Source organism: Aptenodytes patagonicus, chromosome 1, assembly GCF_965638725.1.
Source record: "Aptenodytes patagonicus chromosome 1, bAptPat1.pri.cur, whole genome shotgun sequence".
Lineage (NCBI taxonomy): Eukaryota > Metazoa > Chordata > Aves > Sphenisciformes > Spheniscidae > Aptenodytes > Aptenodytes patagonicus.
Window position 1 is genome coordinate 209,632,076 of NC_134949.1, and position 288,358 is coordinate 209,920,433.

Genomic DNA, 288,358 nt, shown 5'->3' on the forward strand with positions numbered 1-288,358 from the left:
CTTTATAGACAACCAGGAATAGTTAATACTTCTCTGTGGCTGCCACAGCTTTGTCATGAGGATTTGGGCAGGATATTATCTGTCTGAGGAGAAATAGCGCTGCTTTCTTGAAATGCAGCACCTGCTCCATGGTATCTGTGTTTGCTGTTCTGTGGTAAATATGAAGCATCCAGGATGGCTGGACCCTTTGCTAGAGACTTTTCGACACATTGATAGCTACAAGGGCATCAATCAGTCTTGATGCAAGAGCACTGAACATCAGGGCCTGAGTGCAGAAAGCTGCACTTCTCTGCCTATGTCTCTGACCCTGCTGCATCAAAGTCTTTCCTCCACCACCTGTGGAAATTTCCTCCACCACTCAGAAATGAGTTAAAAAAAGAAGATTGATTGTGTTTCTAATTTGAATGTGTTCTTCTTCCACTACAGCTTCTACCATCAATTCCTCTCATGTATTTCTCTACTAGTTTGCAGACTGTTTTTACTTTGAAAAAAGGCTGACTAGATTTTTTTCTCTGTTACCTTAGCCCCTTGTATGTGTGGGCAGAAGTCTGCTGGTTCAAGCATTCAACCCAGAAATGGCATCCATCGCAATAAGGAACTTTTATTGATGTTGCAAAGGTCATGACTGCTCTGCCCCTGAAGATGTTGCCAATGCAGAGGCCCATAGTCACAAGGATTTATCATGCACTTACCTGCCCAAACTGCAGCTCCGGCCAGCAGTGCATTTTAAGCTCTAACAGTGTGAAAGAGTGTGGCTACAGTAATCTGCATCTCTGTGACCTTGACCTTGATTGCTGAAATTAGATTTACAGACAGTTAAGCTCAAAAGCCTCTCCATAGCTTCTGCCAATACTGGCTGGACAAGGGAGCGTGGTGAGAGCATATCCCAGCACATAGTCCTGAATCCCCTACTAGCTTTTAGTAATCTTCCAGGAGAAACTCATTAACTGCAAGGTCTGATGTTTAGCATCACTGGGAGAAGTTGCCTTTTAATGCATTTCTTTAAAGTCCAGTGAAAGATGAAGGCTGTTTCCCAGCATTCAACTCCATTCAGAACAAGCGGGAGCACATACAAGCTGAGATGTAAAATACATCCATTTTGGCTAACTTTCTCCAGCTTTTCTGCATTTTCACCTCTGATATTTAATCTCCTAAATGCTATTCACTGTCTTGATTGTCCCTGGGGTGACTGGGTCACTGCTGTTGCAGGTGAATTGATGTTTTCTTCACTCTTGACCTGACATTTAAAGTAGTTTGGAGGCAGCCAGCTATAAAAGACTAAAATTGAGGTCTCCCTCTCTTTATCCTTTTTGTCTTACCTCTCATTTGTGGTGCCTTAGAAGTAATTTTAAGTTGTCTTTTTTCCCCATTGTGTTCAGGGCTGCACATGATCTTTTCTGGGTCAGAAATGCTTAATTGGTCTAACCGCATTACCACGTGGGTTTGTAGTTTGGCTCATAGTACTGCAGCTTTTGTCCAGTTGAAAATGTTGCATAGAAATGAGAGGAGTATTTTCTGACTCTAGGCTTATTGTGAAAAGAAGTCTAAAATTAATAAAACTAAAAATGAAAACAATAAAATAAGCCTAATAAAATTATGGTAACAAGTCTAACAATAAATGAACTCTGACAGAGAATAAGAGTCTATGATCTGGCAACAATTATAAATGTTCATGTGACTTGTGGCCCATACTTTGGCTGTTGTATTCTTCTCTGAAATATTTTTCCTTGTCGTCCCGGACTTTTCTGGTCATATTCATCTCGCATAACTGTGGAGATAAAAAAGCTAAATACCTTTCAGAGGACTGTAAATGTCTATTTTATGCCAAATAAATTTCCAGTTGGAGGACTCTTTCTCCCCACTGACTGTAGTGTGATGCTTGAAGTTGGAAGAGATTAATCCCACTCATCAGACACTGAAAAATAGTGATGATTCCCTGCCTGCCACCCATTCCTTATTGTGTTCCCTTTGAGGACTGGTCTTGCTAACAAGTCAGTGTGAAGCAAAGCTAAACTTGAATGAAAGATTGTAAGAGAGAGTGCTATGATCATTAAAATTTGGAATTTTCATTCAACAATATTTTCAGTGATTTCTAGAAGGACAAGATTGGTAAGCAGCAAACATCAACAATATGGGGCAAGATGTTCTACTTTTGCTCTCCACACTCAGAATATAAATCTTCAAGATTCTCACTGTGCTGACATCCATCCTGGAGACACTATCCATAGGTGCTTACATTTTTCATCACTGAAGCTCCCTAAGAGCTGAAAGACCTGCAGTGGCAGCCGGATAGTTCTTTACCTCGTGTCTCTGTTGCTGTGCAGTCCTTTGCCCGTCTGCCCTGAGGGAGAACAGATCTGAATCCATCTCCCATGTGTGTCTATCCCAGTGGTCCTGGTGGGGAAATGGAGGTATAGTTTGCTGTGGTTTGAAGAAACTATGCCTGTGGCATCTGAGGATTTGTTCAAAGCATCTAGTTTGCTGGTGAGGGTTAGATGCATGCAAACGCAGTTGGTAACTACTTTTGTGACTGGGTGCTTTGAATGTCTAATGATTTCTCCTTTGCTTCTGCTGATCTGCTGATCTGATGTCCCTGCCCATTTTGGGACCTGTTTTACACTTCAGTAAGCCCAAAAGGACACACTGATGGACATATGGACTGTTGGATAGGCAGCTTTACATAGAAATAATACATGGCATCTCTGGGCAGGGACACTGTGCACTGTTGTCTTTGGAGGATGAAAAGTCCTATTCCTTGCATTGAGGAAGGAACTTGACAGTGCCAACCCATTTAGCTTTCAAAATAAAAAGCTTAACTCAGAGAGGAGGCTAAAGCCACCTGTGTCTAAATAGACTGAGGTGTCTGCAGCCCCAGGAAAGGTACCTGCCTCTCAGACGATGACAGCTTTTAAGACTTGCTTTGACCTGCAGTATCGTCTATCAGCTAACTCCAGCAACTGCCTACTCACCCCATGGCTGGTATGGATCCTGTTCTTGGGAATTCAGGTAGGTTCATCTGCTAAAAATATAGACCTCTGCCATCTGACCAAGTTCAGCCTCCCTAGCCCCCCAAAACTCTCTTTGGAGGTAGTCAGTACGATATGTGGAGTTTAGGAAGGCTGACCCTACAGCAGACATCTGCAATTAAGTCCCCGTTTTTCCTTCACTAACTCTTTAAGGGAGCCTGTGCTGACTGGTTCTGCGGGAGGCTCTGTGCTGTAGTCACACGGCCATCACGCTGAGAGCAGTGGGTCTCACACCTTCCTGGCAGGTAGGATCCTGCTGCGGCTGTTGAGAATTCTGCTGGGAGCCTAAAATTGAGATGCAGCAATGTTCAGGCTCCTTTGTACATCTTCTGCCCAGTAGCTTTTTGTGAAGTGGTGGTGTCTGTTTAGAAGTCCTGTAAATCACCAGATTTAAGACCTGCTGAGTAATTTTAAGTGATGGTTGTCTTCATTTCCCATAGTGAGACATGATAGTTATATGTGAAATACATACTGTGATTACAAGTACAGTACGTTGCTGCAAACTTGGGTCCATACAGATAAGACATCAATGCTTCAAGTGGGTCTTCTAAGAAGATACTCATGATTACACTAGACAGTAGGTGCCAATTTAAAAATGAACCAATTATTAGCAGATTTAAAAATATATATACTGCATTTAGTGAGAAAGGTAATGATGAGAGCAAAAATGAACACAATGTGCTCTAATTATGTAAGAATGCCTTTGAAAGATTATGTGCTACTTGATTACTAGGCTGGGAAGAACTTGAGATAGTCACAGCAACTTTAAATATAGACTAGAGCCTTAAGTTTGAGTATGCGAGGCATGAAGAGGGAGGTTTGGCATGGGCCATGTGAAAGCTGAGAACATCCAGATCTGTCAGAAAAAAGAAGAAAAAATAAAAGTGCCAACAAGAAAAATATTCGGCATGGTATCTAAACCTCTGGGTTAGCATTTAAAGTGAAACCATTTAGTTCATTCTCCTCTTTCTCTTCTTTCTACTTTCCTAATCAGTATTAAATCACTTGGTTAAATAAACCATCCTTTTAAAGACACGGCCTTTAAGGTCTTTGGGCTCTTCGTTCATAAACAGCAGGAGTATGGTTTGTTGGGGTGGGTCAGAAGTTTCAGCCTCTGGCAAGTGCAGACTCTAATCTACGGCATATTGAAGTCAGATGTTCAGACGCTGGTTGGATTTATAGTTAACGTCCAGGCACATTCCACAGGTCAGGCATGTTTATTGGTACCCCCTGTTCAGTACTAAGTCCTTTTTTTTTTTTTCCACAAGTCTTCGTGTGTGTGTACATGTATATATTGAGTCAGACGACATCAAAAGTAAATGTAACATAGTTTGCCTCTTCTAAAGTTACTAGGGACTAGCTCTGTGAATCAAAAAGTGTTTCTTAGCTAGTTGGTCTCAGTTCTAGCAAATGGGCTGCCTTCAAATTGCTGATAGGTTGAGGAAAGTTACTCTCTCAGCTGTATGGAATATTTGAATTTGCTGTTTCATTTTTGTAATGCTGAAAGTATGCAGGATGTTGTGTAGAGAAGCTGAACTATGAACAAGTTGCCTGGTCTAGAATTATTCACGGAATGAATTATCACAGCTGCAGGAACAGACCCTTGTGCTGAAGGGACATCCCGACAGTACGAGCAAGAGGGAGCCATAAACCCAACTCTGTTTGTGGTCCCAATCTAGCAATCCCAACAGGCTGAATCCCAGAAATGTGAGGATAGCCAGGCAAAGATCGTGTTACATTTGTTCTGTTTCTATATCCTTTCCCTGGATTCCCCTACCAGCCAGTATGTTGGGTTAGGTGAACCTTTGTTCTGGTCTACTAATGAATTCTTGTGATCCTATATGCTCTTTCATAGTCTCCTCTAAGATCCTCAGCACAAAAATGGGGGAAACGTCTGTGCCTGTAGAGAGAAAGGAAGGGTATGCAGGAGTTGGGGCATTTATTGTGTGTTCTGATTAATGACATTTATAGCACTGTTTCCCTACTTTGAAGAATGAAAGTTTTCTAGCTGTCATGGATGAAGTCCAAGATGAAGGAGGTGAGCTGGGACAGAGCAGGAAGGGCCTCCCTGTCAGTGTGGAAGTGCAGATACAGGCCTGGGGACCAGAGCCGAGGGGTTCCAGTTAAAGAAAGATGTTTTGAGTTTTCTGTTGGCAGAGAGTAAAATAAACCCCAAGATCTCCAAGATGCACAGCCCAAGGGGAACATTTGGGCACTGATGTGCAACATTTAATAATTAGGATCAATGGCACTCAAATGTTTCACCCTTTTCCTGGTGGATATTTATGTGATTCAAGGCGAAGTGGATTAGCCATTGCATGAGAAATCCAGAGATTTCTGCTTCAGAACATGCCGGGGATGGGAATAGCCTAGGGCAGTTTCATGGCAGACATATACCCTGCTTCCCTCAGGCAGAAGGGGAGCATTTTGAATCTGGATTTCCCAATTCCCCTGTAAGTATGGGACAGGTTTGCCCAAGTTTTCCTTGAGAGGGTGGGCTTTGGTGGTTCAGGCCAGAAAAGCGTGCATTGCAACAGGACCCTGCAAACCTACTTAGGCATCTAACTCCTGAATGAGTCATGGGTTAAGCCTTTGCTCTTTCATCTGTGTATTTTAGCAGAGGGCTCCCACGCAGCATGTTGGCTTTTGTGAGCATGCTGCCTGGGTGTCTAGGAGAGCAGTGGCAAGACAGTCAAGTGAATGAAAGGGAAGATTTCTATGGTTCTGGTCCCCCTCCTACCTCCAGTGATTGCGTAGGGAGGCTATTTAGAGAGATCATCCAGCAAAACCCCAGCAACCCTCCCCTCCACACCCCTGGTTACCCACAGCTATTTATTTTGTTGTGTTTTTCATGGGGTTGGTTTCCAGCCAGCCAGCCTCCCTCACCGGGGGTATTGCACCATGACGTGAGTCCCGGCACTGGTGCAAAGGGTGAAACCTGGGAGCTGATGGAGGGGGACCATCAAAGCAAGCCTGGACACTCTGAGCTACACTACATCCCATCATGCCTGAATATAAATATACAAAAGGCATCAGAATCTGTACATAATCCGCATACTATATATCATGCGGTATTTGGCAGTGAGAATAAGGCCAGCATTGTGGACAGCTTTACACACTTAAACCTGATCAGGATCCTCATGCTCATCTGGCAGCACCATGTTGCAAAAGTGACCCCTCTGACTTCAGTGGAAATACTTGTGTCATTCATCTGAAGCAAAGGCTCTGAGCGGGGAGAACCCATGGCAGTGCAAGGCTGGCAGAGTCTGCTCCCGGCTCAGTCCAGCCTGCCCTGCTGAGACTCTTTTTCAGCTGTATCGACTTAAAGGAAACAAATAGCCATTTCTTTTTGTTCACGTATATAGCAAGTTCTAGCAGTGCCTTGGGCAAAGGTAAGGTGATGTGGGGATTACAGCTGTCTAGGCCACAGAGCAGTGTGCTTTCTGCGAAGAAAGGCTGCAGGGTGGCAGAAATGCTTCTCTCTGTGCTCAGGCAGATGAAGCGTTAACATCAGCATTGAAAATCGTTGAGGGAAGAGCATGCAGGTGAGTCAGTGGCTGTTTAAAGCAATGGATTGTGCTTTCCAGACCTCCTAGTCCCAAACTTTTCTATCCAGCAAATGATCCTGGATTTCAGTAGTCTGTATTTAAATGCAAAGAATATTTTGTTCCTGTTCACTTTCTTTTAAATGCATATGAACTTGAGAAGCTGTGGGGACCATAGGTATATAGGTAACTGTGTAGACAGGACTCCATACACTGGAATGATCTTGAGAGACCCTGAAATCTGCACACGGACTACTGCAAGTGGCTCGCTCTTTCCTTTTCATTTCCCCACATCTGGTGTGAAGACACCAACGGGCCAAAAGAAATTCTCTGTAAAATCCCATTGAGTCCCAAGGGCTGCACACAACTCTGCTCTTAGCATAGCGCCATGTTAGAAGAACTAAACCAAGCAAATAGGCCCACAGAGCCCACTGCATAAACAGCCTTAACCAAATCCTGCAGCCCAGCTTAGCCCTTTTAAAATATTTTGGGGGTGATGTCAGCACCTGGGTTGCCAATGCACTTGTTGCTCTCCTCCCTCAGCCTACTTTAGTTCCCACAGAGGGACGAGGCATCCAGACTGAGTGGGAGATAGGCAGAAGCTGAGAGGGAAATAATATCTGCAGTGACCCAAAGTTCAGAGGCAGAACCACTGGGCTTCATTTACCTCAAGGTAAAAAACTTGGCTTACTTATTAGGTCAGATTTTCTCTTGTCCAAGGACATAGGAGGCTGGCAAAACAACTTGGGAATGTAGGAATTTGTTAACTGCATGCACTGGACTTTTAATATTTAATCTGCAAACTAAAGCAGTTTCTATTTAAACTGTCTTCATTCAGGTATGGTCCCAGGGCTTCTCTTGTTTGCACCGTAGATGTTACAGCCTAATCTGGCTGCTTTGCTAAGATTTTGGTTGTGTGGCTGAAATTCTTTATCTAGAGCTTATGTCTCATTTATTTAAAGGTTTTTAATTTTATTTATATGCCATACAGATGGGATTAGTGCATGATATTAATGATAAATTATTCTCATTTCTCTGTATGAATTCCAAGAACATATAAAATTCAAAACTTTCTGTGATAAAGTAAATAAAACCAATAACAACAGAAAAGCTTTCGAATACAACTTGAATGGGATTTCTGAAGTAAGAGATCTATAGCAGCTTGAAAGTACAGGAAAGTCAGAAGGTGCTTGAGAAAATGCTATTTCATCCGTAGGATTAACTCACAAAATTTATGAAGTTCTTCAGAAATGAAAATGTCTAACCTAAGGTTCTCCTTGTACTTTTAGTGGTAACATAAATAATTCAGTTTTATTAGTCTGTCTTTATGAAAGAATAATTTGGTCCTAGTTTCTTTAAAAAATGAAACTATGCAAACAAATATAAGAATTTAAAGAAGTCTAACCAGTAGTATATTTACAATGTATATCTGTTGAAAGTAATAAAGGGGGCTTGGGCATTATTTATTTGAAAATGCTTGTACAAAGCAGCACTGATTTCCAAGGCTGCTCAGTGTATTTTGGGGTGACACTGAGAATGCTCCTTGTCAAATGCTGGAAATCAAAGAAGGTGATAAGCTGCCAGAGAGAGCTTTTACTTTTTAGCGTCCCCAGTGCTTGCTAACTTCTAGCCACTGAAACAACATTTATTTACACCAATATAAATAGCTCTGCTGAACCTGCCACCTTCATGCATCTATTCTTCACGTATTTTTCTTTTTCCTTAAAAGAGCCCGTGACCTGAAGGTTGAGCTCAAGGACGCTCCCAGGCAAGTCACTGAAGTTTTCCCCTTGCTCCACCTGTTGACCTCTGCTCTCCCCTGATTACTCCCGAAAAATGGAGCGATCCACACAGGAACTTTTCCTCAACTTCATGATTGTCCTGATTACTGTATTGCTCATGTGGCTCCTTGTGAAGTCTTATCAGGAGTAAAAGACAGTCAGAAACTCTGGGAGGTGATTTAAGTGTGTGTCTCCGCAGACATAAGTAACACCCACAGCACGCTGCTGTGATTAGCTTTCAGTCAATTGAGGATGTCGTCAATTTTTTTTTTTTACTCTCTCATACCTGTTGCCCATGCTAATGTTTGTGATGGGTCTATGACGATGTAATTATTTTATTCTGCAGTGATCCAGCTGTAAAATGTAAAATGCAAGATCCTTAGGAACTGTTTGACGTGGCTGCCTCCTCCGGTAGTTACTGTGAATGCTGTAACCCCCTGCCTGCCATGCCAGCTTGTTTGGCATCGGTGTTAGGTTCTCGAGGGTATAAAACTGCAGTATGTAATGTAACCATCTGTATTGACCAGCGTGAGGCACAAACTCACTTAGCAGAAAGGAATGTGAAATTTCACTTGCTCGTTTCACTTAAATAAAGAACATGTAAAACCATTTTTTGTAGCATTCCTTATCCCTCTCCTGGCCTGACTGCTGTTCACTGAGAGACCTGCCGATAACTGCAGTACAGTGCACCGTGCAAGTCTGGTGGTTTGCTTGTTCCTCCCACCTGCATTTTTAAAAAAATTGCTGTAGAGTTGAAATCCTGTAACTTAACAGACGTGTAGCCACATGAGTGAGCTGTTCAGGTCACTTTTCTGTCCAGAGTGACTTACACTGTTGGTGCCTGTGGACGTGGACTTCAAAGAGAACCCCTGTCCCACCAGGACATTGTCAATAATTGCATTTTCTGCAGCTGGATTTTGGGCAGGGATTCCCAGGATCCTATTTTTGGCCAAACTATGCTTGGAGCAGTGCCTGGAGGGACGAGCCCGGGTCAGTCGCAGGCGTGGGTGCCTGCTGGCGCCGCAGCCCTGCTGCAAGCCCTGCCCGGGGCGGCAGTCCCTTGGGGTCCACTGCAGCACACCAGGTGCTGTGGCATGGCCGCACTCAGCCTTGGTAGGATGAGGTGTGAGTGTGTCTGGGTTGCTGTGATGGTGTCATCGCCTGCTAAAAAATCTTGAGCCAGTTTGAAGAGCCCGCAGTCCCTGGGTTTGTGAAATCAGTAATCAAACTCCTCCTAGGCATTGCCCATCTGTTATTTTGATGGCTTCAGAGAATCAGTATCTTCTACAAAATACAGCTTTCTGTAGGAAGGCAGTTAGATATGTGCCACGCTGCTGATACAGGTCTCCTTCCCCTCCAGGAGCCTGCAAGGAGCGGGCAACATCACGAGGCTGTGCTGTGAGTTACCCAAGGCACGTCTCTGGTATGGTTACATAGGACATGACAGCTGGGACTCGGGCCTGGGCTTTAAGGAAAGACAGCAAACGTTGTGGTAGCAGCACTTGTTAAGTGTGTGTGTTGCTTAAAGATTGCTAGTAAATGACCCGTTGCCCTGTGTCACTTGTGCTGTCGGTCCAGGTTTGCAGCCACCCCCGCTGCAGCTGGTGCCACTCGTTCTCCCAGTCAAGAAATCCCCACTCCAGTGCAATGATAAAAATTGCCTCTTCTTTACTCTCGGCTGCAACTGAGCAAACCTCCTTCCAGCATTTCCAGGGATGGCAAATTTTCTGTGAGAAAACTGAGACATTGAATTGAACTTCTGCCAGCTGTGGACACAGCCTTTCTCTTCAGCCCACCTTGCACCAGATGCTGCTATATTTTCACTAATTTACATGGTCAGTTTGTGTTCATAAGCTTGGCTGAGACATGCAGCAGTGGCTGGAGAAGGACATGGAAAAATCTATTTTTAAATACAGTGAATACTTGATAATTCAGTATGAAAGATTCTCATCTTTCACCGGCTGTGACTCCCTACCCCAGCTGAACACGGTGTCTTCATCCAGCATTATCAGACCTTCCCTGTGACTTAAAAATAGATTTTCAGAGTCTCTTGTGCATCACAGCTTTCACAGGGTACCTCACCACTGTGCGCCAGTCCCACCTGGCAGGGCTGAGGCTTTTCTGCCAGTCCCACAGCACATGGCCACTGCCCAGGGAGAGCAATGCCATGAGCAAATTGATGTGTTTGGGCTCATCTCAGGCTAGCAATGGAAAAAATAGAGGTGTGGGCTTTGCTGTCTGAACCAGAAGTGGTTCAGCAACAGCTCAAGGTGATCCTAGCAATTTTCAGATAGGAAGAGAAAATGTTCTGGAGAGTTTGGGCCATCCAACAACTTCTAGCCATCAGTCTTTGAGAGTAGACATGCGTCTAACTTTGACAATATGATTAAGGTAAAGCACCCCAAATGAGTTGCTAGAAGTGAGAATACCAGTCTAAGCGGTTCTCTTTTCAGGCTTTTATAATTTTAAGCAGATTTTGAATGAGGTAAGTTCTTTGCCTAAGAAGTCATTTGCCTAAAACTGAAGAAAAAGGCAATTCAACTGTTAGTGCCAGATGCCATGAAAAGCTAGCACTGTGCAGGTGCACAGGCACATTAGTGTCAAAGAATATCAGCCAAATACGTATATACAGACAAAATTTCCCAGTTTGAGGGACCTTAATGTAGATGTTTGGTGTGACCCTTGAGTCTCAAACTCTCTCCATTATCTTCCTTCTTGCCAAAGAGGTCCTGGAGGAGAGGTGGCTCTCCAGTGATGTATGTTACCAGCATTTTCCAGCCCTTTGCAGTGTAAGGGAGATCGAGAACACCAAAGGACTTCTGGGTTAACAGTGATTTGTCTTTAGTTTATCAGTAAAATTATTTTAGGCAAAAACTTTATTAAAACTATACTTTGAGTAAATAGCTGCTCTAACTCCTCCAGCCTCCCTGGGCAAACTGTTCCAGTGCTTGATGACCCTCACAGTAAAAAAGCTTTTTCTTATGTTTGAATGTAATTCCTACATTTCAGTTTGTGCCCATTACCTCTTGTCACTGGGCACCACTGAGAAGAGTCTGGCTTTGTCTTCTTCATTCCCTCCCATCAGGTATTTACATACATTGATAAGATCCCCCTGAGCCTTCTCTTCTCCAGGCTGAACAGTCCCAGCTCCCTTAGCCTTTTCTCGTATGTCAGATGCTCCAGTCCCTTCATCATCTTCATGGCACTTTGCTGGACTCTCTCCAGTATGTCCACGTCTCTCTTGTACTGGGCAGCCCAGCGCTGGACACAGCACTCCAGATGTGTCTCACCAGTGCTGAGCAAAGGGGAAGGATCACCTCCCTCGATCCGCTGACAATGCTCTGCCTGATGCAGCTCAGGAGGTTGTTTGGCTTCTGCTGCAAGGGCCCATTGCTGGCTCATGGTCAGCTTGGTGTCCACGATGAGCCCCAGGTCCTCTGCAGAGCTGCTTTCCAGCTGGTGGGCCCCAGCCTGTCCTGGTGCCTGGGGTTATTCCTCTCCAGGGGCAGAACTTGGCATTTCCCTTTGTTGAACTTCATGAGGTTCCTGCCGGCTCATTTCTCCAGCCTGTTGAGCAGCACAACACTCTGGTGTATCAGCCATTCCTTTCAGTTCTATATATTTACATCTTTCCATACATACATTTACATACTTTACATCATTTTAATTAACCCATACCTGTTTTAAGCTGCAGATGTCTATCCCTTCTTTGTGGACCCTAACACATTATAAATGATGTACCATGAAAAGTATTTATTATGCAAGCTCTCTTTTATATCTGCAAGCTTTTTTGGTTTTTTATATCTATATATATTTATACATATATATGTATGTATATAAACATTTGACCTGCTATAAGTTTTACATGTAGTGTGCACAGGACATGAACGCAGCACAGTACCTGCTCATGGAGAGGATTGCCAAGGTGACACTATACTTACCCTGTTTCCTCTCCCATCCCACCTACTTTGTTAAAGGCACACTGTGTAGCACCTCAGGAACTCTCAACGACAAGTAAAATGGTGGTTGCTCATGACTGACCAGACCTGAACAAGGCAATTTTCATTCTGGCATCTAAGTATAGAGGAATTACCCTCACCCAGAACCAGACGTTCAGCGGCGGCCTTTCCGTTCAGTTTACTGGGCTTTGGATAAGACCGTAGCTACCTAATTTTAGATGTTCAGATTTCAAGTGTTTCACTCTAGGCCTGGTAATTCAGAATTGCTAAGCACTCAGCACTTCACTCAACAGGAACTAGAGACACAGGATATTCAACATGCTTTTGGGAAAAATAAGACCACTAGTTTGTGTGCCTGAATACCAACCTAGAAACCAAATTTTAGGCACCAAGATTTGAAACTTTGGCTAAACATTAGAAAATTGTTCAGCGGGGTTTACCAAAATGCTTTTATCAATCAAAAAGTGTTTTCAGTCAAAATGGATTTCTGTATTTTTTTCAAGAAGAGTGTTTTTATGAAGGAAAACTAAAATTTGTCAAAGACGAATGCCATGCTTGAAAACCAACTGTGTCCATTTTGCTTTTGAATGATGTCATAGCTGCTGTAGACTGTGGCTTGTACCCTCTTTCTCCTTTATTGCCCAGGCTCCAGGTCAGGCAGGTTCTGTATCCCGTGTGACATAACCAACCACTCTCATGATGTGTCACCTCCAAGTCACGGGGTAGGAAACTGCCATGCAATGAGAGATGAGAATGGAAAAAAAAGTGACTGACACCGAGGAACCACATGTGCTGCATTTCTAAGTGGGTTGATTACAAACCATTTCTTGCTGACATTTTTTAGTTTGCAAAGATTCACTTAAAATTCAGTTTTCTGTGGAAAAAAATTGCACACTGTGTAAGCTCTGTGTGTGTGTGTTTTGTGTGTGCTTAGTAGATGACATAGAAGAAGGAAAGGCAAAAAACAAGGTTCTCAGCCTTATCAAGATAGCATTCTTGTGTATGCATATAAGTTTTCTCTGGACTAAACCAAGAAAATGTGAAGCATAAATAACTTCCTCGCTACATAGCAAGTCCAGCACGGTTCTATTTATACAACTGTATTTGGAAGTGTCCCAAAGGCAATAGATGCCCTTGCAATTCAAGAAGAACTTTGCACAATAATTATCTATATTTTGGTGGTGCAGTGAGCTAGGAGGGATCAAGAAGACTGACAGCTGCTGACACCTTGGGATGCCATTGCGGGGGCTCCTAAATCATTCTTCACTTACACAGCTGAGCTGGTTTGCCCCTTGTTGCATAGTGTTTACCCACAGATTAGCATCTTGCAGGTCTGAGCTGGAAAAGCCTTTGGTGCGTTTCCCAGGGCTGCATACAGCTGGTGCTCAAGCCAATCAACTCTGACCTCTTAGCTTAACAGTTCAGCTGTCAGCTTCTAAAGAGAGATGACAGCATTTTCAAGCAGGCTCCATTATGCTTATCAGCTAAGGCTAATCTCTGCTCGCACTGGGCTGGTCTGTGAGGGAGTGTAAAGAAGCATAAATTCATGCAAAATGAATGGAGATGGTCAGTTTGTGCCTCTGTGTGTGCTGTATTGCACTTGTACTTGCCAGTTCTTCACTGTAGTGGGTGGATGAGGGAGATGAGTAATAATTTGGTTTTGGCAGCAGCTGTCAGCTAAATGTAGACCTATGCTTCCTTATACTACAGCTTGTACGGCAGGGTCCAGAAGGGCGTTTATATGGTGCGTGGATGTGCCTTGATCCATATATTGAGGCATATATTTGCATATATGCCTCTTCCTGTACCCAGAAGAGCAGCCAGAGCTGTCTCTCTCTTCCAAATGACTGTTTTCCTCGTGTTTCACCTCTTCCCCTCTTGGGAGGCAGGCAGTGGCTTTTATCTCTTGGCCTCATGGCCGGAGTGGTATGCAGTCTACCACAACAATGTCATGCCCTGTTCATGTCTGCTCTGCGCTGGTGTCCCTGCCCATGTGTATGAAGGCCTGGAATGAGTGTGGCTCAGGTGACCTGAAGATCAATTTGATGGGGTCAAGATATTCACAATGACCCAGGTATCTAATAGTTTCTTAGGAGGGACTTAATCCCTTGTAGAGATGTGCTTTGGGAGAAGGGCTCCTGGAGAAGATCCTACCTTGTGCTCATAGAAATCTGCACATTTCTACATGCACTTGGCATTACTGTGACAGGCTGGCCTAGATGCATCCTCCAAAACATCTAGGGGGAGTGACCCAATTCCTTAATCAAAACTATGGAACACGCTGAGCAATAAATAATCTAGGATGGATTTTGCATGTACCTCTTCTCCCTGCAGTATTCAACTACTTTGCTGTTCAGCTTCTTGTTCACAGACATCTGTTGGCATATCTGAAAGCAGGGACATAATTTTTTTAATACCTGCAATGCAGTTTCACTGGTGACTGCCAGTTTCAGTAGGATTAACCTGAGCCTTTCAACTAGGTTAGAAAAGATCTGCTTCTGCATGCTGCAAGCCATGAAGTCCCCAAAGGACTTCAGTGGAGCTGGGCCTGGTTATATCAGACAAGGATCGTCCCCTTTGCATTTCCCCGGTTCTGATCTGCTCTCTGCAAAAGTCTGTTTCAGCACCACCTGGAAGAGATATGCCAGAAGTAGGTTTATATCTTTCACTTAAACCCAGTTTTGAATAGAAGAATTTCACTATAAGAAACCTTACATCCTATATTTATTAAGCTATATTAACTAACACTTTAATGAACATATGATTTGGAAACACTAAGCTTCACACTTTAAATCCATATCTGTATTTTAAAGTATACCTTTGAATTGCTAGGTTCTAAAACTTATTGGGCTATGAACAAAATAAGTAATAACAATTAGCTGAGTTTAATATATTTTTTTGCAACAAATTGTTTTGTCCCAGTAGAACTTTAAATCTAGTCCAGTTTTTTTGAATTTTTTTTTGAATGGTTTAAAACTAAGTGAACTCAGAAGCTAATGAGCATTGAAAACACTAAGCCTTAGGTGTTTTTTTTTCAGCCTAGGATACTTCCTGACTTAACCATACCTCTGGGTACTTCAGCTGCATTTTCACTTGTGTATCAGCAAAACGATTGAACAGAAACTATTCAATAAGATACAGTCAACTCCATGTCATAATGAGGCTAAATAATGTCTCCTGTGAGAACAATAAGTGGGAACTCCTATCTGTAGCACTACAGTCACACTCCCTTTGCAGTCTTGGTTGTGAATTTTGGCTCTTTCGCTGCTGAGGCTATACTCATCTGAGCACAGAAAGTACTGAAAACTCCCTTACAGCCTTGGGGAAAGCTTGTCTGCATAAACAGCCAGCCCCAAAGCTATAGTGCTCATCTTCTAGATGTAAAATCATATCATACTGTGTCCTCTGATAAAGAACAGGATGGAATCAACAAAATTCAGACGGGAAACACAACAAACAGCAATTTCAACAAATAAAGGCCTATTTAGCCAGAATTGGACCAAGCCCAAAGTTAAACATACTTGTTTTTCTGGAAATATTACTAATTACAAAATGAAGTTGGGTAGACTGGAACATCTGGTTGTTAATCAGAACTGGCCTATAAGAGAGGTGGTGACTGGGAGACAACCAGTAGGACACAGTGATAATGCAAATATCAGAAAGACAAAGAAGACAGTATCAATAAGGAAGGTGCAGCATACATTAAAGAAAGCTTTAGAAAAATAAACTAACTGTTCAAAAAATAATATAGTACTCCTCTAGTCTGACATTTCAAAAATAGGAAAAGTGCAATTAGGACTAAACTGCCAACCAGAACATGGCATGCTACAGGACACCAGCGAGGCTGTAAGGCAGAAAGCACAGTGGTCACGGAAAACTTCAGTTACTCACCGCCTCCACAAAGTGGGGAGATGTCAGACCGGACTCTAATTCATGCTACATTTTTTAACAACATAAATTGTTTCTTGGGCAGTCAGACATCACAGAAGGAGAAGCCGTGCAGCCATGAACAGCACACAGGATCAGGATCAAATGTTACTTTTGAAAAATTATGGTGTGATAGTGACCACAATGTGAGTGAGTGAAACGTCCTTATGGGAATGGGAAGGCCAGAAGAAGAATCAGCAAAGCACAGGAAGTAATTATAAATGAAATACTACCATTCAAAACACAATAAATTAATCCAAATTGGAAAAACTGAAAAGAACTCGGAAAAGTTAAATAAAAAAATCGTAAGAAGGGCAAGAAAAGACATTGAGTAACACCAGGCCAGATGCATTAAAAGCTAATAATAAAACACATCAGAAACAGGAAACCTGCCACAGAGACTGCAGGGTCTGCAGATGATAGATGCAGAACAGGAGTGCTCAGAGAATATAAGTTTGGTACAGGAAAGGTATATTAATTACCTGCAGCAATGCTCACTGTGGAAGGGCTTAGGAGGGTTTCCACACTAGAACTTTTATCTGCGGGTGATAAGTTGGAGAAATGGTCTCAGCTGAAGGGCCAGACGTCAATAGAATGAGCGGTGATATACCAGCAGGGCCAGACGATGCTCATCCAGTGATTTTAAAGGAGCTCAGATATGAAATTGCCTGCCTAGTTACTGTGGAGTGTAACTTATTGCTCACGTCAGACTTGTACCAGCGGAATAGAAGGAGGCAGATGCAATATCAGTTTTTAAGAGGGCTGCAGAGGACAGCTGGGGAGTGACAGACCAGGAGGTTTCATTTCCATATGGGAAAAAAAAAAAGCAAACCACAGAAAAGCAAACAGAATTCAAAGGCACATAAGTGGAAAAAATCAGCAAGGCTTCTGCAAGGGCAAATCCTACTTTTGGTATCTATTACAACTCTGAAAGAGTCAGTGAATGTGTCAGTAAAAGTGAGCTGATCGATACATTTAAAAAACCCTAAACTGTCATGGGATAGAAAGGGAAGTCTCCCTTTAACTGGTTGAAAGACAGAAAGAAGGTGGCAGTCAGCAGTGAAATTGCATAATAAAAGGAGGTCCATAAGAGACTGCATCGTTTAACATACTTACAGGAAAAGCAGGAGGATTGCAAAATTTTCTGGTGGTAAAAATGTCATAGATTAAGAGTTGTAATCATCTCAATGCCAAATGATACGTGATAAAATGGTAGATGACATTAACTGTTGACAAATGTAAAGTAGGGCACATAGGGAGAAAAATCACTTCAACACACAAAATAATGAGCACAGCAGACACTGGTACACAGGAAGGATCCAGGAATCACTGCAGAGATTTCCCTAAACACATCAGCTCCATGGTCAGTGTTGGAAAAATTGCAGAGGGGGGCAATAAAATAATAAAAACCATTGTGACAACTTTGGCTTGAGAAGAAATTAGGCAGACTAGATCTCTTTAACTTGAAAAACTGACTGAAGAAGGTATATGAGTAGTAACAAACATGCACTGACAATTTACACTTTCTCAGTCCATCATATAAATAGCAAACCTAATAGGGACATATAAAATTAAGAAAGGCATTTCACAGAATAAAATTGAACTGTAAAACTCAAAGCACATGATGTTCTTAAAGAAAACAGGACAGATGATAGGTTTTTAAATGTTTAGACAAATCTGCGGAAGGAAAAGAACCATCAAGACCTGTTAAATATGAGGATAGACTTGCTGGCTCCATAGGAAGCTTAACCCACAGATTACTAAAACTGAGAAGGTGTTCTCAAGAGTTATTGCTCCTCATTTTACCTATTGTCGGGGCACTGTGGAGGCCAGGGGTGCCCCAGGGGTGGCAGGGCAGGGCCTGGCAGCCAGGGCCTGTCCCACCACGCCAGCCAGGGAGCAGGGCAGGCCAGGGGCAGCTGGTGACAGCCCCAGCAGCAGGCATTGGGCACCTCACTGGGAGTGGGGACAGGTCAAGCAAGAGAAAAGAAGATTGTTAAGAGATGTAGCAGCCTTCAAATATATACAACATAGCAGCAAAGAGGAAAGCAATAAACTATTTTCCATGCACACAAAGTAATGGGCTTGAATGTTAGCAAGGATATTTCAGAGCAGTTTTCTTAGTCTAGCTAAAAGAATGTACAGATGTACAGTTGAGTACTATTCTACGCTGCTATGTGGGGGTACAAGTACCAAGAGATGCTGTCAGTGGTTTTTAAGAATGGGTTCAAACATTGATCAGAAATAGTTTATAACAGCTGTCCTAGCTTGGAGAGGGATGCTATCTCTTGGGGAGTTCCCATGAAAGCAAATACCAAAGGCTACCCTTCTTTCAGTGCTTAAGAGGTCACAGACTCCTCAGGCCAGCTCAATGAAGAGGAGGATATTTTACAATGGAGAAAAATGCTAATAGAAAGTTGCTGCAATTTGCTTATGGGAACTAACAATGAGTATGTGAATAGGACATTCTGCATTTTTCTTGATGGAATTTAGAAAGTGTATAGGTGACTTAGAGCAGCGTTTCCCAGAATGGAAAATGCTTGCCTCAGGGAAGACAAGTGCTACAGAAGTTTTATTTCCTCCAGGCTGCTGCAGCCTCTTTGGGCTCTCTCAGGCCTTGGGGTGCAAGATCCTTGGCAGTCTTTGTCCGAGGTGAGGGCATTCACAACAGCTGACTCCATCCAGGCAACACAACATAGAATCATAGAATAGGATCATACAATATCTCAAGTTGGAAGGGGACCCATAAGGATCATTGAGTCCAACTCCCTGCTCCTCACAGGACTATCTAAAACTAAACCATATGACTAAGAGTGCCGTCCAGATGCTCCTTGAACTGTGACAGGCAGACTGAGTGAAAATCTCCCAGTATGGTTGCAAACCCCTGAAGGGGCACAGCTTCAACGTGATCACCAAACTCTGATTTCCACCAGAAACTGAAGTATAACGTGATTTGATTAACAGAGTTTTCTTGGAGAGAGTTAAGAAGCATCCCTACTACTATTGTTCCAGCAGCCAACTAGCAGCAAGGGGCTGAAACAGGGGGGTAGATGCAAGAATATCAGGGAGCTAGCAGATAGTGTTATTTTTTGCCTTAGAGACCCTGTGGACCCAGCAGCACCGAGCGCCGTGGTGGCCCTGCCCTGCCCTGCCCCACCCTGCCCTGCCCCGCCCTGCCCTGCCCCGCCCCGCCCCGCCCCGCCCTGCCCGGCCCTGCCCGGCGCTGTCCAGAGTGCTGACGCCGCGGCGAGAGAGGGAACGGGGTGGTCCAAACCCTCTGGGTTTTTGCACAAGATCAGAAAGCTCTTGCTTTTACCCCAGAAAGTTCCTTGGTTATAACTCCGGGAGGTCAACTGGAAGGCAATTAATGTGATGCTGTTCTTAAAAATATTGGTGCTCGTGGCTTTGGGGTTGTCTTTTGTGGTGGTTTTTTCCCTTATGACATCGAATTTATTGTACAGTCAGACATCAATAGTGGAGACTAGGTTATGGGGGCCTTGCAAGAAGAAAAGTTTTGAAGCAGGAATGAGACTTTGGTTTGAGCTGGTAGAATGCAGGTGAAAGAAATAGGTAAAAAGACAAAATCCAAAGAAGGCATTGGCATGATGGTTAGCTCATTATTGTTAGAAACTGAAAAATGTACCAGGCATTAAACCAGAGGAAATTGCCCCTTCTGCCTGGGGGATATGACTTACTACATTTAGAAGTCATTTAATGGTCAGATTTCAAGTGTTGCCAAATGACGATGTGATAGCTTTAAACAAGACAAGACAATGTCTTCCATGCTTGGTATGTGTATTGAGTAACACAAACTTCAGCCATGTCAGAGAAGTGGTTGTTGACAGCCACAATGAGATATTTCATTCTCAAAGGGAATCCTACTTGTTTTTTGGAGAAGGCTTTCTCATGGCTAAGACAAGGAAGAAGAGCTTGGGAATTCAGGCCTCTCTCATGCACTAGCATAATTAAAACCTAACTTATTTTCCATTGCACCTCATTTCCCCCAAATATGATAAGTAGCTGTTATTTGTCCATCTATTGGGATTTTGTGAAACTGAATTCCTTCTGATGTGCAAAGCGTTACTTGTCCTGGCTGGAACATGGCTATTGGGTATCAGTCATACAACAGCAACTTGCTGAGATACGTTGATAATATGTGGGCTTATTAAGAAAAAATTGCTCTCTCTAGAACACACCATTTTTTCTCATTGCAGTGTTTGTTACAGGTAATTTAATATGAAGAAAATAAATTTATTACAACTGCTTTGATCCTAAGAGCAGTGAGCTGAGGTATCCTGGAATTAACTCCTGAGAGAATACAAGACACATGTAGAATTCCCACTGCCTGTGCAAGGCAAAGCATCACTCTGCAGTTCCCAACTGCCTGTGGGTATTTCAGACTCACCTTTTTTTAGGTAGGTACATAGTCTTATAAACATTTTTGCTATGTGTTTATCTCCCTTTCTGAAGTTTAGGCATTTGCTATTAGGGTTATATTATTAATTACATTTTCACTAGCATCACAGATGACCTAACCCAAATGGCATAGGTTGCACTGCCTCCCACAGTGCTCTACCCCAACAGCAATTCTCTCTCTGGGAGGAAGGGAGTCTCCAACTCCCATCATTCAAATATCTAGGAGCTGTCATTGCTGTGCCTGAAAAATAATGGAATCAAATTGTGGCATAGAAGTTAATTACCATTATGTATGAGACTCACAGGCAGTGATTATAGACATTCATAATAAATTTAAGAGGATCACAGAAGATACTGTTGCTAGACAGCGATGTTTAATTTGCATTTATAGGTGCAAATTAAGAATATAGAATAAAACATTGAAGTGCCAGCATCTCTCTCTATGACTTGCAGTTCAGACAGCTCCAAAATGACTTGAACTGCTGCAGGTTCCCAAATGCACTGCACAACCTCTCTGTAGCTTTTGGATCTCTATTGGAATTAGAAATTAGTTTAGTGCTCCAAAAGCACTGATATTTCTACATGATAAGAAAGTCACTGACTGGCTTTTCAAATAGTCTCCCAGGAGATGAATGCTTAGTCTAGCTTTTAATACAAGGGCACTCATACCACTGATCAGGGAAGAATTTCTGACCCACTCAGTAGAGAATTGATGTTCACATCTCCCTCAGACCTGCCTTTTTATCCAGCAAATGAAAGGAGAGCACCGTGCTGGGATTATAACTCCTTGCTGGGGCTCAGGGTCCCCTTTTCTTTGCTGTTGCTGGATTCATCTCTCCTGGACAGATTTGGAGCTGGTGTAAATTTGCAGAGCTTCACAGCAGACAGGCATGATTTACACTAACTGAGGCCTGTCTCAGGCATGGACAAAAACATAAAATAAATTCTATTCTGTGAGACAGAAGAAGCTGATTCTCCCTGGAAGGAGCCTGCTGGGAGTTTGAGGGTGCTTTAGGGGCAGAACAACCCCATGCACTAAATTAGCAGCTGAGCTAGAGAAGCTCTGTGTTCCCCATGCAGCCACATGCTCATGCCCCTTCCCCACAGACCTCATGAAAGGGGCAAAACAGTTGGAGGCAGCAGCCTTGAGATGGCCAGGCTTAGAGCAACCCTCCTACCGCTGGTGTCACAGTGGTCCCCTGCAAGCTAGGCCAGGGCAGGATGGGAGGAAGTGGCTCACCAGATCAGCTGGCGCCTGCTCAGACCTCTGCTCCCACCGTTCTTTTTCTGCTCTTTTTTGGCCATAGAGCTACTGAGAGGTGACACCCAAATCCTCTGCAAAATGGTTCTCTGCCAAATGTGCGCGACAAAGTGTGGAAGGGAGAGAAGCTGAAGGGGCACTGGGGACAGAGACATGGAAACTCGAGGCAAAGTGAATGTCAGTTGGCTTAAATTCAAACCAACCAACTGATGTGAATGGAAAACTGGGAGAAAGTGAAGAGGCAGATGATGGCTTAGTCACAACACCTTAAAGGAACATGTGAGACCATCCAGAGCCAAATCAGCGTCACAAATACCCCTATCAAAGAGAGGCAGCAAACTGCATCCTCACGTCTTCTGCATCCTGCCCCTTTGGCATTCCCCCCACCATCCAGCACGTCAAGCAGGGATAGCTTCACCGGGGTGAGCAGGCAAGTTTCATAGGCTGGATCAGCCTGAGAGGTTTGTGTCACGAGGTGCAGAACAAGTGCCATTCCCATCGGCTAGGACTGAGTTGACTCAAAAAGATTGAGTCATTCCCAGGAGTCAGTCTGCAACTCGGCAAAACTCACTCCTGCCTTTGAGCAGGCAAGGAGGACTCATGTGCTTGGGTAATGCTTGCTTAATGAGTCTTGCCAGAAGGATGCCTTGGTTTGACAAGGGCAGGTGACAAAAGCTAGGGGGCTGAGCTGATTTACTGCTTTTGAGGATTTTGGTACTGTTTTTCCTGGGTGTACACACTGGTGATTGGCCTGTGGTGAGATGGGCACTGCACGAGTGCTTTGCTGGATGAATTAAAAGGAATCTGCTCAGAATATTGTACATTACCAGGGAAAAGATAGAGCACTCAGCTGTCAAATGCCTTTGACACAGTGACCATGGCTATTTTCTCAAATTTGGTCTCCCCTTAGTTTCTGAGACTGTTCTCTCCTGCCTCCCACCTTTCTGATCATTACTGCCACAAGTCCTGTGGAGGATTCTTTCCATCCATGGGGCTCTCCACGGGGTTCTGCCATTGGTCTATTTTTTATTCCTGCTTCAACATTTTCTCCTTGGTTAATCTTGTTTGCAAGCACAATTTTGGCAGTTTTTTGCCACATCGATGAGTCACAGCAGCCTCTGCTCCAGACTTTTATCCTGATGTCCATATCTGAGTCCCAAGTTGTTCACCATTTCTTAACAGCTCTCCCCTGCTTAAGCCTGATGTGCCTGCAAAGCTCTTTCCAGCTGTAGAGAACACTCCCATCTTGTCTTTGGACCATCACCAAGGGCTCCACTCTTGTCCCTAACCTCTGTTTAGGGCTTTACATCTAAGCTATGTCTACATCTTGTTAATACTTCCTGACTGGCCTCTCTTGAGAAGCACAGCCTTTCTGATCCGTCCCCAGAAGTAAAATTTGACCACAAAGTTTTCCTTATCTTCTTAGGCCCTGGACCATGCAGTGTTGTCATTCTCAGACCCATTCAGTACCCTGGCACACAGCCCTTGCCGAGCTCTCTGTGCCAACTGCACCAGCCCCATGTTTATCACACCAGCATCTCTATGAATCCCCCCTTCAACATGCACTCTCTCACTTAGGACTATGTTTTTCTTTCAAGGACCTTCTCAGCCATGTTGTATCCACTAGGAATATGTCTGTCCTCATTTCCAGTATGTCACAGTGCCATGCCCTGTTGTCCTTTGGTTAGGTTTTTCACAGTCATCTCCATGTGCCTTCCTTGGTTGTCCTTGGGAAAAACTGCCCATAAACATACAACAAGCTTCCTCGTGTGCCTTTCTCCAGCTCCTCTTGTGTGGCTCTGCTTTGCTGAGCTGCCAGCTGTGCTGATGGGTGTTGACCCCATGCTCCCGTCTTGCTCACCTCCCTTGTTTCAGGCTGTAAGCTCTCTGGGGAACATGCCACCTTTAGTTACGTGTTTTTACAGTCCTTCAGTACAGTGGAGCCCAGGTCTAGGAACACAGCAACACAAGTAACAAACCCTCTGCCCTTCCCCACAGTTCATTTTGATCTAAGCTGCTGTACCCAGTTGTTGCTTGGAGGTTTTAGAGCTAAATCATAGAATCATAGAATGGTTTGGGTTGGAAGGGACCTTAAAGATCATCTAGTTCCAACCCCCCTGCCATGGGCAGGGACATCTTCAACTAGATCAGGTTGCTCAGAGCCCCGTCCAACCTGGCCTTGAACACTTCCAGGGATGGGGCATCCACAGCTTCTCTGGGCAACCCATTCCAGTGCCTCACCACCCTCATAGTGAAGAAAAAAAAAAAAACTTTTTCTAATTATTATTCTATATAGAGAAGAACAGTTTCCTTTACTAGAATAAGTAATGACCTCATTTCTATGTGTGCTGCTCACAGGGGAAAGCATAAAGCCAGTCTTGCTATATTCCTACATGATCTTGTAGGAAGATTCTTGTCTAATCTTTGGCAAGTCTTATAGAAAACCTGCACTGCCGCAAACTAAGGAAAACAATGAATAATTCATTTTCTTATCTGTTTCAGGATTGTTTTCTGCAAAACATCTATTTTAATAATTCATGTGGTTTTTAGCTGCACCATGCTGCAGATGCAAGTGTACAGAGGAGAGCCATCCTGTTTTTTTCAGTGTAGCCTGGAGGATTCATTAGTGCAAAATTCCAGCTCACATTGGACCAAATTCCAAGTGAGGAATGAGAGGTGAAAATCAGGGTGGTTAGCAAGATTCAAAGTAGAACAGTCCTCCGAAAATCTTCCTGTGATGCCAAAATGGTCATATGTTGACAATGTCAAGCTTCTCAAGAGCCAACTGGGGGACAGAGGGAAGTATATACAGAGTTCCCATATTTCCCAACAGTATATACAGAGTTCCCCTATTTCCCAACAGCACTTGCCAAACACATGAACTTAGCATTTACAGAATTGCACACGGTTACTGTTTCAGGCTGTAACTGATTCCTACCTCAGTCAGATCCATCCAAGCAGCAGAGCTGCGGATTGAGGTTTCCTCTAGAGCTCATGCAGGAATGACTCCAATCCGCAGGACCCCACTAGTGGACAACCCTGCAATGCTGGTCGCCCCTGTGGAAGGGTCAAAAACCTCAGGCCACATTATGACAAAAATGGACAGGTCAGCAAATGAAACGTTAAAAGCTAACCACAGCCCATGGAGGGCAGGATTAAGAAGGAAATGATGATACCAACTGCATAAAGGAAACCAATGGGTGCATGATGCTGCCACTGATTTTTTTGGTCAGTAGCAGCAGATCTGGGTTCATTAACCTGAGCATCAGCACTCTGTTCACATACATCCTGCTCCACCTAACAACACTTATTTCAACTGGGAACATGCTGAAAATTCTCCGCTTGCAGCAAAGTGCTTCACCCAGCACCGCTAAGCCATCGCCACCCGGCTGTGCTTCACAGGGCACACAGCACAGACCACACGGTGGGTACAGGTGCTTTTAAAGATTGTTCTTCCATTAATGAGGACAACGGATTAATCCGCTTTACCCTCTACACGACAGGACACTTTCCAGTCCAGCTTCAGTGCTGCTCTGGGAAACAGCCAGGAGATACAATTCTCCAAGACAAAGTGCATAGATAAGATGGGCTTTGTTTGCTTCTAAAAATAGTACATAGAAATAGCACCAGCATTTGAAAAAGTACCTTCCAAAAGAGACAGTAAGAACCTCAGCAAAAATAATTCTCCCTTTCCCATAGGAAGAAAAAAGCTACAAGCCAAAAAGTGATGAGAAGCCAAAGCAGCACTCGCTCTCCTCCCAGCTGTAATCAAAACCCCAGGCACAGATCCTGCCGGCGCTCATGGCCCCAGCTCCACAGATGCTGGCGGAGCACCGAGGTTACTGAAGAAAAATCAGCGTCCACTTACATTGTTGAAGGAGCACTGGCAACAATTTAAATTCACATTAGCCGGGATAAGGAAGTGCTGTGCTATGGGAAGTGGCTGAATCTATAACATAGAGAAATACAGGCCACCCTTGTATAATTTCGCATACAGAATTAAAGAACCACAGCACTACGTGGCCCTTTTTTCTGGCTTTAAGCAGATCAAGGTAAACATTTCTGCATTTTAAATCATGAAACCTGCTGATATCATGTTTTCATCAATTATATTTTCATCTGCCTGCCCAAAGCAAGACATATTCTGTATAGCATCAGTACGCTATCTTGTATTTTATAAAGTAAATTAGCAGCTTAGACTTACAACATGGCTGTGCCTTTTTAAAACACCTGGGTTGCATGGTGCTGCCAATGTAAATTATTTGCCTGAGAAAAATACGTGTTCAAAAAGAAAGGTGCCAAAGAGCTTTACAGGCTGGGCAGGCAGCACTTGCTGCCTGAGCTACCGGTGCCACGCAGGGCCAGGGATGATGTCTTCCCAGCAGCAGGCATCCGGCCAGCTTCATAGGAGCCTCTGCGAGAGGAGATGTCAGGTGAAGTGCAGCAACCATGAGGCTGTGGAAAGTTTTTCAAAAGATCCAACCTAAATCTTCTCTGCTCTTAATTAAACTAAAATCTGCACCCTGCAGTGAGCATAAATATTGATTCTACTTTCTTGAAACAACTTTTTATACTTTTTTTTTTTGCTGTTTCTTTCATTTTCTCCTCCATAGGGAAAGCAGCATCCAGCTCCTCACAGGTCAGTTTGGAGATATATCAGTGACAGTGTGATTTCTAATTTTTTAAAGAAAAGTTTAGGTTTGCACCGTGGTAAGAGGCCATTCCTGGGGAGGAGGGAAGGCAGTGCCAGACACACGTTCTCCCTCAGCAGCACACAGCCAGTTTGGCAGTCACCAGCAACATTCTCTGCCCCAGGTTTGACAAGGATTTTGAGAGCAAGGATGTCACAGGGCAAAGCTGAAGCACGAGTGGGCAGGACGATAAGATCTGTAGGCAGCAGCATGCAGGGGCTCCACAGGAGGAGGAATGTCACACTTAGCTTCATTAAATCCATCTCCCTCAAGACAGGAAAAACAATCACCCAAAGCAACTAGATTATAGTGACACAATCTGACACGGAGCCAGATAACATTTTCTGATTTTATTTGAAGTTGACACCTTGAGACAAGGCATAACAACTGAGAGGATTACAGCAGCAAGAAGGTGGCAGGGACCTTCGTGCCTCCCTCCCCCCCAACTCCATGAACTCCAGTGCAGAGTAATAAAAATAAACCAGCGTAGCCTAACAAATCGCAGAAGGTATTTAAGTCAGAGTGGGGCAGGGAAAGAAAGCGAGAGCCTAAGATTTGAAACAACGAAAACGGTTGCTAGAAACTTATTTTTGAAGCTTCACGAGTGACACAAAGAAGTCCTCGATAGCTAATGATTATAAACAACCACTTTCCAAAATCAATGGTAGTAAGTTAAACATGCACAGTTTTTATTCCTTGTATTTTCATGCAAAATATGCAATAGTTAATATTTCCAGTTCCATATTTCCAAATTCATTGGAGAAGACTAATTATCACAACACCCATAGAGTTTTGCTGATTAACTCTGCAATGAGTGCAAGTTTCCAGCCCTGCAGAGAAGTCCTGATCCTCATCTCACATTTTAGCAAAGAAATGAGAGGGCTTAAATCCAAGAAGGAGTTTCCCAAGAACTTTAACCACTCCCATTGCTTTATTTTTTACTTATAAAGTGATGGCCCAAGCTGTAACTAGAAATGGTATAAAGAACCTGATCCGAGGAAGTTCAGATCACTCTTCAGACTAGGAAAATACCACAAAGCTGTTACATCCCTTTTTACCTGATCCATTAAAATAAAATAGCTTTCATCTGTATTACTGCATATCTCAAAAATAAAACCCACAGTGCTTCAGTTTAGAATGACATATAATTTATTCATATAATTCACAAGTAGTTGGACACTACTCAATTTAATCTCCATATGCAAGTGATTTACACATATAATACTAAAATTGATTGCTTAGAAGGTAAAAAATACCATGGGTATGAAATGCCATGGTAGCTGCTGTTCGATATACTACACAATCTTAGCGTCAGAAACTTTTATTCATTTATGTTTTTAGAAAAAAGGCAATTGGCCATGTTTAATTTTTTTTATAAGTAGTCTGGGAAACTCAAGTGTTTTTTGCTCTAAACCTTCCAATCAATTATTTCTCCCAGTTCTTAGGAACTCAATTGACAACCAAAGCAACATTTTCAGTAGTTCAAAAAAAATATATAGATTTTTGCTCCCCTGAATTCACCAAGCACAATGTGACCAAATCATGTTGCCTTCCAAGATGCAGCACAAAATACTAACCCCTGTATATTTAAAGGAATGTGCAGGAATTTAGACCGTGCTTCAGCATGGTGGTGTTGGTGACAAGAGCCTGATGATATCATTTTTGGCCCCTACCAGTATCCAGTAGTTGTGAGTGTATTTGCAGTTCAGTGTGAATGTATTAGCATCATTAGACTATTTGGTATTCATGCAGCTGTGGAGTCTGATTGTAATTCTGCACAAACTTCTCACTGAAACTTGGATCTCATAAGCCTCATTAATTCTGCATTAAGCATATATGGCTGCATGGAGAAAATTGGACTTTAATGTGTTTGCCTGCATCAGATTAAATAACACACATTATCTTCTAGATGAGGTCCAAACATATACTTCGTTTGAAATACCAGTACTTATCTTAAAACATACCAAGAAGTTAAAAAGCTTTCACAATACAAGATCCAGCTACTTATTCCACATATACAAAAACACAGCTAGAGAAATACAATTCAATTGTCAATGCTGAATTATGAGGAAAGTCTAAAAAAATAGAAAAACTCTGATAACTGGACATCAATTCAGAATGTAACACTGCATAATGCCGCAATATGAGCACCCATTTAAAATGAGAAATCCCCAACAAGAGAAACATAAGGGGATCTAGAATGTGTGACAAAAATAGATGAATACTACACCAGAAACATGCATACAATTGCCATGGTCATTCAGTATGCTAGTGACGGTCTAAACAGTGATCTAACACAGGAGTGACACAGTGTTTCCAAATAAAATCGAGTGAGTAACTACATACTGATTAAACTTTCTGATGCAGCAAAATGAGGGCACAGAGCCATCTCTGGGTTCTGAAGCTGTTTCAAGATTCGCTTGTGAAACTTCTCTCTGACACGATTGAACTCCATTATGTCCAGTGGATCCTCTTCAATCCAGAATTTGTGGAATTCATGCATTAAGTAGCCTACAAAATAATAAAAAAGGAGAAGTAGAAGAGATAAATACAGTATGTAAAGATCACATACAAAATTAGAAAGAAACCTGCAATTAACAATTATGATTTACACAGAGAATCCTGGTCACTGAGGTCTGACACCTCACAACACTATGCAGGGATAAGACTAAACCCATTTTGGACAAACCCAAAATTTGATGAATATTATACATTGGCAGAACTTCTCACAATAAATACAAGCAGTCACTAGTTGTCTTGACATACGGATACATGAACGAAACCATTAAACTAATGAGTATAAAGTAGGGGAAGATGCTGCTGACGCTGCTCCACCAGCCTTTGGTTTATGTTCAAGTTCTGTCTCACAGATATTTCCTCATGGGAACATTGCTTACTCTCCACTAAAAAAGCGCATACTCGTAGAATGTAACAGTTACCATCACGTCTTTCTGTATTAACGCTTCCTCCTCATGCACACTTTTTCCCTATGTGTGCATGACCTTGCTGGAAATGTTGTTTAACACTTATGCCTATGATCCTGAAAAGGTGAATGTTAAGGTGATATACAGACCCACTAGCTTTGGTGAGACATCCCTGTTACAGGAAGAAACTTGATTCCAAAGTGGGTTTAATGTACAGGCTCCGATTAAGGCCTTTACCCTCTCAGTTCTGTGCCATCCTTGGACCCAAAGAGTTCCACTGACATGAAAAACATTACATCCAGCATTAGGTCCAGTTCACTGAAGTCCTAATCTCTTGATCCCAGTTTCCACAGCAGATGAACCATTGAAGAAGTATAATCTTTCATCCCAACACAGCCAAATGTGCAAGCGAGTTTTCTGTATTCCAGAAAGTGAGGGCATTTGGCTTAATTGCTTTTTTCCATTTATTTCTATTGTATGACAATTACAACATGCATACTTCTAGCTTAAATTTCAAGGTATATTTGCATAGTCACATTTTTCTCCCCCATCATCAATTTGAAAAACTCCGTTCAAAAGGTACTTTAAGTACCTCTTCAAATCTCTTCCATATATTCCAACAGCCACAGGCTGTTTCATTCCAGAGATGTTACTTTCAAAGGAAAGCTCAGTAAAACCACTTTATATAGTGATTTTTTTTTTTTTTAAATGTAAAACATTGTTAGATCTCCACCCTTCAAAATCTAGGAGATTTCCAAGATGTACCTTCTGTACTTCAGCAATGACTGTGTTGAGAGTGCCACTGAGCAATGCAGTTTCATCCATTGCTTGTACAGTCAGAGAAGGCAACAGAGCCCAGGAACAGTTGGCCAAATTCAATACTCAGCTTCATGTGTGTCCCCATGGACTGAGGGACCAGAAGGATTACAGATGAGGTGACGTGGTGGATCACTGTTTAGGAGGTCCATGCAGTACAGCCATTGTGTTGCTCTACCAGCAAGACTGCTGGGTGGGCAATGTAATTTTGACTTTCCAGTTCAGTCAGGCAGCCTGTAGGCATTTAATGCAGCCTAACGGTGTCTGGGTTTGAAGGAAATTTGAAGAAAACCTAGGATGACTGCAGTAGGGAGAGGAGAGAAACTGCAAGAGCATAAAAGCAGGGATTTGTCAGACTCAAACAGATAATCTCTGGATGAATCATCCTTACTCCAGGAAAGTTTGTCTGTTGATGTTTTCTCTACAGTAAAGCCCATTTGATAACCTCAAGTTTTTCCTAGGATGGCAGGCAGAGTGTGTAGGAACATCCACCACCTTTACTGGCCCATTACTACACCAGAGACCCGCATAAGTTTTATCCCACTTCATAACTCATACATGCATGGGCTGTAGAGGGAAGAGCTGTCAAAATCAGCTCTCCCCTCAGCATCGTCATGATGGACTGGCCGTGCTGGTCAGCAGACCACCGGTCCTGGGGCACAGTCCCAGGCTTCGACAGCAGAACAGTCTCTCCTGCAGCCAAGACTTTGGCAGTGGCAACAAGACATGGTAAAGATAGTAAAATATCTCTTCCTCCCCCAAATTCAGTGGCGGGCAATTTTAGATGTGGCAAGAAACCAGAACCAAGAATAGGATATAGAATCATAGAATCTCATTTAGGTTGGAAAAGACCTTTAAGATCATCAAGTCCAACCGTTAACCTAGCACTGCCAAGTCCATCACTAAACCATGTCCCTAAGCACCACATCTACTCGTCTTTTAAATACTTCCAGGGATGGGGACTCAACCACTTCCCTGGGCAGCCTGTTCCAATGCTTGACAACCCTTTCAGTAAAGAAATTTTTCCTTACATCCAATCTAAACCTCCCCTGCCGCAACTTGAGGCCATTTCCTCTTGTCCTATCGCTAGTTACTTGGGAGAAGAGACCAACACCCACCTTACTACAACCTCCTTTCAGGTAGTTGTAGAGAGCGATGAGGTCTCCCCTCAGCCTCCTTTTCTGCAGGCTAAACAACCCCAGTTCCCTCAGCCGCTCCTCATAAGACTTGTTCTCCAGACCCCTCACCAGCTTCGTTGCCCTTCTCTGGACACGCTCCAGCACCTCAACGTCCTTCTTGTAGTGAGGGGCCCAAAACTGAACACAGTATTTGAGGTGCGGCCTCACCCCTGCCAAGTACAGGGGCACGATCACTTCCCTACTCCTGCTGGCCACACTATTTCTGATACAGGCCAGGATGCCATTGGCCTTCTTGGCCGCCTGGGCACACTGCCGGCTCATGTTCAGCCGGCTGTCAACCAGCACTCCCAGGTCCTTTTCTGCCAGGCAGCTTTCCAGCCACTCTTCCCCAAGCCTGTAGCGCTGCATGGGGTTGTTGTGACCCAAGTGCAGGACCCAGCACTTGACCTTGTTGAATCTCATACAGTTGGCCTCGGCCCATCGATCCAGCCTGTCCAGGTCCCTCTGCAGAGCCTTCCTACCCTCGAGCAGATCAACACTCCCGCCCAACTTGGTGTCGTCTGCAAATTTACTGAGGGTGCACTCGATCCCCTCATCCAGATCATTGATAAAAATATTACACAGAACTGGCCCCAGTACTGAGCCCTGGGGAACACCACTTGTGACCGGCCACCAACTGGCTTTAACTCCATTCACCACAACTCTCTGGGCCAGGCCATCCAGACAGTTTTTTACTCACTGAAGAGTACACCCATCCAAGCCATGAGCAGCCAGTTTCTCCAGGAGAATGCTGTGGGAAACGGTGTCAAAGGCTTTTCTAAAGTCCAGGTAGACCACATCCACAGCCTTTCCCTCATCCACTAGGCGGATCACCTTGTCATAGAAGGAGATCAGGTTAGTCAAGCAGGACCTGCCTTTCATAGATCCATGCTGACTGGGTCTGATCACCTGGTTGTCCCCCTACGTGCCGTGTAATGGCACCCAAGATGATCTGCTCCATAACCTTTCCCGGCATCGAGGTCACACTGACAGGCCTGTAGTTCCCCAGATCCTCCTTCCAGCCCTTCTTGTAGATGGGCGTCACATTTACTAACCTCCAGTCAACTGGGACCTCCCTGGTTAGCCACGACTGCTGACAGATGATGGAAAGTGGCTTGGTGAGCACTTCCACCATCTCCCTCAGTACCCTTGGGTGGATCCCATCCAGCCCCACAGACTTGTGTGTGTCTAAGCGGTGTAGCAGGTCGCTAACCATTTCCCCTTGGATGATGGGGGCTTCATTCTGCTCCCCGTCCCTGTCTGCCAGCTCAGGGGGCTGGGTACCCCGAGAACAACTGGCCTTACTATTAAAGACTGAGGCAAAGAAGGCATTAAGTACCACAGCCTTTTCCTCATCCTTTGTCACTGTCTCTCCCCCATCCAACAGAGGATGGGGAGTCTCCTTAACCCTCCTTTTGTTGCTAATGTATTTCTAGAAGCATTTTTTATTGTCTTTTATGGCAGTAGCCAGATTAAGTTCTAGTTGGGCTTTGGCCTTTCTAGTTTTCTCCCTGCATAACCTCACGACATCCTTGTAGCCCTCCTGAGTGGCCTGCCCCTTCTTCCAAAGGTCATAAAATCTCCTTTTTTTCCTGAGTTCCAGCCAAAGCTCTCTGTTCAGCCAGGCTGGTCTTCTTCCCCGCCGGCTCATCTTTCGGCACATGGGGATGGCCTGCTCCTGCGCCTTTACGATTTCCTTCTTGAAGAATGTCCAGCCTTCCTGGACTCCTTTGCCCTTCAGGACTGCCTCCCAAGGGACTCTGTCAACCAGGCCCCCAAAACAGGCCAAAGTCTGCCCTCCGGAAGTCCAAGGTAGCAGTTCTGCTGACCCCCTCCTTACTTCTCCAAGAATTGAAAACTCTATCATTTTGTGATCGCTATGCCCAAGATATCCTCCAACCGTCACATCACCCACAAGTCCTTCTCTGTTCACAAACAACAGGTCCAGTGGGGCACCTCCCCTGGTAGGCTCACTCACCAGCTGTGTCAGGAAGTTGTATTCCACACACTCCAGGAACCTCCTGGACTGTTTCCTCTCTGCTGTGTTGTATTTCCAGCAGACATCTGCTAAGTTGAAGTCCCCCATGAGAACAAGGGCTAGCAATCATGAGATATGGGGGATACAGGAGCCAAACCAAATCATACTAGATAGATCCGTTCACAACGCCATGGGCATGTCAGGAATGTGGCTAAAAGACAGAGTAACCCTTCCAATGAAAAGATGACCTGAAGATGCATAAGTGGATATTTAGGTAAGATACTTATCTGTCTTTTTTTATTTATCAAGCCAACCACAACCAAAGACAAAAGCCTAGCAGCTAAACCGCCCAGAGTTCCTACCAGCCAGCCTATCTAGGGCAACATTAGAAGTGTTGCTCCCACTGTGCAAGGATGCACAGCAGGTCTGTACTGTAGAAGGGATGCTCGAATACAGGGGAAAGGGCTGGGAAAGCATTATTTTGAGGGGGGACAACTCTACTGAAGGGTGGAGGGTAACAGTTGAATGTAGATGCAAATATCTTAAGACAGTTGGATTTATGGGGAAGCAATCTTCAGAAGCTCTTTAAAGTACCTTTAGTTTCTTCTTATTATTCTTTAAAACCAGTCTAAGGAGATAGGAAGGTCACTTGTTCAGGCACTTGGTGGTTTTTTAGTTTTGGTTTGGTTTGATTGTTTTACCCCTTGATTTGGTAGCGGCATCCATCACAACTAAGAACTGAATCCAAGCATCTTAAAGACAGGAGAGCAAGACTAGCACGACAGTCTCTGTGCTGTGTCAGCAATTTTTTTCTTTTTTTAAGTATGGGTAGTACAAAAGTGTTAGCAGGAGTACAAATTGAGTATTTCCCACCCCCCCTCCACTTACAGAACGTCTGCTGAAAGTGAGTTAGTGTTGGTGCTTCTGGAGCAACATTGTAGAAATGGGTCTTCAGAGCTCCACTCACAAGCAGGTTGTATGCGAGGTCTGTTATGTTAATGCCCACAATAGCAAAAGAATAGCTGTAAGAAAAAGAAGCAGCAACATTTGTGAAGAGTTTGTAGTCTTTCAGCACACTGTAAGAAACACTGATGACACTGACACTGCAGATTTTGTGTGCTACTGAGGTGCATTAATTCTCTCCTTTGTGAGCTTCCAAGGTAGGGGGGTGGAAAACAAGAAAAACATTTATCCTGCCTGCTTTGTACACTCTAATGACAGAGTTTCCCTTGTGAAACATATGGTCACAGAGAAAACAGGAGTTTCATCACTGTGCCAGCATTTTCAGTGGAGCAGCACAGATTCATTCCTACAGAATAAGAACAAGCCCAGGTGCCCCTGTGCTCCTGCACTCGCCTCTGACACAGGGCAAGCACTCCACACAGTGGCTGTGTCTGCAGGGTGACCCATCATTTACTATTTTAACCCATCTGCCCCACTGGAATTCATTACCCACAATTAGGAACATCAGGTTTCAACAACCAGTCCTATAAAGGCATCCATATAGCTAAAAAGCCTGTGAAAAAGATCCAGCTGAGTCACCTCCAATTTCTTGCTAACAGAAAACTAGATACACAGGCCAGAAAACAGGCAAAAACCTATATCAGAGCATGCTGGAAAACAGAAATAAGAAAATCAGACTCATGAAGCAAACCCCTGTCCCGCTAAGAGATATCAACAAATAAAGTATATTTAGGCACAACAGAACTCAGAAATTGGAAGTTATTTCTTAATTTGTGAGCCTGTTGCATGAAGAACTTGACATTTCTGGCAGTGACTATTTCCCAAGAAAACATATAATGTCCCACACTGACATTTAGTGATAAAAACAAACTTGTTTAGTTTTTCAGTGATTTTTTTTTTCCTCCTCTAAACACAGTTGCCTTCTGTAGACTGTCCTGGGTATTTTTTCAATTACCTTTATCAAGCAAACCTTTCTTTAACCTTTGATATATTTCAGGAAGAAAAAATAATAAATAAAAGTCCAGAAGTTAACTGCAATGTGGGGGCTAATGGCAAGTTTCACCAAAAAATGAAATATGTGCATTAAAATGTTGTATTACAGATTTTCAGATACACTCAGAAGGAACATCCAGTTCCATACTCATGAATAATACAGCTATACCAAACCCACTGCTTAAGAAAAAACCTCACTATTCTTTCTTCCCTATATATATATATATACACTTTCCTGAAAGCAGATCAGAACCTGGCTCTGACAGTAAGAAGTAAGACTTGATCACATTAAGAAGAATTAGATATTCATCACTGCACTATTTATAGCATACAGAGGAAGCTTCTTCCTGCTACAACATTCTTGGGTTATTTTTCCTAATTCTTACTTCAAACTGTTTTTCCTGTAATCTTTGATCAAAATCAAGTTGTGGTTAAGACAATACATGTTAGTACGTATGCTGAAATTTCCTTTAAAAAGTAACCAGGAAACACCTTTTTCCCCTCAAATATACAGCATCATTGTTAACTGTTGTGTTTGTGGCAACTTTAAAAAGATTTTTAATCTTACCCGATTGCTTTATCAAACTTTTTCTTCTCCCATTCGGCTTTGCTGAATTGGCCGAGGCAGAGGGCGGAAAAAAAAAAAAAAATTAAAATCCAGCTTTTATTGGATTTTTTTATATGCATTACTAACTGACAAATATTTTCTTTCAATTTGATATTATAACATTGACTGAACATGGTATTTTACCTCCATTGATATGGTTAATCACATTTAACTCTGCTTCTGACTGAATAGATTGGTATAAAAAGACTTGAAATGGGTAACTGGCTTTATAGCATTGCTGATAAACTTGTCTCATCATTACAAAGTATGTGCCTACGTCAATGCTCTCGGTAAACGCCAGTTATTTTCTATATTGACCACAAAGATTTTCCACTTCAATTAAGCCTGAGCTATACAAAAAGTTAAAAATATTACATTTCTTTTAACTAATCAAAGATGGTTTTAGCCTTTTGTGTTTTCAAAAGCTATACGTGACACTCACCACTGGAGGCATGATTCACCTGAGGCAGCAAACATGAAAAATGCTCCTCTGATAGAAAGTTTTTATGTCCAGCCAAATTAGAAACCACTCAGCAGCCAAAAATAAGGAACAGTATTTCCTATTATTTGGCACAATAATGCAGAGCTTTTCAAGGACAAAGAAGGTCCCTCCCTTAAAACAAAATTAGTTAGGGAACAGATTGATTTTAGACTAAATTTCTGCTGTTCAGCAACATTTTCATTTAAAAGAGCTGTGTGATGCAACCAGTCAGCCGACATCCCACTAACCAGGTTTTAATCTACTCAAATGGAGCAAGTTTAGCAGAAATCATTGCCTGCGTTTATCACCAGCTAAAAGCAGGCACGGAACTGACCCTGACCAGTGGGCTACAACTTAGACATGCCTGTGGGAGTTTTGCCTTGGTAAGGCAGATCAGAGTTTGCAAGCTTTAGATCCTAAATTATAGACAGCTGTGTGTGAAAGTGTTGTTCTTGGACTATACTTGAACTACAATAACCATATATTACACTAAAAACAATCCCCTGAGCGTCATGTTAATGTAGTATTTTAAAATTGTTGCCATTAAGTATTAAAGATGCTAATAGGTTCATACCCATCCTGACCTGAGTGTTACCAGGTGGCATGCGTGAGGACAAAACTTCACCCTATGGCTTAGCATACAGGAATACATCAGTCTTCACTCATTCTCTAAAATCTTAACCATCTTTGTAGGCTGTGGCATAACATCAGTTAAAAAACCCCAAGCAAACATTGAATAATAAACGATGGCACATGTAGGATGTGGACAAGCAATACAGTTCAACAGAAATAGAAATTACATTGATCATGATCACATCAGTAACCAGCACGGCTGCTAAGCAACCACACCAGGAAGAACATAACGGGCACTGCCAGCATCTTCTACCGAATGCTCTTTCAAGGAATAGAAATTGCACATGCTCACAGAGCACTCCAAGATGGTCATTGGTAATCAAACATGTAAATGAAGAACACTAATGTGTTCCAAGCGCTTTTTGTCCCAGAATTACCACTGGGAACTCAGCCACAAAATACTGAGGAGATGAAAAGCTTCACAGGATTCAGATGTGGATCTGCTATATGGATATCTAACATTACTGGCAGAAGAAAAATGTTTAAGGCAACTGATTACTATGTAGCTGGCTAAAAGGCATCTCCCCGCCCCCCCAGTAATTATGGAATAAATCTCCTATTCACAAGTCATTCACAACACAAAATTTTTGCCACTTGAAGGTACCTTATCTCTCAACATCAGGACAATGGACTAGCCAGATTAGACCCATCATTAGTCAAGGCAGACAGAGTATGTGACTATAAATAAAGGGGCTCTTCAGCTGTGCTAACAAGTCCTTGGCCTAGACTACTTTTGATTATCAAGTCAGTCACAGCTGTTGTGACCATAGTGGCACTGCTTAGACTTTTTTCCTACAGGTAAAAGCCACCCAAAATTTGTTCATTAAACCTGGTACTAAATAGGTCTAAAATACAGTGCTTTAGCTACATCAAGCAATGTTGATTTCATTCTTTATATATAAGCATGCTCAGATGTATCCAGTGTTGCACCATCAGCTACGTTTGAGTTAACTTTAGAGAAAGGAATATGGATCTCTTGGTGTTGCAACAAAGACTTTCAGTTTATAAACCATACTGCAATTTGCCGTGTTAATTGTTATTTACATGTAGGGTCTCATAAAACTAAGAGAAAAGAAAAAAAAAAATACCTTAGTTCCTTCTTAGTGACTTCCCTTCATTATGAAAAGACAAAAGAATTAAAAGAAAGGTAAATAAAAATACAAAATCACTTGAAGTTAGAAGTATAAGTGAAAACATTTAACACTAAGTTTAACTATTTCTAAGATTCAGTATACAAGTTTGCCTCTTGGACTTGATTAGTTTTCAGGATCAGTACTTGAAAACAGATATCATGTGGCAATACCCAAGCATATGCCCAACAAAAAAAACCAAACCAAAACCAAAACACCAGCTCCCTCCCCCAAACACCAGCCAGCACGGTGCTCTCTCAAGTTATTTTTTTCTGGTCTCAAGCATTACCTGTATTTAGGCTGAAGAGAATCAGAGAGAACTTGCTGAGCTATCTCAGTGTCCCATTCGGCAAAATACCTGCAGATATATATGTTCAGGGTGAATTGTTAAAGAAGCACAACAACAAAAAAAAAGCATCTTAAGTCATACTAAGCTGTCCATACACACACTTTGAAAGGTCACTACATGTGTTATGCAGTATGAGTAGCATTTAACATGTTAGGTTCATTAAGCTACCACTCAGACCCCCAAAATGAAAGATAAAAGCAGCTGCAAATTACAAGTGCAATCCTATAAGTGCTTAGTGAATGTGCATTACCAGAGTCCCCTTTCTACCCACCCTACAGAAAATCAGTTGCTTATTACTAGAGCATGGTCTGAGCTCAAGGGAAAGCAGTTCAGGCTTCTTGATCTGGCAGATTCATTAAGCAAGATAAGAGTCATCACAGGAGACTAAGAAATGAAATACATAGAAGGGATTCATCTCCAATGGAAGTTCAAAGCCAGAGTCAGGAGTCTAGGTCCTCAACTGAGCTTTGCTAGAGAATGACATACGAACAGTGGATGGTTTATGTCCTTCAATATGTAAAAGCAGAAAATATTTCTTTTTGCCCTCATAGGGAGAGATTATTTCACCAAATGTTTTTAAGTTATGTAACTACCTGCAGTAGATACAAGGGCTGGAGGAAGTAACAGACATTGATCGATTCCCAAATTACCAACCACAGATGTGGTACCAACACCTGGTGTGCATGAGGCAGAAGGGAAAAGTGATGTAAACTCACTGCTTAATTTTGAGTATTGACAGAAACTGAAGAAGTAGTCTAACTACAGAAGTCTGCCATCAGTGGCTGCATTTCAAGTGTTTTGCCTAAGAATTCAGCATGAAATTCCCAAACAAGAAAGCTGAGCAATAACATAACCCTCCCACCTACCCACTTCCAGGGCATTTTGTTTAAGGAGATCTAGATATTGGTGAAAATATACATTAGTTTCTTTCTCGTGGGAAGAGAGTGCTAACTTACTGTATCACAGAGAAACTAAAAAAAGGGCTTAGCAAGCAGTATTACTGAGTTGAGTTAGGAATACTGAAAGAAAGGAGACCCCTTTGAGAAGAGAAACCCTCAAAAAATTGGGCTAGCAAATAAATTCTTTCATTTTTTTAGATGAAGTCCCTAACACTTTTTAAGTTATTCCCACAGACTTGCTAAAAATCTGCAAGTAATGCTGCTTTTCATGACTTCAGACACCCATAAACCCATCTACAGAGGAACATACTTACACCAAGTTATATAAGCCCAGGAGACCCATCCCTCTAAAGTCTGTTTTAGGATCGTCACCTTGGAAACCAATTTCACACCACTGCTTCGAAATCCGAGCTTTCAGTGGCGAATTGGGCTTCAAGCATTTCCACAACTAGGAAGATTACAGGTAAAACATAATTAAACTTCCACACATTAGTATGGCTTTTTCTTCTTTTTAAACCAAGCTAAGTTCTGATGTAACATCACTGCATTGCTATCTCAGCAACCCAAACATAAAATCAAATTAAATTCCTGGGGGTGAGGAGGTTGGGGGGGAATCCCAAACCACTCTTAAGTATTGCAGACGTTTCAGCCCTACAAGGCCCTTCCAACCTTATCAGCAGCTGCTGTAACATCTTGCACAAGGACTTGTTTTGTTCACACTTTGTGCATCAAACTAGCATCTGCCTCCATAAGCACAGAGACAGGAATGGGCTGGAATTTGGTTGTAAATCACTGACAGAGCGGCAGGCAATCGGCCCTCAGGTCCCTGAGGCTCTGCAGCAATCTTTTCTCTGGCACCTTTTGCAAGTCTCTGGAAGGGTTATAAATCAAGAGTGCTGACTTGGCTACCACAGTGCTGAAAAGCAAACGGAGAACATGGGAAAAAAAATCCATACAAGAATAGCATGTGCCATCTTCATATTTAATTAAGGGGTGAATCATTCATTAATCTCACATAAAAAAAAAAGACAAAGTGATTTAACAAGCCAGATCCTCAGCTAGAATAAATCCACTTAGCTGCACTGGTCCAGTGACTTTAGTGCCTAAATACCATGTTGCTAGGCACCTAAAAGCAGCCTAAATTAACATGTTGACAAATACATACCTTTCCACACACTTCATCTGCCACATCACAAACTCACCCTTTCCAAAGTGTATTAAGAAATCAGGTGTTCTCTGTAAACCATGAATTGGTGAGTAGGGCCTCAAGAAATGCACTTAGACAAAGCCTACCCAAGGGAGAGAGCTATATGCACACTTCCCAAATAAACAACCCAGAAATTGTATTAATTTTAGAAATTCTAACTGCATTTAAAATGAAGTGCCTTTGGAAGGTTAAAACTTTAATGATTTCACTTTGTAATGACTGCATAAAGCATCATTGTTTCAATCATATTTGCTATCTTTCTTGTTCATCCATTGACAGTAAATACAGTATTATTCATTAGTTCAATCACATTAAGTTAATCTTTCTCTCATTCATAAAGTACCCTCCTGGTAAACATGAATAAATGATAGACATTAGGAACTCAAATTACGTGCTGCAGAGATCACTTAGCAGAATATCTAGAAGGAATGGAAACCAACTGGCCTATTCTTCCTCAGCGTGGGTTGGAAACAGAATTAAACCCTTGGACATATTTCCAGTTGACATGAGAATTCACAAAAGCAAAACACCTGCTGTAAACAAGTGCTAATACACAGGTTACATTGGAGGCAGATGGTGAAACTGATACTTTCCTTCAACACTACAAATTTTACAGCATAAGCTGCACTGTTTAATCTCCCCTCAGACAAATGCTCAGTTTCCATTCTGCTTTTATTCTTCTGCAGACATGTTTTTAAAGCACTTACGTGACTACACATCACTGCTGACATGATTCTCAGGAGCATCTAAGAACCAGGGCCTGACCCTCACAGGCTGGGTGGCCGGAAAGGAGACCACGGTCAGCTCTTCGGTGCTTCTCACCTGTGATCCCGTCAGACCCAACTTCTTGCTCTCTGGGCAGTGTAGATGCCCAATGTATTTAGGAATGCTTTCCTGGAGCCAAAGGCCCTCATTAAACCTGCAGCCAGGTATCTGGTATTTTCAGGGGCCAACATTGTAGGCTGGCACCTGGATCTCCTACCTCGAAGACACAGGCTTCCTCACTGGGAAAATCAGTATGACCTTTTAGTTAAAGGCCACTCTACCCCCAAAAAAGTTGTGCTTTTGGTTGCACAGGGGCAGAACTTGAATAGGAGTCCATCTGCCCCATCCTACCTGGTGGCTAGAGCACTCCTTCAGGGGCAGCTCTGGATTTTGACTCCTCGGCGAGACTCCCACCTCCCAGCAAGGAGCCAACCTTAGAGACAGCCTTCCAGACACCTTCAGGAACTCTCTGACTATTTGAGGCATTTTTTAGAAACAGTTATTTGCATCCTTAAGTGCTTATATAAGATGCCTACTGGGATTTTTGGAAGTGCCTAGAAGCCCAAGTAACTAAGGTAACATTTCCAGAAGCTCCCACTGTAATTTGTGGTGTAAGGCACTACACTGCAAACTGCAGCGTGGAAGACAGCTTCATCATCATCATGTCCTGTAAAAATCCCAACAAACAAAGTTGGACGGGGACAGAAGCAAAGGAATTGTTTAAGTTTTCAATATTTTTGTTTAAAATAATAAAAAAACCCCACCAAACAGGTGGTATGTTTTCATAAGACATTTGAAAATTCTGTAAAAAGGCATTTTGCTTGTAGACAAGCTCATTATCACTATTCTATGTTTCTTGCCATTTCTCTGAAACATCTTGCACTAGCTATGGTCTGAAATAGGATCAGAAGAAATACTGAGACTTGCTATTAGACTATTTTCCAACCCCTTTATTCTTTCCTCAATTCCTTTCTAATATAAGAACTCTCTAGCTCTCCCTCTGCTTATGGCTTCAAGATCACCTTCCTGAAAAATACTTTTATTATCTGCTCCAGTGCAAGGCTTTCCTGAAAGCATGAAGTATGTAAAACCCAATGGGTATGGTTTTCATCACTGTGCATTATCTAAAGAATGGTTTCATTTTGTTTTCATTTGAAAATATATTTGGTAAATATAAATGTGTAAGTCATCATCTCTCACCCTTCCATCCCACACAATGAAAGCTAGAGATTTGCCATTGGGATACACAGACAATGTCTTCAAAAATACAAGAAATTGAAGAAAAAAACCCCCATTTATTCTGGTTAAGAGAGAAAAATACCCTTCTCATGTTGAAGAAAGGGGTACTGAAGTAGGACATAGTGCTATTTTTCCAGTGCTCACAGTGCAGAGCTGTTGTCTGCAGTAAGAGCTGGGTATCCAGTGCCTAGACATAGTCCAGCCAGGGGACACGCTTTCATCAACCAGGGAACAAGCTGCTTGCTTGGCAGGTGTTACACCCAGGCTAGATTAATATGCTGGATAGCCTTATCTTACAAGAGGTACACGATAGAGGAAGGCAACAATACCGTTTTGACGCTTTAAAAAAGTATATAAACCAGGCCGTTTGGGGCTGACATGAGTAAAGGATGCTCTCTAAGTACCTCTTAAGCACCTACCTTCAGAAGCATTTCCTCATGTTGCGGATTCTCTGAATCATACGGCTCTCTGCGCAGCTTTTCAACCTCTGCAATCAGATTTCTGTACCCCACAATCTGCAGCAGGCATGCCTGAAGAGATATTCCCAACCTGGGGGGGGGGGGGGGGGGGAGCAACATAATGCAACTCAATCATTTGTAGCCATGAAACAGCACTACCGCGTACATACTCATTTAATTCACGAGTAATGTTATATCAATGAATTGGTAGTCTATCACTTTAATTACAATCGGAGAATTTCCAAGAGATCAACATTACATTAAACAAGGCCTTGTGAAATACATAGTCTTATTTAGTGCCTTCCTTAGATAATAAAATTTGGGATTTTTTAGATCTTTGAACAGTGAATTTTCACACATTGAAATCTCATTGTAACTATACACAGCAGCATTTAACGCCTGCTACAAGCACATCACTGAATCTTTCCCCTCATTCAAATGGCAGCTTCTCAAACAGTGCCCCTGAGACCAGAGATGTGAACTTAAAAAGGGGTGGGTGGGTAACTCAGCAAAAAGCTAAAAATATTCATCTTGCTTCCATACCGCAAAAGCTCGCATAAAGAAGCCAAAAACCTGAAGTAATATAGTTCGAAGATCTGCCTCTAGGCAGCGTGTTTTCCATTCTCATGTTAATAATCACGATAATGGCGCTCTTTTCATTCTAATGCAGATTTTACGTTTCCTTTTTACATTTCCCGATGCATCATTAAAAAAAAAAAGACAAAACAAAAAAACCAACCCCAAAAACCAAAACAAAAAAAAACCCAAACCCCCACCAAACATATGGCTTCCAAGGCTTTAATTTACAAAGACTTTTTTAGTCTTAGGTTAAGATTTTATAATATTAAATACAAGTTATGCAGTACACAAATGCCACGCTCATAAGAATATTTAGTTATATATGGGAATAAACCCTTTAATTTTTAATAATGTCTGAAATTATCTGAATGCCTAGTATGAATTTGGAGGGAACAGTTCAATCCGTATCCTCATTCCTCTGTGGAACATAGACTGCACTGATATTAAGCTGAACAGGTTCCTCATTTGTCTTGTCTGATATGCTGAAATATTTTATTTATTCCATAATACTGTTAAATTTTCCAAGCAGAAGGATTTTCACTGCTTATCTTCTGAGATTAATCTACAGAATCAGAGATTTCATCATTAGGCCATTTCTCTTGCTGCAATTTCATGCTATTTGTGGCTATAACCCTTTTGGAATGACCTATGCAGTGTTTTCCCTCCTTTGCTGTTTGGTTGGTTTTGTTTGGTTTTTTTTGGTTTTTTTCATGCTTCACTTGCTATACACCCTACAGTTTTACAGAAAGGCTGCATTTCAAAGAAAGCTGAAAAGCCTGACAAGACTGCATGTGAATTGCTGTGGTGCATCACTAAACCACAGCCATAATGTTTTTAACTACTCAATAACCTCAGAGTAGTTCAGAGCAGAGCACCACAGGCAGTGGCAAAGCTGAGCAATTTAATATTAAAAAAAAAATATATATTTTTCAGTTCCAAGTTGCACAACATATACAAAGCAAGCCATGTTTGCACTTTACCTAAAGCCAGCCAAACGCACCGTGCAATGTTATTCATGGAGGGGGATAGGGGAGGAATTAGTTTCCCCACTCCTTTTCATTAAGCTTTTGCTCTCCTCCTTGCCCCAGCAGCATCAAGCAGAGGACACGGGTGAGCTGCTGATGCCCCACACCTTCTCTGTGCTGGCAGTGGCAGTTCTCAGTGCACAGGAGCAACCTGCCTGGGCTTGCACTCCCACCTCACTCAGCTCCAGGTGCTCCACGAGATGGAGGTGAGTCCAAAACTGGGAGTATTTCATGGATTGCTACCGTAGTTAGTGTAGACTGCATGTGTCACCACCTGGTTATTCAACCTACTTGCTCCCACCACTGAACATACACACTTATCTCAGAGGCATTGATAAAGGGCCTCCCTCTCTTCAGGTCATGGCAGCCCACAGCATTCGAGAACAGCTCAGTGCAAACACCCCGAGATACTAGTTCAACTCTGCAGAGATGCTACAGTAACAAAAATGACTGCATACAGATTTGCAGAAACACATATAGTATGACACAGATTTGCAGAAACTTATAGTATGACACACGGCCCCTTGTTCTTACCCCAGGAGATTTCAAGTCTCTACTACACAAGGGAAGGTCAGAGGTTCTGAACAAGACAGTTTGGATGCAGGGTTGCTTTTTTTTTTTTTTAATGTTCAAGGAAAATCCATTGGCTTGCCTACTCTTAATCCTGTCTAAAGAAATAGCTGACCTGCTTTTGCTGATGTTTCTCCAGAAAAATTTAGTATAAAATAAATGGCTCACATGTAAAACTTCAGTGCAGATGCTTAAAGTTCAGCAGAACTATGATTAATTTAATATAAGGAGCAATTTAGTAGCAGGGTGTGTTTCTATGTACGTGGCACCACCTTGCACATCCCAGTCCCTTATTTCTCGCTGCTTTAGAGATCTTTCTAAAGAAATATTTCACCAAATTGGGGGGGGGTGTGTGGGTTGTGGAAGACTCAGTCCTGTAAAGTGTTGAGTGCATGGGTTCTAGTCCAAAACCAATTAATCATTTGGATTATCCACATGGATAAAAAAACTAAACTTTTTTTTTTTTAAATATTAGGATCAGATCACTCAAAATGTAACTTAAGATTCTGGGTCCTGATTCAAGCAAGCAGAAGTCATTTGCACCTCTGCGCTCTCTCTCTTCTGGAAGACAGCATTTCTTCAGAGGCCAAAGGCAATGCCGTGAGGAGAATCAGATGGTGATCTCCAATCATACAAAATACTATTTTAACGAATTCCTCGTTTATTCTTGGAATTATTCCACTCAGTTACCCAAGGGTCCAACACTGAGAAGCGAGTACTTGAATCAGCCTGATTCCTAACGCTGCCGTTACTGATGTCCACAGGCCAGGCTCTGAGCCGTGCACATTTACATCCCACAGTTTTTCCTCATATGTCACCTTCACTATTTTTGCCATCACTGATTTTTTTCTGAATTTCATCTATCAGCGTCTTGTGCAATACAAGAGTACCAGAGCTGTGACACCCTCCTCAGATGGGCAGCCTCTCAGCATGGCCTTGCATTCACTTGAAGCAGCTGCTCTTTCATTACCCTCCCTTTGAAGGTCATGTGGGCAAGGTCCTGTGAAGTGACACCCCTGGAAGAGCTCTGGGCCCAGTCCCAGAAAAACTTCACAGGGCTTCTCATCTATGAGAATGAAGTGTTTTCTCTGTTTTGTTTCTCTTATTTTCTTCCCTTCTTTAATGGTTGGGTCGCCATTTTTTCAATCCAGGTGGACAGTGGTCATGTCCACAACTGTTGCATCTCAGGCTAGAGAGACACCCAGTGTGCTCTTTTTCTTTTATGATCAGTAAAGCCTCATTTTAAGACTACCCAGTTACTGTCCTTTTCACTGGGGGGTAGGGCTGGGGGTTCATTCCTGTAATGAGACAAAAAAAAAAATTATATTTTTCCAACTGAGCTTTTGGGTTTTGTTGTTGCAGCAAGACCTTGGGACCACCTTACCTGTTGATGCTGCTAACCACTTAAAGAAAAACAGCCATCAATTTATGGATGCCCATTTTGGATTATGTACATCAATTTCAAGTTTGGGAAGAGGAGTGAACCTCAGACTGATCACCTGAATAATACAACCCTCAACATTTCTCCCACCGATTCCTGACCTAGACCATCTTGTGTCTTAAGGTAGGGGCTGAGAGGTAAGGCAACCACAAGAGAGTTATCACTTACTCTTGAAATCCACGCTTCTAAATTTAATGGTTTGTTGTCTATCTTTTCTTACCACAAAGATCATGTAACATTAAAAGAATATCAGCTATGTTGTATCGTTAAAACTTGTGTTTGGATAATTAAAGGCAGTTTTAAAATGTAAACCAGTATACTGTTTATATCAGTCACAACAGGATGATTTCTTCCCTACTCAAAAGACTGCATTCAGCCTTGCTAAGAAGCCATCACTGTCACTGCCAGGACCACCTGCCTTGGTGGTATTTTACTCCTGGGGAAGTGGCCCCCATAAATCAATGCATCAACAATATACTAAGACAGCATGATTCAGGAAGCAGCTAGATAAAGAGACTCTGGACTTGCCTATTATAGCCACCATAAAAGCTCATCCATTTTTCCATCAGCTTTTTGACAGCAAAGCTTAAGTTGGAGTTTTATGCTGAGAGACAGAATTCATCTTCAAATTGTGTGCCACAATAGCTATGGAGAACCAGTTCTCCATGAACCTAGGCACCGAAGAAATCAATAATTCCCATTTGTTTTGTAAGGAAACCATGAACTTACTGTGGATTTATATCTGGATTAATCCTTTTCAGCTCCATGATGTCATCTATAGTTTTCTCAATAGCATCAGGGTGAACACTTACTGAAGATTGCAGCCGCTAAAAAGAGGTTTTAAAGACATATTAATTCTTACGGAAGCTATTAATTCAACAGAAGTTAACAATGGTGAATTTGATACCCAAAAGCTTCTAGATTAAGAGCCCAGAAGACCCAATTCAATATATATGCACACCTTTCCAGTCTATTCAGTCCTACTGACTGGTTTCAGAGCACTAGCCCTATAAGAACTCGAGTCACTTTGCCATGCCCTTGTAGTCAGTCTATTGCATTTCTGTGGCAGCTGCCAGCGAAGATGATCTGCACTGAAGCCTTTGATCAAGAAGCAGCTTCAGACCATCTGCCTATTATACTGGAATTGCTAGCCTTCATTTGATATCCCCTCTCCCAACACGTTGCAGTAACACAGTAAAACATTTTTCCTTTCTCTTGCATGTCCTTGCACTTTGTAGACATGCCCCAGAAGTTCAGTATTCAAAAATCAACATGCCTTCCAAAAAATTAAGAGCTTGAACTTTGTGGTGCTTTGTCTCAAAACTACACAATTGCTTAAATGCAGGCTTTTAAATAAGATTCTGCCTTTTTGTTTGTGCTAGAAGTACATTTGGAAGCACCATGCTGAACTATGAGCTATGCGACATCATTTTTGCTAATGCTGAGGTAAGCTTTTAAACATCAATGATTCTCATGCCAAAGAGAAATGAACAGCTGAATGATGCTATTTAACATATACACAAATGCTTTGTGAAAAGAATTTAGGTTAGCACAACCAATGCTACAGTGAAAGGATGAAGTGACAGAGGCTCTTCTCCATTATCATATTTAAAAGGAAAGCAGAAAACAAAGTTGTCTTGGCTATCTAGGTACTGCTGCCTTCAGTCTCTTTTATCCCTGCTTTCCAGACCAAAACACCTGAGGTGTAAAGTGTGTGACTGGCTGCAGATTACAGAAATTCTGAGACAGGATGAGGAATCAAGCCAAGAAACCCCAAATTACAACACAACACATCACCCTCGTCGTCTCCACCATGGCCTGTTGCCTCCTCGATTCCATCAGTGCCACAGCATGCCTGTCCCTGGGGCACAGGACACGCTCCCTGACTTTGAAAGATCACCTGCTATTGCGGACATAAGACCCTCTTCAGTAGAAGACAGTTTTAATGTAAAATCATATCAAATGTTAAAGTGATTTTTTGGGGTGAGCAAATGGCAGACTGAACAAACCAACTGCACAGGACACCATAGAAAAGGTGAATGATGGGATCTTTCACTCACCTTACTTTTTGAACCTTTCAGTGATGCCTCTGCAAGAGAACAGTATTTGAAAACGTCATGTCAGACAAGCTAAGTTTATATTGGATTCATTTAACAATTTATTTATTTATAAGAATGAAGTCATACTATTTTTAGCACATGCAGAAAGGTAAAAAGGCATGCAGAACTAAGTATTTTGCAGTTACCTATTTTCATAGTTCTAGCAGCTCCAGGTTTGGTATTGTAACAGATCCTTTGCAATTCACATCGACCTGTTAGTTTCCTGACCACGAATTTCAGGCAGCGCCACAAACATTTGCAGTAGAAGTACAGGCATACCTGGACAAACATCCTGGAAAAAGAAGCAGCCTGAAAATAAGAGTCTTGAGCAGAGTTTGTTTCAACAAGGTCACCACTCAAACAGAAGGTACTTCCTCACCCCAAATTCCCATTGCCAAAGGACACCTTTAAAGCAAAAGCAGCATTCACACTGCAAACGTTTATCCTGGTAAGTGTTAAATCATGCTTTTTAGTCTTACCCAACAGAAAAACCATGGACAAAGCACCAGAACTGGAAGCACAGAATAAGTCAACTCCAGAGTTCTCAAAAGAGCATTTCTAGAAAACTCTTTGTTCCCTTAAAATAAAAGGCCGTATAGTTCCTACTAATGGTTTGGGGAAACAGGACTACATGAGAAGGGAGCACAGCTCACCCTGTTATCATGGCTGCTGAGGATCCAGGGAGCCACTACACCCTGGCTTAGCTTTGCCTCTGCGTCCAGTTGCTCCAAGCAGAGTGTCTGGTTATCCTGACAAACATGAATCAACACTCGTGTCAGGTCCCCAAGAGTGAAGAGTGACAATTTAGGAAACCAAAGCTTCCCCTCTTCAGGACAGAAGGTGTTCAAGAACCTGTCCTAAGGACTGCCAGTTCTTCCCAACATCAGATGTTACACAGAGCTGATGCTGTGCAATTTCTCAAAGTATGGAACTGACAGTAAGCCAAGAAAGCCCTTATTTAGATATTGCATCCAGTTTTGAGCCCCAGCAACACAAGACAGACTTTGATAAACTGGATGGATTTCAGTGGAAGCCCCTGAGATGGTAGGGCTGGAGCACAGACCCTGCAAGGAGAGGCTGGGAGAGCTGGGCTTTTCCAACCTGGAGCAGAGATGGCTTCAGGGGGACCTAACAGCAGCCCCCAGTGCCTGTGGGAAGATCATGGAGGAGACAGAGCCAGGCTCTTCACAGTGGTGCAGGGCAGGAAGGCAAGGGACAACAGTCATAAGCTGAAACATAAAAGGCTCAGCCTAGATATAAGGAGAAGCTTTTTCCCCATGAGGATGGTCAGGTAGTGGCACAGGTTGCCCAGAGGGGCTGTGCAGCCTTCTTCCTCAGATTTTTTTAAGCCCTGACTGGAAGAAGCCCTGAGCAGCCTGGTCTGACCTCAGAGCTGACCTGCTGTGAGCAGGAGGTTGGAGCAGAGAGAGACCTGCTGAGGTCCCTCCCAGCCTGAACTATCCTGTGATGCTATGAAAGCCTGAAAAAGGCTGCATACATGAGAAGTGCTCTATTTTAAAGTTTGCTGGCATTGCAGCTGCTACCAAAGCCCACATACTGCTACCACAATTACATAACACGCCCCAAAAGCGGATTTCATGGGCTACAACTTATTTGGACACAATTTAGCTTTCTTGTTTCTACAGCTATGAAGGCACAGATCCTGCCATGTTACCCAACTGTCAACCCCCACGGGGTGCACCAGGACTTGAGGTGGGGCAGGATCCACCCAGAGTCCTTGGGTTCAGAAGCACACCTCAAAAAAGGCAAATTGCAAAGACCTGACAACAGGAACACTGCCATCTGGACACGGTCCTGGGCAACTGTCTCTAGGTGGCCCTGCTAGAGCAGGGAGGGTGGACTAGATGACCTCCAGAGGTCCCTTCCAACCTCAATGTATTTGTGATTATATTCCATGATTATATTACGGAAGAACATCAGTACAGCTTTGATATGCTAGCTTGCCACTAAATGGTCAAAAATAATTTGGTCCATTATGTTCTAAGCCTGTATGTATCTGTACTCATCATTAGCCCACTATCTCCTCCCCGTGCTGTTGATGCTTTCAAAGGACAGTTATTTTTTAGGACATTCCGTATTATCCTTTTCAATGGAGTGCACTGGTTATTCTGAAATACTGAATTCCAGATACTCAAATCAGTTATAGCTTTCATAAAGCTCGAAGAGCTCCATCACTTCCTAAAACATCCTGAAGGGCATGGTGTAGAAGGACATTCAGGGAAGGAAAGATAAGTTAACTCATGTTAATGTCCACACAGGAGTTTAATCTGCTTTATGTTCACTTTAGCTTAATCCCCTTTGAAGGAGGATTAAGCTAAAGGAACTAAAGCCATTTTATGTATAAATGGAAAGTATCCACGCAAGTATTTAACATGCTTTAAAAGCATCCACTTTATTGTCACACTTTTAGCTAATTCACTTAAGACTCCCAAACGCCTGCATGCAGGCAACCCCCTTGTCTTTACGCAACAGGAAGCCTCTATTTTAGATACAAAGTGAAACCTAAAGAATGAGGAGTCACTCCCACGCTGGAATCAAGTTTTAGGCAAGCAAAAAAGTTTCAGCTGCTGACACCAAAATATTTGGGTGTCATCCCCCCCCAAAGATGTGCCAGAACACACTACTGTGAGAAGTTTGTATGTGCTTCACAGCAGGTGATCACCTTCAGTATTAAGAACAAGACCAGTTATCAGGAGGCAAGTCCATCATCAGCCAAGCAGCCATTCTTTAAGTTTCCAACAGTCAGAAGTGTAAGTCAGTTAAAGAGTCAATCTCACATAAAAGTCAACTAATGCCTTCAACTGCAACCTTTAATAGTGGCTTGAAAAAACCCCACAGGCTAATACTGGGCATTTTGGTTTTTTAGTAGAGATCGGATATCAACCTTCACAGATTTGACTAGTCCACCATCCCTGAAGAATCAAAACACAATCTATAGCCATCCCTCAGCACAGCACAGCTCTGTACTCAGGCTGAAGGTCCAGAGAAACAAATACAAGAGATTAATGCCAAACTGGAAGGTGGAATGTAGTAAAACAAAGTTCTGGCTTTTCACCATACATTTGTAGTAAGAAGTTAAACTTGCTTTCTTTTTGCCCGCTTTGTTTCCAAAGGTTAGGTCTCTATTAGAGCAACTCACTGCCCAGAAAGCTCATTTATACCAAAAGAAGGGAGGAAAGACTCGACTTCATGTTAACAGCCCATGTGAGAAGATTTCCTTCTAACGAGCAAGGTAGCTCCCACAAAAACCACACCTCCTTTAAGAAAGCTCATGCCTACATTTAATTGCCTCCAGGGCTGAAACATCACAACCCATTTCATCACTCAAACCCTTGTTTCTTACTGTATTGTGTGATGTGGATAAATTTCTGGGGCAGTGGGGGGGTGGTGGTGTAGGGAAAGACGCAACAACTTGTTAGGTGCATTTGAATTATATGTTGCTGCTTTTAGGCTTAATGACAGATTTGCAAATCAAAGGAAAAACTCTGAAAGGGATTGACCTGTGATCTTCCATGGTTGCAACCACCTTCCCCACTGAAGTTTTGCTTTGGCTATGGTTTGCACAAACATTAACTAATAAAAATGCGTCTACCAAAAAAAAGTCACTACAGCACGCAAACACTACATCTGTGACTCACTAAAATATACTTAGCAGCTATTACTAATAAAACAGACAAACACTAGTTTTGACTAGGTAACTTATAGAAGAAAGCCTTTGTGGATACCTTCAATTTTCTACTACTCAGCCATCTCAAGCTTACAACAGTTGAAATCTTCTGTTTGTAACATGAATGGCATAAAAAGTAACACAGGTCTGGTTTCAAGGGGTTGTTCTTTATAAAAGGGAATTCTTGCTTGCAGAAGTCCTGTAATAAAAGCACACTAGTGATTAAATAAGACAAATTTTATTTTAGCTGCTACGCACTTCAGTTCATGTAAGCAGAGTGGAGACACTGGCTGCTATAAAACAAAACAGAGTATCATGAACAAGAACCCACACGGAAGCGCAGCATGAGCCACGTGTCTGACTAATGCTAATGCACAGTGGCATTAGCTTCTGGTTTGTTTTAGAGTCTGATTCCAAACGTCCTCTCCACTCAGTCTCTTCTGCGTTTTTGGGTGGGTTTTTTTTCTGCTTGCCTTTGAAGGTTTTCTCAGCACAGAAAATAGGTGTGCTTCACTAGCAGTTTGTGTAGTCATGTACAGCGATACTTCGGATCCTGAGGTGAGCTTTAAGAACAGAAGTATTACAGAAATGAAGATGTTCCTCAGAGACTTGCACTCTACTCTTCCCCATCCTGATACAAGCTCCTTCTCCTCCTTCTGTATTACATGCAGCTGTACAGACCTACGGATTTGTGCTTATACACGCAAAGTGCATTACAAGAGTTCATACAAACATTTGTTCAGATAAACCAAAGAAAAATCTGCATAATAAGATGCTGATGTGCTCAGGCCCAATCAACAGGCAGTTCCCTTGCCAAGGATGCTGTATGAGTGGAAACACATGCAGCCATCCTCCCATGAGAAGTCAGGGTTTTACACATTCCCAGTCGTTGTTGCCAATTGCTTGGACATCAGAAGTTACCTGTTAGCTCCTGAGCAATACCAACACAACTCAGCATAGTTCTGCCAACTTGGCTCACAGAAAGGGTCACTAAACTCTGAAGTCAATACAACAGAAAAATGTACTTGTTACTTGGGTTCCAAGACAAAAAAAAAAAATCAGAACGAGAAGTATTCCCTTGCATGTCTGGAAGAGACTTACAGAATACTACCCAGTGCTTAAAGCTACTGCCACAATAGCCTGAAGTGCCACAAAACAGAGTCGTCTTCTGTATAATTAGCAAACATCACTTAAGGGCTGGTATATGCATCTATTTCACCTCTCCTTATTCCTTGCTCTTCTACTACTTTTAACTCTTTCATATCTTCCCTGCTGTATGTCACTATTTCTCAACTCTAATTTTCTGCTAAGAACAGCTTCAACCAAAAAAAGTACCTTGCAAGGACTAATAGGAATGCTGCAAAACCAAGCAAGCAACCAATCTATATCAGCAATAACAGAGCTCTCTTCCATGAGGGAGGGGATGAAGAAAGGGGGTTCTACAATTTCTAGGATCCTTGCAAGACACAGAGAAATTTAGAGCCAAAAAGAGCACAAAGTAAGAATACCACTGCTGCAGTCACAGCACTTCTGTTCTCAACAGCACACGCTGCTCTGCCTGGGGTAAGAAAGCACACAGCAGCAAGCAGCAGAGAGAACCGAGCATGTTGCTTCACACACTGACATTGCAAAGGGAAGGACAGAAGCGGTTCTCAACAAGGGGTCTCAAGGTTTGCCCTCAACTAGCCCAACTGATGTGGGTCAGTGTGATGGGAACGGCACACGTGATGGTTATTAGAATTTACATCTCTCTCCAGTGACAGTATGACATCACATTTTCATATCTGGCTTTTTATTTAAAAGTGACTGGCTCCAGCCAGCCTTTTCCATAATAAACAGGCAGGAGCAAAATTGAGCAAAAGGTTTCCAAAGTTGTCTAATGTTTCTGTGAAGCTCTTTCCTGTGTGAGGTATGTTCGCCTAAATATCAAGATGCATGTATAATGCAACATGCAGTATTTCACTGACATGAAGGAAAGTAATTACTGAAATTAATTACTGTGCAACATTTTTTAAACTAATAGAATAGAAGGTGCTTATTCACTACCCCGGTAACAGAACCTTAGTATTTTCAGAGCTAGTAACAAACAGAACAAATACTTTGGGTAAAATGAAAACTTCAACTAAATACCCAGTGCTGGACTTCAAAGTGTGTATGTGGGGGGGTGGGGGCGGGGAAGCAAGCAAAAACCAACAACCCCCTCCCCCAAACCCACCAGTTTAAAAGAATGAAATAAGAGTCACTGAATCTACTTACACATTTTTTTTTTCTTCCCTGTGTGTCCTATTTTAGGTCCTATGGATAGGAAAGACTCTTACACAACTATTTTTCCTGAAGGACATACTCAGCTCAGAGAAGAAAATGTTACACATCAACATTTCCTTCCTGAGAATTCTGATTACAGCTTGAGAAGTCAAGGACACATGAGTTAGTTATGGATGACAAGCTGTCCAAATGAGTAAGCAAGTGATATTACCCTGTTAGGGGTTAATTAATTTGACTATCTTTTGTTTATTTGTATAACTTACAGTTTGTATACAAGATCAACCAACAAGTAACGTACCAATCACCATTTCTGCCATAGGCAAACCTGCTATTAGCTCCCTTAGAACACAAGAAATTTTTGTTCAGTCTGTGCCTTTGCAGACTTGACAACTGAAATCCACCTTCTCTCTCCATTTAGACATGAAAGCAAGTCACCGTGGCAACTAAGGAAGACATAAGAGTAGTTTTAACAGCAGCTTTCCACACTTTCCCTGCTCTTGCTTTTTGCTGACTTGATTTTCATTTTATCTGATGTGACTCCAGCAAGGCAGAACTTATGCTTAAAATCTGCTAGTGCTTACAGACTGTTTTGCAGTAGATTAAGAGAAGGTGTCAAGTTTCTAGGATTTATTGAGAAAACTTAAGTGTCTGCTACAGTTGGTTCTCCAAGTTGTTGTTATTTCAGATGTTTAAGATAAGTTAGTCAAAATGGAAGTGTCACTGACAGACTCCTCAAAATCCCTTTACAAAAAAAAAGGCACTGAAAGATTAAGTATTTAACTGAGAAAGTTTTATTATTTCATAAGTATATTTCAGACTTTATGAATTATTCCTATCAGAGCAAGCTGAGAAAGAAAAGAAACCTAGAACAGCTATTTTCATTTAGACATCGCCTTGGATTTGAGATATGAGCGCAAGAATCCTGTAGTTTGCTGGCCAACAGCTCTCCCCTAAATTTAGCGATTTAGAGTTATTCCAAGTACTGGACTGTCTGTTTAAAAAAGCTTCTCCTTCCACTGGAAAGCAGCAGTTGTTTAAAGCAGGTAGATGAAAAGCCAGAGATTAATTTCGGTTACATTAAATTATATTCTTATAAAAGATCTAGATGTCAAAGCAGCCACGGTTTCTGTAAGCACAGCCCCTTTCTTTGCTATTCAGCTGTGCAATACAGTCCTGGGAAAGGCAGGACTAGAGGAAGTAATTCAGATTGAGAAATGAGACTGCACAAGCAACCAATTCAATTTAGGACTTATTTTGAAGTTTTGCAATTGTTCAAATGCTGTAGGACTTCAGTTTATTAAAAGCAGTCTTATTATATGGCACCACAACATGTATCTTCTAATCTCTTTTTAATTACTGTCTCATTCAATGGCTGAACTTTGTGTTAGAAATGTACTATGAGACACATTTTATAAGTTACTTTCACAACGAGAATTTCACTTTCCAGTTAGAGATGGTGACGGTTAGCAAAGATAGGTAACTTCAGATTCGAGCCATTTTGCAACAGGTAAAGACTACCTTTCAAAGTATGTCTTAAAGACAAAACACACAAACAAAGAAGAAACCCAAAACCAAAAAACCCACCCCACACCTCAAGTAAACACACACATCAAAAGCATTATGCCGTAAGTTTTTAAAGGGATATTACATACTTGTCTATTGTTCTAAATATCAGTAGTAACAAATTCATCGCCTTCACGTAAAATGTAGTTTAGCCAGTGTTTTCAATGGCATGGAGCAAGCATCTTTTTACTTCCTTTAAATATGAGGATGTACAAGCGTTACTTGTACAAAACCAAGCAATTGCGTCAATTGTGGAAGAGCAGTCAACATTCAAGGTTTTACCTTTTCCATTGCCTTTCATGTGAGGCCCTTAAATCTCCATGTATTTGTGGATCATACTGATCATACTTTATACTCAGCCCCAGTGAGACACATCTGGAGTGCTGTGTTCAGGGCTGGGCTCCCCAGTACCAGAGAGACATGGATATACTGGAGAGAGTCCAACAAAGGACCATGAAGGTGATTAAGGGACTGGAGCACCTGTCATAGAAGGACAGACTGAGAGCTAGGGGCTCAGAGGGATCTTATCTATGTGCATAAATCATAGAATCATAGAATAGTTTGGGTTGGAAGGGACCTTTAAAGGTTACCTAGTCCAACTCCCCTGCTGTGGGCAGATCAGGTTGCTCAGAGCCCCGTCCAACCTGACCTTGAATGTTGCCAGGGATGGGGCAGCCACCACCTCTCTGGGCAACCTGTGCCAGTGTTTCACCACCCTCAGCGTAAAAAATGTCTTCCTTATATCTAGCCTAAGTCTACCCTCTTTCAGTTTAAAACCATTACCCCTTGTCCTGTCGCAACAGGCCCTGCTAAAAAGTCTGTCCCCATCTTTCTTATAAGCCCCCTTTAAGTTCTGAAAGGCTGCAATAAGGTCTCCCCGAAGCCTTCTCTTCTCTAGGCTGAATAACCCCAACTCTCTCAGCCTTTCTTCATAGGAGAGGTGTTCCATCCCTCTGATCATCTTCATGGCCCTCCTCTGGACCCACTCCAACAGGTCAACAGGTCCACGCCTTTCCTGTACTGAGGGGGTAATACCTGATGGAGGTAGTAAAGAAGACTAAGCCAGAGTCTTCTCAGGGGTGCCCACTGACAGGACAAGAGGCAATGGGCACAGACAGAACTGCAGGAATTACATTTAAACATAAGGGTGTTTTTTTGTTTTGTTACTGTTTTTAAATTGTAAGGGTCATCAAACAATCAGAACAGGTTGTTCAGAGCAGCTGCAGAGTCTCCATCCTTGGAGATGCTCAAAATGTGACTGGACACAGCCCTGAGCAACCTCCTGTAGCTGACCCTGCTTTGAGCAAGGGGGTTGGACTTGATTTCCAGAGCTGTCTTTCAACCTTACTAACCACAGAATAACAGAATGGTTGAAGACTAAACAGGGCATCTTAAATGGAAAGGTCGGGGGGGGGGGGGGGGAGGGGAGGAGAATTCAGTCTATTTTGTATTTAATATCAGTATGTCAAAAGAGAGACAGAAAATGTCAAGCTGATTATAAAAAGCTGTGTCAGTGGTCCAACAGATGAATAGTAGGCACAGCAAAAGCAGCATGCAAGTTACACTAATTCCTCATTATCTGTACTCACATCTGCAGTATTTTGTTTAGAAGACAAACTCCAGTAGCCATCAGAGAGCCCTGATGCAGCATATGCAGACTTGCCCTTTGATAGTAGTAGCAGAGACTACAGCATGCCTCCAGTACACAAACCTAACTCAGAGCTGAATGGCATCTGCCTACAGGTCTTCTCTTACAACAAGGTGGATTTGAAAGCCACCATTGAAAGTGCTCCTTGGGTCTCCAGGTGAATATCTGCTGCATGAAGTTGCTGCAGGTAAACTACTATCACTACTTAGAGAGAGCAGCTGAGGTTATCTTAACTTTACAGATGAAAGCCCTGCTCCTCTCTCCATCTGTTTTATGGCATTTTCTATGTTGCAGTCAACAAGATGACTTGCAGTTTGTGTAGACTTAACTACCTCTGTTTGAAACCAAAGAGTTTAATCTATGGCATCAGCTAGTCCAGTATCTGCTCCATGTTGTGCAACAAGGAAAACATTGTGCCACTGAGCAGTCCTTCACCATCAGCACACCACATTCAGCCCTGCATTTGATCTTCACAAACAGTTAAGGATGCTTTTAGCAAGCTCATGGGTGGCTGCTGCTACTGGTAATGGACAAACACTAGGAGACACAATATACATTAACTTGTTCATTTTCCAGCTGATTTCCAAGCTGGAAGGCTTAATATCCTTGTCTTGCACACAGATGTCCCTGCAGCTTCAAACTTTACTGCCTCATTCCCTATCACACAAACCTGCATCCACAACACATACAACAGAACTCACTATCCCCAGTAAGTGCTTTTCTTGGAGGATGACCCCAGTTTATTTCTTAATCTCCCCATATTTCTGCTATATTTACAAAATATGAGGAGTATAATAGTCATATCAGTTCATGTCAAAGGATTAACATAAAACAAGAAAATCCAGATGCTTGTAAGTTAACAGAATAGCTTTCCTATTTCAACAGTGTTTTCCTATTTGAGGTGCTCTGTATTCCCCCGCCTCCCCAATCTGACTTTCTGTTCAGGATTTGGAATACTGGACTTTACATAACAAAAGTCCTAAACTGTGCTATTTAGATAAGCAATTGCTTTTCAGAGGATCTACCTTGGCTACTTAAGAGAAATTAACACCATCAAGACTTCTCAAATCTTTTAGGATTCACTGATTTTAGAAATACCATGAAAAGAAGCAGGAGGTAGTTTCTTCAAGGCAGGCTCAGGAACTTAAATATTCAAAACAGCATGCTTTCTCCAACATGGAAAAAACACCAAGAGGCCGGGACAGCCAGAGGAGGGCAGAACAGGCAGTTTAAAGGGAGAAGCAAAGCTTTTACTGTAGTAAGGGAAGAGCTGGTAGCTTGGAAGTTGTCAGCAGCTCACCTTCATCAGGACAGAGCAAAATTACATTATGCTCAAAAGATACTAGGCCATCAAGGGGGCAAGCTGCAACACCCTCTGTGACCCCAGCTGGAGGCTCCCACCCCACTCACAGGATGGTAGAGTCCCATTTATGCAGGATTCACAGCCCAGATCCCGTATGGAACCAGTTTGTGACCTTAAGGCCAGGCTGCTGAAGAAGTTTGTACAGAGGAAGAAAGGTAAAAATTACAGAGGTAGGACTGCTGAGATGGAAATCATAGCAGGATCCAAGAAGGAAGGCTCCAACATGGGATGTTATAAAATTGTAAAGGGAAAAAGCACCGCAGGAATGTTAACCAGGCTAGTTGTTAACCATCAGGCCACTGGACCAGTATCAATGGAGTTGGTGAAAGACTTGGGACCACCCAGGATCAGTGCCACAGAGCTGCAGGGCCCAATCCTTTCCCTCCTGACTGGTGCCTGTCAGGGTAGTGAGCACACTAATGCTTAGCCTAATGGCTCATTACATCTTAGCTGTCTTTTGTGGGTGTTAGCAAATAAGTAATCGCTTTATACTTTTAACCTGTGTATGTCCTGCTTAGAGTCCTTTTGCAGCTGGCTCAAGATACCTGAGGAAACTGACCCAACCATTCTACAGAAATGCTTAAGCCGAGGCTGGCTTGGCAGCAAAATCATTACAAACGATCAGCCTAGAGGTAATGATGCTGACACCCACAGTGTATAAGATTCTTTGCTATAAACAGTCTAAAAAGAGACAAAAATATGGTGACAGATGCTCTATACGGAAGCATATGTTTCAGCCCTCTTGAAAAGGTTTTTCCCATCCAGACAGAATATGATTTCTTTGGTTTATACACAAATTAAGCTCTTGAGCGGTATTAGTTTCTAGGAGTGCTCAACTCTCTCCACTGACTACAGAACAAAGACAACATGGGCTTTCTGCACCTACAGCTGGTATCTGCAAGTCTCCCATACTACCCCTGGTTTATAGAGAAACAACTGCAAGTCATACTTAGGAGCAAGTAATAGACATTTCTCCCCAAATTGAGCACAACTGGCTTCAAAAACATTTGCACACCTTCACCAAGCATCTCCCCTTCTCCGCTTTCACAAGTAACACTCCAAAAATCCAGAGAGCAGGCAAGAATGGGAATGAAAAAACCCAACATTTTTCAGGCACTGTTCTATATTACTGTTTCTCCTATTTTCCCCTGATGTAAGACTGCTCCTATAAGACAGTTCCCACATGCTTTGCTTCTATAAAGAACTGGAAAGGAAATTTTAAATTAAAACAGCTTTAATTAAATAGTGAAATCTAGGTGAACAGAAAGCAATCAAGTATAAACTAGTTTACACCTTCTATACTACTGGTAACAGCTAAAACACTTAACTCACTGCAGCACAGAAGTAATTAGAATAATTTAACACTTTTGAAAAAATACAGAACAGTTACCTCAGGAAGTGTTTCATGGTGACGGTTTGGTTTGTGTTGCTGGAGCCGTAATCTATTGATCACTGATGACCTCTTCTTCGCAGGCGATATCAGTGCTGTAGAAATAGAATCGAGATGTATTTACTAAACAAAGAAAAAGTGGTACTTCAGTCTTCTAAATTGCTCTTGAAACAAACATCTATGGAAATACATGGGAAAGATGTTAAGAAATCTCATGTCAATAAAAACAAAATGAAAAATCATAATTTGTTCACGCTCTTCAGCCTGAGCGCATACTTTGACCTGACTATACTATCCATGTCTCTTTTCAGAAAAGTAAAAGATTTGACTAAGAGTACAGAATTAAGTGAGAAATCTTGAATAAAGATCTAGACAATTTCAAACACTTCTTGTGTTCTTCAGACACCTGTCTGGTTCACAGCAGCTTCCAAGTGGCAGTTTCAAGAGACACTTGGCTCGCTCTGCTGTTGAAAGTCCTCTATTCCCCAGAATTTGCAACAGTACTTGCAGACCTTGAGTAAAAGTAGCATGTAAGCAAAGAGCTACTACTGGGTCCTGATTTAATTCACTATAGATGTCAGGTAATCAACTTTCCTCGTGACCAACTTTACTAAATGATACGTATGATGTCTTAAAAGAGATACAGTTGACCAGGTTGCCCATCCGTTCTGAGATCTGGCGTCCTACCGTTAATTTTCCATTATGATTACCATTTAGTTCCAGTAGAGGAGAGGAACAGGAAGAATTCATGAAATTATGAATTCATAAAGAATTCATAATTCGGGAACAGGAACAAACATTATAAATATAACCCTGTCCATGTACTGCAGACTATCCCTAGTCACCACCTGTTTACTTCAGGTTTCTAAAATGCAGTATTCACATACAAGTGATATTTGACTAAGAGACACAGACTTCTCAGACTACTGTACTGTATCCTGTAAAAGGCAATAAAACATCCTTACTTGCTGCCAGAAAACACAGTACTGTTACACGTCTGCTATTGGGACAGCTTAATCCAAGACTTAAAGGAGAACAAGACCACAGTTTCAAGCTCTGTACTATACAAACCACACAAAAAGGAAGGCCTGAATGAAAGCTGCGCTGTTGAGAAATCATTTAAGAGCCTGTTTTTCATTAGCACTGCATGCAGCAGCTAAGACCTGAAGGCCTTCAAAGTCTGGCCTCTTTTGTCACAAAGTTATAGATCTAGAGAACCTCAAACCTATTTTCTCTTTCAGGACCTAACAGCACTGATGGGATAAAAATCTTCTTACCCTACCTTGTTCTCATATTCTTTCCCTCTTGTAACTTGCAAGTTTTACATTATGCTGTTGCCTGCTGACAGCAACAGAACAACCATTTAAGTTCAGAAAAATGCAGCTATCTTGTTGGATTACATCACATACAGCTTGCTAAAAATATACAATCCCTGAACTGTGAAAGATTCATTCATTTATATTGGTTTTGACTGGCCAAATCATGTTGCTGTCCCCTGAATACAGCTGTAATTGTCACTGGCTGCAGTGACACCTGCTTGCAAGAGCAGAGAGGTGCTAACGTCAAACTCTGGTTCATTAATGAACACAGTAGGCAGGCTCCTAACACTTCCTGCTACAGCTTTTGATAGGTCCTCGACGACAGCAAGCACAGGGAGCACAGCAGATAGGCAAAAACTGGAGGGGATGTAACCTGCTCCCCTTCTCCAGTCTAGTAATTTGCTGTTTAAAAGATACAGTTTGTGAAAGATTCTCACAGCTGAGTCTTAGCTTTTTAGCATCAACTTGAACAAAGGAAGCTTCACCACAGTATTTGATCCATAAGGGCAGCAGTGTAAGGAACACACCAGAAGTGCCAGAAGCTGTCAAATCAACCCCCTCTAAAAGTGTGTGCTGGCCTCAGCCTCTGAGGTCAGCTCCTTCTTGATTCTGATCAAGGTCCTTGCTGAAAGTGATGCTGCTGCTTTACTACTGCTTTAAAGGGAAAAGGAGTTCCACTTGCCTGAACTCCAGAATTGGCTCATCCAAATGTGGCACGGTAGGAGCTTCAAGATATTCTCCCTTGAAGAATGGTTACCAGCTACAGCCAATTATAAATTCATTTTGAATGCTCATTAAATATTAGATTGTTTCAAAAACTGTATTTTTAGAAGTCATCATTGCTCTCCACAAACCGCTGCCTTCTACCGAGAAAGCTAAACTCAAAGGAAGGTCGCTGGTTGCAAAGAAAAAGCATAACTAAGTGATACAACAAGCATGACAAGTCATTAAAAGTGACAATTTTGGATCTCTTAAAAGCCCACCCTTGGAATTACAAGAATAATTCTCCTTGCTCTCTACCTTTTAATTAAAAGGGGGTGGGAGGGAAGTCACCTGAAATAAACTGTACAGCTGAAGTCCTGATGCCACGAAAGTCAACATCAAAGCCCTCCAGCTTGGAGAGGAACTGTTCACCCTGCAGGCTTCAACAGCTAGTCCCCTACAGCACAGATCCAGCCCACAACCAGGTTAACGGAAAGGCTGTGACCTCAAAAGCAGTTTCCTCCACTGGAGCACAAAGCAATCAAGTTCCACTCTATCAAGAAGGTTTTCAAGACCTAGAGGCAAGACTTCCAGCACAAACGAAAGTACAGAGAGTCTATGCTGCTGTCTTGGTTCATAAGGTAAAAAGTTTACTTTCATGTCTGGCAGACAGGCTTTGTAAATGCTGTCATCTGCTAAGTACAGGGATAGAAATTAATGCCATGCTCTGCGATTCTTGCAATAATTGACTTATGTGGGGACACACAGGCACATGGCATTAAGCTATTTGCATCCAGGCTAGACTGAGAAGCCACATCAGGAGGCAAGAATTTACAGTCATCTTCAAACAAGTAGGAGTGGAGGGCAGCATTCCCCATTTCCATATACCTCCATAAGTGATCCTCTAGGGGAGTTCAGTCAAGATTTTCTGTGAAAAAAAACCAACAGTGTTTAAACTCTTTAAAAAGATTGTTACCACAATTCATAGCTGAGTAAGTTCGACTATTCATAAGCCTGTAGAGCCACAAGACCTAATTTCTGCCAACCTCTTTTCCTCTCAAAATGTAATAGAATTCTTTTAAGTGAAAAAAAAACCCAAATCCCATATGAAGTAAACTAGTACTCTATTTTATTTCCAGTAAAGTTGTTACAGCATTCAGTAAACAAGAACAGCAGCTATAGCTTTGGACGACATTTACACCACTTCAGTTTGCCCAAAAAGTTTCAGTCAGTTGCCACTAAGCATGCTTAGGAAAAAAAGCATTTGTGGTCAGGGAGAGGGACTTGGCTTACAGCCTTCTGTTTTCTTCAGGAAAGAGTTTCCTCAGCAAGTTGAATGTCTGCAGATCAGGAAGGCTTTCAGGGTCCACTTGTGGGAAAGGAAGACACATATGAGAAAAAGATTTCTACAAGTGACATATAATCAGGGTAATGAATGTTTGTGAGCTTGTTGAAAAAAGAGCACAACAATTATACAATTTAGTTGAGAAGTTGACAGCAGTTGTGGACTGGGGGAGACTGAAATACAAGTTTCTGAAGACTCAGCTTCCAGCACTTTTGAAATATCACTTCTGTCAGAAAGTGCCAGACTTGTAGCAGGACGCCCAGAGCCAGCAGGTACCCAGTGGGGAGTTGGCCATACCACCCACCCACCACTCCGAGAGCCTGAGTTTGCACTTTTACATGGTTTCACTCGTGAACTTACAGCTGTGTTTTCCTGCAGCCTAAGAAAGTGTTCCAGCTTTAAGCTATACACACACTCACATTTTCTCACAGAGGAACCTGCAAGATGCTTCCCCTCTTCTCCTTTTGTAGGCAGCTTTTCAGCCTTTTCTAATTTTAAGTCATGCAGCTGGAATAAGCCTAAAGACAAGTAGGTTTGGCTTCGTTAGCTATCTTTCATTAATTCCCTAGAAGTAGCTTACACCAACACCACAGATCCACCACTGAAAACCTCTTGACCCAATGTTTAAAGTTTGCTCTTTGGCATGAAGAGACTCATGTTCTAAGGCTCTAGATTGAGGATGACAGAGCAAGGATGCAGTTTGGATCTCCCATATGCTCAAGTTTCTCAGCTTGCAGGATTTTATCCCATAGCACACCACTTCTGCAAATCAACCTCCTCCTCCCTCCCACAACACACCCACGTACCCATTCACTGCCAATTGTTTCACCCAGTTTATTTTAAACCAGACAGGAGTTTCCCCTCCTAAAAGTAGCTGCAGCTTTTCTTGGAAGAGAAGCAGTACTACTACAAACACGTAGAACAGCAATACTATTGCAAGATCCATCTCAAAATATAAATGAAGCTTTCCTTAAACAAACATTAACTATTTGGATTCTTGTGGCTCTTTATGATCTTTTAAGTAATATAGCAAAGCACACATCAATCTGAAAGGTTAACAGTTGCTGGAGGCTGCAAGAAGTCAGGATTAAGTGTTAAAAGTCACTTCTTTATCTGAAGCTGAGTGTTTGCTTTGTTTGTCTTCAAGAAAGCTGCAGATACAACTGATGGAAAAAGTTGTCTTATTTAATACAAATCACCATATTTGCAGAGTGAAATATAAAACCAAGGTAGTTTTCCTCACAATGTTTGTCTTGCAAGCTAATGACTCACCTGGCATATTGTAAACATTTTTAGAAGGTTTATATTCTAATTATAAAGAAAGAATAGCTGTGCTGAAGAGACAAATCATCAGAACCATTAAGATGAGCAGGCTGAATACAGGACTTTATGTGGATCATTAGATTACAGTTCATCCAAACGTTCCTCCTCACAAAAAAAAAAAGGACGCGTTTAAAATAGAAGGCAGTAATTGCATCAGTCATCTTGAGTGCACAGAAAAAAAAATAATTCATTTATTTTTAGGTTTAGTTATTACAATTTCAATGTAGGTTCTTCTGAGCTGAATGCCACCAACTACATCATGATGTTGATTTCAGGTTGCAACTTTTCTTTCCAGTAGCAACCTGGGTTGCCACCTAGCCCTCATTCACCTCAAAAGCCTATGTGTATTTATTTGTGAAAGACAACAATCTTGAGCCTTATGTCACCAAAAGTGTTTTGCTACTGTATATTCCTCTTTTTTTTTTTTCCCCTGATGGGAATGTTAATGCTTCTCTATCCTGAACACCAATGTGCAATAACTAGAATTAGAAAGGGGAAGAATAGCTGATATAGGTTATGAAATGTCCCTTGAGGTCCTGGTGGATAGCAAGCTGGCCACGAGCCAGCAGTATGCAAAGACAGACAACAGCACTCTGGGCTGCATGAACACAAGCAGAGCCAGTAAGTAGATTGATGGAAGGGATTATCTTCCTCTACTCAGGACTCTTTGGACCGCATTTAGATACTGTCTAGTTTTGGGCCCCAACAATACACGAAAGACACCAATAAACTGGAGAGAGTTAAGCAGAGGCCACTGAGATGATGGGGGAGAGGCTAGGGGAGACGGGCTTGTTCAGCCCAGGGCAGAGACAGCTTTGCGGGGACCCAACAGCACCTCCAGTGCCTGTGGGATGGTCATCGAGAAGTCTTAGATGGACTCTTCACAGCAGTGCAGGGCAGGAAGGTGAAAAACAACAGGCATAAACTTAAACAGGAGAGGTTCAGCCTGGATATAAGGTGAAAAATTTTCAGGCAGTGACACAGGTTGCCCAGAGAGGTTGTGCAGTCTCCATCCTTTGAGGTTTCAAGCCCCAACTGAATGAAGCCCTGAGAAGCCTGACCTCAGAGCTGACCCTGCTGTGAGCAGCAGGTAGGGCTGGAGACCCTCTGAGGTCCCTTTCAGCCTTTGATTATGTGCTTCCCCCACAGTCACTCTTATGGGGAGATCTCAGATATCCTCAGTTATACTCAAGTACTCTATACAACAGACAGGGTGCCCAAGTCCTTGCTATTTTATCAGTTTAAGAGCTACCAACTTCTCACTAAAATCCTGTATAATTTGCAGTGTTTCCCATGAAACAAGCTTAGCTTGAGGATGGAACAAGATTACTCCCCCTACCTCATCTCTCCCCACCACTCCCACCCAAAAGCCTCCACCACTCAATCTGACCATAAACAAGTCATTTTAAGGAACCTACAATTCAAGAATAAGAGTCTACAGGAGTTCTGCCAGTATCCATATAACACACAAAAACCCCAAATACAAATAAAACCCCAACGACTCAAGGACCCCAGCTTGGTCAAGCCATACTAATTCTCAGCAAGTATTCTTTATCAATCAGGCTATCCCACGGAATAGACATATACCTACTTGCACCTTCAACTTGTACTACCGACTTGCATTCATGCCCAAAGGTGGAATAAAAGTCACTTAAAAATGTATTTTAAAACCCAGTAAAAACAGAGGATCTTTGACCATCTCAATTGTAGCATAGTAATTTATAGGTCTTTGAATGTTACAGCAAGAACAGTGCATAGACCTCTCCAACCCAGAACACATCCTGGGAAATGGCTCTATTGCCAAAAAGGCTCTCAGGAACAGGTCACCTCAAACCCCAGTTCCGTGGAGTTCAAAAGCACTTCGTGTTGGCTCAGAAGTGGCTTTGCCTGACACCAACAGATGCAGCCACTGGCAGGACCCACCTCAAAGATCGACAGTGGATGCCTGTTTTGTGTGAACTCAGTTTCCCATCTTAGTACAGAAGGGTATTTTCATTTCCATGTGCCCAAGATGAAGCTGTATTCAACTTCAAGCACTCTTTAGAAGAAAGTCTTGGAACAAAGTGTCACACTTGATTGATGAAGCTAATAAGCAAGACTTGACTTCAGTCACACTGTCACAGGTAGTAAGATTTTTTTTCCTCTCCTAATCTCTGTCACAAATTGACATTTTATGTTTCTGTATTTCACTAGGAGAGTGAGGAAAAGACTAGACATGAAGTCAAAATTCACCAAATTTTAGTGCTGTCTAAAAGAGCCTGTGAGCATGAGCACATACAACACAATTAAGCAACACAAAGAAAGAGCCCTGAATAAAAGCTTAAAATCACAGCAGAGTTGGGGTGTGGGAGAGCACAAAAAACCCCTTCCCCCAAGCCACAGAACAGTGCTTTGAAAGTCTCTAACTCTGTAGTCCTAACTTAGCACTTCACTTCAGACCATTACTGCCTCTTTAAAGTGGTAAATAGCGTCACAGATAAGACAGAAACATGGAAGCATCAAGAGGGTCTTACAATACCTGTAAGAGACAGTCATGTAGGACTGCATTTGGGTTCAAGAAAACTTACTCGTCAAATCTCACATGGTAAGTTACCTCTGATACCATCCAGTTCAGCCTACACACTGCAATTCCTTAGCAGATTTTTTTGCTCAGTGATAACCCACAGTTTTATGAAGATAACATCAAACCAAAACTCAGCATTGTAGAAGCATCTCCGCAGTTCATTGTTGATTTCTGCCCTTTAAAAGAAACAGGCTATGGTTCTGTACCTGACTTTTTAAAGCAAACTAAATCCCCAAAATTCAACAAAGGACATATATATGTATACAGACATATTTTCCCTGCAGAACTGTGGCAATAATCTACTTTTACCAAATTCTATTAGCTCTGGTCAATTACAGTGTTGAAAGATGTTGAAGACAAAAGTTATATGAAGTCACTTCAGATCACCGGTGAGGACTTCACTGGGTACATTCTATTTCTAATACTAAATACGAAGTTAAAAAGCAGAGGAAGCTCTCTACACCCCAGAGTACTGTAAACTTCTAGAAATGTAATCAGATGCTTAACTTCAACAGGAATTAAAGTATCCAAGTGTTGCCTCTGACTATAATGTTTCCATCCTTAACAAGCTTACTTTACTTATTGAGGAAAGTGTATTTTATCCAGAAGAGGCCCGAGTAGATGATATATCAGCTAAAAATGAAGTCTCATGCTTGAAAACAGCCTTCAACCCACAGCAACTTCCCCCCCCCCCCCCCCCCTCATGCATTTTAAAAAGGCATAATTTTTAGCCACTTCTCATGAACTTTCACTTGACCACTGATGAGTTCACCCAGGAGAACAGCATCATCATCTGGGTGGCTTGTGTGTGCCTACATGGTTTGCAATGCCATGTTTCTGGCCTACTTGCTCTGTTTCCAGATGCACCATACAACAGCTTGTACTGTGAGGAAGGCTGTTCTAAATAAAACATCACACTTTGTAGCAACATTCCTTCAAGTTTAGAATAAATCCTACAAGACTGGATGCATAGAATCCAAAGAGGCTGCCTAGTTAGCTCCCAGACTAATTACTGCAGAAGCTCCATGGAAAAAATCCAAAATTACTGTTTCCAAAAGTGAATGACTGATGCTCTTTTACCTTCCCTCCTTGGTTTCCACCTCATTGCCTAGATGAGAGGAGGGTACAAGGTAAAAGGCAAAGATGAAGTATTCACTTGCCACTAAAATTAACCGAAATCTAGATTTGCTTTAGAGCCCTACCAATTCCTAACATGCAGTAGTTTGTGGGGAAGAAACATCATACTATCAATGGGTCACATGCAGATCTACAATGTCAATAGAATTACACCAGAGATGCTTGCTCTATCCTTTCCCCTACCTCTCCAACATGTTATATTTGCTTGTACCAGCTAGAGTTAATTCAGCCATTAAATCAATACAACCTTACACCAAGCATCAGACTGAAAGCATGTAGAACTAAGGACTTTCATATTTATTTTGTTAACTGACAAAAAAAAAAAATTAAGACAAGGACACCAGAGGTGTCAGGACAAAGGCCAAACAAAGCTTTCAAGCTAGAGAAGAATAAAGCAATTTATTTACCCAGAAACTTGGTGAAGGTCTGACACAATTAATACTGATCTAACAGAAAATTGCTTCACGTGGTGCCCAGTTTTCCCATCACTGCATCCAGATTACTTTGGTATGCAAGCGAGAACTTTTCCACAGAGGTCTCTGAAACAGACATGCAAGGGTAGGGTACATGAGAGTTTCTGCATGTCCTTCTGTAATTTTACAGATGCACTGTTCTCTAAGACAGGATTCAAGAATAATGACCTCCCATGCAGTAAGCCAGTTAGATGATGTCATGAAGCACCACATTTGTGAAACTGTGAGCACCCTATAGCAAGTGTTATGCATCAGCTGTTAACTGCCTGCGGTCCTGCAATCTGCAGAGGGACCACAATAAATGAGCAACATACTTAATCTGCAGACAAGAGGACTAAAAATCCCACCGCAGTTTTTTTGCAAACTTCATGGCCTACTATTTCATCTCCTGTTTGCTGCTCAGTGAGATGTTCTGCATCCCAGGAGGCAGGAAACCAGGACACCTCCAAGTATATGACCTTGCTGGAAGCTCTGGTTACATACTTGCTGCCCAGAAGAACATGTGCAGGGTAGATTGCTCTGGTTTTACCAATGTCTGTGGTGAGGAAAAGTGCAAGAAATAATCTGTTTGCCCATGGAAACCAGAAAGTTTTCTTAAGTTTCTGCAATAAAAATTGCAAACTCCATGCTTTGGTTGAAACAGGTTTAAGCCCTTCTTTAGGGAAAAGTTTTGAACGGCAACATGGTTAAAAAAAAACCAAACCAAATCACTTTAGGAGCATCTTCCCAAATCTGTTGTTCAGACAGGACTATGTACCAGCAGCTACCAGTTGACTCTTCAACTTGGAAGAGTCACAAGTATCTTACCAAGTTTTAGTTTCCATTAACAAGGGTTGTGAACAACTGTAAAAAAGTGACTGTATTAAGACTCACTTCACCCTTCTGTAGCTTCACCTAACTCCAAGCAGCACCAAAAAATCAAGCACTGCTTCTATAAGGAGTGGAGAAAGCAAGCTAGGATGGAGTTTGGCAACAGGGACATTCATAGCAAGGAGGGATACAGTAACACAAACACCCCTCTAACATGATGAAGCAAAAGGAAAAGGCAATGAAGATCTGCAAAAGGCAAAGATGGAAAAAATGGTTTGAAGGTCAATAAAGTTATATCAGCTGGTAAGCAAGACTTACGAAACATTTTCAGGCATGGCCCAGGAACCGTCCTTATGTGGTAATTTCACATGATGCCCTTTCTCAACCAAGCAGGAAAAAAAGTCAGTGGCAAGGGAAGTGTGAGGTGCCATGGTGCTCTCCTTCCCTCTGCCATTTCCTTCTCAGTCCTACCAGGCATTTGCTTTCTTTCAGGTGCCCAGTCTCAGATAGAAAAGGACGCTGGATAGCAGAAAATTGGAGGGGAGAAGACAACGTGGGAAGACAACAGAAAGAAGAGACATGAAGACAATTGGAAACTGTTCCTGCAACACCATTACTGAGGGGGAAGAAGAACAAAGCAGAGCCAGGAAGAATACAAACTAGGACAGGATGATTGACAGCATTGGCATAATGCTCTTATTCTTAACACAATGTAACACTGAAAGTCATCTTCCTTCAGCATCTCTTTCTACTTAGAATAGTGGGACATACATTTCTTACAGTCCTACCCTTTACCTCATAAGTGTAAAGTGATAGTTAGAAAAACTTCTAAAGGAAAATAAATAAAACAAGCTCCCAGAACACTTGCAGCAGATACACCCATAATAATTCAGTAATATGAACTGATCTCATCCTTGAGATGGTAACCTGTATGATATAGCACAATGTGCAGACCAAAATTTTGTCCAGATTCAGTGGGTTGGTTGTTTTAAGTGGGTGGGTTTTTTGTTGTTACTGTTGTTGGTTGGTTGGTTTTTGGGCTGAATGGTAACCACAATCTCATCTTTCATACTTTAGATCTAGTCCCAAGTTGCTTGGTTTGCATACGACGTTAACTGGATGTTCAAGATGCAAGAGCAAGAGCACTCCCTTGCTCATGCTGCACCACTCAAATCCCCCTCTGGAAGAAAAATATCCCTCAGAGTTTCAAATAATGCCTACAACACAATAAATAAGGGGGGTTGGGAAGAAAAGCCACTGCAACTGAAACAGCCTATAGTATTAAAAAAACGCTGAAGCATTTTTCTCTTCCAAAGGGAAACCTCAATCCAGCAGTTCTAGGGCATCTCGTTCGCATATAGGTGCCTAAAGACTCCAAAGATGTTGCATAAAGACAACAAGCCCTGACCAAAACACTTGTGCTGTAGGTGGTCAGGACAAACAAGGTTCAAAGAACAACATGACTATCTCAGATCCTTGGAGGTATTGTTGTGGTCCCCCACCACATGGCTGGGGCAGATTGCATGGCCTTTTCTTAATTTGTGCCCAGGATATGTCCTGTTTGCCATATCTTCCTCTGGGAGCACCATCTCTCCTCTCCCTTCCTCCCTCCCTCAAATGGTTCAGAAAGAACTCCTCTTTTCCTCCTTGAATCCATCTGTTCTCCTCAGACTGCCTTAACACTGACAGTGTGAAGGCCTAGAAAGCCCAAATTTAACAAACCCCACATTGATCTTAGTGTTTGAGAGGCACAACCTGTTTGATGGCATGCATCCAAGCCAATGTTGATATGGATGTAGCTTTGTGAAAGCAGAGTGGGAGAGGGAGTAAGAGACTTGCTCTTATAACTGCCTGTCAGAGCTATGGAAGAGGACTACAGCTTCCATGACCGCAGGACTGCTTTGTACTAAGGTGCCCAATTCCTATCACCCACGCACCCACCCAATTGTGCAAGTATTATCAGTGCAGTAACAAATTGTTGCTACACCATGGACAAGTCTCAATACCTGAAGCATCCTGAAGGACAAAGAAAAGTAGGGATTTATTTTTGTTTTTAAATACGTAAATAAGACTACTAAAAAAAAGAAAAAAAAAAATCAGTGGCAAAACTTCTGTTCATTATCAGTGCAATCTGGAACTGGCCACAGGAGCCCTTGCTCAATATGCTGATCCCAGTAGCATCACAATTTTGGGGTCCTAGGAAACTTACCAGTTCACTTTTGGCAGACTCAGATGCAGGCACACAATATGGACTTGTGTGGCAGATGGTGTATATGCTAAGGAATAACTCCTATGTTTGTGAAATTGATAGCCAGTTGTACGCAGTCCTAAATAAGCATTCTTTACAGAAACAGCTTTTCTTCCTTATGCACCTTCAGAAGACATCAGTTAACTGTGAGTGGATTAGCAGCATGATACAGGGAGCTGTAGAGACAGGACCTCATATAACTAATTTTCTTGGGTTTGGTCCTGTCCCTTAATCTCTCTACCTGAGCATCCTTCCCTGGAGAAGCAAAATACATACCTATCACAGGAGCTACAGCTACTTCAGTGCATAGCACAGACCAACAGAAGTGGCTCTCCCAAGGAAAAAAAAAAGTGCCAAGCATTTGAAGTTGAAACTACATAGATAGGGGAAAGGCTGTTTGTTTTTAAACAAAATAGCCGATACGGATGCTGGAGTAGCTCCAACCTGGTCCCTGGGACTGAATGCCAGGTTGCAGTTGGTGTGCTCCCAAAACAGGTCCTCCCATTTATTCTCAGGTGCTCCAAGACTAGTCCACAAAGTGAGGTAAAGAACAAAAAGGCAGGGACAACTGGGTCATTTGCTTCAAAAACACTCTCTCTGCCTCAGCTAAAACATTAGTGTAGACGTGTATATTAAGACTAAAAATGCCTGTGAAGTAATTCTAGGTACAATATCACCAAAGAGGTGAGAGCTCACAGGTACGCAGTTTCCTATAGACACAGTCATGAGGACCACAGTATCCTGTACCTCCTAAGTCTGCTCTAACAAGTTGCAATTTCAACTGCTCAATCTGACGACTGTTTTCAATTCCAGTCTTTGCACCTCCTCTATTTCTCCTATTCTCCAGGCTCCTTTGTACATCTGTGACTGTAGCTGGCTGAACCAGAATGGAGTGCTCAGCCTGAGGTTCTGCAACAGATTAGGACAAGTTAAAAACACCACGTCCAAGCACTTGGTTCCACTCAGGTACTATACCTACTATAAGTGCTGGGAACTATCTTCCTGAAGGGCCTTTCAGCTGTAACAGAAAGCTGAGAAGTGTTTGCTCACATTTTGCAGGGGAGTGGGACATAGTACTCCAGAACGAACTGCCAGAAACGTTTGAAGCTAACCAACTTGGCGTGGGGCTCTTCATTTGTTTTATGCTAAAGTGGATGAGAACTTGCTCGCTCAAATGCAGCTGAGAGGTAGTTTTAAGAAACCAGTATCTTTCACCCAAGACTCAGTAACTGACTGGGAGTGCTCCCAGAGCAGGACTCCTGGTTCAGTTTCACTGTGAGAGTTCAGGTCTCTTGTAGCAAGACTGCTCTGAGACCTGAACCACCACAAGGCAACTGGAGAAGGTCTCCAGAGGATGTGTCAGATACTCAAGCTAGATGTGAGCCAAATCGCTAGTGTAAACATATCCGTAATTTGTTTCAAGGCAAAGTCAAACAGGTCAGTTTACCACTAAAATGCTTGCTTTGCCTTGAAAAGGAATGCTCACGCAGTCCCACGTACCACTGAGAAGTGACTCAGGAAGCTGCTCCCACAGCCTCTGCTGTCAGACTACTCTTTCTACCGCCTGGCAGGAACAAGCAGCGTTTCCACTTCGGGCTCAGGCTTGGCAAATCCTGCGGTGCAGCACAGCTCAGCACTCAAGCTCAGTTATGCAGCTGAGCTCATATCGTGTTACACGGACGCTGAGGATGCTAAGCCTGAACCATAGCCTCAGTCCTGCACTACCACAACCATTCTCCACAACTTTTTACATCAGTCTCATTTTTAATTTTATTTTTCCTTTATCCTTCTTTCCTGATTGGAATCTCACCACCTGGCTTCCTTCCCAGTATTCCAGCAAACCCTACCCTGGAGTTTACTCTTCTTGTCTCCTTCCCAAAGCTTCCATTCAAAGAGGGTAACATATTTCATGCAGTCTTTTGGCCTACGTCACTGAGCAAAAGATTTCAAAGGAATGTCAAATAAAACAAGCTTTCCAATCAAGAAGGCTGAGCAGATGTTCATAAAAAAAAAAGGAAAAAAATAGAGTCTCATGAGCCAGAGGGCATTAAATCCAACAAGATTTGATCTCCAGGCAGCCCAAGCTTACTCTTCTTGCAATTTTCTGCGAACACTTCAAATGACCCCTTGGGAAAAATAAAGCTTGCCTGGCTCTGTATAGCACTTATGCCATGTCTGTACAACTAAACAGAATTTTTGTTAACATTGGTTACAGCTGATCACAGCTTAACTGCAAGTACAAGTTCTCCGGACAGCTTTAAAAATACAAGATGATTCAAATACTAGCAGCAGTCTGGAGCCCTACACACACTAGCATTTGTACAACAGCATTTTCTCTGCTTCCATCACTGCAAGCAGAAGCAAGACTCTGTTTGCCCAGGGGTGATGATAGATAACAAAATAACCACCTAATGCAACATAGCCCTGAAGTTTCCCTGCTTAAGTATAGCGTAGCTCAAGGGGCTGTAATTCCCTGGCAAGAGTGACAGAAAGATGTTTGATCTGAGGAAATTCTTCGGTTCATAAGTGTCAGTGCAGCTAATATGATGCTGTCCCATGGCTAATAAAGCCCTGTCTCAAGAGCTGAGCAGGCAAAGGATTCATAGACACTTTGGTTCTATGCTTAGCCCTGGCAGGTTTTTACACGAGCAGAACATGTTTTACTGTATATCAGTGAACCAGCAGGAAAGTTAACAAATGTATGCTGTTACATGATTTTTCCATTGTTTAGTGCTTTCCTGGAAGCGTGTTCTGCCTAGAGTGATACATACAGCATCTGATGCTGTCACATGATTTCACTCCTGAAAATCATAGGCTTCCTGTCTCTGAGCATCTATTAGGCTTGGCGATAAGTCAACTGCTACAGCAATGTGGTTTTGCATTAGTTTTAGTTGAAATATTGCTTAAAATGATATGCAAATTATGAGAATTGAATAAGTCAAAAGATATTTCTAGATGTAACTCCACCTGTTCAGTTTGGAAATGCAGTGGTCCACGTTTTTTAAGAAAGTCAGAGAAGAGCAGGCTCTCCTTAAAATCAGTAAGTCTCCCTCTGTACTTGCACTTTGCTAAATATGCTAAATAGACATAAGTATGCAACACCTACCAAATTACTGCACATAACGAGACTTTTACTGTTCTCATCTTAGGGAGACGAGATGTTCTTATCACAAGCACACTCAACTGCTTCAACTATTCAAGGATCTACCACTACAAAATAACGTTCTTTAAAAATGCATAACAAAATGTTTGCAACAGAAGGCAAACAGTAAGCTTCTGTAATGCATAAGGATGATGCAGGATTTAAGAGATGCCATTTCTTCTATTCTACTTCATTTTAGGATAAATTAGAATAGCGGGGGTGGGGGCATAAGAGAGAAGAATGAAAACCTGGATTTACTAAAGCATGCAAGCCACAAAATAAATTTCTTTCAGTTCCTAAAATGGCTCCTTTGTTTCAAACGCCTTTGTCATAAAAAACAGCTTGTTGTGATCTGACTGTTGAGTTGACCGAATTGGGACAAAGGTGTTGTTCTCCTACCCCCGCCCCCCCCCCCCCCGCCCCCATTCTGACATACACTTTAGCTACTCTCTTTTAGCCATTTTCATGGAAATGAGAAAAGCAGAAACGGTGAGGACAAAGAGAAACATAAAAGACTACAGACATCAACCCTAGAGTTAACTCAGGAGCAAGTGTAACTTCAGTCCACAATGACCATGCGGGGGGATGAAGGGGAGGCAGGGAAAAAGAAAAAAAAACCCCAACAAACCCAAACATCATTATCATGTCCACAAGTCGGTGTAACTGAAGTCCACAGACCTCAGGGCAGCTGCGCGCCGCGGCGGCGGGGCAAGCCAGGCCGGCGGCCTCCAGCGCAGGGCGGGCGGGCTGCCGGGGCAGGGCGCGGAGCCCACTGCGGAGCCGCAGAGCCGTGCGCCTGGCTGCCGCCCAGAGCCGGCCTCCTCCAGCCGTCCCTTCGCGAATTACAGAGGATGGGGGCGTTAAAAAAAAAAAAAAAGAATGAAATCTAAAAAGATCAACAAAAACAACCCCAAATGCGCAAACCACCCAGCGTCCCCCCAATTTCCTTACGCCGCAAGGTCTTCCTAGGGAGAGTCCCGCATTCAAAGCGGCAAAACTTCGCTCCCAGAGCCGGGCGGAGGGGGGGGCGGGCAGCGCAGGGGGCTGCGATGCGATGCCCGGAGCCGCCTCCCGTCGCTAGGCGACCCGCCGGCAGGGCCCGCCGCCGCCGCGCACTCACCGCTCCGCGCCGCTACATCCCCGTGGCGCGGCGCAGCGCAGCCGTCGTCCCGGGCCGTCCTTCCTCGCCGGGCGGGTGCGGTGCTGCCGCCGCGATCTGGGTCACCCGGCGCGGCGCTCGGCGAAGGTGAGGAGGAGGAGGAGGAGGAGGAGGAAGGCGGGTGGCGGTGCCGCCTACCGGCGAGCGCGGGGAGAGGCTGCGGCGGGGCCCGAGCCCGCCCCGCGGGGAGGGGAAGGGGCCGGGGACCGCTGGCAGCCAGCGCAGGATGCACCTTTCCTCCCTTTTTGACCTTCCCCCGTCCCAAAACGAAGCTGGATTTCCGAGGCCTTCCCTCCCGTCCTCCCCACGCTTGCCGGGGAAAAGCGATACCTGTCTGCGCTTGAGGGAGTCCAGCCACGGGGGTACAGTTAAGGTCCCGGCTAGCTAGGGTAGTATCCAACCTCCATATCCCATCCCACCAACCTGTCAAGGCGATCAGCGTCCTTTCTTCCCCAGCAGTATATCCTGAAGGCTTTTGATCTTCAAAATTTAAAATCCGCTAATCAGGATCACAGGCATGCCAGTGTGTTTATATGGCTCTCCTCTCCAAGAGGATAATGACTGTTGTCTGAAGCATCCACAGAACCATTTAAAGTTTCCCAGTGCTGTAACTACTGCTAGCAGGCAAATAGTCTGTGTTTCTGTTCGTTCTTACTGCTGCATGCATCTGTCCAGATGTTCCTTTGAAGCTGTAAGCAGGCTGTCAGGCCACATGGGTAATGTGGAGATGCCAAATAGTCTTGGGTTTTAGATGTCCTTTGAAAATACTAATTAACCTCTTTTTCAAAGTGTTTTCTATGCCTAACCTGAAAATAGCTTTCTGCATGCCTGTTAAAGGGACGCAGTTTAATTTCTTCTGAATATCCTTTTGCAGTCATTTTGATCCCATAATCAACTGTCACATTCGAGAAGTATGGTGAAAACACTAGGGTCACTAAGTTAAACGTTTAATGACTAGGAAATGCCGTTCATGTCTTACACTCAAGGCAAAGCAGACTGCTACTTCATCCTCCTCCTAGCTAGAGCTATGTAGTCGCTCTTCCACTTCTTGACATCACCTGGCTGGCAGAAACTGCGATTTGCAGAGCTGATTGAATGGCAGGGACAGGTCTCAGCAGCCTCTGCTACGGCCGTGCTGTCCATCAGCAACCAAGGTCCAATGCTCAAAGGAACCCACTAAATGATGGGTATCAGACTGCAACTTTACTACCTCATCTCTTATTTGCCTCATGTTTTCCACAATGAAGTAAGATTTCAAGCTTAATTCCATGCATCAATGCAACTAGAAAAGTAGTTCCGTCTCCTGCATTACGGTGTTTTTTCTAATTACTATATCCCAGTGATTCCCTTCCTCCCCCGCCCCCCTCCCAATCCTTGCTCTCAGTTCCTGAGCCTGTCAGGGACTGCTCTATCGCTAGGTTGGAGGAGCCACCGTGGGTCACTACATCTCTGAACAGAGTAAACCCCATATTGGGGAACTTTTCAGCGGCTTCAGGAGCAGAGTTCAGTTATGCTTCCCAAAATAAGTTTGGGAACAGAGCTTTGTGAGACAATTCATTCATAATTATGCAAGATGCATCATGAGCATCAAAAGCTGGATCCATGCTACAGAAGTAGCCTTACCTTCCCAGGTGCCACACTCTTATCCACAAATGTGGAGGAATTTAAAAAATAAGCTGGAAAGGCTCATTGACTCTAGCCCCTTACTGTTATGGCAAATTTAGGGGATCAGACCAACGGGTTTGGAGTTTCCAGATGGCCTCCTGCCCATTCTCTGGAATCAAGTAGTAGTACATAGCTATACTGTAGTCACGCAGTGCCATTTCAGACTTGACTGGATTTTTACAAGCCCCTTGTTATCAAATTGCAGTTTGATGTACCCATTCACTCAATGTCTTGGGATGGAAGTTACCTGGATTACTATGCCTCCTACGTTCAGCATCATTGTTCTCATGGAAAGTTGAGGCAAAACAGCATTGTAAAGCTAACAGGGGCCTGGATTAAAAGGCCCCCAGCTCTTTTGATCATAAGCAGTTAGAGAACATTTTACTATGCTGTACTTTCCTTTTAACAGCATAATTATTTTTAATTTATGGCAAATGAAAGAAACCGTGCGTTACAGCAGATATATAGCCTGTATTTAGAAGTGGCAGTGAAACACATATTAGAAAAAATAGATATAGGACCCCACTAGTTAAGCAATGTCACACTTCTCCAGCAACAGCTCATACAGCCTGCTGTGCGTAATAAAAGCCAGCAAGGTCACCTGCATGATTAATTTAGTGTTGGAAAGAAGGTGACAGAAGCAGCAAAAAAACAGAGAACAACATACCTAGCTCAGATATTGGTGAAAAAATCAAAAGCTCAAGTCCCTCATTATTTTGGATGGAAGCTCTTGTGGTTGCACAATTTACTGATAAAGACAAGATTGATAAAGAGTACACGCTATGCCCTTGTGAAGAACCTAATGTGTTTTGACACCATTGAGCACTGTTCTCAGAAGACGTGCCACCCAAGCATTATTAAATGCACCATGAGGAGTTATGTTTTAGTTAATGCTTTCATAGTATTTTTTTTAAACAAATAACATTTTTCATTTTCTGACAATACAGATGGTGGCAGAAATACTTTAGCTATACTTGTATTCTTTTACTTAAAACAGACAAGAGAAAGAATATATTTTACCTAATAATCCTAGTACTCCCAGAATAGTCTTAAAAGTTATAGTAAGGAAAGAATAAAACCACCCCCACCCCCCCCATTTACATAAGGAACTTTCTTACCTCAGTTTTCAAAATCTATAGTCCAGATTATCAATCTCTTTAGGTTTTACTCAGGATGAGACAGGCTACTCTCAGCATAAATTAAAACCTTCTCAGGCTGCTTTCAATCCTCCCCACCTGCCCTGGGCATCAGAGGGGCCCTTTTGTCAGCTGGGCATTATCAGGGTGTGATAAACCACACCCTTGCCTTTTGGCTGCTAGCACTTTTCCTGAGACCTGTGAATCAGCTAAAAGTTTTTATTTTTTATTTCTTAGTGTTTGATCTTCTGGTTCTATTAACCCAGGTGTGATTTAAGAGACCAGAATACATTAGGCAACTGGTGACAGTGCTGTGCATTTGAAAGAAAATTGCTGTAATGGAAGCACCCTGTTAAGTATAATGATACTTGTGATATCAAAGGAACAATAGTGGATTAAGTACTGCAAGACCAGCTGCTGTCTTTCTTTATTAGTTTGACTGAGCCGATCAAACTTTTTTGCTTGTGGGGAAAAGCTTTGCATTAAAAAGGCTATACCTTTCTCCTAGTACTCTTGCCTACTGGAACACATGAAGTCTGATTTTAGTTTGAACAGCTATTTGCCCTCACTCCAAGGAAAGGGCATCACACCTCTTGTCATTTGGAAACCCATACATTTGTATGAAACTGTACGGGATCTTGGTGTTAGACCTCTGTAAGAAATGACCAAACACCCATATGTGGTGAAACGGAGCCTTTCCAAAGCCAGTAGCAAGCAGATGACAAAAGAATGCTGTAATTAGTGAGTCTGATGCTAACTACAGCTTTTGACAAGATATTCAGAGAAGAATGAAGCTCAAATTACCTTAGGTGTAGGATGTCATCAAGCACACATCTGGCTGTATCTTCTGGGAGGTGTTATATGGTCCAGGTGAACAGGACACTCAGGTAAAAGTGCAGATGGGAGGACAACATTTGTCTGAGCACAGCTTGTCACCGTTCTGCACACATGCATTTGGGGTGTAAGTTACTCGCTGAAAAAAATTTCCATAAGGATCATTGCAGGGGAGGAATCTGGAGTCTTGGAGGCTGCCAGTGGGAGCAGGAATCGTGACAGGTACGTTAACTACTGTGAGCTCTGTAGTGAAAGATGTCTATAGTAAATCGATTTCCAGATGCTGGACTGTAGCACGTATGCAGCTGGACAGGTGCTCTCAATACAGTTCTTACTCCTACATCAGCATAGCCAGAAACTTTTATATATTTGCCTGGAGCTTTATAGTTTACTTCTAATAAATAAAAAAAAAGATATAAAAGATACGGAAACAGGCCCTCTTGGGGATCCATGAGAATCTAGAAACGGAGTCCTAAACATCTGTAGGTTTACTTATATGTAAGAATTATCGCACTTCTGGAGCCTTCAATCTGAGGACACTCATGCGGTAGCATGAGTTAGCATCTCTGTTTTATGTTTGATACCGCACAATGCATGTATGAGCCTTTTGTTTTTACTCTATATAATCATGTATATCCACGCTGGGTGGGATCTGGGGTTTGTAGTTCATTCCTGCCCATGCCAAGCAGTGCTTAGGTAGGAAGCATGATCCTGAATTATGTGATGCAGTCAGGGATTCCCCTGTTTGGTCTCCATGTACATTCAAGTAGGTGCTGATTCCATTCCTAGGACAGTGTCCTGTGTAGTTGATGGTGTATGGGGACTGCCCTGCAGATATCCTCCCCTGCAAAATGCATTCCTACAATTGAGCTGCAGAACACTATAGAAGTGTGTTATAAAGAACCACCCTGCTGCAGTGAAGAGAAGGATGGGGTGACAAAATATATTTCCAGTCTCTAACTTCTATAATTTTGTTTGCTTAAGAAATCTCGTTCCCCAAATTAAAATCTATTTTCTTGCTATGTCTGAGTATCTATTTCAAGTACCACAATGATTTCATAACCATTGTGATGCTTCAAATCCATGTCAAGACTCTACTTTGAAATATTGAACAGCTGGCAATTCTTTGTGCCTAGCTCAGGAGAAGCGTCAAATACAGAATTGTCCTGAGATGGTGTATTACATGGCTCTCGTGCACTGATATTATAGCAATGAAAGCAGTCTGCACACAACCTTTATGATCATTTCTTAAACCTCTCTCCTAGTTATTTTGTTCATTTACAGTGCCACACTTCATTTCACACGTATGACTTTGAAGATGCCGTAATGTTTAACACAGGAAACAATAACAAAAGCATGTAGATGATGGTAACATGAGAGATGAAGTGTGGCAGGCTTGCTCATATAGCCTTTAGAAGATGACAGCTAAGTGAAGCAGCCAGTATGCTCATTTAGTTACCCGTCTCTTGAAGCAAAGAATTTTGCCAGAAAGAACTTTGTCTACGTATGAATGAAGAGCATTTAATGTTATAATGTTTTAATTTAAATGATTCTGTTTGATATTTCTGTATAGAAAGAGTAAAATAAAGTGATATAGACATGAATTTCAAATACTATATGCTAACAACGCCTGCTTTTTTATCTTAATAAAAGTGAACAAACTTGAATATACTGATTAACATCAGACTGTGTCCTAATCTTCTTCACTAAGATGTGTACCAACCATATTATGTCTGTGTGAAAAAGAAAGATTTGCATTTGTAAGAGAACATTTCTTTGAAACCAATTTTGAACAAGGGAAAAAAAAGTGATGTGATCATTTTTTATCTATTCTTTTCATTTATCGTCTGCCATTAATCAGATCCATACTCTGAATGCATATGCTACGTTTCATTCAAGGATTACAAAGTGTTACACAAACAATGATTCATGAAGATTCACAACCCTTGGCAAGTTGGGTAAATATTTATGTAAATGTCATACAGATTGGCAAACTGAGTCACAGAGAAGTGGTGTTTGTAAAAAAAATTCCGCTAAGTTTGGATGCATCTTTTTTTTTCGGCATATTCAGTTGAAAAACTTACAACTTCTATTTTTCAGATGTGTTGATTATGCGTACAGATCCAGAGAAGTCAACAAAAACTGGATTACAAAAGCAGCAAGTGGGGTGACCCAAGAAACTGACCATGTTTTCGTGTAGAAAATTTTAACATATAGTTGCACAGTTGTTCTTCTTCCAAAGAAGGTGAATCTATTGCATGAGTAACAGCTAATGAGACCTCCTGAGATGATGCCTGAAACGGGCTGAAAGGATAGAGTCCCAGTCTAAGGAATACATCGCAATATTCTCCCCAGTCTCACTGGAGGCACCGAGGATCTAACTTATGATGGAAATGTAATATTTAGTTCTCTGTAGGTAAACAATACTATGCCTTTAAAAATTGTCTTTGCAGATTGTGTCTGGACTGCAAGCACTGTATCCTTAAAAATGTATTGATTGATGAAGTAGACAAATTCACTGCCTGATATTCCATGATTGTCCTTATGATACATTTATGTCCTGAAGAATAACTGTGAGAAATTATGGTTTCCAAGGATATGCAGGAAAGCAGACTGCCAGCCTAGTGTAGATACCAGGGAGGATCCCTGTGTAGGGTCGCATTGCTTTCTGAATGCCTACCAAATCCTAATTGCTTGTGACAGAACTGGGTTTTGCCAGGTTAGTGTAAGATTTCAACTGTAGGGCCAGAAGAGAATAATATAATTCAATCAGTAATTCCAAAAACTAATACTTCCGGCCTCATCATGGAAAACAGGCATAAAGAGCAAGAAGAGAATGTAAAGTACATGCAGGCTTTGAAGAAGAGATTATAATTTTCAGCCTTCGTGCCAGAGAAAACAGAAATATTTTGTCTGAATCTTTCTAACAACCTTGCCTTCAAGGCTAAACTAAACCATGTGTTGATGGGTTCAGTGATTTGAAGGGAAATCAATATTTTGTATGGTTCTTTCAGTACTTCATATTACTTTTCTGACACCCTGGAAAGTTTACTAGACTGGCACAAGAAGATCTTCCCTAGACTTTGCCTGAATTGCAGAGAAAGAGTCACCTGGGCAGTGAAAGCAGCAGTTCCTGTTCAGCAGAGAACCAACAGAAGATTCAGGAATTTTTTTGGAGAAGTGTTTCCAGCAGTGATTTATGGATTTAATCATCTCCAAACCTCTGGTAGACGGTCTATGGACCTATCATGCAGTATTGTAGTTCTATAGTATTTTCAAATAAAAGTGTGATGATAAAGGTGCATAGTGCCTGATGAGAACGTGGTAGTGGCTCATTGCTCCAAACTGCAGGAGGCCCCCTGTTCTAGAGAGTGGAAGTGTCAGTAGTAGTATTACAGCAGAGAAGGCACGGCTTTGGAAAGATTTAAAGCCCTAAGTCTCCAAGATTGCTTATGGCCAGAGAAAATTTAGAAAATTAAAACTGAGGGCAAAATGATTGCCTGCAATGTATGATTTGCTGAGTATTGGTGCACGTGGGACTTCAAAGGCTGGGGACCATTCGCTGAGAGGTTTTATGTGAGCAGAAAAAGCTGGCAGGAGACAGCATATCAGGAGCTGCATTGGGGGGAGCTTTTAGTTGATCTTCATAGATATTATGCTTCCCAGTAATTGTGCCTAGGGAATTTACATCTCTTAGATTCTTCCTTAATCAAATGAGGAAATTCTCTGTTTGTTGACATCTGTGTGCACATGTTGTAGGAACCTTGCAAGAGCTGGAGCTGTGGACTGGCAGTACCGGTAACGAAAGGTCTTCAGATGTGTGGCATGCACATCATAACTACGGTAATTTCTGTCTTGTGCCTGAAAGTTCATAGGAATTTTCTGAGGACTCTCCAGGAAGGGATCAAAGAACTTCTGTTTATTGAAGCCTACAGAATTGTGCTCCCAGTTCTAGTGAGATATTAATGGTGATCCAACAATGTAGGCACACCTTTGCAATGTATCTGACAACAGAAGTTAAAACTGTTCCTCCCCCCTCTGATAACATGCCTATATTGCATTAACGCAATCTCATGGCATAGCAGAAGTGCTCAATTTAGCTAACCTCTGCCCAATCCTAAACATTCACTGATGGGTTCGGTTCCCTAGATGACAATATCTGTAGCGGTCCCAGCACAGAACTGAAATCTGCCTGCTCAGAAAGAGTTGTGTTGCCATGCCAAAGAAACTTGCTTCACAAGAGGATGGTACCTTGTAACGATGGAAGTGAACCTGCCAATAATCATGCATGTGTGCCACAAAACCAGTGTTGCCAAATCTTACAATTTTATCATGGGATTTATGCTATTTAATGTATTTCTTAAAGTTCGAGTACCCTGAGTCTAGAGATTTCAGGAAAATTTCGGCTTTTATTAAAGGAAAGGAAAAAAAATGTACTCCGAAGTCTTATGTTTGTGAAAAAAAGCTTGGAGGTATGAAGAGAGTGTAGCCTAAAGCTTAGAAATTAGAAAGCATACTGATATTACTTGACATTTTAAGCCTCTTGAGAATAAAAGATTTTTGTTTGCTAGTATTTGAAAATAAGGATAAAACCTGCCTTCATTGTAATAACTGGCACAACTCCCATTTATTTTACCAGGGCCTAGATTTCTCATGTCTCTTTTTGGTCTTGCGCAATTGCTAGAAAATTCTTAAAGTTGTTTTTTGGCTGTTTTTCTTTTTTAGAAAGAAATATGAAATCTAGCATTGAACAGCACAAATGCAGAATCAAAATGACATGCAGCACAGAGCCAGCCTTGCTGTCTGCCTGGAAAATATCAGCCTTTGGCATTGCAGAGGTTTGTTATGGAGAATATTACTATTGCAAGCAGCAGCAGTAGCACATTTTGAATTTAGGTCAACAGATATTTGTCAAAGTCCTTAAATATTACATGAATAGTATCCTAAAACAATTCATCTTGTGTCTCATCATTTACTACGGTACTCCTCTACAGTACTAGTCATGGGTGATTTTGAGCTGGATTTTATGCTAAGAGGTTTCTTCTTGTTCCTGTAACAAACTGCTATCCTGAAACATATCCTATTTGTCCTGATTCTTAAACTGCAGCTTCTTAAATCAAGAGATCTGATACAGCAAATCCTACTATCTTTCTGCGATTTTCTTTTAATTGGGTTTGAAAGTGATGGAAATCCAGTGTGATCACATTAGGCTAAAGCACGGCTTGGCTTGCATTGGTATAAAAGCGATTAAGATTGTCTTTCCATGTATGGACCAGTAACCTCTAGTTTGTTGAAGGAAACGGAAGTGTTTACTTACTATCATATGAAGTGGATGGGGAATTAGAAGAAATAGACAAATGCCTTGACTCTCTTTGGGAATGTGGCAAAGATAAAATAGGTAACAGCATACTGAGTATTGTAATTTGCTCCTGGGAAAAGTCAGCAGAATTTTATTTCTCACCCATGAGTAAATGGGAGCATGACATTCTGCTTTAGAAGACGTTTCCTGGTTATCAGTTAAAAAAAATAGAGCCAGAGCCCAGATTTTCTGATATAAACATTTTTTTTTGCTTAAGAAAACTATGAAAACTTAATTTCAAACTAGAATATTTGCTGAATTTTAAAAGCAAAACACTATCATTATAAAAATTGGATTTTTTTTTTTTAGAAATACTGAGATTTCTCCCAAAGCACTTTTAATCAGAGATTATATTAACATCAAATGTAAATGTATTTGAATCCCCACTTCTGTGAACTATTTTGTGGGTTAGTCAGTGACAACGTTGTTAACCAAATGGAGATGTATTTTTATTTGTGGTCAATAAGCACTGTGGTATCTGTAGGGGGAGTCTATACCCAAGTTATCTTGCATGAGAAGGGACTGCACAGTGCTTCAGGGCTTAAATTATAAAGGGAATAACAGTTCTGGTTTGACCAAAATAAGCTTGTATTAAAAACCCCATAACCAGCCTTTAACTGTTTTCCTTTTAATTGGTGAATTTTCCTATGTGAGAATGTTGTTTATAGAACTAAAATCTTTATGCATTTACAAAGGAAATGTTATTGCAATATGCATCACAAATTCTTGACCAATCCTAATCATACAGAGATATTTCAAGAAAAAAATACACAGTGAGTCTGTTCTCCCCCAGAAAGCAATTTTCAAAATAATAAAGCAGAATAAACCCAAATGATGACTGGCGAACACAGGGTCAGGCAGCTGCCAGAACCTCTTGGTTTGTGCTCTGAGATGTAATGTTCCACTAAGCCTACGTTCCACTTCTTACCTACCAACAGTGCATCCCAGTGGGATAAACCACACATGGACAGCCAAGTAGAAGAATGGAGAGCCCACATAATCAGGGCTTTGAACTGCAACATGGGCACTTAACAGAAACAACCTTTGGGCAGGTATTTTCCACTTGTCAGAACAAATTGGTAACGAATTACAAACTGATTTCATTAGGATCATCCTTTCAGGTTTGGTGGTTTCCAGGACTGAGGGCCTCAGACAATATTTTAATAGAGACAGCAGCTGTTGACGTTGCCTGGTTGTTCTTTCCCCCCCTTCATTCTGACTTACAAAAAGACCAGATGATGCTAATGCTTAGTGTTCACAAAGGTTAACAAGCTCCCTGCTATACTCTTACTAGGTAGGCAGTTAATATTCACACTGTACATATGAAAAACTTAAGATTTGTGCTATCACAATACCTTGCTACCCACTGCATAGGTCAAAGATGGAGAGTGATGTAATGCCACAGACTGTGGTGGAAGGACAGAAGTGGGACCACCTTTCTGACTACCTTCACAGGCTGGTGGATGTGCCCTACCAGCCTCGCACCCTTAGTGTCCTTGTACCTCCTGCACATGGGATAGCTGTGTCTCTGGCACAGGGCATGATATATGCTCCAAGGGAAAGGTATTTTTTTTTCTGTGCAAGCACAACCCTACCTAACAGCATGGGTAGACTCCTCCAGAGCATGGATCTGGGACAAACCTGAGGAGCTGGCTTCTGACTACAGGTTTACAGGCTCATGAGTCACCTTACATACCACCCACCTGGGAATTCCACACCTAATTGATCTTGAGAAAGGTTAAATACCCACAGGAGGTTGAGAGAGGGGAAAAAAAAATCAGCTTGGTATTTAAATAGAGAGAGAAAAAAATAGGTAATAAGCTACAGTGAGAAGTAGAATATTTGTCAGGTAAAGACAGAAAAAGTAGGTAATGCTGAACTTCAGTATTTTGGATAAAGAAGGTGGGAAGGGCTGTGTTGGTCTAGGGGCATAGTATGAAGCTCAGTTAGTCTATGATGGCAGAGAAAAATGAAGGGGAGAGAAGACTTACACGCTCTATCTCTGATTTAAGGGAGCACTTTCTCATGCAGGGAGCCAGCAAGCTGCAGAGATGTTTCCTTTCAGCAAGGCACAGGTTGCTCAATAGCACAGATTTACTAAGCAGCCTTAGTGGGGTTGCTAGTGAGCTGAAGAGTGGCATGAGGAAATATATATGTACAACCAGAGGGTTGGTCTTCATGTGGCCTAGGCTGCATTGGCATAGTTTTGTCTTCCTCTGTCCCTAGTGTGGGATGTGCCAAAGGTAATATGATCAGTGCTGCTGTGATGGTGGCCTGTCTAGATGATAGTCTGTTCGGGTGAGTACCTTGGCCTGGGGGAAGCTGTCTTTAACCTGCTGCGTGGATGTGGCTGTTTTGCGATCCCCTGCACTGGAGGAGGCTTTACCCTGAACTGCCCTCAGTGAAGGAGGGGAGCCAGGCCTGGAGCTGAGGTGGGGGTTCAAATGTCACTTTACTTCTGTTGCGGACTTGAAAGAAGACTTTATTGATGGGAAGGAGGGTGACAAGGAGCAGGCTCTACTTGGAAAGAAAAGGTGGCAAGGGGAGGGCCTGCAGGTAAGTGAAGCCAGGTGGCATTTGGGCTAGCAGAAATGAGGATATGGAACAGTCACAATAAGCGTGTGTCCAAGGCAGGAGACTGAAGAAGGCCGCTTTCTCCTCCTCCCCCTCGTTACACTGCCAAGTTTCCCTCCATGCTGTGAGTGCAGGCCCTGGACCCACCCGAGCACAGACGTGTCTCCCCTGAATCATAGAATCATTAAGGTTGGAAAAGACCTCTAAGATCATTGAGTCCAACCATCAACCCAACACCACCATGCCCACTAAACCATGTCCCTAAGTGCCTCATCTACATGTCTTTTAAATACCTCCAGGGATGGTGACTCAACCACTTCCCGGGGCAGCCTGTTCCAATGTTTGACAACCCTTTCAGTAAAGAAATTTTTCCTCATGTCCAATCTAAACCTCTCCCGGTGCAACCTGAGGCTGTTTCCTCTCGTCCTATCGTTAGTTACTTGGGAGAAGAGACCAACACCCACCTCGCTACAACCTCCTTTCAGGTAGTTGTAGAGAGCGATGAGGTCTCCCCTCAGCCTCCTTTTCTCCAGGCTAAACAACCCCAGTTCCCTCAGCCGCTCCTCATAAGACTTGTTCTCCAGACCCCTCACCAGCCTCGTTGCCCTTCTCTGGACACACTCCAGCACCTCAATGTCCTTCTTGTAGTGAGGGGTCCAAAACGGAACACAGTATTCGAGGTGCGGCCTCACCAGGGCCGAGTACAGGGGCACGATCGCTTCTCTACTCCTGCTGGCCACACTATTTCTGATACAGGCCAGGATGCCATTGGCCTTCTTGGCCACCTGGCCACACTGAGGAACCGCCTGACCGCCGCCCCGGGACACACCCGGGACCCTCGCCGGCACTCAGGAAAACCTGGCGTAGAACACCGGTATGTGTCGGAAAGGTTTTCCTTCCTTCACCCCGCGATAACAGGGCACATATTTTGCCTCGTAAAGACCCTCAGGGAATTTGCCGCCCGGCCGGCAGCGAGGACCCACCCGCTCGGGGCGGGCCGAGGGCGGGGCGCCGCCACGACGGAGCGGCGGGGGCGGTGGCGGGCTGCGCGCCTGCCCCAATATGGCCGCCTCCAGTCAGGTAATGTGCCGCGTCGGCCGGGTCCGGGGTTGCAGCGCCCGCCCTGCCCGGCTCTCGGCTGGGGGAGGAGGAACAGGTGGGGCACCACGGAGGTGTCGGGAGCGTGGGCGACTCCTGCCGCGGTCTTCCCGCGCCGCCGTGTGCGGGGGAGCCGAGCCCGCGGCGGCCTGGCCCTGGCCCTGTCAGGGCGAGGTGGTGTGGAGTGGGGGCAAGGCCAAGTCAACCCCTGCGTCTGCCTCACAGCTTTTACAACCCTTCCCCCCCCCCCCCCCCCGTGTTTATTCAGGGCAGAACAGCGTGCGCACATACCTGTTGTTATTCCTATTATCGTTATTAACGAGTGCCCAGAGCCCGTGAATTTGAGGGGTGTCGGTGAGACGTGTCACTGGCAGAGATGCGGTGGGGATAACCGCAGGGAGGTACCGACGCGTACAGGCGTACTTGGCCAATGCTGGAACTCTTAAATCTCCCCACCAGAACTACTGAATTTTAATTTTTTCCACGAGTCTTGATGTCTGTGCGTATGCAGCGACTGTATACGTTTATGTTTACGTGTCTGCGGCACAAAACCAAGCCAAAACTGAATAATGAACTGGCAAACTTCGTAACTGAGCGTGGTGCTCCCTCTGCTGACAGCTGCCGTTCAGCTCCACTTCAGGAACGATGCACTCATTTTCAGAAGTGGCTTCTACAGCAAATAAAGCTCCCCTGTTACATTAAAGCTTGACATTAACCTTTGTAGTAATTTCAGGCCAGTTGTGTGACAAGCTAGCATTGCAAGGGGTATTTTCAGGATATGTTTCAGTGTATTTTCAGGAGCTACTTTTTTTTAATACTCGTGAAAGGAGGTGATAACAGTAATGAATAATCCACTGCTGCATGCTTTTTCTTCTATAGTCATATTGGCCTTTGTAAAGGGGATGTGAGATGCTACCAAATAAAATTTTCCACTTCTATACAGTTGAGTGTGGTTCTAACTCAGAAATCAAGGCAGACTGTTGGCTTCTGTGCCTGCAGAATTGAGCCTTGGGTAATGATGCAACAGACAAGGCAGAGTTTAGGCCTAGCTCAGACAGAGACCAAGGGAAGGTTCTGCTGTCTCAGCAATGCAGGTAACGCTGTTCGAGATGCCTTCAGGCGCCGGAGGCATCTGGGTGATGTTGGCAAGCGTGACACAGCATGTAGGGGAGGTCTTCAGCTTCTTGAGCAACAGGTGAAAGGCCATGGGGTAGGGCATCTCTGCCAGTTTTAAATGCCGTTGTTTAGGCAGCTGAGTCACACCTTATCTGTCCCTTGTTCTGTTGTTTAGTTCAGAGGTTATGAAAGGATGGAAAGTAGTCTTTCAACTTCAGTTTCTGTGCTAGTTTGCCAAATATTGGGCCATGACTTCTTGGCTTTTGCCTGGAGAATGTGGGAGTTTGCGAGGACCCGACTAAAAGCCTGACTAAACTCAGAGCTGCTTTCTCCTGAGATCAGATGGAGTCTTCCACTGCGCAGAGGTGTAGATGTTATGGGAGAGGCCTGAGCCTTTCAGTTCGATATCCATTTCTTCTCGCTGGGTCTGTTCTGCAGAGGCTGCATGACAGTGGTCTGACTGGTAAGGGTGATGTACGTAGCCTCAATGCTTTTTCTTCTGAACCAGATTTGCATGGTTCCAAAGAGTAAACCCATCCCATACTCTTATTCCTTTCTGTAACTCCACCTCACCAAATCAAAGATAAGTCTCTCCTGTACTTTCCTGTGAAGTAGTCTGAAGCTGCTTGTCCACCTCCCCAGAAGATAAGAACCTGCACATGGGCGGTCTGTAAAGCTATTGGCCTTTGTTCACCTGTGTATGGCAAATAAAGTTGGGCAGGCCAAGCCTTTTGGACCAAACCTGTTAATTGGACAGCTTGGTCATGGTAAGATTGCTGTTGAACAAGCCTGCAAATCAGATGAATCCTGGTAAGGGTAACCCATTAGATGCACTTAGGGGAAAGTACTTGATGTCACCTTTTCATGCCTCTTTTCAAGAGACTTCCCCCTGCCCCGGGTACCTTTGCATTTATCTTTTGTTGGTTTTTTTTGTGTCTCACTGTGCTTTTTTTGTCTAAGCAGGTTTGAGATTTCTTGATCATTATTTAGCTAATGAAGGTTAAGGGGACCATTGCTCTCTGTGTGTTTAACCCTAGTCGGAGATTAAGTGAAGAATCCTCAATAAGAAAACTATTTTGAACTATTTTTCTTTAGAAGCAAGTGTGGTTTTGTCAACGAATGAACTGCAGACTGTGTGCAGGTCTGCCATCAAGAAGGGAAAATAATTATTTAAGAAAGTACCAAGACATTCAGCCAGGTAAGAGAGAAAAGCAGAGATGTAAAATATGCAAAAAGCCCTTAGCGAGCACTATTGCTTTGAAGGGAAACGGGAGACAGTTGCTAAGAAATCTGTAATAAACAATTTCACAGAAAGGAAGATTGGCTCTATAACCCACTAATCTTTCCAGCTTCTACGCTTTATGTTTCTGAAGTCACATGAAATAATTATTTCAGTAGTCTCCTCCTTCTCCTGAAACTGTACCCTGTTAGAGTTTTGTCGCTAGGGAGATTTCTTTCTTATATATTTTGCCTCTGTTGCATGTTAGCATGGTTATGCTTGAATTAGCTCTGAGTAAGAGACCCTAGGAACTGGCAAGAGTCTAGCGGTGGTAGGATGAATCTTGGTGCTGAGTAATTTATTAGGTTTTTTTTGTCAGGCTCAGATGTAAATGTGGTCTTTATGTGATCAGGATATGTGTAAAAAATTGAGTAATGCTGTTTGGCCAGGAGGCTGGGGTTCAAACTGTTACAGCCATGCATGTGCCATCTCAAACTTGATAGCAGGCATCTGAAACTGTTTCAGGATAGAATTGTTGGAGCCTACCATGCCAGTAACTTGCTAGGTTTGCTTGGAATTGTTGTTGCCAATTAATTTTCTTTGACAAGTGTTTTAGTTCATTTGAGACTGCTGTAAAATTGGGTTTGGGAGTGGAAGAGCAAGGGTAGGAGGAAGAACCAACAAATGGTAAGGAGTGGCAAAAGACTGAGTCGTCTTTGGCAGCATTTATTCTGCTCCTTTTTGGAGGATTAGAATCTGTTATTTCCACTGGGTGCTTTTGTCATTCTGATTCCCTTCAAAGATTTTTCTGTTTCAGTGCAGTTAATAGTTGTGCATGTTGATGATGGTAGTGCTGCAGCAGTCACAGGGAATACATACTTGTAGCTCCTATGCAACACTAATATTTTTATAACAATTTTACTAGCATATTTGCATTTGTTTAAAAGAAAATATTTGCTAAGTCATTCAATACAAAGTTGCATCAAATACTAATATGATTTTTTTTTTTACCTTTACAATTTTCCTGTGATACATTGTCATGTTATCGTGATTGTGTCTGCAGTTCAGGTGTTGGGAAGCAGCTATGCAGCCTTGCAAGCCAGAAGGTATACAAGTGGATGACCGACTGTTGAAACAGTTGACACATTTAAATAAGTAAATATAGTGGTGATTGGCATAGTTCTTTTTTTTTTCTTCTTTTTTTTTCTTAAAAAAACATAAACAAAAACATTTTTTGAGGTGAAGAGAAGATGAGGTGGAAGGATTGTTATCAGACCAATGATAATAAAAGGATGGAAAAGGACAGACAACTGCAGTTGGATTGTCCACCTGTACTGTTAGGAGGATTTTTGGGAAAGAAGACAAGAAACCCCTAAAATATGGGTAAGGGATTATGCTATAGGGAGAGAAAGAGAGAACGGCAAAGTCTAGCCATATCAACGTCTGGGAGCTTTGTGATAGTCTTAAGTGAGGTCTGGACTCTTCCCTTGGGTTTGAAGGAAGTGGGAAGGGAGAAAGGAAAAGAAAGTAGGCTCAGAGGGATGTAGGAAGGTACTGTATGATCTCAGTATAGCGGTAGACAAGAAGTGGCAAAAGATGCAACAAAATCTGGAGAAGGCCAGTGACCCTTAAGTAACTCAATGGTAGGTAAACGCTGTGTTGTCACTAAATTCAATAGTTAATATATGTACACAGTTTTCTGTTCCTTCTCATGAGAGGAATGTGACTTGCGTGAAGTTTGGCCTTGGGAGATGTGCTAAATGAGGTGTGGAGCATCCTCATTGCTAGTTCTTGGACATCTAAGTATTGAACACATTTTTCTACTCTCAAAAAAAGAAGTTTTTGCCAAATGTCATATTTACTTGAAAGTGGCAATTAGGAAAAAGGAGCTAAATGGGAACAGTTCATCTCCAATACAAGCATTTGGTGAGGCATGAATAACCTAGAAGCTAAGACGATACATGGCAGCTCCACATATATTTTTTTTCTCTTGTTCTGCCCTAGAGAGACTGTAGAAAGAAGGTGTCCTGGTTTCAGCACGGATAGAGTTAATTTCCTTTCTAGTAGCTGGTAGAGTGTTTTGGATTTAGGATGAGAACAAAGTTGATAACACACCGATGTTTTAGTTGTTGCTAGGTAATGCTTACACTAGCCAAGGACTTTTTAGTTTTCCATGCTCTACCGACTGAGAAGGCTGGAGGTGCACAAGAAGCTGGGAGGGGGCACAGCCAAACTGGCCAAAGGGACATTCCATACCATGTGACGTCATGCTCAGTACATAAACTGGGGAAAGCTGGCCGGGGAGGCCGCTGCTCGGGGACTGGCTGGGCATCGGTCGGCAGGTGGTGAGCAATTGTACTGTGCATCACTTGCTTTGTGTATTATTATTATTATCATATTATTATTATCATTTTATTTCAATTATTAAACTGTTTTTATCTCAACCCATGAGTTTTTCTCACTTGTGCTCTTCCAATTCTCTCCCCCATCCCACCGGGGGCAGGGGGGGAGTGAGCGAGCGGCTGCGTGGTGCTTAGTTGCTGACTGAGATTAAACCACGACAGAAGGAAATTAACTGAAACTACTATGTGAAAACAGGAGGGGCAGGCAGGTTAAAAACTACAAATTGATGTAATGATATTGTGAATAAAGGAGTGAAGAGGAAGAGAAAAACTGGAAAATGAAATCTAGCATCATGGCAGTCTTTATAAAGCTTTAGTTTTGGGAGGGATCCTCTTAATAAAAGAGAGTTTAATAGCAAGGCTTCAGAGATGGGGAAAACCGTGCTATTGACTGAAGAAGAACGTACTTTGCAGACTCACTTTTGTCAGCCCCAAATAATTAATAAAATCTGGAATTATAGAAAGTCCTGTTGCTATCCTAGAGCTTACATATGAGATGAGGAGGCTATCTCTCTAGAGCAGGCTGAAACATTTAATTTTTCAAGCAGGACACTTACTATGTGTTGTTATTTCTGCTTCCCAGATCACCAGCATGGAGGTTAAAACCAGCAAAGATCACCTGAAAGTCCATAAAATGAAGAAGAAGGTATTGAGGAAGCAGGTCAGAGCTCAGCATACATTGATGAGACATGAAGGCATTGAGTGCATCTCCCATGCCACACAGGTGACTGGCAGTTCTGATTTTGTTGGTAGTGTGAAAATGCTGCTTATCTGTGTTCTATTCTCACATATGCTTTGTCTAAAATGCAGTTCTCTTCCAAAATGCACTTCCTGAGATTGAGGGTTTTCTGTGCCTCTTTGATTTCAAAGCAGAACTGTACTTCAGCAGTTTAATGTCTGGAGAGACTTTGGCCTTCGGATAAGGTTTTTTTTTTTTTAATCTGAAACAGTAGTTTCTTGGGTTGGGGAGGGGGAGGAAGCATGGGAAATGTTACCTTGTTGAAGTAGATAAACTTTTCTTCTCTTTCTCTGTGTGATTTCTTCTCTAGCTTTTAGCTTTTGTATCTTTCTTTCCTCTATACTTCTCTATCAAGTATGATTTGTCTCATTTAAACTCCCTGTTAAAAACATGCCTACCTTAGAAATCTTTTCCACATTGTTTTCTTCACCTAAATTGATTTAGGCTGTGGTTCTGTGGGAGTTGAACTGGTTGACTGACTTACAGCTGTTGAAAAGGGGACAACTTTCTCTTCCCTTTCACAAAAGGGGACAAGATAGGAGGGAGTTCTGCTTTCTTATGATGCTTAATGAACTTTACCATAAGCCACTTTATTCCCTAACCTAACAGAAGACTACTCAGCTTTTTGATCTGTAGTTTTCTGCCACCGTAGAGAGTTACAGCAGATCAGAGGGTGACCTTGCAGATACTGGTGTAGCAAAAAGTAAGTGACAGGAACTTGCAGACAGAAAGGGAAGAAGTTAGAAAGAGAGTTTATAATTTCCCTCTGTCAGTTGTGGGGAGATACTAATGGCTTGAAACACTGTGGAGCAGTATCATTTACTCTAGCCTTGTTCATCTTGATCCTGCCGATTCTCCCCATTCAAATACGGAAACATCAGTTAGATCTTTATACTTTTTTGTAACAAAACTGGGCTTAGTCTTCACTCAGATTTCACATTTAGCATATGCTAAAATGACCCAGCAATCTTGTATATATTGTAAGCTCTTTGGAGCAGGGACTGTGTTTTTCTAGTGTTGCTTGGAAATGGGTCTGTAGTCTGGGACTTGTTCCCCTCGACACTGCCCCAGATACCAAGTTATCCATCTAATCTGTCCAAAGAGTAATTCTGGGGTCCAGCAAGATCCTCACTGATGACAGAACATTTGAATAAGTGGTGTATGAAACAAAATCATAGTGCTAGTGATAAACTTGTGTCAAGAATACAGAAAGTGCTTTCAGGCTTTGTGCAAGAGTCTGATTATATCGAAATTGCTCAGTCAGGAGAACGTGATCAGTTGCTGTATGTGCTGCTGTTGTGTAGTGACGGTCTTTGTAGATGAAGTGCCTACAGCCAGTGAAAGCACTGGTTTGAGTCTCTGCGTTTCCTCTACACACACGGGCTTCCCCATTAATAACATTCTAGAAAATAACAATAGTTAATAATGTGATCACTTTTGAAAAATGTGATAAGTAATGGACAGCCTGATGCAGTGCTAAGAACAAGAGTTAACAGAGCCATCGCAATAGGCCTAATTACAGCAGTACCTCAGGCGTGCTCACTATATAAATTTTTCTTTTTTTAATAATCCTTCTCTTCAGTTTTAAACCTAATTTTCTGTCTTTTAGAGAAGTAAAATGCTATCTGAAACAATTGAACGCTTTACCAGCTGCCTTCAGAAAAGGTCATAGAACATTTATAGACTTTAAGGAAAAGATTGTCTGAAAGCTTTCTGGAGAGGTATTACGTGGAGTCAATCTGAATAAATTATTGCTGGCTGTTTGGAGTCACCGGAGCTTAATCAGAACTTCAAGACTGCATCCTCATTTGGCCTTAATAAGGGACTTAAACGTCTTTCAACCACCACGATTAGATTGAACATCCAGTTACGGCATATAGCTATTTAGATATCAAAAGAACTTGTTAATTTGTTTTGAAAAGCTCCATGTATTTTCGAAGGCTATTTCTTGAATAATAGTCCTTTGAAAAGTTCTGTTTTGTTGTTTCTTCTAATATTTGGCAAACCAGCAACAGTCCTCACAAACTGGATATTCCTTGATAATTTTGGACATAAATCACTATGAAAGCATAGAATTAAGCAATTAGGCATGGTGCATGAAGTAATCTGTGTTAACTAAGGATGGGACATAAATCCCTTTTGTTTATAAAAACAAGAGGGAGAATTTTCAGATAAGAGCGCTGGAGCAGAACTAGATCCTCTGTTTCTAGAGGCTCCTGCTTTTTTTTTGGTGAACCTGATGTATGGGGGGCATGAGGTGGGACTGGGAATATCAATCTCTCTATGCTTGGAGAGACTCCTTGGCAAAGATGAGAAAACCTTTCTTAAAAAAAAAAGAATCACAGCCTTCAAAGGTTTTTCTGTTTCTTTTTGTTAGTGGTAGCCGGTCTCTGGAAAAATTCCATTTTTAGAAACCTCCAAAATTATGTGTGCCAGTGTCGCTGTTTGCCTGCAGTGCACTTGACGCACACGTGCCGGTTTGAAGCTTAAGTGCTCTTGTAACAGTAACTACACATATTAATTGAGGAGGTATCTCTGATAGAGGTTGCAAGCTTTTCTGCCAGAATATGTGCTGAGCAAACAAAGGTTGCCTTAGCCTCATATACCAAGCTTGTTGAAATGTAAATATCTTGTGTGGAATACATAAAAGTACTCATCAGCTTACTTAATTTTTCCTTATAGAGCTGCTCTCTTGGTAGGGTGTTAGTTTTAAATGAACCAACACTAGTCACTAATTCTCCATTTTTTAAATTCCTCTTCAATTAGAGCCTGGTTATTGCCAATGCTGGTCTTGGTAATGGGATGAGTAGAAACCAACTGCTCAGGATAGTAGAAGAGTATGGATTGGTGGAAACACTCTTAATGCCACCGAACAAACCATATTCATTTGTGAAATATGGGACAACAGAAGAAGCCAAGAAAGCCTTCGATGCCCTTAATGGAAAAGAAGTAACACTGGAAGACTTTGGCCAAAACATTGTTCTATATATTAATTTTGTGGAAAAAGGTATAATTTTTCTGCTCTCCTATATATCCAACTTCCCTTTGCTTTTACTTCCTAGGTTGTAAATACAGCTAAAAGCACAGTAGTCTTTTTAAGTAGACAAAGAGAATGAAAGCCAGAATCTAAGATTCAGGACATGAAGTAATCTGTGCTCCTTGTATTTCATGATAGGATGCTCTAATTTGAACTCCTTTACTTGGAGGCAAAAGGAAAAAGGATTTAGGTAGTTTCCAGACCATTCAATACTGCATATGAAGGTTTTGTGATTAAGGAGCTAAACTGGGACCCAGGAGATCTCTGGGATAGTTCACTGGATTTCTTGTGTGACATTAGTCTTGCGATCTCTATCTCAACTCCAAGAAGGAAAGTAGGCACAATAAGATTTCTGGCCTTTTTTTTTTTCCCCTTCTCTCCAGGCTTTTTTTATGGCTGACTGTAAGCTATTTAGTACAAGAACTGTTGCTCTTTCTATGAGCTTTTATAGTGTCTAGTGAAAAGGGTTCCTGGTATTGGTCTGTACGTTCTGCCAGTTAATAGCTTTTTTTAAGCTATTAGGATAGCAAACTGAGTGTCCCTACATGACCAACATTTTGTGTTCACCTGGGTATTGCATTATACTCTTCCATAGTTGATTACAGATTGCTTCTCTGGACAGAGTAATCTGGTGATTTGGTAAATCATCAAAGTTCTAGAAAATTAAAATGAAATGCAGGTAGAATCCTGAAGTGATTGGGAAATTCTTTTTAGTGTTATTTTGACAGGAAAATCACAAGTGGTTTTGCGTTTGAACAGTGTGGAGTCTTGTTGGTCTTATGCAGTAGAATTTTTAGAGAGTGCTTTTCATGATGCAAAACTTGGGCCTTATCCTGTTTTGTCATGCCAAAAAGAGATAATTCGTTCACCAAATAAGACCCCAGTGAGGGCTCCATTTTATCATTAAAGTAGATATTTCTACAGCTATACTATATTCTCAAACATAGTCAATATCCCTATACGGAACACGTTTTTATTTTCTCTAAACAGTGACAATATTCTCTTTTTCCATACGCCCTAGTTCTCTGGCAGAATGCTGTTCCTACAAGCTTGCCTCCAGGCCTAATGGTCATTGAAAAGATTATTTCTTCAGAGGAAGAAAGGAGGATGTTGGAAAGTATTGACTGGATAGGAGATGAAGATACCCAAAATGGTGGGCAAAACCATAGAAATCCAGACCTTCCATACCCTTATGCTCTTTTTTCCTACAGTTTCAGTTTTCAAGAAGTCTACGTCTTGGTAAATGTATTGTTTGAAATCCTTGTGTATTTGTTCTTAGTATTTTAGAAATGGGGTCTTAAATTGCAAGTGGTAAACTCCTGGGGGTAAGTGGTCTGAATTGATATTCTGGTATGGATTTACTTAAATAGTATTCCTGCATCCAGAAACAACTGAAGTCTTTTTTAGGTGTCTTATGCCAAGCACAGGACTGTTTTGTGAAGGTTACCCTTGTAATTTGATGTCCAGCTGAGGAGCTGTGTCTTCTCTTAAATCAAAAAAAAGTCAGTGAGACACACATTCTGGATGCTTTTGTGCTTTCACTTGAGCTCTGTGGAGTTAAATCTCTTAACAAAATAATTGTTCTTGGAATTCACTTCAATGTTTCTGTGTAAATTTTGTTCCTTGGAACAACATAAAGGGTTATATTGACCTTGGCTAACATGTAACTTCGTAATTTGTGGAAGTGAAGGATCCTGCTGTATCCACAGGATATTAATCAAGTGCAAATTCAGAGGTCAGGGCAAGAATAAAGATGCATTAAACATGGCTCAAGAAAATTGGTACTCTCTACTTCTTGCATGTACAAAAACACCATCAGTTTGACTTCAGACAGCAGTGAATGTGATGCCTGATGCAAATACAAAACGTAGTAAGGCAGAAGTGTGTGCCATGAAGAACAAGGGTCACACACATTGTTTCAACAGTGTTATTAAAGAATGTTTAGGTTTAACAGGTCAGATGGAATAGGGAAGCATAGCATAGCAAATTGTCTGTACTGTTTTATGTAGTCTAACCTTACTTTAGACTTGTGTGTTTTTACAGCCCAGAAGACTTTAAAGCATAGAAGAGTAAAGCATTTTGGATATGAGTTTTGCTATGATAACAACAATGTTGATAAAGACAAACCTTTACCTGGAGGTGAGAACTTCCCTTTTAAATCATACTTACTTCTCACTGATATTTGAACCATTATATAAAGCCTTTAAGCCTCACTGAGATATGGATGTGAGATTCTAATTAAAGGAGAGGTTAGATTCTAATAGAAGAAGAGCCTTTACTATATCTTAAGCACACACTGAACAGTGCTTTTCAGTGGGATCCATTCCAAATTACTGTGAGTGCATGAAGCTTGTTTTCCAATCACTTGCAGCCAGGGGTTGCTGCCCTTTGTTAAGGTCCAGTCAAATAAGGCTTTTGGGATAGTAATTGTCATTCTTTTTTAGCTTTTGTTTCATAAAACGATTACGTGTTATAAATTAAGTATTCATTTGTTTGGGGGTTGTGACATATATTGCTGTATATATTTATCTTGACTAGCTTGAAGCTTGCTGGATGCACACCAAAATAAAATTTCCTTTGGAGTGAAAGCAATTTTGAAAAGGTTTGAATAACTCCTATTTGGAGTTGAGAGCTGTGAGTCAGAGCAAAGCGAGTGAGTCATCTTATAGTCTTAGATTTAAAAATAGTAAAATAGGGGAGTTAAATTCCTATAAAACTTGAAGGTGTTTAAAGTGATGCATGTGTACTGGGGTGGACGTAGCTTCCAACAGGAGGATTCTGGTTACACTGTGGTTTTAACAGTGACGCTATATAATCATAAAAGTATTGATATTTGAGCTGTTTTCTAGTCTCACACCTAGAATATTTTATGTGTGTGAAAAGCATAAACACTTCATTTGGGGAGAACAATTAAAAAATAAAAATTAATAGATTAATGAAAGGGCTGTTACTAACATGTTTGTGGGTGTTACCTCCAACAGAATTTTACAGTGAAGTCCTCAGGTAAAATAGCAAACCAAAGATTCAGTGAAGGACTGTAACTCTCATTCCTGTTTCAAAACCAGTTTAACTTCAGCAGATTTTTTTTGGTGATATTTAATCTAATTCAGTAACAGATTTTTAGGGAGTAAATTTTTTGAGGGAGCTCTCTACACAACTTCTGACTTTCTGCATAATAATTTTGCTTCTTGACTGCAAGTTTTTTACTGTAGTTGGTGAAAAATTTGCCTCTGATTTGATATGCTTTTATTTATGTGCAATATAGTGCAGTTTGCATTTGTAAGGAGTAGACCTGATCTGCTTCTGAATGCAGAGGCTTTGGAGGAATGGCCTTTCTAACTGTGAGATATTAAAAATATACTGGACTTGCAGACCAGGCCCTCAATTTTAATGTGTGCGTTACAGCAAATGCAGAGTGATCATTATTAAAGATGGACTTATGTATCTATGAAGCTGTTTCTATGTATTTTGTCCAGTTATTATATTTATTGTAAAAAGAAAGGATAAAAATGTAAAGAGCTATCCTGTTTTGCTTACGGTTTTGTTTCTATAACTAGGTCTTCCTGAAATTTGCGACCTATTCTTGGAGGAGTGCTTGAAGCAGGGATATATCAAACATAAACCTGATCAACTGACTGTAAATCAGTATGAACCTGGACAAGGTAAGTTTATTTGTCCTTCAAAAATTTTGAGCTTTTTACCTTACATTGTGATTTAACCCTGGTAGGCAACTAAGCACCACACAGCCACTTGCTCACTCCCCCTCACTGAGATAGGGGAGAGAATTGGAAGGATAAAAGTGAGAAAACTCATGGGTTGAGCTAAAGACAGTTTAACAAGTTAAAAAAAAAAAAAGAAAAAAACAAACCCCAAAGAAAAACAAGTGATGCAAAAAGCCCCCAAACAATTGCTCACTACCAGCCGACCAATGCCCAGCCAGTCGCTGAGCAATGGCATCCCCAGTAAACCTCACCCCTAGTTTTATTGCTGAGCATGATGTCATATGGTATGGAATATCCCTTTGGTCAGCTAGGGTCAGTTGTCCCAGCTGTGTCCCCTCCCAACTTCTTGTGTACCCCTGGCCGACTTGCTGGCAGGGAAGCATGACAACCAGAAAGGACCTTGATGCTGTGTAAGCACTGTTCAGCAATAACTAAAACATCCCTGTGTTCTCAACACTGTTTTCATCACAAATCTAAAATGTAACACCATACAAGCTACTGTGAAGAAAATTAACTTTATCCCAGCCAAACCAGTATAACTTAACTGAAAATCAGAAGGGAATAGCATCTAATCCAAGAGGAAGCAGTCAATGACCTGCTATGCCACCTGGACGCTCACAAGTCTATGGGGCCGGATGGGATCCACCCGAGAGTGCTGAGGGAGCTGGCGGAGGTGCTCGCCAAGCCGCTCTCCATCATTTATCAGCAGTCCTGGTTAACGGGGGAGGTCCTGGACGACTGGAGCTTGCCAATGTGACGCCCATCTACAAGAAGGGCCGGAAGGAGGATCCGGGGAACTACAGGCCTGTCAGCCTGACCTCGGTGCCAGGGAAGATTCTGGAGCGATTCATCTTGAGGGCGCTCACAAGGCATGTGCGGGACAACCAGGGGATCAGGCCCAGCCAGCACGGGTTCATGAGAGGCAGGTCCTGCTTGACCAACCTGATCTCCTTCTATGACCAGGTGACCCACCTAGTGGACGAGGGAAAGGCTGTGGATGTGGTCTACCTGGACTTCAGTAAGGCCTTTGACACTGTCTCCCACAGCATTCTCCTAGAGAAGCTGGCGGCTCACGGCTTAGACAGGTGTACTCTGCGCTGGGTAAAAAACTGGTTGGACGGCCAGGCCCAGAGAGTTGTGGTGAATGGAGTGAAATCCAGTTGGCGGCCGGTCACGAGCGGTGTTCCCCAGGGCTCAGTACTGGGGCCGGTCTTGTTCAATATCTTTATCAATGATCTGGATGAGGGGATTGAGTGCACCCTCAGGAAGTTTGCAGACGACACCAAGTTGGGCGGGAGTGTTGATCTGCTTGAGGGTAGGAAGGCTCTGCAGAGGGACCTGGACAGGCTGGATCGATGGGCCCAGACCAATTGTATGAGGTTCAACAAGGTCAAGTGCTGGGTCCTGCACTTGGGTCACAAGAACCCCATGCAGCGCTACAGGCTTGGGGAAGAGTGGCTGGAAAGCTGGCTGGCGGAAAAGGACCTGGGAGTGCTGGTTGACAGCCAGCTGAACATGAGCCGGCAGTGTGCCCAGGCGGCCAAGAAGGCCAATGGCATCCTGGCCTGTATCAGAAATAGTGTGGCCAGTAGGAGTAGGGAAGTGATCATGCCCCTGTACTTGGCACTGGTGAGGCCGCACCTCGAATACTGTGTTCAGTTTTGGGCCCCTCACTACAAGAAGGACGTTGAGGTGCTGGAGCGTGTCCAGAGAAGGGCAACGAGGCTGGTGAGGGGTCTGGAGAACAAGTCTTATGAGGAGCGGCTGAGGGAACTGGGACTGTTTAGCCTGGAGAAAAGGAGGCTGAGGGGAGACCTCATCGCGCTCTACAACTCCCTGAAAGGAGGTTGTAGCGAGGTGGGTGTTGGTCTCTTCTCCCAAGTAACTAGCGATAGGACGAGAGGAAATGGCCTCAAGTTGCGGCAGGGGAGGTTTAGATTGGACATGAGGAAAACTTTCTTTACTGAAAGAGTGGTTAAACATTGGAACAGGCTGCCCCGGGAAGTGGTTGAGTCACCATCCCTGGAGGTATTTAAAAGATGTGTAGATGAGGCACCTAAGTGCCTCATGGTTTAGTGGGCATGGTGGTGTTGGGTCGACGGTTGGACTCGATGATCTTAGAGGTCTTTTCCAACCTCAATGATTCTATGATTCTAAATGTGACATGGTGTAGGGACAGGATTTAAGCACCTGCTTTGTGTATTTCCTTTGTGACCAGGAATGCTTTGAATCAAAACTAAAGTCTTCGTACTGGTTTCTGAACCTGGGAACTTGTGTTTGGAAGTACATTTCTTGATACTACTGTGAAGGAAATTGATGGTGTTTGAGTCCAAGGCCATAACATGGAAACTAAACATAAAAAGATGCAGGAATAAATAGTCATATTTGGTTTTGTACTCAAGTGCATTTTTTTCACTCCAAATTCTTCTTGCTCCCTGTACTGTGCATGCAGTCTCTACGAAACGGCTCTTGCTCTTAGTACATGATATAATGTTAGTATACGTGATATATGGACTCTTAAGAATGATGCAATCAGTGTTCCCTTATCTGAGGAATAAGAAATTATTCTATTTCTATAATCTTGCCCAAACTGGAGACTCTGAAGAGAAATTTGCTTCTAATCACACCTCCAGGAAATAAATCACATGCTGTGCTTTTTGTGAAGGTCAATCATCAAGGCTAAGTATCTGGCTTCCTTTCTAGAGTGGATATCTCATTTGTCCTTAGGAAGAAGGGACAACAGCTTTTCTTTCAGAATTAATGTCTGACAGCTAACACAGTGTTTGCCAAACAGGGGTCTGAAAAGCTGAGCCTATTTATTTATGTATCTGGCAATCTGTTAAGTTGATACAGTCATGTACTTCTGGCTGGGACATTAGAGGAGATTAGTTAGAATTGTAGATTTCTATCAAGAATAGAAGCAGTTTTTAAAAAAAAAAAAAATGCCCAAGGCAAAATACCCTTTCTTAAGTGCAAATCGCTAGGATATGAATGAGCACAGAGTGCAGTCACATTAATACCTTTAGTATCTGTGTTCCAAGCCAGGTTGTCACTGGAAATTAGACTTGAGATTTTAAAAAGTGTAATGACTGATGACTTTGGGTATCTAAGCTGTAGTGGCCACACTTAAGACACATTAAATGAATTCCTTTTTGAGGGCACTTTTTTCATTCAGGGTCCTAATAATGTTTAAAGTTGTAGATTATGCTTGAAAGTTACCATCCACTTTTGAATGCTTAGGTGACTGTCTCTTACTATGTGCTGCATATATGGATTATGAACAGCAGGTAGGTAGGTTAGTGTGGTCTTGATTGAATTGTCTGGGTGATGCTGAAGAGAGCAGTCGATGTTCTCCTGTTGCATACTGAATTGCACTGACTTCAGTGCACATCTGAAGGCAGAGTTTCAGTGCTTTATACTGAGGCAAGGTTATGAGCAAACACAGATATGTGTCCTTGGGTTTTCAAGACTCGCTGATTTTCTATCATTAAATATTGGCCTCATAAAACACTTGTATTGCTTTCATTGAAACTATTGGAATTCAGAATATTTACATCTGGAGGTAAAATCTGGCATATAATAAGGATACTTTATGGTGCTGACTGACATTATTAGGAAAAAACGTTTTCAGCTCAGAAATTTGATAGTGTCCAAAATGAATGTGGGTAGAGCTTTTAATAAGCAAATATAACTGTTTTGGTTTGGATCACATAAGAGTTACCCTATCTGTCTGGGCCTGCTATGGTGTCAAAGGAAGGCATAGTTACAGTTCTCTCGAGCTGTCTGCTGGCCTTGCTCCTCCGCTGGCTACAGTTCCCTACCATGCGGTGAGATCTTGCTGAGGTTAAACCACGACAGGGGAGAGCATAGTGATTTCAGGTGCTCTCTGCAGCAAGGAGAGCATTTGGAGTCTTCAGAGGGTGAGTGAGGCCTTTGGGTGCTCTGAACTGTCTTCTAAATATTTCCGCTAGTTATACCGGACACTTGTGTTAACTGTGTGCATCTAATCTGGGCATGTAAATTGGACAATTGTCCTGAATTCTTTTGGAAGGTAACTCCCTCCTTTATGATAAGTTTTGTTTGTTCAGCTGTACATCCCAGTTTTCTATATGGACATCCACAGAAACAGAGCTTGCTAACAGAGATACCACTCTATTATTATTATACTGGCTTGTTTGTTTTTTTTCTTATGCAGGAATTCCTCCTCATATTGATACACATTCCGCTTTTGAGGATGAAATAATCTCTCTCAGTTTAGGAGCTGAGGTAAACTTAATGTTTGTATGTGTTTTGATGATGCTTTACTGACAACTTTCACTTTTATATTGTTTAGTACAAGTTAATTTGATTTTTCCATGGTGTCTGTTCACACTATTCTGAGTTTAATATCAAGCATGTAAGGTAATGTGATATGCTAATTAAATAAGTAACTGCAATGAGATGATGTCACTGGAAGATTTGCCAGTGATATCAGTGATACCCTATTTTTAAATCCTAGCATCCAGTTTTCCATAGACCTTCCTTCATTTTGTACTCATCTTAGAAAGAGTATCACTCCTGCTTATGTTTCTACTTCCATTTTTTCCTGTGTTATCCCCTGTTCCCTCTGGTCTGTATAAGCCTCCCATTATTTTTATATTCAGCACATTGACAGTAGGCTAATGTAGGTGTATTACCTGTAGAAGGTCCAGTCAGGGTCTGAACCGTACTGAGCTACTCGTGGTGCAGGCAGAGGTAGACTCTGATCTCATTAGCTTCCAACATACGCAGATGATGTAGACAAAGAGTGGGGAGGGAAATGGAAGAACAGTGGACTAGCACCAAGTCATGTAACATATCAAGAGTAGGGCTGAAAACAGTCCATATCATCTAGTCTCAGTGCTCTAATTAGTGTCTTTACTTTTATGCTACATCTGTGCCCATCCATGTTTTACAAATTTAGCGTTACTTTCTCTGCCTTAAGCACTACTGCAGCAAGCCTTGGCTTCTTGGCCTTCCCATCTTCCTATGCGTTTCTTGAGACTGTATTCTGCACGTCTGCAAGGCCTGCTTCCAATGCTGTCTTGGGCTTTTTCTGACAGGGGCGTTATGTGTATTGCTGTGTATTCCCATGGTACTGGATAACTAGAAGGTTAACAAGGCTAAGAACAGGTTATCGCAGTGGGTAATAAAGGTTTGACTTTTGAATCTTTCCATTGAAAAGTTATGAATGCTGTATGAGAATGATGTAATCTGCTACTTGTTTTTTCTGACAGTGGTATGTAGATGACACAGATGTGTGTGCTTATAGAGTTGTACCTGTATTACCAATAGCATTCTCCTGTTACCAAACAACAGCTTTGATTATTGCTCTTGGTATGTCTTACTCTTTAGGCAGAGAGAGGAAGGAACATGGCTGGATATTCTGAGCACTGACTTTTTTTAATCTTTAGTCTGGGCTCTGGCATCAACTTCCTCTTCTTGCAAGTTGTGTAGTGGATGGTGGAGCTCCTGGGGCTAGGGGTGAGTCTAAGGAAGGATAGCTTTTTCATTAACATGTGTGGCAGTGGCACATCTGTGGTTTTGGTTGCTTGAAAAGGGGTTGTCAGTGTTGCCAGTCCTCTCAGCCTGGCCAAGGATGTATTTGTCCACCACTCACAAAAGCATCCACTCAAGTAGGAACATCTGGGATTACTTGTGAAGGTGGTATGCACAGTGACAGTAGAGTTCTTACTACTTTTGTTTTGGAATCTCCCATTCTAGGGGCTACTTCCTCATGTGGCTTCTGCACTTAACCTTGTCTCAGAGATAGTGTGTTCTATTCTGTTCAACTGCAATGTTGTCTTAACAGTGCCAACACCTCCATGCTAGGTAGCACATGGGAACATTCATCTCTTTCCTGCAGTTTCTCTAGAAGGGCTCTGATTGATCTTCTGTGCAGTTTATCCATCCTAAGTTTAATTTTTCTAATACATGGTGAGCATTCAGAGCAGCACAGCAACAGTAGATGACCCCAACTTACAGCTGTTCCTATGTTGATCTTGTAAATAGTAAAAAAGTCACTTTATTTTATAAATACTATATTGGTGCTGTAATTTCACATGTTCTGCCTGCAGCCGCAGGCTTTCTTACACTTTCCATTTCAACTAAAAGGCCGATTCTGGCACAGATGCTCTGTTACTTCATTGATGAGGCACCATAGGCAGTGCATTTCTGGATAATTATACTACAGCACACCTTTGTGATGGTCTCGGAGACGTCCAAAGACAGAGTGATTTTAATCACTTGAGAAATACAAATCTTTCCGGGAAGTGGACTGCTTGGAGCATTATGATGTTGTTAAAAATTGGAATGTGTACATTTTAATCAGGGAAACAGCCAGACTTGGGCCATTTCTAGATACTTCAGGCATAGGCATTGGATGCAGTCTGTTAGCTCCCAAGTTTCAGTGCCTTTTCCTAATGGGCCATTAATGCACTTTTCAGGTGTAGACAATCAAAGCACACATGTAGTAAAACAAGCCAGTGGCCCATGAAATGCTGCATTATGTAATGGCTTTTCTTTCTGGTACTTTTACAACTTTTTATGATTTCTTTAATGTGTTTTTGTGCACTTAGCTCTTCATCTGATTTTAAAATGTAAATATCAGTTGCAGTAATATGTGAGTTAGCTATTGTAGAGTGAAGTCCCATACTCTATTCCTATTAAAGCTTACCATGTACAAAATTTACACACTGATAATAAACAATTGCGGTTGCATATACAGCAGCAAACTCTGGTATCTGTCTTTGTTTCTCTCTATTCTTCTCTCTGTAGTGTGACTTTTTTTTTTCACCTGAATAAATTAGGCTGCAATGTAATGGAAAACATTACATAAACGGTCGTATGTTTTGTCCTTTCTTTATTCTCCTCAACAGTAAATGCACACATTTAAATAAAAAGTGCCATAAAGAAATAACCTTGCATCCCAACTGGTTCTGTATCCTATTTCAGAAGTTGGCTAACCAGACAATTCATAGGAAGAAAAGAAAGCAGAATGCCTCATACAGTTTATTCTTATACTAAGTCATGGAAAGAGCTTTTCTTTCGATTGTTTGTATGCTTGTCCTTCCAGGATCTGAGTTAGGCAGATTGTCGTAACTAGTAACTAAAATAAATGCTTTGGTTTATGAAAAAGAAGTCTGGCAGAGCAGGGGACTAAACACAAGTGCCTTCCTAGCCTAGCGCCTTAGCTATCAGCACAGGTTCTCAAACTTCTTACATCATCTTCACAGAACCACAGAATTGTTTAGGTTGGAAGGTACCTCTTGAGGTCATCTAGTCCAAGGCCCCTGCTCAAGCAGGGTTAGTTAAAGCAGGTTGTCCAAGACTGTGTCCAGGTGCGTTTCCAATATCTCTGCAGATGGAGACTCCAGAACCTCTCTGGGCAACCTGTTCCAGTGTTTGACCTCCCTTGCAGTAAAACCCCCCTATTTTCTTGTGTTCTGTTAGAATCACATGGGTTTTAAATTGTACCCATTGTCTCTTGTCCTGTTGGTGGACACTACTAGGAAGTCTGGCTCCCTCTTCTTCATTCCCTCCCATCAAGTATTTATACACGTTGGTGAGAGCCATCTTATCTGAGCCTGAGCCTTCTGTTATCCAAGCTGATCAGTCCCAGCTCTCTCAGCAGCTCCTCGTGTAAAGATACTCCTTAATCCTCTTCATGGCCCTGTGCTGGACTTGCTCCACTAAGTCCATGTCTTTCTGGTAGTGGGAAGTCCAGTCCCAGTACTGGACACGGTACTCTAGATGCATCCTCACCAGTGCTGAGTAGAGAGGAAGGATCACCTCTGTTGACCTACTGGCAGTGCTCTTCCTAATGTAACCCAGAAAGCTGTTGGCCTTTCTTTCTGCAAGAGTAAATTGGTGGCTCATGTTCAAGTTCTTGTCCACCAGGACTCCAAGGTCCTTTTTGGCAAAGGTGCTTTCTAGCTGATCAGCCCCCAGCATGTAGTGATGCATGGGGTTATTCCTGACCAGGTGCAGGACTTTGCGCTTCCCTTTGTTGAACTTCATGAGGTTCCTGTTGGCACCAGTTCTCCAGCCTGTCCAGGTCCCTGTGAATGATGGCACGACCATCTGGTGTATCAGCCACTCCTCCTGCTTTTGTATTGTCTGTAAACTTGCTGAGGGTGCACTCTGCCCCATCGTCCAGGTCATTAATGAAGATGTTAAACAGCGTTAGCCCCAGTATCAACCCCTAGGGTACACCACTAGTGACATGTCTCCAACTACACTTTTGTGCCACTGCCATCTTCAGTGATACCTTGCAGCCTAAATCACATTATTGAGAATCAGTCTTTTCCTCAGTGGTGAATGAGTTTATCCAGTAACAAAGCACTTTGTACTGTTTTGTTAGAGGAATTCTTGTAAGTCTAATTTGTTTCTGCAAACTTGATTTATGTTGAAAAAGGAATGGTTATTGACGTGGCATATATGTTCATTTTAAATATGAATAAAACAATCTTGAGAAGAAAATAAGGGCATGATTCTTCACAACGCTGCATTTATCTTGCATCAGATAACCTACAGCAGTCCAAGTTCTTAAGCTCATATGAAATGAGGTGGAAATGTAGGTGTGATATTCTCTTTCCTATCTCAGTCACATGGAACAGCTTTGTCAAGAGAAACCAAGTGGCTCAATTTTGTTGTGGTTGGTGCAATACATTGTGTTTTGGGGAGTTTAGAAGACAGATTAAACTTGATTTGCCTAGCTTATAAAAACCACTAAATAGTTAGAGGGCAAAGCAGTGAGACATGATGTGTCTTGTCCCATAATACTCCAGGAAAAGTGAGGGTCTCGGGCTAATCACTTCTCTGCTTTTGGACCGTTTCTTTGGCGTCTCCTGGGAAAGTACAGAATAAAGTGAGACTTCCAGAATGTCCTGTGGGCTTGTAAGGGCATTTTATAAATCACCACATTCACCCTTTCTTTATAGGAGCTGATACACTGAAAATATTAATGAATAACAGTTTCAACATTGTGTTATTGAATACAACTTTCTTTAGTTCAGAAGTTGTTATAGTAGGAGAAGAAAGGCAATGGGGTAACTTTAGTTCAGAATGCCATTAAGCTTAACGGCAAACCATATGTCCTGTGTCCATGAATTTGAACAAAGTACTGCAAAACAGGGAACAGTCCTCTCTGTTGAGAATTTTCTGGTTTTATTTGAGTTAGGTGTTATTTTCAGTGCCTCCGTTTGGTGTCTCTAAAGACACGTAATTTTACGGTATTTCATCTCAGGAGCCTGGCCAAGTTTGCAGCTGTCTCAAAAAATCCTAGTTAAAGCCTGTGTCAAATTTCCTTTTGCACGTTTGCAGCAAGAGCTTGATCAATATTGAGATTTCTGTTTTTCCACTTTTCCTAATTTGCCATTTTACATGCTGTCATGTAAGCCTTGATCATTAGAATTTTAGAAATACAGAGGTAGCATTTCTATAATGAGCTAAGTAGTGCTATGAGAGTATCCAACCCATAAAAGAATTTTCCCTTCCTGGCTGCAGTTCTTACCCCCAATAAACAGCTAGCGACACCCTGCAGTCCCTCCTCGTCAGCCCTCCCCGTTCCGTCCAAGACTGCTGTGGGACACCCACTGCCCCATGCAGAGGGTGAAGTGCAGTCAAGGTTTTCCTGAAGGGTGTGTTGTGTTGGCACCATACTACGATTTATGTTGTTCTGTCTCATTTTCCTAATATTGAGCCCTGATGTGGAAGCCCCAGGCTTGTAATTCTCTTCTCCTTAGCTTCTGCTTTTCCTCCTTGAGTGCCTTACTCTGCTTCCTGTCCCTGTGCCTTGGCCTGGCATGAAGGCTGGTATAAACAGAGAACTGCTGTGATGCTCTGGCTAGGCCCCCTGACCTAACATTGGCGAAAAGGAAGCTTTAGGGGTTTGAGTCAGATTTGTGGCTCAAGGTTAAACAGTGGGGCCGTGTGTGCATCAGCCTTGACCTCTGCCTAACTTCTGTTCATCTGAACACATATTCGTCATGTCTTAGCCTGCAGATATTAAGTGCTTTGATCTATAAAGAAAAGCTGTGACTCTCTTAACGCTTGAAAGCAGAGCAGTGTTACAAAGAAAAACTCCACCAGATCTTTTGAAATATGTGTGACCGATGGTCATCCTCGAACTGACAGAATGAGGTACGCTGCTATTACTCATCTCTCAGGCTGGTAATTGACCATTTTTTCCTGCACGTTTGCTTCTTATCTGTTGATCTATTTCTAATCTCTCTTGGTTAACAAACAGAAACCTGTAGCTGCTATAGCAGCAGCTGTTTCTGTAATAGCTGCTTGAGAGATTTTCTCAGAAGCCTTTAGAAAGTCTAGACTGTACCAGGCCTTTGACAGTTAGCACCTGTTTCATGTCTTGTATGAGCTCTAACGAGGTAGGCAGGCACTGGATATTGTTGTGTTAACTTTGTGGTCCCACTCTTGTTTTGCTTACCTTGGTTAGTTGCTGATTCAGTTTAATTTACTGTTTACATTTACATTGCTTTATTTTTCTTTTAAGGGAAGGCAGAAAGCATCTTACCTAATTAAGGATTACTTTGGTAGTGACTATACCAAAGTTTTTCCTCTGTCCATGCTAGCAGCATGATTGTAGTAGGTGAAATAGTAGTAATAGCAATCAATATTTAAAAAGAGATTGGATTGGCAGAACCAAAATGTCTCTTGACCCAAATGGAAGACATTAATTTTAATCACTGCAACCAATGCTGAGTTCAGAAGTTTGTTCAAGGGAGTCTGGTGGGATTCCTGAAGCTCGATAGTGTGCTTTTCAGATCTGTAAGACAGGTTTCTTGAGCTGTACCCTTTTTACAGTCATGGATTTTATCATTTCTTGAAGAATAGTGATTTGCAGTGGCTTCTGTATCATTTAGCTGGAAACCCAAAGGGACTGTATTTATAATTGTATGCCAAATTTAGTTGGTTTGTTCCATTTAAAGTGGTATTTCATTTTTGAAAACTACTGAAGAGCTTCTCCATGTGAAAGGTGTCCTGAGCACCATAAGTTAAATGCATCAGGCTTCGTAAATCTGTCTCTCTTGTTTGCATTTACTCTGTATAAATATGTCCTGTGTGTGTCTTTCTGTCCATGTCATACCATAATGTACTGTCATTAAGCTTGGGTCAGATACAAGACCCATCAAAATCAAGGGAGACCGTTACGTTGATGTGATTGAATGTAGAATTGTGCCCTCTGAGATAAGCAACAAAGCCTGCAGCCCTCCGTGGAAATTTTTATAATAATCTTACTTTTTTGGGAAAGGTGAATATTCAGTAAACATACTGTTCTGAGTTTTTATTTCTGTGCTGGATATCTCTTCCCTGTTTGCATACAGGATTCTGTTTGCAGATATCAATGTGTCCTGCTGATGTTTCCACCTGATCAGTTATTTTAACCTTTGTAAGGATCTTGAAAGCCCAGCTTTCATGTAAATTGTTCAGAGGGAACCTGTCCTGCAATACCTAGTAATAAGTAATGCAGACAAGCATTTGCTTCTCAGGTGCTGTAGGAATCTGCTAACCAATCTTGCTTTGCACTGAGATGCTGCAAGAAGAGCATTTGGACAGAATTGCCCCCAGAACAATGACACTCGTGTTATTTCTCTAGAAGCTGTGTGGCAGTAATTTGTTGAGAAACAAGACAGCAGCATGGAGATCTTACCTTCTCTGCTACCTCCTCAGCTATTTGGGAGGAACAAAATCAAAGCTGAACTATGACAGAGGCTGTATTTTCAAGTTTTGTATGTAAAAATACTCTTCCCCCCCCCCCCCCCCCCCCCCCGCTTTGATCTTGGTGAGACATTACCGTTTCCAGGTGTCTCTTTGTATCAGTTGTCCCTATGGTGAGTCTCCGAGGTCTGATATTTACTACTGGTGGGCCAACACTGGGCAAATAGCTCTGCAAAGCTTTGTCTCCTGTCTCCCTCTTGTTGGATTCGTACCAGCCTGCCTTCCTCTCCACAGAAGAAAGAAACTTGTCATCTGCCATGCCTTTCCGTAAAGCTGCTCCCCACTATGCAAGGCCTAATAAGTCCTAAATTGGCTAGAATCCTACTTCAGTGCTGCGGAAGGAAGGGCAGCCTGTAGTTTGATTGCTGTGGGATCTCTGATCTGCAGAGTATGCTGTGACGTGCTGAGATATTTCTCCTGTGTCTGCTGGAGTGGGAAGTTGCCTTATTCCATTCTGTGTAGCAGTTTTATGTTTCTTGCATGTGGTCCATTATTTTGGCTGCTGAGGGGGAAGACAGAGCTGCAGCTCCTCCTGGTTCCTACCACTTTGCTTTCTTCCCAGTCAGTTGGTTGCTCATTTTAGCATCCTGTGTTTTCTTTGAGTCGTTGGTGTTGAGAAAGGGATGTGGGAAGAATGTCCTTGTTGTTTCCTGAACTCCTCTGGGCAGTTGTACCAGCAGTGCATCCGAGGTGAATGTGGAAAGAGAGACGAAAGAAATTGCAATTAGGAGGAATTTGAAAAGGAAATCCACTTAATATCACATGGAAAAATACATAGAGATGCTATGAAAAATGTCATACAGTTCCAGTTAGTTTTCTCACAATCACACCAAAATCCTGCTGTGAGTGAAACACTTTCTAAAATGTTTGAAGTCTGCAGTAGGACATACAATTTTCTGACTGTGGTCATAGCTGCTAAATAATGAAGGAAAACTTCTGCATAATTCCTTTACCAACTTGATTCTGTTTTAACAGAACCTGTTGTCTGCAGGCTATTTGCTGTTTCTGTAGTGTGCTTATTTTGTATGCTGAGGCAGCATCATTTCATTTCCAGTTCTCAGACATCTGGCTGTTATGGCTTTACTGTGACACACAAATCAGATACTGAATTTTTCAGTGGAAACAAATGTACTGTCTAAAAAGTGTCTTGCTATTGCTAGAGATTTCCAGTTGGTTTTCATGTGGTAGGAAATATGTAGATAGATAAAAATCTTGGAAAAAAAAAAAATTATGATGCACGATATTGCTGGTTTTAAACTCTTTTTTCTCTTGTTCCACTTCACTCCCCCCATGTACCCTTCACTGTGATACATGAACTACTTTTCAGTGGTGGTGGGATGAATTAACTGTTTAAATATGAAGTTGCTATTTTTTCCTGTGAAAAATGTAATCATTGTAATAGAAGAAAACTAATAGATTTGATTTAATTTTACATTTACATTTCAATTAATATTTTTACAGCTGAAATTATTTTGGAGTCAGTTTTTGGATTTTCATTCTTGAAATATAGTTCAATTTTTTTTTTTTAATAGAAACCTCTGTATTGTTGTTTGAGTAGTTACTAATTTTATTTTTCCTAAAGAATTTTTAATTTCTCTGAGAGGTTTATTGGTGGAAGTTATTTCTATTCCCCATGTTATTTTTAGAAGATCAGTACTTGATGTATGAAATGGAATCTTGGTGTCTGCCACAAATTAACAGCGAACAGGCTGAACTCTGGGGCATTAAAAAGTCATTATCTTTAGCTGTTGCATTTCAGCTGTACTTCAGTTCTGGAATTCAATAAAGAAATCTAATTTAATTAGCCAGTGATATCATCTCTTGTCATAGGAGCCTATTTTAAGACTGTGGCAGATTTCATGTAGAAATGACAAGTAGTCAGTCAATAATAATAATCACAAGTAGTCTATAAGCAAAGAAACAACCTTAACAAGTTAAGCTCCTACTGTGGTGTATTGTCTCTCTTGGCTTTGAACTGGACTTTTATAATACCAGTAAATGTAGCAAACAGGGTTTGAAGTCTGTTTGCATTTATACTATCTTTACAAATCTGAGCATTTTGCATACTGCAATGTTCTGTTTCAGTAGAGTTGACTCTGGAAATTTTTGTTGAGGAACTGGCAATTTAGAGCAATTAAAAATGTGCTGGAGCCAGAGCTGTCAAACCTGTGATGCTGATACGCTTGACAGAAAGATTCTGAATCAAGGAAGGGAGAGGTGTGTGCTCTTACCGGAGAAGAAAGTAGGCAGGCAGCCTCTTGGTGCAGCGCAGGGCAATGCAGGTGAAGCTCTGGTCTGTTTGCTGGGGCAGCAGAATAATAGTTGGAAGGAACCAACGTTGATGGTGCAGCTGAAAGCAGGGAAAACTGGACACTTCACAGTTCCTCTTGAGGTGTTCTTGTTCCTCCTCCTCTGTTACTGCGTACATGTCTCTGCAGTGCGCATTCATGCAAACCATTGTAGGTTCAGGGCCAGATGCTAAGGCCCTGGTAAGAGCCCTTTTGTATAACTTTGGCTGTATTACGTGAAGACGCTCATTTGGCTAATGAAGCAGATGAAGGGAATGAGAGAAGAAAGAGATGACATTGCTTGTGCTGAAAATCAGCAGTGTTGGAATACTGCCTATCCAAACAAGAAAATGTGTTTTTCCTTTTTGATTGTTTTACCTGCTTTAAAATAATATGTATATTCCATATGTGTGGTACTTCCATGGGGTGAAACATAGCAATTGTGTGAACTGATAAAACAGTTTTCTTCAAATGATTTTAAAGAAGTCTTTCTGTGTCATGCTGTGTTTTGAATTATTCTTTATGGCCCTAGGAGATATCATTAACCAAGAAGATGGCTTTCGGGGGTTTGGTTTTTTTTAGTTATATGCTTTTGACTGCTAAGGAATGACTTTTCTTTATGTCTTTAAGCCATTTCTGTAAATTTATGCCCAGATCTTTGTTCCTCAGTAGACTTCCCTTTTACAGTGAAGATGTAGAGGACTAAGAAACAGACCATATGGTAGTTTCTATAGCAATAGATTAAAAACTGTGTCTTGTCAGCTCTTGTGAGGTATGATGCAAGAATTAGTTTGGGAAGGCACAGTTTGCATGTCTTGTATTCTGGCAATTCTCTGTTATTGTAATGGTCTCTGGGACAGTTGTTAGATGGAGTTGTGAGAAGGGCTAGTTGACCTTTGTTTCAAACTCAGGCTGAGTAAACTCATTTCATCCTTTTGAATTACAGATATTCAACACTGGACTATTTGTATACTACCTTCCTAGTATGTAGGGGGCAAGATTATAGTGATAATAGTGCAGAAAGAGGCTTTAATTAAGGCAGGACTGTTTTAAACAGAGTTGAGGCATCTGCTGAATCCATATTTGGGTGCCTTATTTAATAACTTGTTGTCAGTGGTATTTAGTCCAGGATTAAGACACTTACATTTTAGTGTTTACAAGTAGGTGTGTAGGTGTGTACGTGTGCACTGCATGCCTGAGCTCCTCTGTAATCAATGGGGATTGAGTCCGTCCAGCCTAGGGGGTGATTCAACTCACACTAAACTAGACATCTAGTGTCTGGTTTCATAGGTTTCAGTTCTCTAATAGGATTTTTAAAAATCTATGCCAAATGTAGATGTCTTAATCTTGAACTGAATGACTATTCCCACCCTATGACTTATAGTTAGCTTGGATTCCTGTATTACAGCATTACAAGCAAAAAGCTGAGACCTGCAGAGGAGAGTAAGGTCTGATGAACAACCCCGATGTTTGTGGAGAGTGAGGGAAAACAGTTTTACAGGATGGTGAACATGCAGCCTGTTTTACCTATGCCTTGAAATACCCCAAACCTGTAAGGACTTGTACTATTATACAACAGCGGTGGCACACTAGTACGTGGTATGAGTGTACCACCCTGAATGTAAGTATTTCAGGTCCTCTTTCCTGGAAATGACTCTCATTACCGTAGGTGTTTCTTATTCCACGTTTGGCCAAGGCCTGGTTTGTCCTGTATCGATTATTATTTATGTTACATGGAGGCCCTATTCACAGTCCCTTACACCGCTTCTGTTGTAGAAAACTTGCAATTAAAGGCTATAAGGGTCGATGACAGGATGATAAATGTACAGGTAGGGTGGCATGGGAATAAAATTATGGGTGAAGAGAGTCCTGCCACATGTATTTGCAACCTCGGTAACATGGAAATTGCTGATAATAGTGTGTTTCCACAGATATTTGTAAATGATCAGTGATTTTAAAAAGGTGATGTGCTCCTTTTGAACCCTGGAGTGTTTTCTTTTCTACTTAGATATTGAAAATCTCTTGAGAACTTGCAAGTTTTTAATGTGTGAAAGAATTATAGATATGCCACAGCACCACGTACACAGATACGCACACCAGACTCCTGTAAATGTCATCATGCTTGCATATGAAGTTGTACTCATTACAGAACAGCTGCATCTGTGTTGTAAGGACTTGTACAGTGGTTTCTCAGTAGACATTTGGTACAGCGTTAAACATGTAAATAAGGATTATTTGCTTTCTGAACATAGAGTAATACATTAAGTGCAAGTCTGAGGAGATTTATTTGAGGATGCGGAACTGCTTTCTTGTGATGTCTGGGCATTGTATCTTGAATAGGTTGAGCCCTCTGGAGACTACTAGGATCAGGATATATAAGAGTCCTCTTGTGCTCTTCCATTGAACTGTACTCCATTAGAGAGCAAGTGATACAAAATCTTGGAAATTTCCTTTCCTTTGGAAAGGAAAATGAGTGATTTCATACATTTGGGGCACATGCTGCCCTGGTGTAGGTGGATGCAATTCCCTGTATGTCAGTGTAGTAGCATTCAGATGTGAGGGAAGACATATGACTGAAAGAATGGAAAATATTGCAGAGAAGGCTAAGTCAATAAAATAAATTAAATGAAGACTAACAGCGTTAGCCTCTTGCTTTCTGTGTCCTAAAAGAGTTTAAGCTAAGAGCTAGGGAGGCTATTTATTAAAGGATGAAAATGGAATGTTAGCGAAATTGAATAAATTGGATGTTGTTGAGAACTTGCTTGTCTCTGGATTCACAAAAAGGCATCAAGGTCATATGCTGGGTTTAGATAGCATTTTCCAGAAAGGAGAAATTTATACCTGTGGTGACAGAGAGAGGGAAGCAGTGATAATGCAACTTTTGCCTTTTACTGTAGGGATTGAAAGTCTTTTATGTAAGAGTCTAATATTCAACATTGAGTTTTAACACAGGTAATGATCTGGGAAGGTGCAAAGGCCACAGGTAATTCCTGACATACAAAAGAAACCTGATACTTTTAGAGTTAGTAGGAACTGGCATATTTGATGGGTAGTCTTTTAATGGATTAGGTTTGTTGTGGTGTTCTTTTAGTCTGGCTGTTCAATCAGCAAGATTAAACAGTAACCCTGGATTTACAAAAAGGCTTTTGAAACAAAGAAGAGTCAGCCTGAGAAGACATGAGTGAAGCATAAAAATTTGTAGTAGCAGGGAAAGACCTTGGAGTGGGAACAGCAGCAGTCAAAAGTTGGTGTGATGCTGCCAGAAGTACCACCAGCCTTGCAACCTCTGCTGAGGCTGGGCAGAACAGCTGCCCCGTTGGACACCACAAGGAGTCAGCATCCAGCTAGTGGGGTGACAGCACAGGGTGCCACAGTGGAGACACACACCTGTGGGGTGCCTGTATGTGAGCCTGGGGGGCCTTTGTCACTGGTGCGTGCATGGGGACCACCCACATCTCACAGGAGGGGTGAATGCTGGTGGCCCACATGGCCTCTGAGGAGGTGGTGTGCACATAACAGTGCACACTGTGGGATCAGAGCTTTGGGGGATTAGTTATGAAGGCTATTTTGAAATTTGTAGGTGTTTATTAACATCTTGTATCATCTTTTGTTCAGAAACGTAGGTGTACCCAGAGTGGCTAAATAACTGCAGTTATTCAGTGGCGATGATCCGTGATGAGGCGCAGTAGAGGAGTTAATGGCGTATCTCAGCTCTCCTGGTTGGTGTTGTACTGGTTGAAACACTTCTAATAACTTGGAGTTGGTGAACCTCGAGAGATGCATCCCCGGGTACAAAAGGAGAGTGGTGTATATTCCAGCTAGCTGTGACAAGGCCTGCGGAGGATTGGAAGCTCCTCCATCCAACAGGAGTTAGCTTGGAAATTGCAGTAGTTTTCCTCTTCTTGTGCACTACCTGAATCTTGTAAACAGAGTACAGACAACAAGAGAATTTGTATCATGGAGTCAATGGCATACGTAATAGCTAGGAGAGATACTGGTATGCTGTTCAGTGGATACACTCTCCTCCTTGGGGTTATCAAGAAAATCATAACAAGGTGAGATCTCAGAGAGAAAAGAATGAAGTACTGTCCATATATTGAAATAGTTTTTAAACATTCATATGCTAGACTTCAGTTAAGAGGAAGAAATATATAGATACTTAAAACGACACAGAAAATTCAGGAAGACAGTAATGCATTGCATGGATGGAAAACTGAATACAATTTTTGAAGAAAGAAAACGTATTAAGTATATTAAGCGTCTGACTAGCATCACCATAGATGCCTAAGTAGATAAGCAGGCTTAGCAAGAGATGGTGTGCTTTGGTGTAAATCTGATATGGGGGAGGCCTGTGCATGTGTTTGAAAGATTTTTTTGAGGTAGGCAATACTGAAATATTTCTTCATCATGATTGTCAATGTTGCACTCATTTTCTGAAGTATGGCTAGAGGCCATCTAGGATGTAAATATCAGCATAGGTTCCGTAAGATAAATTTCCTATGACATGGATTATTGGAGAAGATAATCCCATTCTCTTTCCCCTTAAAATTCAGCATTTTTCTGAATTCCAGATTTTGGAATTTAGCATGGTTTTTGCAGTGAAAGGCACTGTGTATTACTGATTGATTGCCTCAGTCCTGTGTAAGCCAGCAGGCTCTTGTCTCTGCATAGAACCCCACTGTGTTGTTCAAGCTCCATGTGTGGGCTTTAAACCTCTCAGCTGTCTTTGAAGTAGACATTCTTTTTCATCTGTTTTACATGTGGGAAACTGTTATGTAGGCTGATAATGTGTTTTTGCTCTCTGAAAATTCAGTAAATAACGTCAGAGACTTGAGAAGCATTCCACATTGTACTTTTTTTAGCTTTAGAGTATGTTTTGTCTAAGGTAGTCTATTAACATCAAATACAAATTGCCTCAGTGGCAAGCTTAGAAAAACAATGTTGTTGTTCCATGCTGTAGCGTGAAATCCTTATCAATGTTGTCCTTACAGCCCCCTTGCATTATTTCTGTTTTGTCTTTGGATCCTTACTTATTTGATAGACCAGTCATTCACCTCCATCCTCCTGCTCTTTCGTGAAGTGCAGTACCACTGCACTGGAAGGCGGTGCAGACTTCTCATTCCCTGAGGAGTTAAAAAACATACTTTCTTCCCTTTTTCTTTTAAGCTGGATTCTTTTCTGTTTTTTGCGTTTTGCTGTATTTTATGCCACAGGAACAATGTTCATGATGTGGGTGTCACTTTGCTTTGATGTTTAGCCATCCTTGAAAGCTGTTTACTGCTTCATGTGCTCCCTTGTCATGAGCTCTCTCTCTTAAATAACCTGGCATCATGACAAGATATTTAAATCCACAAGTAGGTATTATTAGCTGTTTGTTTCTTTCAAGTTTTTTGCTGTATATATAGAGACACACTTTTTCCATAGTACAAAAAAAGAAGGTAGAAGTTGTATAAGATCAAAGCATCCACTATTTTTATTTTTGAATCCCTGGATGATGCACCATGGGCTAGCTGGAAATTTGATCTTTATTGACTCTGCCACCTAAGAGAAAAAAGAAAATAGGTAAAAATGAAAATAGTAATTGGAAATAGCTGCTGTGAAGCAGAGCTGTCATGAAGCAGATTGATTAAGCAGTGGCAGAGTTGCTTTATTGATTGTGAGTCCTTAGTAAATTAAAAAGAGGACCAAAAGCGTTAATCTTTTGTGTGTGTGTGACAGTGACAATGTAGAACGTTCTGCCAGGATAAAGACACATATAGGAGTGTGGGAATGTTATCTATTTCAGTTAGTAACAGGCTTTTCAGAGATAAGAACAGTTTTCTTCAAAAACCCTTCTGGGTTAAATGTTCTTTACTGTTGCTTAGGTTTTTTTAAGCGTTCAGGTGCAGTTATTCTAGATAAAGGGATGAAGCATAGGAATTGCACTGATTTTCTTCAGATGTTCACAGCGGGTTCCTTAAATTTGATTCTCTGTCTGAATTGCAATGTCAAATTTGTTGTTAATAGAAAAAGTGCAAAACTTTAATATATTCTAACTGAGGATCTCTGCTTCATAAGCAGAAGTCAGTTTTGGATTTTGATTTTTTGACTCCTCCAATTACTGCTAATTACTTAATGTCATTGCCCATTTGCAAGTAAAATAATCCTTTATTTATATTTTCCTCCCCAAATCATCACTGCTTGTCATAACGATGAAATTCATTTAGAAGGGGAGCAGCCACACAGTGTGAGATGATAATACAGAAGCTTTTCCTCCATGGAAAAGTAGGGAGCAGGGACAGAGCTGGGATCCTGTGCTGGTGAGGACTAGGCTTGCCAGATGTTACGTACAATAGGTAATCTGCTTTTCAGCCTCAGATTCTGCACCATCAGAAATTTGTTTCACATATTTCTTGTTGGCTTGGCATAGCTGAAATTCAGCCAGGAGGACATGCTCTCCTCTTTTACTGTCCGCTATTTTCCTGCCACTTCTGCCTGAAAATCCAGCTACCAGGGATAGTTTTGTGGCCTCTCATTCCCAACATGCTATCTATTTATAGAGTGTTCTGAACCTCTGCTATTTTGGATGCACAGTTGTTAACAGGACAGGGTTTGAGGACCATCTTCTGCTAAGAGACTCTGGGGGGTCATGCAGTTGGTGGCGGAAAAGGAACTGGAGATGCATGAGGTAAAGCAGCGGAGAAGGCAGGGAGCTGGAGGAACTGTTTCCCACTGCTTCCTATAGAGTCCCCCAGTCTGGTGTGCAGAGAGGTGAAAGGGAACAAGGTCCTCTTCCAGGGCCTGGAGGGAGATGGGAACTGGAAGTGTAGGAGACCCCATAAAGCTGGCAATCATTGACTCTTGGAGAAAGTGCTGTTCTTGAACATCTGCAAGAACAGGGCTTTGTAGCTACTACTGACACAGAAAGAGGGACTGGGGCTTAACTGAGCCTCCAGGAAGGAATCTGGACAGTCTCATGTTCAGTTTATTCTGCCGTACTTCTGAAGAACCCAGTCTCTATCTTGTCCCCTCACACCTGTCCCCCAACAGCAGTGAGCCAGAGAGGCAAAGGACAGACTGAGATATCATCTCACCCATTTCATCCAACCACTTCACTCACCACTTCTTTTCTTTTCATGCTTTTCCTTTCCTTACTTGCTGGTCCTGATTAGTCATCCTCCTCTGGTTTCTTTGCCTTGCCAGATAGATACGTATTTTACAGAGGCTTGCACCTAGTTGTGCTCTATAGGACAGCCTCCCCATCAGATCTGTGAAGCCACTGTGTTTTCTCCTTCTTCACTCCATGCTTCTTTGAGGATACCTAGAAGAAATTGCTAAGTGCAAGGGAAGGAGTATATTAGCAAGTGGCTGCCATTCATCTATTTGTGTAGCTACTGAAGTGTTTCATAATCATTAATCAGAGCTTACAGGTAGGCTTTATTCCTGTTCTCTCAGATCTCTCTTCCACTGTCAGCCCCACTGTTTATCACCCCTGTCATTTCTTGCCTTAAATTTAGATAGCTCAACAGGAGAGGCTCTGTCACTCTATGCGGGAGGTACTACAGCATAAATAATTTTTTTCCTAAAAATGTAAATGCCATTGTATTTGCTCCAGTGTGCACAACATTAAATAGTAAATCTTGTAAGTGGTAATTTGTCGTGTTTAAAAGTCTTGCTTGTTCAGTCTCTGTCTTGCTGGTTTTTTTGTGCTGAATGACTGATCATTGCACCACTGTTTTCTTTGTTAAACGCATCTGTATGCAGAAGCAGAAGGGCTTAATTTGTTTCAATCTGGCATACTGTAGCAAGTCTGCTTTTAAATTGCGTACTTAGTAGGTTACAAATCAGGTGGCAGCACTTTCACGGTGCTAATTCTCCAGTGTAGTTGGAACCGCTGACTTGAATAGTTTTTGACCTCTTTTCTTTTTTCATAAGTCTTCTGTAACTCGTTTGGCTTGCTTAAATGACCTGCTCCGTATTTTCCACAGCAGGAGTTTCTCTCATTTGGGAAATGTAAAAGGATAATGTTCCTAGTCCAAGCAGAAGCAAAATGTAGCACTGCCATCTGGGCTGTGAAGTTGGAATAAAGCTGAAAGCATTACCTCAATATATTGCCATGGCTAGAAGCCAGGTGGCAAATGATAAAAGGATGGTCTGGTAGTTGGCATGTTAGTCAGGATCTTGGGAGACTGCATGTGCTTGTTGTGCTTCAAACCTCCAAGAACGTGGGCAGTTTGTAAATTATTTCTCTCACCTAGTACTGGGTATCTAAATGTTATGTATCTACTCTGAGTTAATTGTCTCAGCTCAATCTGCTGTGAATGGATAGGCATTTCCAGAGGGCACAGGGTCATTCCCCATCACTTAGCTCTACACTTTAGACTAGGATGAATCACTCTGTGGAGATACTTGTCTCTTGCTGCATAGACTTAACAAAAATACAGTAGCTGACTGCCTTAGCCCAGGTACCTAACTTTCAGATGCCCGAGTTACAGCAAATGAGCCCTCTCTTCCTTTTATGCAGGTGCCTTTAGTTGAGGGGTAGCAATCCTTTCCTACCTCACAGGTACACATAGAAACTAGATGGTGCTACTCTGTTCTCACAAAGAAAGCTATTAATGTGAAAAGAAAAAAACCATTTTTTTCTAGTATTTTAATTATCTATATATACACATATATTTGTGACTGCCTCAGATTTTTGAACACAGTGCTAAAAGGGAGAGATCTTAAGGACAGAGACCTAGAGGCTTTTGCATCCGTAGGAAATACGTAACTGTTTCATGGCAATATTCTGATGAACACATTGAAGAGGCAAACAAAGCTAGGACTTAAGAATGCCTGGCATGTATATGAAGCTCTGTAAGTCATGCTCATTTGTGGTGGCTGGTTTTGTTTCTTTTTAGATTGTTATGGATTTTAAACACCCTGATGGCCATACAGTGGCAATTATGCTGCCCCGATGCAGTTTATTGGTGATGGCTGGAGAATCCAGATACCTGTGGACACATGGGTATGTGTAAGAGTCCCTGCATTGCTGATAATAGAAGAATAATATATGTTTGTTTGTTGGCTTTGTTAATGACATTCTGAATTTTAAATTGCTCTGAAAGAAATCAAGTCAAGTTTTATAATTAATATACAAATTCACTCCTCTGCTCAGATGCTGCTCAGGTTAAATTGAAAAAATTGGGGACTTCAGGAAGCTAATTGCCAGTCCCTGAGCTGCAGTTTCCTGCTGCTGTCACAAGTGAAGTTTAGCTTGGAAATCGCTCTCACTTATGTCTGCGGTGTGAAAGTCCTCAATGACTCTGAGCTGGCAAAGAACTGATTGTAGTGCAATTAGCTTCACCATTTCCTTTCTCTCTTTTCAGCCCACAGCTTTTCCCATTGGATTACATATGCCAAAGGCTTTAGAAAAGGGCTGGTTTAAGAGAATGACTTCCCCTGCACAGAGGGCATGAGGGTGACAAAGAGGAGTGAGGAGTCTTCCTGAGCTCTTCCCAGCTGCTTTAGGGACACTTTACTGATAAGGCTGCATTGTACTGAGCAGGTTTGGGATCCTGGAAAAGAGATTTCTTGAAATATGTCTTGAGGCTTTGCTTATTGTAGAGTTTAAATACGTGCTTTTTAAATCATGCACCACTGGGAGATACTTACAATAGGAGTGCTGAAATTGGCAAAAAGGCTAAAACCTTGACGAGCTCTGAGACTGACAGTAGTGCAGTTCAGGAGAATGTGGAAACCCTCATATTGAACAGAAATGCCCATGGTGAATGTTTCTTCCTTTGTTTGACCCAAGCCATCACTGGTTACAGCAGTCAATTGGAGACACTAAGAACATTCTGTCTAAATTAAACATCCAGTCCTTTTATTGGCAGAAGATTTTCTGCCTTTTAATTTTACTGGTTAATTTGTATTATGAAGAAGGGTGAATATGAACTCCCCAATGATCTTTACATTGTTCATTTTTATAAAGCGCTTATACCACCTGTATATTCCCTCATTAACTTAAATAGTTATACAAAGAAGCTGGTATTCCTGACGTGCATCATTATAGAAGCCCAGGGCAGCGAAGTCCTTTGGTTTTTGGTATACAAGACTGAACACTGATACCAGCATTATAAGCTGCTTATTCTGTCCTGTCCAATACTGTCAAACGTCTTTTGGAAAGGTTACCTACAACTCTGAGAACATAGTGCAGTTTCCATTTCAGTGACGTTGCTGGCCTGGGAAGCCGCGGGGCAGCCCCCAACCCTGGGCATCAGGCAGCTCCATGGAATTGGGCTGAGGCCAAGTTGGGATGTCAGGCCGTGGGTCAAGGCCCGGATCAGTGGGGCAGTGGCCGTGCACAGACACAGCTGGGGATGCGTCTGGGGCTGTAGCTGGGGCAAGGACCAGCAAGACAGCCTCCGTTTAAAAGCAGCTCCCAGGAGAAGGAGGGGTCACTCTTGCTGAGCCTTCTGGCTGTCTTCGTGACAGCTTTCTCCAAGGTCACCAGCTCTGCTCTTTCCAAGCTGGCACTGGGCAGCCAAACTGCCAGGAGGGGGAAGGATTGCACGCAGGGCAGTTGCAGTACTTGCCAGCAGGCATTCAAGTTGGGGTAGTGGACCTGCCTACTAAGAACTGGAATGAGGTTATTACTTAACTCACTTGTAACTTCAAATGATGGTTGTCTTTTGAGAACCAATGACATAAACTACATTTCAAATGAAGATCCCAGATCTTCCTACTCATGTATAAGTTATTGCTGTCCCAGTGCTCGTCCACTTTTCCTAAAAATAGTTTTTTCTGTAAAAGCAGCAGTGGGTCAAGATACTCAACTGGAGTAAGCTTTCCGTCATACTAGTGAAGCATACGATTGTAGTCAACAAGATTAATCATGCAGTGAGCAAGTGTAGTTAATTCACTTGCATACATAACGTCAGGATGTATTTAAGATCATTTATGATGCCTTTTATCTACTCCTCAGAAGTCCAAATTAGAGAGCAAAAGGTTCAATTTTGGAATTATTCTGGAAATGTTTTCAATATGTATATTTGGATGCCAGGGGAATGAGAGACTTAATTTTGACCCTGTTAACAAAGTGCACAGGAGAAGGCTTTTTGTTCTGTTCTCTCTGAAAGAGAAACATATGGTTAAGAAATAAGCTATACAGTGTCATCAAGGAGAGCCAAAGATATGTGGTCTTTTTGTCTCATAGGTGAAAGTAAAATTACGGCTCTTCTGGTGAGGTTCATTTTTGATTGGGTAACCTGGCAAAACACCATTCCTGACACTGCAATAGTAAAACAACTCTGTGCCAAGCAAGACGATGTGCAGCATTTTATTTTTGATATTGGGAAGCCTGTTTTTAGCCCAGCCTTTGTCTAGAGTTCTTGCTTGTAGTATAGGCAAAAGCAAATTATGTAGGTTGAAACTAGAACCTTGAAAAAGAAGACATTTCTGAAAATATTAGCTGCTATGCTTAGCTTATTGCTGCAGGTACAAAAGAAAATAAAATAGAAAATCTGCAAACTCAGGATTTGAAGTTCTCCTGTCCATGGAGTCTTGGGCATCTTCAGCTGATTATTTCATCATAGCTTCATTATCTGCCATGAACAAGACAGTTCTTTATTAGATCCCATCATTTCCATGGCTGCCTTTGGGAGATTTCCATTCTCGGGGCTGCTCCATGTCTCCTTTTTGCAACATCTAGATGGAGCACCAATGTGCCACTTCCTGATTTCCAGACAGAAAAGACCTGCGCTCTTTTTCCCTGTGACTCAATTAGAGATCAGCTTCCCTGTGGTAGGAAAGATGGCATACAGCAAAGTACGGGAATGCTGATCAGGCTGCAGGCTGCCTTCTCAGCATTCGGATCGTTCTCCTTGGTTCAGTGCAGGCACTGGTCAACAGTTTCCTGTGACCTGCAAAAAAGTTCCAATGGAAATTTGAGATAAGACTGAATGCTCTGCTTTATTAAAAGATGTAAGACACTTTTTTTCCCCTCCTTTTGGCTCAACCTGTGAGGGGTTAAACTCAGCTAACCAATATGGAAGTCAGTTTTATACTGAGAGCTTGTCCTGCCGGGAGTCAAGTACTTTGAAGTCAGCAGCTCTGAAGGGGCTTCACTGAGAGGCCAATTCCTTAGAGATTATTATTTTTTTTTTCTTGAGGAAATTTCTGCATTAATCTCCTTGATGACTAAGTTCAGCAAGTGTTTCAGTGTGACACTAACAGCTTTGAAGTGCTAAGCTATTTCCCTGAAGGGTTTCGTTTTGTTCCAAGAGTATCTACTTTTTCCCATGTGCAAGTGATGGGAAACCACATGTGGGTGCAGCTGTTTCTCTTCTCTCGTGTTGTGTCTCACATTTTACTTCCTCATTTTCCTCTTCTCAACTTTAAGAGAGATCCATTTGTAGAGCTATTAAAAAGTCTTGATTTTAGTACTTTTTCGTAATGCAAGTCTCTTCATAACATTATTTGAAACTTTTGTCGCTCCAAAAAAGTTGCAAATCACTTTCATTTTATGAATTTTGTCCTTGCAAAAATTTTTTTTTTCCCATTAATATCAGTGCCAAATCCAGAAGTAGCTTAAGCTCTGCTCCCAGTTTGCTTGATTGACAGATTTTGGTCAAGAAAGAAGATCTGCAGCAGAGTTTCTCCCTTTAGGCATTTTAGCAAATCTCCCAAGTGCTACTTCTTTGCATCTTCTGTTGTCAATAAATGGAAAAGCAATTCTGTTGCAAAACAGAATTCATTGGAGAGGCCTGTTTGTAATAAAACACTTCAATCTGCTAATATAGAGCTCAGCCAGTGCTATACTTTTATGCCCATAGCCACCGTTTTTGCTAGTGTATTTATCTTTAACAAATATATCTTAGATAAAGTCCTAGAAAAATAAACAATCAAACTTTATGGAAGGAAAGGAAGGGAGGAAAGGGAAACATAATTACTTGCAATTAAATAACACTTTAATTAACGTCATTACGTTATGTGTTAGCACCTCTTTTTTTTCTCTGAAATTGAGTAAGTTGAAAACTGAGAAGCAGCAGTACATTAAATAGCATGCTGTAATCACACTTGTCACAGTATTTAAGAAGTGCCTTCTTATAAAGATGGATTGTTTTTTTTCTGATGCAAATTATTCTTTTATTTTGTGTTACTTTGTTTTAGGATTACACCCCGAAAATATGATGTCATTCAAGCATCTGAGCTTGGGCAGAAAGTTGGAACAATCACTGCTGATGTTGGAGATTTAACACTAAATCGAAGGGAAACAAGGACATCATTTACATTCAGGAAAGTGAGGAGAAGCCCTTGCAATTGCAGTAAGTGTCTTGAGGTGATCTTCAAGTCAAAATTGTTATTTATCACCAATATATAAGTATTTTTTTTTGAGCAAACCAGTTTATCCCTTTGGGTAGTTTTGGCAGTCCTGGTAGCTGTTCCTGAATGGCTCAGGGTTAGGCATACTACATGGCTTGAATTGGTTGCATCCGTTTGGCTGCTGTAGTTTCTCTATTCAGGAAGGCATTTGGCTTGCTCTAGTGCCAGCCAAGTAATCTGTAACCTTGCATTTCATTGGGACTTCAAGTGCCGGAATAATGTACCAGAATAGAAGTAGCTACTATTCTTCAGGTTCCCATCAGTTTTTGTTGGTTTTTTTTATTTGAAGGGGGCTGTAATTTTGTGAAAACAAGTACATTAGAGAAGGAGAAGCAGTCAGAGCTGCAGTGATAGAGCCATGTAAGTGCCTTAGGGCAGTACAGATAATAATAGATAGGTGGCTCAACAATTACATGGAATTGAAATCCATTTGTGCCCTCAGAACACAATTTCAGAGGCTGAATTGCAGTGATGTCATGATTTTTGATATTAGGGGCACTGTCTCAGTTTTGAAAACATAAACCTCATTAACGTAGCAGGTTGAATGATCACTGCAAATGGCCTCTGGTACACGTGGGCAGGTTGCTTGTTTTAAAGTCATCAAACACTTCTGCAGTTTGGCCTGCATTTCAGTTTTAAAAGGTAAAGGAGGAATAAAGCATTTTTTGCATTTTAATATTTCATTTTTAATTTTATTTTGCTAAATAAGTTTAACCAACAAGGAATGACTTTAAAAAATTTTATTCTTTGTGTATCTGTTGCTGTATCTAGTTTACCCATCTGTCTGTGACAGCCAGAAAGGACAGCAAAGTCAGGTACAACCTTCATTTCCCCACAATGAGATGGAGGCCTCAAAGCTGGAGCAAGAATATGTACACAAGGTGTACGAAGAGATTGCCACACACTTCAGCAGTACCAGGCATAGCCCATGGCCCCGAATTGTAGAGTTTCTCAGCTCACTACCAAAAGGGTCAATAGTGGCTGATGTTGGTTGTGGTAATGGGAAATATCTAGGCATCAACAAGGATTTATACATGGTAAGTAGTAGCCACTGTCACTTGTTTTCATTGGTACTAGTGTTTATTCCATTGTGCAGCTGTAGCATGTTTGAGCTTCAGTTGTGGGAAGAGTGCCAAGAACAGAAAGCTATTTCCTGATCCAAGATCAATTACCAATTGTGTTAGGTTTCCACATCCATTCACTATGTGCATTACCCTTCTCTTTTTTCAAAGCCACTTTTGCTTTGCAAGTCAAAATATGTTAATAAAAAAAAATAGTAATGGGTGCAGTGGATTGAAAAATTGTAATGGATGCTTTAGCTTTTGTTGTTTTGAATAAGCTTAACAAAAGGGAAAATGGTTGAGCAGTTTGAATGCTTCCAACAAGTTTTTCACTTGGCTGGTGGGTGGGGAATTCAATGTACATGTCCCTGAAATCTTCATGGGCAGTACCACTTTTCATATATCCTTTTCACTTGCCTTTGGCTTGGTGGCATGGCTCATTTGTGAATGATGTCATGTTTGGCTGTCCCACCTCTGACTCTGTGCATAGGCCCAGTAAATATGCCAACATAAAATTCGTGGGGGAGTCTCAACTTCAACACAGATTTCTGGCCTTTCTCTCACACCATTTTCTTCACTTTTAGACAGTTTTGACATCATTCTTGCTGATGTTCTCATCACCTTCCCTGTCTCACAGTCTGTACTTAGCCCAGTTGTACTTCTCTCCCTTCTTATCAGGGAGACATGAAGCACATAAAAACCATCTCTTGGTTCATATTTGTATTGCGAATATTTCAAAGACTTTTTTGCAAGGGTCAAACTTCCTGTTGTTTTTACCCAAAAGAAATCTTTCTGAGAGGTGTGCATTATGCTATGTGCTCTCCCCTATTCCAGAGTTGTCTGATTCTTTCATGTGTTTGTACTGTGAAACACTTTGAAATCTATCAGGCTTGAAAACTTCTATGTAAGGCAAAACATTCATTATTAATAATAAAAGTCAGACTTGTTTGTCTGTTTCAGGAGTTTCTGTCCTGCTATTTATATTCAGCTTTAAAACATAAGTTGTTATTTACAGCCTTGTCTGTATTTGTAATGGTTTTATTTCCATTACTGTTCTTATAAGCTAGAACAAAATCAACTGATTTATAAGTAGGCATGTTTATGCCTGACTGCTGTAGCCTGAAAATAATTATTAATGTTCAGTACATTTCAGTCTTTCACTCCTGACTCCTGTAAGAAAAATCAGCAAACCTAACTAGAGAGGAGAAAAGTTTATCAGGGTACCATGAAGGTCACCTGGTCCTAGAATGAATTTGGTAAATTACTGTTGTGTAGGTTTGTGGACGGATTTTAAGGCGAAATCTGCAAGATGCTCTGTTGAGAAATTGCCATCACCGGTCTGTTTTCTGGAGCCCACAGTTAACCAACTAAGGGAAAGAAAGATCACGTATCTACTGGCAGTCAGATGAAAGCCAGCCCCTCTCCTCTGTCACTTCAGGAGTTACCTCATTTCATATGTGCCTGCAGGAGAAATCCAAAACGTGAAAAATAACAGTGAAAGGGAGGAAGCTTTTAAAGAAGCAGTTGAGACAGTTGTAAAACAGAATATGGGAATTGCTTCATTCAGTTGGCCTCCCTTGACATTTTATTTTCTACTGGTGACTAGTTCTTCTTGGTTGGAGCTAGACTCTAGGCTTTATATTTGTGTATTTTCATCTGCAAGCTAGCACAGAGTCTCAGGAGGATGGATGTGACTTCTTTCTACTATATTTATTTTTATATGTCAGCCAAAGTATGGTTAAAGAAAAACCGGTGTATATCGTGTTTACAGTTTTATTTTTTTTTTAAACTTTTGACAAGGAATCTCAAAAAGACTAAGAGAACTAAATTATCGTAGGTGAGAGGAACGGTGTGGTGTTATACTGGTTTGGAGACAAAGGAAGGTAGGACTGTTGGATGTCATTCAGTACTCATGACACACCAGTGGGTGTCACTTAGATCACCTAGCATGGATATGAGCGGTTGCTGCTAGTGGGGACAATGAGATGATCCAAGGGGACCTGATGGTTTGGGAGCAGGTTAAACTGCAGCAATCTGTTTTCTGCTGAGAAGACAGAATACTTCAGGCACATGTGGTGCCATTTATCAGATGGAACTTACCGTCACAAAATGCCTCAAAGCCAAGCGCTGAGCAGCAGTCATAAGGATTGGGTCAAATTCTTCTAAGAGACATAAGATCACTTTGTTCATAGGTAATACAAACCCTCGTTCTTTGACCTGAAGGAAAGTGCCAGTAGACAGGACTTAGCAAGACATTTTTCTTATGGTAAGCTTTTTAGACAGTGAACTGTCCTGATGACTTTTTTATGCGTCTTCCTCTAAAGCAACTGGTAATGGCTATTATTTGAAGCAAGGTACTACTTTAAATACTTTGCTATTTCTGTGACTGCAGAAGCGACTGACGTCCATTCTTTATTTTGTGGATTCTGATTTGTGGGGAATCAGTATTCATTTATTCCTTAATGGGAAATCAGTACTTATATATTACTTAATGGGATTTTTACCTCTATTCCCTTGCCGTACTGTTCTATAGGAAGTACTGTAGAACAAGCGTCAGTGATGTATCAGTATTATTACCGGTAGCCCGTCTCCTTCGTATGGTGACTGTGCTGGATGAGTCAGCCTGTTCAACCGTTCTTTTTGTCTGAGGGAGAAAGGAGCACTTTTCGTTGTCCCCCTGGATTCTTATTTGGGCTCAACAGAAAGGTCTGATGATACAGGGCTGTTTCTCATATTGTGTTACTTCCATTTACCACAGGTTGGGCATGGATCCAAGGGTGAGGGGTTAAAGAATATGTTTTGTGTATCAGGTGCATCACTGGGATAAGGAGAGTGCTCTCTAGATGCAGGGCATCAGTTTCCTCCCTCATTTACTCCTCTTGACTTGGGGGCATAAAATCCAGGCAGAAACATAATAAATTGCTGCAGCCTTTCCTTTACAGCAATTGCTGTGGCTCTTGGTAAGTTTTTATGCACAGCGCACTGGAGCTCTTAGCCTAAGTCCTGTTGGGAAAGAAGCAATGAAGCAGTGCTGTGAAATTAGGAGTTATTTAGGAGTTGAGTAGAGCACTGTCAGTACAGCCATGTAGCTTGGTGTGTTTTGACTCAGAAATACTGAAAACCTGAGGCAAGCGCTTTCTGAAGGCAAGCGATGTGCTATAAAGGTTACTGTCCATTTTTAGGTGGGATACCTTAAGTAGCAACGCTAATAGTAGATCAAAGCTAAGGTAGCTCGCTTGATGGTTTTAATCTTCAGGCACTGTCTGAAAGTGTCTCCACTGTGGCCTGTGCTATTGTATTTGCTTCAGTTTCTTTGGATGACTAGGTATAGCCTTATCTACTTGAATATGGTTGTATGACAATGAGTGCATTGAAACATAAACTGTATAAATGTATATATACATAAAACGTATAAAAGAGTGATTTTGCCAGGGTGTGGGGAAGAGAGAGGGTGAAGATTTGCTGCGGTATGGTTGCATAAAGGTGGATTTTAGTTACGGCTGGGTCCATGTTGATTGAGAACAGATTCCTGTTGGAAGGACTTAGTAGTGGGTAAAGGCAGGAAGGACAAAACTGACTTGCAAAAGTATATTTGGAGCCAGTTCACTGTATTTTAGTGGTCGGAGGGCGAGGCAGAGGAACCTTTCCTGCCCTTTTGTCTCAATGAGTAGGAATCATTAACAGGAGATCTGGGATGAAGAGAGCTCAGAAGGAACTGGGCAACAGCAGCACAAAACCAGAATGAACGCTGAACTGCTCAACTTGGTTCTGATGCTTTGTCATTGAGAAATGAACTTCATGTTTTAGACATAGCACTTTGTTTCCACAGACACCCTGACTGTACGCAATGGAAAACCAAAACACTACATGAAAGGAATGCTAAAGGCCTGACTCAGACCAACTGGAGCAAGGAGATTTGTCTGTCTTGCTGTAGCTGTGCTGGTGTCTCTTTTTCTGCATACGTCTATTTGCTGGAATGTAATTTGGTTCCTCGAGGCTCTCATGCTATCAGTTGTAGCTGAGGTGTTTCTCCAGGGAGCCACATGATTCCATTCGGCGGCTGGATTTCGGAATTAGATGTCGTTTTCTTCATCAGTTTCTAATGTGCTGAATCAATGAGGTTTCCAGATACTTAAATGAACTAATTCTACCAGGTAGAGTTAGTTATAATGAGATAACATAGAAAGAAAATACATAATGGTGGGCAACATCAAACTGTCTTTACTATCTTTATTTAAGCTTGCAACAAGATTTCTCTCTTGCAGATTTGCAGCACCATTACAAAGCAAGCTATTTATTTAGTGTCTTTTGCTCCCTAATGATCTATTCTAAACCACTGCATTAAGTAGCTTTTATAAAATTTAGTTTAGCTACTCCTGGCTAAAACGGTGGGGGTGAAGGTGCCTGGGGAATGCAAAGGAGCAGGATGGGATATCTGCCTGTGTTATCCCATTCCCAGGAAGCAAGACAGAGCTGCTGCAAACTCAGACAAATCACAGGTGTTACATTTGTTTCTCCCTTCCCTTATCCGCTTTTATCTTCGTCTTTTTTGATACTTCATTAGTCTAAAGGTTTGTGTTATCCAGCGTGCCCTAAAGAGAGGGTGCTGTATGCCAGAACGACAACATGCTTTTGCCTCTTTTGTAAGTTTTGTGTTTGCTGGGGTTCTAGTTGTGGAGTTACAGGCCTCCATACTAATACAGATTTCCTGGCTTAAAACAAGAGTTGGATGCAGTTAGTGTTTATTCATATCAGTGCCTGAAATCCCTGTTAAAAATGTAGGTGGATTCTGAGCCCCAGTACATAGGTGTCAGTGGCCACTCTGGAGCTCCTGTGAGCCATTGTCCACATCACAAAAAGCAGTGAAGAGAGGGGTGGAGGTACCTGCTGAAAAGGCAGGGATGTGGGAACGGCTGCCTGGAGTAAAATCTGAGAAACCTGAGAAGCCAGCCTCCTTTGGGGAAATACTAAAAGGTGTAGAGCAACTTGCTGAGAGGTGGACTCGCTAAGAGATAGATTCAGCTGAACAGTCAGCCATGCTATTTGAGATATATATGAGAAATTGCAGGGTTTGAGCAAGGAATTTGATTTGGAAAATGGGGAAAACAGGTATAAGAAATGATTGAGAAGACTCACAGATAATAAGAAACAGGGAACCTTAAAAATGTATACAACTTGGCTCAGCAAGAGATGTACTGGATTCTGTTGGTTTTGGACACTGAACTAATAGTAATTAGTCTACCTTTCTCCACTCTTCTAGAGGAGATGTCAGCAAGGACAGTATTGTGTGCTGAGCATCAAAATTAGAGATATGAACTGGCAAAAATTAAAGCATTCCAGTTATATTTTGAGATTTTTTTAAAATGTTTTGATTATATGCTTAATTAGAGAGAAAAATAAACCTGTTCTAAATTAAAACATTCCTTTGAACTGTTTTCTGTAAATGAAGCTTCATCACATCAAAGCTTCTGTGTGCTTCAGAATGTAGAAATCGGTTAGTAACGGAACTGGGAAAAGTTGAGTTTGGGGTCTCTGCCCCTTGCTGTAAATGTTTTCTATACTCATAAAAATCACAGGCTCACTTTCCAGCAGTTAACTGGCATTGCACCACTGGAGTTACCTGCTTTTTGCTAGCTTACTGTTTTCTAAGGGACTGAAACTGATGTATTTTGGTTTTTAATGAACGCATGTTTCTTGTAAGCTAGAAAATGCAGGAATGTGGTGATTGTAATTCTTTTAAAATATCATGCAGAGATAATTCTAGTAAGGATGCTAAATTTGCTTAGCTCCAGCACCAGGCATATGTGTGGTGACTCCCTGTGTTGAGCATTTATGCATATATATGTAGCACCTCTTACAATATTTACATTTAAGACAACTTAAAGTTTTAGCCTAATATACCTATTTTAGAGCAGTTGTGCATTCAAAGTGATCCACTTCAAGGTCTCCATTTTCATTGCGAAACAGAATCTTTTTGCTTTGGATGTAGATTCACTTTAATAAGTATGACAATAGAAGTAAGCCTGACTTCGTAATTATTTGATATAATTTAGATGCAAATGAGGACTTCACATTCTGGCAGTCACGCCTTTGTTCTCATTCTCAGTTCATTGGATTTCATTAACATACAGTGTAGTCCTTTTCAAGGTTATTTTGGGAGGGGAGGATTGAGTTCCATTATCCAGCCCGTTTTTACTATAGATGTGCAGGGCCAAAGCAATTCTTTCTGGGAAAGGTTGTTGTCAGTGGAAGTTGCAAGTATTCTTCCCCCTCCTTCTGCCAGCAGTGAATTTGGTTCTTTGAGTTTTATTAAATGCCGCATGCTAATGTCTTAATTGCAGAAGTAGTTGAAGGCACCGGTAATGAGGCATGGAATCTCTAACATGCAGGTTGTCAGCTAAATCCATTCCATGATGAGAGTAATTTAAAGACACTTCAGTTGGCTTCCAGTGTGCAATGATGGGGATTTGTTTCCTTCCAAGTAAACAGGAGTTTCCTTTTTTTATTCATAAATAACACTATTCACTCAGTGCTTCAGTAAACGCGGAGACGAGGCCAAGGAATAAATAGGAAGAAAGCGATGCTAAGATTGATCTTTTCAGGTCTGTTTAGAGCTAATTGGCAGGACAATATGTACGTACTCATAGTACTGTTTTTGTGGAAGATTATCTTGGGTTGTCAGGTTGGCATTTTCACAACTGTTTCATTTACTTTGGACCAAAAGTCAGGGACCTGAGTAGAAAGCAGCTCACCTGGAAGCTTTCAGGACATATGAATGGAACAGAATCCTGGTTTTCTTCAAAACTGTGATGGTAGACTGAACGGTAAGATGATTTGAACCAATAAAATGAAAAGTTATGATGGAAAATAAATGTATTTTCATTAATCACTGCAAAAGAGATTTTTAATTTTAGCAGTACTGTTGTCTCTGCTGGGTTGATTAACCAGAACAAGTTGTTTGCTATTCTTGCATCAAGGATGGTTTAGGATTCTTTCTGTATCAAATGCAATAAACACTGTCAGCAGTAATTATTTAGGATTCTGAATCTGTTCTCTGCTATCTACTTGTTGCTGATCACTGAAAACAAAAATAAATTTAATATTCTCATGCAAGCTGAATTTGATACATGACTTCGTAGCACGGCTTTGGTTTAAGTATTCAGTGTGCGTGGCAGTCATGAAAATGAGGGTGGTGCATGCCTTGTTCTATTTGTTCTTTCAGAAGGGTCTTGATCAGTTTGGATTTATTGGTTTTTATGCAAGCACATAAGAAACCCTCTTCTAGATGCTTTTTCTTACCATCTTTGACCTGGACACTGGGCAAGGTTCAAAGGGGAAAAAAAGAAACCTTTTATGAGGTGTCCTGAAATGGTTTCTAGGGGTCACTTCATTTGGACTGTGCAGAACTTTGGAAAATTATGTTGTGCTTAAATTTTTGTGGATTGTGATACTGAGGGTGAAGAGGGCTGTACCTGAGCACTTCCTTACTTATACTGAAATGATGAAACCTGGGTGATTAGTGAAGCTGCGCGACATACGTCAGTGATGCCACCAAAGTCACCAGACTGTCGTTTACGCTTGTAGATTCAGCTTTTGTGAGTTCAGTGTTTGGCTGCTTCAAATGTTGTCAGGTTACAAACGGCAATGGAAAGGAAAGGGAAATACTGAGGTTAGGTCACTTCTCATTTTGCTGGTTTCAAGATACTTTTAAGAGCCAGTTTTGAGGAAAAGTTAGGCTGAAACCTGTTCTGTCTTAAGCTGGTTCAAAATCAGGGTGCTATAATGAGCTGTCTAATATCCAGTCTGCCATCTTTGTTTTAAGTAGGCATCAGGTTTTTTTTCTTTTTGTCTGTATGTGGGAACCATATATTCCTCTTACTTAAGGCTATTTTCTCATACTCGCTCTCATTTTTATTTTAAACTAAAATATATTAGCTCAGTAGGAGACTGTGATGACTCGATTACTGTAAGCATCAAGTGAAAATCATTTTCCAGTCTTGTAATTATCCTCTTATGAAAAGCTTAACGAAACACTTTCTGTTACAGGTTGGCTGTGATCGCAGCAAAAACCTGGTGGATATTTGTGGAGAAAAAAATTTCCAGGCTTTTGTCTGTGATGCCCTGTCGGTGCCAATCCGCAGTGGTTCTTGTGATGCCTGCATCTCTATTGCTGTAATCCACCATTTCTCAACAGCGGTAAGTCACCCCTCTCTGTGCTCCCCTGTACTGCTGTATTGCTGTGCAGAGCTACTAATATTACAAAAAACTGCTAGTTGGGGCTCATGGAAGCAAAAGGGAAGAACGAAATGGGGGGAAATCGAAGGTTTGCACTTGGTGTAAGCAGTTGTCAGAGCAGAGTTAAGCTGTTGTCCTGCTGCTGCTTCTTAAACTTTCTCTCCATGTTCTCCCTCTGCTTGTCAGATGCCCTTGCTCCTCCTGGCACTTTGATCTAAGTGTTTGTGTTTGATTTTCGTCTGCGTACAATTAATGACACTGGAGAAGGGGGCTGTGCTTTGGGAGTCAAGAGATGTGTTACTTCCTGGCTCAGATCTTGAGCAGATCTCATGGTTTTTTTCTCTGTGCCTTCATTGTCCATCTGCAAAGAACAACAGGGACACTACTCGCTAGTCTGCCGTGTCTCTGGGCTGTGTAAGCTTCTCCTGGCAGGAACTGTGCGATTGTAACAAGCTTCTAGACCATGGAGCCTTAATCTGAGGTGGGACCTAAGGGAATGTTTCCAAATGCAATATAAAAAGTAGGAAGAAGTCTGTTTTGGAGAAGGCTGACATATCTGCTCGGGTGGTCAGAGGACCTGTGTTTAAGCCATAAATCTGACTACTTCAGCTGCAAACTTAGGGTGTGTATCATCAGGTATGGTAGATCCGAATCTGGGATTTTAGATATTGAACAGCCTTCTTGAAGAGGCCTGTGTCATTTCCAGCTGGGCTGATATGTCCAAGAAATCCTGCTTAGCACAGCACTGTTTTCAAGTGGAAAGAGAATTGTGTTCAGGAAAATGTCTTGGCTTGTGCATAGTGATGGGCTATATTATGAATGAAAATGAATAGTGGAAAAAATTCCTCTGATTTTTATTGTATCCTGGGGGGGGACAGTAAGGAGGAACTGCTGCCATTCCATTCTCCTGTCTTTCTGTTTATATACTAGTTTCATACTTTTGTTTTTCCTTTATAGGAGAGGAGACTGGCTACTATCCGTGAACTAGCTCGGCTTCTAAGGCCTGGTGGAATGGCACTCATTTATGTTTGGGCGATGGAACAAGAATACAAAAAACAGAAGTCTAAATACCTTAAGGAAAAGAATGGTAGTAAGGACAAGGAGGAGGAAATCAATACTGGCATGGCCCAGAGACCCAGGCTTAGTGATCAAATGCCTCATAGCAGCAGCCAAGACTCAGCATATTCTGACCGACTCTTTAACGACTCGAAGGACGAAGGCAGTGATGCAAAGCCAGTCGCAGACTCTAGACTGCCCGTTCACACTAACCGAACCTCCTTTCACTCTCAAGATTTGCTGGTTCCCTGGCACCTGAAAGGTGGCACTAAAAAGAAAGGGGAAAGTGTTGATACAGTGTCATTTCCAGCTGGCTCTAAGGAATCGCAAGAACTCAGCCCTGTTTTCCACCGTTATTACCATGTGTTCTCTGAAGGGGAACTGGAAGCAGCATGCAGATCCCTGGATTGTGTGAGGGTTCAAAACAGTTACTATGATCAGGGAAACTGGTGTGTGGTTCTAGAAAAGTTGTAGCCTGTGGTGTTTCCTCTGCTACCTGTGGTGTTTTGTTTGTTTTTTACAATGTGAAAGGTATTTTTAATGCAGGTTGCAGCTATTACCTCTTTTAAAATAGCAGAATAAAGATTGTTTATTGAGTTAATAACAGTAACTAGCACTGTGTGCGTACATTAACAAAATAATGGCCAAACTCAGATACTACCTCGGCAGAGTGTTTATTTTACTTTTGTGAATTACAGTGAAGAGGATTAAGTGGGGAAAATACTGGCCATGGAAATCAGTAAGGCCATTGTTGAGCTTTTCAAGACAAAGGGCCTGGTTCTCCCTTCTCTTACACCAGTTTATGCTGGTGTAGCTGTAGTGGCCTCCCTACAGCCCACAGCTAATTGGAATGGAGCTCTGGGCAGCAAAGGTAAAGCTGTTTGCTGTATAAAACTGTGGGTCAGGGAGGAGGGAATGAATGGCATGTGAAGCAGTTTAGCTGAAGAGACAAAATGATGCCTAAAGTTCAGTACAGGGTCCTGCCTATTTTGGTGTCTGTCAGGGGTCACAGATCTTTCAGCTTGGAATTTACTCTCTTTTTCTTGGTCGTGGTACTTACGATTTCCTCAAGGGGAACTGGAAAGCCAGTGGGATACTACGGCCCTTTTTCTCTTCCTTGACCCTCAAGCACCCACAGTTCATGCTGTCACTCCCCAGACTGGTCTAGTGTTGTCTGAAAGCTCCTCTGAGGTGTGAGGTTGCTCAGCTGGAATACCCTGACCAGCTGTGCTAATCGCCTGCCTTCCTGTGAGCGCAGGGCTCTGTGCCTATAGCACCAGGGCTCATGGTGTGGTGCCAACTCAGATGCACCTGGATAAAACAGGAAAAAGATTGAAGTGAGGGCAATATTGGTGCAAATTTTCTGCAGGGTAGTTTCAACCCCTAAGTGTTGGCAGTGGAACAATTTTAATTTATTGTACTTCAGAAGAACAAAGAACTGGAGTAGAGGGGAACTGATGCTGGGCTGGCTGACTCACAGCAGCCATTGCTGCTGTTGCCTGCAACGACTAGCACAGTTTATTTAACACAGCTCCTGTGCTATCAAAGGCGAGTGCCACCTGCAATGCATTTCCAGAATTAAAATATAATGGACTGGCTCTTGCATGGTGAGTGGCTATTGGTGCCTCTGAAAACCAGTACTGCTAGGCCATGCCCTCGTTGCCCTTTTCATTGATTCATCACCTGTAGCCATAGCAAGATCTATAGTATAGGCAGGTCATTGCTGCTGTAACTAGTGGCATCTAAACCGAAGTGCCCATCCTGAATCATGGGGAGTTGGAGGACTTCTGTGTGCCCTTGGCCTGCTCTTGCCTGCCTTAGACTTGCAGGTTAAAGGGGTTGCTGTGCTGGCAGCCTGTTCCCAGTCACCATTTCTCCTAGGCTCTGCCATTTCCCCCCCATCATATAATGGAGAAAATCTGAGGGGAACGACAGTGGTAAGAGAGGAGCTTGCTGCCACCACAATTCATCTGGCCTGTGCCTTGCTCGCTATCTGCTTCCGAAGAGCCCTTGGGGAAGGAGATCTCATTCCTCAGCTGCACATGGTGTCCATGTAGCAGCAGCCCTGTCCTAGCTGATTTCTTTGGGCTACAAAAAGGGAGGCAGAGAGGCTTGTCCATGGCAGATGAGCCTTCTTGGGCATGTTCAGGAGTTGGTTTGCACACATTCATAAATACCACATAGCTGGGAAGTATTGGACTTCCCATACACGTGCAGTTTGGCTCTTCTGGTATGCGGCACGGCTGGTGAGTTTATACAGGAGGAGCCTTCCTTTCTCCTTGAAAACATCTGTGGTCAGGCTGTTGGGCATTGCTGATCAAGACTTTGTGATGTGAGCCGGCCCTGGTGTCGTCAGGGAAGACATGGTGCTGGGAAGGTGATGAACTAACACTCACTATCGATCGTTCAGTTTCTGTCACAGGAGCAACTCACTGTTTGAACAGTGCTCTGGGTGTGCAGGCATGCAGGAGAAGGCAGTTGTCACTCCAAGCCTTGATTTAAGCAAGAAAGTCAGAGATGGGAAGCAGAAACTGAGTCCAAAGAGTGAAGTAAACTGGTTTATGCCATAGGCAGAGATGGAAATGTGATCCACTCCCTGACTGCATTGCAGGACCAGGCTACCCCTCTAATCGTAAGACATTTACAGCATAGCAAACTGTTCATTTCCCAAATCCAGACAACTGCCTCCTCCCCACCCTTGCCTGGAGCGGGGCTTCTCCACACTGTCCGAGTGAGAGGGGCTAATCATGGCTCTTGCAGTCAGGTGTTTGATATCAGTAGGGCTGGTACCTGTTCTCTGGCTCTGCTTTTTGCTCCTCCTTTGCCCCTTGTTTGTCTCTTATCAATCATTGTTTTTGCTATTTCCTATTTTCCTCCTCTTCTTTGACCTAGAGGGGAACTTGCTTGTCCTTGCTTCTGCTCCCAGCTGACATGCTATGGGCAGAGGGTGGCCCTGGGAAGATGTGCAGGAGGGTGCTGTGCTGATAGTTATGATGAGTAAATGGCAACACTGAGTAATATATATTCAAGCTCAGAAAACTTAAGGAAATGTGGCAAATCAGCTGTGAGACCTGGGTTGTTACTTTACTTTTACTTGGCATTACATACTGCTGAGAAACCTCCCTACCAGTTATTGAGACTGCATCGTGTTTTGCTGGGGTGCCCCAGCGTGCTCTCTTCCCTCTGGGGTACTTCCGAGAAAGTTGCATTTCCCACTGGGGGCTGGTTTTCAGAAGGGCCCTGCATGACAGTTTTGCATCGAGGCCCCTGAGCTGGCTTCAGTACTGGGACGCCGTGTTTGGGTGCAGCAGCGCACCCAGTTCCCAGGTGGGCTGTGGGACCGGAGCTAGCCGGGACGGCTCCCCGGCGCAGTGCCAGATGGCGTCGGTGTGTCACTGGTGACAGAGGGCAGGGACAGCCTCTGTTGGGTGTGTGTGCAGTGACTAACTCACTAAATTGGGCTGCCTATGATTTCTGATTACTATGGATTGCATTCATGTAGAAGAAAGTAGGAGGGCCGCATTTCTTAAGCTCTTTATCTGCATGGCCATGTGTTTGTCGGTGCCTGGATTCCTGCTGAGCAGCCAGCAGCTGCTGTTCCGTTTGCCTGTGGGTGCATTTTCCGTGAGGATATATGGCGTGCTGGCGAGAAATGCAAGCACTGCTTGAAACAGTCCAAAGTGCTGCCGTATCTTGACCTTGTGTGACAAAATGCAGAATCGGGTCTGCGGTAGTGCTTGATTACTCAACGTACTCTTGTTCTGACTGGGGAGAGCACAGAGGTGCTGCCTCCAAATTAACCGCTGGCTCTGAGCTGGGCATGGGGTTAAGCACTGTTCTAACCTAGGGCTTGAATGCACCAAGTAGACATAAACCCTGAACAGTCGAATGTGGACTTCATGTAACAAAGTGATGTATTCTTCTCAGGCCCTGCGGCTCCCCGAGAGCTCTGCTGCTTCCCTCCGCTTCCCTGGCAGAGGCAGCATTAGGCAGTGTCTGGTGTGGCGTTAAGCATGTCTTGACTGCCAAGGCTGATTAACTTGACTGCTGCATAAATGAAGAGGTCAGATTCCCTCTTTCACCAGTTCTACGGTGAAGCACCTGGGATGTCTGAGGAAGGGTCAGACTTTGCTATCAGCCTTCGAATACCATCGGTATTCCTGCTGCAAGGTATTCCTTTCAGCCAACTGCTTTTAGCTAAGTCACAGCAGCATTTCCCATCCGTTTCACCCTGACCCAGAGTAGAAAGTGTTGCTCTCCCTGTCCCAGGCAGGCCAGCGGTGATGGGTCTCAGCTGGTCCTGGTTCTGGAAGGAGGTTCTGGCATGGAGAACACTGGCTTGGGCAACACTGATGTGTGGGTTGAACATGCAGTACATAACTTGTTACCAAAGGGGGTTTTCCCAGCATTCCCGAGGGCTGTGAGCCGGAGGCCCATCCCAGGAGCACGTCAGCTCTTCAAAGACATTAAAAGAGTTGAAAGAACTCTGACATCCTCCGAGGCCTGGAAATGTTATGAAATATTTCTTTGATTAAAGTCAGGCAGTCTCTTCAGATGCTCAGAGAGGAATCAAGTGGTGAAGGAGAAAAGGACAAGGGAGGACGGCAGGTAGATGTTAACAAAATGTATTGCAGAGGTTTATCAAGGAGTTCATTACAACACAGAATTACGTGCCACCACAGCTGCCCTCTGCAGTACTTGCTTGCCCCATTTTACCTCCTGGAAGTGTAATGAGCTGAAACTCTTTAAGGTCAACAGTTGGATTTAAACGTTACAGGTTTCACAGTGCAGTGGTTTTCATAATTATGATGTTCCTTTTTTGGCCTTATTTAAATAACAAATGTGCTTAAATGGTTATTCATTTGCAGCCTAGAAGATAAAGGGAAAGCAGAGCTCCATGTGGGGTATGACCTGTGCTGTGAATGCCAGTGCCTCTCCTGCAGCAGTCCTCCCCCATATCCCAGGCATCCTCAAAGTGCCTCAGTGCACCCAGGAGTAGGGAGGTGGCAATTCCTGCTCCGGCCCAAATCCAACTGTTAGTTTAGCTCTGGGCATCTGCAGGCAAATGTCTGGTGGTGTGACCAGAGGTGGCTGTTTGTTTTGGGGGTCACTGCCCCCCTTGTTACCAACCTCCTGTTCCAGGAACCACCAGGCCACCCCACCTGACCCTGCATCAGACAGACCTGTCTGCTGATGTGTTGCACTGTTCTGCCCTGACAAAACAAGTGCTTCAGAGCATTTGCATGCTTAAAGCTAAGTACACAAATGATGTGATTTGTTTTCCCAGGGGCAGACAAAAAAATGAAACCTGCAAAGCATTGAGGGCTTCTCTTAACTTCACAGAGGTCTTTCAGACTGAGGTCCTGGTGCAGCGATGCCAGTGACAAAACTCCCCCAGACCTCAGAGAGGCTGGATTTCCGTGGAAGTGCTCAACTTAAGCTTAGCAGGGACAGGCTTAGGACAGCAGATGGCAAGGGACAACACGCTGGCTGTGTTGCCTTGCTGACTGAGAGCCACGAAAAGCTGCATGAGGACCGCAGCTTCTCTTCAGAGAGCTTGAAGGACTGGCCTTGGCAGAGTGAGCAGAAGATGAGCTCTTGTACTGCTCTTCAAGGCTATATGAACTCAGCATAGAGGAGCATGCAGTGGGAAAGGCAATTTTCCCCATTTTGGAACTTCTCCCACAATTTTAATATGATGGAAGAATTGTTGATAGATTTACATGCCAGTCCTTGATCAAAGCTTCAAAATCTACTTGAGAACCTATTTCTGGTGAAGCTTCCAAATGATCGCTCTAAGAGAACATTTAGGTCTTTACTGAGCAATAGAAGTCTCAAGTTTGCTACTTGCCTGTTTTTTTTTCCTGTTTGGTGTTTGTTTTTTCAGAACTGTTTCTCTATTTTTAGTGGAGTTTGTCAAGAACTTTATTTTTGTGTGCACAACAATTTCCAACATGATTTTACTGAAATCTGTGATGAAAAATTTGTGGATGTGTTTAGAGAAGTTCTGCATGTGGAAAAAAATGCCATTTTCATGTGCAAGAAACAATACAAAAACCTTCAAACTTTCATTTTAAGTTAATTGCTTGTTTATCAAACATGAAAATAAAAAGCCGATACAGAAAAATCCCAAGTACTCTCCCCTATGGCAAGCCATGCTTCAGCCATTGGACTGGCTGGTTAGTCTGTTTTTTCCCATTTTACGTGAATCTGGGAGGGGTCTCAATGTGCAGCCCACAAATTCCCCTTGTTACTGGGGTCCATATTTCTGTAAATTCCAAAAATGGGGTTTGGTTAACTCTTCTGCCTTGTCTTCTGTATGGTTAATAGTACGTACTATCTTGCCCCCTTATTTCTGTCCTTTGCAGTGATGCCTAGAAAATACTGGAGCAGTGCGCTATCAGTAGCTACTGCCTGTCCCACAGCCGGGTGACTCCTTGTTCCCCTCGTCAGTATCCCTGTTCCCTTCTGCCTTATTTTGTACATTCTCTGAGGCGTGTGCTCTTTGTGTTTGTGTAGTGCGAGTGCAGCTGGCTCCTCCTCTGCAGCTGTATTTCACATAGGGTTTGGTTCCATAGGCGCGTTCCTCACCAGCAAAGGCAGACTGAGATGTGTCTTCTCTTAAGCTGCAGATCCCATCTCTCAGCTATGCTGAAAACTCTTTGAGATGGCTGCACGGAGCAAAATTACATGAGAGACGTGATTTGTAGGAGGAAAGAGGCCTGAGACAGATGATTGCCCCAGCTTAAGGTTCTTCCGTGGACCCATGCAGATCTGTACTGAGGGTCCAGGTGGCAGGAGATGGTATTTGAGCCCCTCCCAAGCTTTTGCTTTGTCTAATCTCTCATTTTTTACAAGCATATTGACATGTTTATAATATGCTTTTTAAGAAGTGATGGCTGAATTACAAACCATCAAGACAGAGAATTCACACATTGCTGTGTTAGCAAACGGCATTCCAGTTTCTTTCTTCTGGAAAAGCTATTGTGTGGTAGGAAATGTTGAAGCAGGATGAGGACTTAGGAAGATGTGCAATTCAGAAGAATCTGCCAGGTATTCAGCCTTTAATCCTGCAGACCATCAGTCTGCTCTTAGCAGACAAAGCAATTAATCTGTAGAAGAGATGCAGATATTTAGGTCAAGCTCTTTCCTCCCAATTTATGTACTCAGAGCAGTTTGAGGGGTACGGGAACAAAATATCTAGAGCTGAGGATAATTCATCCTTGTCTCAGACACATCGCAGACTTGTTCAAAGGGGCAGTATTTTAGTGAGTAGTATTTTGTATTTTTAGTGAGTAGTATTTGGTTTTGCCAAAACAAACAGAACAGTAGTCTAATGCCGATGCCGAGAGAAGCCAGCAGTAGTTCATGTTGAAAATAAAGGATCTCCTGGGCAGAATGACACTATTTATACTGCACCTGCATGATGGGTCCAAATCGGGCCTGGCTACTGGTACGGGGTGCATCTCTCTAGCCTGAACAGAGCCAGGTCTCTCACATCTGTCCACGCTATGACTGAGTCATGATCTGATCCAGAAAAGCTCAAGGTATCTCTGAGCTTCAAGGAGGCTGAAGACACCTGCTTTGGTGTCAGGTTATTTGTTCTTACGGGGACAGCCATGGCCTCAGCCCTCTGCGGCTCAGGTGAATCATAGAAAGTCAGATTCCCCTAAAATTCTGCTGTGCCAAACTTGTAGGTCACTGAGCTCAAGAGCTGAATTTACAATCCTGCATATCCTTCTGTGCTCCCTCTGACTCAGAGGCATGGTTTCAACACAAGGGACAGTAAATAGGCAGAGTGTACTTCTAGATGAAGATGAGTGTTTGGGGTCAAGAGCTCTGAGAAGCTCTTGACATAGGACCTTGGTCTCCCGTCTCCTGGTATGTATTTCTACAGCATTGCACATGGTAAAAACAGAAGTGGACCGCACTTCACAGGAGGGGCTTATTCCCGTGGAGCTGTGATGAGGATGCCTTGAGAAAGGGCCCCCTCCTGAGGCTTGGGCACAGCTTGGAAATGTAGATGGGAGGTAGGTGAAGAGCTGCTTAGTGATGGGAATACACAAAGCAGAACTGCAAGTACCTCGTGCAAATGCTCAGGCCTACAAGGCTATTGCGTGGGAAGTTTTCTCATTGCAATTTTAGATGTGCATTATTTTGGATCTATCTCCATCTATTTCCATGTTGCTAGGAACTGAGGTGCAACACGCGCTTGCTAACAGGACAGCTTGCTCCTTTTGGGGTCAGGTGTCCTTGGACCAGCTTTTGTTTTCTATCAGAGTCAGAAGTGGTCAAGTAAAAGGCCCCAGGAAGTATGTTTGGGCTCTGGAGTGGCTGTGAAATAAAGGCTTTAGAAGAAAGAGCACATCATATTTCAAAACTGACAGAAGGAAAGGACATGTGCATGAGGGCGCTGTGGAGTTGCTTTGCTTTGATGTTTCCTGTTTAAGCACCGACGAGGGGGAGGACCTGCAGGAACGTGCATGGAGAGCTGTGCTCTTCTGAGCTCGCCAGGGAGCTGCCCGGTCTGTGCGGTGCCGTGGGGAAGGTCACTGTGCTGGTGTGTGTGTGCAGGTGGAGATACAGAAACGTAGTCGTTTTTCTTGTGATGCTTCTGTCTCTGCTCGGAGTCAGGTGGTTGAGAGGGATGCTTGCTCACTTTCTAGCTGGGGATGCAATACGACAGAAAGGGCAGGACTGGTGGGATTCCCTGGAAACGAAGCAGCTTGCAGAGAGGGGCTCCCAGCGGGGTCTGTTCGCTCAGTGGTCTAAAAGAGAGTGACTCTGAGACAGAAGGACTTGCCTGCAGGATTGCATCTTTGATTGTCCTGGAATATTTTAAAGACTGAGCTCTCAGCCTAGCTGTCCAAGAGAGATGGTCAGGGAAGTGGTGTGATGCTACCAGTGGGAAGGAGAGGACTTACCTTCAGGTGTGGAAGGAAAATTACTTTTAGAGTAGTGGAATTTGGAAAGACAACCCTTGCTATTGCTAGGTCGCCTGACTTCAGTACTTGAGTTGCTTTGTTCCCTGGTGTTAAGGGGTCATGAACAGATGTGCCCAACAGGAACTGGTCAAGTTTAGCAAAGACAAATGCAAAGTCCAGTTCCTGGGGCAGAACAACCCCATGCACTGGCACAGGCGAGGGACTGACAGGCTAGGTGGCATTTCTGCAGAAAAGAAGCTGGGTTCCTGGCTGACAACAAGCTGAACACGTGTCAGCCCTGGGACACAGCCCAGAGAGCTTGTGCAATCTCTGTCCTTGGAGACTTTGAAAATTCAGCTGGACAAAGGCCTGAGCCACTTGGTTGAACTTCGAAATTTGTTCCACTTTAAGTGTAGTTGGACTAAGTGAGGTCTCTTCCAACCCAAATTCTTCTGTGACTCTGTGACCACAACTAACCTCCAAATTTTGCTTGTTATTTTTCCCCTGACCCTTGTCAGCAAATCGCTCACCCATGTGGTTCCCTCACTGCTCCCTCTGTGTCTCTATTTCCCTTGCTTCAGGCTGATGCTCTTCCAGTGTCTGTGCTGCCGGCCGGCTGTTTGCTGCAGCAGGGAGGGGACAGCGCAGGGAGCAGCAGAATGGGCCAAGAGCTTCCCGTGCTGTTCATGGTCTAATTCCCTGCAAAGGTCCTTCCCTGCCGCAGGGGACAGGTGCTGGCAGTCCAGCACAGGACCAAGGTTTGAAGGGGATTGTTCTGAAATCAAGGAAGAGAAAGAGAAATATTATGGGGCAGTGGGAGGGAAGAGGTGACACCTTCTCTGTTGGCTTCTCTCCCCTTATTGTCACCTGCTGTTACATCCTCTGGAACAGGTGGGCACGGGTGGCACGTACCGTGCGAAGCAGTACAGCTTACTGCAGTTTCATCCTGCACCTCATCTTTGCATTCTTCTCCTGTGAAAAGATATCCAGACTTAAAAACTGTAGAAAGAAATGCCCACTTCCAATATTGCTAAAGGCATCTTTCTCTGAAATTAATTCACAAGGATAAAGCCAGCAACTTCTGGTTTTACCTGGACCTCTCTAATTTCCTATGGGTGTAAATACCTGTGATAGCCCTTGGTGCAGGGAATTTCACCCAGTACTTTGTCTAAGTGCTTAGGGTTGGCTTGGATGCCACCAGGCTGGACCTGTGTGCCTCCAAGTTCCTCCTAGGCTGAGGAGATTGATATGTCGTGGGGCTGTAAGTAAGCCCTCCGCTGGCCTTAAAATCACTAAGCCACGAAGAAGCTCTGTGTTAGCGCAGCCAGCACGTACATGAGGTGGACCAGCTTCCCAGGAAAGCACAGGATCTCCCTCAGCCAGGCAGCTGCCACACTAATCCTTGTGCTAAATCAGGCAGGTAGGTTTGAGACCCAGCCTGGCACCGCCTTCTGCCCAAGACTGCCATCCACAGTGGGCTGCCAGACCCCTTCTGCCTGATTTAACCCCAGGAGTGAGAAAACAGCTGAAAATCCCACAGGGAGAGAGATGTCCCATATGGCATTAAGTTAGATGTCTGTGTCTCCCAAGTGCAGGGTCAAGACACCATCTGAATTTAGCCCTCTGATGTCTCTTTAGGAAGTGTGGCCATTTGCCGTGGGCCACCAGGGTTGTGCTGCGCCTTTGGGCGTGGCTGGTTGAGGACCTGGTCTTCACAGTTTGTCTTTCTGCAGGGACGTGTGGTAGTTCAGATAACAGAGCTACAGACTTTGCAAAGGTTTCTTGACCCTCATATTATATTGAATTATGTGAGAAGCAGAAGGAAAAATACGATCCTTTTTCTTGGCAACAGATCCTTTCACTGCTATAGCATGTTTTCAGAATTTAGGGCAAAGTCCTCCAAAATGTCCTCTAGCAGGAAAAGTTTGCCTGGTTTTCTACTCTACAGAAACACGTACATTACTGTGCAGAGAGAACCAGCCTGCTGTGCTGGACAAACACATCCCTCTCATTCCCTATTTCTGATCTGAGACTGAATTGTGTTCAAAGTCAGGTTGGAAGGGGCTTTGAGCAACCTGATCTAGTGAAAGATGTCCCTGCCCATGGCAGGGGGTTGGACTAGATGATTTTTGAAGGTTCCTTCCAACCCCAACCTTTCTATGATTACAGATTCGCCCATTATGACAGATAGGAGCAGCCTCACGCTCACAAGCCCTGGTCCTCATGGGGGACTTCAACCACCCTGACATATGTTGGAGGGTGTCCTGGTTTTGGCAGGGATAGAGTTGATTTCCTTCCTAGTAGCTGGTGCAGTGCTGTGTTTTGGATTTAGGGTGAGAACAAAGTTGATAACACACCGATGTTTTAGTTGTTGCTAGGTAGTGCTTACACTAGCCAAGGACTTTTCAGCTTCCCATGCTCTACCAACTGAGAAGGCTGGAGGTGCACAAGAAGCTGGGAGGGGGCACAGCCAGGACAGCTGACCAAAACTGGCCAAAGGGACATTCCATACCATGTGACGTCATGCTCAGTATATAAAGCTGGGGGAAGAAGAAGGAAGGGGGGGACGTTTGGAGTGATGGCTTTTGTCTTCCCAAGTCACCGTTATGCGTGATGGAGCCCTGCTTTCCTGGAGATGGCTGAACACCTGCCTGCCGATGGGAAGGAGTGAATGAATTCCTTGTTTTGCTTTGCTTGCGTGCGTGGCTTTTGCTTTACCTATTAAACTGTCTTTATCTCAACCCACGAGTTTTCTCACTTTTACCCTTCCGATTCTCTCCCCATCCCACTGGCGGGGAGTGAGCGAGCGGCTGTGTGGTGCTTAGTTGCCGGCTGAGGTTAAACCACGACAGAGGGACAACACGGCAGGGCATAAGCAATCTGGGAGGTTCCTGGAATGCATCGATGATAACTTCCTTCTCCAAGTGGTAGAGGAGCCAATGAGGAGAGGTGCTATGCTGGACCTTGTTCTCACCAACAAGGAGGGGCTGGTGGGGAGTGTGAAGCTCAAGGGCAGCCTGGGCTGCAGTGACCATGAAATGGTGGAGTTCAAGATGCTGAGGGCACCGAGGAGGGCGCACAGCAAGCTCACTACCCTGGACTTCAGGAGAGCAGACTTTGGCCTCCTCAGGAATCTGCTTGGTAGAGTGCCATGGGACAAAGCCCTGGAGGGAAGAGGGGCCCAAGAAAGCTGGGTAATATTCAAGGATCACCTCCTCCAAGCTCAGGAGCCATGCATCCCAACAAAGAGGAAGTCAGGCAAAAATGCCAGGAGGCCTGCATGGCTGAACAAGGAGCTCCTGGACAAACTCAAACACAAAAAGGAAGCCTACAGAGGGTGGAAGCAAGGACAGGTAGCCTGGGAGGAATATAGAGAAATTGTCCGAGCAGCCAGGGATCAGGTTAGGAAAGCTAAAGCCCTGACAGAAGTCAATCTAGCCAGGGACGTCAAGGGCAACAAGAAAAGATTCTATAGGTACGTCGGGGATAAAAGGAAGATGAGGGAAAATGTGGGCCCTCTCTGGAAGGAAATGGGAGACCTGGTTACCCGGGGTACGGAGAAGGTGGAGGTACTCAATGACTTTTTTGCCTCAGTCTTCACCGGCAAGTGCTCGAGCCACGTTACCCGAGCCACAGAAGGCAAATGCAGGGACTGGGAGAATGAAGAGCCACCCGCTGTTGCAAAACCGCAACCATGGACTTCCGGAGGGTGGACTCTGGCCTGTTCAGGACACTGGCTGAGAGAGTCCCTTGGGAGACAGTCCTGAAGGGCAAAAGGGTCCAGGAAGGCTGGATGATCTTCAAGAAGGAAGCCTTAAAGGCACAGGAGCAGGCTGTCCCCATACGCCGTAAGAAGAACGGGTGGGGAAGATGACCGGCCTGGCTGAACAGGAAGCTCTTGCTGGGACTCAGGAAAAAAAGGAGAGTTTACCACTTGTGGAAGAAGGGGCAGGCGACTCAAGAAGAGTACAGGGATCTCATTAGGTCGTGCAGAGAGGAAATGAGAAAGGCAGAAGCCCAGCTAGAACGCAATCTGGCCACTGTCGTTAAAGACAACAAAAAATGTTTTTACAAATATATTAATGACAAGAAGAGAGCCAAGGAGAATCTCCATCCTTTATTGGATGCGGGGTGGAACATTGTCACCGAGGATGAGGAAAAGGCTGAGGTACTCAATGCCTTCTTTGCCTCAGTCTTTAATAGTCAGACCAGTTATCCTCAGGGTACTCGGCCCCCCGAGCTGGAAGACAGGGACGGCGAGCAGGATGAACCCCTGGTAATCCAAGAGGAAGCAGTCAATGACCTGCTACGCCAGCTGGATGCTCACAAGTCTATGGGGCCGGATGGGATCCACCCGAGAGTGCTGAGGGAGCTGGCGGAGGAGCTCGCCAAGCCGCTCTCCATCATTTATCAGCAGTCCTGGTTAACGGGGGAGGTCCCGGATGACTGGAGGCTTGCCAATGTGACACCCATCTACAAGAAGGGCCGGAAGGAGGATCTGGGGAACTACAGGCCTGTCAGCCTGACCTCGGTGCCAGGGAAGATTATGGAGCGGTTCATCTTGAGGGCGCTCACAAGGCATGTGCGGGACAACCAGGGGATCAGGCCCAGCCAGCACGGGTTCATGAGAGGCAGGTCCTGCTTGACCAACCTGATCTCCTTCTATCACCAGGTGACCCGCCTAGTGGATGAGGGAAAGGCTGTGGATGTGCTCTACCTGGACTTCAGTAAGGCCTTTGACACTGTCTCCCACAGCATTCTCCTAGAGAAGCTGGCGGCTCATGGCTTAGACAGGTGGACTCTGCGCTGGGTCAAAAACTGGCTGGACGGCCGGGCCCAGAGAGTTGTGGTGAATGGAGTTAAATCCAGTTGGCAGGCGGTCATGAGCGGTGTTCCCCAGGGCTCAGTTTTGGGGCCGGCCTTGTTCAAGATCTTTATCAATGATCTGGATGAGGGGATTGAGTGCACCCTCAGGAAGTTTGCAGACGACCCCAAGTTGGGTGGGAGTGTTGATCTGCTTGAGGGTAGGAAGGCTCTGCAGAGGGACCTGGACAGGCTGGATCGATGGGCCCAGGCCAACTGTATGAGGTTCAACAAGGTCAAGTGCTGGGTCCTGCACTTGGGCCACAACAACCCCATGCAGCGCTACAGGCTTGGGGAAGAGTGGCTGGAAAGCTGCCTGGCGGAAAAGGACCTGGGGGTGTTGGTTGACAGCTGGCTGAGCACGAGCCAGCAGTGTGCCCAGGCGGCCAAGAAGGCCAAAGGCATCCTGGCCTGTATCAGAAATAGTGTGGCCAGCAGGAGTAGGGAAGTGATCATCCCCCTGTACTTGGCAGTGGTGAGGCCGCACCTCGAATACTGTGTTCAGTTTTGGGCCCCTCACTACAAGAAGGATGTTGAGGTGCTGGAGCGTGTCCAGAGAAGGGCAACGAGGCTGGTGAGGGGTCTGGAGAACAAGTCTTATGAGAATCGGCTGAGGGAACTGGGACTGTTTAGCCTGGAGAAAAGGAGGCTGAGGGGAGACCTCATCGCTCTCTGCAACTACCTGAAAGGAGGTTGTAGCGAGGTGGGTGTTGGTCTCTTCTCCCAAGTAACAAGCGGTAGGACGAGAGGAAATGGCCTCAAGTTGTGCCAGGGGAGGTTTAGATTGGACGTGAGGAAAAATTTCTTTACTGAAAGAGTGGTTAAACATTGGACCAAGCTGCCCAGGGAAGTGGTTGAGTCACTATCCCTGGAAGTATTTAAAAGATGTGTAGATGAGGCGCTTAGGGACATGGTTTAGTGGGCATGGTGGTGTTGGGTTGACGGTTGGACTCGATGATTTTAGAGGTCTTTTCCAACCTTAATGATTCTATGTTTCTATGACTAGGAATCTCCTTCCCTTGACAGAACCATTCTGAATATGAAACTTTTCCATGTGCTGAACCTTCTAGTCCATATAAATACAAATACAGATGTGCTTCATATGTACAAGTAAGATTAAAGTGTGCCTCTTGCAACTGGCTTTTGACTGAGAGAGTTGATTTCCATCACATCCATGTGGATACTGGATATAAGGTAACTAACTCACATTTCAGTCTTTAAGAGGTGTAAGGCAGTGTAGGAAGTCAGGAAGTTGCTTTAACGTACTAAGAGATGGAAAAGCAGAGAGATTATAAGAACAGGCTATAGGGAAGAGCTTGGTGAATAGAAACTACAACTTAATATCAATAGAGCATGACAGCAGAGAGTGGAGACTAGAAGTGATCAGTTAAATGGCGTGATCCCAGTGGGAACAATTAAAGTAAACGTCTATCAGAGATATTAAACATAGGCTAGAAAAACAGCAATCAGTATGAGTGATAGCAAGCTGCTGGTGTGCATACAGGATGAAGAGAACTTCTGAAAACGATACAGAAAGTCAGCTGTGTAGGTAAGTCTCTCCTGAGCAGAGCTCAGATGTGCTCCATATAAAGTGAACGGCAATGAGCACGCCTGGGGAACCGTGTGCCAGAAATTAATGTCATGCAGCTGTCACTGCATACAGCGAATGTTCTGAATTGTACAAAGTAGTCCCCTGACAGTATGGGGAATACTGGGTGGATGGGGAGCTATCCCAAACACTTACTGTAGGAGAGATTGGGAGTGATAACGTTTTCCATACAAGATTTTCATATTTACCAGAATCTGGATGAGTTTTAGTCTCGGAATTCCAGTTCAGATATGTTATACCTGTAAATATCACAGAAACAGTTTCCATTTGCAAAGGGAAAATGGTAAAGATTTGTCTAGAAATACTAAAGATGATTAACAGTTACTGTCTCCAGTGTGCTTTGTTTTGTGTATTCTTCTTGCTGCTACAATCAAGGATTTCTTGTCATTATCACTTTCTGCGTGTCACTATGGTTTTCTATAATTTATTGGGGAGAAAAGAGGGAAAGACATTTCATTCATCATTGCAAATCTCTTTTATGTGTGTTAATGCGCTTTATATGAAGTGATTACACTGACAACAGCAGCATTTGGACCCTAATTTATTATGCAAATAACTTGCCCTGCATTAACTAATATGTGTCCTCCTGGGAAAGAATCAGAATTGCATAGCTTTGTCCAAACTGCTCTGAAAGGCCATACCTGACATCTCAAGTGGCCACAAATGATTAATTTTCCTTCTCCCGCCTGCCTCCTCACCAGGTATTTGCTACAGAGATGCTTGTTGAATGCAGACAGCTTGTTCCTGTGCCTGACGGTGCTCTCGTCCACAAGCTAGATACAGATTTCTAGGCTGAGCCACCTCACTTAACTTTAAAAGACATCGATGTTGATGCCTGCATCTCAAGTCAATAGCAAAACTCTCTGAATAGTTATCAGAGACAAATAGGGGCTTTATAGTGTTATTTATCTGACTGACTTAATTTTTTACAAAATATTCAATACATCTCCTGTCAGATGATTACAAAATTAAGTGATCGCTAATTTCTTAGCCAAGATTTTGAAGCCTCATCTTCACTGACATTCATTTTACCTTTGAGAATGCCAGCTGTTCTTCTTTTGAAATCGACTTCCCCTTGCTCCTGTGATGCTTTTCCTTCCTGAGTTTCCTAGATTTCTAATCACTTTGTGCATGTCCTCAAGTGAGCTTCCTTCCCTCCCAATAGCCTCTATAAGTCTCTGCCCTTGTTCCTCTCTTCTCCTTATCTTGATATAGTCTCATCCACAAATACAAAATTAATTATCATCGGTATGCAGACAAGCTGCAAGTCAAACTCTCCATTCCAGACTTGTTTCCTTATGACAGATTAAAATCATGGTTCTTTCCCTTGGCTGTCTGGCAGACACAACTCACTGTGGCTAAAACAAAGTTTGTTAGCTTTTCTCCAGCTGTAGGTTTTTATGGCTTGCTTGCTGCAACACTTATTTTCCTTTGGCCTCAGCAATGTAATCTTACCACATTTATATCTGGTTAGATACCTATATCCAGTGTGCTACTGCAGAGGTTATCTTCCCAGCTTCTCACTTTCACTGTCTTGCTGCTCTCTTCATGTTCCTCTGCTGACCCTCTCTTTGTCACATCCTGTTTTTCCATTGTTTTCAAGGTCTTTGGGATGTATCGTGAACCAATGTTAATTGAAAGATAAAGGAGGTCGTAAGAAATCCTGGAAGTGAAAAAAACCCAGTGTATGTGATGCAATGGCCAGCAATACCAGCTTTCTGCATCGAAGACTTCCAGGGGTGCTCCTGTTCTTGCCCAGTGTGTGTGTCTGTGTCTGTGCATGCAGGACCCTAGATGAGAGTGACAGGCTCCTCCAGGATCATCTGATCCCTGCTTTACTTCAGACCATTTCTTATGTCCTCGTCCTTTTTTGGGCACTGAAGGGAACCGTTCAATACTGCTCTCCTTGAGCTGCTTCCTTCACACCTTCTCAGGAGCTGCTCTTACACTGAGAAAATGTCTGTATCTCACTTGTTTTCCCAGTAAAAGGGAGAGAGAGCTCTACTCTTAGCTTTTAGTGCTCTGATGCACCCACTCGTGCAGAAGCAGCTCTGATGCTTTATAGCTGGCAGGGACCCCCGGATGTTAAGGGCTACTGTGCAGGGGCAGCATGCGGCAGTTCAGGGTGCTGTGCTGCTTGGCCTGGTGCTCATGTGTGCACTACCTGCACTTGGTGCAAGAGGTAAATAAGGCTCCAAAAGATTTTATTGATGGCTTTGAAGTTCTGGTGGGGATGAACCCCACTGTTCCCAAGGGAAGAGCCACCCCTGCATCAGCGTTACTCCTTTCTGGGCTGAAATTAGGAGGAAAGAAAAGCCTAGTTTTGAACTGTGAAATAAGCAACTTGCCCTGTGGTCACCCTGATTCGCCAGATTACCCAACCTGCATGTGAGTAGTATGAATGTATGGGCATAACTAGGCTAGATGATGTCTGAGCTATAGTGAAATAGCAATATAATTTCTTTACGGGACATCTAAGCCCCAGTTCTCTTACTCCAGCAAGTTGCGCAGATTATAGTCATTCGTCTCAATGTGTTTGGTCACTGAAACCCTGGATTGGTTGTTTGTTTTTATTTTAATGGGAAGTTTTTGCACGCGGATTGGTTGCTGTGGTTAAGAGATAGCTGAGCTAATGTAACCAGGGCTAAGAGTCATAAATAAAATCATGGGCTGCAAGAAAAATTAAGACCTTTCACAAAATATAATTTGTTTTTTATTTGTTCAAAGGAAGAAGGGATTTAAGGTTGCAGTATCCCTGTTGTACTTCTGCACTTGCAGCAAGCCACTACTGGGGTGTAAATACTGTAAAATTATTAGAAACTTTGCAATGATTTGAAGCTGTTTTAAAGGTAGCCTTGTTTAAATCAGTCTAACCTGTGACTTTGTCATAATATGAAATGTCTGGTATTGTGTGAGTTGACGCTCAAAACTAGACATTTTTCCTGTCAACCATAGCTGTGGCTTTGAAGAGCTGAGGATAACACAAGGAGGAAGCTAGAGACAATCTAGTGGGATTTCTTGTCCTGTCTGTTTCTTCTTCCCTTCGCTTCCAGTAAATAAGGTGTTCTCAGCATTTTACTTTAGGACTTTATCTAAAGCCTCCTGGGAATTGATGGAGAGTTGCCCCTCTAACTTTTGTGAGCTCTGGATCAGGCTCTGAGGAAGGTAGCTTAGCCAGCAGAGCTGGACACGCCAGGTCTGACGTAGCATGAGAGAGGAGTGGAGATGCTCATAGATCTGAGGGCATCAGGACCTCACTGTAGGCAGCCCCTCCCCATAGGCAGCTTTATGAAGGTACATCTGGGCACTGGCTGGCTCAGGGACACAGAGACAGCTCTCTGACGTGAAACTTGTCTCTCCCCCTTAAGCAGGCTATACCTATGCTTTACCATTACAAAACAGCAACCCCAATGACAGCAGTAGTTTTTCCTTTGATTTTATAAAAGCAAAGGCAAGAAATTTCCAATTCACAAGCAAATAAGTTGGAGAGATGCGTCATTGCAATATTAGTAATTAAATTTCTCCTTCCAATGCAGAAATGCTCTGTATTATCACTCTAACACGATGGCAAGCTTACCTTTGTTGTAAAACTAATGCTCTTTATCTAAAAAATAAAAAGAAAATCAATCTTCTATCAAAACAATCAACGATATTGATGTATTTATTCTTAGCTATGTCTGCCTTACATTCCTACTGAAATTTAAATTAAAAGGAAAACTACTGAACCAAAGCATAAGACAGTAGAATAAATTAGTGTGAAATATATATTTTTGTAAATGATTTTGTGCTTCTTCATGTGATGTCTTGTTCAGAATCTAGATCAAAAATGAAACAGTGATTCCAAGGCCTAGACAGAGTTTAGAAATTATTAACATTAAAAATAGCTCATAGTCTGTTGCTGAGCCATCCTGTCTCCTCAGCTAGTTCATCTTTGATGCCTTCTGCAGAGCAGAAGATGGAGAAGCACATTTCTCATCACATTCAACTGCTCAAGCACACATCAGTCCTTAATGTCAGACGTCTCATACCCTTGGATGAGTTCAAAGTATAAACTTTCAACCAAAGAACTGCTAAAGCATTCATCTCAGGGAGGCAGAGTCCTTTACAGTATGCTGCAGCTCTCTTCAGCAATCATTCAAGTCGCAATCTGACAATATCTGAAGTTCTATTAGAACAATTACAGTGAATCCTGCACTCGGGCTGTTGGAAGGCAAATCCTGCCTTCAGTTTTCCATTTTCAAAGCTCCCCAGCTTTTCACACTGCCTTATTCTTCTAGTTAAAGATGGCAAGGATGAGAAACAAAGAGGTTGTTCATTCTTTTTTTCCCCCTTGCCTCTTGCTTAGTTTCCAAAAGTGATTTGCACAGTATTTAGTCTTGATACATTCTTTTGTTCCCTCTAAATATAGCAACACAAATCTGCTGGTTTTCTTTCCCTTTTTCTTCCTTTCCAAATCAATCTTTCATGCACATCATCCCTTTCTGAGGCCTTGTTTGTGGTGCTGTCCATCTTTTCACCTTCATTAATGTACATGTTTCCTCTCTCTGGCCTCATGGCCTCTAAACTCTCACCCACATCAGATTTCCTAATATACCAATACTGAAATAATCCCTTGACTTACAAGTAATGCCGTGCCCGAGTCCCTTGAAAATCCTAATACTTTCTATTTCCCATTCAAATACTCTCCTCAGATTATTTGCTCCTCATTGCAGGACATTATGCAATCTTTTGCATATCTGCATTTTTTTACTTCTAACCATCTCCTTTTATGGCTCTTTTTTAATCAAGCGCTGGCTTTTAAAAGGATATTGGCCACCCTGGGGAGGGCTCTGTGTGAAGGAATTATGTGAGATGTGAACTCTCGAGCCTCAAAGAACAGGCCATCTCATCATCAGGTCTGCACTCCTCTGGGGGGTGGATTACTCACAGGCCTGGACACTGGCTAAATGCTGCTCACTTTTTGGGTGAGTCCTCGAACCCTCTCTCTGTCTTAGGTATCCACAGAGGAGCAAGCATGACTAAAGACCTGACTTCCACAGAGCTTAAAGGAATTAGTCTTAGAATTTAATGATTAAGTCTTAAGTCTACGTGAATTTTCTGAGAGCAATTTTTGGTTCCTGAAAAATATATTCTTTTTAGGCATCTCAGGCTGGGAAATTTTGACGTAAAGCCCTTTAGTAAATAGCCTGTCTGGCAACTAGCCTGATGCTGTTTTTAATTTACCATAAGAACCAGTTTCTAGCAGTTTCTAGCTTGACCCTTTCCTTGAAGGTTTATGCCCTTCAAGAGAGCATGGTTTCTTTGAGGAATAGCTTCCTCTCTCATTTTTTTTATTGCTACTCTAATGTTAATTTCTGCTGCGTGTACTCACTTCATATCTCACTTTCCGCACCCTGCATCCCATATTCTGAAGAAGAATCAGAGGATGTTTTATTTAGAGCTCATCACTGCCTCTCACCAGGCCACCAGAATGAGAGGATAGATTTCGTCTGGCCCGACTGTTTGGTTCCCCATCTTCCTTCAGATTGCTTCCTCTCAAATTACCTTGAAGTTAAATTACTGCAAAGACAGTGGAAACTAGCATACATATTCAGAGCAGAAGAAATATTTTTGAGTCCTCCAACCAGTCTAATATATTTTTTAACTAATGAGAAATGAATTAGACTCTCCTCCAGTATCAGCGCTCCCTACTCTGGCCTTTGTGAACTGGGATTTGCAGAGAAAGCCTCAAACGGAGCATTAAAAGGCATCTGGTTCTGGTAGGTGGTTTGGTTTAAGACCACCTACGGCACTGGCAAGAGAGGGCTGTCAGCTGCAGCTTTTAACACCGCATGCGGGCCTAAAGGCAGTGCCTATTACAAGCCTCCACAGTGGAGGCCAGAGGAAGCCTGGTCACTGTGTGAGGTTTCTATCTGGCTAAGTGCAGCCAGCACTTCTGACGGTACCTAAGATCGGAGGGGGATGCAGGAATCCTGCCCCTGGGCTTGACTTGGTTTCACAGTTATGCAGACCAGAGGAAAACTGTTACAGTACTTTCCCCTCTGCTTCCTCACAGAGTAACATGGTCTCCTTCTCATCTAGATTAATTTAAGCCTCAGTGTCCTGGTTTTGGCTGGGATAGAGTTAATTTCCTTCCTAGTAGCTGGTACAGTGCTGTGGTTTGGATTTAGGATGAAGACAATGTTGATAACACACCGATGTTTTAGTTGTTGCTAGGTAATGCTTACACTAGTCAAGGACTTTTCAGCTTCCCATGCTCTACTGACTGAGAAGGCTGGAGGTGCACAAGAAGCTGGGAGGGGGCACAGCCAAACTGGCCAAAGGGACATTCCATACCATGTGACGTCATGCTCAGTACATAAACTGGGGAAAGCTGGCCAGGGGGGCTGCTGCTCAGGGACTGGCTGGGCATCGGTCGGCGGGTGGTGAGCAATTGCATTGTGCATCACTTGCTTTGTATATTCTTTTATTATTATTATTATTATTTTATTTTATTTCAATTTATTTATTATTGTATATAATTTATTATTATTTTATTCTATTTCAATTATTAAACTGTCTTTATCTCAACCCACGAGTTTTCTCACTTTTACCTTTCCAATTCTCTCCCCCATCCCACCGGGGGGGGGAGGGTGAGCGAGCGGCTGCGTGGTGCTCAGTTGCCGGCTGGGGTTAAACCACCACACTCAGAAAAAGAAACAAAGTTTCTAAGGGAATCAGAGCATCACATTGTCTGTATTCAATTAAAGTTAAATGAAAAGAGACTGAAATGCATACTAAGATATCTCTAGCCCATATCACCGTATTCTGCGTTGCAAATGTGTTCAGTGAAAGCAGTGATTTACCACGCCATTCATTAAAGCTGAGCCTTTCCTCGCATGAATGGTTCTTGTGTCAGTGTATAGGAGGCACATTTTTGAACGTGGGCTTGAGTTTTGTTTCTTGTTTTTACCAGAAAAGATCTCTAACCCTTCTTTCTGAGGCAGCGCTATTAAGAATACACTAAAAAAAGCATGTTTATTTATCGTGCACTTTTCTTGGGTCTCAGGCTGTATGTAGCAAGGATGTAAATTAGAAGGTGATCCACAGTGAAACACATTTGCACCGATTTCTTTTAATGAAGCAATGCTGGTTATGAAGATTTAGCTTATCTGTATGCTTTGAGTTAGAGGAATTACTGTGATTAATCTGTCTCTTTCTGTTGATATCTCACAGATTAAATAAACACAATTCTGCAATCTATGGCACTGTTCCTGTTCTCTCTCATTTCTCTTACAAAACCTGAAAGCTTGCAGACCACAGTTACATTTATCACACCAGAATCCCTAGTAGGAGCATTGTTAGGATGACCAGAGCTCTTGCCTCACCTCTGCGCTTCCCAAACAATCCTCTCACTTGAGTCAAGCCACTTGGCCAGGCTGACATGCAGGTAGTCTCCTGGGGGAACAAGCAGGAGAAAAATACAGGGGCGAAAATCACTTCTCGCCCATCTACCCTGTCCAATATGTGCTTGGCTTTATAAGGCATAAAGGCCTTATAATAAGGCATTATTCCTGTGAGACGGATCCCCTTCTGAATCCACCATCTGGGCAGGATACCCTCGGGGTTGTGTGTATCTCTGCCTGTGTCAGCAGCTCTCTAGAATGCTTCTGACGGGCAGGGTGAGAGCTTGAAACCATGTCACGGAGAAATGTCAAGTGGATCTTGACTATGAAAGATACCATGTTCAGTCTTTCCCACTCTGAAACTCCTAGGACAGAAGAGGCCAAAGCACAGGCTAAAAGAAATCCAAGGTCCTCCCACTGTATGGTCTCTTTTCCAATTTGGTGGTATCCAACACCATGACATATGCTTGAAGATCTGCTTGCTTGGTGATGCCTCTGTGTTTGCAGTAATAGGGGCCTGGAGGAGCATTTGTGCTTGAAAATGAGGTGAGCAGCAAGACAAGCTGGTAGTGTTACACTCCTCAGGGGGTTTGCTGTCAAGAACAGTGACAAAGACGGTGGCTTGGGATGTCAGGCACATTACTCAGTATTTACAGCTATTTCTGGGTCAGGGGCTGAGACAAGAATTGGATGAAATTACCCTTCCCTCTTAACACAATACTATAAAAAAAGAAAAATTAAAACCAATTTCAGGAATTGTGGGGTGAAAATTGGAGAGAAGTAAATTGTTCAAGTTGCTGCCAACAGACACAATTATGGACACTCTCTGTGGCAGTCAAATTCTCTTTGGAATTATCATTACAGTGCTGTAGTGCCTTGGAGCCCTTTCCATGGAGCAAGACCTCACTGGTCTCAACAATTTTTTTGGTGAGTGTTCACCATTTCATTAGAGAAAGACATGCTCCCATCCCTGTATGTTTTTTGATTCTCTATTGCAATGAAAGGAGGAGACTCTCCTACGATACTCCACATGCGGAGTCCAGCTGGGAGTGTTGCGGCAGCTTCCTTTAGTTTGCTGGGTGCTGCCCACGTGAGTGTGCATTGGACTGAGCAACAGCACAGCAGGAGAAAAGGGCAAAGACAGCCCCAAGGTCTCTGAAGCAGCCAAAGGCTGTGGTTTCTCTGTACAGAGTGTCTGCAATATCAACTTAAGGTATTGCTGCTCTTGTAACTAATGGGCTGATAAAACTGTCTGTGGGACTAGGCTACAACCTGGCTTCTGGAGCTGACCTACCTTTAAAAAGCAAAAATATCCTGTAATCTCACTTTTAAAAAACCAACCCATTGCACTGCATTGAAGCTCTGCCTAAGATTGTTTGACTTATTATTGCATTGGTCTGATGCATAAGGAGTGATAAACTAAAGCCCCAGGGTTTTAATTCCTGCCCCAGCCAGGTGATCCGAGTCAGTATTTATGTCTCATTTTGAAAGTAGCTGATTTGAAGCTCCCTGACACATGCACCTCTGGACCTCTCCAAGTTGAGCAGGCACCAGAAAAGACTTACCCGTTTCTCCCAAAGAAATTATTTCTAAAAAGGTGTGTTACCAGACTCAGTAAAGCAAGGACAGGAGGGGTGTTATCACTGCTGTGAGATTCCCCTCTGATAAAAGTCTTTGTTTTCAACTTCTCAAAGGAAAAAAAAAGCATGTAAAAGCCCCACAAGAAATGAACTGAACGAGTTCATTTCACATGTATAACAGCTTCCTCACAAAACATTTATTATTAGTAGTTGCCACTAGAGAATCTCCCAGGTGAATGATTCTCTTCATTACAATCATGAAGCTGGGATGGGGAGAGGTAAAATGGATGTTTCTAAACCCCATCCCCCTGGTCTGCTGAACTACAGCTGAAGAGATCACTTGTTTTCAAAGTAGCTGAGCAAATTAACAAAATAACTATCGCTCAGGTGCAGACAACACAGGATTTGCTATTGAATATGGAACAATGGGTGAATCATTCTTCGATCCATCACAGTCTCCTCGTTTGTTTTCATTGCAAGCTGAGCTCTCCTTTCCAAGGCAGGCTGTCAGGATCCTCAGTGTCACAGGGGCTCTTTTGTTGCTGCCAGGAGCACTCTTTTTGATGGACAGTAGAAAGTTGTCTGGTTTTTCAGTCCAGGTGCTCACTGCACAGTTCAGACATGAGCAACTAGTAACTCAGGCATTGCTACTGCTTGATTTTTGGGCAAGGTGTTCTATCATTTTATGGCACTGAGTTTAGACACAGTTGCTTTAATTTTCTCTTGAGGAAACATAATGAAATTTCTATGAAAGAAATACGCTTTTCCGCATAATTGCATCATTCCTTGTTTTTTTTTTCCCCTGAAATTTCTCCAAGGACTGACATTTTTATTTCTTAGAGAAGTCATTGAAAATTCCCATCCCAGCCTAAGTAATCCCTCAGAATCAAATGTAAATGACTGCTCAGCAGTACCAATGGCAACTGAAAACCAGGTGGTTTTAAAAATGAACAGAATGAGAATTAACCGAAACTAAGTACATTTTGACTTGGGTGTACCCCCTCTCTGTCCTCTCCCCAGCATCCTACTGGATACTGTGCTTCTTTAGTATGAAGACTTCAGAATGTGTTGTTAAAATTGAGGTAAGAAACTCTCTCCAGTGGCACTGTGGGAAAAAAGTTTCATATTCTCAAAGTAAAAAACCCCTTTTCCCTAGTGAAACATTGCCTTTTGCTTAAAGAAAACTGCACAGGATCACACTGAGTGGAGAGGATTTATTCCAGCCTTTTTCATATAAAAATAAAATATCAAACAGAGCGCTGAAGGCAAGCAGTGAAGGTTAGCAGCATGGAGGTTTATAGCACAGGTCAGTTGGAGAGTCACGAGCTTCTTTCAGAGAAAGTGTAAAATGTGCCATTAAATGGGAAATAATATTTCACTCTGCAAGGTCAGTGCCTCCCTGTAGGAGTTCAGCAAAGATCAGTATCTCCAAAGCATTTTTGTTTTATTAGCGTGTTTAATTTTGGCACTGAGAATAAGACAACTGAACAGAGGTGCCCAGCTGGCCATTAGAAGTGTTATACCAAGGACTTGTTCTCTAGGCTCATTGGAGATTTCTGAGCATGTGAGGAGCTCTCAGACATACTAATATCTTGAAAGAAATAAGACTAAACTTTCATTTTTGCCTGCTTCCTCTGAGAAAATCCTTTTTTTGGATGAGAGGAAATAAGATTAAATTATGTCATCCTTTCCCTAACTGCTGACTTCAAAATTGAAGTCAGCTCTCAAAAACCCCAATGGCAGAATGATCATATTTATAAAATAGCTTTCTAGTTTTTATTGTTCTTCAGTTTTTGAGATTCTAGAGTGTATTTGCGTCATGGTTTCTCTCCTAAAAACAGGAGTACTGGAAATATGTTTTTAAATTAAAGTTTACAGTACTGCCTTATTAATCATAGAATCATAGAATCATAGAATCATTGAGGTTGGAAAAGATCTCTAAGATCATCGAGTCCAACCAGCAACCCAACACCACCATGCCCACTAAACCATGTCCCTAAGTGCCTCATCTACTCGTCTTTTAAATACCTCCAGGGATGGGGACTCCACCACTTCCCTGGGCAGCCTGTTCCAATGTTTCACCACTCTTTCAGTAAAGAAATTTTTCCTCACATCCAATCTAAACCTCCCCTGCCGCAACTTGAGGCCATAATGATGTGGAGGGTTACAGATATCAAGAATAACACCAAATACTGCAAAAGCTCACACCCTGCTTTGAGTTCTCTTCTTTGTCTGTAACTTCCTGCTGCAGAAAACACATTCCCTGTTCTCGCTCCCGTACTGAAGGAAGAAATTGTCCACAGCTGTTGCTATCCATGCTCTGCCACAGTTGCCAGGCTTTCGGTTCTCATGCAGCTCTTCCAAATACTTCCTAAACTGATTCAGTCACAACTAGTCGGGTCAGCTCATGGACTATCAATTTGCAGTTTAGATTTAATATCAATCTATTAAGCCAATATACCTGGCTGTGTGCTGAGCGAATTAGGGAGCACCCACCTGAAATGCTCTGCTGGCTGCCTGGAGCAAGTGGTAACACTGGGATGGAAAGAAACCAGTTTGTCGGTAAGAAGAGCACATCATGATCAGAGAAGAGGCTTTTCTTACTGGGCCAAACGCGCTTTTCTTGCTTCTCCTCTCTCAACCAGTGTACTTTGCTGCATATAGCTAAGGACTGAGCATAGCATTAGTCAATCCTGCTGGAACATCTTTTGTATCCGTTTGCTTTTGTAAATGGCTCTCCAGAGGGGGTTCACGTGCTGCTCTTCCAAATGGTGCTTACTAAGCTCTATCAGTTATCATTCTCTACCTAGTGGTGACCTACAACAGGTTTTTCTTGAGGTGTTGTTAACTGTCATGGCATAAATTGAACAAATATGCAAATGCAACTTACACATTTAATACCACCATGGAGATGATGATTAAATTATAGTTATCACTTTGAAAACATACTGTCCAATGCAAATAGCTAACAAATTACCCAAGCACTTCTCAGAACTTTACCTAAATAACGTTATTACTTGGCAACTGTGAACATACTTGGTGTCAGACACATTAATAATGCTCTGATTTCATTCCAAAGAATTATGTCTCGGATAAACATTTGCTTCACCTGAGATATAGCAGCCCTGTCAAACACTGTTGGCCAACTGCTACTTCTAAGTGCTCGAATGTGCACATTTTTTAATTTCCCTCCTCCCATCCAGGCACACCCCGAGCAGCTAGCACCCTGCCATTACAGAAGCCACATGTTAGCACGGACGCACCAAACCGGCTGCAAATGGAGCAGAAAGCGGCTGGGAGACCGTTGTGCGGGCAGGTTGTGGCAACGCGGAGCACCGGGCGCAGCCTGGCACTGGAGGGTGTGCGTGTCGGTTAGGCCACGTTTCCCTTCTTCGCTTCTCACTACTGCTGGTCCAGACGAGCCGGCCGGGGTTCAGGCGAGGTAACTTCGGCCCAGCGGGAGGGACGAGCCTGGAGGTCACTACCCCCACACCAGGGCTTCGTGGTCCTGTCAGTCAAGCGGCGCAGGCGTCCGCTAAGCTGCTTGTGCCACGACAGGACATTTGCAGTGACCTTCACCCGCGAGGCCGTGGAAAGCCTTCCAGAGGCTGACTTAAATTTTGAAGCCGCGAGAGAAGTCGGGCAAACCCAGTGACGAGACTGAGAGCGGCAGACGCTGGCGAGACCAGAGGGGCTGAGAGCTGCCGCCGCACCCCGCCGCGGGAGGCGGGCTTTGCCTCACTCCAGGGGGGCCGCTGCGGGGCGCCGGAGGGAGGGAGCGGGCCCGCCCCGCCCCGCCCCGCCCCGCCCCCCGGCGTCGCTAGGGACGCCGTTTACGACAGTCTCCCGGCCTCGCCGTACGGCAGGGCTGCTGCACGGCTGCTGCGCGGTGGCTGGTTTCCGGCGGGGGCTGGCGATGGCGTCCGGGTTTGAGAGCGAGCGGAGCTTGGCGGCGCGCAAGGAGCAGCGGCAGCGGGAGCGGGAGGCGCTGCTGGCGCAGGTGGGGTGCCCGGCCCGGCCCGGCCTTTTCCCGGGGGCCGCTTAGCCCCCTCCCTCCCCCAGGCCGGCTGCTGGGGAGGCCTCGTCTCGCGCGGGGTCGGTGCGCTCCTGAGGGCGGCCCTGGCCGCGGCCTCCCGCCCGCAGGCCCGCCAGCGGCGGCTGGAGGAGGCGGACGCCCTGGGGAGAGAGCCCCTTCTGCCCCGAGGGGAGCCGGGCTGCGGTACCGGGAGTGGCAGAAAGCAGCCGGGAACTTAGTTTTGAGTGACGGCCACCTGAGTTCATGTGTTTTGGCACTTGTAGTGGCATTGCTCTGCCTGCTGTTTCACTTATTGCGTGTTTCTGTGCTTACACCTTTGGAAAGAGCCAGGGTCGGTCTTCTTTACACTCTCTCTTCAGATATTTGTATGTATTGATAAGATGACACCACCCCCACTCCCCGGCCTTCTCTTCTCTAGACTAAGCAGTCCCAGCTCTCAGCCTTTCCTTAAATGAGACATAAAAGGCAACTCCTCCTCCTTGTCTTCTGGCCTGTCTTTCCTAGAGTCAGTATTCCTCCATTACAACACTCCGGTCATGGAGTAGTAATAACTCGTAATAACTTGAACAGAAGTGGGACAGCCTGTTATCCTGGAGCCAGGATGTTGCTTGGTTATATCTTGCCGTAGTGTTAGCCAAGAATTAGGAGGCTCCCACCCACAGATGCTTTGGTAGAGTTGCTGTGACTTGGAGACCTGTGCTAATCCTGATGCATTTTATTCAAAACTCGCTTATGTGCCATGTTTGGTACTTGTGCCGTAAGCTGCTGTCTTTGTTAAACTTCATACGGTTCTTGCTAGCCTACTCTTCCAGCCTGTCCAGGTGTCTCTGTAAGATGGCTCGCCCTTCTGACGTGTTCACCTCACCACCCAGCTTGGTGTCATCGGCAAACTTGGTGAGGGTGCTTTCAGTCCCATCATCCAGATCATTTATGAAGATATTGAGCAGTGTGGGGCCCGGTACTGATCCTGGGGCACCCCACTTGAGACAGGCTGCCAGCCTGAGTAAAAAACATTGATAAATAACTACTTTTTGTAAAAACCTTTTACAGTGTTAGGCATTGTTGCAGTAGATCATTAAATAATAATTTTCCTATTTTCTTGTTTGCTTCTACTTGCATCAGCACCTTAACATGAAATAAAAGTGTTCTGTGAGGATGTTGTTTGAAACTTTGGGTATAACATTCTTTGCAAACATCTGTGGATGATTTTTACTTCTTTTGTTCATATCTCTAAAATACTGTTTAAGTAAGAGATGTAGCATTAAACACCTTTGTGATGTTTTTATAGTAACTGGATTGTGGTATTAAATATGCTGCAATCTGTGGAAAAGGTAATGAGTTTGTATTTAACCTCTCATCATGTCTAGGTAGGTCTCAATTCAGGGAGGCAGTAAAGCTGAGAAAGGAGGTTTGGTTGCAGTAGTGTTGGAGAAACACTACAGCAGTGAGCCAAAGCTACTCTCACAGAGAAATGGTTAAAGTCGGGGATGAGAGCACTTGTTCATACAGAGGATGTGGGAGAAAAAGGGACGAAGGTTGGTTTTTGCAGAGTTTGAGTTGGTGCTAGGAAGCATGATATCTTGAGTGTAGGGGCTATGCTTCTTACTGTTAGGATATGTCTCAAGAGGTCTTTGATGGTAATGTAGCTTCATAGGTCAACGTTAATACGTTCTTGTAGGTTTAGATGCTGCTCATCAGCCTTGTTGAAGAATATTAGAAAAACTGGTTTGGAGGTTTTAGAATGAAACTAAATCTTGTATTTTTTCTTATCAATAAGATGTGCTGTATTACAAGGTATGTATATAGGATCGGTGTTGAATTTTGTGATTTTTTTTTTTCTTTGATTTGAACAAGAAACAGACCATCATTGTATTGTTCAGCATGTTTTTAAAATGTCATGAATACAAATTACTCCTAGATGGAAATCTTAAAAACATATCTGCAACTTTTTTGCAATACTAAATAAAATCAAATGCACAACCCTAATTTTCTGGAGGAAGGCAACCCTAATTTTCTGTATACAACAGTGGGCTCAGAGTTGACTTTTACCACTCAAGACTAACAACTAGGGAGTAAATAGCTCTATAAAGGTGCTACATCATTGCTCAGACAAAAGCTAATCAAGTGTTAGAAGTTACTGGGAAAGGAACAAAGGAAATGGTTACACAGAAATATTATTGATTTCTGTATAATATCAAATAGTTTATGCAGTCCTGGTCCCAGCATCTCAAGGAGGACTGAACAGCCTTGGAGAAGGTGGGAAGAAAGGTGTCAGAGAAGGTCTTGGTACAGACTGTCCAAGGAGACTAAAGGTTTTGAGATGGGGAAAAACAGGCTGAAAAAAGTTAATATGAGCGAGTTCTGTAAAATCGTAAGTGATATGGAGAAGAGAATAGAGAATTGCTATCTGCTGTTTCTTTTAACACAGGATCTAGGTCGTATTAAGGGATTTGCAGGTAGCCAACTCAGAGCAGACAAAAGAAATGAACTTTCAGATGATGCACAGAGAACTTGTAGGGCCTCTTGTGCAGCGTGTTGCAAATACTGACATGACACTTGTATCCAGACAACAATAGCCTAAAAGCAAAAATATATGTTGGAAGTTATTGATTGAAAAGCTGCTGAGCCTCAAATTGCTGGAGGATACAGGAATATTTTGGAGATGTCTCAGTTTGGGCTTAGCCCCGTATCCACTTCTGTCAGCTTCCCTGGACATTACTGGACATTTTTCAGTTGGGATACTAGCTTAGATTCTCAGTTGTGAGAATGACAGAGCACTGAGAAACTCAATACAGGGAAGCAGGATGGAGTATGATTTGTGAAATACTAGGCACCATGGTTTTACAAGTCCACTTTTTGTGGCGTGTAGGAAGGAGTCTTGAGACAATGACATGGTTTTCTACGCGATTTAACCGTTAGAGGTGCTTGGTCCCTATATGGCCATTGAGAAACTTTTGCAATATGACTTCTCAGCTTCTTTACAGAAAGTGCACATTCTAGAGTCTGTGTTATTTTTCCACGGTGTTATCTTTCCATTTCCGAGCAACCTAAAGCTAAGTCAGACTCCATGACTTTCAGGGATTCTCTTGGGTGCATTGGGTAGCACTGAAATGTACATTAATGATCAGATGTTTTTTGTTGCTGTTGGTTGTGGAATAGCTATGTTCATCATCATATGTACGTCCTTGAACTATTTCTTTTCCTTGCAGTAAGAACTAAAAGTTGATGTAAGGAGAGGACATGTTGAAGGTTGGTAGTTCCCCCCGCCCCCCTTTCTGTACCAGAGTTTTAGAATGTGTTAGCAAAAGTGTATAATAAGCATTTTATCCTATTTAAGTCGATGTGGGACAAAGGAGGCTATAGAGTTTCCTTTATCCCTATTTTGGCTGATAGAGAAATTTAGGAATTAAACTTTTTTTTAAAAAAAACCTGATTGCATGTTTCCTCTTCCCATTTATGGACCTAATAACCTAACATTAAGCTATGTAAAATGGCAAAAATTTTAAGACTTCTCATGTGGCTACTCTGTTATTTCTGTGCAAAATCAGTTTAGCATTTTGTAACGTGGAAGCATGAAGTTGTCGTAGTTGCCATGTCAGTACTCTGCTGTCTGCTTTTCAGAAATGGAACTGACTTGCTGCCACCTTTTTGCTGACAGAATAACATTTCTGTCTTCCTTGAAGTTGAGAGACTCTGTAACTTGCAAAGCCTGGAGATGAATATATATATATGTATATATAGGATATAGATACATATGTAATATGTGCTAGTACTTCAGACATGTGGTGAGATAGTACCATTTAAAACAGTATTTGATAAAGTGGTTAAATCTTCTATATTTAGCTTAAGTAATTGAAGTTGTCCCCATTAAGTATCACACATCTAGCAATAGTCAGTACTTAGCTAAGTTTGAACTCTATTTTTGTTTTTTATGTTTTCAACTTTTCTTAATAAACTGTCTTCTGAATTAAGTTAAACGCAGGTTTTGTCACGAGCAGGCACGAAAATCTTTCTTTTCCTCTGTCTGTTAAGAAAAAGAAGAAAGCAGAAAACAGACAAATGAAAAAAACTAACATCCCCTTGTGGGTACTCTGCCTGAAGTTTTATGCAGGAAAAAAGTTGCAAAAGGCAAATTAGTTGGTAGGGTTTTTTTGCTTCCCTATTTCTTATGGAGGAAAGAAAACCAGTCCTTGTTTGAGGAAAATGAAGTATTTCTGAAGTTTATGAACTCCTAAAGATGTTCATCTGTTCATTAAAATATGTACATTATTGATAATATCAGTAAGTGAGAACGGGTTAATGTCTTAAGTGTACTGACTTTCTCTGCTTTACTTAGGTTACTTTGGTTATGGTTAGACTGCCTGCTGCTATAGTGGCGGAACAGAACTGGGAGAAAACTACTGCAACGCTTTATCTCAGTGCATTTGGACCGTCTTACTTGCAAAGGTGGAAAAAAGAGATGCACAGGGACATTTCACGTGTGGCTAACATAGTCAAGACAGTTATTTGGTGGTTGCAATCTTGGAAGCTCCTGCTTTTTGCTTTGGGAAAGACACTTGGGAAGCTGCGTAGGTCTTTGCTTTTGATAATCCGAGAAATTTGCAGAAATGACTGTACTTCAGCAGTTCTGTTTCTGGAAAGACGAGATGTTCAACCAACTCACCTTAAGGAGCTTTTAGTTATAAAATATTGGAAATTATTAGTCTGTCTTCTATAGAGTATGTAGTTGGGGCTAAGATAAAAGGGAGCTCTTGTAACTCTGGTTCTTGACAGTTAGGACAGTGAGGAGTCTGAGAGAACCTTCATTGTCTATTCAGAAGTAATTCTCCCCAAATCACCGAGCTGTGTAGAAGAATCTGCGATTAGCTCACTCTTGCAGATTCCATATTCACAGAAATCAAGAGATTAAATATGTAGTATATTTTGAAACAGTTATAGAAATAGAATTGATTTCTTTAGTACCTCTTACTTTTAAAACAAGCTGAACAGAAGAAGCTGCTTCTTGTTGATTTTTTAAAAATTTATTTACTGTTTCATGTTTTTTGCCGGTTATGAACTTACACTTCTTTTGAAGAACCAAAATACCACCCAACTCATTGATTGAGATTTCTTTTTTAAATTTTGGAAACATATTCTTTTATGTGTGTAGTCTGTCCTCCCAACTGCATTGGTAAAACCCAGCAGCTGGTAATGTTTATGATAATGATCAGTAATCAAATAATTAAGTGTTGACATGCAAATTGTTATTAAACTCCAGAAATAGCATCTTGTTTTGATGAGTGCTATAGTTCATGACACTACTGTTTTAGTTTGCAAGTTTAGAACAAGAAAATAATCTGATGGGTGTTTTGGTAAGTGCAGGGATGTGTACTTTTCCTAGACACGAATGCTTTTTTTTGGTAAAAGCTAGCAATAATTCAATTTTGAATTATTCTTGCATCTGTGCTATGACACGTTGGTTCTGTACTTCAGGGTTGCTCTTCTGCTACTTGTTTTTTGCCATGGACTTTGAGTCTTTCACTCTTTGGTCTCTAAGGGTGATGTGATTTGACCATTCGTTGTGCAGAAAATCCTGTCTTTAATTATTAAGGATTACTGATAGATTACAAATTTCTCTTGATAGCAGTACATATTGATTAAAAAAAAAAGTATAGGTAAATAAGAACTCAGTATTTCAAACAAGAAAAATATGTTCTTGAAACAATGTAAATAAAATGATACCTTGAAACAGGTTCGTTGCACAAACAAGAAATTGTGTGTTTAGATTTACTTATTTAGGTTTCTGAAAAAATTTATTTGAGATGTGCAAGCCATTATTTTTGGAAACATCTTGTTTGATGTTTTTGGCGTAGACCTCTACCTTTATTTTTGGTTTACATTTTTTGGTTTATTTTCTTTGATAATACAACCTAAAACTTAAAAAAACCCCAATGTGTAACAATATCACTGAGTTCACTGTATTTGAGCTCTAAACAAGCTGTGAAATCAGCAGGTTTTCCTGGTGAAGTCCGATCAGGCATTTCCTCATAAAAGCCTAACCATTATGTTGTTGCAGTGATTAGTATTTGCCGAGGTGATGGAATGCTTTGGCAGTATTTTACACTTCAGTTTTCAGTGGAAAATTCCAGAAATTTCTCCTTAGACAGAAATTAATAGCAAAACATATCACTGTTAGGGGCTATAGAGCTGTTACTTGTTGGAAGTTGCTTCTGTGCTGTAATACTAAGCACTTCCTTTTTGTTCTTTCCCTTTTAAATCCTTTATGAAGTGTTACATCCCTGACTCTCTCTGTCGAAGGAAATAAGCATGTCAGTATTGCTATACTGACTTAAATCTTTGAGTGGTATTAGGAGAGTAACAGCACTGAGAAATGAATACTGCCTTTTCACAAAAGGTTTTCAGACTTTTGACAAAGCACCTCTATATGCATTTTTGCAAGCAACATCTTTGATTTAACAGACGGGTCGTTCTAGAAGGCAAGTAATGAAGACAGATGTCTTCATTGTTATATTCTCTAAGTCCTTCCTCTAGAGCGTGCTCTGCCACAGGGGTGGAGAGGTCCTACATTAACATGAAGTATCTGCCTACAGTTTCCTAGCAGTCTTAGCTACCATCATGCATCTGTTTATCTGTTGTGTCTGCAGCTGTGCCAGCAGAAACAGTTACTGCCTCCCAAATGTTTCTGACTGAAGGTTGACATCTCCTACAGTCTGCTCTTTAAATTGCATGTCTGACTGTTCTGTAATGATTATTGATCACAAGAAGCTTAAATGATTTAAGTGATGGTCGTTTCAGTGACCTGTCTTCTGTGCCTTTTGGCAGGTGGAAATGACAAAGAGCAGTGACGTTTTCAGCTGGCACGGCTGTGTCTGGAGGAGGTGGAGGTACAGGCAGCACTCTGACTCGGTTGTGATTTGGCAAGTTGGGGTGGAAGCTAAGCCCTTTCTTCCGTTTCCACTGCTGTCCTCCTTGGGAAAGCTTTGTGGATTAACAATAATTGGAATATCGAGGGTAGAAGAAACAGTCTAAGCATTCATGAAAATAAGTGTGTTATTCAGGTAGAGAATTGGTATAAGAGCATCAGAACTGCAAGGAAGGGTATGTTCAGGTTCCCTGAGCTTTGGGGTGATGGAAGCTAGGAGGGTAGTGCAGGCCACAGCAGCCTTTCTGATAGCTGAGTATCGGAACTGGTAAATGAGTGAAATAGATTGTGTGATAGGATTGGAGGTGGTCCTGACATTAGAAATAAAAGCTCGTTGTTCAGATTTTGGGTGCTTTATGTTAGTGTCTGAAAGACTGAGCTAGGTGTTATGTCTTTTGAATTTATCTAACAGAAAGCTGTTACCAAAAGGAGTTTTTCCACACCACTTCCTCCTGTTCCCTTCCTCCCCAAAGTGCATGTTTTTTTCCTCGTTCCTTGTGCTTAAACTGGTAGCCTTGATGACCTTGCCAGAGGGCCAGCTTGGAAGCTTGATCTGCAGGAAGCTGCACCCTACTCTTGGTGGGATTCGTTTTGTGTCACGGTAGTCCTTGAAGTCCCTCGAGGCCAGAGTGCAGGGATGGGCTTGTGCAGGGAAGGTGGTGGGAACATGTGGGTGGGAGTGTGGAGAGGAGAGGTATGGGAATGGAGCCCTGCCCTTCAGTGGCAGGCAGCCATTAGAGCAGCTTAGTTGTTGCTCTTTGTGTTGGATGTTTTTGTCATGCTATATTGATCTGGTGTTGTGCTCTGGAGTTTCTTCTGATTGCTTTTTGGAGAAAAAGGGAATTTTTCTTCTTTTGGATGGAGAAGTTGGCTTTTGAATGGTGATGATTATCATCTGAAGAGCTAGAGGTTGACCACGGTTAAAGATGGGAAATTACATGGTCTCTGTAATGGTATGGAAAATTTTCTCTGGCTTTGGTGAGAGCTGAAATGGTACATAGAGTTGGGGTTAGGAAAGAGCCTTGGTCAGGGTTGATGTGGGCTGTGGAGAGAGTATTTTAGCCTCCATCCCTAGGTGAGGCACGTCCACTTCTGGACATCTTTGGGGGACCATCATGTAACAACCTCCTTTTATTGTGTGACCTAGACCTTGGCCATTGGCAGGTCTTTGATCTTTTCTGCTTCTTCCTGGAGTGGCACGGTGCCATTTTTACAGCTTTTGGTGTTTGTGTCTCCAGTGTATTACAGGCTGTTTGGAGCAAGTTTTATTCTTCATTTAGCAGATACTGTTGTCAGCAATCATGCAGGCTGGCCTTAATGACCTGCTTAATGAAAACCAGAAGGCACTTTCCCTGAACTTGGTTTTCTTCCTCATTCAGATGGGGCTGTGAAATCCAAGACCCTTTGGCCTGCTTGTGGTAAAGACTACAGAATTTGGCTCTGTTCACCTTGGCAAACATTGCTAACATAATGCTGTAATTATTGTTTTTATAGCACCGTACCAACAGACCTTTCAGAGTGCTTTGCCAGCATTATATTTCAGCTTGTGCTTGTTGCAAAGGAGACTATGAGCAACTTTGTTAGGGTGTCGCAGAAGTACGTAATGTAGTACGATGCTTGCCCTTCTTGACAGGTTGTTGCTTGTAAATGGTCCTCTGTGTTCGTGTGTAGCATACCATTTGCATAATTAGTGCATTACTTTGAAATAGAGGCATTTCAGAAATGTAGCATCCTATATTTATGGAGGAAAAACATAAAAATATTGCAGTGGTGACCTAAAATGTACCTAATGTTAAGTACTCATCTGTAAAGGCGGAAGGATAAATTGTTGGAAATCTTTGTGGTATCATAAAGTATAAATGAACCTTAATGTGAATTAAATGCATGAACTCCTGTGGGTTGAGAGATGTGAAATTATTAGAGTTGGCCTTTGCAGCGTAGAACGGTAAGTGTGGCAGGGGACTTAATTATAAAATGTAGAAAAGGAAGAAAAAGTAGTTAGATGCTAGTAAGCCCTGCATCATTATAAAAGACAAATAGAATAGAAAGGTAAGGTTTGAAGCTAAGAAAGTAGTACACAGATTTTCCTCCTCCCCCCCTACTTGAAATAATTGTGTGTGTGTGTGAGGGGAAACCATTCACCAACAATAAAAATTTAATATTGTAGTTGAATGGTAGAGGGAGCTAGATAGTTTTGAGAGATAGAAAGGATCAGAGGGTATCGCTGCTAACTTTCTAGTCTTGTGTTAAAATGATAATTTAGGTGAAAATACAACTTCTTTCATCTTTTTAAATCCCTAGGCATCTTTCTCTTTTTTATTTTACATATGGATATTGTTAAGAATCTTCTATATTTTGTATCTTTGTCTAAGAAGAAACAAACTTTCACCTGATGCTTTTGTGTCTGTCTCTCTCTTTTTAACAGTCTGGTGGTATTGCCACTACAGATTCATCTTGCCCAATCCTGTTTCATTTAGTATTCAGGAGACAATAGTCTGCAGTTTGATGATGATTTCTAGCCATTCTGTGTTCTGAATATGTATTTGTATACTTCAGCCAAAATGATGATCCACCTCTTTTATTAGGATTATGTATTGCAATTACCTGAATACTTGCCTGTATTTTTTTCTGTTTATTCTTGGATCTAATAAAAAGTATAAAAGCTCCTTTTGTGCCTTATTTATGATGTTGACTTCATTTTATGTGATATATATTTGTAACTTTGGTAACATGAAGGAAATAGTAATTTTATTTAAATTATACCTGTTATTATAGAGAAGGGTAAGAGGCTAAATCTTCCTAGACAGGCGAAGAGCATATTAAATGAAGACATGTTGACAAGCTGATCTTGATTGGCCTTTATATGAGGTGTTTATAGATTTATATGCCCAAGAGCTGCTGAAAGGGTGGAAGGGAACTGTTGACTCCAGCTGCAGGTCTTTCTCAACCAAAAGTGAAATTGAGTATGTGGAAAGCCTGTCCTTTTCCCAGTCTAAATCTTGGCAACGTTTCGTGTTTACTTGTGGAGTAAAGAAGTTTGGAGTCTGTTTTTGTTGTGGTTTTCCCATCTAGAACTATATTCAAGTTCCCTTTATCTCTGCTGTTTCATCTCTGTCCAGCTTAAGTTTTGTGTGTGTGAGGCTTGTAGACATTTTGTGAGTTGCATAGCTGAGGTTATTACCCTTCACTAGTCCACGAATGTGGCATGCTTAGTTACTTTAGTCAGATGAATATATTTTTAAGACAGAAGGGCCACATCATTGTCTGTATGGACTAGAACAGAAAATATCAGTCAGTGGTTTCTGCATGAACTTCCAAGGGTGTTGTCCCAGATGGATAGATGTCTTAGGGTGGGCAGGGTTAGCCAGTGAGCAATCTGGATCATGGAGAGGTAGCAGGAAACATACCTGCATTTTTTGGAGTCCTGGGTGGTTTTGGTGACCCTATGTTATGCTTAACAGCTGTTTCACTCTCACTGAATTATAGTCCTGCTTATTCTTTTGTTATTTTGTTTATTTATAAACTGGAAAACTGTTTTGATATCGGAATAAATGTCTCAATGTGCTTTTAACTCATTCTGTCTTTATCCCTGCCTTTTGAATTTTAAGATGTAGCATTCACCCTTGTAGACTGTTAGCTTCATTCTAGAGATGGAAGTCCCAGTCTTGGCCTCTTTATTCGAGCTGACTTAAATGATTTTTTTTTTTTTGTTTTTGCGAAGTCCCTTCTTTTAAAATTAAGAAGTCTGGGTAGCAGCCTTGCTTTGCTTGCATTTAAGCGCATTAGAAAGCTTATCACCTGCTGGGGCTTCTAAGAAAGTAGACAATGAAGGTTTAAAAGGATGCTTTGTTTGGGCACAGATATGTAGTATTTTGATTTTTTTTTTTCTTTATGCTACTTTCAATATTGCTAATGACAATGTTCAAAGGTGCAACAGCACTCCTACCTTATGAGTTAGCTTTTTTTTTTAAACTTTTAATCTTATTTTTCAGCATGTATTTCTGTTCGTTGAACCCTTACGGTGTCCTGGTTATCCTCCTGCAAGCCTCATTTTCTATCAGTACAAAAGCTGCAGATTTCCTTCTTGGCTGTATCAAAAAAGAGAAACTGGCCCGTGGTGGGGAGGTTACTGTCTTGTGCAGTGCACAGGCTTGTATCTAGAGTTTGTTACAGAGAACTAATTGCTGACCAGGAGGAAAGACTTCAACTGGTTGTATAATCTCCTGAGATTTTTTTTTTAAATATTAGTCTTTTTTAAATTTGTATGCAATCTCTTGGCTTATGATTGAAAACACTTTCTGGCAAAACTTGGTGTTTCAGGATGAAAACCAAACTCCACCTTTAGGTTTTGCTTTGACTTTAGTTATTTATAAAAAACCCCCGCAAAAACCCAAAAGCAAGCTCAAACTTGCAAGACTTACCTCACACAAAATTAGGGTTGTAATAATATAAAATAACTTTCCTCCTGTTTAATGAGGTGTGGTGATATATTGCACTTTGGGATAAAGAGTTTTCTAATGGCAAGTTCTATTTAAGTAAACTTGTTTGTGAAAGTCATGTTTCTGCTGAAAGCAATAGAGGGAACTTCAGAGGCTGAACAGGTCGTTATTTTATTGATGCGGTTTATAAAAATCCTTTTCTGGAATTGAAACTGTCTGCAGTGATGATTATTTTTTCAGAAGTAGTAGTAAAAGCACTTCTAGTTTTATCACCATAACCAGAAAGGGAAGAATATTCTACAGCCCAAAATGCTAATCCTTGTATACTTGTATACTCCTTGAGAGCATGGACTTCTGCAGTTCCAAGTTTTGCACCTGGCTGAGGTATTTTCAAAGTTGAATGTGCACAAAGACAGGCTTGCTAATTCCTCAGATTAACAGATAGTGAGCTGTGCTTTGCAATGGAGTAATTGCCCAGAGAATTTTTTGAAATAGAAAATCAGAAGTCCACTATATCATACCATATGCACTTCATAAAGGTTGTAAGAACAGAAGACTTTGCAGAATGAAGAAAGGAGTTGAATGTCTTCGTGTCGCTCTTATTTAGGATGATAGGATGAAATCAATGCTAGAGGAGCTGCAAAGTTGTAGCTTGAAGAAGGAGGGTGCATAATATGTTTTAGCTGAATTTCCCCTTTAACATGTAATTCAGAAGTATTTTTATTGCAGTCCTCTCAAAGGAAAAGTTCTCAAGCACAGTTCTTAACATTGTGTATGGTTGTGTCAGTGTGGCTTACAAAGGTGTGTCTGTAAGTAAATGCTACTGAACTCCGCCTAGTTATTTTTGTTCTCTGTTTGTCTTAGGCCAAAATTAGTTATGAAAAGGAGCAGAGGCGCAAGCAGCTAAAGCACCTACGAGGTGAAGATACGTGGATGCTTGCTGATGTGAATGAACGTGTGGAACAACTGGAAAAGGTGACGGAACTGTAAATCATTGAATTGTGTTGTTAGCTTTACAGCATGTTCGTATGAACAGAAGGCTTTGAGGGCTTTAATATGATCTTTAAAAACCTCCCAATTTCTGAATTCTTTATGCTTTGATATTAGCTTTTTTTAAGTGGAAATAATCCTTTACTCACAAAGAGGAAAAATTTCTGTCATTCAACTTCAGCTTTAATTTCTACCAAATGCAGAAGAGCAAGCACTGCCAGAGAAGAATAGTCCCATGGGAAGAAATCTGGAGGATCCAAGGCTTCATAGCAGTCCCATTTGTGGTCATTCACAGGAGAAGCCTTAATGGAACCTCTGAATATCGCATCTTTCTAGTGTAGAAATCTGTGCAGATATTTCAACAAAGGACAGATGTGTATTGATGATGCAGTGATTCCCGAGGAAATAGATTTGACTGAAATAAATGTAGTGTAGAAGATATTCTACGTATAGTTATAGTGCCTTAGTTCCAGTGAAAAAGATATTGAGAGGGGAAAGAAAAGTTGATTATGGATGTGAGGCATGCCCTCCCCCTGCCCCCAATAGAAGAGGGAGAGGGTAGTAGCAGTAAAATGTAGCTATATCCAGCTGTGTGTGGTTTAGCTTTTTCAGTGTGGTTTGGTAAGTAGATTGTGATTATTTTTTCTTGTATGTGGGTGATTCAGTTTACTGGATCTCATTTACAAACACTTCCTTGTAGGAACATTCTGTGCAGAAAAAAAAGAAAAAGGATAAGCACTCAAAAAAAGCTAAGAAAGAAAAGAAGAAAAATAAGAAACAAAAATCTGAAAAGAAGGATGACTTACTTGATAGTTCTTCGGTAAGTAAGAAACTTTAAAATGCTTCAAATGACTTTTTTTAAAACCTGCACCATTTTAGTCTCTGTGGGTACACATGGTTAGTAAAATTAAGACTTATTCTTACCATTTTCTGTTGGGAAAAACTGTGGCAAAGTTTGTCTTTTTAATATACTATTTAATCAATTTAAAAGATGCTGTTATGTGAGTGCTTGTGAATTTTATAATATTGAATTCACTCATTAGGAACTAAGGGATTTATAGTTTTTCAGCAGAGAGAAATTGAAAAAATCGTCATTCTAGGATAGAGTGGAAAAATTCATAGGTTCCCTGTAGTCAGTGGTATATGGTAGAATGATGCATCTAAAATTGCAAATACTGGACTTTGATTTTAAGCATGAGTTACAGCTGTCTTTTTCCATGGATGTTCAACCATGTAAACTCTCAAAAACATGGGAGCTGTACATGGGCCTGAAGGAGGGCCTGAAGGAAGGCTCAAACTTGTGCATTTGAATCTGTAAAGAGATGAGGGTCACTCTGGCAAAAGAGTACAGAGACTGCATTAGAAATCTGGGTGCTGCTTTCTGGCCACATTATGTAAAACATCCTCTCGGCATTTTGGCACAAGTCAGTTAGCACTGTGATTTTTTTTATTTTTTTTTCTTTTCAGAGAGTCTCTGAAAGTGTGAAGGAACATGCAGTTGATGAGATTTATTTTCCAGGGACTGATATCGGAAGTGAGCAATGCTTTTCAATGTGGGAAGTAACCTAAGCCACAAATATCCCACATTTCCCATGGGAGTCATCAAAACCTGTCAGATCACATCAGTGAGTCACAGGATACAGCACAGTCCTGGCTGATACCTTTGACCAAAAGACTGTTATTCCCATTCCCATGACACGTTCATGTAGATAGAAGAGAAACTGTTCAATGGAGTCCTATTTGCTTCAAGTGTAAAATCTCAGTACAATGTTTGCAAGTGCAAATGTAGGAAGTTGGATATGAAAATAGGAGGAGATAGCATGTACAGTGCTTTATATTGTAATGTGTTACTGATTTTATGTTTTTAAGGTAAAACGTACTTAGTAATGAATTTAGGGTTTTTTTTTTTTTTTTGGTAATGCCATAAAAACAATTGGTTTTGGTTTTATTCCGACAGTTTTAACTTTAGCAGTGTTATGCTAATAAACGGCCAGTATGAACTAGTCTTACATACTGTGATGTGCTCATGAAGTATGGTGGAATGTTTTGATCACGAAGGAACAATTTCCTATGGGAATATCGATATTCTATTTTTATTATCAGTATTTAAACATAATAAACAGTATTGTATTAGTAATGCTTAGTAATCAGCATCAATTTTGGTTATCAATATACTTGGCAAGTATTGCATTTTATCAACATGTAATAGCATGTTAAGGTTTTATTATTATTATTATTCTTTACATTAAACTCTATTTTTAGGATTCTTCAGTTGAATGGGTTGAGTCAAATGTGTCACAGTCAGATAACACAGAAAAGGCTTGGAAGGTCAACAAGCAATCAGATGCTGTGAAAGAACCCTCCCTGGAGGTGAGCAGTCTAATAACTACTCCAGATATAAATTCAGTATGACCAAATGTGAAACATGCTTAGGTTTCTTGACAGCTCTTTTGCAATGTGTTGAAGAAAACCTATTTTACAGATAAATGTCTTCGTTTAGCTAGGTAAATGTTACATTTCATTCATCAGAAGACTTCTCTACCTAATAGTTGCTTAGTATTTAACAAGGCACTACACTTAAAGTTTCCTAGCACCAATTCCTTTCATCATGTTTTGAGGTTCTAGCAACTTAGACTGATTTTCTTAAAGAAGTCAACTTAAAGATCTTGACTAGACATGTTATTTTTTCTGCATAATTTTGGTGGCTATTCTACAATTGAATGAGTATTTGCTTCAGTGGTGCTTAAACAGGTAGAAGGAAGAGAGGTGACTTTTCAGCCACAATATTTATGGAATCAATGCCTCTTTTGATCTTCCTAGGTGAATTCTGTGCCCAGTAAGCAGTATTTATTCTGGAAAATGAAGTCATTCTGGAATGAACTGCTGTGATTTTAGTAACATAAATGTAGTTACATATCATCCTCAGTTGTGTGAAATGATGAGTTTTAATTTAGTGTCTAATTTCACTCCTGAAAAAAGTCCCTGTTTCTCATTCTGAATTTGTGCATCTTGTTAAGAGAAATAAAAAGGACTTCTGAATCATATCTATCTTCTTGGAAAAGTATAAAGTAATGAAATATAAATTCTTATGTACGTCATGATAATTTATACTGCAAAAACAGTTTTTTCCAAGCATTTCTTGTATGTGCACCCTGGGCTTGTGTATTTTTGGATAAAGAGTGTGCTTTTGAAAGGAATTTCCTGGTTATCCCTACATTTTGTATTTTGGCTCACATTTTGAAGAAGTCTTGGAGCATGTAAATCCATTTCCTGTTGGATTAAACTAAATTAGAAAGTGTGTTCTCAAAGTGCACCTAAGGTGCTCCATGGGACCAGTCTCAGACTAGTCCAGAGTGCTTACTTAAAAAATCCCCAAACTGCAGATCTGAAGCCTATATAGAAGACAGAGCCAGGCTCTTTTCAGTGGTGCCCAGGGACAGGACCAGAGGCAATGGGCACAAACTGAAAAACAGGAGTTTCTGTCTGAACATCAGGAAACAGTGTTTTACTGTGAGGGTGACCAGTCACTGGCAGAGATTACCTGGAGAGGTGGTGGAATCTCCATACTTGGATGTATTTACAAGCTGTCTGGACAGGGTCCTGGGCAACTGTCTCTAGGTGGCCCTGCTTGAGCAGGGGGGTTGGACCAGATGACCTCCAGAGGTCCCATGCACATCCATTTCTGTTGATCCATGTTACTTGCTAATGTGGGCATAGATACTACTGAATCACTTGAAGATAGATTATTTTTCAGTTCCTTCTCTTTCTTAGAGGAGATCTGAGAAGTGGAATGTTGTGTTTCACCTCTGAAACTCTCTGGTGTGTTGCCTAATATAATTTTTAAATAACAGAGAAAGTGTGACATATAGCATCTATTCAGATTGACATCTCAGACTTGAACCCTTCTGAAGATATGAAGACTCTTCTGCAAGGACATGTTTCAAAATAGGTGTAATCTTGTCATTTTGGTTGCTATACTAGCCACAGAAGTGCTCCAAATACTTGTTTTTGTAGAGTGGTTGTTTATAACGTGTATGTCGCTGCTTTCTTTTGAGGCTTCAGGTTTTGTGTGTATAAAAGTAGTAGGTATATCTAGGCTTTTTATATGCTGCTTTTCTATAGAGAGTAGTCCTCATTTTTAGAATGTCCTTGGTCTGGCTTAGGTTTTGTAAATGCAGTTTTCTACCTGTTATTGTGGGTACAGTTCACAGAATTTAGATGTGTACTGTTTAATTTGAGGGTGCAGTTAGTGCCTAGATATCAGAGGTATGAACTATGCTCAGTTACTGATTGCAGATTTGTATACGCTAAAAGAGATGTAAGAGCTCATGAAGTCAGAATTAGCAAGATGAAAAGGAATTGGTCTAGATGTACAGTGTTCATTTAAACAAATAATAAGCAGTCTGTACGGTTTGCATGTTTACTAGTGTCTTAAATATATTGTGAAGATGTATTTCAAATTACAGAAAGACATTTATGAAATTTATTTGTGTAAGTGAATATTAAAAAATTGAAAGATTGGGGTTCTTAAAATCATATTTGCTTTTCATTAAAATATTTTATATGTGTTTGTAAAACCTATACTGTTTATTGTAAGTAACATTTGTCAGTAGTTGCACTGGTTTGATTTGCACCTAAGCCATGTTTTTGTTGGAAGTATGAACACTGATTCTTTGCGTTTATTTTGAAGAGAGAAGAATGGATGAATTTAGACTTCATGTCACTGAAAACCACATCAGTAGCAGCTGTCAGAGGTGAAAGACACAAAGAAAAAATATTGGAACGACAGAAAGCTCAAGAACTTGAGCAGGTAGGAGGAATTAATATATCAACTTTTTTCTGCATCTTACTAGATTTTTTGTGGTGAATGAACCAATGAATTGGTTCAAATACGTAAGTCTTCGTATAGTTTTTAAACTAACGCTTGATGTGTTGTGTGATAGCGATTTTAATTGAATTGGTCAGTTATTTGTTCTGTTTGGGATGGGAAGGGTTCATACAGCAGGCTTATCTTGTGGAGAAAAGCCTTTAAACTATCTTGTAGGTAAGGAGACAGCCAGTTTTGTTAGTACTAAGTTCTGTAATATTTGAAGTGCTTCTGAGATGTTTTACTTAATAACAATGACAGACTGGCCTTCTTCCCCATGGTGTGTGTGAAAGGAGCACCACTGTTTTGTGTGATAAAAGCTTACCTAAGTTACTGTGTTAAAGCGTAGAGTGCTGAGGCTTGTTTTTTCCTGAAGAAAGAATTCAGAGCAGTTACTGTGCCTTTCATGCCACAGTTGTGCCTGAACACATGGGTGGATCAGGGTCTGGCTGGGGAAAGGGTAGCTGTCATTAAACTAGTTCTGTTTACATACAGTTGCTGACTGCTTCATTTGTTCATCAGCTCCTTAAATGCAATGTAGTCTGATCTAAGAACATAGTTGCTGATCACTATCTAATATGTACTTGTCCTCACATCTCACAGTAGGCCATTTGTTGCTGTTAGGTTTTCCAGTTAGTTGTGTTGTGGCTAGGAACCAGATTGACCTGGAGCGCTGTTCTTGTGCAGTATGCGGCGCTTTGGTTATTGTCTTTTGAGAAGGGGTTAATCTTTCTGTTTTTTCCCCCACATAATTTTTTGCTGAGCATTTTTTCTGAACTATTGAAGGACCATTTAACGTGGACATCTTAAGTCACCAGAATGTCAGGATGTATTATATGGTTAATGACAATTTATATGTATTCTTGATCCTAGAAGAATATGATTTTTATAGATTCTCTCACCTAACCACTTGCTCTTCATGCAGGTTTATACTTTTGTGTTTTCTACACCAGAATGTCTGTCCTTTCTTTGATACCCAAAACAATGTGTACAACAGATAGAATCATAGAATCATTAAGGTTGGAAAAGACCTCTAAGATCATCGAGTCCAACCGTCAACCCAACACCACCATGCCCACTAAACCATGTCCCTAAGTGCCTCATCTACACGTCTTTTAAATACTTCCAGGGATGGGGACTCCACCACTTCCCTGGGCAGCCTGTTCCAATGTTTCACCACTCTTTCAGTAAAGAAATTTTTCCTCACGTCCAATCTAAACCTCCCCTGGCGCAACTTGAGGCCATTTCCTCTCGTCCTACCGCTAGTTACTTGGGAGAAGAGACCGACACCCACCTCGCTACAACCTCCTTTCAGGTAGTTGTAGAGCGCGATAAGGTCTCCCCTCAGCCTCCTTTTCTCCAGGCTAAACAACCCCAGTTCCCTCAGCCGCTCCTCATAAGACTTGTTCTCCAGACCCCTCACCAGCCTCGTTGCCCTTCTCTGGACACGCTCCAGCACCTCAACGTCCTTCTTGTAGTGAGGGGCCCAAAACTGAACACAGTATTCGAGGTGCGGCCTCACCAGTGCCGAGTACAGGGGGATGATCACTTCCCTACTCCTGCTGGCCACACTATTTCTGATACAGGCCAGGATGCCTTTGGCCTTCTTGGCCGCCTGGGCACACTGCCGGCTCATGTTCAGCCGGCTGTCAACCAGCACCCCCAGGTCCTTTTCCGCCAGGCAGCTTTCCAGCCACTCTTCCCCAAGCCTGTAGCGCTGCATGGGGTTGTTGTGGCCGAAGTGCAGGACCCGGCACTTGGCCTTGTTGAACCTCATACAGTTGGCCTCGGCCCATTGATCCAGCCTGTCCAGGTCCCCCTGCAGAGCCTTCCTACCCTCAAGCAGATCAACACTCCCACCCAACTTGGTGTCATCTGCAAATTTACTGAGGGTGCACTCGATCCCCTCATCCAGATCATTGATAAAGATATTGAACAAGACCAGCCCCAAAACTGAGCCCTGGGGAACACCGCTCGTGACCGGCCGCCAACTGGATGTAACTCCATTCACCACAACTCTCTGGGCCCGGCCGTCCAGCCAGTTTTTGACCCAGCGCAGAGTCCACCTGTCTAAGCCATGAGCCGCCAGCTTCTCTAGGAGAATGCTGTGGGAGACGGTGTCAAAGGCCTTACTGAAGTCCAGGTAGACCACATCCACAGCCTTTCCCTCATCCACTAGGCGGGTCACCTGGTCATAGAAGGAGATCAGGTTGGTCAAGCAGGACCTGCCTCTCATGAACCTGTGCTGGCTGGGCCTGATCCCCTGGTTGTCCCGCTCATGCCTTGTGAGCGCCCTCAAGATGAACCGCTCCATAATCTTCCCTGGCACCAAGGTCAGGCTGACAGGCCTGTAGTTCCCCGGATCCTCCTTCCGACCCTTTTTGTAGATGGGTGTCACATTGGCAAGCCTCCAGTCATCCGGGACCTCCCCTGTTAACCAGGGCTGCTGATAAATGATGGAGAGTGGCTTGGCGAGCTCCTCCACCAGCTCCCTCAGCACCCTCGGGTGGATCCCATCCGGCCCCATAGACTTGTGAGCGTCCAGGTGGCGTAGCAGGTCATTGACTGCTTCCTCTTGGATTATGGGGAGTTCATCCTGCTTGCTGTCCCTGTCTTCCAGCTCGGGGGGCTGAATACCCTGAGGATAACTGGTCTGACTGTTAAAGACTGAGGCAAAGAAGGCATTAAGTACCTCAGCCTTTTCCTCATCCTCAGTGACAATGTTCCCCCCTGCATCCAATAAAGGATGGAGATTCTCCTTGGCTCTCTTCTTGTCATTAATATATTTGTAAAAACTTTTTTTGTTGTCTTTAACGACAGCGGCCAGATTGCGTTCTAGCTGGGCTTTTGCCTTTCTCATTTCCTCTCTGCACGACCTAATGAGATCCCTGTACTCTTCTTGAGTCGCCTGCCCCTTCTTCCACAAGTGGTAAACTCTCCTTTTTTTCCTGAGTCCCAGCAAGAGCTCCCCGTTCAGCCAGGCCGGTCGTCTTCCCCGCCCCTTCTTCTTACGGCGTATGGGGACAGCCTGCTCCTGCGCCTTTAAGGCTTCCTTCTTGAAGAACGTCCAGCCTTTCTGGACCCCTTTACCCTTCAGGACCGTCTCCCAAGGGACTCTCTCAGCCGGTGTCCTGAACAGGCCAGAGTCCGCCCTCCGGAAGTCCATGGTTGTGGTTTGCTGGCCCCCCTCCTTACTTCACTGAGAATCGAGAATTCTACCATTTCATGGTTGCTAAGCCCAAGATGGCCTCTGACCACCACATCTCCCACCAGTCCTTCTCTGTTAGTAAACAGCAGGTCGAGCGAGGCACCTCCCCTGGTAGGCTCCCTTACCAGCTGTGTCAGGAAGTTGTCTTCCACACACTCCAGGAACCTCCTAGGCTGCTTCCTCTCTGCCGTGTTGTATTTCCAGCAGATGTCCGGGAAGTTGAAGTCCCCCACGAGAACAAGGGCTAGTGATTGTGAGACTTCTGCCAGCCGCTTGTAGAATGCTTCATCCGCCCCTTCATCCTGGTTGGGTGGTCTATAACAGACTCCCAGCAGGATATCTGCCTTGTTGGCCGTCCCCTCATCCTTACCCAGAAACACTTGACCATGCATACAGCATGCCAGTGGTGGTGATGAGTTGATGATATAATATAGACAAATTCTAAATTTTGTTAGTGCTGGAATGCCTACTCAACCCTTTTCTCCAATGGACTTCCTTGCTTGCTTCCAGAGAAGTCAGTTGACAGAATCACAATACGCGATCTAGTTTGAGGGTGAAAAGCAGTAACTTGAGGTAAAACTAAGAGCCCCCATAACAGCAGTGCTTCAGACGCAAGTGCGTATTACTGCTACACTGGTAATGCAGTCAAACAGTAAAACTGCTTCTGTGTAATAAGGGTGCCAGCTAAGCATGTGTTTGAGAGTTTTGACTCGGGATGGAGAGTTATGTTTATTTCTACCTGTCTTTAGGTAGCACAAGTTATATTCCCATACAAGGTCCACAGAATTTATCAAATATTCTAGAAAATACAAACCATATGCTGTGCACACATTAAAATTATTTCTGTTTTAGGCCATGCTGTCTGAGAGAGAGCTCAATCCCTATTGGAAAGACGGTGGTACAGGTTTGCCACCAGAGAAGGATGAAGCAGCTTCAGTTAAGAAAGGTAAACAGCAACTTTTAGTAATAATCTTAAATTTCTGTCTCCAGTCTCTGGTCTCTGTGTTGGTAACAAATTAATACTAATGTTGATGTAAAGGGATTATGAGTAACATGTAATAAAGTAAAATTTGGATGAAAATTCAGTAGTGAATATTGGGTTAATATCATAGTATGTTGTTTTGCAGAATTTCTCTTCACTGTTTTTAATCTTGAGTGGTTTGACCTTCAATATCTTTACAGAAATTCCCCATTTTGAACTAATTAAAGGAAAGCATGATTTAACCAAGACAAGATAAATTGTTGTCATCTCATTTGGTTCCTTTCATTCCATTACACAAATTATAGTTTTAAAATATTCAACCACAGAAGTCTGAGTCACATTAAAATGAAGAACATTACAGATGCAGTTTGTGAAAAATATTATTTCTGTAACCTTTTCACTTCTTTCCCTACCCTGGGGTTATCCTGCCTATTTCCAGCAAGAGCAGTTAGAAAAACATTTTTCATCATGTCATGAAGTGTTTATTATGTGATAAGAAGGGCCCTTGTATTCTGTCAACAGGGAACAATAGGGTCCTTGGTTTTTCTCTTTGGGAGCCTTTCCCTGTGGACAGTCTGTTCTGCAAACCATTAGCCTCATGCCCACTTTTAGGAGTCACAGAGATCAGCCATCTGTAAGAGGTGACAGGCATCAGTGAGTATGTGTCCTGAATGTTAAGACCTCTGCTAGCTTCTCAAAAGGAAAGCAATGGGTTGCTCATTAATTTTCTGAGAAGGGGAATGCACTTGTTTGTATGTAAGGGTATGCCAAAGAATGGACACAGAAAGTGGAAACAAAAAGAAGGTTTCATAAAAAAACCCACAACTTCTCATATGCCAATCCTGTCTTGGAAACTGTTTGTTGTGTTCTATGATAAAATGGAGAAGCTTAAATCAGTGGTATTACTGAGGTATATCCAGCATTAACTTATAAAACCATGTAATTGTATTATTACATTCTTTCTATTTTGCACCCCTTCAATTTTTACATTAAGTTTAGGTGAAGGTTTAATGTCACATACAGAGTAAGGTTAAATAGGAATAACTACTGAGATATAAAACTATGACCTCTTACTGTTTTCTGCTTTAGTTACAGTGGTAGAAGATGCTGGATTAAGTTGGTTACAAAAATCATACCAAAGGATGAAGGAGCAGGCTGAGAGAGAGAAACGAAATTTTGAGGAAATTGTAGCTGAGAGATATGGGGTAAGGATCTTCAATTAATTTTTTTTCATACTAATAGGTGCTTGGAAAAGGTTACTTTCATGTAAAGGCACAAATACTTAATGTGTAGTGTAAGACATAAGGAAAGAAGCAGGAAAAAACAGCCTCTGAAGCTTCTCTCAAGTGACAAAGAGTTTAAAGCTACCCAGCCTTTTATATCTTTTTTTGTTAAATATTTTTTAATATATGGGATCCTATAGCAAATTTAAAATACTTACCTTCTACATCAGGAGGTTCAAGTGATCCCAGTTACAAAGTACCTGAGTGCTTCGAAAATTATGATGTATACTAGAAAACATATTTTGTTCTCCTGCACGTAGCGGATAATAATGCACTTTGTGGATAATAATAACGCTGAGATAATTTGGAGAGCTGTGTCAAATTTTACCAAATATGAATCTTCTGGCCACTTTTGATCTGCTCAGTTGAGATATATTGAGAAAGCCGCTTGCTTCTGAAGGGTTTAAAAGTCTTCAGGATTTATTTTTAATAAAACAGTCTGCCATAACAATATTAACTCTTTAAAGCCTACCCCCCCTACATATTATATTATTGTCTTTAAAAGCATTGGTCAAAGGTGTGGGGTGTTAAATCTTGGCCATAGTGTTACATTTGAGTTTTCTGTGGGTTTTTTGATTAGGCTGGTTTGTTTGTGGAAATCTTGGATAAGACAGTGTGACTTCATACTGTTGTCTTTGAACTGATTTGTAGTCACTCCTATGTGATGAAACCAACATGGTCAGTGCTGGTAGAAATTATTCAGTGCCAGTGATTGTAAGGAATATTATTTTTAAGAATCTTTCTCAAGAAACTGGAGTTCAAACAGCATGAACCGCTCTGGCTGCTGAAGTACAGGATAGTGACTGAAAGAGATCCCTGCCTGATTTGCTTCAGTATGTGAAGTTTTGAGGAAAAAAAAAAAGTAATTAGTGGCTTTTAATTCAGCTTAAAAGAGGGAAGAGGAACAGTCCACATTTTGCATAATTGCCTAATGGATAGAGTATTTGTCCAGAAAGCCAGAGACAGGGGTTCAAAGCCTGTTTCAAGCTAAAGATTTTTGAACCCACTCTCTTGTGTTTTTAAGAGTTTAACTAGATTGTAAAATGGTTTAGTGGGAACGTCCATTGGTTCTATAGAAGCTGAGCATCTGGTGAGCATAAATGCAAAGTTCATGAGTAAGAAAGAGGAAGCCTTTTTCCCTAGCTCAAGCCCCTAGTCTCTGGGTTGCCAGGAGGAGACAGTTCTGAGGCTCTGGTCCCTGTTCCCAGGAGTGCTTTAGCACTTTATAGCATGGGATGAAAGTTAGAAATAGTCCAAGAGAAAGGATCAGAAAGCCTTCCCAACAGAGCATCTTAGACACGAGGCTGTAAGTTCCCTTTTTCGTACTGGTCTTCCTTTCCACTCCATGCCTTGCCCTTTGCACAGTGACTCATTTTCACAGAATGGTGCCTTTCTTGTAATACTTTGTAGGGAGCTTCACAATACCCCATGATCTTAAAAGCAGTATGATGTTTTTTTATTCTTTCTTATAGTCAATGGAGGTATTTCAGTCACGATTAGAAGAAGCTGAAAAAGTTGCATCCAGAAAGGAAAATTATTATAGAAGTGGAAGATGGAAGAAAACTGACTATTCAGAAAGTGAGAAAGAGAAGAAAGAACAGCATATGAAAAAGGAGACACAAGATGAAGATGATAGAAACAGGAACATGTTTGGGGGCTACACTAGGGAGAAGCATGGCAAGGGATGGGCGCAAGAAGACAAAGGTTACAAAAGAGATATGTCAAAAGAAGACCAAGAATGTGGACACAGTAGCACGGACTCAGTATTGAGAGGCTACAGCTCCAAAGCAGAAAAACACTCCAATGAAAAACGAAGTCAGGAAAAGAGTTCATCTCTAAGCAACATGAAACACAAATTTCTGAAACCCTCCGAAGATGATTTATCATCTTACAGTGCACCTAGAGACTACAAGTCACAGCAGTCCTCTTCCAAACTGCCGGTTCACAGCAATTTGAGCAGCCGTTTCCAAAAACCTAGTGAGGATACTGCAGTGTGGACCAAAACACGCACAGAAGATAACAATGAGAAATTAATGTCTGATCAAAAATCATCAGGTACTAGGGAACAAATTGATGACAATAGTTGGGAAAGAACTCCAAGTAATGAAAAAGAGAAGTCGCGACAGGAGTACCCAAGTGATATCCCTGAGAAGAAACAAATGTTATCTGACAGTGAAACATTGTGTTCTAGGTATTTTACAAACATCTTTACTTGTCTTTTGTTTGCTGCATTTTTCATGGCAAAGTATACCGGAAACTCTGTCTTCTTTGTGACAGTATTAGATCTGATCATATCAGATCTCTTTTAGTTAGGAGGAAGCTAACCTCCCAGTTAGGGGCAGCTAAAACGGACCACTGTAGAAGTAATGAACACCCCCTACTTGTTCTGTCTCTGCAGCATATTTGAGAATTGCTAACGATAGGTTATTTTCTGCTTCTTTCTAATGTTAGTTCACACTGCAGTAAAATGGGCCTCTTAGGCAAAAAACCTGCAAAACAATATCTTAACTGTTGTTGAATTTATAAAAGACAAACTTGAAATGTTAGAAAATGCTGACTAAAAACTGAAATAATTAATACAGCAGGGATAGGTTTGCCACCTGTGAGATGAACTCATATGCTAAAGTAGTAGCATATGAAAAATAGTAGAAGGTATTGATTAGAAAAGTGCATTTTCTGTGGAAAAGAGGAAAGATGAATAGGAGTGGGAACGGAAACGCAAACTAATATGTGGTAGGAATTTCAGTTTGCCTGACTTGCTTTAGTGAAAGACAGTGGGGAGTAGTAAGGAGAGGTGGTCAGAAAAGTAAGTTGTAGACAACTGAGCTTTTGCTCTGCTCAAGGCCACCTGTTCTCCAGTGTTACCACCTTGCTGGTTCTTCCAGTGATATGAGTAGTGTGGTTATTACTGTGAATGCTTTCCTTCACATCTTTACAATAATAGGTAGGCATGTGTAAAACTATTTTAGAGTCAGTATGGTGTTATTCAGTTGCTTGGGAAAGCTGGACAAGTAAATATTCTTGGTTGGAGTATGTAAGAAGGATGATACGATTTAGTTGGAAACAGCATTTGATAAAATATGATCAAGTGTAATTCCTTCTTTCTTGTATGCTTATGTCAGTTATTTGCAGAAAAACCTTCTTATAGCAGGGTTATGAATTTACTTTTAATGTTTAATTGTTGGATTCTAATAACAAGACAATACCTTAAAAGTATTTTATTTATAACTGTTCCTACGTGTAGTACTTGCCAGATACTTCACTGTGTATTTGCAAAGAAAAATTGTGCATTAAATAAGTGCTGCATGCCTAACCAGAAACACGCAGCTTAGTTTACACAATTCTTTATATTGTATAGGTTGGGTATTTTTTCTAGATTTTACTTGCTATATTTTCTACTTTGATAGGAGCCAATGAAATTTACATTTTCTTTGATAGCAGGAAGATAAATTGTTTGTGTCATGTTCGCTTAATCTATTTATTTATTTTTTAAAAAAAGTGTGAGTTTGAATATACATCATGGCAGGAGTAGTTCCTGATTCTGGCATGAATAGTTTGTATGCACTATGGGAAGTCCCCCTCACAAGTGTTTGTCATGTCTTGTTTTATTGTTTATTTTAGTATTTGCCTAGGTGTTATTTTGCTGGAAAATAAGAAATACATCTTTATAGTTGTTTTAGTTACTCTGAGAAAAGATCTGGTAGCATTAAACCTGTGATGTATGAGACATTATTAGACATTTGAATTTAGTGATCCTCTTTGTTTTTCTAGATATTGCCCAAATAGTTATTGCCCTGAAGTGTCTGGCGTTTATCACTTAAATGCACTTTGTAAACTTCTGATTAGAATGATTCACAGTGTGTCTCCACAGAGCTGGAGCCTATGGGACTTCCTCAGCTCTTGAGTGCTGGTTTGTTCATGACTTTGTTCAGGTACAGGGTCTGCACAATCCACAGTTGTTTTCTGCCTGCCTGGGGTAGTGCATTGGTTTCCATAAGGAAACATAGGTATTCATGTAAGGGGTGATGCTCTGGTGAGCTGGGAGAGTGCATCTGCACTGCAGTTCAGGCACAGACTCCATGAAAATGAAAATACACACTCAGAACTATATATCTGGAAAAAACCCACCCTGTTAAGAAGCTTCTTTTTTGCGCACATAAAAAGACACCATTATGCGTGGTTACTCTTATCCTTCATCTTAAATATCATGCACTTTTTAAAAGAACCCAAATACTTCATTAATTAGCAGCAAATAATCTGTGTAAATGACATATCATCCTTTAAGTCTTACCTTCATTCTCAGTTTTGTTTCCTCCATGACTTCCAGAAGGAGAAAGCAAGCTCTAACAGCTGTGTTGTACAGCTGATGGCAAATAGGAGTTCTGACATCCAGTATACTTTATTTAACTGTAGTGAACTACTGATTTGGACTGGTGATTGTCCAAAATGCAGAGACTGAGTGAGAGAGACCATGCCAGGACCCTACACCTTGTTCTTTTTTTTTTTTTTGGGGGGGGGGGGGGGGCGGGGCAGGGCAGAGGAAGGTGTGGAGCTGGGTGTTGCTTTGCGTGTGTGGTGTGTTGACACCAGCAAGCAACTAAGTGCGTATCCAGCTGGTTGCTCATTCTCCCTCCTGCAGAGGGAATCAGAAGAGCAAAAGGGAGAAAAACTCATGTATTGGATAAAGATGGTTTAACAAGTGAAGGAAAGAGACAAAAACAAGTGATGCGAAGGCAGACAGTCACTCACCACCTCCCATGAGCAGACTGATGCCCAACCAGCCTCTGAGTAGCAGCTACTTTGGAAAGACTGCGCTCCCCAGCTTTTATTGTTGAGCATGATGTTATGTGGCATGGACTAGCCCTTTGGCTAGTTCGGGTCGTCTGTCCTGGCTGTGTCCCCTCCCAGCCTCTTGCCCACCCCAGCCTACTTGCTGGGGGTGCACAGTGAGAACCAGAGAAAGCCTTGAGGCTGTGTAAGCACTGTTCAGCAACAGCCAAAACTGGTGTGTTACCAACGCTGTCACCAGTTAAGTCCAAAGCCACAGCACTATACGGACTGCCATAAAGAACATAAACCAGCCAGACCTTGTAGAGCATGTAATAATTGAGTAGACATTAGTGATACCATTGCCTCATTATTGTTATCTTAAAAGAAGCAACTACTCCTTTACAGTCTTTTTTTTTTTTTTTTTTTGTTAAATAATGGTGTTTCACTTCTTTTTTAATTGCAAGTACAAAAACTGTACCTTTTAGCTTTTGGTTACCACATGTAGTAAGTGCAATGCTAATTGTAACTGAACAGAGCTGCAAATTTTGGGAAACTAGATTGTGTACGGAAGTGGTTTGCTTATTCAGGTTCAAAGAATTCCATTATCATGATAGAAAAGATAATTGTTTTCGTCATGGAAGCGAACTAAGCAAAGAAACTATTTAGCTGATATTTTCTTTTGCATGTGTGTTCTGTTTTAGTACTGTTAAACCCAACTGTGCATCATCTTTGATATTTTAATTATATTTCTTAGCCAATACAATTACTGAGCTGATTTATTAGTAAAGTGGAGATTACTTAGGCCTGGAAAACCATATAGCCTCTGCTTATTTTCTTACTTATTTCCAAGTTCTTTTAAGCTGACTCTTAACTCCTAAGCTTCTGTGAGTTTGAGATAGCGTATGACCTGTCTTCCTGTTTCCTTCAGTGAGAATTGTCTTTTTTTGTAGAGTTTTGGAGAACATTCTGGCTTTTGGAATATTTCAGGTTTGGATATGTGGGGTAGTTACCTGTTGGGAATAATTTGTAAGCTGCTGCTTTCTTTTTCTTCCTAAAGTTTCAAGTCTTGTAATACATGTACTCTTTCAGTGGTGTTGTCAGTCAGTCACACAAAGTAAATCTTCATTGATGTGAAGGTTTGGATTAATAGGTGCTGCTGGTTCAGTTCCTCATCTCTCATGCTGACAATGTACTTTTTAAGTTTTATCCCTTCTAAAACACAGAGCGAGTTTCTTCAGCCTATAAATCAAAGTGTTTTGGACAGTTATACACAGGTTAATTAAAAGTGCTGATTGGGTGCCCAAGGGATCTCCCCAGAGAAAAAGTCCATCTAGCTAGCATTTGCTGAAAATCACACTTAATGATGTGACTGCTTCAGAGTTTAATTTGAGACAAGATAAAAAGAAATCAAAACAATGTCTCTAGTCTCAAAAAGTTCAGATAATGATTCAAGCGCTAGCACTGCTTAAAAAAAACCCATGTATGAAGTAATAAACACCTCTTGCTCCCTTTACTGAAATAGTCTGCCTTGTTTTGAAAAATATAGGTTAAGGAGAAACGAGAAACTCATCTTTGAGGGTTCTGTTTCTGGTGAAGTTAATGTAAATGTTTTTTCTGAGTTTTGGGGTTTTGGATTGGGCATCTTCAAAACAGACAGAAGTAACTTTGGTAATTTCCTCAGGGCTGGGGAGATCTGGCAGTTAAAGATGACACCATCTTCAAAGTTCTCCTGTTCTTCAAATCCTACAGGGTTTAACCATATTGAGGAATGAGCGAATCCCCTCCCCCTCCCATATCATAACTGTATTCTTATGTCTCTTTTGTGTTAGATATTTTACTTTTAGAGTTAGTTGGTTTTAGTCTTTCCTAGGGTTAGAGAAAAAGAGCCAAACTTCTTTGATGCCTCTTTGCAATAATTCTTAGAGACCTTATATATTATCATAAGAACTCATACACTGACCTTTTAATATTAAAATTAAGATACAATACTATTTATTACTAGCTGTAGCTTGTCTAGGGAGACTTCATATTTTAAAACGGTACCAGTTAATTTTCCATGGAAACTCGACCATATCAGCCGTAACATCTTTAGAAGCAAAGATTGTACTGTGAGCAGGTAAGTATGGGCATATAAGTAGTTTTCAAGAGATGGAAGGCCATTTGGCGTACAGGAGAAGAATTGGGAAATGGGTGATTTTGCTGGAGCTGAGAAGTAAAAGCATGACCAGAGCCAGAAAGGAGAATTACAGAGTGGGTTTAAATTACTCTCTCTGCTCCTCTTTTCCTTGCTTTTTGTCTGTTTATACCTGCTACTGGCTCTTGACTGTTTTTTCATGCTGAGAAAATGTTCATAGATAGTGCTTTTAATTTTAATTGATCTCAAAAATAAAAGGAAACATACCTCATAAAAATTTAATTCAAGCTTTTTCGTTTCAGAGTCCTTGGCAACTTCTGACTGCAAATATATTTTTATAATATGTTGTTATCAATTATTTTGACAATAGGAGCATATGTACCAGTACAGTAGGCATATAATACTTAATTACACAGGTGAATACTACATTGTTTTTCTATGGGTTTAGTGCTGCTGGTGTTTTACAGATATACATTGAAGGACGAGCCACCTCGGAACCTTAGCGAAGAGGAGATGAACAGACTGGGAGCGAGGATTGTGAAAGCAGAACTTATGGGAGACATGGTAATGTCTTTGAAAAATTGATTGGCTGCAATTTTTCTTTAAAGCTCACAGTGATTTAGTTGTTAAAAAAAAAAAAAAGGTATTGATTCAAGCAAATAAAGTCCTGCAAAATTTGATCAGGTAGGATTTGAAGATACTGCTTTTACTGTAACTTGTGCTTTAAATGCAGTTCATAGACTAGAATAGAGGATTCAGGTCCCCAGGTTTTGTAGGCCAGGCAGCGTATCCAAACCTAGTTATTCTCTGCCTTTTTTTATAGGATTTAAAGTCTTTTTATTAAGCAGGGAGCAGGTGAAAACTACAAAGCTGCCAGTCTGTGTTACAAGGTAGACAGTGTCTGGAGCTTTTGTTATTTCATCAACTTTGTCACAAGTAGATGCTTGTGGTCCATAGCTCTGCTGTATAAGCATACTTATTAATTATGATATGGAAACATAAAACTGGAAGGAACTGCATAGGCCATTGCATCCAGCTCTGCAATGAGAACAACGATGTAATGCTTTGTGGTCAGCTCCACAAAATGTCTGCCCTGAATGAGACTGGGTCCATGGAGCTGAGATAAACAGCTGCATGTCTAATGTTGCTTTAGGAGGCTCGTTTCAGACAGCAACCTGAAGGATCAAGAATTTCACTCTTTTGGAACACTCTAAACTCTGAAAGTATATATTTTTTAATTACGTTAAGTATGGCTATAGTGAGTTAATTGCATTTAGTAATACTGCCTGAAGTTTCAATAATAACGAGGTCATAGTCTGCTAGTTTTTAAGCGATGTTTTACAAGTGTTTTCTCTGAATAGCTGCTCTTAAGGAAGTATTGCTGAAATTTTTGGAAGGATATAATAAAATTTTTTAGAACTGAATCCTATCACTATGGGCCTTTGTATTGTTTTTTTTAAAGATTAATTTTTAGTGCTCCTGTTTACCTTGCCTTTTGTGACGGAATATTTGCACCAAAATCTGCATCCCTAGTATGAAGTAATAAATAAGGCATGTTATGACTACAAGTGCCAAATTAGTATTTCCTGAGAGCCATTGATTCTTTGATTTGTGGGAAGTTCTAGGATGTTTGGCATATGAATTTATTGCTGGATTAGGACATGGTGTTGGTCTTTGTCAAAGCCCCTATCACATAATTTAAATTTTGTTAGGAGAAAGTGTCCATTTTATAAATATTTTCTTTTCAAGCCCATTTTATGTTATGAATTCTTTTTCCACAGACTTTAGACACAGATGTGTGTATGTAGTTTTACAAAATTTGAACAAATACACCTTTTCTAGAAATTCTGTCCATTTGAAATCTTAACAACTTCAAAAGTGAATTAAAACTAACTTCAAGCAGTGTATTTTCTGCTAAGATATAATGAGTGTTATTGATTGAAATAGATGCCTCCATGTTTTAATCTGTAGTTTTCCTAGTTAATGTACAAAAATATATGCTTGTGAGGAAAAAACGTTTATGAATGTAATTATATGATAGGTTTGTGAGGGATTGGTGTTAGTTGCTTAAGATATTATTTTAAGACATTTTCCTACAGGGGAAAATGATTGAAGCTCTCTATACACTAGTTGCTATAAAGTACTGGGGAGGGGAAAGTTTTCCAAAGACTCTCATGGAGAGCAGCAAAAATTTGTAAACTTTTTTTTTCCCTACTGCTCAGCTTCAATAGCATTGTCCAAATACAAGTTTGGGCACAAGTGTGGGTTTTTTCTTTTCAACCTGACAGTAACTGAATAAGAGTAATTTGAATAAAAATATACAGGTGTTTTGTGGGGAGACTGTGATTCTTTTATTGTTCTACCATTTTGTTTTGTTTTGACCAAGATCATGTAGCGGAAGCCAACATTACAATTTTACTGTTAATTTTATATATACATTTTTCTACATATGCACTCTGAATTAGCCTAGTTAAAAACCCAAACCAACCACAGTATGAATAATAAAATGACTAATCTTTGCCTTGTTGCTCTTTAAATATTTTTTCATGGGCTTTCTCTGATCAGATTGAAAATGCAGCTTGTTTAAACAAGTTCACCCCCCCACACCAGAACAGATGGTTACGTAACAGTATGTCCTGGTGGCTGGAGCTCAAGGTTGACCATGTGGGACAAATGAATTCTGAATCTATTTTTGTTACTGACTTGCTGCTTGGTGTTGATCAAATGACTTAATTTTGGGGCCGCAAGTATAGGTATGATTGTTGGGAGTCCAATCAATGAAACTGGCAAAGTGGTCAGAATATAAATGGTTGTATTTCTTATAGGTTGATAGGTTGTCACCTGGCAATTCCTAGCAAACCAAGATATTCTAAAATGCTTGTATTTATTTAATAAACAGATGGATGAGAGAGCGGGAGCATCAAAAACAATTTACACAAGACTGTAAACAGTTCTCATTTTCCACCTCTTGTCCATTTTAATACCCAAAGTAAGGTCTTAAGTGCCAAAGTTGGACATGCGGTGTAGAGAGATGTGAAACTGCATAGCAAAAATGTCTGAGAGATATTTCCCTAGACCCACTGGGGGTGTGTGTGTGTATGTATATATAGAAAAATAAATAAAAGGATATGTAGTGTAACCTGGAAAGGTTACACACTTGATGTGTTCAGGCTTCCTTATTTAACTTCCTATACATAAAGTAGTATGTATGCTTAGCTACACAAAGCATTTATTAGTATAACTAAATGATGTTTAGGCATAATTTTTCTGGTGGTTTTATGATAATATACGTTTCTATACTTTAGATGCCTCTGTTCTGAACAATTTTTTTTATCTCCAGTAAAGAATTGTGTGAATTATATTGACATGTTTTCTTTAGTCTTTTGTGTCATTAGAGTTTAAAAAAAAATCAAAACATGAAGAAATGGAATGAATAGTTAATTCTGATATATAGGTCTCTAAAAGTTTAAAATGGTTAAACTAATGGAGCACTACCACTTTCTTTGAAGGAGTTAGCTTCAAAACTTCAAGCAGAACTTGAGAACGCTCGCAAATTGAGAGAGACTCAAGGGCAGATTCCAGCAAAGTATGGCAGAGAGGTAAGGGGGAAATATTCTTCTTTTCTTTGTGCTAACACAATGGTATAATACAAAATGTCTACCCTTGTGAGTTCCATGTTGACTTTCTCTGAAGCTCAGGATCAGCTTCTTACATAATTCCAGACATAGGAGCTTGGTTTTTAGGTCTATTCATCTCAGAATGCTTATTTTTGTGTTAGAGTCCATCTGTCTTGCAGAAACAATCTTTAGTTTGTGGGAACCAGGACTGTTGACAGTCCTGCTGTTTTGGACTTTCCAAGGTTTGCCAATGCAAATAGTCCCTTACAGATACAACAGGGCTGATGTTTGTAATTCTGCAAAGGTTAGCTCTTGAACTGCATCATGCCAGAACAGTATCAACCTCTTTACAACTTGCTGTAAAGTTGCTCAACTTCTTAGGCTTGCGGTAAATTGGCAGACTCCTCAAACCGTGGTGAAAACCTTGACGTTTATTTGAAGTTATTTGGGTTTTACTTACTGCCAGGGCTTGCTTTCCAGAGGGTGAAGGTCCTCCTGTACATTTTAGAGGCTTGCTGTCTTGTCTTGATGAATATGCCTTGCCTGTGCCTATTTCATGGCTACTTCTAGCCTGTATTACGTGGCTTTTGAGTGTGAGCGGTCCAGCAAAGATTGCAGTTGCTCTGTCCTAAGTCCTATCCTTGTGATAGTTCCTAGGGTAGACTTAATGGTTTTACAGCTTCAAACTGATTTTGGACTACTGGGACACAAGCAGAATGTGTTGGGTGCTCCTGTGTATGAAGGGCCAGCTATATCACACTGTGTGTCTAAACAGCTGAGATGTTCAGAAACCATCTCATAACACAAGAGAGGCTGATTTGTGAAGGTGTATTTGATACTGTATGAATCAGTCTTTCTATAACAGTGACCACCCAAGTGATAGCAACTGAGTTCAGCCACATGCATTGCAAGTAAGATACCTGAAGCAGTTTCCATAGAAGTGTTTTTCCAAATGGATGTCCTATTGATCCCAAAGTTTGATAGCTTTGCCTCTGCTACCAATAACAAACATGAAGCATTTTGTTTCAGGCACGTCTGTCTCTGGTTCCTTGGAGCAGCATGGCCAATGTCATGCTGAAAGGTACTGAAACGTGGCTTTGCCTTATTTTCACTTCTGTTGGGAGAACTGGGGAGATAAATCAGGAAGCAGTGAAGGCAATTCTGAATGCATCTCCCTAGGAAGGTTTTTTTCTTCTTGATTAATTGAACGTGGATCAATTTCCCAATTCAGTTCACTGTGTGGCTGAATGAAGACTTGTACTAGTAAAGGGGGTGTGCATGGGCAGCTGGGGTTTGTACAGAGGACAGGATCAATTCTTTTGACGGTGGTGCTGGTTTGTTCTGCCTTAAAGTGATCAAGAAACTACAGACAGAAGGGACTGTAAAGTGGTAGCTTAAATCCTGGTGTTTTTATTTATTTGTTTGTAAGTGAGAATAGAGGCAAATCTAGCTTTTATGGTTTGTTTGATTTAGACAAGAATTCTACCCCAAGCAACCCCAAAAATGTGGTTTTGAAGTACAGTTTTCAAATACTGATGTTTGGTCTTTAAAAACCTTACGTTTAGTAGCTGATATATTTCACCAAGCATACAGATCCTGGTAAGACCATTTTGTTTAGTTTTCATTTTGGCCAAAGTAATCCGTAGTTTTAAGACCTGCTGTTTGTGGTGCATTTAGATGTTGCAAGTAGAGATTTCCAGCTGAAAGAAGCCAAAAAGCATGAAAGTGTACATCTTTCTGAACCTAGAATAGCAAGAAAATTGTAAAAGATACTGAAGCAGAAGAGAAGTCCATGGCTGCATCCTGAGTAAGCCCACTTGGGTAATTTTATAGCAAATATTTACCTTGAGGAAGAGGATTGTTGTTGTTTTCTTTTTCCTTTTTTTTTTTCCTTCATTGTTTTTGGTAGTTAGTGTGATGTTTCTATTAAATGAACACCCACAAATAATAACATTATAGGTTTTCTGTGTATGAAGGTATCCCACATTAAAATTCAGTACAGGCTAAAACATGTTTGGATTCTCTTGATAGTGAAAAAAACCCAGTAACTTTGTCTTAAACCATTTTTCAGCAGTATCGAAGCGTTTCTTTTATGCACTACCAGCCCTCATTTTGCATGTCTAACATTTGATTTGTTTTCAACTGCTAACCTTCCATGTGTCCAAAGTGCAGAAAAGATGAAATTTTATTAGTTGAGTTGTTCTTAAATTGTTTGTGGCTTCTGAGTAGCTTTATAAATGGAATTCTTTTGCCTGAATTGAGATATGAATTTTTCAATAAAATTTGTGTGGTTTTTTGAAGAGGTTAGTTTTTATATATACTCCTCTTGAAGGCATATGAGTAGCTGTTATCTTGCTTTTTTGGTACTTCATGAAAAATACTAGGGAATGTTGTTTGGGGATATTGGTTCACTGAAGTTGTTTAATTTTTTCCACGTTATTTTTTTTCCCGCACCTCATTTCCACATCATCTTAAATATTTAATTTCTCAATTGCACTTTTTCCTACTTCTTTTCTGTATCTAATTTTTTTGATGAAATAACTATATCTATAAATAAATACAAATATACACACACACATATATGAAACCTAAATAGAGGATAAGTATATTTTAATAGCCTCTGAACTGGTGCGCTATTGTAAGTATTTTCCTAGTTAGTTGTGCTAGGAGAGCTAAGAAGCATTGCTATTATCAGGCTTAATGCCTGAATATGCAGTTAAGAAGATAGTTTTCTGCTCTACAGTAAGCAGAAGGACTGTGACAGGACGCCACCATGTATCAGGCTGCCATAAGTTGTGAAAGCTCCTCAGTAACAAGGCTTTGTGAAACAGAACACCAGACTAGACAGGAAGATGATTGGAGGTAAAAGGTAGATTTATTAATATTTCTTCTCTTCACACTTCTAAATATGTCAGTATCTGATAGCCTTAAGTGCATCACAGGTTATTTTATGTATTAGTAACATTAAATAAACATTTTGATCCTAATATTTCTAGTTTGAAACATGAAATTAGATTGGAACAACAGTTTAAGGACTCTAGACACCGAACAAGCCTGACTTACGGCGCGTTGGATTAGATAGCTCTCATGGGTAGAGACTTGTGTGTGTCTGTTGTAAATGGAAAGTCTGTGACTAAAAGCACTAAGTGCAAAATGCATAGGTTTCTCAACTGGTTTTGTGTCCTCAGCTCCGGTGAGAGACACATCGACTTGTCTGAATGTGGCATCCTGAAAGTCCGTATACGGAATTTACCTGTGTGGTGTGTCTGTTGCACACTGTGGATGTCTCAGCTTGGGTAGAGCCCCTCTGTTGTTCACTGCAGGTTACCTTAAGTGTGTAGTCCTATAAATGTTAGTAGGATTACGGTTAAACTATCCGTTAAGTGAAATTTGGGGCCTTAATGGCTATTGTACTTAAATACTTGAGTCACGTGTATACAACTGCGATGAATGCACATGCAAAGACCCTTTTTAAAAGGATGAATTAAAATGTAGATTGTGCTTGTTTTGTCTTTACATTTGAGCAGGAGGCAACCTTCAGAGTCTATGGAAATCAAAAAACTGGGTGAATATGCAGAAGAGGCATTTGGGCTGTATGAAGGGACAAACCATGAATTAAATATTGTAATTTCACTTGTGATAGAATTAAATGATGCTTATGTTCAGAAGTTTATGTCTAATTTGTCACGGGCATTTTAAGAAAAGCAAAGTTGTGCTTTGAGCCCTAGTGAAACTGTGTAAGAGAAGGCTGCTGTACCACAGGCTTTCTGAGTTAGGATAGGTGATGAAAATGAGTACTTACTGAATGTAAGGAGACAGCAGAAAATTGTGGAGGCTTCAGCATTTAAAAAATAACTTCCATGTGTTCATGGTTTACCTCTAAGTACAGTTTGTATTTCTGTTATCTGAAAGTGCTATACAACTCTTAATTTGAGTGCATTGGTTATGAGGATGTTACCTCTGCCATTGTCAGTACCAGTCATAACTGATGTAATTTATGCTTTTATTCTGTATTTTTACTTAACAAAATATATCTGGAACATTAGCACTCCTCTGAAGCACATCATTTGCAGTGGTTTTTGGTGGTACAAAAATTGGGAGGTAAAATTTCAATGAGCAAGAGGCAGAATATAGAATATTTCAGTTGGAACGGACCTACAATGATCATCTAGTCCAAATTGAAAAGGCAGATTGAAAACAAGTAAGGTGATTCTTCACAGAATGGTTGTTCCAGGATGTTGTGGATGCTGGGAACTTGAATAGATTCAAGGAGAGGCTGGATAAGTTCATGAAAACTAAACCCCTTGAGGATTGTACAGAAATGATGTCTGGCTCTTAATTGCTGAGTCACAAATGCTTGGAGGCATCCTTTCTTTTTGTACTCTTCGTTAGGCATTCGCTTTTGGCTACTGCTGGAGAAGGCATGTTGGGCTTTGGTTTGATCCAGTATAGCTGCTTTTATGTTTTAATCTGCATGTAGAAAGTATTCTTTATGATGATTTTAAATAATTTATGATGTGCATTATTTGTGTGCTTTGCCTTTTCAATTTTTTATAGATTTTTTCCATCTTTTCTCATGCTTCTTTCAGTATGGTCCCTGCATTAGAATTAGAGTAAAATCTGCTAAATTAAAAGCAGTTTGCTTTTGTGTTGCTACAAACTGACTTAATTGTGTTTATTTTTTTTAATCAGGAAGTATATTGACATGATACAAAATTAGGTAAATCTAGACTCAGTTCATGGTGGTGGATGAATGAGGTAGAAGTGTATGCATCTTTTGAAACTGTTTTCATTTCCAAATGAAGTATGGCCTATAAGAAAAAAAGCTTCTCAACCCTAAGCCTGTTACTGTGTTCCATAGCACTTAATCAGTATGCAGGAAACAGAAAGTAGTCTCTGCTGAGCAATTGCTAGAGACAGTTCTTAATAATGATGAATTGTGTTTAAAATACAAAATCAATACAAAATTGAATGAAAGGTAGAAGGTGGTACTTCAAGTAAAATAACATGGTAGAGGATATACTATCATAGAGTATTTAAAAGAAGAGAGTGAAATTCTGAAAAAGTAGAGAGAAACATATAGGCTTTTCTGTCATGCATTTGAGAAATTTGTAAGAAAACCGCGTATGATTTCAGCATAGCAAATCTTCATTTGAACAACTGAATTTTCTGTGAAAGTCCATCAGCCTTGTCTAGTATGATTCATTTAATAAAGATATTTAAAGCATAAGGAATAAAACAGTAATTGAGATAGATACAGATATATATACACACACATATGCAAAAAACCCCATAGAAATACATATTCCACAAGATACATATATTCCTCAAGATAGAGCAAAAAAACTCAGAAAAAATCTCCTAAAGTTTTTCTAATGAAAGTTATGGAGTGCTTCTGTGAAGCCTCTTGGGCATGAAAGATACCTGTAGAGCAAGTCTTCAATTTTGGCAGGCACTGTATTTCACTTTACAGTAGGCATCTGACTGACATGGTGCTGCTTTAAAGGAGAAAACTTTTTCTAGGCTACCTGTTGCATCTGGAAGAGTAACACTCTCCAGACCATTGCTTGTGCAGCTCAGGTGGAGAAGATTTATAGTGCAAGGAAAAGTTAGTTTAGCTAGTTTTATGGCATAAGTAGGGCTCATCTTTTAGTTAAAACCTTCATAATATCAAGAGCTTCCCGTACTTGAAATGCTTCTGCTTTTTTTTTTTAATTTAATTCTTCTTCCTGAGTATAAATAATAAGGATGATTAGGTTTCCAACACCTCCTCTTACAAACTACATCTGAAGATAAATTTTGATGTATTGAAGGTCTGATGTTTAATTTGGATCCCCAAGACGCATTAGTACCCAGACTGAGAGAATTCTGGGGAAACCAGCTCAGTATAAATGAATATTTTATTTTTTTATTTCTTCTTTTTGAAGAATTAACACCATTTTTCAGAAAGGAAACTGAATACGACAGCTTGGCTTCTACCTCATAATCCTATTTATGATAAAATACCATCCATTGCATATCATTACGTATAGTCTGCATTAAGAGAGACAGGATGGAATATGCTGGATCTTATGCAGACAAATTATTTACAGCACAGTTATTATCCCGAGATAAGTAAACCATATGACATTAGGAGTAGCTGAGAGGAATCAGTTGTGGAACAAACCTGAAATAATATTCTATTGGTTCCAATAATGACAATAGGGAAAAATGAGCGTGTTTCTTTATTTTTCATGTGTTTTCAAGATTGGCCTTTTCAAAAATACATTAAAAATGACAGTGATTCCTTGGAAAAAGAGCCAGTTATCTAAAAGTAAAGTGGTATGGTTGTGTGTGTGTGTGTGTGTGCCTGTGTGTTTGTGTATATGTGTGTATACATGTAAAATTTAGATAGTGATTAATACTTTGGAATAGGAAGTGAAAGAAAGAAGAAAAATAATCAGTGCTTCTGATGTGTGGGTTGTTTTTTCTTTTAAAAAACCCCCCAAAACCAACAGCAAACAAAAAAAACCCCAAATCACCCTGAAAATTAACATGCAAAATTGCAGGTGTGCCAGCATGTTTAATTTTACATTTGGGAATTGAGACTATAAACACAGATATTCTTCTGCAATAAAAATATTTGGTTTTCAAAATTTACCTGTAATATGTTTTAATAACACATGGTTGAGTGGCCTTTAATTGTGACATACCCAATGCGGAACTTAAATACAGTTGTAGTAATGCTTTTAGACTTACAATATATAAAGAATAATTAAAAAAATTATTTAAAACTGCTTCTCAGAAAAATATAGCTGTGACACTTTTATAAAAAGTAGAATGCTGGGGAGTAATAATTCTCACTAAACACACAATAAAAATCTGATTTCATTTGGAACTTCAGATGGTGGGGAGACAGCAACAGATGGCTGTTGGCCTGTTTACTCTCAGATGTTTTCAGCTCATCATAATTTCTAATTCCTGCTGTTCCATCACACTTGAATCTTGTCTGCAGGATGGTTGTGCCATTCTTTCTTCAGCAAAAGTTTGTTTTCCATACGAAGAGTTGACTAGCTCTAACTGGAACAGGGAATAATAAAGTGGGCATACTTTTGCAGAACAGCCTTAATTATCACTAGTGCATACTTTTTAAAAATAATAGGTATATGCAGTTTCTGGTGAGTGTATTTCCTGAACACTCTTGTTGATGTCAGTAAAAGAAGATTACACAATTATTTATAAGACAAAAACATATTAAGACAAAGTGGCTTAACTTCCTGAATGTAATTTATAGGAAATTGTTTTTTGCAATTAAAAAGTACTAGAGAAATTGTATCAGTAACTAAATGATGTAAAGTATCTTACTGGTTTCAGTAGATGTAACAAGTATAAAAGGGCAGAGCAGATAAAACGTCTTAGAGTTCAAACTGATAATACAAAAGCTTTGGAGTACGCTTTGATACTGGAAGCAAAAGCCGTATCCAAGTGCCAGCACTTGTAGCTGATGGTGCTGTTTTTTCAGCTCTGTTTTTCTCCCAATACTATGTTGAATTTCTGCAAATTTTTACTGCTGTATCTACTCTTTCACTGTGATTCCTTGGAGTAAATTCTGGTTTTCTTAACAAATTTGACAGCCCCCCAACCCCAAGAAAAAACAAAAGCAAAAACATTCCTGGAAGGCCTTTCTGATGCAGTAGATACTTCCCATCTGAAATGGAAAGGTAGAACCTCACTGATGCTTCTCTTGGTCCTTGCACAGCCTTGGTAAATACATGGTATTAAACCTTTTTGGACTTAAAATAATTTACATATAAAACCATTTATAAAAGTGTGAACCATAAATTAACAATAAATTTTGTATATTTAAGCAATGAAACACAATTATTTTGTTCAAAATGAGGTTTTGAAAGGAGAATTTGATCAACCAATGACTGTTGGGACCACCTGGTCTTTAGTGTAATTACATGTTAGGTCTCATTAGCTGTTGCTACCAACATAAAGCAGAAACATTTTATAGAAACAGGCTGTTTAAGAGGAGCAATTAAACTAGGCACCCATCCTTCTAAAAGGAATGAAGACATTTGGCTTTGGGCCAGCACATCTGGATGACGAGATACTTTCAGCTAGCAGCACGGTTTGCAAAGTTGTGTGTGTGAGATTTTTACAGAGGTTCGTCACGGGTGCTGCAGTGATGGCTGTGGAGGGTGGAGCTCTCCAATGGTGTCTGGAATGGAAGTGCCACTACCAATGTCAGTATTAGCTTTACCGTTCTGTTCTGCCTGTCTAGGTAAGATGTTGTTACAGGCTCCTTACTTTTTCAAGTGTTTGGCTTTCTTCTGATGTCTCCCAAAATAACAGCAGTGATAATGGCTTGAGGGTATGGATATACATGAGCAGAAGCTTAAAAGGATAGAATCATAGAATCATAGAATCATTGAGGTTGGAAAAGACCTCTAAGATCATCGAGTCCAACCGTCAACCCAACACCACCAGGCCCACTAAACCATGTCCCTAAGCGCCTCATCTACACGTCTTTTAAATACCTCCAGGGATGGGGACTCCACCACTTCCCTGGGCAGCCTGTTCCAATGTTTCACCACTCTTTCAGTAAAGAAATTTTTCCTTACATCCAATCTAAACCTCCCCTGGCGCAACTTGAGGCCATTTCCTCTCGTCCTATCGCTAGTTCCTTGGGAGAAGAGACTGACACCCACCTCGCTACAACCTCCTTTCAGGGAGTTGTAGAGAGCGATGAGGTCTCCCCTTAGCCTCCTTTTCTCCAGGCTGAACAGTCCCAGTTCCCTCAGCCGCTCCTCATAAGACTTGTTCTCCAGACCCCTCACCAGCCTCGTTGCCCTTCTCTGGACACGCTCCAGCACCTCAACGTCCTTCTTGTAGTGAGGGGCCCAAAACTGAACACAGTATTCGAGGTGTGGCCTCACCAGTGCCGAGTACAGGGGCACAATCACTTCCCTACTCCTACTGGCCACACTATTTCTGATACAGGCCAGGATGCCATTGGCCTTCTTGGCCGCCTGGGCACACTGCCGGCTCATGTTCAGCCGGCTGTCGACCAACACCCCCAGGTCCTTTTCCGCCAGGCAGCTTTCCAGCCACTCTTCCCCAAGCCTGTAGCGCTGCATGGGGTTGTTGTGGCCCAAGTGCAGGACCCGGCACTTGGCCTTGTTGAACCTCATACAGTTGGCCTGGGCCCATCGATCCAGCCTGTCCAGGTCCCTCTGCAGAGCCTTCCTACCCTCAAGCAGATCAACACTCCCACCCAACTTGGTGTCATCTGCAAACTTCCTGAGGGTGCACTCAATCCCCTCATCCAGATCATCAATAAAGATATTAAACAAGACCGGCCCCAGTACTGAGCCCTGGGGAACACCGCTCGTGACCGGCCGCCAGATGCAGAGTTGAATCTTTTTGTCCACATTTTTCCTCTGCTTTTTTTTTTTTTGAAGACCCTTTTCTACATATACTCCTTCAATAATAATTTTTCAGATCGGATTACCTCTCTTTCTAATAAAAATGCATTATTAAGCTCCCTCATATGCCTGAATTACTATTTTTGGTTGGGTTAATCTGTTGCTTTCAGTTTGTAAAATTACCTTTTCTGATACTACAGTCTCTGAGAATAACTCATATACCAGAGTTAGGGTAAATCTCTTTTCTAAATAGTGAATATTGAGGCCTGAACTTTTTTGAAACTTCTTGCAGTATTTTTACTGCACTTTTTTATTTACTTGTTACTAAATTCTTATATTTACTTAAGTAAATACTATTTTTATTTACATATGCTGAACTTCTGCTTATCACCTTCTCAGTTTTATATTACATTTCTGTCTTTGATATGATGAAACAGGAATTTGTGGACTTAAGAACCAACATGCTGCAATACTTTTCTTTTTATGGTCTGAGTATATATGTTCTGTATGAGATGTTCTTGCTATAGAAACAAGCCATCTAGTCATTAGTTTTCTTATATCTCATACCTACAGTGGCTCATTGATGGTATGGTTAAGTGACTAACCATTTCAAAGTGCAGCTAACAATTTAAAATATCAAACTGCACATTTAGACCTTTTTTAAAAGTTGTATTTGCAAGGTTATGTGGCTTCCTGTCATCCAATATTGTTAAGTTAGACTTAATTGCTTTAGTTTTCCCCATTACTAGGCACATCACCGGGCACATTACAAGCTGCTGCAAGTTACATATTACTAGTTCCAATCTCACTTCCACAGGCTGGCAGTACAACTCTTACTGAATTTGATTCGAGGTTTTTGTGTGTGTCCGTTCTGATTATGGCGGACCAACTTTCTGATCTTGTAAAACCTTTTTTAATCCCATTTCTATATTAGCTTAATACCTTTTGAAGTTGTAATAGTGATGCTTATTGCTATGTTTACTGAGTCTTTCTTGAAATACTAAATTTTTAACCTAGGTAGAAGTTTGCTCTTGCTTCCCTTCCTCATGCTGCTATTTCTCTTAATCTTATTTTGTTCTGCTATAAAAAACCCAAATCAAAGATACAAGTTTTATACAGTGGACTGCTGTTACAGACCTGTGACCGTTTTAATTTCATCTTGCTGTGAGATCCAAACCTTGGTCTTGCTGTGGAGAATGGTCTACCTACTGATTTTATAAGCATTACCTCGAAGTTGACAATTCTATTATTCACAACAAATGGCAGAGCCTGAAGGGTAGCTTAGGTGCTTTGAAACCTATGTTACATGGGGACTTCAGGTAGTGACTACACTGACTCCTCAATGATGAGATGTGCCCTTACAAATAGCCAGCACTGAAGGAGGCAGACTGCTCCTTCTAAATGGGATTGACTCATCCTTCCGATAACTGTGGTGATTGTGTGTAAACGCAACCTGAGAACCTAACAGAAGGGTAACTGAAATGGGAGAAGAAAGAGTAACGAAAGAGAACAGGAGACAGCGAATGGAAGAAATAGCTACATCCAGCACTCTGAGAAGTGCTAGATGTCTTCTAGGCACTTATTTGATATTATAAGGACAGACTTTTCCGATAGAGGAATAAGGCAATATTCAAAGCGTTTCCATTGGCCATAGACTGTAAGAGAAAGGAAACGGGTTGTACGCTTAGTCCAGCATCTAATTTGTCCATAGCTAGCATTTGGTTGTAGAGGTTTGTTTCTTGCTGAAGACTGTTGCTGAGCTTTGTTATTCCTTCATTTCACTGTGCTTGTACCACTTTAGTGTAGCTCTTGGTAAACATTTGCAAACAGCTCTCAACTCATGCAGCATGCAGCTTTTTGTTGGCTCAGTAATTAAAAAAAAAAGTTTGTTTTTCCTAGCTCTAGTTGCTCCCTATCCCACAATATACTGACTCTTAAAATATATTTTATTCTCTTTAGCTATTAACATTGAAAACCAGTTCCAATTGAGTATATCCTATCTCAGATGCTTGGCCTGCTTACTCCCTTTGTTCAGCTACTCCAGTGTCTGTTCCTCAAATTAAGCTGTGCACCTGGTGGCAGAGCTTTTCCATTTCCTCCTGCTGGATTATGGAACAGGCATCATCTCTGGAGAGTTCAAAAATCTTTTTCAGAACTGCATTTTATTTATTTATGTATTTAATTTAAAGCATTTATCTTTCAAAACCAGACTTACTTGCTTTGTTTTCTTCAGTTGGGTGTTAATCGCTATATAGCGGTTTGTACGTTTGGTGAGAACAACTGTGTACTTTGCATATTTAATTGGCCTGAAGTAAAAATTCATGTTCCTTAATTAATGGCAACAAACAATTCCCCTCTTGTTCTGTAAATACACACTATCTTTCTTTGTTTCAGACTGTAAATTATATTGTTTGTGTAGCAGTCATCACAAGATTCAGGGTTAGTGACTGAGCTTCTTCTCCAGTTTCAACTTTAACATTTAATAACAAGTATCATATTTAAAGTACTTTAATATATATATATTTTAAACCTATATTGTACTTATATAAATAGAGATAATATATCTGATGATAATTATTAATGAATAATTATTATATTACTATCACCAACATTTCTGTTTATAATATAGCTTAATATGTTTAATATTTAATAATACTTATTTAATAAGTCATTAATTCAGAAACTTGAGAGGTTTAAAGTAAGCTTGTAATACCGTACCACTGCATGAAGAAATAATATACTCTCCAGATATTAAAAGCAAGTTAAAACAGAAGCAAAAAGCCAGACTCAAGTGAATCTCTACATAAAGCACAAAAAGATTATTATTGCCTCTTTTATGAAAGGTGGTAACAGTTCCTGGGAATATTTGTAAGGTCTCCTGGACTATTTCACAGTTTGTTAGTAGGCAAGAAAGTAGTTACTCCATTCTTGTGCTATGCTGAATGGCACATAGGTGTTAGTGTATACCATGTCATATAGTTGTAGGAATGCAAGTCTATAAATGTGGAAAGAAAATATCAACAGATAAAATGAGTTTTAAGTACACTCTTTCAGCTAGATCGGTATCCACACTCCTTTAAGTCCTTCAGAAAAGTCTAGTATTTCTGTGAGTCATGGCTTTTCCCTGCAAAGGCTCTCTCCAGTATGCCACATTTGTTCAAGTGTAGAGGAATTCTGTTCTTATACTTGTGTGAGTTTGTCCATAACAAATGTTGGATGCATCACCCCGTAATTCCCAGAATCAGCCTTTGGTACATTTTAAAGGTTTATGTTGTAATTGCCACCCTCTATTTTTTGTACTGAGACCTATTTAAGTGATATAATGCATGCTGAAGGATGTGGACATTACGTATTGGAATTCTTTTTGGGAGCTCTAGTGAAAATCATCTCTTCATGGCAGCTTGCTTGAAAACTCCTTTTACTGATATGTCGATTTAAAGATGATTCCTAAAGTTTATTCTGTTTTTAAAAGGGGAAAAAAAAAAAAGTTGTTGAATAGGAAAATCTTATATTTAGAATGCAAATAATTTATTATTCAAATGTCATCTTCTGATACTGCTGTAACCATTTGATCATCTTTTTTTTTCTACCAGAAAGCTTTCTGCTTCTGATGTGTTTAGAAATAGCTTTAGTATTTATTGTTAGTAAGGTCCTCCTCAAAATCAACTTTTGCCTTGCCATTTTATGTTAATACAATTAACTTTCTAAATTTTTGCTGTGTTTTTAATTCAGTTCTATTTAGGCAGGATTTTGACTTCTGAAAGATGTCTTTACCTCTAATAACATCTTTACTTTTCTGAATAATCATGTCTGGCATATTTGATCCATTGGATTCATCTTGGTTCATAGTATGCATTTACTTTTAGTCTCTAACATGACTTCACGTTAGTCTTCCTGCTGTCCATAATTATTTTATCCTTTTATCTGCTCCTTTTAATTTCTCTTTGATGGACCACTTCTTTTTTTTTTTTTACTTTGTCTTCTAAAGGTAAATATTACTATAATTTTTTGCCTTTTTTTTTTTCTCTGGAATAGTAAATCTAAATACGTTATGGTCAGTCTCATATGCCTTGTGTCAGGACTCTGGACTCTTCGAAATTAGGAAAAAAAACCCTCAGAAACTTACAAAACCCACAAAAACCTGTCAGCTGTAGGGTTCTGACTCAAAGAATTCAGTATGTATTATATCTAAATGTTTATCCTCTGCATCATTTCATGTTGTGTAAATGAGAGCCTGCTGAAATCTGTCCTTAGAACTTACTAATACCTTACTGTCTCCCTCTCTAGTCATTGTACACATCTATGGTTCTTAGCAGTTTTCTAGTTCTTCTTGGTTTTTTTTTTTTTTAAAATAAAAACCAACATGATAATGATTCTATATTCTTCTTAGGCAACTGTACTGTTGTTCTACGGTCCTTAATATTAGACAAACCTTTCTAATACCTAACTTGCATTTCTTCTGCAATTTAAACCTTTTTGTTTTCCTCTTATTCATCACATATTCTGTTTGCCAAAACCTTTTGAGTCTTTGCAACCTACCAGCACGTGTTCCCTAATTTTGTCTTCCTTCTCTTCCAGCTCTTTCTTTTTAAAGAACTTTTTCTTGTCCTCTAGTCATTCTTCCTGCTTTTTTCCAGTTTCTCTCCTGTTAAGTTTGTGTCTTTCTTGAAGTGTAATGCCCCAAATAGGGTGTGAGGCCATCTGAAGTCTTGCATGTGGAAAAATGGAAGTATTCCCACACAAGTCAGCTTATACTGGTATACATCTTGTATATATGTTCCAGTATAATGCTTTTTTTTCCCCCCAAAACATAAGTTTACTTGGTTTGTGAACCATTCTGCATCCCCAAGATCAGAGCATTCACCTGGAGAAAAGATCATATCTAGAGAGGACTACTTCTAAAAACAGAAGCTTAACAGCAGCGTAGTGTTTGGTGGCAGCTACTGAGTTTTATATCATGCTAAAATAACAAAATGTTCTAGTGCTATGTTCAATTGTGAATTGCTTATTGCTGGAATAAGTAGACAACTTTGAAGGACCTCATGGGATGACATTTATTGGGAAGCTGAGAAAGTGATTTTTGAGGCAGAACTAGAGCACCTTTAAACAGTAAAAAGGTGGGAAGGAAACATGCCTATTTATGTGGATGATGATTAAACATGGAAATAAACCATTGATATCTGTATCAAACATGATACTTTCACTTTAAAACATTCCAGAAGCATGTCCAAAGTCATACTTCTAGGTCAGAAGTTAAACATCATTTATGGGCAGATTTGGTCATTTTTCTTCTCTCAGTCTACAAAAGGCTTTTTGCAAAATTTGGGGTTTAGGTGTTTGATTACTGTATTGTATTTTTGCTTGATCTTCAGCCAGGTATTTTAAGTTTGGTAGCAGCCTATGGGGAGTGTAATATTTGAAGTGAAACAGTTGACCCTCCTGAGGATGGAAACTTAGTGAAGAATTTGGTTATCAGATGTGTTAAGAGAAAGGAGAAACATCTGAATGGTTACAGAGGCAGCTCTATTTTATTGAGTTCCCCCCCCAACTCATTCCATGGTTCAGATCCAGAAGATACTCTTCTACTGCCTGTATGCTGTGTGGCATGCAGAAACGAGAAGAAAAAAGAAAGTGCAACTGTTGTTAGGATCTAACATTTTGAAGCCCGTCTTCAAAGGCATATAAAGTCTGTTTTTCTTGCATGTAGAACACCTTGTGAATTCCATTCATTTTGGGAAAATAATAGGCTGCTTAACAATGGCATCCTTTTTGAAATGTCTGTATTTTAAAAATTTTAGTGAAGACTCTTAAGTCTTGGGATGGATGTTTTAAAAAGGAATTAGATGCTTGTAAGTTGACATAAGAATCTGATGTTTGCTATTCTGTGCAGTTGCTGCAGCATTGCTGTTGTAATGTCTATTGTCGTTAGTGATTTATCTTTTTGAAAAGTCATGTATACAATGAGGTGAAAATTTAGAGACTGGGAATGAAAAGTTGCAGCCGTTCTTTGTGGAAAATTCCATCCCTTTTCTTGTCTCAGCAACACAAAGATGTAGGGAAGGAGGGACCTGATTCACATGAAGTCACCATCTTTTTGGAGACTCCATAGGGGCAGCAGGCCCCTTCACAGTTTTCAGTGAATAATCTAACAAGTAACCATTTCTGAAGGGTCCTGTTTATGTGAAATCCCCAGTCAGGCGTGTCTTTCCACTCGTTCAACTCCTCTTACTTGCTGCCCCTTCTGCATGTGGATTTGACTAGTCTTCTTGGGAGAGCTGCTGTATCCCTGCTTGGCCACATGGGTTTGGTAGGTTTGGGACAAGGTGTTTTTTTTGCTTCTACAAAGGTCTGTTTCGTTTCAGACTGATTAGCAATGCTCTGGATTTTTGAGTTTTCACTGCATCATCTGTGGTTGTCTTCAGCTTCCGAACTTGTAGAGTTATCCAAGTCTTTAAAGAACTAGGGCATTTGTCATGTTTCCTATGATATGTTCTGTTGGTGTTAACTTAATCTTTGCTTTCCCTATCTGCTGTGTATACATTTTTAAAATTATTCCCTGTTTCCTTTCTACCTTTTCGTACTGCTCTTTTTATGATTTTTCTCGACATGATTATCTTGTGTTAAGTCTAAAATATTTAGCCTGTGAGTGTATTTGTCTTTTCCACCATTTCAAAAAAAGTTTTGTGCTTGTTTCAACCAAATGTTGCAGATGGGTGAGTTTCTTGTTGTCAAGTGAGGTATTCCTTAGGAAACACTTTTTCCCCCCTCATTCTGTTCTTTAAAACTTTGCTTTTTCTTTGAGTTTCCTCTTCCCCAGCTCCTTCAACTGTTAAAACTTTTTCTACTGTCACAGTACTGAGCCTTGCTAAGTCATAGGTTGTTTAAGCATGGCAATATTCACGTCTACCTATTTTGTTTGGGTTGTATTTTTTTTTTACACACAGAAAGAAATGACCAATGCCCTAGCAACTTGCATCGGTTACCTCTTTGTTGTTATATCCAGAATACTCCATTTGCATTTATATCCCATTTAAAAGTGTGGTGTACATCCTGCTGCTTTTTGCTCATGTTGTATTCTTTCTCCACCCTGTTGTCCTTTGTCTTTGCTCATCTAATGCTGATTGGTTTTTTGTTGTTGTTGTTATGTTTTGAAATTAATAGTGCTTTTAATGCTGTAGCAATAACTAGGTCTCACACCTGTCTGAACAGCATAGTGATGACATGAAAACACAGTGCCCCCCCCCGCCCTGGGTTGTCTCTATCTCTAGCCAGGTTTGACCTTTAGCATATGGCAAGTGTGGGGTGGAGGCACACAGCCTTTTTTCCCTATTGCGATGAATCACCGCTTCTTCCCTTATCCCCTCCCAATAGAGAGAAAACACTTTATCTTGTGAAAAAGTAACAGCTGAGGCACGTATCTGGCTGATGCTGGAAATAAGTAGTGTTGTATGTATATTCTCTGAAAATATCATTATTGTTATTGGTGCCAGACCAGCGTTGGACATCTTGGTTTGCTTTGCAAAATGAGATTTGCCTTTGGTGATATAGAAGAGTGAAGTTTGGCTTACCTAGACAGCTTTTTGGTCCATAACTTGTACCTTTGTGTGACTTTTCTGGGGAAAAATGTAATTAAGCTGTTGTAAGCTAGCATACTTCACTATCTACAGAATTTTCAGACTTTATTGGGGTTTCTGGGACAAGCTTTCATTAGGTCAGGATGGCAGATGTAAAGCAGACATCAGTTGTTTGGTGGAAAAAGGCTTCAAATTGAGATTAATAAAGTTGTTTATAAGATTTGACAAAGGCTGTCCTAATATCACCAGATTTAGTGATGTCCCCATTATTTGCTCTAATTTAATCAACCAATTTACCTAAACAACTTTGTAGTGTAATCAAGAAGCTCTCAGGCTTTTTAATTTTTTTTTTTTATTCTTTTCAGAAAGTTAAATACTTATTTTTCTGGTGAAGAATTTCTGCCTTTTTTTTATTTTTTTATATATATATACGTGCGTGTGTGTATCTTTATTTAAGTCTGAGAACACCCCTATGAAGTGGGAATGTACTATTGTCCCTGTTTTGGAGGGAGCTAAGCTGACCTGGCTCTTGACAGGACATCCATCATCTGAACGGACGTCCATCAGCTGAAAAAGTAGTAACTTTCATTCCAAACAAGAAGGTAGTTGGTGGGAGCAGATGAAGGTATGGGAAGACTGAGGGCTGGGCACATGAAGGGAGTGATAGGGAACAGCACTTAGCACTCCTGTGCTTTACTTGTAGGCAGCTGGCAACAACAGTGTAAGCTGCAACTCTGAGTACCTAGAAATGGAGTTTGCAATAGCTGAGGTGTAATGAAGTATTTAAGCAGTCATTTGGGAAATGGATATATTCATTCTGCTCCCTGGTATTTTGTCTGAAGGACTGGAATCCATGGGAGTGCCTTCATCACTGAGCTATATGATAATGCCCCATTTTCATACGTGCTGATAAATTCTGTCTGGCTTAATGAGTCCTCCATGTCTATTCTTCACTCCTGCTGTACAGGTATTCCAGGCCTCCTCCTCCTCCTCTCTGCTTGGTGGGTAGAGAAGTCATGGGAGATAGATTTGTAATCTTCCTGAGCTGCACTGAAGTTAAATGAGTGAACGATATTCCTCCAGAATATTTTTACAAAAGGGTATATTTTTCTGAATTAAATCTGTGGCCGCAGCCCTTTTTAATGAACTCAAGAGTGTTAATAAGCACTGGATCTGAACTAAGTCAACCAGGGATAAAACTTAGGGATAAGGGTGCTTAGTCCAGGCATTCTGATTGGGTTTGGATATGGAATAGATGTTAAGCCATCCGTCTCTGACAAAATGGAGCAGTTTTGGGCATGCTTGGAAGCATAACTCAATATGACTCTAGAACTCCACTGACAAAAACTGAGGTGCCCATAAGATCTTAAGTGCTGAAGGGTAGACTAGGAGTTCAGGGATTACACTTCTCTGTCCAAACTAAGATGAGCTCACTTGTAGGTAATTCCTTGAGGCAGGTGTTTGCTTCTGGTCTTACAGTTCTGAAGATGCCCAATATAATAAGGATTTACACTATCTGGCCAAATGTTCCTATTGTACAAGGAAACTGAGGGATCTTCTCTGTGCTCATACAAGTGATAGTGATTTTACTATCCATTCACCTGTCACTGGTTGACAGATTGAACTGAAGCCAGGTAATTGGCAGCTTGCTTCATGGGTTCTGATAAAGAAAAATCAACATTACCAGTAGTTTTCATATTAACCTTCTGTATCTATGTCTAATGGTAAGGACCACTCTGTGAACTTCTTTCTTTCTGATATCCAGCATTTAATGTGTTCACAGCTGTTCTGTTTTTCCTCTTTGTAATATAATCTCAGAAGAACTGTCAGTCATAACTAATAGGGGTTTTTGTTGGTGTTTTTTTCTCTTCCACCCTTCAACTGAAGTAGAGATTAGGAGCATAATGCAGAATGGACATGCACTTTTTAATGATAGCATCCCTATGTAAGTTGTGACGTGGATCTTGTGATACCTCTTCAGTGGTGATCTGCCTTTCAAGTTTGAAATGAAAGTTTAAAAAACTCAAACAAACCAGAGGACTAGTTCTGGGTCCTGCCTTCTATTAGTTTGGGTCCTGGGACATAGTGCTTTATGAACTCCAGTACTGCAAAAAGTAATTGTGTTCAGAATGCTGATAGAGATAATGACAGAAAAATGACACCGTTTATCTTAAGTTTCTTATTGGTCTTTATTCATTTTAAACAGAGGATGTATGTCAGGCAAAGGATTCAGTTGACTGATTGCACTATTTCTAGGTCAAGTAGCTCCTGTTTAGAAGTTTTGAACTCTTACACCAGTTATAATAAGCATATTAAAGAAAAAAGAAAATACATAATCACCTTTTTTTTGGCTTATAGGTCATAAAAAAGGTCTCCGTGCTTTGTCAGGTAATAGTAATTGTGAAATAGCTGGTAAGATGTGCATTTAGCGCTGTTTGTCTCATTAACAGGTTAGCACTTGTCGACCACAATAATAACATTAAGCAAACTGTTTTTTGCTAAGAATAAAAGATTTCTTACTGATACTTGTTGATTACAAGGAAAGCAAAGGCGATGTGGAGACTTGCAAAGCTCTACATCCATTGAAAATAAGCAGTTGTATTATGTTCTATATAAAGAACACAGGAAGTCTGCTTACAGGCTGTTTTGTATCTGTAATGATGTTAAATATTAAAATATATAGTAGAAAATTGCTGAAAAACTTCTAGCTGATAGTATAAAAGAAGTTAATCTGAAAATACATTTACAAGAAATTAATTTCTGTTTAGTTTTATGGAGGGGGAAAATGATAACTTTCTATATACATTTTTTAGTATTTGACAAAACTGATTACTTCAACCGTGTTTCAAGGCTACATACTTGTATCATTAAAAAAAATAAGACTTATTTCAGAATGACTGTATTTTGTCTGGAGCTAGAGCAGTTTTGGGAGAATGAATGCTTTAAGCTTGTTTCAGTTGCTCATTTCCCTCTGTAATCTTACTAGTTTATGGGATCTTTTGAAAATGACTATTTCGCAATTCTTCTATGGATAGTAAATTGGTGTAATAAATTGCATGTTTGTGATTAAGGGTAGCATTTTGGCCTCTATACAAAGGCATGAGAATTCTAATCTATGAGATGGAAAACACAGCTCTGGATGTGATTAGCTGGCTCACAAACTCGCTTTTTGACGTGCTGTCAACCAAGGATCCCAAGTCTTTTTTCTACAGTTGCCCCCTAGTCTGTCTTCAACCTTTGCCAATGCATGAGATGGTCCCCGGCTGCAAGATGTAGCATTTGTTTGAGGTTCCTGTCAGCCTATTCTTTCAGGTTGTTGAGCTCCCTCTGAATGGCAACCCTACCCTCAAGTCTATCAACCATGTCCCCATCCCATCCCTATTTGGTGCCTCAGCAAACTTGCCAAGAGCGCATTCTGTTCCATTGTCCAGGGTGTTGAAGTTAAATTGTGTTGCTAGAGATCAACCCCTGAGGAATGGCATCTGTAACAATGTGCTAGTTAAACTATGAGGAGTGCAAGTTAGACTTTGAAGTATTGACAACTACTCTTTGAGCCTGGTAATCCAGACAATTTCCCACCCATCTTGCAGTCTACACATCCCTCCAATTTGGCAACAAAAATACTATGAGACTGCATTGAAAACCTTGCAAACTTCAAGGCAAACAACATCCCTGGTACTTTCCTTGTGCACTGAATCAGTCATCTCACTGCAGAGTGCAGATTTATCAGGCATGATTTGCCATTTGCAAATCCATGTTGGCTGTTCCCAGTCATCTTGCTGATGTTCTTGTGCTTGGAAGGGGCTTCCATGAGGACTTGTTCCGTAATTTTTTTGGGACTGAGGTGAGGGTGGACATCCTGTTGTTCCCCAGGTGTTTCTTATTCACCTTTTTGAAGATGACTGCATAAATTTACCTTTTTCCAGGGGTATCCACTGATCACCACTACTCTACAGATGTGAGAGGGAGAGACCTCTTGTCCAGCGTAATATATGCATCCCATCTAGATCCATAAGCTGGCATATTTCTAGTTTGCTTAAGTGGTCCATGAGTTGATCCTTTTTTCCTGCAGGTAGTACTTCTGTCCTCCAAACTCTGCCGCTAGGCACTGGGGCCTCAGAAGCCTGAGAGCATACCTTGCTGGTAAAGACTGGCAAGGTATTGAGTGTCTTAGCCTCTTTCTGGTGTCCTTTGTCACTAGGTCTTTCCTCTCTTTCAGCAGCGGACCTGTGTTGTCCTTGCTTGTAGAAGGATATCCAGTACGCTCATAGAATTCCTTCTTTTTGTTCTTTGCATCTCTTGCTAGTTTCAGCTTCAGTTGTGGTTTTCCTAATTATACCCCTGCATGCCTGGAAAGTGCTTCTGTGGGTCCTCCTGGGTAACTTGTCTCAGGTTCCACCTTCTGTCAGCTTCCTTTTTGGTTTTGAGCTTTGTTAGAAGTTCCCTGTTTAGCCAGATAGCAGATCAAATGGACCCTTCTCATCCTCTGTGGAGGTTGTCCTTGAAGATCAACCAGCTCTCTTGGGCACCTTTGTCATTCATGACCATCTCTCATGAGATCCAGCAAAGCAGATTCCTGAATAAGCTGACGTCCATTTTCCTATAATCCAGGGATTTTTCTTTATTCTGTTACTTGCCTTCCTCACTTCCTTTAGAATTTCAAGCTCCACTATCTCGTGGTTGCTGCAGCCAAGGCAGCTGTTGACTTCCACATCCCTGATTAGGCTGTTTTTTTAAATTTATGAGTAGAAAATTCAGTAGAGCAACACTCCTAGTCAGTTTGTTTAGCATTTGTGTCAATAGTTGTCCTCAACGCATTCGAAATCTGGATTGCTTGTGCCCTACTGTGTTGCTCTTCCAGATGAACTGGTGGTTCTATTCCACCATGAGGACCAAGGGTAAGTGTGTGAAAGCTTCCCTTGTTGCCCTGTCCTGTGTGTGCCTCTCACCTCACATCTCCAGCACCTCAAGAGCTTGGTTTAGTCAGGTTTAGAAGATACCCTCCTCGTAATTCCCAAATTTCTTTTGGTATGTAGAAGCAGTAATTAAGTACAAGTGTAGTTTATGCAAGACTGAACGTGTTTGCAATCCAAAGGCAAATGATTTATTTGGCATGTATCAGGTAAACGCTTGTTTTTGTTTCCATATATTTCGACACACAGATGATTCAAATATTGTCATTTCTGCCTCAGTCTATAATTTATTTTGACCTAAATAATCAATGTACATCTACTCACCTGTTTCTTCTTCACCATAGAGGGAGATACTTGTGTTGAGCTGTTTGTATTTCCTATTCTGCATATCCTAGAATCAAGATTAAAAAAAATTCAGTATTACGTTGTGATAAAAGTGATCTGTACTGGTGGTAGGTGCAGCGTAGGAAACAAAAGTCTGATCTAATGTAATGTGTTGAAAAGCAATAGCTAATGTTTTGGCTAGTTTGTTAGCCAAGTTTTGAAAGGAAAAAAATACACCAAACAAAAAAAAAACCCAACAGCCCCAGTCCACAAAAAGCCCAGAAGTGGTAACGTGCTGCAGCTTTTCAGATGGTTTTCAGGAATACACTGTTATAATGGTGGTGGTGTATGTTCATTCAATATTATCTATTTTAAATCTTCAGAAGCATTGTATTTCTTCTGGGGATGAAGCTTTATGAGCAAGAACCAAGAATACAAACTTGGTTCTTTTTGGAAAGGATTTGTTAACTCTGCACTTAACTAGCTGAGTATATGTTTAATATTCTGTGCATTTTGAATGTGGAAAAGAGTACCTTGTGTAAGGTAATACTGTCTGCTTTGAATTATAATGAGCATGCAAATTGTAAAGAATCTGTTATTTATTCTTTAGGATTTTAAACATTTATTTAGTGTGGATTAGGTGTTTCTTTTGGTTTTGTCTGTATCATCTGTTTTAAAATATATCTTAAAACCTGACACAGGCTTCAAGCTCTCAAGGTGAACAAGTGGTCCTTGTCAGAACAGATCAAAGTGGAAGGGCATGGCCTGTGACCGCACCAACTGAACCACAGGAGCCAAAAGGAGGACGGAGAAAGCGACAGATGGTAAGTTGTACAAATGTGAGTATTGAAGTGTAATTCTGAAATGATTTTGTAGTTTTACTTTTATGATGCCATAATTAATGAGTGTCTCATCAGAATGTCAATAGGTAGTTAAAAAGTTCCTTTCAGAAGATGATTGTAATTAAGTGTTAGAGTACATATTTATTAAGCATATAAGAAGTTTATTTTCAGACTGTTTCCCTAGGGATCACTTTAGGGCTTATTTAAATGCCCACTCAAGGAAAAGTAAGTTTTTCAAGTTATCACAGTCTCTTAGCCAAGTAGTTTATATTACATAAAGTTATGTAAATAATGAAGACTAGCAGAGGTGAATATTTCCAAAATAAGAAAGATTTTACTGAGATACTCAGGACTCAGTGGCTAATTTTCCTTTTCTTCTGATCAAAAATAATGCTACTGCTGATAATAAAAATTATGAACTAATCTTTGTAACAAAGTGCTTTGGGGAACAGTGAGAAGCTTGGAGGCTGGACCAGTGTTTTATTCTTAGGATAATTGCTTGCAACAGTAAATAAACTAATATTTTGATCTTCTTGGGGTAAGAGGAGATGACAATACCTCATATTTCTAGCAAGCATGTTCTTGATTAGTAGGACAGATCAGTTTGTAACACTGCTATGGAGGAGTGAAAGGCACAAGAGGATGAGGAATTGCTTGTCATCCTTCTGTTGTTTCCATTTTGGAAAATGCCATCTTGCTTTATGTTAATGACCATTCCCTATGCTCCTTCAGGGTTTAGTTTAGTCCTGCCCTAAAGGACAAACTCTGTTCTCTTGTGCACTCTGTCTAAGATGGCAACGTTTCCCAGCAGAGCTACCACATTTATACAAGTTTTCAGTACTGTCTGCAATTGATGTGTTTCAGTAGTGTCTGTGACTTGTCAATTCAAAAGCTTCTGTAAATAATGAAGATTACTTTTTAGAATATTCCTTTTTTGTGAGCTTAAATGCTCTTTTCCATTCTCCGTACTTAACTGTTTCAGTGAATTACTGTACATCTTTCCTGAGTGGTAATGTTATAGCTCTGATAGCTTAAGGATATAGTGATTGTGGGAAGAGGCTATATTTTTATTTAGATGTACTGATCCAATTGAAGAAAGGGGAAGATGTTCTTTTCCTTAGGTCAACTGAAGCAGCAAGCCCAATTGTTTCAGATGTGCTTAGCTTGATTCATGATTCTTTAAACTTGTTGAAATTATTAGGATCTGAATTTTATAGTTGATCTTTCTCACTGGGTTTAATATTTACTTTCAATATGTTTGTTTCCAGGTCCCTACTCATATAGATAAAGAAAGAGTAAGGTATTTTCACGATGATGATAGTATGACCCTGAAGGATTTAGTCAAAAATGAGAAGATGAGAACAGCAGAGGATCAAAACTCACTGTTCATGCGTATGGCGTCAAAGGTAAGGTGTCGTGTGTATGGTGTTTTAATTAAGCATTTCATTACTAGAAATATCAGGGAGGACATGAGGCCTCAGTGCTCTAGGTATGTTGCTTTTGGTTGAGAATTCTGATTGTCTTGAATAATCAAGTCTGTTGTAAGATGGTCCTGGTAGATGTTATCAAAGTGATGGAATCCTGCATGCATGCAGGAAATGTGGTGCATTCAGTTCCATCATAGAGGTGATTGTGCTGTTCCTCTGCCTGTAGAATTTGATGCTTTTGAGGTGAGCACTTTTAGAGTGTATTGTACATTAATACTTACGCCCAACAAAGCAGGTTTTCCCCAGATTAGTGGTGAATAAAAGCAGCATTTTCCTAGTGTTTAGAATGTCTCTTCCATCTAGAAGTTAAAGACTCAATGAGATTTGAAGCTAACTACCTGAGATTCCATCACGATAGAATCATAGAATAGTTTGGGTTGGAAGGGTCAGCTAAAGGTCAGCTAGTCCAACCCCCCTGCCATGGGCAGGGACATCTTCAACTAGATCAGCTTGCTCAGAGCCCCATCCAACCTGACCTGGAATGTTGCCAGGGATGGGGCAGCCACCACCTCTCTGGGCAACCTGTGCCAGTGTTTCACCACCCTCAGCGTAAAAAATTTCTTCCTTATATCTAGTCTAAATCTACCCCCCTGTAATTTAAAGCCATTCCCCCTTGTCCTGTCGCAACAGGCCCTGCTAAAAAGTCTGTCCCCATCTTTTTTATAAGCCCCCTTTAAGTACTGATAGGCTGCAAAGAGGTATCCCTGAAGCCTTCTCTTCTCTAGGCTGAACAACCCCAACTGTCTCAGCCTTTCCTCATAGCAGAGGTGTTCCATCCCCTGATCATTTACATGACCCTCCTCTGGACCCGCTCCAACAGGTCCGTGTCTTTCTTATGCTGAGGGCTCCAGAGCTGGACACAGTACTCCAGGTGGGGTCTCACCAGAGCAGAGGGGCAGAATCCCCTCCCTCGACCTGCTGGCCACGCTTCTTTGGATGCAGCCTAGGATACGGTTGGCCTTCTGGGCTGTGAGCGCACATTGCTGGCTCATGTCCAGCTTTTCATCCACCAGTACCCCCAAGTCCTTCTCGGCAGGGCTGCTCTCAATCCCTTCATCCCCCAGCCTGTACTGATACTGGGGGTTGCCCCGACCCAGGTGCAGGACTTTGCCCTTGGCCTTGTTAAACCTCATGAGGTTCACATGGGCCCACTTCTGGAGCTTGTCCAGGTCCCTCTGGATGGCATGCCCTCTGGCATGTCGACCGCACCACTCAGCTTGGTGATGTCTGCAAACTTGCTGAGGGTGCACTCGATCCCACTGTCTGTGTCATTGATGAAGATATTAAATAGTACCGGTCCCAGTATGGACCCCTGTGGAACGCCACTCGTCACCAATCTCCATCTGGACGTTGAGCCATTGACCACTACCCTCTGGATGCGACCATCTAACCAATTCCTCACCCACCGGACAGTCCACCCATCAAATCCATACCTCTCCAGTGTAGAGAGAAGGATGTTGTTGGGGACCGTGTCAAAGGTCTTACAGATGTCCAGATAGATGACACCTGTAGCCCTTCCCGTGTCCACTGATGTAGTCACTCCCTCATAGAAGGCCACTAGGTTAGTCAGGCAGGACTTGCCCTTGGTGAAGCCATGCTGGCTGTCTCGAATCACCTCCCTGTCCTCCACGTGCCTTAGCATAGCTTCCAGGAGGATCTGTTCCATGATCTTCTCAGGCACAGAGGTGAGACTGCCTGGCCTGTAGTTCCCCGGGTCTTCCTTTTTTCCCTTTTTAAAAATGGGGGTTATGTTTCCCCTTTTCCAGTCAGTGGCAACTTCTCCGGACTGCCATGACTTCTCAAATACGATGAATAGTGGCTTAGCAACTTCATCCGCCAGTTCCTTCAGGACCCGTGGATGGATCTCATCGGGTCCCATGGGCTTGCGCACCTTCAGGTGCCTTAGATGGTCTCAAACCTGATCTTCTCCCACAGTGGGTGGCTCTTCGTTCTCCCAGTCCCCGCCTTTGGCTTCTGTGGCTTGGGTGGTGAGGCTCGAGCACTTGCCAGTGAAGACTGAGGCAAAAGAGGATGTCCTGGATAATGAGTTAATTTATGCTCACAGGCTACACAGATTTATACATTATGGTTCCATGAGTGATTCCACTTAAAAGAATGGCCAGCTCACAGACAGATACTGCAGTGCGAATGGAATGATTAATTTCTGTTATACAAACTGAGTAATAAAGGATACTTTCTGTGCTTGATATGGAAGTGTTTGACAGAGATGATTTCCAATAGCTGCAACATAGAGTTTCTCTAGCATGCTTCAAATTTTACTAGGTTACTGCTCCAGTATTTTGTGCACCACTGAGCAGTTTTTGAAAAAGCTTGTTAGCATGGAATTAGTATCATCACACACAAAATTTGTTTTTCCATTTATCTAGAAGGCAGACAAGATCCTGGAGAGTAGGTTTTGGGTGTGGGTTGTTTTTTTTTTCTTTTTACAATTCTCCTTCTTCAGACAATTCTTAAAAGAATCAGAAAAGCCATGGTAGTGCCCAGTAGAAAATATTTAACCTGATGCTATAAACCATCTGGCAGGAAGTTCTTCTGGAGACATTATCAGAACTTAGTGTGGTTTATGCATCTTCTCGTTTAGCTGCTTCTGGTAGAAGTTCTCATTCTCTCCCACTGGCATACTGAAAAAAAAAGATGCTCTTGGGGTCCGCTTAAATAAACATGTCTTGTTGCCAGTGTTTGATTTCCTTCTTTACCTTCCTTTCCAAAAAAACCCCAACCCAAACACATAAAACCTCTGTAATAGTGTGAACTATTAACTATAATTAACTAGCATATCTGTCATGCAAACATTTACAAGTGAATGAAAACATAAGGACACAATAAAACTTTGTACTGTCCACATCATATGATAATAAGCATAACAAAGAGAAATGCTTGCCATTTTCTCAAGGACCTTATTCATCTTGTATTGTCTTGTCTCCATTAAGTATTTTCTTCAGAAGAGGTAACTTTCTTGAAAAATGGTCATTGGGGTGTTTGTGTATGAATGTCTATATTAAAACGTAAGTGGAGTGGAATTAAAAAAATCTTTAACTGAAATCTGGGCATCAAAGGTGAGTTTGTAAATCAATATTAACATGTCTTTCTGAAATTATTAATGTGCTCAATTTGCCCTGGGTTTACTCTGATGTTTTCATATGACTGCTTCCACTGAACAGTTTACAGGATTGCTTTTTGTGCTCTGATTCTTTTCAGAGGTGTGAAAATAAAACCAGGCTAATTTGAGCTTCCTGAGTTTGGTAATAGCAAATGTTTGCAGTGCCCCGATGAAGACATAGTGGAGAGTGCTCTCAAAAAGAGAAATATTTTTTTGCTTGGATTTTTCCAAACTCAAATGAAAAGCCATTTGGACTTTTCTGAGAAACGTGTACATTTATACAGTAATGTATTTGTCTTGCCCCTGAAATTTCTAAACTTTGTGAGAAGTATTGTTTGTGTATTCATATATTTATTGATTCCAAGTTTCTTCATTTCAAACTAGAAATAATGTTTGACTCTTAGAGCACATTCAGTTGTCCTTGGTTCAGTTTTTGTATTTTTGACATTATATTAAGTAATTATTAATAGAAGGAAGACTAGCAAACTTGAAAGGACATAAAAGATTTCTATATTATTTAGTTTTGTAAGTCTTCAAAGGGAAAATTCTGATAATTTTTCTTTGTAATTTTTTCATTCTGTTCTTTTTTTCTATTCAATTTTGAAATGCTGTGAATTTTCCAAGTTCTTGATGACCGAGACACTTAATGCGAGAGCAGCTACATGAGAGATACACTCAGCCCAGTATTCTGTGTCCAAAAGTGACTGCTTAGGAGAAAGAGTATAAGAACAGGTCACATTTCCAACGATGCAGCCTTTATGTACTTTCCTGGCCTTTAGCAATTTGTAATTTTTTATGGTACCTCCTTTCCTGGTATTTGTCTCTGGTTATAGTTATGTTAATTGGGGATCGGACTGAATATCCCCTGTAACTTCATTTCTGTGGCTCCTCATCTCCCATTCTATCATCTGTACCTCTTGCTAAAAGGCATGAGCTATAATTGAATTTGAAGAAAACAGAAAACCAGTACTGTAGGCATAACATCTTTGGTTAGCATTCTTGCACCTGCAGCCAGTTGCTCAAAGATTTTAGTTACTTGCACTGTAAGGATTTCTGGGACAATGGTGAAATTTGATCCATTTAGGAATGGTGCAGAAATGGCCTGGCTTAGTATGTAGCTGTTTTAAAAATAAAGGTTCTGTACAATGAGGGTGAACTTTGGCATCCATATCTGAACTTCCACATCCATATAGTAGAGGAAAAGGCAATATAGTGTTTAATTTCTATAAAGAGGCAATCATGAAGAAGCGTGGAGTCTATTTAGTGGGAGTTTAAAATGAGTACCTAAAGAGAAAATGCTTGCAGGTTATCTGGGCCTCTCTAGTACTCAGTGCTAACTGCATGTGTGTGCCACTGGTGAAAACATTCGAAGGGAGTGAACACCCTCCCAAAACGGGATGAAACTTTATTTAATCTTTTTTATTTAAAAATAATTCCAAGGGTGGGTGAACAGAAGAATAAAGAGCTTCTGGAGGTTAAAAGAAAAATCAAATCCGGAACCCAACTGTTACTTTAAAAGTACTTGTCATGTCCAAGTAAGGAGAATGGAAAAGAGTGTTAGCCTAGAAGACTTAGAAGTAAGCTTTGATAAGAAAGATTGAAAAATTATCTTGAGGGAATTACTTCAATTTTGAGTTAGCTAAAAGCATAAAACTAGCAGTTAAACTCATTGGAAGCAAGAAGCCTGCAGGAATGTGGTGTTGAAAAAACCTGATCAAGGTATAATTAGAGCATTTAGGAAAGATAAGTGCATGCCAGAGGAACTAATGAACTATTTGCATTAATATCCTCTATAAATGAGGTCAGAGTGATTCTTTTGCATGAGCCATTATTTACAGGGAATAAGTGAAAAACTATCTCATTAACAGTGTCAGTAAAATGAATTTTACTTCAATTTTATAGAAATCCATTATTTTAAAAAGAAACTTGAATTTGCGATGAATAATAACAAATGACTAAAACCGAATGGTCCTCACTTAAGTGGTTCGAAAGAAATCAGGTGTGACATGCTGAACTATGAACTGCTGAGTGTAATCTTTATTCATCCTGAGGAACAGAAGATGGCAAGTATAATGGTAATCTTCAAAAATAAAACAAAGGGCAGGAGTAAATGTGGTTTTTTATTATAAAAGGAGGTTACCAGTGGATTCATCAGGAATCTCTTCTGTTCAACACATACATAAACCATCTGGAGGAAGGGACACTTTATGACCTGACAATTTGTTATTGTTGCATAATTATTCAAGACTGTAAAAAATGGAGGTCACTGTAAATGTAGAATTTCAAAATACAAAGCTGGGATTTTTCTAACACTGTGAAACTTATATCTGAACTGATTCTTAAGATTCACTTTAGAGAGTCACTGGAGAGACGTACATATTTTAGTGGTGTGAGTCATCTGTCCTATTTTGAATGCCGACTGAAAGACATTATGGGTCTAAAAGGAATTAAGATATCTAGCTCAGACACAGGAGATTATGCTATAGACCTCTCAAATAAGGAGAAAGAGATTCCACCATAAGTATTGAGGCAATAAATTCAGTTGAAAGTCAGGGTTGATGAATGCAAAATGATGGTAATCATGAAGCTGAGTGAAGCCATAACTGTGCATATACCACAAGAGGCTGTTACTGCTTGATTTGAGAGTCATTGCAGGTCTGCAAACATTGTCTCAGTGCTGGTGTGATTAAAAAGAGAAACAATTTTGGAGATTGTGGAAAAAAGGAAATTTAGACCAATTTGAAACATATAAAGCTACTATAGTGCACCTATGGTGCACCCATAGCTTGAATGCTACCCAAGCTCATAAAGCATACCCTGTGGTCACAGGCACAGCATGGTGGCCATTTGAAGAAAACCGAAGTAAGCAAAATTTCTTCAGCCTGGGGGGGGAGAAGGCAGCTGGTAGACTAGAACACACAATTAGCATAAAAGTTTAATAGAAAACAACTATTTTTGTTTCTCATATGTGAAGTGGTCACAGAGCAGAGTTTAACATGAAGGAGAGTTTTGTGTTGGTTTTTTTTTTCTTCAGTGAAGAAGGAAATTGTAGAACTCACGCTGTAGAGCGTGAGATGCTGTGGAGGCCTTAATTGTGAGTGGGAGGAAAAAAGATACAGTGACTTTGTGAAGTACAGTTTCATTGGTAAATATTAAATAGGGAGATCTAGATAGGGTTTTGACTCAGGATTTACACAGTGAAATGCTGTGAACTGCCAAGTGTGTAGCAGAAGTGTCAGTTCTATGTGCTTTGTTTATGCTTTTTCCCATATGTTTTAGCCATTGCTGGAGATTGATTTTGCAACATAAAATGATCACACTGGGTTAGAGCAAGCAGCTGCGTTTAGTATGTTTCATTCTAAAAGCTTCTTTCTTTTTGGCTTTTTTTTTTTGTTTGTTTGTTGTGTTTAAGGATAAAAATCCTTAATAATGTTAAAAGAATGTATTGTGTTTCCTGCTTTATGCAACTGCTTTATTTTAGTTTGGGAAGGCTCTGAAGTTCCTATTGACTTCAATAAGCTTTGGGTCAGATGCTATGTACTGTGGTCTTTTTTGTTCCTAGGCAAAGATGCACTACGTCACATTGTTTTATTAGAACAAGTGTCTTGAATGAATAGCTAACTCTTGACTAATCTTTTAAGATTGAGCCATATTACTTATTTACTAGCTAAGTGTGCTGGAGCATGTGCTCAAAGTAGATGTTTTTGTCAATTACTGTTCAAGATGAGGTTGTTATCTTTCGGCTGTACAAAGAATCTGTTGCAATGGATTTTTAGTTGTCCACATTTTAATTCATGGTACTGAAGTTCTCCAGTCCCATGCAATGTCACATTTAGGTTTTGGAGGTATTTTTGTTAGGCTTTCATAAAAAGAAGCATCAGAGATGCCAGTTTTTCTTCTCTGTTAAAATCTGAAATGCTTTTGGTAGTTTCTGTACAGGTGATTCCCAGCTCTTGTCACCACAAAATGTGGTGGTCTTCCCCAGATGGTGATTGTTTCTTGATCCTAAATTAAGAAACTGGCTCCTAGGCATCCTGAGTTTTCCATGTCTTTAGGTAGAAGGCATTCTTGTTCACAGCACTGCAAGATCAGTGTTAGTGCTGAAGTGTTGGCAGCAGTCTGAAAGATTTGGTTGTGATCACAGATATTCTAGATGGTTTCTTTATGTACTTTATAAACCTATACTACAGAGAGCATCTGCATTATGATCTGGGGGCTCAGTGAGACAATCTTAAAAAAATCTTGCATCTCTCCTAAGGTGTTTTATGTCCAGCAGGAAGTCTAGCAACCAAACCTCTTGTGTCAGTTTTAGTTTGATAACATAGTGCACAAATTTGGCACATACGAGTTACTTTCTCTTCGTGCCTTCATTTGAGAAGTGGAAAAAAGTATCCACAAAAATGAATCTCTCATCTTTCAGAAGAGCGGTGGGAGGAAACTGCTGAATGTCTATAAATTATATCCTACCTAGGATGGGAGAAGGGAGATCCTACCCCTTAAATTCTGTTGAATAATTTCATTCATCTTAACAGTCTGAACTACTTTTGTTGAGTGGTTGTTGTGTTTTCTTAGGTGTGGCTACTGGGATAGAAGTTATCCATTGCAGACAAGGCAATTGCCTTTAAAGAATGAAATATAGGGTATATTTTTACCAACAACTTTCCTTTAAGGATCTCTCTTGCACAATTGCTTCTCATTACAGTGTTGTTTTTGCTTCCATAAGTTCTAATGTCAAATCTGATGCCAACATAATTTGCGGGAAGATGGATGTTTGAGGGGTGACTCATCCTTAGGTTCAATTAGATGCCTCTTTTTGGTTGAATGGAAAACAAACCATCATTTGTTGAATTACCAAAAAGAGTTTTTTTTTTTTTTTCTGTTGCATTTGTTAGTTGTCTTAAAATTGCTGGCTGCTCAGCCAAGTAAAAAGAAAAGTTAGACTACAGACTTAAGGAGCTTCTGCTACCATAATATGGCCAAATGTGTCTGTGTTTGGTTTTTTTTTTGTCTGTTTAGAGCTTCTATCTTATGGCCAGATTATTTTTCCACATTGTCTGTATCTTGTTCAGTGCAGTGAATGTTCAGTGTCTGGCAGCAAGGTTGCTCTCCAGTCCTTACAGCTCTTCGGTTATGTAGTGTGATCACCCTTACTGCCACCTTTAATCCAATGTGAATTTACCACTGTGAACTGAGGAGGCTAAACCCTCCCTGTCTTCATCACCTCAGTCTTGTGCAGCGTGTTTGCTCCTACTCCCATGATGTGTTGGACCAGCCAGCAGTGTAATTACCCCATGTGGCTGTGGCTGTGGCCAGCCGTGGTTACTGCTAAGCATGTAGACTACAGCACTATTATTTCCTTCACGGATTTTCCCAGGTCTCTCATCACTTTCCCAGACTATGCCAAGAAGAAAATTCCAGCTGCACGGCTCTTGAGGACAGAGGAAATGGGCACTGCTCTCACGAACGGCAACAGACTGAGAAAGACAGACCAGCATATTTTCCGGCTTTTGCACAGCTGAATGCTCTGCTCCACTGCTCTGCTCTGCTCCATGAATGTTACTTTCCTGATGTTTAGTGTTTTAATGGTATTTCAAATGATATACAGGCTAGTTGTTATGCATCTCTGAAGATAATGACATAATTGCAGTTTTGTAAAGTGAGATGGGGATGTTGAAATAGAAAGATATAATTCATAAAAGGATTTCCTTTCTTAAATGAGACTTGGAAGAAATGTCAGTACATAGACCCAAAATCTCTATCCATGAAACCTCTGTCTAATCCCATTGGCAAATGAAGGTCTATATGACGTTATCTCATGCCTGACTCCCACTCAGATTCACAGACTAAACATCTGTTGTGGTCAAGCTATACTCATCCTTACAAGTCTTTTTCCCACCTGTAAAGTTTCCTTTTCTCAAGAGGTCCACAAGATCAGATGGAGGGAATGTGCCATCTCCTTGCTATTTGTTTACCTCTTGAGCCCATGTTTTAAATTTAGATGAAAAGCAAATTGCAATTTATCATTCCCCTCTTGCCCATTCTTCTTTTTCTAGTCATGGTTCTAATACAACCCTGTTGTACTTGAGGCTCTTATCTTCTGTTACTTTCTGGCTTCTGTTCACAGCAGGTTGATGTGGACGTCAGTTATCTCAAATGGTTTGAAATACAGCCTCTCCCACAGCTGTCCCATGCATGCTATTATGTCAAACTTATGAACATCATGAAAAAGCCTCAAATCTTTAATTTTCAGTGGTGAAAAAGCTTTTTTTTTAAACAAAACTTAAAAGGCCAACAGTAATCTTTTTGAGATATGGAAAAAAACAGGTCTTAATGTCTGATTCTTTCATACTTCACTGTTGCGCCTAAAGAAAAATAACCTGTTTGAAGTTACTGTATTTCTACTTTTTTCTTTCTTCAGCTTGGAAAGCAGATTGGGTTCTCGCTGCTACAGAAGCATGACTATAGGATACAAGAAAGTCAACAAAATATTTGAAAACTGATTATTTTTTTTTTCCCCTGCCAGTTTTCGAGTACAAAATATGTGTGAAGTTTTAGGTTTTCACTACTGATAGCTTTGAGTACCCTCTCTGTAGTTCCTTCTGCTCTTGACTGTTGTAAGTAGTTCAATTTTCTCAAATTCATGCTGTTAAGACTTATGTAATCCTTTCACTTATGTCAATAGATGCTTGTGGGTGTATAGATTTCTAGAACATTACCTCAATAGAAATTACCTTCTATTTGTACGCATAAATTCTACTAAGGCTTTTTTTTTTCTGTTTGATTACATTTTACTAAAAGAAAGTGAGAAAGATTAATTTGTGTTGTTCATCAGACCATTTAAATTTTGGCCATAAACTCATTTTATTTAAAAATCTCTGCAGTAATCCATAACATGAATTTAAGCAGTGAAAAATACAGAACTATATTAGTAATGCTGACCTTCATTTATGGATTTAGTAAAGAGGTGTGCTGATATTACAGGTTTGCAAAAAGGGAATTTGCATGTTGCCTTTCCTTGGTTCTGAAGTCTGTAAAATGGAAAATTGCTTTCAGCCTTATCACTTTTACTTGCTGTGCAAACCTACCTGTTGCACATCTTTGCATTTCCATCACCATAAACCAAAGTAATAGTCTAGAAACATTTCAAAAGCTAAAGTGAAAAAAGCAGAATGTTGCTGCTGCTACTATTATGTAATAATCCCTTTTCTTCTCTTTCTTCACATGGTGAAGCCATTCTAGCACAGTATTTAATAGACATGATAAAACTCTAACAAAGCTCTGGTGCACTGATGCTTTTTACATTTACTTAAAGATCTACACATGTGCATGGTTTGCTGTAAAAAAATTAATATGAAAACCCAAGAGAAAATAATTTCAAACACCTTGTTCTGCGTTATGCTACATTTCAGTTCAATGCACTAAACAACTTTCTGTGTATATTGTGTGGACACAAAGTTAAAGCTGTTCCTGCATGTGGAAACAAGTAACAGCAGTGACAGCTAGATTAGGAAAGAAAACCTTGGAACAGGAGGAACTGTGTAGAAGCAGCCTGTTTTAAATGACTGCATAAGCATTTGGCGTTCTTCGTGAATTATGTTAAAGTTACAAGATATGTTGCAAATGAAGACTTGTGCAGGACAGTCTTTTCTAGGCATTTAAGTTATGGCCAGGGATAACTGTAAAGTTAAGTGCTAATCACACCTTTAATAGCAGATTTCCGTGGCTGAAGGTATTTTGTTCGGCTTGCATTTCGTTTCATTGACTTGCATATAAAATTTTATCTGTCCTAATAACTAATTATAGCAAAATCTGCAGTTTTCATTTCAAATAACTGAAGCAAAAAGCAGCGTGGTCCCTAACTTTTGAGCAGTACTGTGCTGTTTGTTTATTGCTTGACTTCTGCTGCTCAAAGGTAATCCTGAACTACTTTGCTCATCAACATGATTCATAATATTTTCCTGCCGGTGTCATAGGCCTTAAAAGCACTCTGTGCGTTGATATGTTAAAATCCTTTGATACTATGTGTTTAACATATTATTTATTTCACTGGGATGATAGGTTTGGGAAATGCCTATATGTTGAATTAAACCTACAAATTCAGATGTCTGTGGTCGTAGGGAGATTGGAGTTGTAATAAAATTAACATGATAAAATTCTGCCTTGATTTGGCTTGAGCAAATGCTATTTGAGATCAGAAGGACTTTCTGAGGTAATTTTGTTGTAAACAATAAGTGCTAAATGCTGAATAAATTTAAACGTGATGAGATGTATTCATATGTCACGCAGGTTTATATTCTAAAATAATAGTTTCTTGTTCTTTATTGCAGCTTCCCAAAATATATTATGAGTACAACATTCCACAAATATTAACTCTGTCATTTAAAGTTGAAGACGTCAGTGTTTCCATGACAATTTAAAACCAAACTGATATGTTTTATACAATCCATAGACTTTTTTCACAAATTTTCCAAGCAGATGCACTTTTATTAGCTTATATGGAAGTAACTTTAACTATGATTGCGTTAGTGAGAAAACAGGAAAAGCAGAAGTTCAATAGTTGCATACAAAATAGAACAAGAAAATAAACAGAAAAGTACATCTACAAAAAAGCTGAAAATAACCCACACTAGAAAGATGCAGGTATATTTTGTTATCATGCTAATTGTGTTTAATGGAATTTCCTGTTTAATCCCCAAATTTCAGAGGAAATTTGAAGAGGGAAAAAAGTGTACTCAGGGTATTATATAGGAATAATCCCTGATGATTAGGAGTTCTGTCTTTTGAGGTTTCCTTTCAGTATCACAATGATATTAAATTCTTTAGTAGGACTTTCTTTCCAAAGGGCGCACCCAAAAGCAAGTAACAGCAGCAGAGGGAGAGAGGGGAGACACAAGATGCAGCACACTTCAGATGGAGTGTGTAGGCAGCCAGCAGTGTATAAGACTCCAGGGATTTTACTGTAGCAATAGGAAAACCAGAATCAGTTTAAAATTAAGCTATGACATACAGTTCCATCAGTCTGAACACTTGGCAGAGAAATGAGGCTGACCCTGGAGTGTACGTGACACCAGATCTACAAGAGTTACTTTTGGAGGTAGCCCCATGCCAAGGTGCCTAATGGCTTCAATAATGTAAAAAATGAAAAAAAGACATCAATTATTTTTTGAAAAGAATGTTATGTAATGAAATTATTCATGTAATATATTCATATTATTCATGCTAACTATAACGTTAAGGATTTCATCAGCAAATACAACATTGATTTGAGAGAGGGAAAAATTACATTCTCATTTATGTATAGACGCTGATCTCTTTCTGAATTCCTGTGCTGAATGGTTAGCGATATCTCTCCTTGTTTTGGGTTTTAGCCACATTTGCACACATTAGATCTGTTCAAATGAGAGCCCTAAGGATGATTTTTATCTGCTCCTGAAAGAAGCTTGGATGCATTCCCTGACTGCTGTTTAAATGTTTGTGTATTACAGGCCTTTCTTGGCCAGGGCAAGCAAAACTGTGATGCCGTCCCTGTTGGTTAAACCAAAACTGCATCCTGTTGTTTTCCAACTGCAGGTTGTGGAAAACGGATCCCCTGTCAGACGGATGGTAGAAATTTCACAATTGTACAATTACACCGTGAGGTGTAGGAGGCTATGTCATTTTGCCTGGTGCTAAGAGTCCTAAAGCTGCCTGTGTATTCTCTGGTTAACCGGTGCTTGCCAAAAGAGAAGGAAAAGTTGGAAAATAGAGGGCGCATACGAAGGAGGAATGTGGCAGATGGTTCCAGAACAAAATGAAATGCGAAAGAGAAGACAAGGGACTGTGGAGATGATCTGTCTTATGAGAACATCAGTTTAGGTTAGCTCTTGTTTTTGGCCAGTTTTTGGTAGAAACAAGGACTTCAGGTGCATTGTCTTTATAGATGTCTGAATTTCTTATATTAACTTTAGGCAGTTCAGTGATGGTTTTTTAGGACATCCCAATTTAAAACTCATACATAAAAGTGACTACCTGCTTCTTTCCGACCTCTGTGCAGCACCTGAAATACAGCAAGCGCAGCATCTGGTACAGTGAGGGAACTAAATACACAACTTCCAGAATGCATTGACTTTCACCATTAACAGGTGTGATGCTTCAGCTGATGCAGAACAGCAGCTTTCCGGCGAATCTAATATATCAGCATAGTTCCTTCTATGGATTTGTACTAGCTCTGTCTTTTGTATGGAAGAAGATAATGTATGAAAGAAATCAGTTTTTAAATGATTGCTTGCTTTCCTTCTGGCATTTTGGAGAACACTCTCTTCTTGTTCTTTCAATTCCCCTTTAACTTGTTTGGAGAGATTTTATTGTAGCCAAATAATGCAATTGGCAGAACACACGGGGCATCTTATTGTAAAAGTAAGAGTACAAATTTTTTGAAAGAGAATTTCTATTTTCTTCCCGAATAACTTTTCAAAAAGGCCAATATTTAGAGTAGCAGTTGAAGGGTACTCTCTAGACTGCCATGGTAGCAGCTACATTTTATTTTATTTCAGTTCTGACACATTGATGTTTGGCATTTGTAGGATTTGAGTGATAATAATTTTTAAGGAATTATGCCCTTAAAAAAAAAAACAACTTTTTTTTTTCATTGCTGCTGGCAAAGAATGTGTTAGTGATGATCGTTGCTACTATTCCAATATTGCAGACTAAATGTCTTTAGTGGTTTTCTGTTTGTTTTTAAGGCAGAAAACATTGCTGCATGGATTTTCCCACTTATATTCATATCATATCTTCATATATTCATATTCAGTAGGAATACAGAATTCTTGCTGGATGATATTTTTGCCTGTTTTTAGGTTTCTGTACTTCCTGAACTGTTTTGGAGTATGTTGAAAGGGCACTGTGGTAACATGGGAGTTGCAAAGAAATTCTTATTCCTTTCCTGACTGTTGTTCTTAGAGGTGAAAATATATGCCATTTTAACACTCTTTTAAAGTCATCTAAAGGATGTGATAAACCATGGCAAGAAATGAAGATTCAGGGACAGGGTGACGATCTGTAACTTGGTCTCTGTCTCAGAACTGCAATATAATGGCACTGTGCACTGATGTGCTAGACTTGAATAAAGGTCTCGTAAACTTCTCCTTAAAGATGGGGGAAAAAAATAACCCCTCATTTTCCATTTTCTCCTTGTCTGTTTTTCTTCAGCAAGGGAAGGATATAGTGCTTGAAGAGCATCCAATTGGACATGAATTATTGATGACTAGGCTTTTTTTATTGCACAAGCAGGTTGAAATGTTTAAAATAACTTTCTTCTTAGACCCTGCTTATTTCAAGCACTTATTTAATGTCTTTTGAAGCTGAGGTGTTTGTTTCTTGAACTGCCTTTCATTCCTTATTATCTTCAGTTATTTGTTAGTATGGCAATGGGATCTATAATTTTGTTGCTGGTGGAGACTCTGTGGTAGAGGTAATCTGAACCTGCCTGATCTGTGAATAATTCCTTCTCTAAATATCCCTTTACTATGGCTTCTCTCCCCAAAATGCTGCATTGCTACCTGCCTTTTCTTGTTCCTTTGCTTCTCCAAAGTAATCTTATGTTTATTTTACTTCCTTCCCCAATGTGCTTCATCTAATTCTGTCGATGAACATATATTACATCTTAAACCAGAATTGCAGTGTTTTCTGGCTCCTATTGCCTCTAGCTGTATGAAGAACTTTTCTACACATCTTTTTATTTCCAGGAAAAATCCAAAATTTTGTTTAAGACTCTCTACTGACTTACTCTAGCATGGTGCACAGACCTTGGGTGGGATCCAGGCTGCACTAGGAGCTTACATTGAACGAGTGATGTATGCACATGATTCCACTTATGTATGTAGCCTGTTTAGTAATATTAGAAGTGAAGGTATTATTTAATCTTTTCCACTGTTTCCCTTCACTTTGAGGACTTCTGATTTTGAATTCTGAAATAGTACTGTAGGATTTCCAGGAAGCACTAGGATAACTCTCTGGTGCAACTGTGGAATCTTTCTCACCATTCTTTTGGGTGACTCCAACTTTTGCCAATGGCTGGTTGGTTCGTTGGTTTGTTTTTTTCGTTTTCCTTTTTTTTGTTCCATTTGTTGTTTGTTTGGGTGGTGGGGTTTTTTTGTTTGTTTTTTAAGTCTCCTGAATTGTTTGTTTTCACTGACTCCACTCAAGGTCATGTATTGGACTTTATATTGTTTCAGACCTACTCTTAGGTTTGAGTCATTGAATTATGAATATCTTTTCATATTGCATTGAACATGATGCAGAAAACTACAATTCCTGAAGAACAGCAGCATCATTTCTTTTTGGTCTTACTGAATTACCATTTGAAATGTAGCGATCTTCTGTTGGTCATGACTGTACCAGGAGAAACCAAATCTGGTCTTTAGACAGCACTTACTTTTTAAAGTTTACTGCTTTTTAGGTGAGCATTCTTTTTTGAGTCCCAGGTGTCTTACGGTATATAGCACTTTATCCACTGTTGAAAAAAGACATCATCCAGCCTGTTTAATAAGATGAATATCTATTTCATCACTAAACAGAATTCTTGGCTTGTGTTCCTGTGACATAAGGGACTTGCATAAGAGGATCTGTAGATTATTTTTAAGGTGTTTTGAAAAGCACTACTATTTAAAAGAGGTCATGCATAACAAACCAGGGATTTCCATGACTACTTCTAAGTGCAAGCAAAGCAAAATAGTAATGGTATTCTGTGCTGCGTGTGATACTCCTGATATCCAAGGTGGTTTGATTTCCATTCTTCCTTTTCTTTGTAGTCTGCCAGCTGTCTTGTTTCATGTGTATTTGCATTCTTATGGCAGATTTTTTTTTAATTAAAAAAAAAGTAAACCTTTACTTTTGGTAATAACAAAATGGTGCCATACTGTAGGTGGTGCTTATTGGTGATTCTTCTACTGAAGTTCCAGATTTACCTTCTTATGCTTATATGACAGAAGAACAGAGACTTGATTTTTGACACCCAAATCACTAGATATTTTTTCTACAGCTCAGGAATCTCCTGTTTATTTTAAATATAGATTACAGCATTGTAGTAAAACAGAACAAGAACAGAGTTGAACTATTGAACTGTTGATTTTAGTCTGCAGTGGCTTCCAGTAGGAAATGCACATAAGCAGTTAAATGTATTATAGCTAAATAAAGTAATATCAAGGAGGCTGTTCCTCAGTTGTTTGGTAACGAAAGTACTGAGCATATACAAAATAAGCTACTGGTCTGTGTTAGAGAATTGCAGTGTTAAGGAAAAGCAAGAGCTGTTGTCTGTGGGTTTTTTGGGGGGAAAGTTACTTATCTACACTACAAAATAAAGTCTTAATTTCTTTTCATATCAGATTTACACCAACCATACCTGGGATATTTGGAAGATTTTCTTTTATTTGGAGACTGTGTTTCAATTATGACAGTATACCTTCAAAATGCCTTCAGCTAACATTAGTCCTTTGCTAGGGCTACCCCAGTGAGTATTCTAAAATATATTAGGACTTGTTGTGAAGACATTTCTACCATTTCCTTAGCAATTCGTGGAGCAAAACTACTCATACATAAATCTGCCAAGACTCTGAAGGACCAGCACCTCCAATATCAAGAAATATGTGTAACGTACTGTGGGTTTTTGTTTTTTTCTTTTTCTCCCTGTCGTTTTGGTAAGGAGATTATTGAAACTATTCAAGGTAAAATTACAGTCAAGTATAGCATAAAAGTATTGCAGCACTGGGATTTCATTTAAAGAGAAAAACTTGAAAAAATTCTTTTGAATGCTTTTTACATTTGCTTTACCTATATGTGCTGAATGTTTAGGGTATTAATGGCACATAATTTTAAAGTCGTGTAGAGCAGCCAAAGCAGAAAATGGAGAAATACTTTCCTAAGTCCTTTAAAAAGTTAATTTTTACAATCAAGACTTGCTAAGTCTTGATTTAGGCAAGATGTCATGGGATTTGTTTGTCATCAAAATAAAAAAAGATTGATAAAGCCTAATGAGATACATATATATATATATGTGTGTGTGTGTGTTCTGTGAGTTATGAAACTTAGTGAAATCTACTGTCATTTGGGTTTGAGTCCCATGACCCCCATACTTTTCTTGCTTTCCTTTCCATTCATTGTCTTTTGCTGCTGTTGCCGTAAGCCCACCTTCTTACAATGTCCTCTGTCACCTTGCGTCACCTTCAGTTCCTCCAGTTCCTATCTACAGACTCCATCCCTCCCAAATATCATCTAGGTGAGACGTATCCAGTTTGTGTGGGTTTCCACTATTAAGATCCTGTAAGATACCACTGACCCTGAAGCATGCCTTCATAACAAATTTAGTATTTTCAGAGTTTCCTTTTAAATGTGGCACATTTAACTAAAATGTAGCAATTAACGAGCAAACAAAAAACCTGTGGATCATTGAGCTTCGTTTCTGGTAATGTGCTAGTTGTGTTAGTTATCCATATGTAGCAACAGGTGCACTCAAGAAAGACTAAGTATTGAAGACCAAGACTGTTTTCTTCACAAAATGGCTTAGTACTGTTCGCTTGGTAAGCATAACTGTTGGCATGTTTTCACAGAATGTGAATATGAGGTGCAGAGTCACGGTCTAGTTATTTCATAAGAGATGAATTAAGGGATAGTGATAGTCGTAGTAGGAGAGGAGGAGGAGGAAGACCGAAATAAAATATATGATAATGTATGATTTAAAAAATTGTGCATCTATTTAGAGCTGAAGTTATGTCAAGATAATATTGAAATACCTAGCCCTTAACTTGAGATGGAATATAGTAATATACTCTTCTCACTGCTGTCACACATCTATATTTTAATACCTATGCTGTCTGACTGCTCTCAGGAGCTGTACCTGAGATTGCATGTGCTCCAGTTGCCATATGGAAGGAAGCAATGCTACTGCTTACGTACTTTATGCTTTTCTCAATAAAGGATACTACAAAGAGCTAAGTATTTCTTCTTGCTTATTTATATACACATGCAATTTTTCTGTGTATCTTTTCAGCTCATGGAAAAAACTGACAGAGAGTACTACACTCTGGATGACATGTTTGTTTCCAAAGCAGCCAAAAGAGCGCGCAGTGGGGAAGAGGAAGAAATACAAAGAAGAAAAGCAATACATGAGCACCAGCAGCTTGCTGCACGCATGGAAAAGTGCCCATACTGCTTTGATAGCAGTGAACTTTCTAAACATCTTATTATTGCAATTGGCACCAAGGTAAGAAAACAGCAATTTAACACAAATGTAAAAATAAAAAAGAAATAAAGGAAGGCAGTGTTAATGTTAGAGTGCCTAAGATTAAGAACGAAATTGCTTCTATGAAATGATTTTTTGTTCTGCATCTTATTTTCCTTGCACTTCCAACTGATTTCACAAATTCCTCAAGAGTGAGGGAGAAAAAGATATAAATCTGTCATGAGTTATAAAGCTAATCTTTGATATCAGAACTTCAGATTTGTGGAAGACAGGAGCAATAATGAAAGATCTGAGTTCAGAGATTAGACTGTAGGTGGATTTGTGGAAGACTAAATCACGCTGCACTGGAGGAAATCTGAACGGGTGAAGAACTGTATCTCAATCATATCAAAGAAAATTAAGTGGAGAATTCAATTTTTTAAGCCTAAAATCCTTTGAAATAGACAGAAGTTTGGTACGAGGAACCTCCTGCTTTCTGTTAATGCTTTTATAAGTTGCATAAATATTTGGTTTTATAACATATGAAATGCTTCAGTATAGGCTTTTTTGTCATTCTTTCTCCAAAGTTTTCATTTATTATTGATGTCTTTCATTTGATTTGAAACTTTTTATAGGCCAAGGAATTAAATGCATAGCTATGTATTATGGTACATTGCACTTATTTTTTTATATGGATAGATTATATATATATAAAATACATACAGATTTGTATCTGTGTGTATATATATGCATATACATATGTGTTTATATATCTAATAGATATACACAGAGATATATCTATATGCATTTTTATATATTATATTTTATTAAAAATGCATACAGATATATCTCTCTATTAAAAAAAATGTATTGTAATGGACCAAATAGTGTGATTTCATAATCGTTAGGATACCGGTTGGTCTATAAGGCTGATATTACTGCCTTGTTGGTGGAGCTGCTGTCTGGATACTATTAGTTCATTGGAGCTACTGATGGATAAAGGTACTGTTTTAAAAACACTAAAATTACTCATACCTTGCTGTAACTAGAAGGTAACGGCTTCTGTTGGTTTCAATTTTAGCAAATGATATATTTCTTAGCCTTAGCAATGGGAAGGTTTTTAATGCTAGAAAAATGGGTATTTCAGTTTTTGTTCGCTTTTTATAGGTATACTTGTCTCTACCAAGCAACCAGTCCCTTACTGAAGGTCACTGCCTGATAGCCCCTCTACAGCACCATACTGCAGCCACTCTTTTGGATGAAGACATCTGGGAAGAAATCCAGGTCAGCTGGGATACTGTCTCATGTTCTAACATTTTTGTAAAATAACGTTGTTTTGAATAATAATGTACTTGTCATAAGTACCTATTTTCATAATTTCCAGCCCGGCAGCTCTTTTCTGATTCCACTAAGGGGCAGAACATTCTTGCATTATGGAGGAAAATTAGTGGTCAAAAATTGAAAAAGGGAAACGCGGGGTAAACACTGAAGAAAAGTTCTCATTTATAAGCACTAGAAAAAGTTGCCCGGAATGCTGCAGAACCTCTGTTATTGGAGGTCTTTGAAACCAGGTTAGAAGAACATCTCTCGGGGGTGACGTAGGTACAGCTCATCCCTTACAGAAAGTGGAATAATCAGCTTGGCAGTTAGGATTTCCTTGGGAGTGCTAAGGAAAAGAAAGGGATTGGCTGGGCAGAAAGATCACTTACAATGAAACACAAGCTGAAGATATGTTATTTACATATCTTCAGGTTTTTTAAGATAGTTTGGATTTTGGGTCGATGTCAACTGAGAGCGCACTATCTCATTCTTCAAATCAGTGAGGTGCCTGTTAGAATCCAATTTCCTACTTTTTTGAAAAGAATTATTAGAATAAAGTGCCAAGCATGATGGGTCATGTTTTCCAACTCTCCTATGAAGACATTTTGAAGGTTTTGAGTTCTGTTTTCTTTGGAAAAGGAAAATCGAGGGAGGAATGTAACAAGGTTCTGCCTAAGAGATTGACAGTAATTGGTCTCCCCCCCCCCCAGGATTATTACAAGGGGAAAACAACTTGCAACCTCTTATCAAAATATTGGATACTATTTCAGACTAGAGAAAGGCTTCGTTGCTTGCAGTTGCTTAGATTTAAAAGCAGGTTAATTCATGAGTTCGAAATGGTTTAAGTAACATTGATCTTGCCTTAAGCCTCGCAGATGGATTCTCTGACTTTCCAAATTTGCTCCCCACGTTCATTCTCATGGCTAATGTAATTTTTATACAGTGTTTCCTAGTAAATTATACTCCTCCCAAGCAGGAAAGGGAAAGGAGTTCTTTTGTATATGACAGAAATGCCTAAGGAAGTTGGATAAGAAGCAAATAAGCGCAACGAGTAGGGATCAGGAGGAACAACAGAGCATGAAGAAAAGTGATAAACATGTTTATTCTATATCTTCTATTTATCGTAACCTCTTTTAACTAAATATATGGTTTTTTCCTAAATTTGTGTGAGAAAGAAAATAGGATAAAGAAAAGACAAGCAAATGCAGTTCCTGTATTCAACGCTAGTCTTTTCCTTGCTAGAAAATGCAACTAGTTGGTAACACCATTATCCATTGACCTTGTGAATACATTCATAGCCAGTTTAAACATTTCTTTGCAACAAAGTACTTCGGGAGGTGATGGACACAGATTTCCCCCCTCCCCAGCTTCTGTGTAATTCAGTAGGAGGAGTCTGGAAAGGCTTTAGCAGGAGTATAAGCATACATTTACTGAGTGACTAAACTAACTTTCTGATACCAGAGCCATATTTTATACTGCTGTTGTGGGGGGGAAAAAAAATTATCACACTTTAAATATTCATGAAATGTTGTATTAAGCACACGTTTTAGATAACTATTTTTGCTGGGATTTTTTTTTTTAAGATATGTTGAAAGAAAGCAAGAAGGATACTTTTATACTGTATGTCTTCAGGCACTTGAATTTAACATTTTGTGTGTTTGACTGATGTACTCACTTGCCAAAGTAAATATGCATGTAATTTTTTTAATATGAAAAGATATAGATCTTTACATGTTCTGTATTGCCTGAGCTTTTACATGTATCAACATTGTGTGCATCTGAGCATAAGCCAAGCCCTCTTATTTGCTCTTGTGAATGATTTTGCCCTTTCCAGTGCTAATTATCCTTGATGTTTTGGCCCGCTCAGAATTTGGAGAAAAAGTGCAATGTATTTAAAAACAAGAAATTGCAGTCTGGGAAACGTTAGCTAACGTCTGCAGATATTCTAGGCTTTTCAGTGGATTTGTATTTCAGTTGATATTGCAGGGTAGCAACTGCAAGTAATAGTCCTTCCCAACCTTTGGTTTAATGTTTCTCTTATCTCACCACAGTTGCTTGCTTTGGTGTATTTCAGAAGCAGAGGTCTGGGGGCCAGGGTGAGGGGGAGAAGACAACAAGCTATTAATTCAGAGCTGTCTGTTGCTCTGCCCAGTAAAAGTCCTGTATCAGTCATGGTACAGTGATCTATTCACTGGGCAATATCTTCTCGCTGTGTTTCATTGGTTGTGTTAGGGGTGGTGGCGGTAGCATGTTCTTCTCACAGCATGGAGCAGCTTATTTGTGAGGAAAAATTTAGGGTACAAGGGCCTGCTTTGGAGAGCTTAAATACCTGGTTAAGATATATATTTGGCCAAGTTTCTCAGACTTTCAGTTTGATTCATACTGTGCAAGATGACAAAAGGATGGGGAGAAGAGAGCTCAATTTCTAGTCCTGTTGCATTGAAAACCTGGTAGTGATTTTTTTTTCCATCTGTTTTACTTCAGTACTTGCTGATGTTTATGAATATGTGTATTTGCTTATGCTTGTTTAATTCATCAACTGTCCATTTACATTACCATAGGAAATCTTAAACCTTTAGCTGGGATTAGCCTTTTAATTTTGTTGTTTGTACTTCTAAGTGTTGTTAATTGGGGGGAAAAAAAAAAAACAACAACCAAAATACCCAGTGGAAAAAGGATAACCTATGAGTTATGTGAGTTGTAGAGCTATAGTACCTGTGGTCTATGAGGCTCATACAGTTTCGGTGATTTCTTGGCTTACACTGTGGAAATGGTATAGGGAGCATGTATAATACAAAGATCTTAATTTTAAAAAAGCAGTTTTCAAGATCTGGAGACACTTTTGGAAACATTCACCCTGTCACAAAGTCAGATCTTTTGTGCATTTGAAAATGAGTCTGAATGAGTCTCTGAAATCATCCCGTGTACTTGGTAATTTAGTTTGGCATCTACATTGTAAGCTGTAGAATGATGCTTTTGCATATCTTGGATACAAATACCGACTGCCAAGAGTCAGGGAGCAGCAAGAGCGGGCTGCTCCACAGGGAAGGCAAGGCAGGGGTCGGTGACAGGCAAGGCAGGTGGGGGAAGTCACCTGACTGACAAGGCGCAGTCCCATGGTACCCAAGCCAGGAGAAGAGAGGAGGTCCCATGACGGTAGACAGGGTCAGCCACAGCCCAGTGATGGCCGGACAAGTCTGCAGTGATGAGTTAGGTTCAAGGTCAAGTCAGGGTCAAGATCAGCCAGACACATGGCTGGGCACAGGCATCCCTGAAATTTAGCTCAGGCAAGGACCAAAAGTGATGGCCTGAGCTTAATTGCAGCTCCTGAGTGAAGGGGGGCCAGGCCCCCACTTGTCACAGCTCTTTTTTTCCCCAGCTCTTTCTGCTGTGTCTGATCCCAGCTTATAGCTGCACCATGTCACAGCTGCCCATCTACATGGGCAGCCAGAGCCCTAGCAGGTACGAGAGGCTGCAGAGCCTGTTGAGTGTGTGCAGGGCCCACACTCGAGCTAGCAGAATTATAAATTGAAATACACTTTGAATGGGTGCAACACCTAATCTCTAAGGGGAACTGGTAACATTGAGGCCAGGTGTATTACAGTATTGCATTTGGTTAGCTTCCATACAGTGAAGATGGTGGTTACAGCCATGGCTTGCTTTGGAGACAACGCTAACATTTTCCTTAAAGGTCAAGCATGCCTAGGGAAATGTCTTTTTTTTTTTTTTTTTTTTTTTTTAAAAAAAAACCAAACCTTTGTAATTGGAATGAATAGTGGAAGGATAATGGTATCTAGAGTCAATACAAGCCAAGACATTAACTTAGAAATTGTAAGCTTGGGACCTACTGTTAAAGCCATATTGTTTTATGGAGCATCACAGTTATGAAGTTCAACATAGTTTTAATTTCAACTGTAAAAATATGTGGTATTAATGAAAACTGAGTTTGTAGTGTTAATTACAATGTGTATTTCACAATAGTTTTCTAGACTTCCTATCTTTGTATCTTAGGAAATATAGTTCCTGTTAAATTGTTGAATAATATGGAATTTTCCTAGTATGATTGCTGCTGTTATCCATTTTATTATGAGTTTATTATGAATATAATACGTTAGTGAAATAATACAAAATATTATATCTGAAAGCTTTGAAAAGCTAACTCAAATTACACTTTTTCTTTAAACAGATGTTCAGAAATGCATTGGTGAAAATGTTTGAAGCTAAAGACTTGGACTGTGTGTTCCTAGAAACAAACATGAATATGAAGAAACGGTATCATATGGTATACGAATGCATTCCTCTTCCAAAAGAAGTAGGAGATGTGGCTCCAATCTACTTTAAGGTACACAAAAATGTTTTTTCTTAGGTCATTTGAATGTATTTATCATAATTCATCTATTTCTGGAAAACTTTTTTTTATATCCAAGTACTATTTTTGAAAAGATGGGTTCTTTGATCCTACTTCCTGATCCATTCTTTGATCCTATTCCTTGATCTTAAAACAAGCCCTTTGAGGTCATTCTGTTTTTCAAGTAGTCAGTGGAGGAGCTGTATGTCACTGTGCAGTTGCCTCAAGTCTGACTGCACTGACAACTACTGGAAGAAGATGAGAGAATTGTAGTTTCTTGAAGTTCTGTAAGGTTTGCAATACTTCTCACTTAAGTCCTGTAGTATAAACTTAACCCCGTACATGTGCCTTGGCAAGAATAAAATGAGAAAATAGTGTCAACTGTTTTAAGAAATACCAATATATAATGTTTCATCCCCATTTTATTTCAGTAGGCCCAAACTTTACATGTGTCTTAGGTCTCTGATGAACATTAGACAGCATGATAGATATTTCTTCTATAGCTTTTCTGGTCTCTTTCCACTGACCCTGTAAGGAAAGGCTCATTGAACCTTCTGCCTGGAACTGAGGCCTTTCGACTTTCAGCAACTGGATCGTGATTTGCCTTTTATAAGAAAATTATTTTATTTGTTCTTTGAAATATTGTTTGTATTTTCTGGAAATAAATAATGATTGGTTTTTGATGAAGTGGAGCATTCAGTATGATGAACAGCAATGCAGTAACTTCTGCCACATTTGAAACTCTCCACCTGGTTGATTTCATTGCTATGCTTCAAGTGCTGGTAAAACTTGTGTTTTGTCTGAATGCTAAAGGAAAGATGAAGTACAAGATTTAATGCAATGTCATGTGCATAAAACTTTCTTTCAGAAGTTTCCAGCATTAAAATATACAGCAAATGAAATTTAAAAGGTACCTACACTATACTACACTACACCCACTTCCATACTGTGGAGGATACAGAGGCAGCTTTAAAGGTTTTTAAGTGCAGTCAGCCTTCTAAGCTGGATTCTCCTCTTAGTGTTTAAAAAAGAAAAAAAGACTAATATACTGTAATGAATTCATAAGAGGTTTTGTATGAGCTTGGTAAAAAGAGAATGTGACCTTTTAGTTGAGACTTGTTAGAGATAATTTGTGTCAGGCAGAAGTTAAATTAAAAAAAAAAAAAGTAATAGAATTTAAGTGAGTTTGAGGATATTATACGATGCCTTTATAAAGTATGTAAGTTCTGGAAATCAGAAAGGTTGCCAAAAATAAAGTTACTTTGTTAAGAAATAATTGGTACTTGCAGTGCAATGTACTTTGCTATATTGAAAAGTTAATTCTTTGCTTGCTGTATGAAGGACTATTTTCACATTTTAGATAAAATGATTTTACAGAAAGCTATAATGGAGTCCGATGAAGAGTGGTCCGTGAACAAGAAGTTAATTGATCTTTCTTCAAAAGATGTTCGGAAATCTGTAAGTAATGAAATGTATTGAACACTGAATTTCTCAGCAAATTCTTCTCATCTTTTTTCATTATTAACTGTTTCAAAGAGAGAAGAAAGGGAACACAATTAAATTAGTGGATCAGGAGATGGCATAGGCATGATGAGAATTAAGGGTCTGGCTGAACTCCTAAATGACATTAGGGAAAAGATTCCCATTTATTTCAACAATAGGTGGACTGAGCTGCAAGCATTGGTTGAGGACAAAGCTAGCGCTTTGAGGACATGTACCAGCATAATTTTCTTGATTAACTTTAAGAATTAAGGTAGATCAAAGATTTGCAAATTACTTTCTTGGAAAAAATATGATGTGTCCTTTTCATTGACCTAGAACAGCCTTTTGTGTTGCTAAGTTTATGAAGCGAAAATATAAATAGCATTATAAGTCTTTTTTTGTAAAACAAGGGAACAGTACTCTGTCTCCTGGATACTAAACTGAAACATCTTTGTATATACAAATCTTAAAAGAAATAATGCTGAAACTTAGGTTCAAATATTGTTCCATCTTTTTAATGTTAAACTGAAAGATGCGTGGCATATAGACTTCACCACAAGTAGTTCACTACTACGTAGTAATAATACTTAATTTCTGAAAGTGTCTTTTAGTAAATATAGCACCTTTGCACTAAAAAAATCCTAGTTTAGGAGAAAGAGGAGATGGGTTTTAATAATGAGACATGAAGCCTGATATGACAAAAAGAGAGAGACATTAAATGCAGAAGAATAAGGGATTGGGTGGCTGTATAGTAGGAGAGGTTTTGTATATTGTGATGACTCTTGAACTAAACCAACAGTGGTAGCAAATGTAGCAAAACCACAAAATTTATTCTGCCACGTAGGCTAAAATGTCATATATGGGTCACCTTATTCAAAGTGGTGAGGCTTCACCTGGAAAATTTGGGTCTGATTTTGGGCACTGTTTTAAGATAGTTACAGAAGAGGAGAGCATAGCTTGGAAAACTTAACTAAAGAAACTGGTTCAGGGGTTGTGCAGTCTAGGAAAGAAAAGACTGAAATGGGATGTGATGGTAGTTTTCTGTATATAGGAGACTGTTTTAAAGAAGATAGTAGTTAGTTGTTCGGTAGCACTATTGGGTGCAGACAAGAAGGAATTTAATTAATTTATAGCAAGGACTTAGGGAAGACTTTAAACTTAAGGTGGATGTAAACAGAGAACAAAATAGGTACATTTTGGATATCTTCTGCTCATTGGTGTTTCGGAACAGGGAAAGCCAGTATCTGTCACAGATAAATGAAGTATCATTTTCTTGACACATGGTAGGGCACCAGGACATTTGATTTCTTTAAGAATCTTCTTAGCCATACATTTTTGTGACTGTATTATATACCCATTTGAAGGTAGGCCAGTTTTCAGATTAAGTCATGACACTTCTTTAAATTAATAAAATGCATCTGAGTCTAAATTGTGACACCGTTGTGTGATTTTAACATTATTTTAGGGTAAAAGAAATGCCTGTAGCCTTCAGGAAGATATGAGAGTATAGTTTAGAGACCGAGCTGAGGTTTGGGAAGTTGGAGAGTTGTATTAGGAGATGGTGGTGCCTGGAAGGAGGGTCAGACATGGCTGAGACATCATCTAATGGGCGGATTGTGTGCAGAAATTGGGACTGTGGTGTCCAGAGGCAGAGCCTAAGCATCCAGCCCTCGTACAGCATCAAGGCCTTCTCTGCTTCTCCCTCTACTTCCTGCAGCGAGGGAGCTGGGGGTGGGCAGTGGGCTGGGAGTGGACACAGCCAGGAGAACTGACCCAGCAGCAAGGACTGTTCAGCAATAGCCAAAACATTGGCATGTTATCAACACTGGTTTAGTCACCAGTCCAAAACTCAGCACCATATGGGCTGCTGTGACGAAAATGAACTCCATCCCAGCCAGACCCGATACATTGCTAGACACAGATAAGCTAAAGCTGACATTTTCCTTAAGGTGTCAACCGCCGACCCATTTTTTCCTTATTTAATGATTTTTTTTAGTTCATTTAAAATGTTTTCTGTTTCTTGCTATGCTACATTGCCCCTCTGTATTAAATCTTAATTCTTTTTAGAGCGAATTTTCAAGCAATATATGGGACATGCCTTGTGAAAATTGTGCAGTTATTTGGACTGTAGCAGAGGGAATGCTTATGAATTTGAGGCTTTGGAAATCTTACCTGTACTGGAACATCATCAACAATTAAAAGAGTGGAAAATAACTTGTTGCAGTGAAACAGCAGAAATTACTTGCAATACTGTAGCAATAAATGAATCCACTTCTCACTCTGTCAGGCTGAAGGGTCTTTCCTTATGGCAGGATAACCAGTGTCTCCTCTGTAGGCTGACTGAATTATTAAATTATCCGATTCGGCAAGTTAATGATAACTTCCAGTCATGTAGTGGAGTTTTCTGGTAGCGTATTCTCCATAGAAGGGTTTCCCCTCCCCCCAAGTGTCAATATTTCCTCTGGGTAAGTATTTCCTGTTACCACACAACACCTTGTCTTTAATAAATGCAACTTGCTGATGGTTGTCTTAAAATTTCTATTCAACCCGTGTAATTCAGATGCATGGAGTCAGGAAGGCATTTGCTCTGTGCATGCTGCTGCCTGGACCCTCCCTGCCTCTTACCTGGTGCTGCAGCGGTGTCCTCTGGAGGTTCAAGCAAATTCATCTTTTCAGTTTTCAGTGTCTTTTTATCTAGTCGTTGTGTGTTGTTCTTTCCCATTGCCTGTTTGTTTTACTGTTCTCTGTCACAATTTTATACTACACATACTCGGATTGAGAGGTGGTTTAAAATAAAATGTGATGCTATCAACTGTAAAACCACTTTCAAATTCATTAAGTTGTGGGGAGGTTAACTAAATGCCTACAGTCTGTTAAACATCTAAAAATGTGGTTTTGTGTGTATAGGTTCCTAAAGGATTACCATACTTCTCTGTGGACTTTAGCCTTCAAGGAGGATTTGCTCATGTCATTGAAGATCAACACAAGTTCCCTCATTACTTTGGAAAGGTATTGTCGTATACAAGATCAATTTACCAATTATACTCTATTTTGTAAAAAATAAGTAATTAAAACAGAAGCTGCCAGCACAGTCACTTTGATGTACCTTATCCCAATTTATTAGCTGGCTTTTCTTGGTGAGTCATTGTAACTTAGTGTTGTGGTTTAACCTGGCAGGCAGCTAAACACCACACAGCCATTCGCTCACTCCGCCCACCCCAGTGGGATGGGGGAGAGAATCGGGGGGGGGGAAGTAAAATTCGTGGGTTGAGATAAAGACAGCTTAATAGGACAGAAAAGGAATGGAAAATAATACTAATACTAATACTAATAATAATAATAATAACAACAACAATATTGAGAAAAGAATATGCAAAACAAGTGATGCACAATGCAATTGCTCACCACCCGCTGACCGATACCCAGCCAGTTCCCAAGCAGTGGTCACCCCTCCCCCGGCCAGCTTTCCCCCGGTTTATAAACTGAGCTTGACATCATATGGTGTGGAATATCCCTTTGGCCAGTTTGGGTCAGCTGTCCTGGCTGTGCCCCCTCCCAGCTTCTCGCTGGTAGGGCATGAGAAGCTGAAAAGTCCTTGACTAGTGTAAACACTACTTGGCAACAACTAAAACATCGGTGTGTTATCAACATTATTATCCTACTAAATCCAAACCACAGCACTGTACCAGTTACTAGGAAGAAAATTAACTCTATCCCAGGTGAAACCAGGACACTTAGCTTGTTGAATAAAGGAATAATTGATTTCTTCACTGGCTGATACTCAGAATGTGATTCTAGATCCGTATTTCTTTTGAATTAATAGGAACTCTAGATATTTCACATACAGTCTAATAGATGGAAAATACTTGCATCTATTTAAGAAGAAGAAATAAAAAAAAAAAAAGGTTTTTCATGACCATAGTATTCTCATATAGGTGCACTGGCTTCTGCTTGTATAAATTAGGGTGTATACACATACAAACTCACAGACAACTCCTAGTAGAATACATGTGTGGTTAAATTACTCCATGTAGTATAGAGAGTATGGTATATACAGGAAGAGCTGTATTTCTTTATTATGTCACAGCAATCATTTATTCAAAGAGTCAATATTGCAAAAACATTGAGTGATTGGGGAGGAAATATAACTTATTTCAATAAGAGTTAAGAGCAAAGTAGGCAAGCTTTCTTTTTTCTGAACTTTTCTCTTTTTAGTCACTAAGGTACTAATATATTAACAGTCTTGCAATGTTAGGATATTTATGCAGTACGTTGTTATGCTGTGCTTAAAAGAATTTTGCTGAGGCAACCGTCTAACAACTACAGTTCTAACTTCTGAATTGGTATATTTTTCAGCATTTCCAGTTTTAATAACTAGCACTTGAAAAGAACAGTGACAAATAATCTCATCATTTGAAAATATATATTTTTATATTCTATGGTAAAATAGTGTTAAGTAATATGGTAATTTTGCATTTGTTGTTATCTATCTTTGTTCTACTTGCAAAGGAAATCATTGGTGGCATGCTGGACTTGGAACCGCGGCTCTGGAGAAAAGGAATCAGACAGAATTTTGAGGATCAGAGGAAGAAGGTGTTGCAGTTTGCACAGTGGTGGAAACCATATGACTTTACCAAAAAGAAAGAATGAGTACATCCCTGCAGTCAAGGACTATATAAGCCATAAGTTATATTAAAGGATATTTCACATGTTAAGAATAACACCAGTGTGTTATGTATTGCTAATATATTTTAAAACCAAGGATATTGTTTAATTGCTGATTACCTGTTTCTGGTTTATACGCTGTGTGGAGCACATGAACCTGCAAGTCTGACAAACCACAAGTGTACAGAGTTTTTAGTTTTTCATTTTTTAGCTGAGCCAAAAGAATAATATCCATGTGGCTATTAGAATTCTTCAAAATGTAGCTTTTGCTTTTGGAGCTTTTATAATCTTTGAGGCAATTGATTTTTTTAATATTGTATTTAGCATAAAGCCAGTGCTTAATTATCACGGTGACTTTTTGTAGAAAATGGTGTAAATTTTAAGAACATTTTGATTAATACAAGTACAGTGTTGCAGAAGGAAGCTGTACAGAAAATTATTTTCTGATTTTGAGTCCTTGTATTCTTTAAGTTGAGGTCATTGCAGTAATACAAATGTTCAAGTATGATGTGATTGATAAACCTGCTGCTGCCCCCCTGCACAAGAATTAATGCCATTTTCTGTATTTTCTTTCAATACGAAGTAGTACTTTCAAGCTGACCTGTTGCACAAAGGATAATGAGACAGTCCATAGCTGGTGGCAAATGACAGCTTTAATGGTAACAGTTACTTATGATGACAATAAAAAAAAAACAAACAAAAAAGAGAGAGGACCGGTGAAGAACCTTAAGGAAAAACACTCTCCAATGTCCAAAAAAGAAGAAAATCGTCTCGGGGATCTCCCCAGGTGACTCTTCTCCCCTGGGAATCCTCTCTAGTGCAGCAGGTGGTCCGCCATAGTGCTTTTCTGATAATAACAATATAGTTTTTACTGGGAAGCTCCCTGCTGGTTGTTCCTGCTTGTGATGCTGTTAGTGCTGATTGGAGCACGCTCTGATCAGAGGCAAGAGTTGCACGTTAATTGATTGTTAAGCTTTGTGCACGGATGTCACTGGGAAATGCCTGTCTGCTATTTAAAGGACTACTGTCTACCGTGCTATTCACTAGGTTTTGTTTTTTGTCTTGTGTAAGTTACAAAATGGGGGTAGGAAAGGGTTGGGGGCAAAAAGGGAGATTCTCGCATCAATGTCAATCACTTTCCGTGGGGAACCTGACATCGCAGGCTTGGGCTTTGCAGGTGCAGAGCTGGGAGAACAGGGCAAGGACGGAAGAACAAGGATGAAAACATGGCCACAGTGTCCTCCCAGTGGATAAGGGAAAGGGTGCAAACTTGCAAACAAAAGACTGCAGTGCTACAGGGAAAGGCTCTGAGTGGCAAGTGGAAGGCCCTTAGCATAGTGGAGTTTAAGGCATCGTGCAAGCGTCCCAGTGTCCTTCCTGCTCTTTTCCTGCTGAACTGTTGCCCTGTACAGCTCTGTTACCTATTGTGAACTGCCTAGATTAAGAAATGGATCACTAAATATCATGAGGTTGAATAAGTGTTCATTTCTAGGCCCTTCGTGGTCTTTTGCAACTTTCCTGAAGAGCTAGTACTTTTTTTATTTTGCCATTTTGGCAAATAAATCTGGTAGAGGTAGAAATCTACTGGTTGTGAATTATTTTCTGTAGGATCTTTGTAAACTTGTGTCACTGCAAGAGAAATAACTTAAAAATAAGCTGTCATGATAATTTTGGTGATTTAATGTCTGATTTGTACTATTTTTCACCAGCAAGCCATGGATGAAAAAGCCAGTTCTACTGTTACTTCTCCAGTAAGTTTTGGTCTTCCTTAGGCTACTGGGGAGATTACAGAGCAAATAGGATGTGAAATAGTAGCTGCTAGTAGTTGCTTAGAATGTGGTAATGCTGAGGCAAGTTTAGGTAGAGTGCAGTCTTTGGTGGTGTAAAGCATGACTAAAAATTGTTTTCTCTGAAAGCATATGTTGCCTCCGGTCTCATCTGCCCCCCTGGAGGACAGCCAGGAAGCAGCAGAGGTGACTTGTCTTTTAAGTCCACGGAAAAGTCTTTATCCAGGGCTGTGCTGGAGATGCAGTTTTTCTAAATCATATAACTTCTCAAAATGCGTGTTCCTCAAGGGAAGCACTGTGTTTCGCAAAGGATATCAAACTTGTACGTAGAAAAGTCTTCCTCTCTGACTCATGGTCTGTGCACATTTTATTATTCCGGTTTCAGCAAAACTATTGATACTCTTTGGACCAGAAAGGACTCTGAAATATGGAGTAAGGGTAACAATCTCAAGCTAGTGATACAGGAAAATGTGTCTTACGCTATTAGAAGTTTTCAGAATGGGAGACTGTGCTTACCACATACACTGAGAATAATATCTTGTGATTGGTCACAGACCAGACATGCATATCTTCAGGTTAAGCTGTTCCTCTTCATATCTCTAAATATTCATGAGGCTGTGAGAGTGAACACAGCTTGTTAGGGCACTTATGTGGAAGGCATGGTACGCATAGACTTCAGTCCTTATAAATATTAAAATATTTTAAATAGACCTCCTTCATCTGGAAGAATACTCAATACCTGAATTATTTTGGCACTAAGAAGCGGAACATGTAAATTCAGGTGTCTTTAGGGAGAACAGGGTTTGGAAGCTGGATTTCTTACATTGCTATAGATGTGCTCCTATGTACTCTTTGGGGTAACCGGGGAGGAAAAGGGACTTCTCTCTTCAAGTGAATCTCTGTGTATGATTTAACAGATGTTAGAACATAGCCATGTCCTGCCGTGTCAGACAGGAAGATTCTTATGCGTAATATGTGCTGCTACTCTTCTGCTCAGTGTGTGGCATAAAATGCAATGTTTCCCTGCTATCAAGTCAGTTTTTTCCAACTCAGAGTATTTCCCCTGTTTGTATTTCCTTGCTATGCTGAAGGAATTGCATCCTCTCACCTGCTTTCCAGGTCTTTCAGGAGTTTCAAGGAAGGCGTCCTGCACCAGCACAGCACCATTGCTGCTGCTCAGTCAAGCCCTGGATGAGGTCTGAACAGGAACTCAGACTCCAGAGCTTTTTATTCTATTATGTTTGCTACTACATTCTCTAGAGAGAACCAGGATGGATGCTATAGTCAAACAGATCGTCTGCCTCAGGCCTTGATACCTTGAAGATTCCCAGCCTGGGTCTCTGTCTTGGGGAAAATGAGCTAAACAGGCTCCTGTGAGATGTTCACTTTCTTCTTTGCTTTTTCTCAGGCTGTACTATTCAACCTGGTATTCCCTAGGCCCATGCAGTTGCTGTAGAAAGCTGCCTGATGCATGAGGCAGTTGACTTCATATTAAGGACCCACATTTTGAGTTTGTTATTTTTGCTCAAATTGAAGGAAAGCACCATGAATTCATACCACACCACCAGCTACAAAATGAAGTGCAAAAGCTGCCATGGTATCCTTATCCATAACCAGTGGTTGGTTGATGACAAGGTGATTGCCTGAAGTCATCTGTTGATGTAAACTAAGGTAATGTGAAATGAGGTTGATGTAAGCTGAGGTAAACTCAGTTAAAATGGAAAGCAAGGCTTTCTGCTAGTTACTGGTGTTCTTCCAGATGGGTAGTTCTGTCCACATTCCACTTGCTTTTCCCTTCTCCTTTTGTGTTTTCCTTTGGAGTAAGACAGTGGGATGCTGCATTTAGTGCAGTTTTGGTGTAATAGTGGTGGATTGTTGCTTTGTACTTCTTAAAATACCTGAAAGAGAACAATGTGGATTTTTGTTGCTTTGCTAGAAAATCAATATAGCAACATTCAATCTTAGGTCTGTTTGGGCTGGTTTTTTTTCCCAGTTTGTTCATTAATCCAGAGAATGAGTTATTCCCAGAGTCCTAATCAAATGTGATTTACTGGGATTTTACATATTGAGTTCAACCACCTTGTTTTAAATATCATACAAGTTCTGACTGGAAAATAACGTTAAAATAAATAGTAACTCTTATGGCAAGAGTTTGCAATCAATGAAAGAAGCAGCATTTTGATGGGTCCCTTAAGGGTTCTGTCTTTGTTTGAAATTTCTTCAGCATTTCCTGTCTTCTGCATCTGTATTTTTATCATTAAAGCATGTTTTCTCTTTCTAATTCCAGCTGGACTGCTGGATGAAAATATGTGGAAACACAGGCTGCTATACTCTTACTTTAAGCATAGCTGTTTTGGAAACAAGATCCTTAATACCCTAGCTAAAAGAATCATAGAATCATTAAGGTTGGAAAAGACCTCTAAGATCATCAAGTCCAACCGTCAACCCAACACCACCATGTCCACTGAACCATGTCCCTAAGTGCCTCATCTACACGTCTTTTAAATACTTCCAGGGATGGTGACTCAACCACTTCCCTGGGCAGCCTGTTCCAATGTTTCACCACTCTTTCAGTAAAGAAATTTTTCCTCACATCCAATCTAAACCTCCCCTGGCGCAACTTGAGGCCATTTCCTCTCGTCCTATCACTAGTTCCTTGGGAGAAGAGACTAACACCCATCTCGCTACAACCTCCTTTCAGGTAGCTGTAGAGAGCGATGAGGTCTCCCCTCAGCCTCCTTTTCTCCAGGCTAAACAACCCCAGTTCCCTCAGCCGCTCCTCAGAGGACTTGTTCTCCAGACCCCTCACCAGCCTCGTTGCCCTTCTCTGGACACGCTCCAGCACCTCAACGTCCTTCTTGTAGTGAGGGGCCCAAAACTGAACACAGTAGTCGAGGTGCGGCCTCACCAGGGCCGAGTACAGGGGCACGATCACTTCCCTACTCCTGCTGGCCACACTATTTCTGATACAGGCCAGGATGCCATTGGCCGCCTTGGCCGCCTGGGCACACTGCCGGCTCATGTTCAGCCGGCTGTCAACCAGCACCCCCAGGTCCTTTTCTGCCAGCCAGCTTTCCAGCCACTCTTCCCCAAGCCTGTAGCGCTGCATGGGGTTGTTGTGGCTGAAGTGCAGGACCCGGCACTTGGCCTTGTTGAACCTTATACAGTTGGCCTCGGCCCATCGATCCAGCCTGTCCAGGTCCCTCTGCAGAGCCTTCCTACCCTCAAGCAGATCAACACTCCCACCCAACTTGGTGTCATCTGCAAATTTACTGAGGGTGCACTCGATCCCCTCATCCAGATCATTGATAAAGATATTGAACAGGACCGGCCCCAAAACTGAGCCCTGGGGAACACCGCTCGTGACCGGCCGCCAACTGGATGTAACTCCATTCACCACAACTCTCTGGGCCCGGCCGTCCAGCCAGTTTTTGACCCAGCGCAGAGTACACCTGTCTAAGCCATGAGCCGCCAGCTTCTCTAGGAGAATGCTGTGGGAGACGGTGTCAAAGGCCTTACTGAAGTCCAGGTAGACCACATCCACAGCCTTTCCCTCGTCCACTAGGCGGGTCACCTGGTCATAGAAGGAGATCAGGTTGGTCAAGCAGGACCTGCCTCTCATGAACCCGTGCTGGCTGGGCCTGATCCCCTGGTTGTCCCGCTCATGCCTTGTGAGCGCCCTCAAGATGAACCGCTCCATAATCTTCCCTGGCACCAATGTCAGGCTGACAGGCCTGTAGTTCCCCGGATCCTCCTTCCGGCCCTTCTTGTAGATGGGGGTCACATTGGCAAGCCTCCAGTCGTCCGGGACCTCCCCCATTAACCAGGACTGCTGATAAATGACGGAGAGTGGCTTGGCGAGCTCCTCCGCCAGCTCCCTCAGCACCCTCGGGTGGATCCCATCTGGCCCCATAGACTTGTGAGCGTCCAGGTGGCGTAGCAGGTCGTTGACTGCTTCCTCTTGGATTATGGGGGGTTCATCCTGCTTGCTGTCCCTGTCTTCCAGCTCGGGGGGCTGAATACCCTGAGGATAACTGGTCTGACTGTTAAAGGCTGAGGCAAAGAAGGCATTAAGTACCTCAGCCTTTTCCTCATCCTCAGTGACAATGTTCCCCCCTGCATCCAATAAAGGATGGAGATTCTCCTTGGCTCTCTTCTTGTCATTAATATATTTGTAAAAACTTTTTTTGTTGTCTTTAACGACAGCGGCCAGATTGCGTTCTAGCTGGGCTTTTGCCTTTCTCATTTCCTCTCTGCACGACCTAATGAGATCCCTGTACTCTTCTTGAGTCGCCTGCCCCTTCTTCCACAAGTGGTAAACTCTCCTTTTTTTCCTGAGTCCCAGCAAGAGCTCCCCGTTCAGCCAGGCCGGTCGTCTTCCCCGCCCATTCTTCTTACGGCGTATGGGGACAGCCTGCTCCTGCGCCTTTAAGGCTTCCTTCTTGAAGATCGTCCAGCCTTCCTGGTCCCAGCTCTTCAGGACCGTCTCCCAAGGGACTCTCTCAACCAACGTCCTGAACAGGCCAAAGTCTGCCGTCCGGAAGTCCATGGTTGTGGTTTTGCTGGCCCCTCTCCTTACTTCACCGAAAATCAAGAATTCTACCATTTCATGGTTGCTAAGCCCAAGCCGGCCTCCGACCACCACATCTCCCACCAGTCCTTCTCTGTTTGTAAACAGCAGGTCGAGCGAGGCACCTCCCCTGGTAGGCTCAGTTACCAGCTGTGTCAGGAAGTTGTCTTCCACACACTCCAGGAACCTCCTAGACTGTTTCCTCTCTGCCGTGTTGTATTTCCAGCAGATGTCCGGGAAGTTGAAGTCCCCCACGAGAACAAGGGCTAGTGATTGTGAGACTTCTGCCAGCCGCTTGTAGAATGCTTCATCCGCCCCTTCATCCTGGTTGGGTGGTCTATAACAGACTCCCAGCAGGATATCTGCCTTGTTGGCCGTCCCCCTCATCCTTACCCACAAACACTCAACCGTATCATCATCACCATTGTTGAGCTCTAGACAATCGAAACACTCCCTAACATACAGAGCCACCCCACCGCCTCTCCTTCCTCGCCTGTCCCTTCTGAAGAGTCTATAGCCATCCATTGCAGCACTCCAATCATGAGAATCACCCCACCATGTTTCTGTGATGGCGACTAAGTCATATCTCTCCCGCTGCACAATGGCTTCCAGCTCCTCCTGTTTGCCGCCCATGCTGCGTGCATTGGTGTAGATGCACTGGAGCTGGGCTATCGATTTCGCCCCCAGCATTGGCATGCTACCCCTAGGCTCATCTCTAGTGAGCCTGGTTTTATCCCCTTCCCCCTTCGAACCTAGTTTAAAGGCCTCTCAATGAGCCATTGTGCCATTGTTAGCCCTTACAAATCAAGGCAGGCTAATCCAGCATGAAGGAACAGACTTTAGAAATCCAGGCTTGCTAACATCATAATTCTCATGTGCATGTTGATGTAGCTGTGTGGTAACATTACTTTTCTAGGTGTTGCATTTGTTTATGTCGTTAAAAGTGAGAAGGAAGGGTAACATGCAAGAAGGTCATGCTGCTACACCCTTTACAGAGAAGCTAGTGTAAATTTTACCCCCGAGTTAAGAACCACTGGAAGTTGGTTCTAAAAGAACATTTAAGCTTTCCTCAGGTCCCAGATTTTAAAGCTAATAATACAAACCCAGGAAGATCCCAGGGAAATCTTTGGAAAAGAGTTATCTATCACTGAAGAAGTTGATGAATTTGTAGTTTTAAACATTGTATCCTGCTCGATGATCAATCTTGCACAACTGCCCAGCTGTCTCTGTTTATTTTGAGACTTATGATAAAGCATCTGTACTAGAACTATGTTTTAAAAGGACTGCATAATTGCAGGACATCTTTAACTACAAGCATCTTTACCCTCCCTGGTGTCCTGCCTCCTAAGTGTGACCTAAGCACTGTACGCAGAGAGCCTAGAGGCATGTCATGCAACACGAAACGAGTGTGTTGGTTACGTTAGAGAAAGCACAGTCTGAGCTCTTCATGTGTGGGTAGATGTAAAAAGTTCATTCCACAATGCCCAAGCTGTGTGAGCTGTGTGTGCCTTTGTACATATGGTCTGAGGGCAGCCGGTGGCCTGAAATGGCTCCAGTGAACCTGCTTTAAGTTCTGTCTTAGAATTTGAAATCCATCAATTCATTCTTTTTCAATTTTTAGCTTTTGTAAAGCAAGTATCTTAAGAGCATACATGCAGTAAATCCAAGAATTTAGCAAAAAACACAAGCGTAATTAACCTTTTAGAATAAAGTTGAAGGCATTCTTCATGGACCAGTGTCTTTGAGGGCAATATTTTTCTTCAAGATTTTCTGGTTTGTGCTTTCTGGTCATTGATGCACAACCACTGGTCACCTGTTGATCTGGAATGATAGGTAGGTACAGTTTGTCTGGTCTTGAGACAGGATGAGATGACTTTTCAAAGTCTCTCCCAGCTCTTCCCTCTGTGATTTTAAGATCTTATTTAATTCTGATATTTTATGTGAAAAATAAATATTTTTTTGCAGCAGCACTTGTAAGACAAGATCGTATCTAACAGCTAACAGAGCTGATGTGTTTAATGTGGCATAAACACACAATTATCACTGTACAGCTTCCCCATTGCTGTTGTCACAGTTTACAAGGCTTCATTTGGGGATGCCAGTTGATCTCTCATATCTCTAGATGCTTTTTATAGCCAGCCCCAGGCATGTGCTTTGTAGTTGTTGGAAAGCATTATATGTCTTCCACTCTTCCAACATTCTCCATTTTAGTGCTGAACAACTCTTTGAATGTGTGACCCCAGTTCAGTAGGTCCAAGAACTTGCCTGTGAGGTGGAAGAAGACAACTGACAGTAATAGTGGCTTTGTGGATGATGACATCTCCAACTGGAATGAGTATGTAGGCTCTTAGTTTAGAGTTAACATGGGCAAATTCAATCAGAAATGGTGTCCTTGTGCTCTTTCAGTCCCTTTCTTTTCTTTCCTGGCTGCTATTGCAGGGATTAGGTTTTCATTGTTTTATCCAAGCTGCTCTTTCATTAGGTAGATCGTCTTAGCAATACTTGCTAAGACTTGGCAAGTATTTGCCAGGACTAGCTAGTTCAGCCAGTCAGCCACTAAGACTGACCAGTCTGTACTAAAATACTGGGTCTTTGCCTGAATCACCCCCTCCCACGGCTGACAGTGAGGGTTTGCTACTGTTACATAATAAAAAAGGTACAAAACCTGGCATGCCTGCTGTTTGTAAGAGTAGTACCAGCACTCCGGTTCTCCATGTGACTGTGTGTATTAGGATATGTACTGATTAATTTTAGAGAACAACTGCTGAGACTTAATATGATTTCACTAGAGTTACACTGGGCTTTACACCATTAACAATGTCAGAATATGTTCCTTATCATGAGGAAGAGGTAGTTTTAAGTACATGAAAGGAATTACAACTTTACTTGTTCGTGTACTTAATCTGCTAACACTGGACTTATGAAATCTATTAAGTAAACCTTAAGCCTTTCATAAGCGGTTTGTGGCATCCATAGAATCAGAGGAGGAAGACAGGAGATAAAATTATCTAGTTGATCCCAAGACAAGATCAGCTACATTTGTGGCATTCCTAGATGTTTTCTCTATGAAGATCTCTGAGGGAAAATCCACAGCCTTCCTGGACAACCTATTCCAGTATTCACTCTTTTAATCATTAAACGTTTGTCTTCCTACTCTTGTCCATGATTCAAGTCCAGTATTTATTGTCTTGTCTGTTATGAATGTGTGAAACATTTTTTAATTCTTTGGAGCTTCCTTTTACATGTTTGAAGACTGCAATTAAGTTGTCTTTCCAAATTCTAGTCTTCAGGTTAAACTGTGCATATTCTTTCAATTTTTTCTTGTAGGTTGTTTTTTCTATTCTTCTTATTATTCCTTTGTGCTCTGGAGTCTCTCTGGTTCATAAAGATGTGATGTGATGGAAGTCTCGAGAGTGGATATATCATCTCAGTGAGGTGTTATCAGTGTATCTGATGTGAAAGGGTTACTGCCATTCTTGGTGGAATATACTCCTATTCATTCCCTGCACCCTCCCAATGCAGTGTTTGCCTTTTTCACAAGAGTATGATGTAGAGAAGCCCATGACTCCCTGCAATCTTCAGATCCTCTCCTGCTCCCAAGTCAACAGTTTGCTATTATAGCTGGATGTTTTTTGCCCAAGTCTAGGTTCTTGCTCTTATCTTTGTTGACTTTGTTTCCTTTTCATAGACCATTTTTTCCATTTTGCTGAGATCATTTTGAATTCTACTTTTGCTTTTAAATGATTTTTTTTTACAGCCCCTTGAGTCATCAACAAAATTAAGCAGCAATACTGTATTGCAGCAACTAAAAATTGATGCCATATCCATGTGTGTCCTGCAATATTTGTGTACACTGGCTAAACTGTTTCCCTGTTATCACTTTTATCACTGCTGATGGACCTGCTGCAACTTCTGATACCATTATTCTTGCTATGGATGTGGGTGCTGTGGGCATCACAAGTAGCAAAAGCAATAGGAAGGGTGGCTTTAGAAGAATCAGAAACCAATATTATCTGGGAAATGTGAGGTGGAAATGAATTCCAGGATTATGTTCTGTGTTTCCAAGGCCAAAAAAAAGGGCTGAAAATCAGACATTCCTGTAATACCATTCCCATTTGGGTCATCTGCCTGGCTGTGTCCCCTCCCAACCTCTTGCGCACCCCCAGTCTATTCACTGGGGGGCAGAGGGAGGAACAGAGAAGGTCTTGACACTGTGGAAACACTGCTCAGCAATAGCTGATACATTAGTGTGTTATCAGCATTGTTTTGGTCTCAGATCTAAAACACAGCACCACATGAGCTGCTATGAAGAAAATTAACTCCATCCCAGCCAAAACCATTACAGACATGTATTTTTTGCAGGGCTCTAGGAGAAGAATGAACGTCAGGTTCTGCTCAGACATTTACATAATTTGACTATCTGGTAATCGTGTAGGATCAGAAGGTAAGGTGGCAAATCTCTAATTCCTGAGCTGTTTTTCTCCCTTTACAGACTGTCACTACATTTCAGCAGCTTTAGGATGTGCTAGATTCCCTATCTCAGACTTAAGTGACTGCCCCTTTGCTGCAAAGCAACACTTCTTCTGTTTCCATCTGTTGCTGTTAATGAATATTCTTGAAATGGGAAGAAATCTTTTTTACACACTGCAGGTGGGATTCAGCACAATGTTAAAACACTTTTATGTGTCCATCTGTGAGCTGTGTTTCTAAGTTCACAAAATAGCCAGTGTTGGCCTAATCAAGAAAGTTAATGGAGCCTTAGAGAGTGATTCCTCTTATGCTACTGTAGGTGACCTGATGGTTAATTGAATCATTCACTAGGCTCTAGTGACTGTGTTGGTTAGGGACCAATACCTACTATTATTAATTTTATTATGTAAAAACAGTCTAAATTTGGCAAATGTCTGACTCTCTTAGCCAAGAGAAGCGCTTGACGGAGGTGTAGCCATCAGCGTGGCTATCCCTGTATAGCATTTGTCTTTGTTCCACATGGATGCAAGGAACCTTTCAAATGTTGCAAGGTACCTCTATGTCAAATAGTGATTTTACAGCCAGAAATCGGAGGTTTCTTTTGCTTGGGTTTTCTTCTCTCTAATCAGAAGTGATCAGAGTACTGAACCTTAGTCTGTCAGCAAAGAAAACTTGGTCAAAATAGATGTATTTCAGTGAAATGGCTCAGCTTTATTGAAACAACTTTCTGAATTAAATTTCGTGGCTGATGTTCTCAACAGTTCTCTCTCATTGCTTATTATGTGTTGAAAATTAATGTGGTATTCCCATATTTAGTATTTTTAGCCAACTGCATTTAGAGTGAGTGGAAAGCAACTGCCCATGTAAAGCAGATCTGGAAAGCTTGAGGGTGGGTCCTAGTTTGGCCCATGCTGGTCTTGGGGCAAATTACCTACTTTCTTTGCCCTTTGCTATTGGCAGATAGCAAGAGGACCACCACCCAGCAGAGGTTTTGAGACGTGGTTGAAATTATGTGCCATGAGTACTTGCAGTGACTTCCAAACAGGTTGGTTGAATTTAAAAGTATATGCAGCTGGCCGTTCCTGAGAACTCTGGGGAAAATATTATCTGTAATTACAACATAGATTCGGGATTTTAAAAATCCTAAACAACTTAATATGCTTTTGAAGGCAGAGAGTAGACAGAGAATTTGGCTATTATCTCTTTCTACAAACAGCACATGCTTCTCGAGAGATTTCTGTGAACCAGTTCTCCACTCTTCCTGATGTGCAGTCTTTTGTGGGAAGCTTTTGGGTTATTTTCTCTTTAGAGCAAAAATATTTTGGCCAGTATCAGAACAGAAACAGATGATATGGAATTCACCTCACATCTGTGTGAGTAGTTCTTGTCTCTGTATACAGCTGTCTGGAAGACTGTGGCTAAATAGCATTTTATATTTCCTACTGAACATGAAACCTTTTAAAAACTTTGTTTAAAACTGAAAAAAAGAGTGAAGCCCTCCAAGGAAATCTTAATCCTCAGGACTTTCATCTTCACAGCTCTTTACAAACATTAACTTCATATGTCTGAAGGCTTTGACCAACATAGCTCCCTCTGACAACTGTGAAACTGCTATCCCTTTGGACCGAGTGAATTTGCCTCTGTCCATCCCCTGCCCCAAGGCAGCACCTGGGCTTTGGGTTGCTGAGAGTGCCCAGAAGGTCCTCTCTGATCTCAGCTACTTGTGCACCCCTGAGATCCCATTAGTTTCAGTTGATCACATCCTCCTTGAAGTGCTCCTTGTCCATGAACACTGTTTTAAATGATTTATGACTGCACAGTCTTTTATTTTTAGCTTCTGTACAAAGCTTCCAAATCAAATCTTAGTGGGAACTGCTGTCTGTGATAATTTTGTTGTCTTCCTCTCCACTAATGAAAAACAAGTTCAGTCTTGCAGTTAAACGGTGTGGTTGTCTTCCTTAGTACATTTTTATACAAATCAAACAGGAATACAGGTAGACGAGAACAGTAATATGATTCTGGCATATTAAATAATTAACTTTAAAAGATAATGAGTCCCTGCCTAACAAAACAGCAGTGCTAGAAAGCCTGGATTGTCTTTTAATGATGGGAAGAGAGGACAAGCAAGTGGGTTCTGAGGACTCCAGTTCACCACTTTCTTGCTCTTGATTCACAGAAGAGTTGCACAGCATTCATAGGAAGTGAGTTTGCTGTGCAGTGAGGATGCTCACTTCTCCCATCCACCTTCGAGCCTGTTTATCATATTTTGTTTCTGTGAACTGCTGTGCTTTAAACATTAATACTTATTTTTAAGGTATCAGAGATGTGAAAATATAAGATCATAGAATCATAGAATAGTTTGGGTTGGAAGGGACCTCCAAAGGTCATCTAGTCCAACCCCCCTGCCGTGGGCAGGGACATCTTCAACTAGATCAGGTTGCTCAGAGCCCCATCCAACCTGACCTGGAATGTTTCCAGGGATGGGGCATCCACCACCTCTCTGGGCAACCTGTGCCAGTGTTTCACCACCCTCAGCATAAAAAATTTCTTCCTCATATGGAGTCTAAATCTAACCCCCTTTAGTTTAAAGCCATTCCCCCTTGTCCTGTCGCAACAGGCCCTGCTAAAAAGTCTGTCCCCATCTTTTTTATAAGCCCCCTTTAAGTACTGATAGGCTGCAAAGAGGTATCCCTGAAGCCTTCTCTTCTCTAGGCTGAACAACCCCAACTGTCTCAGCCTTTCCTCATAGCAGAGGTGTTCCATCCCCCTGATCTTTTCGTGGCCTTCCTCTGGACCCACTCCAACAGGTCCGTGTCTTTCTTATGCTGAGGGCTCCAGAGCTGGACACAGTACTCCAGGTGGGGTCTCACCAGAGCAGAGGAGAGGGGCAGAATCCCCTCCCTCGACCTGCTGGCCACACTTCTTTGGATGCAGCCCAGGATACGGTTGGCCTTCTGGGCTGTGAGCGCACATTGCTGGCTCATGTCCAGCTTTTCACCCACCAGTACCCCCAAGTCCTTCTCGGCAGGGCTGCTCTCAATCCCTTCATCCCCCAGCCTGTACTGATACTGGGGGTTGCCCCGACCCAGGTGCAGGACCTTGCCCTTGGCCTTGTTAAACCTCATGAGGTTCACATGGGCCCACTTCTGGAGCTTGTCCAGGTCCCTCTGGATGGCATCCTGTCCCTCTGGTGTGTCGACCGCACCACTCAGCTTGGTGATGTCTGCAAACTTGCTGAGGGTGCACTCGATCCCACTGTCTATGTCATTGATGAAGATATTAAACAGCACCGGTCCCAATACAGACCCCTGCAGGATGCCACTCGTCACCAACCTCCATCTGGACATTGAGCCATTGACCACCACCCTCTGGATGCGACCATCTAACCAATTCCTCACCCACCGGACAGTCCACCCATCAAATCCATACCTCTCCAGTGTAGAGAGAAGGATGTTGTTGGGGACCGTGTCAAAAGTCTTACAGATGTCCAGATAGATGACACCTGTAGCCCTTCCCATGCCTAAGGGTTTCTTCTAAACTAGAAAGAAGGGGCTAGTTTGTGAGGTGTTTGGCCATCTGGTGGCAGAATGCTGGCTTTATTTGTGTTAGAGACCAGGCATCAGTGGCAACATTGCCTTCCCACTGGTACCTGCAACCTTAGTCTGCAAGGGGTCTACAGGGAGAAGCACAAAAGGCAGAAACAGAATGAAATTAGTATGGGACTAATTTGCATTCAAGGACACTAGGGACTCTGAAAAAGAGGTTTTCTTTTTTCTCTCTGAAAAAAATCAGAAGGACTGGAAGCAAGGTGCTGAAAGATGAGCAAAATATATCCATGTTCCAAATACGTGGCCTGTTGTAACCCAGTCAGGTAATGCTGACAATAGTTGCAGCTTCCTTCATTTGCTTAGTATATGTTATACCAGCATATATGAACGTGTGTGGTGTGTCTTCTCTAGCCAGTGGTGGCAGTGGTGGTAGCCAGCTGGAGGCGCACACCCTGCTCTGGGCTCCACAGCTCTGGGCGCTGGAGGTTTTCAGAACAGGCTGTGAAGAGCATTTGTGGGGAATGGTACGGGTGGGGTGACACTGTTTTTGAGCAGTGGAATGCACTAAATCACCCTCAGTGTCCCTTGTTGCCCATTGCCTGTGATTTCTAGGGAATTTCTGTACCTCCTTTGCTTGACAGTTCAGTTGTTTTGTCACAGGAGCATAGGATTAGGATTAGGAAAGGGATATTTTTGTCACCGATTCCAGGGGACCGCAACCATGGACTTCCGGAGGGCGGACTCTGGCCTGTTCAGGACACCGGCTGAGAGAGTCCCTTGGGAGACGGTCCTGAAGGGTAAAGGGGTCCAGAAAGGCTGGACGTTCTTCAAGAAGGAAGCCTTAAAGGCACAGGAGCAGGCTGTCCCCATACGCCGTAAGAAGAATGGGCGGGGAAGACGACCGGCCTGGCTGAACGGGGAGCTCTTGCTGGGACTCAGGAAAAAAAGGAGAGTTTACCACTTGTGGAAGAAGGGGCAGGCGACTCAAGAAGAGTACAGGGATCTCATTAGGTCGTGCAGAGAGGAAATGAGAAAGGCAAAAGCCCAGCTAGAACGCAATCTGGCCGCTGTCGTTAAAGACAACAAAAAAAGTTTTTACAAATATATTAATGACAAGAAGAGAGCCAAGGAGAATCTCCATCCTTTATTGGATGCAGGGGGGAACATTGTCACTGAGGATGAGGAAAAGGCTGAGGTACTTAATGCCTTCTTTGCCTCAGTCTTTAACAGTCAGACCAGTTATCCTCAGGGTATTCAGCCCCCCGAGCTGGAAGACAGGGACAGCAAGCAGGATGAACTCCCCATAATCCAAGAGGAAGCAGTCAATGACCTGCTACGCCACCTGGACGCTCACAAGTCTATGGGGCCGGATGGGATCCACCCGAGGGTGCTGAGGGAGCTGGCGGAGGAGCTCGCCAAGCCACTCTCCATCATTTATCAGCAGTCCTGGTTAACGGGGGAGGTCCTGGACGACTGGAGGCTTGCCAATGTGACGCCCATCTACAAGAAGGGCCGGAAGGAGGATCCGGGGAACTACAGGCCTGTCAGCCTGACCTCGGTGCCAGGGAAGATTATGGAGCGGTTCATCTTGAGGGCGCTCACAAGGCATGAGCGGGACAACCAGGGGATCAGGCCCAGCCAGCACGGGTTCATGAGAGGCAGGTCCTGCTTGACCAACCTGATCTCCTTCTATGACCAGGTGACCCGCCTAGTGGATGAGGGAAAGGCTGTGGATGTGGTCTATCTGGACTTCAGCAAGGCCTTTGACACTGTCTCCCACAGCATTCTCCTAGAGAAGCTGGCGGCTCACGGCTTAGACAGGTGTACTCTGCGCTGGGTCAAAAACTGGCTGGACGGCCAGGCCCAGAGAGTTGTGGTGAATGGAGTTACATCCAGTTGGCGGCCGGTCACAAGCGGTGTCCCCCAGGGCTCAGTACTGGGGCCAGTTCTGTTCAATATCTTTATCAATGATCTGGATGAGGGGATCGAGTGCACCCTCAGTAAATTTGCAGACGACCCCAAGTTGGGCGGGAGTGTTGATCTGCTTGAGGGTAGGAAGGCTCTGCAGAGGGACCTGGACAGGCTGGATCGATGGGCCGAGGCCAACTGTATGAGGTTCAACAAGGCCAAGTGCCGGGTCCTGCACTTGGGTCACAACAACCCCATGCAGCGCTACAGGCTTGGGGAAGAGTGGCTGGAAAGCTGGCTGGCAGAAAAGGACCTGGGGGTGCTGGTTGACAGCCGGCTGAACATGAGCCGGCAGTGTGCCCAGGTGGCCAAGAAGGCCAATGGCATCCTGGCCTGTATCAGAAATAGTGTGGCTAGCAGGAGTAGGGAAGTGATCGTGCCCCTGTACTCGGCCCTGGTGAGGCCGCACCTCGAATACTGTGTTCAGTTTTGGGCCCCTCACTACACGAAGGACGTCGAGGTGCTGGAGCGTGTCCAGAGAAGGGCAACGAGGCTGGTGAGGGGTCTGGAGAACAAGTCTGCTGAGGAGCGGCTGAGGGAACTGGGGTTGTTTAGCCTGGAGAAAAGGAGGCTGAGGGGAGACCTCATCGCTCTCTACAACTCCCTGAAAGGAGGTTGTAGCGAGGTGGGTGTCAGTCTCTTCTCCCAAGGAACTAGCGATAGGACGAGAGGAAATGGCCTCAAGTTGCGCCAGGGGAGGTTTAGATTGGACGTGAGGAGAAATTTCTTTACTGAAAGAGTGGTGAAACATTGGAACAGGCTGCCCCGGGAAGTGGTGGAGTCCCCATCCCTGGAGGTATTTAAAAGACGTGTAGACGAGGCACTTAGGGACATGGTTTAGTGGGCATGGTGGTGTTGGGTTGACGGTTGGACTTGATGATCTTAGAGGTCTTTTCCAACCTCAATGATTCTATGATTCTATGACTGATCCACAAGTATCAGTCTTGACTGTCCATATTACAAGCAACTTACACAGATTTGTAAGTCTAAACAAAAAGTGACTAGCAGAGATCCAGAAAAGCTATAAACGACTGCAATTTTACAGGAAACAAGTAAGAGGAAATAAAAGTGACATCATTTCTTTTTTTTTTCAGTAGCGGGAACTGATGCTACTCGGGAGTAGAGTATGACTCATGATACAAAGAGGCAAGAAGTCAGGCAACAGCTAGCCATGAAGCAAAAAAGCATCTGTAAGGGTTTCCAGTGTCACTTAGGACACAGAACATCCCATCTCTTCCTGTAGCCTTGCTCTGGTGTTTTGCAGGAAAGTGAAGAAATAATCTGGGAATCAGTTTTACACCAAAGAAGCCCAAATTCAGTATGATTACTCTGGGGAAAAAAATTGTCAGCAACCTTACACATCCAGTAATGAATTCCTTTTAATTGGAAAACTCTAGCTTAAGGTCCCCCACATGAAAGACCATTCCATTAACAAGTATTTTGCTAATAACAATACAACATTTCTTAGTAAATGCTTTTGTTAAAAGAAATCTTAGTTTCTCTGCTGCTCGTATAGTTTCCTTTGCTTTTATAATCAGATGATTCCTCAGTTCTGTCGCTACCAGTCCTGTGGTGTTTTGCACATACGGCTGCATTATTTAGGGCAATAAAATTGTGATGTTTCATTTTCTTAAATTAGCCTATATGCATTACTTGACTAACACAGTCATCTTTGTACAACTTCTGGTTAATGTGTTTTAGACTCTCAGAAGATTTCTGGCTATGCAGTTTTCATGCGTGGTTTTTTTTTTCCTGTTAAGACGTTGCCTGCAGTACGTCTGGTCATTTGAGGGTGCCAGCAAGAATGCTTCTCCTGTATGGTATCATGCTTGGCATCTCTGAATATGAATTCCTCTTAGTTAAGTAGATTAGCACTGCCTGATCCTGGGGAGTCCTTGCAGACCTGTGCTGTTGCCTTTCCAAATAGGTGGGGGTCCTGGGGACAGGGTCTGTTTATTGGAGATGGGGTGCGTGGTTATTGACCTCTCCCTGTTCTAAAGGAAGAACATTATGCAAGAGGACAGGTCTTGGGGAATAATTTAAATGTGATCACTCTCACCTTTGCAGGAAGCGAATCTGGATCAGCTTATTAAGGATATTTACTAACGAAGCCCTAGTGTGGTGACACAGCAGCCAATTACTTTCTACATTGAGTTCCCGCTTGTTTAATGACAGACAGCAGGACCTTTTAAAACTGCAGGCCTGACAACTTTGTGTTAAATCTGTTATTTCAGTTTAGTCTTTAACAGCATGTCTAAATCCCAACCCGAATCCCCAAATATAATCACGCTACAGACCAATTATTTTGCTTGCTGAGTCACTTTGTCAGTTTGACAGCATGCCTGGCAGAAAATTTCGATTCCTTTCAATTCTTTGATTAAAGAAATTAATTAATTCAGAGTTTTATTTTGTTTGGAGATATCAAGGTCTGACTCTCCCACTGATTCATAGTCCCCACTGATAGTCACTGGTGGGATTCATTCTCTCTCCAGCCCTTTGAAGCTGGAGAGATCTCTTTTGTGGTAATGGTAATAAGCAGTCACGCTTCTGGGCAAAATCTTTCTTACTGCCATGTTGGGGCACAGATCCCTGGTCTCCCTATATTTGAAGACCTGCTCCCAGCTTATTGCTTGTATTGGCCAGAAGTTGACTGTATTTCTCTCTAGCAGCCATGAATGGCCAATGCAACAGACAGTCATAAAGAGGGGGTTGAGCTTTACGAAGGACGGCTTCCTGATGGATTATTATGTAAATCCAAAGATGTGTAGACAGAGTTTGGAGATGGGAAAGAATCTGTTAGATTTGATCAAGAGGCTCTTGAAGTTAGCAAATATTCGTAGTGTTTGAACTTCTGAATACTTGGTTGCTTAGACAAGTTGGGGATCTGCAGCCTCTAGTGAAGAATGAGAACTGTTAATGGAAAAATACTGTCATAGGTCTCTGTTTGATATGGTTTTGTACTCATTGTAGTGCAAAAGGAATAGTATTAGCATTGGCACTTTGAAACTGTTTCTCAAATACAACAAATATGTTATGATTTAGAATTTATGAATATTGTATTGCTATCAGCACCCTGCAGACCAAATCGGCTGTTGTGCTGGCTATTGCCTAGTCACATAACTAGGCCACCCATGTGTCCTGGTTTCGTCTGGGATAGAGTTAATTTTCTTCCTAGTAGCTGGTACAGTGCTGTGGTTTGGATTTAGGATGAGAACAATGTTGATAACGCACCGATGTTTTAGTTGTTGCTAAGTGGTGCTTATACTAGGCAAGGACTTTTCAGCTTCCCATGCTCTACCGACTGAGAAGGCTGGAGGTGCACAAGAAGCTGGGAGGGGGCACAGCCAGGACAGCTGACCCAAAGGGATATTCCATACCATGTGATGTCATACTGAACAAAAAGACCCGGGGGAGTTGGCTGGGGGGGGGGGGGAGGGGGGGGTCGTGGCCACTGCTTGGGAAGTGGCTGGGCATTGGTCAGCGGGTGGTGAGCAACTGCACTGTGCATCACTTGTTTTGAATATTCTTTTATCATTATTATTTTTTTTCCCTTCCTTTTCTGTCCTATTACATTGTTTTTATCTCAGCTCATGAGTTTTACCTTTTTCCCAATTCTCTCCCCCATCCCACTGGGGTGGGGGGAGTGAGCAGATGGCTGTGTGGTGTTTAGTTGCCTGCTGGGTTAAACCACAATGCCATGTCATAAAGAGTTCAAGCTCTAGCCAAAAAACTCAGAGCAGAGGAAAAGTCGTATTTTTCATTCCCATTTTGCTAATGAGGAATGACCCACAGAAAGATCAGAGCTTGTGGGAGTTGCCACTTAACACTGTGTGGTCCCTCCTGCTCAAATGTGGTCAGCACGGGGCACCGTTTAATGGGAGGGATGATAATCCACTTCTAATTTATGGAAAGGAAAATTATTAGAGATCTATGTAAGGACATAATAGGAATGTGTAGGGATAAAATCAGAAGGGCTAAGATGCGAAGTGGGTCTAGTGACTTGTAGGGTTATAAAAGACCAGGAGAGAAGCTTCTACACCTATGCTAAGAGTAAGGCAATGAAAGCATGGCATCATTGCTGAGTTAGGAAGAACAGCAAACAACTGATGGTGCAAAAGATAGATGAAGACATTTTGGCTTCTAACTTTGTAAAAAAAAAAAAGATTAATTTTGACTAGATGCTAAACACAACTAAGGAGATAATAGTCAAGTCAGGAATAAGGAAAGAAGAGGTAGAACAAAATGTTTGATAACTTGCATGCATGCTGATCTCTGAAAAATTGGCAAGAAACTATCTGGATGGTTTGGAGTATTTGGGGGAGATGCAAAAATACTATTCCCACAGACTAATCAATATTTACAGAGACTTTCGAGTATAGTATAATGTTACAGTATGTGTAAAATTGCCTAGACCTATGGCCCATAGTTTTGTTCCTTTTGTCAAAGACCTTTTTTAAAAAAAGAAATTAAGAAAACTTTCAAAAATAATTTTTTGAAGTTCTGTCCATGGGAATCTTTGCACTTCCTTGAAAAGTTACCTTTCTCTCTGAGCAAAGCTTGCTATATTTCTACTTTGAGTTTTCTGTCATTATGTAGTCCAAATAAAATTCATCTGTGAATAAATCCTTTCAGATGGAGCTTTACTGCCCAAGAAAAAGAGTGTAATTTTCACTATCATCTTGGTGATTTGTGCAGCAGAAAGGTTGTTTTGAAGTGCATAAAACCTGCTCTTTGTGCTGGGTAATTTTGCACCCTCTTGTGGCCATGAGGCTCCTTTTTTAGTCCCAAATTCCCTGAAGTAGATAAAACACATTGCCACAAGAAGCAAAATGTTCGGATCCTGAAAGTCATCTGTATGCCCTCACCCTATAACTAAGTAACCCACATCTATTTCCAAAAGGATATATTCAAATAACTCTGCATTTTTTATGAAACTTTTCTCTTCACTTCCACAGTGTTCTACCACTGCTGAAAAAAAAATATTAAAAAAGTCTCATCCGTGACAGTTTGTGCTTAATAGTCACCGTAGGCAGGCAGGAGTCCTACAGTACTTTCTTGTCACCTTTGACAAGCTTTGTAGTATCACAGAAAAATGGCCCTTGGGAATTAAAAAGAAACTGAGCTGCAGTTCTGTGTCTGCATCTTCAAACATCTTTCTTCCCTCTGAGAGCAGAAATTGCTTCAGTACTGAAACAATTTATGTATTCTTTCCAAGGCAGGCATCAATGAGAGGTAGTGAAGGTCTGAATACCTCAGTAGTTGTCTATATTTGTTCCCAGATATATCACAGAACTGCTTGAACCTTTGTGCATGTGTGGAAAGAAACTTCTTTCAAATGTCCATCAGCATCCTCTGGAAGAGAACCTGATAGGCAATTGTGGACTGTAGATGCATTTCAACCAAGACCCCTTATATCTCTCTTGAGTCCGGTTTTTACATTGAACAATTTACCTTTCCTCCTCTGAGAAGCCACCAAAGACAGTGTTACCCTGAATGAGCTGAATGGCGAGGTGCGATGTTGCATGTGGTGCAGAGAGGACTGATGAAGGGCCAGGAGATAGGAGTCACCCCGAGTGCTGCGTACCCTCTGGAATGCAAACAGGACGGGTGCCCAGGACCAGCGCTGCGGGTGGCTCAGCCCACAGGGGTTTGTTCTCTCTGGGGTGGCATTAACAGTGCCGTGCTGGGAGCATAGACATGGCCGGCGGCGCGGACTCTCTGAAGACAGCAGGCTGATGGTAAAAACATCATTCCTTTCTGCTCTTCTACAAGGATCCCTGTGTAACTATGTATCTTCTGGGCTGACTCAAAAAGAAGCAGCCACCCCCCTCTTGTCCTCGTCCCCCTTCTCTTAATGAAAAGAACATGGGAAGAGCAGCATACCTTTTTATGGCTTTTTTTTTTTTCTTTTCTCCCCAGTTAAGCCAAATTTTAACACGTCAGTTGTGTTCTACTGAGCTCCAGTTCTCATGTGCTTCTTGCAAAAATGGTGCTACATATTCCCTAGGTTACATCAGTAGCCTCTTCATCTGATTCAGTCCTCCTGTCTTTAATTCCTGCTTTTACTAACCATTTTATTTAACAACTTCAGGTGGACATTTGCTGCTTTCCCTGGTACAGGCCTCTGCATGAGTGAAATCCTCTCGCTTCGCACCATTGGTGGTAGCACAATGTTTTCGGTCAGGTCGTCAGATACCAGCAGGAATCCTAGGTGTAGGGTAGCTCCAGGCTCCATACTCATGCTGAGCACAAGCAAGAAGAAGAGTTGCTGGCATGGAGCTCTGGACTCTTTGGCTGACAGTGGACCCATTATTTCAGACAGGATATGTATCTTTGGAGGATCTAGTGTTCCCCGTGGCTCATATTTCTGGATGCACTGCAAGAACCCAAACAAAAATAAACATTTCCAGAAGATGTTTTTAGTGTACCACTTGCAGCAGTTTAATACTATGTAAAAATGCAGCAGGAAATAGAAGTTTTTGTAAAAAATAACATACAGCTGTAGAGGCCAGGAGTTTGGTTGTGGATTCATGACCGCCTACATTTGCTAAAAAGTCTCTTTTCTTTTTAACCGTTGTTGAAAAGATTGAGGAGAGCCTCTGGCTCTGGGTTGAACAGCCCAGGATGTGGCATCTGTCCTCCAAAGTCCCCAAACAAGAAGTAGCCCAGATATTTCCCTAAGTTTGAGAAGATTATATGGTTGTTATATGAATCTTGACTACTACGGTGATTGCAACTATAGCAGAAGAATGGAGGTTTATGTAACTTGGGTTTTGTTGGTTTGTTCTTGTTTTTTGAAGAACATTATTCCGGTGGAACTACTCAGCACTTTGGAAATGATATGCAGTGACGTTTCAGTCCGAGTTTGCTCATTCCTGATTATATAGATTTCAGACTACTAATTCACAGTTTTCAGCTAGCATGATGATTTTACTGTCTAATATTTATTTCTTTGATGAAACAAAAGTGATTTCTAAGAACGGAGAAAAAATACGTTATTTTATTACTCCTTGGGTCTCCAACAGGATTGGACAAGAACTACTGTGAGTATACTGAACAAGAGTTCACAACAACCACATGCAGCAGGCCACAACAACCCCATGCAGCGCTACAGGCTTGGGGAAGAGTGGCTGGAAAGCTGCCTGTTGGAAAAGGACCTTGGGGTGCTGGTTGACAGCCGGCTGAACATGAGCCAGCAGTGTGCCCAGGTGGCCAAGAAGGCCAAAGGCATCCTGGCCTGTATCAGAAATAGTGTGGCCAGCAGGAGTAGGGAAGTGATCGTGCCCCTGTACTCGGCCCTGGTGAGGCCGCACCTCGACTACTGTGTTCAGTTTTGGGCCCCTCACTACACGAAGGACGTCGAGGTGCTGGAGCGTGTCCAGAGAAGGGCAACGAGGCTGGTGAGGGGTCTGGAGAACAAGTCTTATGAGGAGCGGCTGAGGGAACTGGGGTTGTTTAGCCTGGAGAAAAGGAGGCTGAGGGGAGACCTCATCGCTCTCTACAGCTACCTGAAAGGAGGTTGTAGCGAGGTGGGTGTTGGTCTCTTCTCCCAAGGAACTAGCGATAGGACGAGAGGAAATGGCCTCAAGTTGCGCCAGGGGAGGTTTAGATTGGACGTGAGGAAAAATTTCTTTACTGAAAGAGTGGTGAAACATTGGAACAGGCTGCCCCGGGAAGTGGTTGAGTCACCATCCCTGGAAGTATTTAAAAGACGTGTAGATGAGGCACTTAGGGACATGGTTCAGTGGGCATGGTGGTGTTGGGTTGACGGTTGGACTCGATGATTTTAGAGGTCTTTTCCAACCTCAATGATTCTATGATTCTATGATTCCAAAAGCAGTTTCTGTCCCAAATATATCATCATCTGTGGGAAAGGAAGGACTATTAGCCTATTACTTACAGATGGGAAACTGATGTACAAAAAGATAAGTTTTACTGTTATGCTACAGCTGTGATTATGGGTACTTGTATTCAACATGATTGTTGTGTGTGTTCAATTCTTTCAGATTTGAGCATGAGAAGTATTGGCATTTACATAACAACACCTTTCAACGACCTGAACCAAAAGTTTTATGCTTAGAAGCTATGGTCCTTCCTTTGGTGAGACAGAGACAGCTGTTGGAATCCAAGCCAGGAGTATGCAGCAGCAGTGAAGACTGCTTTTTAGGCTGAATTAAATTATCCATGAGATTAAGGCTAAATTGAGTTAATAATAGATATGCTCTTCAGAAAGTGGTGGATCCCTGCCCTGGCGGGAGGATGGACTAGAGGTTATCTAGTACTGTGATATCTTTTATTTCTTTACTTTTGGTGACTTTGCATTTGGGTAGAACTTAAAGTTAACACTAAAGCTCTTGTGAAATGTGCTATAGGCTCTTTAGTGTCTCTGAGTGATGGACACATGAAATGCTACCCCATGACCTGAATGGTGCACTAACACCTAGCAGATGAGATTCCTTTAACCTTATTTGAGCTGTAGCAAACTGCCTTGTTTTGCCTTGTCTGACTTAGTTAAAGAGCTTTTCAGGCTTTGTCTACAGTCAGCAATGGGGGAAAGGTACTTCCAGCACATAGAGGTAAGCGGACCAAAAGAGCATCTGGTTCATTATGTTATCAGGTTAAGGACTTCTCAGTATGGAAAAAAACCCACGCCCCAAATACCCCCAAAACAAGGAAAGTGATAAATTAAACACAAAGACACAGAAACATTAACAAGCAGCTAGTAATGGAGGCAACAGTGAAGACCAAAACTCTTTGGTTGCTGATCAAAGGGCCAGTAAAGGAACTACTCAGGCACAGCCTTGAAGATAGCAGCCTCAGCTTTGTCACTGATAAAGAGGGAAAGCATGATTATTGTGAGTGTTGTTGGCTATTTGAGGGGGCTTGTGGGCCTGTGCGAAGCTTGTTATGGGATATCAGAAGGAGTTTGTGGGATTATGTAAAATTTATTACAGGAAGTTTCGGGGAAGGGGAAGGATCAGGGCAGATGGGTGAGGAACAAGCATGAAAAAATGGAGAGAAGGAGGGATAAAAAGGGCCAGTTGGGTGTAAGCCACTGCCGGCCAGTGTGCTTATCTGACTGAGCCCTGTACCTGACCACCACATCTATCCTATCTTCTTACTAAATCCTTTCCTGAACCTTCTTTCTTTGTAATCTCACTATGATGAGTGCTGCAAGGTCGAAGTGCCAGCAGTTGGAGAAGGGGCCGTGGGTCCCAGTGCCTGGGGGTCCAGCTGTCAGCAACTGGAGAGATCGGCTTGTATGCAAGAGGCCTAAATGCCAGCAACTGGAAAAAAATGGGTGTGTTGATATTTCCCTGGTGAATTTAATGCTGTGTGCATATGTGCATATGTTTGCCAGCAAACTTTGAACTGGACTAGCTGGAGGAGACCTGCCTCTGGAAAGACTCGAGGTCTGAGATGATGGGCTGGGTAAGGGTCCTGGGGTCCAGGCGTGATGTTAGGTGGACTGAGAGCCTGTGCTGAAATTTGAGGGATCTGTGGGTGTGGGGTGCCTGTGAGATGAGCATGTGAGTATGTGCATCTGTTTCGCTAGTGAGCATCAGGCTGGGTGAGCTGGTGGGTAGGAAGAGACCTGTATATGGGGTAAAGGGAGCCAGATTCAGGCATGGATGTTAGGTGGACTCAGGGCTGTGCTGACATCTGAGGGATCTGTGAATGTGGACATGCTTGTGAACCTGGAGAGTGAAGGCATGTGTGTTCTCACTAGCAGGCTTCGACCCTGACCAGCTGGAGAGGAGGGACGGGACTGAGCTATTGGTGCCTGTATGTGGGCACTGTTGGTGTTTGTGGAGGTGCTGGCAAAAGCCGTGCTGGCTGGCAGTCTGCATTGCAGCCCGTGTCAGCGTCCTGTGTGTGCATCTGGGATGCTCTCTCAGCCCCACTACTGTTTGAACCTGCAAACATCTGAGATATTTGAAGACTACCGGCAACTGTAGTTGACTGGCATTCCTGAAGGCTCTAAGTATATGGTATCAAAGGCCTGGACGTAATTAAATGAATCTCTTAAAACAGTGGCCATATGGTATCCTGCTTCCCTTGACTGCAATGACATCTGCTAACAATAAAAGAAAAAAAAAAATGGTCATGTCAAAGGTGGTGTGTTATTTCCATGAGTTACAGAAAACATCCTTTCCTAAAACTCCCACAGCACTGAATGTAGTGACTCATTGCCTCTCTTTATTCCTTAATTACAAAGCTTCTATGTGGGGGTCTCAATTTTATGATCTCAGATCTCACTGGCACCACTTTCGTAATGACTCTGCTCCATGGCATGTTTGGGCTCAAGCATGGGATTAGGCTGAGGGCAAGAAGTACCTTGGGGTTTCCAGTGGTGGAAACGTCTGACATCCACAGCTCCAGCACCTACTGACTCATAGCTGAGGAGAGAATGGGTGGAAAATTCAGGGGAAACTGCTGCATATGCCAAGCAGGAGAAGCAATAAAACTTCAAGGTTTAAGGCAGAACTAGGTGATGTATGTTGTGGTACAGCCAGAACCACATAAAGCAAAAGGCCACTTCCAGTGGCGTATTCCATCATCACGCACTTCCCACAGTGCTGCCAAACACAGCCTCTTGAAAATAATGCTCTTTTTCTCCGTGTAATTTGGAAGCCAGAAGGAATTGTTGTAATTATCCAGTCGAGTGATGTCCACCCTTTAGCTGAAACTTGCTAATAAAATAACCTTGTTTTTCTGCCTGCCTCTAGTTATAGCCTACTGTGTGCTCCTACCTGTGGCAGAGCCATGATTAATAGTTTTGGTGGTGATATTGCTTCTGTGATAGGAGGTCCTGTCAACCTGAAGAGAAGCTAATCCCAAAAGAGAGGTATTGCACAAAAGGTGAATCTGCTCTAGGAGTGCTGGGAAAGTTGATCAGAGGGGATCAGCAGCTCTGGTGGCCCTGAAAATACGCTGGGTCAGCTTGCTGAGACTGCTCAGAGAAAGTACAAAAATGGTGTTTGAAAATAAGAAGGAAAAGGAAAAGTTGGAAGAGCAACTGAGAGAAGAGGTTGAGAGTGAACGCTTTCCCTTTTGGTTTCACCCCTGATGGGTACGAAGATTAGGAGAGACAAAAGAGTTTTGAACAGGTCTGAGTCATCCTTCTAATTTGGGGGTGAAATATTCTTCTGCAGAGTTCTCTCTCCTCTTCAGGGTATGCTTCTGGGAATCAGTCTGCCTAAATGAGGTGGCTTTAAGCCTTGCAGAGAAAGCCGCAATTGCATTAAGTCTGCTGCCTTAATATAAGCAGAAGGAAATGTGTTTGGGGTAGTTGCTGAACTTGCAAAGACCTGCTTTTGATGATTTTTGTTCCAAAGGTGGCACATCTCACCACTGAATAATAAAAGTGTTATCCTAATTAATCTGGACCTACAGATCATAGTGTCTCTGAAATACTTTTTCTCCGTTACTTAGTGCTTTTAACAGTGTGGTTAGGTACAACAAAGGCTGCCTTTCCCTGGCATGGGATATGCTCTAGCTTCTTTTAATGTGATTTTCCAAAAGAAAATAAACTCTCATTTTCTTTTTTTAAATCTTCATTTGGACAATCATTCTTTGTGAAACTGTACTAAGAGGAGTTTCTTTAGACACTTAAGTGAAAACTGCAGAAAGAAATAACTGATACAAATTCCTGCACCTTCAACCTGAGGAGCTGGAGATGCCTCTTTTCTACCAGCCTTTTGACCAAGACAGTGTGGGTTGCCTGACACATAGGCTGTGGCCTAGTGATAAAGATTTTCCGCCAAGTCCATAGGCAATACTAGCTCTCAACTTACTTTTTCTGTGCTGTTCAGGACAGTGTTACCTAACAAGGACTTGTGCTAATCTATCAATTATGTTTTTACATTAAGAAACATCTGCACCTTTTGATCCTTAATGTGATTCATTCCTCCTGTGCAAAGGAATGACTCAGGTTCTTGTAGCTGTTGTGGCTGACTTACTTAAAATATGTTACTCACTTACATGAAAAATAATGCTGGAGGTATATGACTCCATAATGGCTACTCTGTGGCCATTTTGTGGTCTTTGGCTCACTCCCATTATAAATCTTGTATTTTTGAGGTATTTCCAACTCATTCATTGAAAATTGCATCAACCTAACGTTCAACATTCAGGTTGTTGGTTAGAAAAAATATTTTAAAAGACGTAGATGCCTAAGTCAAAGGTAAGCTCTCCTGAGACATAACATCTCTCTTCTCAGAGCTGTTGGAGTTCACATGAAAAGTCTTGGGGAAGGAGGCAAGAGCAGAAACCCCACAGCTGTTCGATGTAGTTTGAGGCTCTAGGTAACCTCCTACACTAGACACGCTATATACATAAGATTGTGCCTGGCCCAAACAGCTTACAAACCAAAGAAAGAGAGACACAAAGAGGTGAAAGAGGTCAGGGAAAATGGAATTTTGTGGGTACCAGCCCAAATCCTCCCTGCCCAACCGCAGAATCATTCTTGATAACCTGGAGCAATTCCAGGTGCTTGTATCTTCTTGCCGTCATTCTGCTGGTATACAAATAGTGAAGTAATGGTCCTTAATGCCCATTACAAAAAAAGCTTATTATGACTGGTCCTAAGAGGTTTAAGCAGGACTAGGATAGTTTTGAGGTAAGTGAGTAGCAACAGGTGTTTTTTTAACTGAGTTTATCTGTAAGAAATGTGCTCAGTAAGCTGACTTGGTATTTCATGATTATTGGACAACAAAATCAGTCTGCATTCTGGATCTTTTAGGATGTATGAAAAACTGACTTAAGTAAAAGTCATGGCCTGGCAGTACAGTGTAAGGTGGGATAGATGATAAGTGCATTGGAATAAAGAACCTCGCAATTTGCTAGGAAGTTGCTCTAGATAAGGAAAGGGAAATGTCTCCAAGGGTATCATATTCATATGCATATGAGCAGAGAAGTGCTGGATGAAGAGAGTGGGAGAGGCATGCCAGCACTGGGCAGCTGCGAGAGGACCCTGGCTGGCCCCACCAGAGCCGCACAGGGTACCTGCCTGCCTGGCTCAGGGCAGTGGGTTGCCCCAGATAACACAGATACTGGTAATTTGTCCTGCTTTTCTTTCCTGTCAAGCTATGATTTTATTGGTTTTTTTCACTTAGCTTCAGCACACAAGCTATTAATGAATGTGCCATGCTAGTGGGGCTGCTTCATTATCCAGGCTCCAGGCAATCCAGCCTGGACACCAGCTCCTACCAGACTGCATCGTATGGTATTTCTATGGGTTGTTTAATTAATACAGCAAATACAAATAACAAATTAGGTGGAGATACTGAACCTGAACCTTGCATGGGGATTTTTCAGCCCCCCAAAATAACACTAATATCAGAACAGTTTTATGTTCTTTCTGCCTGTTGCAGTTATTGGGAGATGATATCTGAAAGTGATACAAGGAGCAGAAAGAAAGAGGTGCAATAAAGGCATCAATTTAGGTTTAAAACATCTTCTGTACCTAAGTGGAAGATGCAAGATGACACAAAGTAATTTTTAGGCCTATTACCTTATTTCAGATGACAGAAGTGCATTTAGACAAATTTGTACGAGCAGACAAACAATATTTAGAGAAGAAGGGGAATCGGGTGCTTAGACAGTAGTTGTTTTTTGACAGGCCTTTGCAATGAACCAGGAAAAAAGTAGCTGCTTAATTAGACTGTGGAATATGTACTACAACTGCAATCAAGACACAGATTGTAGTAAGACATTGAAATCATAGCACTTTCTTGGTGTCTTGGTCTTGTAAAACCAGATGTTACTTGCACAAATTTGAGGCTTGGAAGCACGATAAGAACAGCACATGGTGCTGGCTGCTTTTGTGATAAAATAAAATTTTTTTTTTTTTTTAGTATTCTTCAAAATCATGCCAGAGAGAAGAAAAATAAGAGGCAATGTTTTTTCCTTCTATTAAGACTCTCCCCAACAGTATCACCATTGCAGCTTGGCGCTAAGAAGCTTTCAAAAGATCCTTATCCCCTGAAACAGGAAGAGGAAACCCTGTCCTCCCCCAGCAAAACCAGGTGCATAGACATCATAGCTTAGACAGAAAAACTCTAACCACCTTTGCTAAAATGTCCTGGTTAAAGCGTGTTACTGAAATGGTTATGAAAGCTCCAGGTGGCTGTAAAGAGCAGCAGTGCTGGAACTGGTCTCTCTGCAGGCCAGGGAACAGGTAGCCTCCCTAGAAATGTGTCCTTTCCTCCTCTTCAGCAAGGCCACCTCCAGACCTTGGCAAGGGATCAGCTCCTTCACAGATGTACAAAGAAACCTGCTCCAGGTATTGGCAAATTGGCATGGGTGTTGTAATGTCCCTCCACTCTTCTTTCCTAGGGACAGCAGCATTTGAAAGATAAGTAAGAGACTGATTATTCCTAAATCAGCTTCTGAAACCTGTGTAGGAAGGCAGCTGTGCTCCATGGAAATGTCCCTGCAAACACTGTGGTGAAGCTGGGCAAAACAAGGAAATCTCAAACATAGCAATGAGCGCTAGAAAACATGTATCTGAAGTCATGGCTGAGGCTGATCTCTATTTTTGTTAGAAGGATCAAAGAGAAGATATGAAAGGTTAAATGATTAAAAAAGAAAGAAGGAGAGAATATTCAGGCCAAAAGAAATGAGGGACGGTACTGGTTTGCATCAGTAGAGACTACAGCCCTTTTTTAACTAACAGACTTTCCTGAAGTAAGAAATTGTATCAGTTTGTCTTGAAATGACACTTGACAAGGGGCAGAGTGTCTTTTATAATCTCATTTAATAAACTGTTCAGCCCACTTAAATATGCTTTCTATCTGCTTTATCCACTGGAAACGTGCTTTAGCAATTCATTAACCTCCCTTCTAATTACATGGATGTAGGCAGCACTCTGCTATGACCCCACAGAACCACAACACAAGAAATTTTGTTCTATTGCTCAAAGTACATGTTCATTTCTGAAAAGGGGCACAGAAAGGTCAGAGGGATGTAGCTGTTTGTACCCTTTCTTGGATTTACTGGAATAATTACTTGCTTGTTCAGAATTAGCCATTACTGGAGTAAGGATTTTATTACAGGTCAAAGGCACACTTGTGGAAGCAAAAACAAATCTACTAAAATAAAAAATAACAGATAACATCAGATACAGTATTTCTACTTCAAGGAAAATATAAATAAGTACTTCATTAAAGATGTTCTCAGAGGAAATAAGCTGACTTGGAAGAGCTCTGAACTTTGGGGACATTTGCTCAATGTGGAACCAAGTTCAAACTTTGCAGCTCTGGAGATGTATTATATTTTTTCTGAAGGGAATTTGGTGGGCTCAGGATGAGGATGCTGATAAGCACAAGAGAGCTTCTAGGCTGCAATGTCTCCCAGTGCAGTTTATTTTCTAGTTTAGACTGGAATCCAACACTTGCTGCTTTTAGGGAGGAAACAAGAAACTTTCCGGGGCAGTTTTGAGGCTGACTGCTGTCATAAGGTAGTTTGTTTGAAATGCCCGATGCCTAGAGGTGAGTTCTTGCTGTCTGACACGAGCATGTTGCAAGGCTTTGAAGACAGCTATTTTCCAGCTTCAGTATTAATTATTTCAGCTCGTATGATCTATAGGCAGTTTTAAATCCACTAGTTTCAGAGTCTGTGAAGTGGCTCGTACCGTTTGTATCACGTGTCAGTGATGCCCAAAGGCTGCTAATGCACTGGGGGAACCAAACCTTGGAAAGAAAATGGGGAAGAACAATATGCTGTGTGCCTTCCTTCAGTACTCCTAGGAGAAACATTAAGAAAATTTCCAAGGGGTTTTCCATCCTGCTGTATGAGAATTATTACTCATATTTATTCTTTTACTCTAGGAAGGGTGTTCCAGGTGTTGTGACAGCTGGGGGACAGGCCTATGACTTTTTAGAAGGGCACTGTCACCTCACTTAGCACACAAAGAGGATGCCTACAGATGTGTGTGCTCAAATTGCAACAAAGATTAGAGCATGGACCATCCTTCTGCTTGTTGGTTGCACAGTGTCAAG

The 288,358-nt window shown here is 41.4% G+C and overlaps 4 protein-coding genes across 12 annotated transcripts; 3 read left to right on the forward strand and 1 right to left on the reverse strand.

The window, feature by feature from the left end:
• The first annotated feature begins 7,103 nt into the window (after window positions 1-7,103).
• SLN (sarcolipin) lies at window positions 7,104-8,961 on the forward strand. 2 transcript variants are annotated; one of them, XM_076328754.1, is made up of 2 exons: window positions 7,104-7,244; window positions 8,301-8,961. In XM_076328754.1, the coding sequence occupies exon 2, from the start codon at window positions 8,408-8,410 to the stop codon at window positions 8,501-8,503; it is 96 nt and encodes a 31-aa protein (XP_076184869.1). In that variant the 5' UTR covers window positions 7,104-7,244; window positions 8,301-8,407; the 3' UTR covers window positions 8,504-8,961. The 2 variants fall into 2 exon arrangements, with proteins under 2 accessions (XP_076184869.1, XP_076184944.1); XM_076328829.1 differs by lacking the exon at window positions 7,104-7,244 and adding an exon at window positions 7,270-7,409.
• A 17,980-nt stretch (window positions 8,962-26,941) lies between these two features.
• On the reverse strand, window positions 26,942-90,181 carry ELMOD1 (ELMO domain containing 1). Of its 6 annotated transcripts, XM_076328191.1 has the most exons (13): window positions 70,848-70,956; window positions 69,654-69,785; window positions 60,858-60,952; window positions 49,087-49,232; window positions 48,902-48,930; window positions 47,571-47,668; window positions 43,188-43,317; window positions 39,872-40,005; window positions 38,599-38,667; window positions 38,268-38,291; window positions 36,027-36,068; window positions 34,391-34,524; window positions 26,942-29,117 (listed from the first exon to the last, which is right to left on the reverse strand). In XM_076328191.1, the coding sequence occupies exons 3-13, from the start codon at window positions 60,872-60,874 to the stop codon at window positions 28,945-28,947; spliced, it is 996 nt and encodes a 331-aa protein (XP_076184306.1). In that variant the 5' UTR covers window positions 60,875-60,952; window positions 69,654-69,785; window positions 70,848-70,956; the 3' UTR covers window positions 26,942-28,944. The 6 variants fall into 6 exon arrangements, with proteins under 6 accessions (XP_076184306.1, XP_076184307.1, XP_076184308.1 ...); XM_076328192.1 differs by lacking the exons at window positions 69,654-69,785; window positions 70,848-70,956 and adding an exon at window positions 90,036-90,181; XM_076328193.1 differs by lacking the exons at window positions 69,654-69,785; window positions 70,848-70,956 and adding an exon at window positions 77,502-77,554.
• ALKBH8 (alkB homolog 8, tRNA methyltransferase) lies at window positions 89,676-140,322 on the forward strand. 3 transcript variants are annotated; one of them, XM_076328186.1, is made up of 12 exons: window positions 89,676-89,726; window positions 95,065-95,205; window positions 97,987-98,227; window positions 99,279-99,410; window positions 100,283-100,396; window positions 101,815-101,919; window positions 106,175-106,245; window positions 124,907-125,013; window positions 129,159-129,313; window positions 130,143-130,408; window positions 138,479-138,628; window positions 139,625-140,322. In XM_076328186.1, the coding sequence occupies exons 1-12, from the start codon at window positions 89,709-89,711 to the stop codon at window positions 140,195-140,197; spliced, it is 2,073 nt and encodes a 690-aa protein (XP_076184301.1). In that variant the 5' UTR covers window positions 89,676-89,708; the 3' UTR covers window positions 140,198-140,322. The 3 variants fall into 3 exon arrangements, with proteins under 3 accessions (XP_076184301.1, XP_076184302.1, XP_076184304.1); XM_076328187.1 differs by having other exon boundaries at window positions 100,301-100,396; XM_076328189.1 differs by lacking the exon at window positions 89,676-89,726 and adding an exon at window positions 93,406-93,462.
• Window positions 140,323-167,969: 27,647 nt separating this feature from the next.
• Window positions 167,970-259,760, forward strand: CWF19L2 (CWF19 like cell cycle control factor 2). Its single transcript, XM_076328196.1, has 18 exons — window positions 167,970-168,084; window positions 180,346-180,456; window positions 181,172-181,291; window positions 182,734-182,841; window positions 185,162-185,281; window positions 189,399-189,492; window positions 190,618-190,733; window positions 192,284-193,002; window positions 198,183-198,279; window positions 201,225-201,314; window positions 224,255-224,377; window positions 225,664-225,801; window positions 244,026-244,238; window positions 245,364-245,480; window positions 249,703-249,858; window positions 251,242-251,322; window positions 254,254-254,355; window positions 255,856-259,760. The coding sequence occupies exons 1-18, from the start codon at window positions 168,001-168,003 to the stop codon at window positions 255,994-255,996; spliced, it is 2,730 nt and encodes a 909-aa protein (XP_076184311.1). The 5' UTR covers window positions 167,970-168,000; the 3' UTR covers window positions 255,997-259,760.
• Window positions 259,761-288,358: the final 28,598 nt, after the last annotated feature.

Bases quoted from the DNA above. Each gene is read 5' to 3' on its own strand.
- CWF19L2 (XM_076328196.1), top strand. From the start codon at position 168,001: ATGGCGTCCGGGTTTGAGAGCGAGCGGAGCTTGGCGGCGCGCAAGGAG. The intron at 245,481-249,702 runs GTCAGCTGGGAT...TTCTTTAAACAG, and splicing joins ACATCTGGGAAGAAATCCAG to ATGTTCAGAAATGCATTGGT. The intron at 251,323-254,253 runs GTAAGTAATGAA...TTGTGTGTATAG, and splicing joins CAAAAGATGTTCGGAAATCT to GTTCCTAAAGGATTACCATA.
- SLN (XM_076328754.1), top strand. From the start codon at position 8,408: ATGGAGCGATCCACACAGGAACTTTTCCTCAACTTCATGATTGTCCTG.
- ALKBH8 (XM_076328186.1), top strand. The intron at 106,246-124,906 runs GTAAACTTAATG...GTTTCTTTTTAG, and splicing joins CTCTCAGTTTAGGAGCTGAG to ATTGTTATGGATTTTAAACA. The intron at 129,314-130,142 runs GTAAGTGTCTTG...TGCTGTATCTAG, and splicing joins GAGAAGCCCTTGCAATTGCA to TTTACCCATCTGTCTGTGAC.
- ELMOD1 (XM_076328192.1), bottom strand. The intron at 38,668-39,871 runs GTAAGTATGTTC...ATATATCTGCAG, and splicing joins CTGGGCTTATATAACTTGGT to GTATTTTGCCGAATGGGACA. The intron at 29,118-34,390 runs GTAAGTGGAGGG...ATTATTTTGTAG, and splicing joins TCACTTTCAGCAGACGTTCT to GCTACTTAATGCATGAATTC.